General features: G+C 45.8%; 2 protein-coding genes across 2 annotated transcripts; one reads left to right on the top strand and one right to left on the bottom strand.

The window, feature by feature from the left end:
- The first annotated feature begins 65,321 nt into the window (after window positions 1-65,321).
- EFHD2 (EF-hand domain family member D2) lies at window positions 65,322-112,184 on the top strand. Its single transcript, XM_040415565.1, has 4 exons — window positions 65,322-65,498; window positions 69,895-70,042; window positions 97,399-97,533; window positions 111,701-112,184. Exons 1-4 carry the CDS (start codon window positions 65,335-65,337, stop codon window positions 111,833-111,835), a joined length of 582 nt encoding a protein of 193 aa, XP_040271499.1. The 5' UTR covers window positions 65,322-65,334; the 3' UTR covers window positions 111,836-112,184.
- An 18,243-nt stretch (window positions 112,185-130,427) lies between these two features.
- FOXJ3 (forkhead box J3) lies at window positions 130,428-267,079 on the bottom strand. Its single transcript, XM_040428776.1, has 13 exons — window positions 267,004-267,079; window positions 240,093-240,159; window positions 230,750-231,232; window positions 169,766-169,840; window positions 168,542-168,625; window positions 165,497-165,598; window positions 160,894-161,022; window positions 158,848-159,007; window positions 156,095-156,550; window positions 154,856-154,945; window positions 150,863-151,054; window positions 138,663-138,767; window positions 130,428-136,473 (listed from the first exon to the last, which is right to left on the bottom strand). Exons 3-13 carry the CDS (start codon window positions 231,071-231,073, stop codon window positions 136,358-136,360), a joined length of 1,833 nt encoding a protein of 610 aa, XP_040284710.1. The 5' UTR covers window positions 231,074-231,232; window positions 240,093-240,159; window positions 267,004-267,079; the 3' UTR covers window positions 130,428-136,357.
- Between the last annotated feature and the right edge of the window lie 21,279 nt (window positions 267,080-288,358).

Here is a 288,358-nt window from a genome sequence, read left to right as displayed (position 1 = left end):
GGTGGGCTGGACCTTTCCCCTAGCTCCAGAAGATTCCAGTCAGTAGTTGTAGAGAGTGAGTCTCCATATGCTCCTTTCCCATACACCCCAGCTCCATGTCCTAGAGCCTCAGTTGCCTCCATGACCTCTAGGAGATGAAAGCAAGAACTAAAAAAGGAATATTTGTATGGCTACAGCGAGGTAACCTAGCTTAAGGTGATCCAGACCCTGCTTCTGCAGAGGGATAAAAAGTTAAGACCCCTTATGCACCCCAGAAGAGTGAACACTACAGCCACAATTGTCAGAACATAGCTGTTAATCTGCTATAGGGATCTTTGCTTAACAGCTGCTACCCTTACTAGAAACTTTTGAAGCGAAGTGGTGGAGCTGACCCACACACCGAGCTCTAGAGAGGGCTGGGACAACTGAGCATGCAGTACATAACATTGACATTACAAATATTATATAACAAACCAAACTTTGCCGTTACCACCAGGCCTGGGGTACTACATACCCCTTTGCTAAAAGGCAAGCCGTCCCCAGCTTGTGCTTGGACTCCTCCCAGGTAGAAGTCAGCACATGTCCAAAGATGCATATCTCAGCTGGCTTCCTCCCAATGTTGTGGTCAGAAAGGACATGAGCACATACATATACCGTACATTTCAAAGACCGAAGATGAAAACTAACTACCAGAGGAAAAAACGTAAGGTCCTGAGTGGCAGCCCTTGTAGTAGCAAGGTGGCGACCTATTGTATGTGTCTATATGAACCCTGGCGGATCTGCAAACTATGGATGAGGTCCATGTGCATCCCGCATTTTTCGCAGGCTCCATTAAAAATACCTGCAAAACTGATAGGTCCATAAATATTGGGATATCGACACAATTCTAACATTTATGGCTCTATACACCACCACAATGGATTTGAAATTAAACGAACAAGATGTTCTTTAACTGCAGACTGTCAGCTTTAATTTGAGGGTATTAACATCCAAATCAGGTGAACGGTGTAGGAATTACAACAGTTTGCATATGTGCCTCCTATTTGTTAAGGGACCAAAAGTAATGGGACAATTGGCTTCTCAGCTGTTCCATGGCCAGGTGTGTGTTATTCCCTCATTATTCCAATTACAATGAGCAGATAAAAGGTCCAGAATTCATTTCAAGTGTGCTATTTGCATTTGGAATCTGCTGCTGTCAACTCTCAAGATGAGATCCAAAGAGCTGTCCCTATCAGTGAAGCAAGCCATCATTAGGCTGAAAAAAACAAAACAAACCCATCTGATATAGCAAAAACATTAGGCGTGGCCAAAACAACTGTTTGAAACATTCTTAAAAAGAAGGAACGCATCGGTGAGCTCAGCAACACCAAAAGATCCGGAAGGCCATGGAAAACAACGGACCGAAGAATTCTTTCCCTGGTGAAGAAAACGCCCTTAACAACAGTTGACCAGATCAAGAACACTCTCCAGGAGGTAGGTGTATGTGTGTCAAAGTCAACAATCAAGAGAAGACTTCACCAGAGTGAATACAGAGGGTTCTCCACAAGATGTAAACCATTGGTGAGCCTCAAAAACAGGAAGGCCAGATTAGAATTTGCCAAACGACATCTAAAAAAGCCTTCACAGTTCTGGAACAACATCCTATGGACAAATGAGACCAAGATCAACTTGTACCAGAGTGATGGGGAGAGAAGAGTATTGAGAAGGAAAGGAATTGCTCATGATCTTAAGCATACCACCTCATCAGTGAAGCATGGTGGTGGTAATGTCATGGCTTGGGCATGTATGGCTGCCAATGGAACTGGTTCTCTTGTATTTATTGATGATGTGACTGCTGACAAAAGCTGCAGGATGAATTTTGAAGTGTTTCGGGCAATATTATCTGCTCATATTCAGCCAAATGCTTCAAAACTCATTGGACGGCGCTTCACAGTGCAGATGGACAATGACCCAAAGCATACTGCAAAAGCAACCAAAGAGTTTTTTAAGGGAAAGAAGTGGAATGTTATGCAATGGCCAAGTCAATCACCTGACCTGAATCTGATTGAGCATGCATTTCACTTGCTGAAGACAAAACTGAAGGGAAAATGCCCCAAGAACAAGCAGGAACTGAAGGCAGTTGCAGTAGAGGCCTGGCAGAGCATCACCAGGGATGAAACCCAGCGTCTGGTGATGTCTATGCGTTCCAGACTTCAGGCTGTAATTGACTGAAAAGGATTTGCAACCAAGTATTAAAAAGTGAAAGTTTGATTTATGATTCTGTCCCATTACCTTTGGTCCCTTAACAAGTGGGAGGCACATTTGCAAACTGTTGTAATTCCTACACCGTTCACCTGATTTGGATGTAAATACCATCAAATTAAAGCTGACAGTCTGCAGTTAAAGCACATCTTGTTTGTTTCATTTCAAATCTATTGTGGTGGTGTAAAGAGCCAAAAAAAATTGAATTGTCGATGTCCCAATATTAATGGACCTGACTGTTCTATAATTTACAGCTCAACCACATGGCTGCAGACAGTGAACAAAGGACATCTACATGTAATGGTACAATCACATGATCGTATGTATTTTACAGTTTGTAAAATGCGGATCCACAAAATACGGATGATGTCCTTTTGACATTCAGGTTGCATTCATTTTTTTGTGTGGATTCACTGTCTTTAATGGCTCTGTGGTCCACCTCTGCAGGCCACAAAATATATGTGGTCATGTGGATGCCCCCACAGGCTGCTTTCACATGGTCAGTATATGGTCAGTATTTTGCATCAGTATTCGTGCAGCAACCCGGAAAGGCAAAGGGCAGAGTGGATGGGAGTGGTGGTTGTGGCCCTCAGAGAGGTAGTAGTACTCACAGTTCACAGTGGCAGTCTAGCGCTTTCTGAGGCTGTGCAATGACTGGAGGGCTCACCCTGGTATTGGGGCTCCTGCCTGGCGGTAGTTGGTATGCCTTTGATGGAGTATGTTTGGCTCCGTGTAAAGCAGTAGTGCCGGTGCAGAGGCCGACGAATGGTGGAGACAACCAGGCCTGCTGACTGGAATAAATTAAGTCTTTCTTTACGTAATTGAAGATATGAGTAGTAGTAGTACAAATAGCAAGATGCACAGCTCCCATGTAGATCACAGTGCAGTTCTCTCTATAGCAGTGTAGAAGCAACAATGATGGTAGTTGTAGTCCTTCCTTGTGCTCTCTCTACAGAACTGTTTAGAGTTTAAAAAAGACATCAAGTCATTACTGGGAGGAGTGTGGAGTGCGTCTGACATGTGACGCCAGCTTCGCCCCCTCCCTCACCTCCGTGATTTGCAGAGCGCGGGCTGTCCATGTGAAGGCAGGGGAAAGATGCCGGGGAGACGCCGCGTGTGTGAGCTGATGCGGCTCGGTCTCCCCGGCTGGAGTCGGATGCAGCGAGGTCAGCGGTGGCTCGTATTGGTCTCCCGTGTGTTCCAGCCCCGTTTATGGTAGAGGTTTGTTGGCATTGGAGGTGGTGTATCTGAAGACATTGCAATTGGCACTGGCTTGTTGCTGAGGAAGACCGGGTGAGACTAGGGCTGTCGGCCCTCAGCAAGCTTGATATGCTAAGCGGTGGGGGTGTAATCAATAAGAGGAAGAGAGGAGGAATAGACGATAAAAAGGGAGCTGGGATAAAGGTTTTTCTTTTTATGTATTAAGCCAAGGAAGAAGAAAACTTTGTTTGCAACTCTTTATTTGCCTTCTTCATCTTATCCGTGTTTGTTTGCCTCTAATTACTGCATCTTGGTTTTTTAAGAACTCTTTATCCTCTACCCCCTAACTGTTGAGAAACCAACTTGGCTTTGGGACTGTGATCTCTGCACAGACTGCCGTAACATTCTTTCCAACCTACCATCTTGCTAACGGTGTAGTAAACCTGGACTGACAAATTTCTAACCAGTATATCTATTAACAACTGTGGACTTTGTTTTTTCTTAATTCCTCCTGCTGAAAATGCCACCTAAAAAAAGACGATCAACATGGATCTAATACTAACAATGCTAATAGACATTCCGCCGCGGGTCTGGGAGCAGATACAAAACAGAAACAAAATGCTTCACCCACATTCTCTCCACTAAGAAACCCTAACCTTGGGAATGAGAGAGGGGAGGAGACAGAGCATGGTTTGGAAGAAAATATAAATTTGGATGTCCCTGAAGGGAAAGAAGGGGAGGATGTAAACGGAGACTCTGACCCAAAAATGGTGAAAGAAATTTTATGTGCGGTTACGAGGTTAGAGAGTATGATGGGGAAGGTGGTAACACAGATAGGGGGCATTCAAACAGATGTGTCCCTAATTAGAGATGATTTGAAAAAGGTGAGAGAACGTATGCAGGAATTGGAAAGTAGACTGTAACCGGTGGAAGACTTAGTATTTAAGGTGCAGAAAGATGTAGTTTCTTTAAAACAGATGAATGCTGCCATGGAGAGTAAGCTAATAGATATAGAAGACCGAGCAAGAAGAAAAAAATTTGAGGTGGGTAGGGATACCAGAGGGAAAGAAAGGATCGGATTGCGTCGGCTTTGTGGAAAAATGGATATTGGAGAACTGTAAACCTGGGATGGGTTTTAACTCCTTAATTATTGAGAGAGTGCACAGAGTTCCTAATCAAAGGAGAACGCTGGGTGAATACCCTAGAACAATTTTGACTAAGTTTGTTTCCAATAGAGACCGGGAAGCTGTGTGGAGGGAGGTTAGAGCCTCTGAGAAGTTACAAATAGAAGGGACAAAAATAAGGGCTTTTTCACACGAGCGGATCCCGTGCGTGGAATCCGCTGCCTGAAAGAGAGCCAAGCCCTGCTCCGTGCATTAACATGATTGATAATGCTCCGTGCCTCTCTGTAACCTTTTTACTACAAAATCACAGTGACAAGTTTATCTCACTGTAATTTTGTAGTAAAAAGGTCACAGAGAGGCACGGAGCATTATCAATCATGTTAATGGTCCGTGTCTCTGTTGTCGGGAACGGGGCTTGGCTGTGTTTCACGCAGCAGATTAACCGCATGGCATTTGCTCGTGTGAAAGAGCTCGAAGAGTATATCCAGATTTTTCAATGGCCACTAGCGCCCAAAGGAAAAAATATATTGATATAAAAAATCGATTTAGGCAGGGTGGGGTAAAATATAGCTTGGTGTTCCCAGCTAAACTCCGGGTATTTACCAGGGTAAAGCTGTCTTTTTCCAGTCTCCAAAAGAAGCAAGTGAATGGGCAGATTTAAAGGGCCTGTGCGAAATGTAGCTACTGTAATATATGGTTATTCTGAGGTGGGGGGGGGGGGGGAGTACAGCATGCATGTTGATTGGGTTCTCTTTTTATATAGAATGGGGAGCAAATGGGGGGAGTGGATGGGGGTTGGTTTTTTCCGAGGGAGAAAGAGGTCTTTTTTTTTTTGGGGTATTGCTTTTTGAATGATAAGAATTATTTCTGTTCATGTACGTGGGTTAAGAGAAAAGTTGAAGAGATTTGCTATTTTTGACTGGATGGGGAGGGTACTTGCCGGTCATCATCTGCCTTCAAGAAACACATATGGACAAAGATTTGTTAAATTGTTTAGATAAAAGATGGATAGGAGCACGGTACCATTCAATATACACATCATATTCAAGGGGAGTTTCTATTTTAGTACATAATAAAGTTAATTTTGAGTATATTTCATGTAAGGCAGATGGTTGCGGCAGGTATCTCTTCTTACAGTGCAGAGTTAATGGTATATTGATGGTAACAGCAAGTATATACATACCACCTCCATATAAACCTGCTGTATTATATGAGTTGTATAATTATATGGTTGAAAGACAAGATTGTGTATTATTGGCAGCGGGGGATTATAATACAGTGATAGAACCAAGAATTGATAGACTATCAAAGGGCAAAGTTTTACATTATAATACTAACTTCGCCAGATTATTATTGGAATTTGGTTGGAGTGATATTCTGTGTTTATATAATCCTGAAGAAAAGGTGTTTTCCTGCTACTCAAGGACGCATCAGTCTTGGTATAGGATAGATGCGGTACTTAGTAATGGGAAACTGTTGGAAAGGAATGAAATCGATATAAAGTACCGTATTTTTAGCCCCATAAGACGCACTCCCCCCACCTTCCCCCCCCAAAAAGTGGGTCTTATGGGGCGAATGCTGCCATTTTTACAGGGAGGGGGGACTGGAGGCAACTTGCGGCGGGGCCCGATGCAGTCACTGTACTCTTACACTGGGCCCCGCACACACAAGTATTCAGATGTAAACTGTAGGCAATTGATATGTTAACTGTAGGCAATCCATATTTAAACTACAAGGTAGCGCAATCCGAGTACCTTAGTACTCACTATTGAACGCCCGTACTTGCAGGCAGGCTGGCCAGTCACTTACTTCCTCACGGCACATGCTCCACCCACTATATTAATGAAGCAGGCGGAGCATGTGCCGTGAGGAAGTAAGTGACTGGCCAGCCTGCCTACCTGCAAGTACGGGCATTCAACAGTGAGTACTAAGGTACTCGGATTGCGCTACCTTGTAGTTTAAATATGGATTGCCTACAGTTAACATATCGATTGCCTACAGTTTACATCTGAATACTTGTGTGTGTGGGGCCCGGTGTAAGAGTACAGTGATTGCATCGGGCCCCTCAGCAATTTTAACACCGGTTGCCGGCCCATACTTGTATTAGGGTCACTATTTACTGTACACGGGGACACTGTTATGGGGGATATCTGTGGATGACACATATATAGCATAAGATGCTATATACAGTACAGACCAAAAGTTTGGACACACCTTCTCATTCAAAGAGTTTTCTTTATTTTCAGGACTATGAAAATTGTAGATTCACACTGAAGGCATCAAAACTATGAATTAACACATGTGGAATTATATACATAACAAACAAGTGTGAAACAACTGAAAATATTCTAGGTTCTTCAAAGTAGCCACCTTTTGCTTGGATTACTGCTTTGCACACTCTTGGCATTCTCTTGATGAGCTTCAAGAGGTAGTCCCCTGAAATGGTTTTCACTTCACAGGTGTGCCCTGTCAGGTTTAATAATTGGGATTTCTTGCCTTATAAATGGGGTTGGGACCATCAGTTGCGTTGAAGAGAAGTCAGGTGGATACACAGCTGATAGTCCTACTGAATAGACAGTTAGAATTTGTATTATGACAAGAAAAAAGCAGCTAAGTAAAGAAAAACGAGTGGCAATCATTACCAGATGACCTGGCCTCCACAGTCACCGGACCTGAACCCAATCGAGATGGTTTGGGGTGAGCTGGACCGCAGAGTGAAGGCAAAAGGGCCAACAAGTGCTAAGCATCTCTGGGAACTCCTTCAAGACTGTTGGAAGACCATTTCAGGGGACTACCTCTTGAAGCTCATCAAGAGAATGCCAAGAGTGTGCAAAGCAGTAATCCAAGCAAAAGGTGGCTACTTTGAAGAACCTAGAATATGACATATTTTCAGTTGTTTCACACTTGTTTGTTATGTATATAATTCCACATGTGTTAATTCATAGTTTTGATGCCTTCATAGTCATGAAAATAAAGAAAACTCTTTGAATGAGAAGGTGTGTCCAAACTTTTGGTCTGTACTGTACATCTGCATAGCCTAATACATTGTCACTAACAATAATCATAACAATCAAGGTTACTGACCCAGCCTGGAGCGTGCTGCCCGACGATCGTTTCACTATGCACTTCCTCACGGGGCATGAAGACATAGCCAATCACTCCCTCCTATATACCCCCCCCCCCCCCCCCGATCTCAGGCTCAACCAATTGGTGAATATTATACTAGCAGCCTATCAGTCATCGGATAGCTTGTTCCCGCTTCCAGATACATTAGAGATCTCGAGATGGCTTGATGATGCGGCAGACTACGTCATGCATCACGTGATCCATCACATGGGATAAACAGTGTCACCTGATGGATCACATGAGCGGATCCGCCATTACCAACAAGACAATAGAGGGAACTCCTATTCTATATACACTGCTCAAAAAAATAAAGGGAACACTTAAACAACACAATGTAACTCCAAGTCAATCACACTTCTGTGAAATCAAACTGTCCACTTAGGAAGCAACACTGAGTGACAATCAATTTCACATGCTGTTGTGCAAATGGGATAGACAACAGGTGGAAATTATAGGCAATTAGCAAGACACCCCCAATAAAGGAGTGGTTCTGCAGGTGGTTACCACAGACCACTTCTCAGTTCCTATGCTTCCTGGCTGATGTTTTGGTCACTTGAATGCTGGCGGTGCTTTCACTCTAGTGGTAGCATGAGACGGAGTCTACAACCCACACAAGTGGCTCAGGTAGTGCAGCTTATCCAGGATGGCACATCAATGCGAGCTGTGGCAAGAAGGTTTGCTGTGTCTGTCAGCAGAGTGTCCAGAGCATGGAGGCGCTACCAGGAGACGTGGAGGAGGCCGTAGGAGGGCAACAACCCAGCAGCAGGACCGCTACCTCCGCCTTTGTGCAAGGAGGAACAGGAGGAGCACTGCCAGAGCCCTGCAAAATTACCTCCAGCAGGCCACAAATGTGCATGTGTCTGCTCAAACGGTCAGAAACAGACTCCATGAGGGTGATATGAGGGCCTGACATCCACAGGTGGGGGTTGTGCTTACAGCCCAACACCGTGCAGGACGTCTGGCATTTGCCAGAGAACACCAAGATTGGCAAATTCGCCACTGGCGCCCTGTGCTCTTCACAGATGAAAGCAGGTTCACACTGAGCACATGTGACAGACGTGACAGAGTCTGGAGACGCCGTGGAGAACGTTCTGCTGCCTGCAACATCCTCCAGCATGACCGGTTTGGCATTGGGTCAGTAATGGTGTGGGGTGGCATTTCTTTGGAGGGCCGCACAGCCCTCCATGTGCTCGCCAGAGGTAGCCTGACTGCCATTAGGTACCGAGATGAGATCCTCAGACCCCTTGTGAGACCATATGCTGGTGCGGTTGGCCCTGGGTTCCTCCTAATGCAAGACAATGCTAGACCTCATGTGGCTGGAGTGTGTCAGCAGTTCCTTCAAGATGAAGGCATTGATGCTATGGACTGGCCCGCCCATTCCCCAGACCTGAATCCAATTGAGCACATCTGGGACATCATGTCTCGCTCTATCCACCAACGTCACGTTGCACCACAGACTATCCAGGAGTTGGCAGATGCTTTAGTCCAGGTCTGGGAGGAGATCCCTCAGGAGATCGTCCACCACCTCATCAGGAGCATGCACAGGCGTTGTAGGGAGGTCATACAGGCACGTGGAGGCCACACACACTACTGAGCCTCATTTTGACTTGTTTTAAGGACATTACATCAAAGTTGGATCAGCCTGTAGTGTGTTTTTCCACTTTAATTTTGAGTGTGACTCCAAATCCAGACCTCCATGGGTTGAAAAATTTGATTTCCATTTTTTTATTTTTGTGTGATTTTGTTGTCAGCACATTCAACTATGTAAAGAACAAAGTATTTCAAAAGAATATTTAATTACAGTAACTCAGATCTAGGATGTGTTATTTTTGTGTTCCCTTTATTTTTTTGAGCAGTGTATTTCAAAACACTTATTCACCTCTTCTTTCAACTAAAATATAGCAACGTACTCTAGTGTGTACTCCCAGGAAGGTAAGGATATGATAATCAGAATTTTTAGATGCCGTGTTTTTTTTTGTTTTTTTTTATTCTTTATTTATACTTTGCAAAAAAGTAACAAAATTACAGTATGTTGATTCACATACAGCAGAAAAGTAGTCTGAACCAGACCGACAAATAAACATAGACTACAATCTATCATCTATACATCAATATCTTGATGTTTGACATAAATTCCACGATGGTACCTAGACATCACGATGTTTATGGTATATAGCAAACAAAACCATGAGGGCCAGACATAATACGGCCTCAGCATATAAATAATCATAAGACTAACAGCAGCTTTGGGGGAAGACAGGACAAAAACCACAAAGGGAAAGTAAGAAGACAAAGGAATAAGGGTGTAGAGGGAGTGAGCTAAACAAACGAGGGAGCTACAGACGACACTAGCAAGCCAGCAAGGATTGATACTCCGAAGAATCTTGAAAGACGAACCAAGGGGTCCAGGTATAGATGCCGTTTTCATACAGCCAAAAAGGGGGGGATATACCTCTTAACTGTATAACCAAGTAAAAAAGTGGGGGGTTGAGTCAGCACAACCTGCCTGCAGGTGCAGATCACTATGGCGAAATACATATACAAACGGAAAATGGCACCGGACGGGGTTACAAGCAAAGTGTACTTGGCTTGCATGCTGACCTGCATTCCCTGGATTTTATGTGGCTGTCATGGCCCATGAACAGGTAGGAACAAGAGTTAGGGACCACTCAATTGAGACGACCTTGACGCGGTGAGTGGCTTACTATGCTTTGGCCAAAATATAAACCAATGTCTCATCCAGCATGGAGGGCAGAGTGCTGGATGCAGTGTGCGATCACATTTGCATTTTCCGTTTGTGTATGTATTTCGCCATAGTGATCTGCACCTGCAGGCAGGTTGTGCTGACTCAACCCCCCACTTTTTTTCTTTGTAGCATATATTGGAGGCGTGGCGATCTCCTTTGAGTCAAGCACACCTGACCAGTCAATCTGTCCTGGAGGCTGGTTTTAAAGTCAGTATAAAACAGTCTGCTTATATAGAACCTACCATTAGCCATCTGGCTCCAGGAGAAGTATATGGTGGGTTCAGCATGCATGTTGGTACTTGCATCCCTGGATCCGATGAAAGCTGTAATGGCACCGGACGGGGTTACAAGCAAAGTGTACTTGGCTTGCATGCTGACCTGCATTCCCTGGATTTTATGTGGCTGTCATGGCCCATAAACAGGGAGGAACAAGAGTTAGGGACCACTCAATTGAGACGACCTTGACGCGGTGAGTGGCTTACTATGCTTTGGCCAAAATATAAACCAATGTCTCATCCAGCATGGAGGGCAGAGTGCTGGATGCAGTGTGCGATCACATTTGTATAACCAAGTAATAAAGTGACCAGTGCCTGTGACAAAAAAGTTGACGTGGTGCAACACCACGTGGTAGGTGTATTGATAATACACAACATAACTCATAAACAATAGTGATGATCAATAATTGATTAACTATTTTTTGTTTTTCAACACGCATAAACATTTCTACAGTAGATAATTATCATATATTAGAAAGAAAAAAATATATATATACTACATACCCATTTATATTTTTTAATACAGACCATCTGATATCCTGATCACAGAAAAGTGCATACAGTGCGTAAATAGATAAAGAATAGGTCCCATATCATGTGCTGTGAAAAGTGGTTAAAGTGCTCAGTGCTAGAAATGCAGAGGATAATTATATCAGAAAAATCTATAATTTTCAATTCCATGATTAATATATATCATTCACCATAACCAAAAACTACGATAAAAATGACAGTAAAAATGATTATCCACCATTTGATACATAATTAAGGCTGCATAACACTCTCATCCATCCTGCCTAATCCACATTCATATTTATAAATACGTATGACATAAAGAGCAAGTGCATAGTGATGATAATTCATCCGATCTTCCTGTCCCACCGGCTGTAAATTTGCATGGCAAGGTTGGCATCAATAAATTGCTATAAGGTAACTAAAAGGAAGGAGAGATATGGCACATGAGTATATATAAAACCACCATACATTATCACAGCATGGCTAATGTTTAGACAGAAAAAGGAGACAATACACACTAGCTGTTAAAAATTAATACATCTATTAAAAAGCCAGTCCTACCTGGTGGTTCAAGATGATCCTGGCTCATAGAAGCAATAAGGGGAGAACGGAGCAAAGCTATTATTATCATTTAACCCTAACGGGGCCATAGATTTCAACATGTAAATCCAACGTGTCTCTCGTTGGGCTAATAGTCTCTTCCAGTTACCTCCTCTTGGGGAGATCTTCACATGATCAATCCCCCGGAAGCGCAATCCTGATCTGTCGCAATCATGTGCTGCCTTGAAATGCCTAGGTACAGTTGTAAGTAATTCTACATTCCTGATGTCCCTAGCAGATTCAATAGACAGCACATGTTCACAGATGCGCCTCTTGAATTGATGGGAGGTCATTCCTACATATATTTTATTGCAGGGGCAAATGGCCCAGTAGACCACCCCTATCGTGGCACAATCAATAGAATACGTGATTTTGTATTTCTTTTGATGTGTGGCATCCCAAAAGATCTCACTCCTATCCATGTTGGCACAGGCCACACACCTCCCACACTGTTTATTACCCCAACGGGGGCCTCTTGATCCAAAGGGATTGGGAGAGCGTACCACATAATGGCTCTGTACCAGATGGTCTTTTAAGTTCTTTGCTCTCCTGAAGGTAATGCTTGGATGATCTTTCAGTTTATCCCTTAATTGTGGGTCTAGTTTTAAAATTCCCCGGTGTTTAGATAATATGTTGGTAATCTCCCTACTTTTATTGTTAACGTTGTAATGAATCTGACCTCTTCTGCGGTGTTCTTAAGTTTTTTATATTGTAGCAAATCGGTGTGTCTAGACAGTCTTGCCCGTCTATATGCCTTTTCGACAAATCTCTCCGTATAGTTCCTAGCTTGGAATCTATTGCGTAGATCCTCCGCCTGTGTCTCAAAAGGTTGGTCAGGGGAGCATATCCGCCTCGCCCTTAAAGGGGTATTCCCATCTTCATGATCATATTTAATTTAATTATATAACCCCCAGGGGCTGTTAGCTGAGGTCTGATTAACATTGGGGGTCTGATTGGTGGTCCTACCTGAGGTGTAATGACAAGTATTTTTTTTCCGGAGCAGCTTTGAGAAAGAATTACTCAGTCTCCCACACTCCTTCTGCCCGGCCAAGCGAGCCAGCACCCCTGAGGCCAAGCGAGCCAGCACCCCTGAGGCCAAGCGAGCCAGCACCCGTGAGTCTTCAGAACTGTAAGTAAATTATATATAAGGGGAGCTTATAATATGAAAGACAGACATATAGCGCAAATTCCAGTTTTTGTTTGTCTTATGTTGCACTGAATATATATTTTATTTTCTTTTTTGGGGGGAATGAGGGGGGGTCGGGTTGGCAGTGGATCTTGGGTGAGTTCCCACACTTTTTTTCCCAGGACTTGACCCCTGGAAAATGGTGTCCTATCAGCGGCGGAGGAGGGGAGCTGTCCGGGCTTTCAGCGTTCAGCAGCGCAGCCCGGATCTCCTCAGTGAATGGTGAGGAGATCAGGGCTGCGCTGCTGTGTATAACTGTGCCGCCCCCACCCCCCTCCCCTCCTTTTAATTTCAGGATGGCCGAGCGGAACCCCATGCCTGCACTGATGTCTGCCAGTAACCCCTTCCATCCCACGGTCCGTAGGGACCGCTGTATGGAAGGGGGAGCTCCCTCCCCCATCGGGCGCTGCTGCGTCAGCCACGATGGTTACCATGGCAACCGGAGGCCTTCACAGGCATCCGGCTTGCCATGGTATATCTAAGGAAAACAAGACACGTCCCACGGTGCGAATTACCGTCAGCCAGTCACCAGGGTCAAGAAAGAATCTTTTATTGCAGCGATACAACGCGTTTCGGGGAATCACTCCCCTTCATCAGGTACAAAAAAGCTGCACAAGTGGTATATCTAAGCCTGACCAGGCTAAGTGTAATAGAAAATACACTGCAGTACACTATACAGTGTACTGCAGTGTATTATAGAGGCATCAGACCCAATGGCTCTTCAAGAACCAAGTGGGTCTGAGTCAAAAAAGTGTAAAAAAAAATTGAAAATAAAGTTAAAAAAAAATAACATTTTCCCATATACGCAATTTTATAATTCAGTAAAAACAAATAAAATAAAATACCCTAAACATGTTTGGAATCGCCACATCGCCAGCTCTATAAAAATATCACATGACCTAACCTCTCAGGTGAACAACGTAAAATTTTTTATAAAAACATGGCCAAAAAAGACATTTTTTGGTCACCTACTGTCACAAAAAGTGCAACACCAAGTGATCAAAAGGGCGTATGCCCCCCAAAATAATACCAATCAAACCGTCATCTCATCCCGCAAAAAATGAGCCCCTACCTAAGACAATCTGTTAAAAAATAAAAAAGCTATGGCTACTAAATAATGCTAAAAAAAAGCTATGACCTGCTGTATAGAAATATGCAACCCGACGCGCTCTTTTATGAGGTAGTAAATTGCCATAGAAGCGAAGAGGAAGCTTTTTTGGCCTCCCATCAGGTGAAATACAGGCCTATGGCTACATACGCCAACTGCGTCCACTGACTGCACTGGTGCATGGTACAGAGCAGCGCTTCATAAATACAGTATTTTGTCCAGAATACAGATATGCCCCGTTATTTTTCAGTTATTTGCGTAAAAGGTTATGAATAAGGGTAGGTTCACACAGAGATTTTTGGAAGAGGTTTTGAGGCAAATTTTCCTGCAGTTTTTTCATTCAAAACCAGAAGTGTAAAAGGAATCGGAAATGTAAAAGAAGGACTCAACATCGCCTTCCTTCTGGATTCACTGCTGGCTTTGGCTGAAAAATCTGAATGGAAATCTGCCTCAAAACCTGCTTCAAAAAACCTCAGTGTGAACCTACCTTAGGGCTCATGCACAAGAAAGTATTTTTTGTCCGTGTCCGTTCCATATTTTTTTCCCCCGCCCTCATATGGAAATTATATATATATATATATATATATATATATATCTCAGAGCTGTATCTGAACCAGAGTGCTAGTGGGGAAGGGAATAGACATATGTAACAGAGATGTATATGTGGCGGTTTAGAATTAATGCTGGTGGGAGAGAGAATCAGATGTAGCAGGCTGAATAAGCTGCTGTTCAGCCACAGTACTAATGGGGAAGGGAATAGACAGATGTAGCAGAGCTGTATATGTGGTGGGTCAGCATCAATGATGATGGAAGAGAGAAACAGATGTAGCAGAGCTGTATATGAGACTGTTCAGCCACAGTGCTGGTTGAAGAGATAAACAGACAAATGTAGCTGAGCTGTATATGCATCTATGCAGATACATAGTGTAAGGTTTGTACACAACTGGAGTACAGCTGTAATGGAAAAATATCTGCATCAGTGCTGGTGGGTGGGGATGGTTATGTTTTATGGGAGACAAAAGCACAGATTATACGTTTACAAGCTGACAAGCTTTTGAGCTAATGTATAATATGGAATTATATTTTTTGATAAACAAAATGGGTTTGTAAGAGATCAAACAGAGATTTTGTGTGTAAGGGTCCATTCACACGTCCGCATCCGGGTGCGGACCCATTCATTTTCTATGGGGACGGAATGGATGCGGACAGCACACAGTGTGCTGTCCGCATTTGCGGAGCGCGGCCCGGATCTTCCAGTCCGCAGCACCGCAAAAGATAGAACATGTCCTATTCTTGTCCGCAGTACCAGTGTACCAGTGCCCGTTTGGCAACGCCAGCAGACATCTGGAACCGATGGATAGAATTTATGTCGTTTTACCGGAGTCCTATACCACCTGGTCCAGATTTTGTAATTAAGCTCTTGAAATAGTAACTCTCAACTCTTCCTCCCAAGCCCTAACCAATTTTAATCCCTGGGAATGTATCCCATGGTTTTTATCCTCAATCTCTCCATCATTAATCATACTGTAAATCAAGGAAACTGCATGACCCGGAGCTGACTCAGAGACACATAGGTTCTCAAATGGGGTCAGTCGTATATTAGACTGGGACCCAGGTGTCAAGGACCATACAGGGAGTGCAGAATTATTAGGCAAGTTGTATTTTTGAGGATTAATTTTATTATTGAACAACAACCATGTTCTCCATGAACCCAAAAAACTCAATATCAAAGCTGAATATTTTTGGAAGTAGCTTTTAGTTTGTTTTTAGTTTTAGCTATTTTAGGGGGATATCTGTGTGTGCAGGTGACTATTACTGTGCATAATTATTAGGCAACTTAACAAAAAACAAATATATACCCATTTCAATTATTTATTTTTACCAGTGAAACCAATATAACATCTCAACATTCACAAATATACATTTCTGACATTCAAAAACAAAACAAAAACAAATCAGTGACCAATATAGCCACCTTTCTTTGCAAGGACACTCAAAAGCCTGCCATCCATGGATTCTGTCAGTGTTTTGATCTGTTCACCATAAACATTGCGTGCAGCAGCAACCACAGCCTCCCAGACACTGTTCAGAGAGGTGTACTGTTTTCCCTCCTTGTAAATCTCACATTTGATGATGGACCACAGGTTCTCAATGGGGTTCAGATCAGGTGAACAAGGAGGCCATGTCATTAGATTTTCTTCTTTTATACCCTTTCTTGCCAGCCACGCTGTGGAGTACTTGGACGCGTGTGATGGAGCATTGTCCTGCATGAAAATCATGTTTTTCTTGAAGGATGCAGACTTCCTCCTGTACCACTGCTTGAAGAAGGTGTCTTCCAGAAACTGGCAGTAGGACTGGGAGTTGAGCTTGACTCCATCCTCAACCCGAAAAGGCCCCACAAGCTCATCTTTGATGATACCAGCCCAAACCAGTACTCCACCTCCACCTTGCTGGCGTCTGAGTCGGACTGGAGCTCTCTGCCCTTTACCAATCCAGCCACGGGCCCATCCATCTGGCCCATCAAGACTCACTCTCATTTCATCAGTCCATAAAACCTTAGAAAAATCAGTCTTGAGATATTTCTTGGCCCAGTCTTGACGTTTCAGCTTGAGTGTCTTGTTCAGTGGTGGTCGTCTTTCAGCCTTTCTTACCTTGGCCATGTCTCTGAGTATTGCACACCTTGTGCTTTTGGGCACTCCAGTGATGTTGCAGCTCTGAAATATGGCTAAACTGGTGGCAAGTGGCATCTTGGCAGCTGCACGCTTGACTTTTCTCAGTTCATGGGCAGTTATTTTGCGCCTTGGTTTTTCCACACGCTTCTTGCGACCCTGTTGACTATTTTGAATGAAACGCTTGATTGTTCGATGATCACGCTTCAGAAGCTTTGCAATTTTAAGAGTGCTGCATCCCTCTGCAAGATATCTCACTATTTTTGACTTTTCTGAGCCTGTCAAGTCCTTCTTTTGACCCATTTTGCCAAAGGAAAGGAATAATTATGCACACCTGATATAGGGTGTTGCTGTCATTAGACCACACCCCTTCTCATTACAGAGATGCACATCACCTAATATGCTTAATTGGTAGTAGGCTTTCGAGCCTATACAGCTTGGAGTAAGACAACATGCATAAAGAGGATGATGTGGTCAAAATACTCATTTGCCTAATAATTCTGTACAGGGTGTATGAAGTTTCTTAGCTGAAAATAAAGAAACCATCTACCTAGTGTATTTGGAAGGATGTGAGTCAAATCATTCAGGGGAAACAAGCCCTTATCACCTAGAAGATTTTTGACAGTAATCGAGTGCACAGCTGATAATGCGAAGCTCGGCAGATTTTTAAGGGAGTCAGGAAGTGCTGGATGCCCATTTAAAACTGAGAGGTCCCGGTCTGGATACCAATTTTAGCTTGGGGGCAAATCTATCCCATAGTGAAGGTAAAGATGACCGTAAAGGAGATGAGTGTAAATGTGGGATTTGGTTACGCATATCTGTCAAGAGTCCAGGCACTAAATGAGGAGACATCTCTTTCAATTTCCACCCAGAGTATCGAGGCCGAGTTATGAACTAGATCAAGAACGCAGTTCGTGATAAACGCCCTATAGTGAGTGAGGAAATTTGGTAGGCCTGCTCCCCCTGCAGACTTACAGCGTGTCAGTAGATCATAACTAAGTCTTGGTCTCATGCCCCTCCAAACAAATCGTGTGGTGATTTTTCTAAGGCGGGCAAAAAATGAAACAGGAATCTGACATGGGAGTGTTTGAAATAAATACAGGAGTCTAGGAAGAATATCCATTTTTAAGGTATTGATTCTTCCAAACCAAGATAACTGTGGGGAATCCCATTTATGGAGGCTGGATTCGATATTTTTAATGGGGGAAAATTAAGTTTAAAGACATGATCAGTATTGGCAGGTAGGTTAATTCCCAAGTATTTGACGTTTTGTGGTGCCCAACTGAACTGAAAGGAATCCTTCAGACAAGTAGTTAATCTAATGGGAAGAGTGATGTTCAGGAATTTCCGATTATGAGTGTTTACCTTGAAGTTACTGAGACGGCCAAATATCTTAAATTCTTTCAAAACTAAAGGAAGACCGACTTTGGGAGAGGTTAGATATATAAGGAGATAATCAGCGAACAGGGACAATTTGTGTTCAGAATCACCTATAACCATGCCTTGAATTGTATTGATTAGCTTGCAAAGCATTCGTAAAGGATTCCATGACTAGAATATATAAAAACGGCGATAGCGGACATCCCTGGCGTGTGCCATTACGAATAGGGAAGGGATCTGACAGAATACCATTGACACGTACTTTGGCCGGTGGAGTGGAATATAGGGCCATAATTCTCTGGATCATCTTGGTTCCCAACCCTAGATGTAGCAATGTAGCCTTAAGGTATTGCCAATTAACCCTATCAAAGGCCTTCTCTGCGTTCACTGAAAGAAGACACAGAGGGGTCTTCGACAGGTGCGCCCTGGCCACCAAACCAATGGATTTTAGAGTATTGTCGCGGGCTTCTTTACCAGGGACAAAACCCACTTGGTCTCTATGGACACAGCCTGAGATATGGGGGTGAAGCCTAAGGGCTAAAAGTTTTGCAAAGATCTTTAGATCTACAGGGTGGGCCATTTATATGGATACACCTTAATAAAATGGGAATGGTTGGTGATATTAACTTCCTGTTTCTGGCACATTAGTATATGTGAGGGGGGAAACTTTTCAAGATGGGTGGTGACCATGGCGGCCATTTTGAAGGTGGCCATTTTGAATCCAACTTTTGTTTTTTCAATAGGAAGAGGGTCATGTGACATATCAAACTTATTGGGAATTTCACAAGAAAAACAATGGTGTGCTTGGTTTTAACGTAACTTTATTCTTTCATGAGTTATTTACACATTTCTGACCACTTATAAAATGTGTTCAATGTGCTGCCCATTGTGTTGGATTGTCAATGCAACCCTCTTCTCCCACTCTTCACACACTGATAGCAACACTGCAGGAGAAATGCAAGCACAGGCCTCCAGTATCCGTAGTTTCAGGTGCTGCACATCTCGTATCTTCACAGCATAGACAATTGCCTTCAGATGTCATGGCTGTATGTGAGCAACAAGAGTATACACAGTAAAAAGAGCTACTGACCGGACCCAAACTAGGGAGGATAAAGGGTGACCCCTGTCAGACCCTCAAAGCTCTCCCTATGCTGCTAAAGCACATGCCCGGATCCAAATGGCGGAACGAGGCATGCCCACGTACCTAAGACTGATGACCACTGTAACCCCTACAATAGTGGAAGGGGCACGGCCACCGGTGTCCTGCTCAGTATATGGAGGGAACCGTGGCCACCTCAGATCCAGTCAGAAAATAACCAGGTACACAACAATGTCTGCACACTTAGCTGAAGGTGCTGCAGCCGCAGAGAAGACGGATCCAAGGACAGCTGGCAATATCCGGAGTGCTTGCTGCAGCAGAACACAGGTCCAGTGAACTGATAGCTACAAGTGAAGATACTCAAGCAAGAGCTACAACTGAAATGAGAAATATAATCCACGCCCTACCATAGGAGGAGGGGTGATTTAAAGGCAGGGAAATCAACCGCAGGAGGAACAGCTGGGAGGAAGGAAACCGAAAGTAAAGACTTCATCACAGGGGCGGAGAAACAGAGCAGTGAGAACTCCTCCAAACTCTAGTAGTGACATCATCACAGGGGTGGAGAAACAGAGCTGTGAGGATGTCTCAAAGCTCTGGTAGTGACAGTACCCCCCCCCCCCCTCTACGGGTGGACTCCGGACACCCAGGACCCACCTTCTCAGGATGAGCCCTATGAAATGCCCTGATGAGGCGAGTGGCTTTAATGTCCGACACCGGAACCCACATCCTCTCCTCAGGACCATAACCCTTCCAATGAACGAGGTACTGAAGAGAACCGCGGACAACGCGAGAGTCCACAATTCTGGAAACCTCAAACTCCAGATTGCCATCAACCAAAATCGGAGGAGGAGGCAAAGAGAAGGGTACCGTGGGCTGGACATATGGTTTTAAGAGAGATCTGTGAAATACATTATGTATCTTCCAAACCCGTGGAAGATCAAGACGGAAGGCAACAGGATTGATGACTGACAAGATTTTATAAGGCCCAATAAACTTGGGACCCAATTTCCAGGAGGGAACCTTCAGTTTAATATTTCTTGTAGACAGCCACACCAGATCACCCACATTCAGGTCCGGACCAGGCACACGTCTCTTATCAGCCACACGCTTATACTTCTCACTAATCTTTCTAAGATTACTCTGAATCTTTTGCCAAATGGTAGACAAAGACGAGGAAAATCTCTCCTCCTCAGGTAAACCAGAAAGAGCCCCTCCCGAGAATGTCCCAAACTGCGGATGGAACCCATATGCACCAAAGAATGGTGACTTATCAGAAGATTCCAGACGACGGTTGTTCAGAGCAAACTCAGCAAGAGGGAGAAATGAACACCAATCCTCCTGGTTCTCTGCCACAAAACAGCGCAAATATGTCTCCAGATTCTGATTGAGGCGCTCAGTCTGACCATTCGACTGCGGGTGAAAAGCAGAAGAGAAGGACAGCCGAACCCCCAGGCGAGAACAGAAAGCCTTCGAGAACCTGGACACAAACTGCGTGCCTCTATCGGAAACAATATCAGAGGGAATGCCGTGCAATTTAACAATATGGTCGACAAAAGCTTGCGCCAACGTTTTAGCATTGGGTAAACCAGGGAAAGGTACGAAATGAGCCATCTTGCTAAAACGGTCCACCACCACCAGGATCACCGACTTCCCCGAGGAACGAGGAAGATCCGTGATAAAGTCCATGGACAGGTGTGTCCAAGGACGGGAAGGTATGGGTAACGGGAGAAGGGAACCTGAAGGCCGTGGACGAGGGACCTTAGCGCGAGCGCACGTCTCACAAGCAGCCACAAAACCCTCCACCGACTTACGAAGAGCCGGCCACCAAAATCTCCGAGCAATGAGATCTACCGTGGCTCTACTCCCGGGGTGACCAGCAAGAACCGTATCATGATGCTCCTTGAAGAGTTTGTGACGTAGCTCAGGAGGCACGAACAACTTCCCAGAAGGACAACGGGCAGGTGCCTCAGTCTGGGCAGCCTGGACCTCGGCCTCCAAATCGGAATATAGAGAAGAAACAACTACCCCCTCCGCCAAAATGGGACCCGGGTCCTCGGAGTTTCCTCCTCCCGGAAAACAGCGAGAAAGAGCATCAGCCTTCACATTTTTGATCCCAGGTCGGAATGTAACGACAAAATTGAATCTGGAGAAGAATAGAGACCATCTGGCCTGTCTCGGATTCATACGCCTGGCCGACTCCAAGTATGCCAGATTCTTATGGTCGGTAAAAACGGTGGTAGGGTGCCTGGCCCCCTCCAACCAATGGCGCCATTCCTCGAAAGCCAACTTGATGGCCAACAACTCCCTATCTCCCACATCATAGTTTCTCTCTGCCGGGGAGAGTTTTTTAGAGAAAAAGGCACAGGGTCGCCATTTGGCAGGAGAAGGGCCCTGGGACAAAACTGCACCCACACCCACCTCGGAAGCATCCACCTCAACAATAAAAGGTAAGGAAACATCGGGATGCACCAAGACGGGAGCAGACGCAAAACTCTCTTTAATCTTAGAAAAGGCTGCAAGCGCCTCCTCCGACCAAGAGGAAGAATCTGCCCCCTTTTTTGTCATGTCAGTAAGGGGTTTGACAACAGAGGAATAATTCAAAATGAACTTTCTGTAATAGTTCGCAAAACCCAGAAAGCGCATCAATGCCTTCTGATTCTCAGGAAGCTCCCACTCAAGTACAGCACGGACCTTCTCCGGATCCATGTGAAAACCAGAAGCAGAGAGGAGAAAACCCAGAAATTGAATCTCCGATACCATAAAAAGACATTTCTCCAGCTTGGCGTACAATTTATTTTCCCGCAGAATCTGCAGAACCTGAAAAAGATGATCCTGATGGGTCTGAACATCAGGGGAAAAAATCAAAATATCATCAAGATACACCAATACAAATTTCCCCATTAAATGGTAGAAAATACTATTAACAAAATGCTGAAAGACGGCCGGAGCATTCATCAGGCCGAAAGGCATAACGAGATTCTCGAAATGCCCGTTAGGGGTATTAAAGGCCTTTTTCCATTCATCCCCCTCTCTGACCCTGACCAGGTTGTACGCGCCTCTCAAATCCAATTTTGAAAACACCTTGGCCCCAACAATTTGGTTGAAGAGGTCCGGGATCAGAGGAAGGGGATAGGGATCGCAAATCGTGATACGGTTCAGCTCCCTAAAAATCTAGGCAAGGTCTCAGAGAGCCATCTTTTTTTTTAACAAAAAAAAAACCCGCGGCCACAGGTGACTTTGAGGGACGAATATGCCCCTTATCGAGACTCTCGGAGATATAAGTTCGCATTGCGATTCTTTCCGGTTGTGAGAGATTGCAGAGGCGTGCTTTTGGCAGCTTGGCGCCAGGAATGAGGTTAATGGGACAGTCAAACTCCCGGTGAGGAGGTAGCTCCTGAACACCGCTCTCGGAAAACACGTCCGAGAAATCAGAGAGAAATGATGGCACAGTTTTAGTAGACACCTCTGCAAAAGTCGCTGTGAGACAATTCTCTCTACAAAAGTCACTCCACTAATTTATTTGCCTTCCTTGCCAATCAATAGTGGGGTTATGTCTAGTGAGCAAGGGTAACCCCAAAACTAGAGGAGAAGGCAATCCGTTAAGGACAAAACAAGATATATCCTCCACATGAGTGTCACCTACAGCTGGCCGGATATTGTGAACGATGCCCTTCAGAGATCTCTGTGAGAGTGGAGCAGAGTCAATAGCAAAAACATAATCAAGGTATGGTGGCTCACTCTGTAAGCGGTTATGGAAATGGGTGCTACTAAGTCTGGTATGACTCACCCAGTCATGAAAAGGTTATAGTATGTATATATGGAAAGACTGAGCACTCACCAGCTGGGCCAAGTGAAGACCAAGAGCAGATATATATAATATAACAATAATTTATTAGTGGAATATTTATAAATAGCCCTAAACTTATACTGCAATAAAATCTAAAATACAATGACAATATAAAATAATGTAGTACCCAGATAACGAATTAAAATGTGATAATTACATCTACATTAATACAGTGATATACCATAGACAATGCTAAAAAGCTAAAAAGGGCAACTAATATAATATAAAAAAAAAAACAATTGTAAAAGTGGTTATATATTCGATAGATATTCGGTATATGTTCGATAAACCACTGCTCAGTCCAGTGAAGAAATATGCCAGGTATAATGTCCGATAATAAGAGCGGATAAGTGTCCCTGTATTTGAAGAAATAAATTCGCTTATGTGGAAGCAAATGAACGTACAGTCTAGGAATAAGAATGCACCTGTTATTTGCCGTCTGATGTGAGTATAACCGTGGCGTCCCACGAGGCTCACTGAATCAGATTAGGCAGTACCTGGGTCTAGTCGCTTGCTCAAGGTGGTCATGTAGCTCTCAGCATGAGAGATCTCTTAATAGTGTTCACCGATGTTGCAAGCCTGGACCTGGTTGGTAATTATCAAGGCGTCTTACTTCATTCGCATTTGCGAGATGTCGCTGTTCCGGCAAAATTAAGATCCAATTGTCGGGATGTTGGGGTCTCGTAAATGTTCATCAGCTGATGTCCAAGGTGTACAGAAACCAAACGCGTTTCGGGGTCCTTTCCTGGCCCCTTCCTCAGTGGTGATCTGTAAGAGGGGTTTAATCCTCCTTTTATACCCAACATCCCTTAAGGTAAGATGGAACGAAAATATGGTTTTGGATCTGGTCATACAGAAACTCTGGCATGGAGCAATCCAGATAATTGTTCTTTTTATACAGAAAGGTGTTTTCAGATGTTATACTTGCAATCATTCTAAAACAATCATATTATCTGACATGTCTCAACTTTAGCAATCACATTGTCTGGCGTATCTCAATTTTCAGCTCAATTTTTAGCGAATCATGTTGTCTAGCATTTCTCAGACTTATTATGCAATATTTTCATATGCGTTAACAATGCGGTTTTATGGTTTATAAAACGCAGATGCGGTTTTTTCAGTGCATATGCGTTTTGTTGTCCTTTATATATATGGGTACAAATTATATTATTTTTCGTTGGTTTTACATCATAAAATACAATTTTACTAAAAATAAAAATAGAAATATATAGAAACAATTATAATATGCATTTTTATAAAAGATATAAATATGTGTTAAAATGTGTATGTCGTTGCCTATATGCTATGCATATATGGAGGCACAGACTCTATCAGTTTAAAACATACATTTTAAATATAATGTCACGAAAACATTTTATTATATTATAAGAAAGATATAGCTATATATGAAATATAACAATGTTTAAAAAATTGACAATGTTTAAAAAGATTGATACAGACTATCTTAAAACTGTATTGAAACTATATTTAATAATCCTTATTTATAACTTGGTTGTAGAGTCACCGGAGAGGAGAGTAAAGAAATGGTGGCCGCCCACCAGAGGCGGACCAGAGTGGGTATTAATTCCACCTCGGGGCCACCACCCCTACGGGAATGTGTTATAGAAAGCCGAACAGTTCAGATTCGGCATTCAAACCCATGGGTATAATTGAATCAAAATTGAATATAAACCGTGTCTCAACACGGGACATGTGTTTAATGTTGTCCCCTCCTCTCCAATGAGGTCTAACTTTTTCAATGGCAGCAAAGGAAAGACAGCCTGGGTCTTGGTCATGGTGTAATTTAAAATGTCTCGACACTGTATGTTTGTCTGATCCACCCCTAATTTTGTAAAAGTGTTCAGAAATTCTTTCTTTTAAAGTTCTTTTCGTGTGTCCTATATACTGTTTATTGCACGGGCATTGAAGAATATAAATTACATTTTTACTATTACATGTTAAAAAGTCTTGTATTTCATGTTTAAAACCATTAGAGGTGGATGTGACATTCATTGTTTTTTTATTAAAACGTGTCTTTTTACAGTTTGGGCAAGTGTTGCATCTGAAAAAACCTTTTAAATGGAGCCATCCCTGTAGAGATGGGTCCGAAATAGGGATGCTAGATTTTACCGTAGGGGCAATTTTTAAACCCAAATTTGGGGCCTTCGTGTAAATTATAATTGGTTTGCTTGGTAATAATGCTCCAATTGTTTTGTCTTTCTGAATAAAATGCCAGTGTTTATTTAAAAATTTTTCGATTTTTTTATATTGTGTGTTAAAAGGGAGAACTATGTTTGTACGTTCTAATCCTGGCATTTTTTCTTGTTCTATCAGATTGTCTTTAGGGGTTTTATCAAAAAACGACTGTCTATCCAATCTTTTAATTTTGTTTAATGATTCTTCAATACATTTTATTGGTTATTTTTTATCTACAAACTGTGATTTTAGGATTTCTGCTTCTTGTTCAAAATTTTTATTGTGAGTGCAGTTCCTTTTCAGACGTCTAAATTGGCTGCTAGGGATGTTGAGTAGCCACCTAGGTAAATGACAGCTAGAATACAGAATAAAACTGTTTCTAGCTGTAGGTTTTTGGTATGTGGAACATAATAATCTATTCTGTTCGACTTTAATGTTGAGATCCAAAAATTCTAGGTGTGTCTTACTGATGTTGAAGGAGAAGCGGAGGTTCAATTCATTTATATTAATTTGATCCAAAAAGGAATTCAATGTGGTTTCACTTCCCCTCCAGATAAAAATCACATCATCGATATAACGGTACTATAGCACCAGGTCCGACTATGGTACCGCTATATCGATGATGTGATTTTTATCTGGAGGGGAAGTGAAACCACATTGAATTCCTTTTTGGATCAAATTAATATAAATGAATTGAACCTCCGCTTCTCCTCCAACATCAGTAAGACACACCTAGAATTTTTGGATCTCAACATTAAAGTCGAACAGAATAGATTATTATGTTCCACATACCAAAAACCTACAGCTAGAAACAGTTTTATTCTGTATTCTAGCTGTCATTTACCTAGGTGGCTACTCAACATCCCTAGCAGCCAATTTAGACGTCTGAAAAGGAACTGCACTCACAATAAAATTTTTGAACAAGAAGCAGAAATCCTAAAATCACAGTTTGTAGATAAAAAATACCCAATAAAATGTATTGAAGAATCATTAAACAAAATTAAAAGATTGGATAGACAGTCGTTTTTTGATAAAACCCCTAAAGACAATCTGATAGAACAAGAAAAAATGCCAGGATTAGAACGTACAAGCATAGTTCTCCCTTTTAACACACAATATAAAAAAATCGAAAAAATTTTAAATAAACACTGGCATTTTATTCAGAAAGACAAAACAATTGGAGCATTATTACCAAGCAAACCAATTATAATTTACACGAAGGCCCCAAATTTGGGTTTAAAAATTGCCCCTACGGTAAAATCTAGCATCCCTATTTCGGACCCATCTCTACAGGGATGGCTCCATTTAAAAGGTTTTTTCAGATGCAACACTTGCCCAAACTGTAAAAAGACACGTTTTAATAAAAAAAACAATGAATGTCACATCCACCTCTAATGGTTTTAAACATGAAATACAAGACTTTTTAACATGTAATAGTAAAAATGTAATTTATATTCTTCAATGCCCGTGCAATAAACAGTATATAGGACGCACGAAAAGAACTTTAAAAGAAAGAATTTCTGAACACTTTTACAAAATTAGGGGTGGATCAGACAAACATACAGTGTCGAGACATTTTAAATTACACCATGACCAAGACCCAGGCTGTCTTTCCTTTGCTGCCATTGAAAAAGTTAGACCTCATTGGAGAGGAGGGGACAACATTAAACACATGTCCCGTGTTGAGACACGGTTTATATTCAATTTTGATTCAATTATACCCATGGGTTTGAATGCCGAATCGGAACTGTTCGGCTTTCTATAACACATTCCCGTAGGGGTGGTGGCCCCCCTCCCGATGTGGCCCAGAGGTGGAATTAATACCCACTCTGGTCCGCCTCTGGTGGGCGGCCACCATTTCTTTACTCTCCTCTCCGGTGACTCTACAACCAAGTTATAAATAAGGATTATTAAATATAGTTTCAATACAGTTTTAAGATAGTCTGTATCAATCTTTTTAAACATTGTCAATTTTTTAAACATTGTTATATTTCATATATAGCTATATCTTTCTTATAATATAATAAAATGTTTTCGTTACATTATATTTAAAATGTATGTTTTAAACTGATAGAGTCTGTGCCTCCATATATGCATCGCATATAGGCAACGACATACACATTTTAACACATATTTATATCTTTTATAAAAATGCATATTATAATTGTTTCTATATATTTTCATTTTTATTTTTAGTAAAATTGTATTTTATGATGTAAAACCAACGAAAAATAATATAATTTGTACCCATATATATAAAGGACAACAAAACGCATATGCACTGAAAAAACCGCATCTGCGTTTTATAAACCATAAAACCGCATTGTTAACGCATATGAAAATATTGCATAATAAGTCTGAGAAATGCTAGACAACATGATTCGCTAAAAATTGAGCTGAAAATTGAGATACGCCAGACAATGTGATTGCTAAAGTTGAGACATGTCAGATAATATGATTGTTTTAGAATGATTGCAAGTATAACATCTGAAAACACCTTTCTGTATAAAAAGAACAATTATCTGGATTGCTCCATGCCAGAGTTTCTGTATGACCAGATCCAAAACCATATTTTCGTTCCATCTTACCTTAAGGGATGTTGGGTATAAAAGGAAGATTAAACCCCTCTTACAGATCACCACTGAGGAAGGGGCCAGGAAAGGACCCCGAAACGCGTTTGGTTTCTGTACACCTTGGACATCAGCTGATGAACATTTACGAGACCCCAACATCCCGACAATTGGATCTTAATTTTGCCGGAACAGCGACATCTCGCAAATGCGAATGAAGTAAGACGCCTTGATAATTACCAACCAGGTCCAGGCTTGCAACATCGGTGAACACTATTAAGAGATCTCTCATGCTGAGAGCTACATGACCACCTTGAGCAAGCGACTAGACCCAGGTACTGCCTAATCTGATTCAGTGAGCCTCGTGGGACGCCACGGTTATACTCACATCAGACGGCAAATAACAGGTGCATTCTTATTCCTAGACTGTACGTTCATTTGCTTCCACATAAGCGAATTTATTTCTTCAAATACAGGGACACTTATCTGCTCTTATTATCGGACATTATACCTGGCATATTTCTTCACTGGACTGAGCAGTGGTTTGTCGAACATATACCGAATATCTATCGAATATATAACCACTTTTACAATTGTTTTTTTTTTTTAAATATTATATTAGTTGCCCTTTTTAGCTTTTTAGCATTGTCTATGGTATATCACTGTATTAATGTAGATGTAATTATCACATTTTAATTCGTTATCTGGGTACTACATTATTTTATATTGTCATTGTATTTTAGATTTTATTGCAGTATAAGTTTAGGGCTATTTATAAATATTCCACTAATAAATTATTGTTATATTATATATATCTGCTCTTGGTCTTCACTTGGTCCAGCTGGTGAGTGCTCAGTCTTTCCATATATACATACAATAGCAAAAACAGGTATATCCTTTTCTAATGTGCAAACCTGAAAACCATGCATGGCTACAAATTGAGTGTCAATAAGATTGACGGCCGCTCCACTATCGACAAAAATCTCACAAGAAATGACCTTGCTCTCTAGCGCCACCCTGGCAGACAGGAGAAAACGGGAACTGCAGGTCAGAGGAAAAGCATCAATTCCTACATCAACTTTGCCCAAAGTAGCAGATGAAGCAGAATTTGATGATTTACCTTTTGAGGTTTTTCTCTTATTATCGCTCTTAGTACAGTTCAAGAATCTCCTAGACGGACAAACATTTGCCAAATGACCTATGCCCCCACAACAAAAACACACCATACTCTGAGGACTAAATCCTCTTTTATCAGGGGCAAGTCGACCTAGCTGCATGGGCTCCTCCTCAGAGGGGAGCGAGACAGGATGAGGCTGCCAATGACATGGCAGACTCTAAGGACGTTGGTCTCTCATGGAAAGCAAACGCATCTTTCAATCTCTCCGAGAGACCATGACAGAACTGACTCCGGAGTGCAGCATCATTCCAACCTGAATCAGCTGCCCATCTCCGAAATTCAGAACAATAAAGCTCCGCAGACAGTTTGTTCTGGCATAAAACACGTAAGTTAGATTCGGCCAGAGCAACACGATCCGGGTCATCATATATCTGCCCCAGGGCCACATAAAATCTTTCCACGGATCGAAGGGAGGGATCCCCTGATGGCAGCGAAAAAGCCCAAGTCTGAGCATTACCCCTGAGCAGGGAGATGACAATCCTCATCCTCTGCTCCTCCTTACCAGAGGAGTGGGGACACAAGCAAAAATGGAGTTTGCATGCCTCTCTGAAGCTAACAAAATTCTCACTGCCCCCGGAGAACGTTTCCGGAAGTGAGACCTTTGGCTCGCAACAGACTCCATGAGCCGGAGCAGAGCCCAATGCTTGAAGCTGAGTCATAGATTGACGGAGATCCGCTACTTCCAAAGAAAGACCCTGCATGCGGTCAACCAGGCCAGAAAGCGGATCCATGTCAAAAAAGGACGGTTTTGGTGGATTATAATGTCACGGCTGTATGTGAGCAACAAGAGTATACACAGTAAAAAGAGCTACTGACCGGACCCAAACTCGGGAGGATAAAGGGTGACCCCTGTCAGACCCTCAAAGCTCTCCCTATGCTGCTAAAGCACATGCCCGGATCCAAATGGCGGAACGAGGCATGCCCACGTAGACTGATGACCACTGTAACCCCTACAATAGTGGAAGGGGCACGGCCACCGGTGCCCTGCTCAGTATATGGAGGGAACCGTGGCCACCTCAGATCCAGTCAGAAAATAACCAGGTACACAACAATGTCTGCACACTTAGCTGAAGGTGCTGCAGCCGCAGAGAAGACGGATCCAAGGACAGCTGGCAATATCCGGAGTGCTTGCTGCAGCAGAACACAGGTCCAGTGAACTGATAGCTACAAGTGAAGATACTCAAGCAAGAGCTACAACTGAAATGAGAAATATAATCCACGCCCTACCATAAGAGGAGGGGTGATTTAAAGGCAGGGAAATCAACCGCAGGAGGAACAGCTGGGAGGAAGGAAACCGAAAGTAAAGACTTCATCACAGGGGCGGAGAAACAGAGCAGTGAGAACTCCTCCAAACTCTAGTAGTGACATCATCACAGGGGTGGAGAAACAGAGCTGTGAGAACGTCTCAAAGCTCTGGTAGTGACATCAGATGACCCCAAAGATAAAAGTCTAAGGGGGTCAGATCGGGAGACCTTGGGGGCCATTCAACTGGCCCACGACGACCAATCCACTTTCCAGGAAACTGTTCATCTAGGAATGCTCGGACATGACACCCATAATGTGGTGGTGCACCATCTTGCTGGAAAAACTCAGGGAACGTGCCAGCTTCAGTGCATAAAGAGGGAAACACATCATCATGTAGCAATTTTGCATATCCAGTGACCCCCTTAGACTTTATCTTTGGGGTCATCTGAAGGCAATTGTCTATGCTGTGAAGATACGAGATGTGCAGCACCTGAAACTACGGATACTGGAAGCCTGTGCTAGCATTTCTCCTGCGGTGTTGCTATCAGTGTGTGAAGAGTGGGAGAAGAGGGTTGCATTGACAATCCAACACAATGGGCAGCACATTGAACACATTTTATAAGTGGTCAGAAACTTGTAAATAACTCATGAAAGAATAAAGTTACGTTAAAACCAAGCACGCCATTGTTTTTCTTGTGAAATTCCCAATAAGTTTGATGTGTCACATGACCCTCTTCCTATTGAAAAAACAAAAGTTAGATTCAAAATGGCCGACTTCAAAATGGCCACCATGGTCACCACCCATCTTGAAAAGTTTCCCCCCTCACATATATTAATGTGCCAGAAACAGGAAGTTAATATCACCAACCATTCCCATTTTATTAAGGTGTATCCATATAAATGGCCCACCCTGAACATTCAGTAAGGAGATTGGCCTATAGTTAGCACATAAAGAGGCGTCCTTTCCGGGTTTTAGGAATTACTGTGATGTGAGCTTGTAAGGCTTGGTATGGGAAAGGACACTCCTCCCCAATTGCATTGAATGCCTTCAAGACAACTGGGGCAAGCCCTTCTCCAAAAAATTTATAAAAATGAGGGGTTAGGCCGTCTGGACAAGGACTTTTCCCATTTTTAAGATCTCCAATTATGGCCAAGAGCACAGGTGATGCGAAATCGGACTCCATGTCGTTGGAGATATTAGTTGATAATTGTTTGGGCCCGTGTTGCGACACATAATCCTGTATATCGGTAACCAAATCGGAATAATTAGGGGGCGGAGTCTGGTTTAAGTTATATAAACCCGAGTAATAGGATTGAAACTCTTGAGCAATCTCAGAGGGGGATTGAACTAAACCTCTAGACAAAGTGTTCAACGCCGCAACATGAGTTAGCGTGTTTTGTGGGTGAAGGGCCCTATCTAACCACTTTCCACATTTATCCCCATATTCATAAAAGCCATGTCTAATTTTGTCCCTAATGCAGAAGGATTTCTGGTCTAATATCTGGAGAATTTGTTGATGCACAGTTGCAAGAAAAAGTATGTGAACCCTTTGGAATGATATGGATTTCTGCACAAATTGGTCATAAAATGTGATCTGATCTTCATCTAAGTCACAACAATAGACGATCACAGTCTGCTTAAACTAACAACACACAAAGAATTAAATGTTACCATGTTTTTATTGAACACACCATGTAGACAGTCACAGTGCAGGTGGAAAAAGTATGTGAACCCTTGGATTTAATAACTGGTTGAACCTCCTTTGGCAGCAATAACTTCAACCAAACGTTTCCTGTAGTTGCAGATCAGACGTGCACAACGGTCAGGAGTAATTCTTGACCATTCCTCTTTACAGAACTGTTTCAGTTCAGCAATATTCTTGGGATGTCTGGTGTGAATCACTTTCTTGAGGTCATGCCACAGCATCTCAATCGGGTTGAGGTCAGGACTCTGACTGGGCCACTCCAGAAGGCGTATTTTCTTCTGTTTAAGCCATTCTGTTGTTGATTTACTTCTATGCTTTGGGTCGTTGTCCTGTTGCAACACCCATCTTCTCTTGAGCTTCAGCTGGTGGACAGATGGCCTTAAGTTCTCCTGCAAAATGTCTTGATAAACTTGGCAATTCATTTTCCCTTCGATGATAGCAATCCGTCCAGGCCCTGACGCAGCAAAGCAGCCCAAAACCATGATACCCCCACCACCATACTTCACAGTTGGGATGAGGTTTTGATGTTGGTGTGATGTGCCTCTTTTTCTCCACACATAGTGTTGTGTGTTTCTTCCAAACAACTCAACTTTGGTTTCATCTGTCCACAGAATATTTTGCCAGTACTGCTGTGGAACATCCAGGTGCTCTTGTGCAAACTGTAAACGTTCAGTAATGTTTTTTTGGACAGCAGTGGCTTCCTCTGTGGTATCCTCCCATGAAATCCATTCTTGTTTAGTGTTTTACGTATCGTAGATTCGCTAACGGGGATGTTAGCATATGCCAGAGACTTTTGTAAGTCTTTAGCTGACTCTCTAGAATTCTTTTTCACCTCATTGAGCAGTCTGCGCTGTGCTCTTGCAGTCATCTTTACAGGACGGCCACTCCTAGGGAGAGTAGCAGCAGTGCTGAACTTTCTCCATTTATAGACAATTTGTCTTACCGTGGATGATGAACAGCAAGGCTTTTGGAGATACTTTTATAAACCTTTCCAGCTTTATGCAAGTCAACAATTCTTAATCGTAGGTCTTCTGAGAGCTCTTTTGTGCAAGGCATCATTCACATCAGGCAATGCTTCTTGTGAAAAGCAAACCCAGAACTGGTGTGTGTTTTCTATAGGGCAGGGCAGCTGTAATCAACACCTCCAATCTCATCTCATTGATTGGACTCCAGTTGGCTGACACCTCACTCCAATTAGCTCTTGGAGATGTCATTAGTATACTTTTTCCACCTGCACTGTGAATGTTTACATGGTGTGTTCCATAAAAACATGGTAACATTTAATTCTTTGTGTGTTATTAGTTTAAGCAGACTGTGATTGTCTATTGTTGTGACTTAGATGAAGATCAGATCAAATTTTTTGACCAATTTGTGCAGAAATCCATATCATTCCAAAGGGTTCACATACTTTTTCTTGCAACTGTATCAGGGAAATCTCCGATTTTAACTGATCAGTGGGGGAGGTCTTATTTAAAGCATCTATCTCATTAAGGTCATTGAAAAGCGCGGTAAGTTTGTGGGTACATTCTTTCTTTAATCTAGCTCCATGAGATATGAAGATACCCCGTAGCACACACTTGAGGGCCTCCCATTGTATGGGTGGGGCAGTCTGATCCGACGCATGTATATCAACAAACTCGGAAATAGCGGTTCGTATCGCAGAAGCACACACCTGGTCTTTTAATAAGTTATCGTTTAACTGCCATGTATAGGGGCGAGCACCTCTAGGGTTTAGGGACAGAAGACCATACACAGGGGCATGGTCTGACCACACCAATGTGTCAATAGAACAACATGGGTATAGATCTAGTAATGCTTGTGAAATAAAAAGATAGTCTAATCTCCCATAACTGTTGTGAGCTAGTGAGTGAAAACTATAATCCTTGACACCTGGGTGCAGAAGACTCCAAAGATCCACTAACCTAAGTGAGGAGAGGGCAGATTTAAACAGTCGCAATGCTGATGGAGAGACTGAGGACTTACCCACAGATGAATCAAAGGCAGGATCCATTACTAGATTGAAATCCCCTCCCATAATGATTGTTGAGCCTTCTGCAAATCTGGAGAGGCGTCTCAGGAGTTTGGCACCAAACGAAGTCTGGCCCGGGTTGGGAAAATAAACGTTAGCTATCGTATAGATGGATTGATCAACCGAGAGCCTGAGAAAAACAAATCTGCCCTTGGGATCTATGTCTGCAGACAGAACTTGAGGGTGGAAAGATTTTTGAAAAGCTATAGAGACACCTCCAGCCTTCTTGGAGGGATGTGGGTTATGAAACCATGTAGTATTAGTACCTACTTTCACATTTGGGTATGGCTGAAGACTTAAAATGTGTTTCCTGAAACATAACAAGCATTACCCTTTTCTTGTGGAAGCAGTACAGAATCTGGCTACGCTTCTCGGGTTTAAGCCCTCTGGCATTAAAAGTACAGAATGTAAATGGCCCTGACATCCTACTAATGGGTGAGGCTAACCAGGCTAGTGTAGGGGTTTACAAGAGGGGGAATAACACCAAGGGTAGGGTGAAGACGAGACAAAAGAGGGAAAAAGGAAAAAAAGGGGGGGTTGAAAAGAAAGAAAAAGCGAGAGAGAAGCAGAAAAAAAGAAGATAGCGGCTTAGTCGCTAACTATAAGGTGACTTCAGTCAGAGACAGTACTAAGTACTGTAATCCCTAATTGGGGGGATGAGAAACTGTGGTTAAGTGGCTCCCCAACTATCTCCAAATCAGAAAAAAGTGAAAATAGTATAATGTGCAAGAAACATGCAACTGAGAACAGGCAGGACCGTAGGTATAATGCATTAAGTAAAAATGTGGGGGGTTGAGCCCGCACAACCTGCCTGTAGGTGCAGATCACTATGGCGAAATACATATACAAATGGAAAATGCAAATGTGATCGCACACTACATCCAGCACTCTGCCCTCCATGCTGGATGAGACATTGGTGTACATTTTGGCCAAAGCGTATTAAGCCACTCACCGCGTCAAGGTCGTCTCATTTGAGTGGTCCCTAACTCTTGTTCCTACCTGTTTATGGGCCATGACAGCCACATAAAGTCCAGGGAATGCAGGTCAGCATGCAAGCCATGTACACTCTGCTTTTAACCCCGTCCGGTGCCATTACAGCTTTCATCGGATCCAGGGATGCAAGTACCAACATGCATGCTGAGCCCACCTTTGAGTCAAGCACACCTGACCAGTCAATCTGTCCTGGAGGCTGGTTTTAAAGTCAGTATAAAACTGAGTCTGCTTATAAAGAACCTACCATTAGCCATTTGGCTCCAGGAGAAGTGTATGGTGGGCTCAGCATGCATGTTGGTACTTGCATCCCTGGATCCGATGAAAGCTGTAATGGCACCGGACGGGGTTAAAAGCAGAGTGTACTTGGCTTGCATGCTGACCTGCATTCCCTGGACTTTATGTGGCTGTCATGGCCCATAAACAGGTAGGAACAAGAGTTAGGGACCACTCAAATGAGACGACCTTGACGCGGTGAGTGGCTTAATACGCTTTGGCCAAAATGTACACCAATGTCTCATCCAGCATGGAGGGCAGAGTGCTGGATGTAGTGTGCGATCACATTTGCATTTTCCGTTTGTATATGTATTTCGCCATAGTGATCTGCACCTACAGGCAGGTTGTGCGGGCTCAACCCCCCACATTTTTTCTTTGTAGCATATATTGGAGGCGTGGCGATCTCCTTTGAGTCAAGCACACCTGACCAGTCAATCTGTCCTGGAGGCTGGTTTTAAAGTCAGTATAAAACTGAGTCTGCTTATAAAGAACCTACCATTAGCCATCTGGCTCCAGGAGAAGTATATGGTGGGTTCAGCATGCATGTTGGTACTTGCATCCCTGGATCCGATGAAAGCTGTAATGGCACTGGACGGGGTTAAAAGCAGAGTGTACTTGGCTTGCATGCTGACCTGCATTCCCTGGACTTTATGTGGCTGTCATGGCCCATAAACAGGTAGGAACAAGAGTTAGGGACCACTCAAATGAGACGACCTTGACGCGGTGAGTGGCTTAATACGCTTTGGCCAAAATGTACACCAATGTCTCATCCAGCATGGAGGGCAGAGTGCTGGATGTAGTGTGCGATCACATTTGCATTTTCCGTTTGTATAATGCATAAAGTACAATATTCCTATGTTAAAGAGCCTCTGAAGCAAGGAGAGAGACAAATGTTAAACATAATAACGGTGATACATATGGGAATATCAGTCTTTGACGGGACGTGGTCTCCTGGGTGATCTTGGGTGCTTGTTCTAGCCATCCCTCACGACACGGTAAAGGGCGAAGTGTAGATGGATGTGGCCAATCTGGTAGGGCCACTGATGGGAGGCCAAAGATGTCGAGGAGGTTCGGCAGGTCAGCCAGCGTTTTGAACGTAGCGGATTTCCTATTTTTCCTGGCAAACAATTGGAAGGGATATCCCCATCTGTATATTATATAATTGTCCCTCAGTAGAGTGAGAAGGGGTTTTAACGCTTTCCGTAACAGTAAAGTCCGTCTTGCAAGATCTGGTAGTATCTGAACATCAGGGACATCAGATACTTGAGAGTCCATATTTCTTGCCGCTTTGAGAATAGCTTCTTTCTCTTTGTAGAAATGGATCCTACAGATAACATCTCGTGGACGTGAGGGATCACTCGATTTAGGCCCAAGCGCACGATGAATTCTATCAATTTCAATTAGCGGAGCTGGACCTCTGTTTAGTAATTTACTGAATAAATCTTGTGCCCATTGGTCTAGGTCTTGTGGGAGGATAGACTCGGAAAGCCCTCAAAAGCGCAGGTTGTTCCGACGATTTCTATTTTCGATATCATCAAGGTGATTCATGATGTCTTGAATCTGGTCGGAGTTCGCTTGCATGATCTGGCGATGAGCTTCCAGAGCTGAAACAACTTGTTCTTGGGATTCTTCTATTTCAACCACTCTATGGCCAACATGTTTGAGATTTTGTTGGAGAGCTGCTATATCTTGTTTGTGAGAGGTCTCCATTCTGGTGAAGAGCACATCTACTTCCACTTTGTTGGTAGCGCTTTCAAGTGGGTTTTCCAGTCCCAATCATCATCACCACTATGTCTAGAAGGGATCCCCATAGATGAGTTAGGGGTCGGCGTCCGCTGGTCTCCGTGGTTGGGGGAAGAGCCAGGTGACTTAGACGCAAATCTAGATAAATCAGGCGAGTGCCCCGTTCCATAGGTACTGGTGTAGATGAGGTTCTCCCTTTTCTGACCATCATGAGCCCCGTATATGGAGCGTCTTTTTTAAGAGAATACAGACGAGGGGACAGTGGGGAAGCTTGCAGCAGGTATCTCACTCAGCCATAAATGTGCTCCACTACCTCAGGAGCAGCTGAATATCACGATGTTAAGCTGTTACGTCTCTCTAGTCAGGAGTAGCTTCCACCTCCAACAGAGGATGACGCCAACATGAAAAAATTAGGCCAATGACCTCAAATTGTAATGCAGAATGTGAGGAGGAGATCAGGTTGGGATCCGGTCATAAACCTCCTACCAAGAGGTGAGGAAGTGCCCAAGATCTTCAAGAGCACACTGGGGAGAACGTCTCAGTTACTCACTGTGACCAGATCCGTGTACCCGCCGATGAAGGGTTGTATGTGGAGAAGGGCCGTGTATGGCACCTCTGAAGAAGGTAAGATGGCGCCTCCTGAGGTCCAAACGGCGGGCTAAGCTGGGATTGCCGCACCAGAGAAAGCGACAGGGCCTCCACGCCAGCCAGTGTGTACTTTTCGGATGGCAATCCCGCCGCACAGTTCGAGGCCTTAGTTCGCCTGCCAGGCCGCAGGTACTATAAGTGGCGCTTTAACCTGTACGCCTCAGAACCGGAACTCAGTCAGATGGTAGCGGACGGGTCCGGGATGTATCCTAGGTGCAACTAGGGATTCCGATGGGTCGATGTGGACCGAATTCAGCAGGATTTAGGCTGGAGCACAGGAGTGCAGGAGAAAGACGTCCGCACCGCTCTGCTGCTGGCCCCTCCCCGCATACAACGTCATTTAAGCTGTTGATCCCCGATACAATTGGTCTCCCAGGGGGTTGTTTCGTATTTTTATGTATTTTAGGTACAAAAATACATAGTTGGGGTCACTGGATGTTCTGTCATCAAAAAGGACATCTGTTGTTCAGTTATGACCCCCTCATTCACTCCCTTACCCAGGATGGCTCTTAGCTCATCCCTATACTTTATTGTGGGATTGAATGTCAGCCTCTTATAGCAGTTTCGGTCATTAAGTTATATATTGTCGCCAGGCCTCCTTCTCGTATAATGTACGGGGCCAGATTACAATATTGCCCCCTTTTATCTGCTCCTTTTATGGCAACATCATGCCACGATTTGAGTTCCCTAACAGTGCGTCATCCACAGATCCCCCATAATAGTGTTGTCCACAGACCACCATTAGTTCAAAAGCACACCTTTTGGTTCAAAATATTTTCTTTTCTTATTTTCCTCCTCAAAAACCTAGATGCGTCTTATGGGCAGGTGCGTCTTATAGGGAGAAAAATATGGTCTGTTCCTATGTATATGTCAGATCATTGCGCAATTGTAGTGGAGATTGGGTTCTTGGTAAAACAGATATCTAAGGTTTTTACATAAAATCCCCATTGGTTTAATGTGTTGAATGATAAGAACTGTATTATGGAGGAATTGAATTATTTTTAATTTTTTTTCTCTGTTAAGGGGCTGTCCGGGTTCAGAGCTGAACCTGGACATACCCTTATTTTCACCCAGGCAGCCCCCCTGAGGAGCATCTGATGGTTTTTTTGGCACTTTTTTTTTTTTTACGGAGTTCACCAGACGGGTTGGATCGCATACTATTTTTATAGAGCTGGTTGTTACAGACACAGCGATGCCTAATATGTGCATTTAAAAAAAAAAAAAATTTCACACAATAAAAGCATTTTTGAAAAAGCCATATTATTTTTATTTTTTGGGTGATTGTCTTAGGTAGGATCTAATTTTTGGCGGGATGAGATGACTAATTGGTACTATTATGGGACACATGACTTTTTGATTGCTTGGTATTACACTTTTTGTGATGTAAGGTGATAAAAAATGGATTTTTTTTGGCATATTTTTTTTTTATTTTATGGTATTCACCAGATGGGTTGGATCACATGCTATTTTTATAGAGCAAGTCGTTACGGACATGGCGATATGTGCATATGTTTTTGTGTCTCTATATTCTGAAAGCCATATTTTTTTTATTTTTTGGACGATTGGATTATGTAGGGTTTCATTTTTTTGTGGGATGAGGTCACAGTTTAATTGGTGCTAATTTTGGATACATAGGACTTTTTTGATCACTTTTAATACTATTTTTTGTGAAGTGCGGTGGGAAAAATCATCATTTTTTTTTTTTAAGTAAAAGTAACATGATCCTTTTATAGATCAGGTCCTTACAGACTCTACGATACCAAACATGTTAAGTGTTTTTTTTTTTTAACCAATTATGTGTGGATATAGAAAGTTTTTTTTTTTTTTTACTGTTTTTTACATTTTTTGGACCCAGACCCACTTGGTTCTTGAAGATCCAGTGGGTCTGATTGCTTACAATATACTGCAGTACACTTTATAGTGTACTGCAGTGTATTGAACTCGCACTAAGCCTGATCACGGATGTTATGTCGATCCGTTAACCCTTCTTTATACAGTTTTGTTGTATTGTTTAACCCTTCTGATTTCCTTCCTCATTATGTACACCTGGATGGTGAATTTATCACAATTAACTACCTTACCGAGTCTCCAAAACTCGCCTACTAGTATCTCTCCATACCGAAACGCACTTAAGAAAAGAAGACTCCCATAGATTGAAGAATATCCACTTCCCCCATATTTTCCACTCCCACTACTCCAAGAAACAGAGGGGTGTAATGGTAGCAATAAAAGATTCAGTAGCTTTTCTGCTGAGTAAAGCCATTGTAGATCAGAAAGGCCGTTATATTATCCTGGTGGCCTCCATAAATAATGTGACATACACCCTGGTATTCCTATATGCTCCGAATAAGCATCAGATATCTTTTTTTAGGAGAATAATGAATAAGGTGAATGCAATAAAGCAGGGCCTGGTTCTGTGCGGGGGAGATTTCAATGTCGTGCTAGATCCTCTCTTAAACTTTACAACTCAACTCAGAGATCACTCCCCTGATATGGATTCCCTTTTATTGAGAGAACATTTATACAATGTCTGGAGGATCCACAATGACAGAGAAAGAGATTATTCGTTTTTCTCAAATGCTCATAATTCATATTCCAGAATAGATTTCTTTCTAGCTGACAGATCCCTCTTGCGTAATATAATTCACTCCTCAGTTGAATTGATAACCTGGTCCGATCATGCGCCAATTACTCTATTAACGAAAATAACATCAGACCTCCTTATTCTCCATGGCGAAACAACACTTATCTAATGGATCACCCTAAATATAGGATCTCACTCTAGAGGAATTAGCGGAATTCCTTAAAATGAATGTAGGCTCTGTAACTAATCCCTTTTCCTTATAGAATGCCCACAAAGCATTCATGCGAGGAATATTTATTAAAATTGTCTCCACAGCCAAGAAAGAGAGAGAGGAACGCACTTCCAAATTATTGAGTCAGATCCAGTCATTAGTCACAAAAAAAGGCCAAACCCTCAGCCCATACTGCAAACCAATTGCAAGATCTGAGACTTTAACGAAAAGATTGCCTGCTATACAGACATGAAAAAACGTATAAAAACCCTAAATGCTTCCTATTATTCCCAAGATAACAAGACAGGGAAAGGGACAGATTAAAAGAAAGGGCTTTTAAAGCTAAAATCCCATTCCTTACATCACCAAAATCAGGACGGAAAATTGCAGAACCTTATGGAATAGCAAATTCCTTTAATGGGTTTTATGAATCTTTTATATAGCATCCATCAACAGATCCCTCCCTTCAGATAACAGAGGCTATTGACAAATTCCTTCTTTCCCTAAATCTTCCATGCCTAACCAGCGCTCAGCTGGCAGATCTAAACTCCCCCGTCTCGGAGGAGGAAATCTTAGGTGTTATCTACGCCACTACCCCACAATAGGGCGCCCGGCCCAGATGGATTCTAAAACACGTATTATAAAACGTTCCAGAAAGAACTCTCTTCATACTTGCTCCAAATATTCCAACATACTATGAACACTGGGTCCCTCCCAAAAGAAATGTTGGAAGCAATTATAGTTACCATCCCCAAAACAGATTCCTCCTAGGACGATACCAAAAAATACCGCCCGATCTCGCTCCTTAATACTGACACAAAAATATATGCAAAAATACTGGCGAACCGTCTAGCTCCCCTGGTCCCTAATCTAATCTACGCGAACCAAGTGGGTTTTGTCAAGGGTAGGCAAATTCAAGAAACTTCTAGACGTATTCTGAATATAATGGATTATGCTCAGAAGTACAAAACCCCGACATTATTAGTCGCAATCGATGCCGAGAAGTCGTTTGACCGTATCAACTGGTCGTTCACTTTTGCGGTCCTGTCAAGGCTGGGCTTCTCTGGGGCAATCCTGTCGGCTATCTCTGCACTTTACACCCAGCCTAGTGCTAGGGTCTGGGTCAATTGTGCTTTCTCAGACTCCTTCGACATCACTAATGGTACCCAACAGGGTTGCCCTTTATCGCCTCTGATGTTTATACTTTTAATTGAGCCACTAGCCCAAGCAATTAGACAGAACTTGGAAATCACAGGAGTGGCTATAGGTACTAGGGAACACACCATTAACTTGTATGCTGATGCCCTTATCCTATCTCTGACAAACCCCCAAACATCTCTCCAATCTGATATGGATATAATATCCCATTTTGGAGACTTGTCATTTTATATGCTCAATGCTACTAAGTCACAAGCGTTACCCCTCTATATGTCCCCCCAACGGGTAAACGTTTTAAAGGAGTCCTTCACATTAGACTGTCAAAAAGACTGAATTGATTATTTAGGGATAAAACTAACACATTCTCTTTCTCATCTTTACAAGGCGAACCATCTCCTATTCCTGGCCACTATGGAAAAGGATTTACATAACCTAGCGAAATATGAAATATCATGGACAGGCCGAATAGCGTCTTTCCAGATGTTTACTCTTCCTAAGCTATTATACCTATTCAAGACGTTACCCATTACTCCACCTTTTTCAGTAAGTGCACCAAACAATTAAACGCCTTTGTCTGGAATCGAAACAAACCCAGAATAGCCACAAAAAGTATACAAAGGGTCAAATCACGAGGCGGCCTAGGTCTCCCTAACATCTAGGATTATTTCCTAGCCTCACAAGTAACCCAATTGAGAGACTGGTGGCTAGAACACTACTCCAAAAATTGGTTCCAAATTGAGGCCACTCTTTCCCCATCGCATAACCTCAAATCCTTCCTGTTGGCGTCCCTGCATCCATCATTTATTCGCCCGCCTACCCCAACCCTAGTATCCATGGCACTAACAAACTAGTCTCACTTCCACAAGTTAAGCCAGAGCTCATCTAGTCTTCTGGCCCTCTCTGCCCCTATCACGGTGTTCAATTACCCTATCCCTAACTTATCAGTTTCATCTTGGGAGACCCAGGGATTAGATTCAGTGTCAAAAGTGTATGAGACAGATAGCCTTCACACTTTTGAATACTTACACCACACGTTTCTGATGCCAAACGCCGACTTCTATAAATATCTATGTAGAAGACACTTCCTTAAAATTAACTCCCCTCTATTGATAGATACAAACCCAGAACTTCTTAAGATTTGGAAGCTTCCACCCCCACTCAGCACCCGCCTTATACAACTTATTGAGGGATAAAGAATCATTTACTAAGACAACTCCGTTATGCTCCTGGGAAAAAGAAATAGGCTCAACTTTTACAGATAAGCAATGGCAAACAGCCTTAAAGGGACACTGACAGGGCCAATAAGCATATTGAGGTATATATATGGCAGTACAGGTCTTATAATGGGTATTACAATCATCTAAGTATCCCCCCTGTCCACCTTATACATACAGTAAACTTAAGTTTTATAACCTGCTCCAACGGTCTTCAATCTGCCCAAGGGGCGGCGTTTCACCTCTCTTGCGCCCAGCCAGCCTCCCCCAACTGCCGCTTTGAAGCGCCGCCCAGCTCATGAATATTCAGTTTGCTGGGCGGCTTCTGCGGTCCCCGCTCTGAAGCGCTGCGCTTAACAGTGCCCTGCGCATGTGCCGGATCTTGTGAAGTCGGGGACAGTAAGCGCCGCCCAGCGAAGTGAATATTGATGAGCAGGGCGGCGCTTACTGTACCGGACTTCACAAGATCCGGCGCATGCGCCGGGCACTGTTAAGCGCAGCGCTTCAGAGCGGGGACCACAGAAGCCGCCCAGCAAACTGAATATTCATGAGCTGGGCGGCGCTTCAAAGCGGCAGTTGGGGGAGGCTGGCTGGGCGCAAGAGAGGTGAAACGCCGCCCCTTGGGCAGATTGAAGACCGTTGGAGCAGGTTATAAAACTTAAGTTTACTGTATGTATAAGGTGGACAGGGGGGATATTTAGATGATTGTAATACCCATTATAAGACCTGTACTGCCATATATATACCTCAATATGCTTATTGGCCCTGTCAGTGTCCCTTTAACCTTCATTTCGAAGAATTTCAAATGTGCCCTACATTACGAATCCCTAGCGAAAACCGCATTGAGGTGGTATTACGCACCAGATCGCCTAAGCTATATTTTCCCAGGAGCATCACACCTATGTTGGAGGGGCTGTGGCCAGAGAGGCACATTGTACCACATCCTTTGGTCATGCCCTCTTTTAATGCACATATGGAGAGAGACCTTCTCTCTTGCCTCTGATCTGCTAGGCTACCAGCTGACCCCTTCACCATCATTGGCTTTACTTATAATCCATATTGATGGTATTCCCCGAAATTTCCGTGTAGTTTTGGGAAACCTCTTCTTGTCAACTAAACTGGCGATTACCCAGAAATGGAAATCCCCAGATATTCCCCACCTAACGGAAATACTTCCTAAATTGAATTCCACCTTACAGTTGCAAGAAAAAGTATGTGAACCCTTTGGAATGATATGGATTTCTGCACAAATTGGTCATAAAATGTGATCTGATCTTCATCTAAGTCACAACAATAGACAATCACAGTCTGCATAAACTAATAACACACAAAGAATTAAATGTTACCATGTTTTTATTGAACACACCATGTAAACATTCACAGTGCAGGTGGAAAAAGTATGTGAACCCTTGGATTTACTAACTGGTTGAACCTCCTTTGGCAGCAATAACTTCAACCAAACGTTTCCTGTAGTTGCAGATCAGACGTGCACAATGGTCAGGAGTAATTCTCGACCATTCCTCTTTACAGAACTGTTTCAGTTCAGCAATATTCTTGGGATGTCTGGTGTGAATCGCTTTCTTGAGGTCATGCCACAGTATCTCAATTGGGTTGAGGTCTGGACTCTGACTGGGCCACTCCAGAAGGTGTATTTTCTTATGTTTAATCCATTCTGTTGTTGATTTACTTCTATGCTTTGGGTCGTTGTCGTGTTGCAACACCCATCTTCTGTTGAGCTGGTGGACAGATGGCCTTAAGTTCTCCTGCAAAATGTCTTGATAAACTTGGGAATTCATTTTTCCTTTGATGATAGCAATCCGTCCAGGCCCTGACGCAACAAAGCAGCCCCAAACCATGATGCCCCCACCACCATACTTCACAGTTGGGATGAGGTTTTGATGTTGGTGTGCTGTGCCTCTTTTTCTCCATACATAGTGTTGTGTGTTTCTTCCAAACAACTCAACTTTGGTTTCATCTGTTCACAGAATATTTTGCCAGTACTGCTGTGGAACATCCAGGTGTTCTTGTGCAAACTGTAAACGTGCAGCAATGTTTTTTTTGGACAGCAGTGGCTTCCTCTGTGGTATCCTCCCATGAAATCCATTCTTGTTTAGTGTTTTACGTATCGTAGATTCACTAACAAGGATGTTAGCATTGCCAGAGACATTTGTAAGTCTTTAGCTGACACTCTAGGATTCTTCTTCACCTCATTGAGCAGTCTGCGCTGTGTTCTTGCAGTCATCTTTACAGGACGGCCACTCCTAGGGAGAGTAGCAGCAGTGCTGAACTTTCTCCATTTATAGACAATTTGTCTTACCGTGGACTGATGAACAGCAAGGCTTTTGGAGATACTTTTATAACCCTTTCCAGCTTTATGCAAGTCAATAATTCTTAATCGTAGGTCTTCTGAGAGCTCTTTTGTGCGAAACATCATTCACATCAGGCAATGCTTCTTGTGAAAAGCAAACCCAGAACTGGTGTGTGTTTTTTATAGGGCAGGGCAGCTGTAACCAACACCTCCAATCTCATCTCATTGATTGGACTCCAGTTGGCTGACACCTCACTCCAATTAGCTCTTGGAGATGTCATTAGTCTAGGGGTTCACATACTTTTTCCACCTGCACTGTGAATGTTTACAAGGTGTGTTCAATAAAAACATGGCAACATTTAATTATTTGTGTGTTATTAGTTTAAGCAGACTGTGATTGTCTATTGTTGTGACTTAGATGAAGATCAGATCACATTTTATGACCAATTTGTGCAGAAATCCATATTATTCCAAAGGGTTCACATACTTTTTCTTGCAACTGTATATGAGAAAACTTTTAGCAAGAGCTGGGCATTCCTTCTCCAAGTTCGCAGAGATATGGAGTTCCTGGAGTAAATCTAAATATGTAACACAATCCTTAGACTAAGCTTTATTGTGTACAGGAGAGAATCCTTGTATGAGGAATTGATGGCCCTACCTTTAGAGATGTAAATCCCCTCCCCCCCCCCCCCCACCTGTTCTGTTCTGTATGTAGGTTTGATGTTCATGCCTTTATATCATATGCTACGAACTAATGTCAGTACTGCCAATGTGGTTCTGTAAATGTGCTGACGAGTTTGTAAAACCTATGATGCACTTTCAATCAAAATACAAATAAAAACTATTGATGTTAAAATCTCCAGATCAGACTAGTATTTTATTTAGTAAATATTTTGAAGAATTGTAAAAATAAAAAATAGGTATAAAAGGGAAGATTTTTGTCGATATAACTTCAGGAAGCTTTCTGAAGTTTATAAGATTCAGTTGGAAGAGAGTATACGGTTGGATGAACTAAATTCAAGTTTTGAAGTTCACCAGGTGGATAGTGATAGTAGTTTTAGGTATTTGGGGGTAAACATTGCAAGAAACCTGATGGAATATGTTAGGTTGATTGTCCATCCTCTCTTAGATGAGGTAAAAAAAAAATACATATTTGGAAAGATTACCATAGTCTATGATGGGGCAAATTAATTTAATAAAGATGGTCTTTCTTCCTAGGATTCTTTATTAGTGTTGAGCGAACCCTAACTGTAAAGTTTGGGTCCGTACCGAACTTTACGATTTTGGGTACCCGGACCCGAACTTTTCTGGCAAAGTTCGAGTTCAGTGTTTGGGCATTTTATAAAGCTTGTTGACAGGCTGCAGGGCAGCCAATCAACAGGCTTTTGAGCTGTGGGCACTTAGAAGCCTTCACAGCCATGGCCAATGGCATGGCTATGAATGGCCGGTGCATCATGGGACCCAGACTCTATAAAAGCTGGATCACGTGTAGCACCGCCCATCAGCTCTGAGTAGTGCAGGGACAGGAAGTGCAGGGCAGCTGAAGTGAGGGACAGTGTTAGGAATCTCATCCGGCTATTTGTTCTGTTGGTGACCTATAGTGAATTTTTTGTGGGTGCTATACACCAGCTTTGCACCCCTGACAAAGAAATATAATAATTAATCTGTTAATTCTGTGAGTGACCTATAGCGATTTTTTTTTTGAGGGTGTAATCCACCATCTTTGTACCACTGACACAAGAATATAACCGTTAATCCATCTATTAGATTGGTGGGTGACATATACCCATTCTTGGTGTGAGGTACACCTGCATTGCATACGTGACAGGGAAATTAATATAGTTAATCCAATCCGTCTGTTAGTTCGGTGGGTGACCTCAAAGAATGAGGAGAGCATCAAATAAGGGACATGGACCTGGTCGTTGTGCTGCTGGTGTTGGTGGAGCTCCTGTTGCAGGGAGAGGACGTGGTCGATCTGTGCCAGCTACACGCCCAAATGAAACACCTTCCTCTGGTGCACGTAGGCAACAGAAGGTTCAGTGTTATTTTGTAGGCCCGAATGCTGGTGTACGAATGGTGAGGCCAGAACAAGTAGAGGCGGTAGTAGATTGGGTGGCTGACAGTGCCTCCAGTACCTTCACATTGTCTCCCACCTGGTCCCCTGCTGAAAGCAGAGAGTTGGCACCTGCAGCCCATGGGCATCTGTCTTTCACCTCACCCCCTTGCAAATCATCCAAGCAGTCTGAGCCCCAAATCATGGCAGGGTTTCCGTGGGCCGTCCACATAGCCTTGCCCCAGAAGTGGAAATGATTGAGTGCACTGATGCCCAACCACTTATGTTTCAGGATGCGGACATGGGAGGACCACCGCAGCACATCTCTGATGATGATGAAACACAGGTGCCAACTGCTGCAGCTTTCTGTAGTGTGCAGACCAGCAAGGATGGCAGGGGTGAAGAGTGGATGCACAGCAAAAGAGGGATCAGGGTTCAAAAGCAGAGTGGCCGTCCCCTAGCCAGTACACCTGCTACTGCCCACCGCACCCAGGGACTGAGTACACCAATGCCAGGTCCAAGGAGTTCCCTGGTGTGGCGGTTCTTCAGAAAATGTGCTGACGACAAGACGTAAGTAGCTTGCACGCTGTGCAATCAGAGCTTGAAGCGAGGCATAAATGTTCTAAACCTGAGCACCACCTGCATCACCAGGCGTCTAAATGCAAAGCACGAGCTGTAGTGGAGTAAACGCCTCAAAAAACACAAAAGATCTCTGGCTACTTCTGCTCCCTCTTCTGTGGCAGCAACGCCACCACCTCTGTCACCAAGCATCTCCACACATTCACATGGAAGTGTCCAGCTGTCCATCTCCCAAACACTAGAGAGAAAGAGGAAGTACCCCCCTACCCACCCGCGATCCCTGACCCTGAATGCTAGCATTTCAAAATTTCTGGCCTTTGAAATGCTGTCATTCCGTCTGGTGGAGACAGAGACTTTTAAAAACCTTTATGGCAGTGGCTGTCCCACAGTACGTGGTTCCCAGCCACCACTACTTTTCCAGACGAGCCATCCCTTCCCTGCACAACCAAGTGGCGGACAAAATTAGGTGTGCACTGCGCAACGCCATCTGTGGCAAGGTCCGCATAACCACCGATACGTGGACCAGTAAGCACGGTCAGGGACGTTATACCTCCCTAACTGCACATTGGGTAAATGCAGTGGCAGCTGGGCCTGAGGCGGATAGCAGTTTGGCGCATGTCCTTCCGCCACCGAGGATTGAAGGACGTTTCTCTTTGCCTCCTGTTGCCTCCTCCTCCTACTCCGCTTCCTTCTCTACCACCTCCTCATCCGGTCAGCGTAACACCTTCACCACCAACTTCAGCACAGCCTGGGGAAACGACAACAGGCTGTTTTGAAACTCATCTGTTTGGGGGAATAACCCCACACCAAGCAGGAGCTGTGGACGGGCATGGAACAACAGACCGATGAGTGGTTGGTGCCACTGAGCCTCAAGCCTGGCCTGGTGGTGTGCGATAATGGGAGAAATCTCGTAGCAGCACTGGGCCTAGCTGGTTTGATGTGCATCCATTGCCTGGCGTATGTGCTGAATTTGGTGGTGCAGAGGTTCCTAAAAAATTACCACGATATGTCAGAGCTGCTGCAGAAAGTGTGGGCCATCTGTGCGCGCTTTCGGTGTTCTCACCCTGCTGCTGCTCGCCTGTCTGCGCTGCAGTGTAAGTTCGGCCTTCCTGCTCATCGCCTCATATGCGACGTAGCCGTAAGGTGGAACTCCACCTTGCACATGCTGGAGAGACTGTGCGAGCAGCGTGTTTCAGCTGCAGCATGCACAGGTGAATCGCTCTGTGGAACAGCACCACTTCACCACCAACGAGTGGGCTTCCATGCAGGACGTGTGTGCCATGTTGCGGGTTTCGAGAACTCCACCAACATGGCCAGTGCCGATGACTCCGTCCTCAGCGTTACTATCCCACTTCTATGTCTCCTTGAAAAAACACTTTGGGCGATGATGGAAGAGGATGTGGCAAAAGAGGAAGCGGAATCATTTCCACGGTTATCAGGCCAGTCAGTCACAAGTGGCTCAGAGGGTGGTGTAGCTGGCCAGCTAAGACCTGCCCTAGGTTGCTAACATAGCTTATATGTTTATACAGCTAGACCTGCCAGCAACTTTAATACAGTTCCTATATTTATAAGTTAAAGAAAAATGCAGAGTTATTTACAGTGACTTCATGTTTGGATGTCATATAACTGTTATATATATATATATATATATATATATATATATATATATATATATTTATTGTCTTCAGAGAAGCAGAAAAGATACTATGCCTTTAAAATTCATTATATTATGTAAGGTAAGCTCAATGACACAGCAGAAACAACAAAAAGCATAGAGTTAAACTGTTGTTGCTGGGCAGGAGTCTTGACCAATCACAGCCAGCCTCACACACAGTTTGTGTGGGAAATCCCCCTAGCAGGAGCTACTAGAATCATTACACCAGAGGAGAGAATCTGAACAGACATTCACTCCACTAAGAGCTGTGTTTTATGGAAGCAGAGAGGCCAAAATTTAAAACAGTTAGATAATTTTCCTAATGTTAATATAGTGATTAGAACTGTATACTGAACCAGTTATATGTGTGTTTACTTACAGTTCCACCAATTGCAAACTGCAAAGTTCACAATCCAAATTCAAATTCCATATTGCAATCTAAATTGGTTACAACCATACCACATCATATTCAACCAATCTGCAAATAGTTACTGCTAACTGCGAACAAATTCAGCAAGTGAACTATTAGTTAGACCTCAGATATACCTCTCAGAGAGATCATAAAGTGCTTAAATAACTTAAAGTGAGAGTACAGATACTCAAGAGAGAAATATATCCACTATTTTATGTTGAATGACAAGATTCAACATTTGAACCACCATCTTTTGCATACCGCCATTTTATGATCCTTTATTCAACACGTGTTTTGTACATGGACTATATGCTGCAGAGGCGGCAGTGTTATATGAAGAAAAGTTGAGGTTAATAAAAAAGTTATTTCAAGCATTTGGTGTGCTCTTTAACCCCTTAGGGACACAGCCTTATTTCACCTTAAGGACCAGGCCATTTTTTGCAAATCTGACCAGTGTCACTTTAAGTGCTGATAACTTTAAAACGCTTTTACTTATCCAGGCCATTCTGAGATTGTTTTTTCGTCACATATTGTACTTCATGACACTGGTAAAATGAAGTCAAAAAAATTAATTTTTTTTGCATAAAAAAAAACCTAATTTACCAAAAATTTGGAAAAATTTGCAAATTTCAAAGTTTCAGTTTCTCTACTTCTGTAATACATAGTAATACCCCCCAAAATTGTGATGACTTTACATTCCCCATATGTCTACTTCATGTTTGAATTATTTTGGGAATGAAATTTTATTTTTTGGGGATGTTACAAGACTTAGAAGTTTAGAAGCAAATCTTGAACTTTTTCAGAAATTTACAAAAACCCAATTTTTAGGGACCACTACAGGTCTGAAGTCACTTTGCGAGGCTTACATAACAGAAACCGCCCAAAAATGACCCCATTCTATAAACTACACCCCTCAAGGTATTCAAAACTGATTTTACAAACTTCGTTAACCCTTTAGGTGTTGCACAAGAGTTATTGGCAAATGGGGATGAAATTTGAGAATTTAATTTTGCCTAATTTTCCATTTTAATCCATTTTTTCCACTAACAAACCAAGGGTTAACAGCCAAACAAGATTTTATCTTTATTGCCCTGACTCTGCTGTTTACAGAAACACCCCATATGTGGCCGTAAACTACTGTACGGCCACACAGCGGGGCGTAGAGTGAAAGGTGCGCCGTTTGGTTTTTGGAGGGCTGATTTTGCTGGACTGGTTTTTTGACACCATGTCCCATTTGAAGCCCCTCTGATGCACCCCTAGAGTAGAAACTCCATAAAGTGACCCTATCCAAGAAACTACACCCCTCAAGGTATTCAAAACAGATTTTACAAACTTTGTTAACCCTTTAGGTGTTGCACAAGATTTAATGGAAAATAGAGATACAATTTCAAAATTTCAATTTTTGGCAGATTTTCCATTTTAATATTTTTTTTCCAGTTACAAAGCAAGGGTTAACAGCCAAACAAAACTCATTATTTATGGCCCTGATTCTGTAGTTTAGAGAAACACCCCATATGTGGTTGTAAACTGCTGTACGGGCACACGGCAGGGCGCAGAAGGAAAGGAATGCCATACGGTTTTTGGAAGGCAGATTTTGCTGGACTGTTTTTTTTGACACCATGTCCCATTTGAAGCCCCCCTGATGCACCCCTAGAGTAGAAACTCCAAAAAAGTGACCCCATTTTATAAACTACGGGATAGGGTGGCAGTTTTGTTGGTACTAGTTTAGGGTACATATGATTTTTGGTTGCTCTATATTACACTTTTTGTGCGGCAAGGTAACAAGAAATAGCTTTTTTGGCACCGTTTTTTTTTTGTTATTTACAACATTCATTTGACAGGTTAGATCATGTGGTAATTTTATAGAGCAGGTTGTCACGGACGCGGCGATACCTAATATGTATACAATTTTTTTTATTTATGTAAGTTTTACACAATGATTTCATTTTTAAAACCCAAAAAATTTTTTTGTGTCTCCATAGTCTAAGAGCCATAGTTTTTTCAGTTTTTGGGCGATTATCTTAAGTAGGGTCTCATTTTTTGCAGGATGAGATGACTGTTTGATTGGCACTATTTTGGGGTGCATATGATGTACCGGTACTTAAGGACACAAGACGTACCGGTACGTCATGTGTAGTTCCGATCGGCGGGCGGTAATCGGAACAAGGTGCCTGCTCAAATCATTGAGCAGGCACCTGGGGACAATGCGCGGGGGTGATCGCCACAAACCGCAGTGTCGGTGATCGCCACAAACCGCAGGTCAATTCAGACCTGCGGTTTGTGGCTTTTACATATTGCGGCAGCGGCGGTGCCATCGGGTCCCCGTGCGGCTGTAGGGGGGACCTGATGGCATGGAAGGCAGCACGATGCCTTCCTTAGGCATCGGCGCTGCCTTCCGTTGACGAGCCTGTGAGATCCATCCCCCTGGATCTCACAGGCCGGAAGCTGTATGAGTAATACACACTGTATTACTCATACCGCCAACGCATTCCAATACAGAAGTATTGGAATGCATTGTAAAGGGGATTAGACCCCCAAAAGTTGAAGTCCCAAAGTGGGAAAAAAACTAAAATTTGAAAAAAAAGTTGAAAAAATAAAGTTTTCCCCAAAAAATTAAGTTTCAAGTAAAAATAAACAAAAACGTCATTTTCCCCAAATAAAGTTAAAAAAAATTGGTGATTAGAACTGTATAGTGAACAAGTTATATGTGTGTTTATGTACAGTTCCACCAATTGCAAACTACAAAGTTCCCAATTCAAATTCCATATTGCAATCCAAATTGCTTACAACCATACCAGATCATACTCAACCAATCTGCAAATAGTTACTGCTAACTGCATACTGCAAATTGCGACCAAATTCAGCAAGTGAACTATTAGTTAGACCTCAGATATACCTCTCAGAGAGATCATAAAGTGCTTAAATAACTTAAAGTGAGAGTACAGATACTCAAGAGAGAAATATAGCCATCATTTTATGTTGAATGACAAAATTGAACAGTTGAACCACTTTTTGCACTTTGCCTCTAGAGACCTGCTGTGCGCCAGTACAGCAGGCTACAAGTACATATGGGGTGTTTGCAAAAAGGGGAGAAAATGGGGAACACATACTGGGGTGAATTTTTTCCTTTAACCGCTTGTAAAAAAAATTGGGGTCTGCTAGCAATTATTTTGTATCCCAAATGTGTGCTTTAAAATCCTTTCACAAATGTTTCTGTCTTCTGTGAGACATCTGTTTGCTTAAAAGTACCCTTTCTACCACTTAAAATGTTCGTACGGGCTGCTGTTTCTGAAATGGAGTCACTTGCTGGGGTTTTTCATTTCTGGGGACCTCAGGAATTTATTTGCAACATGGCAGCTAAAATCCATGTCTGTTTATTCAGGCCTGCAAAACACATATTTAGCTGTTTCACTCTAGTGCCCTGCCATGCGCCCATACATTTTTTTTTTTTTAGCACATATGGGGTGTTGGCGTATTCAGGGGAAAATGGGGAACAAAATTGCCCAATTTTTTTTATTTAATTACTGTAAACTGTATATGCCATACGGAAAAAAGGAACGGAACCGGAAACACTACTGAAACAAAAAACAGAAAAACGGATCCGTTAAAAATGGCCTGCAAAACACAGAAAAAGCCATACGACCGTGTGCATGAGCCCTAATTCTGTGAAACCCCCGATTGGTCAAAGTACTCACTACACATCTTGAAATATTCCTTGAGGGGTGTAGTTTCCGGAATGGGGTCACTTTTTGGGGGTTTCCACTCTAAGGCCACCTCAGGGTGTCTTCACATGCGACATAGTTCCCAATTACCATTCCATCTAAGTCCTCTTTCCTAAAGCCATATGGTGCTCCTTCCACTCTGAAGCCTGCTGTGCGCCCATACATCATTTTTTGAGCACATATGGGGTGTTGGCGTATTTGGGGGGAAATGGGGAACAAAATGTGGGGTGCATTTTGTCCTGTTACCCCTTGTGAAAGTGAAAATAGGAACTTTTGTTTCTTTTAAAATTTTAAAAAAGCGTTTCTTAATTCTGTGAAATGCCTGATGGGTCAAAGTGCCCACTACACACCTTGAAATATTCCTTGAGGGGTGTAGTTTCCGGAATTGGGTCACATTTTGAGGGGTTTCCACTCTAGGGCCACCTCAGGGTGTGTTCAATTGCAAGATGGCGCCTGTGAATTATTCCGGTGAAATCTGCCTTCCAGAAGCCATTTGGTGCTCCTTTCCTTCTGAACCCTGTGGTACGCCCATATAGCAGTATACAAGCACATATGGGGTGTTGCTATAATCAGGAGAAAATGGTCAATAAATTAGGGGGTGCATTTTCTCCAGTTCCCCCTTGTGAAAGTGGTGAAAAATTTGGGCCTAAAGTCAATCTTTCTGGAAAAAATAGTAATTTTTCATTTTCACAGCCAATTACATGAATCACCTTTTGAGGTCAAAGTTCTCACTACACATCTTGAAATATTCCTTTAGGGGTGTAGTTTCCAGAATGGGGTCACTTTTTGGGGGTTTCCACTCTAGGGTTACCTCAGGGTGTCTTCATATGCGACATAGCTCCCAAAAACCAATCCTGCAAAATCTGTCCTCCAAAAGCCCTATGGCGCTTTTTCCCTTTTGAACCCTGCCATGCACCCATACATCATTTTTTTTAGCACATATGGGGTGTTGGCATATTCGGAGGGAAATGGGGAACAAAATATGGGGTGAATTTTGTCCTGTTACCCCTTGTGAAAGTGAAAAATGTGGGTGTAAAGCAACTTTTTCTGGAAAAAATTATAATTTTTCATTTTCACAGCCAAGCGTTTCTTAATTCTGTGAAACGCCTGATGGGTCAAAGTGCTCACTACACACCTTGAAATATTCCTTGAGGGGTGTAGTTTCCGGAATTGGGTCACTTTTTGGGGGTTTCCATTGTAAGGCCACCTCAGGGTGTCTTCATATGTGACATAACTCCCAATTGCCATTCCAGCTAAATACGCTCTCCAAAAGCAATATGGTGCTCCTTCCATTCTGTAGCCTGCTGTGCGCCCATACATCATTTTTTGAGCACATATGGGGTGTTTCTGTAAACTCCAGAATCTGGGTAATAGATTTTTAGTTTTGTTTGGCTGTTACCCTTGATGTGTTGCATAAAAAAATAGATAAAAATTTAAAATCTGCTAAACAAAGTGAAATTTTGAAATTTTATTTAATTCTCGTTGGGCACCTAAAGGGTTAAAAAAAAGTTTGTAAAATCAGTTTTTAATAGCTTGATGGGTGTAGTTTCTAAAATAGAGTGATTTATGGGTGGTTTCCAATATGTAAGCCCCAGAAAGTGACTTCATAACTGAACTGGTCCTGAAAAAATTAAGGTTTGGAAATGTTCTTAAAAGTTTTAAGATTTGCTTCTAAATTTCTAAGCCTTCTAACGTCCCAAAAAATAAAATGTAATGTTCAAAATTATTCAAACATGAAGTAGACATATGGGGAATGTAACGTAATAACTATTTTTGGAGGTAATACTATCTATTCTAAAATTAAAGAAATTGAAATTTGGAAATTTGCTAATTTTTCCAAATCTTTGGTAAATTTGGTATTTTTTTTATAAATAAAAATAAAATCTTTTGACTCAATTTTACCACTGTCATGAAATACAATATGTGAACAGAAAACAATCTCAGAATGGCCTGGATAAGTAAAAGCGTTTTAAAGTTATTACCCCATAAAGTGACACATGTCAGATTTGCTAAAAATGGTCTGGTCCTTAAAGGGGTTCTGCACTTTATTTAAACTGATGATCTATCCTCTGTATAGATCAGCTTCTGATCTATCCTCTGGATAGATCATCAGCTTCTAAAGGGCGGGGGTCCGACACCCGGGACCCCCGCCGATCAGCTGTTTGAGAAGGCAGCGGCCTTCTCACTGTTTACCCCAGGCCCAGTGACGTCACGACTAGTATCACTGGCCTGGGCGGGGCTAAGCTACATTCAAGTGAACAGAGCTTAGCCCCGCCCAGGCCATTGATACTAGTCGTGACGTCACTGGGCCACCGGTAAACAATGAGAAGGCCACGGCGCTGCTGGAGCGCCGCTGCTTTTTCAAACAGCTGATCGGCGGGGGTCCCGTGCGTCGGACCCCCACCAATCAGATGCTGATGATCTATCCAGAGGATAGATCATCAGTTAAAACAAACTGCAGAACCCCTTTAAGGTGAAAAATGGCAGGGTCCTTAAAGGTTAAAGGGGTTGTCCGGGCTTTTAATATTGGAGACGGTATGAGGAGACGGTGCGCAGTGTGCATGTGCTGTCTCTGATCTCTCTTCCTGCTAACTGCTGCTTTGTCATAGACAGCAGCAGTGAGCAGGAAGAGAGAGACGGGTGACGGCACGTGCGCACAGCACGCTCCTCCTCCTCCTCATACAGCTAATCGGCGGGGGTGGGGTGCCGGGTGTCAGATTCCCACTGATCTGATATTGATGACCTATTCTGAGGATAGGTCATCAATATTAAAAGCCTAGACAACCCCTTTAAATCATTGATGCAGTAAAGTAGTAGTATTATATTTTTCTAGTAATGTAGAGTAGTATTATATGATTATATTGGTGAGGTAGTGTAGAGTAGTGTTATATAAATATATAAGTGCAGTAGTGTAAATGAGTATTATATGATTATAATTATGCAGTAGGGCAGAGCAGAATTATATGATTATATTGGTGCAAACGTGTAGAGTAGTATTACAAAATGATTACATTGGTGTAATGGTGTAGAGTAGTAGTATATGATTATAATGGTGTAGTGTAGTATTATATGATTACTATATAAGAGTAGTGGTGCAGAGTAGTATTATATGATCATATTGGTGCGGAAGAGTAGAGTAGCATTATATTGATATAGTAGTGTAGAGCAGCATTATATAATGATATTGGTGTAGTATTGTAAAGTAGCATTATATGATTAGTGCAGTAGTGTAGAATTATATGATTACAATGCCTTGCAATAGTATTCACCTCCTTTTTTTCATATTTTGTTACATTACAGCCTTAAGTTCAATGTTTTGTTAATCTGAATGTTATGTGATGGATCAGAACACAATAGTCTAAGTTGGTGAAGTGAAATGAGAAAAATGTATAAATAAAACTATTGTTTAGAAACAGAAAACTGAAAATTGCCATGTGCGTATGTATTCACCTTTGTTAGGAAGCCCATAAAAATCTCTGGTGCAACCAATTACCTTCATAAGTCACATAATTAGTGAAATGATGTCCACCTGTGTGCAATCTAAGTGTCGCATGATCTGTCATTACATATACACACCTTTTTTGAAGCGAGAGGCATCACTAAGCAATCACTGCCATGAAGACCAAGGAACTCTCCAAACAAGTAAGGGACAATGTAGTTGAGAAGTACAACTCAGGGTTAGGTTCTAAAAAAAAATACCATCAAATCTATCATAACCAAATGGAAAGAACATGGCACAACAGCAAACCTGCAAAGATACGGCCGCCCACCAAAACTCACGGACCGGGCAAGGAGGGCATTAATCGGAGCAGCAGCACAGAGACCTAAGGTAACCCTGGAGACGCTGCAGAGACTGGAGTATCTGTACATAGGACGACAGTAAGGCTACTTTCACACTAGCGTTCGGATCCGCTGCTATAATGCAGACGTTTGCATCCGTTCAGAACGGATCCGTCTGCATTATAACTTAGAAAAATTTCTAAGTGTGAAAGTAGCCTGAACGGATCCGTCCAGACTTTACATTGAAAGTCAATGGGGGCGGATCCGTTTGAAGATTGAGCCATATGGTGTCATCTTCAAACGGATCCGTCCCCATTGACTTACATTATAAGTCTGGACGGATCCGCTTGCCTCCGCACGGCCAGGCGGACACCCGAACGCTGCAAGCAGCGTTCAGGTGTCCGCTCGCTGAGCAGAGCGGAGGCTGAACGCTGGCAGGCGGATGCATTCTCAGTGGATCCGCCTCCACTCAGAATGCATTAGGGCTGGACGGCTGCGTTCGGGGCCGCTTGTGAGCCCCTTCAAACGGAGCTCACGAGCGGACACCCGAACGCAGGTGTGAAAGTAGCCTAAGCTGTACGCTTCATAGAGTTGGGCTTTATGGCAGAGTGGCCAGAAGAAAGCCATTATTTTCAGCAAAAAACAAAAAGGCACGTTGTGAGTTTGCGAAAAGGCATGTGGGAGACTCCCAAAATGTACGGAGGAAGGTGCTCTGGTCTGATGAGACTAAACTTAAACTTTTCGGCCATCAAAGAAAATGCTACGTCTGGCGCTAACCCAACACATCACCCAAAGAATACCATCCCCACAGTGAAACATGGTGGTGGCAGCATCGTGCTGTGGGGATGGGACTGGGAAACTGGTCAGAGTTGAGGAAAAGATGGATGGTGCTAAATACAGGGATATTCTTGAGCAAAACCTGTACAACTCTGTGCGTGATTTGAGGCTAGGACGGAGGTTCACCTTCCAGCAGCACAATGACCCCAAACACACGGCTAAAGCAACACTTGAGTGGTTTAAGTGTAAATGTGTTGGAATGGCCTAGTCAAAGCCCAGATCTCAATCCAATAGAAAATCTGTGGTCAGACTTAGGCTACTTTCACACTAGCGTTCGGAGCGGATCCGTCTGATGTTTCATCAGACGGATCCGCTCCGATAATGCAGATGTTCGCATCCGTTCAGAACGGATGCGTCTGCATTAAAACTTAGAAAATTTTCTAAGTGTGAAAGTTGTCTGAGCGGATCCGTTCAAACTTTACATTGTAAGTCAATGGGGGACGGATCCGCTTGAAGATTGAGCCATATAGTGTCATCTTCAAGCGGATCCGTCCCCATTGACTTACATTGTAAGTCTGGACGGATCCGCTCGCCTCCGCACGGCCAGGCGGACACCTGAACGCTGCAAGCAGCGTTCAGGTGTCCGCTCACTGAGCGGAGCGGAGGCTGAACGCTGGCAGACGGATGCATTCTCAGTGGATCCGCCTCCACTGAGAATGCATTGGGGCCAGACGGATGCGTTTGGGGCCGCTCGTGAGCCCCTTCAAACGGTGCGCACGAGCGGACACCCGAACGCTAGTGTGAAAGTAGCCTTAAAGATTGCTGTTCACAAACGCAAACCATCCAACCTGAAGGAGCTGGAGCAGTTTTTCAAAGAGAAATGGGCAAAAATCCCAGTGGTAAGATGTGGCAAGCTCATAGAGACTTATCCAAAGCGACTTGGAGCCGTGATTGCCGCAAAAGGTGGCTCTACAAAGTATTGACTTTAGGGGGGTGAATAGTTATGCACATTGACCTTTTCTGTTATTTTCTCCTATTTGTTGTTTGCTTCACAATAAAAAAACAAACAAACATCTTCAAGGTTGTGGGCATGTTCTGTCAATTAAATGATGCAAATCCTCAAGCAATCCATGTTAACTCCAGGTTGTGAGGCACCAAAATACGAAAAAAGTCAAGGGGGTGAATACTTTTGCAAGGCACTGTATATTGGTGTAGTAGGATACAATATTATTATATGATTATATTCGTACAGTAGTAATGCTTAGTATTCTGTATACTGGTGTAGTAGTGTAGTATTAGGCTAGGTCTACACGATGACATGTGTCGCGTGACAATAAGTCGCGCGACACATAGGGCACAACTACACTGCAACATGTGTCGCGCGACAATTTTTATAATGGTAGTCTGTGGTGTCGCACTGCGACATGCTGCTACTGCGACGTGACAGTTGCAGAAAAATCCATCTTGACTGGGTTTTTTGCGACTGTCGTGTCGCAGTCGCAGCATGTCACAGTGCGACACCATAGACTACCATTATAAAAATTGTCACGCGACGTTGGTGCGATAAAATGTCGCCGTGTAGACCTAGCCTTATATTGTTGTAGTAGTGTAGAGCAGTATTATGATTATATTGGTGTAGTATTGTATTATATGATTATATTGGTGTAGTAGTAATGCTTAGTATTCAGTATACTGGTGTAGTAGTGTAGTATTATATGAGTATACTAGTGTAGTATTATAGGATTATATTGGTGTAGTAGTGTAGCGTAGTATTTTATCAGTATACTGGTGCAGTAGTATAGATAAGTATTATATGATTATATTAGTGCAGTAGTGTAGCGTAGTATTTTATCAGTATACTGGTGTAGTAGTGTAGTATTGTATGATTATACTGGTGTAGTAGGGTAGTATTATATGATTATATTGGTGCAGTAGTGTAGCGTAGTATTTTATCAGTATACTGGTGTAGTAGTGTAGTATTATATGATTATACTGGTGTAGTAGTGCAGTATTATATAATTATATTGGTGCAGTAGTGTAGCGTAGTATTTTATCAGTATACTGGTGTAGTATTATATGATTATACTGGTGTAGTAGTGTAGTATTATATGATTATATTGGTGCAGTAGTGTAGTATTTTATCAGTATACTGGTGTAGTAGTGTAGTATTATATGATTATATTGGTGTAGTAGTGTAGTATTATATGATTATATTGGTGCAGTAGTGTAGCGTACTATTTTATCAGTATACTGGTGTAGTAGTGTAGTATTGTATGATTATACTGGTGTAGTAGTGTAGTATTATAGGATTATATTGGTGTAGTAGTGTAGCGTAGTATTTTATCAGTATACTGGTGCAGTAGTATAGATAAGTATTATATGATTTTATTGGTGAAGCAGTGTAGCGTAGTATTATATGATTATACTGGTGTAGTATTATATGATTATATTGGTGCAGTAGTGTAGTATTTTATCAGTATACTGGTGTAGTAGTGTAGTATTATATGATTATATTGGTGTAGTAGTGTAGTATTATATGATTATATTGGTGCAGTAGTGTAGCGTAGTATTTTATCAGTATACTGGTGTAGTAGTGTAGTATTGTATGATTATACTGGTGTAGTAGTGTAGTATTATATGATTATATTGGTGCAGTAGTGTAGCGTAGTATTTTATCAGTATACTGGTGTAGTATTATATGATTATACTGGTGTAGTAGTGCAGTATTATATAATTATATTGGTGCAGTAGTGTAGCGTAGTATTTTATCAGTATACTGGTGTAGTATTATATGATTATACTGGTGTAGTAGTGTAGTATTATATGATTATATTGGTGCAGTAGTGTAGTATTTTATCAGTATACTGGTGTAGTAGTGTAGTATTATATGATTATATTGATGTAGTAGTGTAGTATTATATGATTATATTGGTGCAGTAGTGTAGCGTAGTATTTTTCAGTATACTGGTGTAGTAGTGTAGTATTGTATGATTATACTGGTGTAGTAGTGTAGTATTATATGATTATATTGGTGCAGTAGTGTAGCGTAGTATTTTATCAGTATACTGGTGTAGTAGTGTAGTATTATATGATTATACTGGTGTAGTAGTGCAGTATTATATAATTATATTGGTGCAGTAGTGTAGCGTAGTATTTTATCAGTATACTGGTGTAGTATTATATGATTATATTGGTGCAGTAGTGTAGTATTATATGATTATATTGGTGTAGTAGTGTAGCATAGTATTTTATCAGTATACTGGTGTAGTAGTATAGATAAGTATTATATGATTATATTGGTGAAGCAGTGTAGCATAGTATTATATGATTATACTGGTGTAGTAGTGTAGCATTATATGATTATATTGGTGCAGTAGTGTAGCGTAGTATTTTATCAGTATACTGGTGTAGTATTATATGATTATACTGGTGTAGTAGTGTAGTATTATATGATTATATTGGTGCAGTAGTGTAGTATTTTATCAGTATACTGGTGTAGTAGTGTAGTATTGTATGATTATACTGGTGTAGTAGTGTAGTATTATATGATTATATTGGTGCAGTAGTGTAGTATTTTATCAGTATACTGGTGTAGTAGTGTAGTATTATATGATTATATTGGTGTAGTAGTGTAGTATTATATGATTATATTGGTGCAGTAGTGTAGCGTAGTATTTTTCAGTATACTGGTGTAGTAGTGTAGTATTGTATGATTATACTGGTGTAGTAGTGTAGTATTATATGATTATATTGGTGCAGTAGTGTAGCGTAGTATTTTATCAGTATACTGGTGTAGTAGTGTAGTATTATATGATTATACTGGTGTAGTAGTGCAGTATTATATAATTATATTGGTGCAGTAGTGTAGCGTAGTATTTTATCAGTATACTGGTGTAGTATTATATGATTATATTGGTGCAGTAGTGTAGTATTATATGATTATATTGGTGTAGTAGTGTAGCGTAGTATTTTATCAGTATACTGGTGTAGTAGTATAGATAAGTATTATATGATTATATTGGTGAAGCAGTGTAGCATAGTATTATATGATTATACTGGTGTAGTAGTGTAGCATTATATGATTATATTGGTGCAGTAGTGTAGTATTTTATCAGTATACTGGTGTAGTAGTGTAGTATTATATGATTATATTGGTGTAGTAGTGTAGTATTATATGATTATATTGGTGCAGTAGTGTAGCGTAGTATTTTATCAGTATACTGGTGTAGTAGTGTAGTATTGGTGAAGCAGTGTAGTGTAGTATTATATGAGTATACTGGTGTAGTATTATAGGATTATATTGGTGTAGTAGTGTAGCGTAGTATTTTATCAGTATACTGGTGCAGTAGTATAGATAAGTATTATATGATTATATTGGTGAAGCAGTGTAGCGTAGTATTATATGATTATACTGGTGTAGTAGTGTAGTATTATATGATTATATTGGTGCAGTAGTGTAGCGTAGTATTTTATCAGTATACTGGTGTAGTAGTGTAGTATTGTATGATTATACTGGTGTAGTAGTGTAGTATTATATGATTATACTGGTGTAGTAGTGCAGTATTATATAATTATATTGGTGCAGTAGTGTAGCGTAGTATTTTATCAGTATACTGGTGTAGTATTATGATTATATTGGTGCAGTAGTGTAGTATTATATGATTATATTGGTGTAGTAGTGTAGCGTAGTATTTTATCAGTATACTGGTGTAGTAGTGTAGTATTATATGATTATACTGGTGTAGTATTGTATGATTATATTGGTGCAGTAGTGTAGCGTAGTATTTTATCAGTATACTAGTGCAGTAGTATAGAGAAGTATTACAGTGGGATGCGAAAGTTTGGGCAACCTTGTTAATCGTCATGATTTTCCTGTATAAATCGTTGGTTGTTACGATAAAAAATGTCAGTTAAATAAATCATATAGGAGACACACACAGTGATATTTGAGAAGTGAAATGAAGTTTATTGGATTTACAGAAAGTGTGCTATAATTGTTTAAACAAAATTAGGCAGGTGCAGAAATTTGGGCACCACAAAAAATAAATGAAATCAATATTTAGTAGATCCTCCTTTTGCAGAAATTATACAGCCTCTAAACGCTTCCTGTAGGTTCCAATGAGAGTCTGGATTCTAGTTTATGTATTTTGGACCATTCCTCTTTACAAAACATCTTTAGTTCATTCAGGTTTGATGGCTTTCGAGCATGAACAGCTCTCTTTAAGTCACACCACAGATTTTCAATTATATTCAGGTCTGCGGACTGAGATGGCCATTCCAGAACATTGTACTTGTTCATCTGCATAAATGCCTTAGTGGATTTTGAGCAGTGTTTAGGGTCGTTGTCTTGTTGAAAGATCCAGCCGCGGCGCAGCTTCAGCTTTGTCACTGATTCCTGGACATTGGTCTCCAGAATCTGCTGATACTGAGTGGAATCCATGTGTCCCTCAACTTTGACAAAATTCCCAGTCCCTGCACTGGCCACACAGCCCCACAGCATGATGGAACCACCACCATATTTTACTGTAGGTAGCAGGTGTTTTTCTTGGAATGCTGTGTTCTTTTTCCTCCATGCATAACGCCCCTTGTTATGGCCAAATAACGAAATTTTTGTTTCATCAGTCCACAGCACCTTATTCCAAAATGAAGCTGGCTTGTCCAAATGTGAATTAGCCCACCTCAAGCGGCACTTTTTGTGCTGTGGGCGGAGAAAAGGCTTCCTCTGCATCACTCTCGCATACAGCATCTCCTTGTGTAAAGTGCGCCGAATGGTTAAACGGTGCACAGTGACTCCATCTGCAGCAAGATGATGTTGTAGGTCTTTGGTGCTGGTCTGTGGGTTGACTCTGACTGTTCTCACCATTCGTCGCTTCTGTCTATCCGAGATTTTTCTTGGTCTGCCACTTCGAGCCTTAACTTGAACTGAGCCTGTGGTCTTCCATTTCCTCAATATGTTCCTAACTGTGGAAACAGACAGCTGAAATCTCTGAGACAGCTTTCTGTATCCTTCCCCTAAACCATGATCGTGAACAATCTTTGTCTTCAGGTCATTTGAGAGTTGTTTTGAGACCCCCATGTTGCTACTCTTCAGAGAAAATTAAAAGAGGAGGGAAACTTACAATTGACCCCCTTAAATACCCTTTCTCATAATTGGATTCACCTGTGTATGTAGGTCAGGGGTCACTGAGCTTACCAAGCCAATTTAAGTTCCAATAATTAGTTCTAAAGGTTTTGGAATCAATAAAATGACAACAGTGCCCAAATTTATGCACCTGCCTAATTTTGTTTAAACAATTATAGCACACTTTCTGTAAATCCAATAAACTTCATTTCACTTCTCAAATATCACTGTGTGTGTCTCCTATATGATATATTTAACTGACATATTTTATCGTAACAACCAACGATTTATACAGGAAAATCATGACGATTAACAAGGTTGCCCAAACTTTCGCATCCCACTGTATATGATTATATTGGTGAAGCAGTGTAGCGTAGTATTATATGATTATATTGGTTTAGTAGTGATGCTTAGTATTCAGTATACTGGTGCAGTAGTATAGAGAAGTATTATATGATTATATTGGTGTAGTAGTGATGCTTAGTATTCAGTATACTGGTGCAGTAGTATAGAGAAGTATTATATGATTATATTGGTGTAGTAGTGATGCTTAGTATTAAGTATACTGGTGTAGTAGTATTATATGATTATATTGGTGCAGTAATGTAGTATTATATGATTATATTGGTGTAGTAGTGTAGTATTATATGATTATATTGGTGTAGTAGTGTAGTATTATATGATTATATTGGTGTAATAGTGATGCTTAGTATTCAGTATACTGGTGCAGTAGTATAGAGAAGTATGATATGATGATATTGGTGAAGCAGTGTAGCGTAGTATTTGATGAGTATACTGCTGGAGTAGTACTATATGTGTATTATAGTGGAGGCTCAGCATCAGGAGCCGCAGTATTCTGCAGCGAGCAGGAGACCACTGTCATGAGGCGCAGGCTCCAGTGACTGCTCGCTCCTCTGCCTTCAGCATCCTCCTCCTCTCCGTCTCTCTGGACCAGTCCCCGCCCCTCCCTCTCTCGCCTCCAATCAGGGGCAGCATTACATGGGGGAGCGGTCACATGACCAGTGCCGGCTGCATCTTCTCATGTGAGGGGGACAGGTGGCAGCTGCTGCAGCCGGGGAAGGGACACGATGGCTGAGGACGAGCTGGCCTCCAGGCTGAACCGGCGCCTGCGGATGGAGGACCCGGCTGAGGCGGAGCGGGAGCCGCCGCACATGAGGGTCTTCAACCCTCACACCGAGTTCAAGGAGTTCAGCAGAAAGCAGATCAAGGACATGGAGGGGATGTTCAGGCGGTGAGTGCCCGGAGTGCTGGGGCAGTGACCCCGGTGCCCATCACCAGTCTCTGATGCAGATGGAGCTTAACTTGTGTCTCCAGTAAGCGCTTGGCGTACGTGCAGTCCTATGCAAAACTACAGGCAGCGCGCGAGGAGTGCTCAGTGACCAACTCAGCTCTGCTACATCTGTGTGTAATGGGCACATACACGCTGGATGGACATTTAGGGTCCAAAGCGACCAATCAGTGCCTTGCTTTCTTCTTTTAAATAGGGCAGGAAATATGAACCGTGGCCCCTGATTGGCTGGTTTATGTGGGGGCCCCATTGGCCCTCTTCACCGCTTCATATTGTTAATGGATGGGTCCTCTAAACACCCCACATGGACACATTTCCCTACTTGTCGCCCTTCATTTTGTGCGTCTACAGCTGTTGTAAGCCAGCCTGTCAGGCATGCTGGGAGTTGTAGTTTTGCAGCAGCTGGAGATCCTTACCTTACTAACCCCACTATTGCATTTGCAGCAATGATTGCCAGCTCTTGTGCCCAGGACGTGATGCTCTCCTCCCACTAGGATAGTAACAGCATTGCCCCCTCACCCCTCCATCCGGTTTGGCTTTACTCCTCTCTCAGCTAATGGGTTAATGGCATTATGGCCGTGCGGGGTGGGGGCTGGGCTGGGAGTAGAAAATGGCTTTTCATTGAGTAATAGTCACAGTGGGGGCACTTGTCATGATGCGGATAATGAGGGCATTAAATCCTTCTTTCCCAGGAAAGGGTTAACCATAATGTGGCTTATTGGGGGAGGGGGGGGGGGTCCGTCCCCGGGAAGTGTCATGTGTCATTATGATGCTGCTCTTCACCTTCCAGCGATGCTCTAGTAAACAGACGGAGTCTCTCCATTAAATGCGAGCCCACGATGCGCTTGTAGTAGGCGCCTGGCAGCCGATCAAATGCATCGCAGCAACAGGTCGTGGAGGAGAGCGGCTGGCCGCCGTGTGTACAGCATCTGACCGCTGCAGGCAGGTGCACCCCCCAGGATGCCGCTTCTTCTCAGGGAGACGTGGGGATGTGTAGTCAGGATATGGGAACAAAGCAGCTGCTGCAGAACCTCATGACAGACACCTCAGCTGCTGCAGAACCTCCTAATACGCACCTCAGTTGCTGCAGAACTTGATACTATACACCTCAGCTGCTGCAGAACCTGATAATGCACACCTCAGCTGCTGAAGAACCTCATCATACACGCTTTAGATACCACAGAACCTGATCATATACACCTACGCTGCTGCAGAACCAGATAATATACGCATCTGTTGCTGCTGGACCTGATAATATATGCTTACGTTGCTGCAGGACCTAATGGTACACACCTCTGCTGCTGCAGAACATCATCATACACACTTCAGATACTGCAGAACCTAATAATATATACTTCTGCTGTAGAACATAAAGTCTCAGCTGCTGCAGACCCTGATAGTATACTCCTCAGCCCGCTGCCACAGAACCTCATCATACACGTTTCTGATATTGCAGAACCTGATGATCTACACCCCCACCGCTGCAGAACCAGATAATACACACACCTCAGCTGCTGCAAAACCTCATCATACACACTTCAGATAGCGCAGAACCTGATAATATACACCTCCGTTGCCGCAGGATCTGATGGCACACGCCTCTCCTACTGCAGGACCTTATAGTACACGCCTCAGCTGCTGCAGAACATCATAATACACATCTCGGTTGCTGCAAAACCTCATTATACACGCTTCAGATACTGCAGAACCTGATAATATACACCTCTGCTGCCGCCGGACCTGGTGTTACACGCCTCCGCTGACGCAGGACCTGATGTTGCACGCCTCCGCTGACGCAGGACCTGATGTTGCACGCCTCCGCTGACGCAGGACCTTGTGTTGCACGCCTCCGCTGACGCAGGACCTGATGTTGCACGCCTCCGCTGACGCAGGACCTGATGTTGCACGCCTCCGCTGACGCAGGACCTGATGTTGCACGCCTCCGCTGACGCAGGACCTGATGTTTCACGCCTCCGCTGCCGCCAGACCTGGTGTTGCACGCCTCCGCTGCCGCCAGACCTGGTGTTGCACGCCTCCGCTGACGCAGGACCTGGTGTTGCACGCCTCCGCTGACGCAGGACCTGATGTTGCACGCCTCCGCTGACGCAGGACCTGATGTTGCACGCCTCCGCTGACGCAGGACCTGATGTTGCACGCCTCCGCTGACGCAGGACCTGATGTTGCACGCCTCCGCTGACGCAGGACCTGATGTTGCACGCCTCCGCTGACGCAGGACCTAATGTTGCACGCCTCCGCTGACGCAGGACCTGATGTTGCACGCCTCCGCTGACGCAGGACCTGATGTTGCACGCCTCCGCTGACGCAGGACCTGTTGTTGCACGCCTCCGCTGACGCAGGACCTGATGTTGCACTCCTCCGCTGACGCAGGACCTGGTGTTGCACGCCTCCGCTGACGCAGGACCTGATGTTGCACGCCTCCGCTGACGCAGGACCTGATGTTGCACGCCTCCGCTGACGCAGGACCTGATGTTGCACGCCTCCGCTGACGCAGGACCTGATGTTGCACGCCTCCGCTGACGCAGGACCTGATGTTGCACGCCTCCGCTGACGCAGGACCTGATGTTGCACGCCTCCGCTGACGCAGGACCTGATGTTGCACGCCTCCGCTGACGCAGGACCTGATGTTGCACGCCTCCGCCACTGCAGAACACCATAATACACATGCCACCTGCTGCAAAACCTCATCATACACGCTTCAGATACCACAGAACCTGGTAATATACACTTTCGCTGCTGCAGGACCTGATAATATATACGCCTCCACAGCTGCAGTCGCTCATAAGGGTGCTTTCACACATAGGTTTTTGGTGGTATTTTTTCTTCCATTTGTGTTTTATTTTTAATTTTTTGCAGCTTTTTTTGTTGGGTAAAACACCAGCTCCAGATGTTAGCTAAGTGAAATACGAAACTCGGAACACAAACATTTTTTTGAGATTATTTGTTTTGTCATTTTTGCTTTTTTTCATTAGCATGCTGGCCTTTTTGGTGTTTTTTTTTTTTTTTTCAGGCATTTTGACATATCCTTCTTCTCCACTATGAAGTAAACACTTGTGGTAAGACACTGTGCGTGGGACAAATGCCCGAAAAAGAAAGTCATAAAAACCCTCACATGTAGCTTAAAAAAAACAACGTATGTGGTTATTCTATTTTACAGAAACATTTTGTGAGTAGGGCACCTCAGAACCTCATAATATACCTATATATTCCAATCAGTGAGTGATGAACAGGTAGCTCCCCCCTACTCCTAATAAAGAGGTTCTGCAGTAGCTATTTATTATAAGAACCAGTGTTGCCGCCATCCCTACTGAAAATATAAAGAATATCAAAAAGGTCCCAAAAGTCTGAGACCCACCCCCCATGTCTGCAGCAGAGAAGTCACTTGTGTCATCTGGAACAATTATCCTGAACATGATGATTATGGGTCTTGAGCAGCACAGTCAAAAATAGAAAAATTGGATGAGCCGAGTGTTGGGGGAGAGCAAATAGCAGAAAAATACGCGATCATTCATCTTTTTTTTTTTTATTTCTTTAAGGCACTGCAATGGATTTCTATTCTGCTAGGAACAGCCTTGTCTCCTAGCAGCAGCACCCGATGGGCATGACTTACTACAGGGGCTTTTCCTACTGCCAGCTATGAATTAGGGAAATCATTATAGCGGCGTGCAGCAGTGCCCATGTACAGACCACCGCATCCCATACTGTTTGCGTTGTAGATGCCTTCTCTACACAGAGGAGATTGTCAGCTTCCCATTGCACAGTGTTCACATGAGACATTTTGGCCGCAGATTTCGCACTGAAAATGGAACATGGATGGACCTCAATATGACATTTGCCTGTCATATTTTGCTGCAGGTTGGTTGTGGATTTATTGCAGATTTCCCCCATTGAGTTTCAAGGAAAATTCGGAATCTGGAACAAAACCCCAAATCTCCTGCATCTGCACCTTTTAAAGGGGTTATTATCCAATGTGTAAAACATGTCCCCCCCCCCCCCCCAATGCCCGAGCCCCTTATATGGGTTATACTTACCCCGCTCACTGGCTTTTCTGATGATGGGAATGAAGGGGACTCTTGAGTGTGGGTTTTGGGGGCTCATCCCATAAATACAACAGACTCATAAACTAGCTTAGCCTTCCCCCCAGTTTTAGGATTAGGAGGCAGGAGAGTGGAGGAAAAGCAGTGTTAGCGCTGGCCTCATGAATAGCATAAGCAGTTTTGTTTTTTTTTGCTCCCTGTCCCCTGCTATTATTGCCAGTTTGGGTAAATTTGTATAGACAGTAAACTAGTGAATCCTGAATGAGAATTTCTCATCTTGCTAGATACGACGCGGGAAAGGATGGCTTCATAGATCTGATGGAGCTGAAGCGGATGATGGAGAAGCTTGGAGCTCCACAGACCCACCTGGGCCTTAAGGACATGATTAAAGAAGTAGATGAAGATTTTGATGGAAAACTGAGCTTCAGGGAGGTGAGTGAGAGCCTGCGGCGGCAGTGTTCCTGCTGAAATCACACTGATAATCGGCAATTTCTAACGATTTTCCTAATAGCAGCACAACTGGGGTATTACTGCCCCTGTGGACAATCAGAACAGGTGGAACTTTTATTAATTAACTCAAAATAAAGTGATCATTAACCAATAGGCCCCTATAAAGACCTCCCCCAACACACACACCGTGCGACTGTTAAGTAAAAAAAACTAAAATTTGAGGGAGGGAAATAAGTGTACTGCTGTTAGGACTAAGGGAAAACAAATTATCGTTAGAAATTAACGATTCCCTTACGTTCCAACAGCAGCACAACTGGGGACTTGGCAAGAAGAGAACCTAGCAGGGAGGGTCTTCCAGCTGGACTAAATTCAGGACAGACCTGCCAAAGGCGGTGTGTTCTGAACTCCTTAAGTGTCAAGCCTATAATGGCTTACAAATGTAGCGTGGGAACTCCATGAGGCAGCAGCACAGATGTGCTCCAACGGTACTAGGCTCCTCTCAGCCGCAGAGGCAGCTACCGCTTGGGTAGAATGAGCGTGCACAAAAGCAGGGAGCGCCAATCCCTAAGCGACAAAAGCTACTTTGATGGCTTCTTTGATCTAACGGCTTAATGTCGGTTTAGAAGCTTTAAGACCTCTGTTTCTTCCAGTAAAAAGAATGAAAAAATTCTCGGATCTTCGAAAGTCTTTAGTTCTTTCTAGGTATATTTTCAGACTTCTGGAAACATCTAGGGTCTGAAGGACCTGCTCTTCTTCCGACACTGGTGATGGATAAAAAACAGGTAAAGAAATAACCTGGTTTAAATTGTGGAAAGAGGTACCTTAGGCACAAAGGTAGGAAGAAACCGCAGAACGACTCTATCCGGAAAAAATAAGTATAAGGCTCCACAGCAGCCAAGGCCTGCAATTCTCTGATTCTCTTTGCTGAAGTAATGGCAAGCAAAAAACAGGTCTTCCAAGACAAGAACTTTCAATCCACGCTCTGAAGATACTCAAAGGGGGGAGAGCATAACCCCCTGAGCACAACTGACAGATCCCAATGAGGTATAGGGCTCAGGATGCAGTCTTTTGGATCTTTAGGGAACCTTTTGATTAAAGGGTCCTGAGAAAAAGGTTTGCCCAAAACTGCAGACAAAGCTGAGGTATGCACCCTTAAGGTTGAAGGTTTGAGACCCTTGTCTAATCCATCCTGTAGGAACTGAAGAACGGAGGAAATAGGGGGATACAATGGGGGCACCTCATTTAGGGCACACCACTGCCAAAAAGTCCTTCAGATCTTAGAATAGTCTTTGTTGGTAGATACTAGATCTAGAATGGGATAAAGTCATCAGGACCCTTGCAGACAACCCTCTAGACTCTAGAAGGGGGCGATCAAACTCCAGGCTGTCAGGTTGAGACTCTTCGAGTCTAGGCAGCACCAGATGTGCTAGGACCTGCCAGATGTGCTAGGTCCTGCCTCAGGGGAAGCTTCCAATATTGTCCCTGGCTCATCTGCATGAGCTGGGTGAACCAAGACCTCTTCGGCCAGAAAGGTATTATGGCGATCACTGAGGTCTTGCCTGAGTTTCATCAATACTGTTGGTATCATGGAAACTGGAGGGAATATATAGGCCAGCCTGAACCTCCACAGAATGGACAGAGCATCCACCGCCCAAGGATTGTCCTCCCTGTATAGGGAGCAGAATCTGCCCACTTTGGCCTTGAACTTTGTCGCCATAAGATCGATCTCTGGCATTTCCCACCGTTGCGTAATCTGATGGAAGACTTCTTGGCTTAGGGACCACTCGCCTGGCACCGGAAGATTTCGACTTAGGCGATCCGCCACCACATTGAGAGTTCCTCTGAAGTGAACTGTGGCCAGGTGGGTAAGGTTCTTTTCTGCCCAAGACAGGATCCATCCCACTTCCTGGAGGGGACGTTGAGATCTCGTTCCTCCCTGTCTTTTTATGTAGAATACTGTCGTCATATTGTCCGAGCAAACTCTCACTGCCTTGCCCTGGACTTGAGGCGCGAAGTGTAGGAGCATCAACCTGACCACTCTTAATTCTCTTAAGTTTCATAACATTTGGAGAGTCCAAGTACCCTGTGCTGGAACTTCTTCCAGATGGGCTCCCCAACCTAGAAGGGATGCATCTTTGGTCAACATGATCCTTGATTTCCTGGGTGAAATCAAGGACCTCCCATCTTTCAGCTGCTTCCACCACCTGAGGGAGCGGCATACCCGAGGAGACAGGGAGCATTTCTTGTCTAACCTAGTTGGGTTGCAGTTCCACAGGCCCAACACTTCTGACTGAAGAGGGTGCAAGTGTGCGAGGGCCCAAGGGACTGCCTCTACAGTTGTTGACATGTGGCCCAACATCTTCATTAAGTTTCTGATGGAAACCACACAGGGAACCATTAGAAACTCTGCGGCTCTGATTACTTTCTGGCGTCTCTCCGGAGTGAGGGAGAGAGTCATCCGGGAGGAGTCTATTATGAACCCCAAGAATCTTCTTGATGTTGCCAGTAGAATTTCGGATTTCTCCCAATTTATCATCCAGCCTAAATGCTGGAGAAAAGTAAGAGCCTGATGAAGATGGTTCTGCAACACATCTAGAGATGCGGCTTTTAGTAGTCAGTCGTCTAGGTAAGGAATAATCTCTAAACCCTCTAGCCTCAAGGCTGCCACTATAGCAACCACAACCTTTGTGAAGGTGTGGGGGGCAGAAGAGATTCTAAAGGGCAGGACAGCAAACTGAAAATGTCTGACAGTGCCCCTGAGAGGGACAGCAATCCGTAGGTATCATCTGTGATCTGGATGAACGGGTACATGAAGATATGCATCTTTTAGGTCTATGGTGACCATGAGGTCCCCTGGTTGCAGAGCTTCTATGACTGAGCGAATGGTCTCCATCCTGAACCGCTTTGGGATTATAAAACGGTTTAGATGACGGAGGTCTATTATCATTCGCCAGCTCCCGTCCGGCTTGGTTACAAGAAACATTGGGGAATACACTCCGGCCCCCCTCTCTGCAGAGGGCACTTCCTCCAACACTTCCTTTTGTAGGTAAAGAAGGATGGATTGTTCTAAGCATGCCTGTTTTGCAGGAGAGAGGAGTGAGGTCCTCACGAACCTTGAAGGAGGAGGAGCTAAAAAACGTATTCTGTACCCTTCTCTTACAACTTGGAGGAGCCACTGGTCCGAAATCCTGAGTTCCCAATTTTTTTTTTGAAATGGCGGAGACGTCCGCCTACAGGAGTAAGAAAGCCGGGGGGGGGGGGAAAGAGGGTCAAAGGCTCGACTTCTTCTCCCTAGGTAGCGTCAGGTCAGAAACGTGCGTGAACTCAACTGTGTCAGCACAAAGGCAACAGAAAACTCTCAAAACAAGAAGAGACAGCTGAAGGGAAAGCGCTTCTTAATTAGCCGAGAGGGGAGGAGAAAAAAAACCTCCACCCCCTCTGACCTCAGAGCGTCTTGCACCGAGTAAAGTAGCAAAGAAAAATCTTTACAGGAGAGAGTAGAGTAATGTATAAAAAAAACTACTGGTTTTCTGTCCGGAAAATAAGATAATAAGTTTAAGTTTATCACAATACTTCTGGTCGGGAGCTGGACCGGAAGTTCGGCAGTTCACTGATCCCCGTGCCGCCACAAGAGGAAGACGCAGGACTGCGGAGGGCAGGGGCGCAGGCAGGTTAGAAAAAAAACCCTCACTGCAGAACGCCGGTAACCTTGGCCTGTCTGATACCAGGAACGGACGGCCTGCGGCAAAGGGGATCGTAGCCAGAGGACCGCACTCCGGCCCTCGCAGCTGAACTGCAGGAATACAAATAGAGAAATTGGTCTCCAAGAGACCACGCACCTGTCCCTTCTGTCCGCAGGACAGAAAATAAAATCGCACAGTGTGTGTGTTGGGGGAGGTCTTTATAGGGGCCTATTGGTTAATGATCACTTTATTTTGAGTTAATTAATAAAAGTTCCACCTGTCCTGATTGTCCACAGGGGCAGTAATACCCCAGTTGTGCTGCTGTTGGGACGTAAGGGAACCCCCTGTGCAGGAGTCCCGGGAGATGTCAAAGACAAGGCTTCAGGGGACATCACTCCCAGCGCCCGAAGTTATGCTAGAAATCCAGATCCGAACCATATGAAATACGCATGAGGCTTCTCCAGTCATTGATTCCTTCATCACGCCTGTCCCTAGTAAGGTGACTGTGGACACTAAGGAGCCGTGATTGTCTGCAGCATGTATGTGTCTATCTACTGATGGACTAGAGCAGTGGCTCCCAACCTGCGGCTCTCCAGCTGGTGCAAAACTACAACTCCCAGCATGCTCTGCCAGCCGTAGGAAACCTTTGTGGTAATTATTGTAACGATGTGTGTTTCCAAGCAATCATGAGATTGAGGAAGCCTACTGCATACTGTGTATAAATCAAACTAATCAGATTTCAGAAGGCTCCCCCTAGTGGACAAAATGTTGTCACTGAAAGGACCTTGGCTTTCTTATCCATGGTAAGCAAAATGGTGGTGGTCATGTGGTTTACTCACATGACTGCATCGTCTTCTGTGCAGGGACTGGACCAGTTCAGGCGCAGAAGAGAATGTAGCCATGGATGACCGCCACCATTTTGGTTACCATGGGCAGGGCAGCCGTGGCGCTGCACAGTTTACATAGGCAGTAGACATGTGGAGCCTTCTTTACAGAAACATTGGAAATATTCTTAAGTGGCCAAACCCCTTTAACGTGGTGTCTGTGCAGTTTAGGAGCTCTGGATTTAGAAGAAAAAACTCGAACTCCCTATACCAGGGATCAGCAACCTTCGGCACTCCAGCTGTGGTGAAACTACGACTCCCAGCATGCACACTTGCTTAGCTATTTTCAGGACTCCCATAAAAGTGAATGGAGCATGCTGGGAGTCGTAGTTTCAACACATCTGGAGTGCCGAAGGTTGCTGACTGCTGCCCTATACCAAAGCAGAATGCGGAGAGCACATTTCGGCCCCATTGAACATGAATGGGTCTGCACCTGTTCCGCAAAATTGGGGCAGAGCTAAGCAAGGCATGTGAGTGGACGCACGGCTGCTGAGCTCCTCTGCATCATCGGCTATTTCATCCTGAAAGCGGGCAAATAAAGCGATCCAACAGCTCTCAACCTACCTCTGGGCCACTAACGACCTCTCCGGTGCACAGCAGGGCCGAAAAATCGCGGCCATGAAGCTGAAAAAAGACACCAAAAGCGGGGAGAGAGAAATCCAAGATGGCGGAGTGGCAACTCCAGGCCGGCAGGGCCGCATGGTGGAGGTGCAGAGGGAGACAGCGGCAAGGCTGGAAAAGTATGCCAGGATGCTGATGGCTCAGCACACAAGAGGCAAGTGCAATTGCCAGAGGAAGAGCAGGCAGACGATGAAGCTGCAGGGGCGCACATTACTAAATCTAACAGATATTGTGCCCTGCAGGCAGAAGAAGATGATATTGAAACAGGGGTGCAGGACTCTGACTCTGATGAACCAACCCTGAGAGATGTTATGCATGTTATATCAAAGTGCAGCAAATCTCTGAATACCCTCACTGTACAAGTGGGAGCCATAAAAGAGGATGTAACTATAGCGCACCTCAGCTTTGGAAGAACGGGTGGGAACAGTGGAAGATGCCATACCACCCATGAAACGAGATTTTAAAGAATACGCGCGGCGTCTAGACGTTATTGCGGCTAAACAGGATGACCTAGAAAATCGGTCACGCCGCAACAATATCAGATTGGTAGGAGTGCCCGAAAAAACCGAAGGGGCTAATCCTACGGACTTTTTCGAGAGCTGGTTAAAAAGAAAAATTTGGGGAGGTGGCGCTGACATCACTATTTGCAGTAGAAAGAGCCCATAGGGTTCCGACTCGCCCATTACCCTCAGGCGCACCCCCAAGACCAGTATTAATGAAAATACTACACTACAAAGACCGGGACATTCTCCTGAGAAAAGCCAGAGAAATGCCAGATCTTACCATTAAAGGGATTCTGTCACCAGTTTTTTACCCCCCCATTTAAAAATATGTTTATGTTCATGGAGCTCTACCGATTCCTAATGTGGTCTTATAAGCGAAATCTGAAGGCTAATTTTGTCTAAAAAACGTTAAAACTAACCTGTCATTCATCTCACAAAGGTGCCCAAGGGGATGCTCTTGTCTTCCAGATGCCGCCCGCACCCGCCGCCGTTCGTGCCCAGCTCCTCCTTTGCTGTCATCAGCGCTGCCTCAGAATCCTTTGCTACGCCTCCGGCTCTCCCTCACTCCCCCCTCCTTCTTCTCTAACATCCCGCGTGCGCACAGGCCTCTGACAGGCTGGCGCCAGTGTTCAGGTCATCGGGAGGTTGAGCGCATGCGCACTTCGCTCTATGAAGCTGAACGGAGAAGTCCGCACGGGCGCATCAGGCACAGGCCTGTGCGCACGCGCGGGATGTTAGAGAAGGAGGGGGGAGTGAGGGAGAGCCGGAGGCGTAGCAAAGGATTCTGAGGCGGCGCTGATGACAGCAAAGGAGGAGCTGGGCACGAACGGCGGCGGGTGCGGGCGGCATCTGGAAGACAAGAGCATCCCCTTGGGCACCTTTGTGAGATGAATGACAGGTTAGTTTTAAAGTTTTTTAGACAAAATTGGTGGGGGGGGCGCACTGCGCCACCAACGTTTTTAATACTGGGACGGGGGTGGGGGGCGCACTGCGCCACCAATGATTAATACTGGGGGGCTTGGGGGGGCGCACTGCGCCACCAATGAAGAGAAATCTCTCATTAATTCATATACAGGAGGCGGGAGCTGGCTGCAGAATCACATAGCCGGCTCCCGACCTCTATGAGTGGTAGCTGTGATCCGCGGCACCTAAGGGGTTGACTACCACAGATCGCAGCTACCGCTCATAGAGGTCGGGAGCCGGCTATGTGATTCTGCAGCCAGCTCCCGCCTCCTGTATATGAATTAATGAGAGACTTATCTTTATTGGTGGAGCGGTGGCCACAGCCCCTCCCCTTCTTTTGTCCTCTCTCCTCTAATTGGCGGCAGCAGCGGCACAGGGGGAGGAGACACTGCTTCCTTCTCCCCTGTGCTGCTGAGTGAACACAGAGAGCGCTGAGAGCAGCGCGTACTGTGTTCCCAATACGTTATCGGCAAAATAGATGCCGATACCGATAACTGTCAAAATCCTTAATATCGGCACTGTTTCCATGCTACCTATTCTACATATGCGAGAGGAGTGAGCGTCCTCATCCACAGGAATATACCATTTGAGTGCCTATCCCAAAAAATAGATGCAGAAGGGAGATTTATATGTTTACATTGTACCATATTCAATACGTTATAATAGGTATATATGTGCCACCTCTGTACTCCCCTAATGTGCTTAGAACTGTCCTGGGTTTTGTAACGTACCTACCAGAGGTTCCAGTTTTATTATTGGGAGATTTCAATACTGTAATACATGGTGATATGGACAGGATGAGTGTGAGTTCACAATCCACTGGGGGAGGAGTCCCTCCATTTGGTAAATTAATCCAAGAGGTGGAGTATCTACCACGCAGGATCTCGGATCATTCTCCAGTATTGGCCACGGCTGACTTTCTGCCTTTCCAACAAAAGGGCAATAAGATATGGAAATTCAACCCATACTGGTTGCATATACCTCCAGATATTGGTGGAATTGGGGAGAAATTCAAAGAATTTTTTATACTTAATAATTCATCAGCCCCCAAATTGATAGTATGGGATACGATGAAAGCTTTCTTAAGAGGGTTATTGATAGCTGACATAAAAAAAAAAAAAAAAAAAAAAAAAAATGTTTACCGTACATAAATTAATAGCAGAGGTAGAAGCAACAGAAGCGGAGTACATTGTCTCTCCGGATGTGACAATGGAAAAGAGATGGCGGGAGGCACAGCAAAAACTGAATGACAATCTATTACTAACTGCACAAAATAAAAGTTTTTTTTCAGAAACAATCCTACTATGAAGAAGGAGAAAAGGCAGGCAGATTGTTAGCAATAATCTCTAAAGCCCAACAAACAACATACATAGCAGCCCTTAGAGATAGGGAGGGGAACACGCATCTCCAGAGCATATACTCAGAATCAGGCACTCATTTTACTCTTCTTTATATGAGGTCAAGATGTGTGCATCAGATGAGGATTTACAGGGGTTCCTACACCCGCTACATTTGAATACCCTCTCAGAAGAACAAAGGAGCATGCTTGATGGGCCTATAACAATAAAAGAAATGGAATTAGCCCTAAGTGATATGTCCAATAATAAAGCCCCAGGCAAAGATGGGATACCGGTAGAAATATATAAATCTTATGCTTCAATACTTCTGCCTCAGTTGTTGGAGGTGTGTGAGGAAGCTAAGGATTCAGGCAGATTACCACCATCCATGAATGAGGCCATAATTATATTGCTACCAAAACCAGGTAAAGACATTTTAGAAGCAGACTCTTATAGACCTATATCTTTGCTTCCAGTAGACGTGAAGATATTGGCAAAAGTACTGACGAATCGTCTAAATACGGTAATAACGTCTCTCATACATACTGACCAAGCTGGCTTTATGCCAAATATGTCCACAGCTGTGAATATTAGGCGCCTGTATTTAAATATCCAAGTGCGCCAGGTCCACACCTCGAATGCGGCGGTCGCATCTCTTGATGCGGCCAAAGCATTTGACAGTGTGGAATGGCGGTACCTGTGGTCTGTACTCCAGAAAATGGGCTTTGGCCCTGAGTTCATAAAGTGGATACAATTATTATACGCTAGTCCCAGAGCGTCAGTTAGAGTAAATGGCAACCTCTCAGACCCATTCCACATTTATAGGGGGACTAGGCAGGGGTGCCCTTTGTCACCACTATTATTTGTGGTGGCAATAGAGCCACTAGCTGAAGCCCTGAGAATCGCGGGCCTAGTAAAAGGCTTCCAATATGAAAATCTTACTGAAAAAGTCGCACTGTACGCGGACGACTTACTGTTATTTTTGGAGGATTGGGATATATCCTATCCGGAGGCTATTAAGGTTATAAATGATTTTGGCCAACTATCTGGTTTAACAATAAATTGGTCGAAATCCGTCATAATGCCCTTGTCTAACAAAGAGAATTTGACTCCGCTAGTGACACCAGACCTCAAAGTCGTTACATCTTTTAAATACTTAGGGGTGAAAATATCTGCTGACACACGAGAATTTGGAGATCTAAACCTGGTACCTTTACTTAAAAGGTTCAGAAGTAAAATGCAAGCGTGGACTAAGCTGCCTCTTACGCTGATCGGTAGAGCCAACCTTATTAAAATGATTCTCATGCCCCAGTTGTTGTATCTTATTCACAATGCTCCAACATGGATCGCACTCCGGTTCTTCTACAAGGTCAATGCGATCTTTAGAGATCTCATATGGAAACAAGGTGTCCCACGCATTAAATTAACTACACTACAGAGACCCAAAACACATGGGGGATTAGCTCTACCAGACCCATGGGTTTATTATGTTGCGGCCCAACTACAACATATCAGGGGTTGGGGAGACAGTGAAAACCTAAACAAGACGGGGAGGATTGTGAAACACCTTATAGGAAAACAATGTCTGCTCTCAGCCTTAGAGGATGGTACTTTCTATAATAGAGGCACGCAATACCAGATATTAGGAGTGATACACAAAGTATGGTGGAAAGCCAGGTCTATGGCTAAAATAAATGGATATACAACATATACACCAATATGGCCAAACTATATGTATAAAGAAATAGGTAAAGTATCAGAAACGAAGATGTGGGAGCGGTACGGTCTTAATAGGATGGCTCATTTATTTTCTAACAATACCTTAAAGGAATTTTCACAACTACAACAGGAATTTAATATACCACATAGATTCTTTTATCTTTATTTACAGCTCAGACATGCAATACAATCACAAGAAAAACAAGAAAGTATTGTTCAGGCACCAAAACATAGTATTATAGACCTCACCACAACACAGGGGAGCACAAATGGAGTGATAGCTCTCCACTATAAAACTCTGATGGAAATGCAAATAAAAATAGGCCATTAGGATTGTATGGGAAATGGAAGTCTGATATGGAGATCTGACTGAGGACTTATGGGAGGAAGTAATGCAGAACTTTCAAACAATAGCAGTGAGCGAAGCACAGCGGGTATCACAATTGTACTTGATGCACCGGGTATACAGAACGCCGGTTCTGTTAAAAAAGATGGGATACAGAATTGATGACTGTTGCCCAAGATGTAATCGGCACAATGCAGACCTAATTCATCTAATGTGGAATTGTCCAAAACTTAGGAGATACTGGATAGAAATTGTGAAATTGATAAATACTGTGTTTCAAACAAATATAGAAGTTACACCACTAACATGTGTTTTAGGATGTGTTAAAGTACAGCCAGGAATGGGGGAAAAAAACCCTGGCCATTATGCGTATTTTATACCAAGCTAGGAAAAGTATTGCACAACACTGGATTGACCCACAGCCGCCAACACTGCAAGAGCTAGTAAATAGGGTACATACCTTGATAAGGTTAGAAAGATATGTCTATCAGAAGAGAGGATCGGTCAAAAATTTGAGATAATATGGTTCTCGTGGTTAAGTTATTACAACATTATTTAAAAGTATAGTGGTTAAAGTGGGCCAATAATATTGTGATCTAGATCAATCAATGCTTGCTGGGAAGTATGGATGTTAGCTACATGACTGATGAGTGAAGTGTGATTCTGAGGTCTGTTAATGACGAAGTGAAGACTCGTGGTCACATGAGACATGCAGAAGAGGGCATGTACCTGATGTATAGTACTTAGAGTTGAGCGAACACCTGGATGTTCGGGTTCGAGAAGTTCGGCCGAACTTCCCGGAAATGTTCGGGTTCGGGATCCGAACCCGATCCGAACTTCATCCCGAACCCCATTGAAGTCAATGGGGACCCGAACTTTTGGGCAATAAAAAGGCTGTAGAACAGCCCAGGAAAGAGCTAGAGGGCTGCAAAAGGCAGCAACATGTAGGTAAATCCCCTGCAAACAAATGTGGATAGGGAAATGAATTAAAATTAAAATAAAAAAAATAAAAATGAACCAATATCAATTGGACAGAGGTCCCATAGCAGAGAATCTGGCTTCACGTCAGCAGAGAATCAGTCTCTTCATGCCATAGCAAAGAATCTGGCTTCATGTCAGCAGAGAATCAGTCTCTTCATGCCATAGCAGAGAATCTGGCTTCATGTCAGCGCAGAATCAGTCTTCATGTCATAGCAGAGAATCAGGCTTCACGTCACCCACCACTGGAACAGGCCACTGTCACACATTTAGGCCCCGGCACCCAGGCAGAGGAGAGAGGTCCCGTAACAGAGAATCTGGCCTTATGTCAGCGCAGAATCTGTCTTCATGTCATAGCAGAGAATCAGGCTTCACGTCACCCACCACTGGAACAGGCCACTGTCACACATTTAGGCCCCGGCACCCAGACAGAGGAGAGCGGTCCCGTAACAGAGAATCTGGCCTTATGTCAGCGCAGAATCTGTATTCATGTCATAGCAGAGAATCAGGCTTCACGTCACCCACCACTGGAACAGGCCACTGTCACACATTTAGGCCCAGGCACCCAGGCAGAGGAGAGAGGTCCCGTAACAGAGAATCTGGCCTTATGTCAGCGCAGAATCTGTATTCATGTCATAGCAGAGAATCAGGCTTCACGTCACCCACCACTGGAACAGGCCACTGTCACACATTTAGGCCCAGGCACCCAGGCAGAGGAGAGAGGTCCCGTAACAGAGAATCTGGCCTTATGTCAGCGCAGAATCTGTATTCATGTCATAGCAGAGAATCAGGCTTCACGTCACCCACCACTGGAACAGGCCACTGTCACATATTTAGGCCCAGGCAGAGGAGAGAGGTCGCGTAACAGAGAATCTGGCTTCATGTCAGCACAGAATAAGTCTTCATGTCATAGGAGGGAATCAGGCTTCACGTCACCCACCACTGGAACAGGCCACTGTCACACATTTAGGCCCCGGCACCCAGACAGAGGAGAGGTTCATTCAACTTTGGGTTGCCCCGCAATATAATGGTAAAATGAAATTAAAAATAGTATTGAATGAGGAAGTGCCCTGGAGTAGAATAATATATTGTTAAGGGGAGGTAGTTAATATCTAATCTGCACAAGGGATGGACAGGTCCTGTGGGATCCATGCCTGGTTCATTTTTATGAACGTCAGCTTGTCCACATTGGCTGTAGACAGGCGGCTGCGTTTGTCTGTAATGACGCCCCCTGCCGTGCTGAATACACGTTCAGACAAAACGCTGGCCGCCGGGCAGGCCAGCACCTCCAAGGCATAAAAGGCTAGCTCTGGCCACGTGGACAATTTGGAGACCCAGAAGTTGAATGGGGCCGAACCATCAGTCAGTACGTGGAGGGGTGTGCACAGGTACTGTTCCACCATGTTAGTGAAATGTTGCCTCCTGCTAACACGTTCCGTATCAGGTGGTGGTGCACTTAGCTGTGGCGTGGTGCCAAAACTTTTCCACATCTCTGCCATGCTAACCCTGCCCTCAGAGGAGCTGGCCGTGACACAGCTGCGTTGGCGACCTCTTGCTCCTCCTCTGCCTTCGCCTTGGGCTTCCACTGGTTCCCCTGTGACATTTGGGAATGCTCTCAGTAGCGCGTCTACCAACGTGCGCTTGTACTCGCGCATCTTCCTATCACGCTCCAGTGTAGGAAGTAAGGTAGGCACATTGTCTTTGTACCGGGGATCCAGCAGGGTGGCAACCCAGTATTCCGCACACGTTAAAATGTGGGCAACTCTGCTGTCGTTGCGCAGGCACTGCAGCATGTAGTCGCTCATGTGTGCCAGGCTGCCCAGAGGTAAGGACAAGCTGTCCTCTGTGGGAGGCGTATCGTCATCGTCCTGTGTTTCCCCCCAGCCACGCACCAGTGATGGGCCCGAGCTGCTTTGGGTGCCACCCCGCTGTGAACATGCTTCATCCTCATCCTCCTCCACCTCCTCCTCATCCTCGTCCTCCAGTAGTGGGCCCTGTCTGGCCACATTTGTACCTGGCCTCTGGTGTTGCAAAAAACCTCCCTCTGAGTCACTTTGAAGAGACTGGCCTGAAAGTGCTAAAAATGACCCCTCTTCCTCCTGGGCCACCTCCTCTTCCATCATCGCCCTAAGTGTTTTCTCAAGGAGACATAGAAGTGGTATTGTAACGCTGATAACGGCGTCATCGCCACTGGCCATGTTGGTGGAGTACTCGAAAAAGCGCAACAGGGCACACAGGTCTCGCATGGAGGCCCAGTCATTGGTGGTGAAGTGTGTCTGATCCGCAGTGCGACTGACCCGTGCGTGCTGCAGCTGAAACTCCACTATGGCCTGCTGCTGCTCGCACAGTCTGTCCAGCATATGCAAGGTGGAGTTCCACCTGGTGGGTACGTCGCATATGAGGCGGTGAGCGGGAAGGCCGAAGTTACGCTGTAGCGCAGACAGGCGAGCAGCGGCAGGGTGTGAACGCCGGAAGCGTGAACAGACGGCCCGCACTTTATGCAGCAGCTCTGACATGTCGGGGTAGTTCCGAATGTACTTCTGCACCACCAAATTCAGCACATGCGCCAGGCAAGGGATGTGCGTCAAACCGGCTAGTCCCAGAGCTGCAACGAGATTTCGCCCATTATCGCATACCACCAGGCCGGGTTTGAGGCTCACCGGCAGCAACCACTCGTCGGTCTGTTGTTCTATACCCCGCCACAACTCCTGTGCGGTGTGGGGCCTGTCCCCCAAACATATGAGTTTCAGAATGGCCTGCTGACGTTTACCCCGTGCTGTGCTGAAGTTGGTGGTGAAGGTGTGTGGCTGACTGGATGAGCAGATGGAAGAAGAGGAGGAGGAGGAAGCTGAGTAGGAGGAGGAGGAGACAGGAGGCAAAGAATGTTGCCCTGCGATCCTTGGCAGCAAAAGGACGTGCGCCAAACAGCTCTCCGCCTGGGGCCCAGCCGCCACTACATTTACCCAGTGTGCAGTTAGGGAGATATAGCGTCCCTGGCCGTGCTTACTGGTCCACGTATCTGTGGTTAGGTGGACCTTGCCACAGATGGCGTTGCGCAGTGCACACTTGATTTTATCGGATACTTGTTTGTGCAGGGAAGGCACGGTTCTCTTGGAGAAGTAGTGGCGGCTGGGAACAACATACTGTGGGACAGCAAGTGACATGAGCTGTTTGAAGCTGTGTGTGTCCACCAGCCTAAATGACAGCATTTCATAGGCCAGTAGTTTAGAAATGCTGGCATTCAGGGCCAGGGATCGAGGGTGGCTAGGTGGGAATTTACGCTTTCTCTCAAATGTTTGTGAGATGGAGAGCTGAACGCTGCCGTGTGACATGGTTGAGATGCTTGGTGACGCAGGTGGTAGTGTTGGTGGTACATCCCATGTTTGCTGGGCGGCAGGTGCCAACGTTCCTCCAGAGGCGGAGGAAGAGGCCGAGGCGGCGGCAGCAGCAGAAGAGGCCGAGGCAGCAGCAGCAGAAGAGGTAGCAGGGGGAGCCTGAGTGACTTCCTTGTTTTTAAGGTGTTTACTCCACTGCAGTTCATGCTTTCCATGCAGATGCCTGGTCATGCAGGTTGTGCTAAGGTTCAGAACGTTAATGCCTCGCTTCAGGCTCTGATGGCACAGCGTGCAAACCACTCGGGTCTTGTCGTCAGCACATTGTTTGAAGAAGTGCCATGCCAGGGAACTCCTTGAAGCTGCCTTTGGGGTGCTCGGTCCCAGATGGCGGCGGTCAGTAGCAGGCGGAGTCTCTTGGCGGCGGGTGTTCTGATTTTGCCCACTGCTCCCTCTTTTGCTACGCTGTTGGCTCGGTCTCACCACTGCCTCTTCCTCCGAACTGTGAAAGTCAGTGGCACGACCTTCATTCCATGTGGGGTCTAGGACCTCATCGTCCCCTGCATCGTCTTCCACCCAGTCTTGATCCCTGACCTCCTGTTCAGTCTGCACACTGCAGAAAGACGCAGCAGTTGGCACCTGTGTTTCGTCATCATCAGAGACGTGCTGAGGTGGTATTCCCATGTCCTCATCAGCAGGAAAAATAAGTGGTTGTGCATTAGTGCATTCTATCTCTTCCACCCCTGGGGAAGGGCTAGGTGGATGCCCTTGGGAAACCCTGGCAGCAGAGTCTTCAAACAGCATAAGAGACTGCTGCATAACTTGAGGCTCAGACAGTTTCCCTGATATGCATGGGGGTGATGTGACAGACCGATGGGCTTGGTTTTCATGCGCCATCTGTGCGCTTTCTGCAGAAGACTGGGTGGGAGATAATGTGAACGTGCTGGATCCACTGTCGGCCACCCAGTTGACTAATGCCTGCACCTGCTCAGGCCTTACCATCCTTAGAACGGCATTGGGCCCCACCAAATATCGCTGTAAATTCTGCTGGCTACTGGGACCTGAGGTAGTTGGTTCACTAGGACGTGTGGCTGTGGCAGAACGGCCACGTCCTCTCCCAGCACCAGAGGGTCCACTAACACCACCACGACCATGTCCACGTCCGCGTCCCTTATTAGATGTTTTCCCTCATTGTTCCCGTTCACCACAATTTTGAGAATGGCAAATTTGGGAATGGTTTTTCAACCCAGAAAAAAAAGTGTGCTTTTACGGTCACTACAAATAACTTGACCAGCTGAAACAGTACAGATTTGGTTGAATAGAAATGTCAGGTCTATTTTTTAGGCGCTGGGTGACAGGCTCAACTTGCCCCTGATGTAATATATGGCCAAAAAATAACCACACTGTTGATGGTTAAATGCACTTGGGTGACACAGGCTCAGCCTGCACCAGATGTAGTATATGGCCAAAAAATAACCAGACTGTTGATGGTTAAATGCACTTCGGTGACACAGGCTCAGCCTGCAGCTGATGTAGGATATAGCACAAAATAACCACACTATCGATGGTTAAATACACTTGGTGATAGCTTGTGCTGGCGCACCACAAGTCACAAAATGGCCGCCGATCACCCCAGAAAAAAAGTGATCTAAAAACGCTCTGGGCAGCCTCAAAAAAGTGAGCAAGTCAATAATAGCACTTCAATGATCCACAGCTGCAGATCGATCACAGAATGAAGTCTTTTGGAGGAGTTAATCTGCCTAATCTCGCCCTAACGTTGCAGCTGCAACCTCTCCCAATACTGATCATAGCAGAGTGACGTGCGGCGCTACGTGACTCCAGCTTAAATAGAGGCTGGGTCACATGCTGCACTGGCCAATCACAGCCATGCCAATAGTAGGCATGGCTGTGATGGCCTCTTGGGGCAAGTAGTATGACGCTTGTTGATTGGCGCCAAGAAAGCGCCGAACACCGAACCCGAGTCCCTTAAGCAGCCCGACCATCCGCTTAGAAGTGGCAGGGGCATACTCCATGCCCAATGGCATCTCGGTGGACTCCATCGTTCTGGGCTTTTTGGTGAACAGTTCTCGGAAGCGGCGGCATTCCGGGAGGGCACATGCCTCCCGCTCATGATGTGCCCTCCCGGAATGCCTTCCCCGGGCGTGTGCCAGGGTGACCAGGTACATCCCGGCATTGAGCCGCTGGTGCTCGAGGTACGGGCCTCCCCAGTCCGCCTGAAGCTTGTCCTGAGGTACAGGAACCAGTATCCACACTTGCTGACCCACCTGGTGGGTCCTCTCACAAGCCATCTGGTCGTACTCCCGCTTCTGGTCGGTCGGGGCCTGCCCTATACTGTCGTGCACCAACCGTGACAGGCCTGCACCTTTTCCTGGAAGCGCATGACACACTCGATGACCGACACCCCAGGGGTGGCTAAGTCTCCCGTCCAGGCCTCTGACTTAGCGGCCCCTGGGTATCTGGCCATCGAAATTTCGTGAGCAACCCACAAAAACTCTGCCCTGAATGGATAGGGTACCTCGAATTGTTGCTCCCTGGGCCACGCCTCCAGTGAGCCCTGCTGGACCATTTCCCGACACAACTGTCCTTGGTCCCAGACCGCCCTCTGGAGGTCTGAGTCCAAGGGAGGCCGTGCCACCTGCTCCGTGAGAGATTTTAAGCTGGCACTAGCCCCTAACGCCAACTGAAACCCCCAGTGGGACGTGGTCAGAATAGACAAGACTGCCACGTCCCCTTTTACCTGCCAGTCCCTAGGCCACTCCTCTGGTGAGCCCTGTTGGACCGTGACCCGGTACAGCCGTCCTTAGTCCCAGACCATCTGCTCGAGGTCAGAGTCCGAGGGGGGCTGTGCCGCCTGCTCCTTGAGAGGGTTCAGGCTGGCGTCAGCCACTAACGCCACCTAAAACCCCTGACCGGACGCGTCCAGTGCTGTTGCCCTCTATCCCGTACGCCTATTTCCCAGGACATCCATCTACCAAGCGGCACCAGTTTGATGAAGGCCAGAGTGTGGCCGAAACGTCACATGTATTATACAGCCGCACTATCCAATAAATAGCTATTTGCATCATAAACGCTGGAGTACTTAGACACAAGCCGCCTCAGGTCCATCCCCAGCAAAGCACTGGCAGGGATATTTGAAGATCCCCCCCCCCCCACCTCCCTTACTCCTCGACTGGCGCCCCTGTCCAAATAGACCTTGGCGACGGGCAGCGATGGTTCTACTCCTCCAATCCCGGAGACAGTAAAGGAGCTCCTGGGCAATAAATCATGGGGTGCCACCAGTTCAGGCCGTACCAGAGTCATCTCAGCGCCGGTGTCTCTAAGTCCCATGGCCACGGCCTGGCCCACGGGGACCGATTGAAAATAGTCAGTGGCCGGTTTCCAGATCGATGACTGGAACGGGTCCCTCGGGCGCTGGGGACACATAGCCTTGAAGTGTCTTGGCTGCTTACATAGGTGGCAAAGTTAGGGTTCCCCCACCGACGTGGAAAGTGAAGCAGGGGCCGGTGCCCACTTGGGTCTAGGGGGTTGACAGGTTTCCGGGCCTCTGAAGTCCTGTTAGTGTACTTATCGACCAATGCTGCTGCTGCAGAGGCCCCCTTAGGCTTCCGGTCACGGAGGTACTGCTGGAGGTCCTACAGACAATTCCACAAGAACTGCTCCGTGGCGATGAGCTCCTTCAGCTGCTGGACGGTGGTGAGCTCCAATCCTGTGGTCCATTGGTCGATGTGATCGGCCGAGCTCTGGGTAGGACCCTGCTGCAAACTTCTGAGCTTTTTCCTGTACGACTCAGGGGTTAAGTTGTACTGCCGGACCAGCCTGCTTGATGTCCTCATAGCTCAGGATGGTCTCGCTGGGCAGGTACCCGAAGATTTCAAGGGCTTTTCCCTTGAGCCGTGGTGTTAGGAATCGATCCCACTGGTCCTCCGGCAGCTGGTACTGATGGCAAGCTGTCTCGAATGCCAACAAGAAAGTGTCTAAGTCCCCATGTTTGTCAAGCAGGGGGGAGTCCTCCGCCCGCAGTTTGGGAATACGGATCACTGGAGACTCACATCGGGCTGGAAAAGGGGTGCTGGAGTTGGAGCTGGTGCTCATGCTCGGCCTATGCTTGCCGTGCCACCTGCTCCGTGAGAGATTTTAAGCTGGCACTAGCCCCTAACGCCAACTGAAACCCCCAGTGGGACGTGGTCAGAATAGACAAGACTGCCACGTCCCCTTTTACCTGCCAGTCCCTAGGCCACTCCTCTGGTGAGCCCTGTTGGACCGTGACCCGGTACAGCCGTCCTTAGTCCCAGACCATCTGCTCGAGGTCAGAGTCCGAGGGGGGCTGTGCCGCCTGCTCCTTGAGAGGGTTCAGGCTGGCGTCAGCCACTAACGCCACCTAAAACCCCTGACCGGACGCGTCCAGTGCTGTTGCCCTCTATCCCGTACGCCTATTTCCCAGGACATCCATCTACCAAGCGGCACCAGTTTGATGAAGGCCAGAGTGTGGCCGAAACGTCACATGTATTATACAGCCGCACTATCCAATAAATAGCTATTTGCATCATAAACGCTGGAGTACTTAGACACAAGCCGCCTCAGGTCCATCCCCAGCAAAGCACTGGCAGGGATATTTGAAGATCCCTCCCCCCACCTCCCTTACTCCTCGACTGGCGCCCCTGTCCAAATAGACCTTGGCGACGGGCAGCGATGGTTCTACTCCTCCAATCCCGGAGACAGTAAAGGAGCTCCTGGGCAATAAATCATGGGGTGCCACCAGTTCAGGCCGTACCAGAGTCATCTCAGCGCCGGTGTCTCTAAGTCCCATGGCCACGGCCTGGCCCACGGGGACCGATTGAAAATAGTCAGTGGCCGGTTTCCAGATCGATGACTGGAACGGGTCCCTCGGGCGCTGGGGACACATAGCCTTGAAGTGTCTTGGCTGCTTACATAGGTGGCAAAGTTAGGGTTCCCCCACCGACGTGGAAAGTGAAGCAGGGGCCGGTGCCCACTTGGGTCTAGGGGGTTGACAGGTTTCCGGGCCTCTGAAGTCCTGTTAGTGTACTTATCGACCAATGCTGCTGCTGCAGAGGCCCCCTTAGGCTTCCGGTCACGGAGGTACTGCTGGAGGTCCTACAGACAATTCCACAAGAACTGCTCCGTGGCGATGAGCTCCTTCAGCTGCTGGACGGTGGTGAGCTCCAATCCTGTGGTCCATTGGTCGATGTGATCGGCCGAGCTCTGGGTAGGACCCTGCTGCAAACTTCTGAGCTTTTTCCTGTACGACTCAGGGGTTAAGTTGTACTGCCGGACCAGCCTGCTTGATGTCCTCATAGCTCAGGATGGTCTCGCTGGGCAGGTACCCGAAGATTTCAAGGGCTTTTCCCTTGAGCCGTGGTGTTAGGAATCGATCCCACTGGTCCTCCGGCAGCTGGTACTGATGGCAAGCTGTCTCGAATGCCAACAAGAAAGTGTCTAAGTCCCCATGTTTGTCAAGCAGGGGGGAGTCCTCCGCCCGCAGTTTGGGAATACGGATCACTGGAGACTCACATCGGGCTGGAAAAGGGGTGCTGGAGTTGGAGCTGGTGCTCATGCTCGGCCTATGCTTGCCGTGCCACCTGCTCCGTGAGAGATTTTAAGCTGGCACTAGCCCCTAACGCCAACTGAAACCCCCAGTGGGACGTGGTCAGAATAGACAAGACTGCCACGTCCCCTTTTACCTGCCAGTCCCTAGGCCACTCCTCTGGTGAGCCCTGTTGGACCGTGACCCGGTACAGCCGTCCTTAGTCCCAGACCATCTGCTCGAGGTCAGAGTCCGAGGGGGGCTGTGCCGCCTGCTCCTTGAGAGGGTTCAGGCTGGCGTCAGCCACTAACGCCACCTAAAACCCCTGACCGGACGCGTCCAGTGCTGTTGCCCTCTATCCCGTACGCCTATTTCCCAGGACATCCATCTACCAAGCGGCACCAGTTTGATGAAGGCCAGAGTGTGGCCGAAACGTCACATGTATTATACAGCCGCACTATCCAATAAATAGCTATTTGCATCATAAACGCTGGAGTACTTAGACACAAGCCGCCTCAGGTCCATCCCCAGCAAAGCACTGGCAGGGATATTTGAAGATCCCCCCCCCCCACCTCCCTTACTCCTCGACTGGCGCCCCTGTCCAAATAGACCTTGGCGACGGGCAGCGATGGTTCTACTCCTCCAATCCCGGAGACAGTAAAGGAGCTCCTGGGCAATAAATCATGGGGTGCCACCAGTTCAGGCCGTACCAGAGTCATCTCAGCGCCGGTGTCTCTAAGTCCCATGGCCACGGCCTGGCCCACGGGGACCGATTGAAAATAGTCAGTGGCCGGTTTCCAGATCGATGACTGGAACGGGTCCCTCGGGCGCTGGGGACACATAGCCTTGAAGTGTCTTGGCTGCTTACATAGGTGGCAAAGTTAGGGTTCCCCCACCGACGTGGAAAGTGAAGCAGGGGCCGGTGCCCACTTGGGTCTAGGGGGTTGACAGGTTTCCGGGCCTCTGAAGTCCTGTTAGTGTACTTATCGACCAATGCTGCTGCTGCAGAGGCCCCCTTAGGCTTCCGGTCACGGAGGTACTGCTGGAGGTCCTACAGACAATTCCACAAGAACTGCTCCGTGGCGATGAGCTCCTTCAGCTGCTGGACGGTGGTGAGCTCCAATCCTGTGGTCCATTGGTCGATGTGATCGGCCGAGCTCTGGGTAGGACCCTGCTGCAAACTTCTGAGCTTTTTCCTGTACGACTCAGGGGTTAAGTTGTACTGCCGGACCAGCCTGCTTGATGTCCTCATAGCTCAGGATGGTCTCGCTGGGCAGGTACCCGAAGATTTCAAGGGCTTTTCCCTTGAGCCGTGGTGTTAGGAATCGATCCCACTGGTCCTCCGGCAGCTGGTACTGATGGCAAGCTGTCTCGAATGCCAACAAGAAAGTGTCTAAGTCCCCATGTTTGTCAAGCAGGGGGGAGTCCTCCGCCCGCAGTTTGGGAATACGGATCACTGGAGACTCACATCGGGCTGGAAAAGGGGTGCTGGAGTTGGAGCTGGTGCTCATGCTCGGCCTATGCTTGCCGTGCCACCTGCTCCGTGAGAGATTTTAAGCTGGCACTAGCCCCTAACGCCAACTGAAACCCCCAGTGGGACGTGGTCAGAATAGACAAGACTGCCACGTCCCCTTTTACCTGCCAGTCCCTAGGCCACTCCTCTGGTGAGCCCTGTTGGACCGTGACCCGGTACAGCCGTCCTTAGTCCCAGACCATCTGCTCGAGGTCCGAGTCCGAGGGGGGCTGTGCCGCCTGCTCCTTGAGAGGGTTCAGGCTGGCGTCAGCCACTAACGCCACCTAAAACCCCTGACCGGACGCGTCCAGTGCTGTTGCCCTCTATCCCGTACGCCTATTTCCCAGGACATCCATCTACCAAGCGGCACCAGTTTGATGAAGGCCAGAGTGTGGCCGAAACGTCACATGTATTATACAGCCGCACTATCCAATAAATAGCTATTTGCATCATAAACGCTGGAGTACTTAGACACAAGCCGCCTCAGGTCCATCCCCAGCAAAGCACTGGCAGGGATATTTGAAGATCCCCCCCCCCCCACCTCCCTTACTCCTCGACTGGCGCCCCTGTCCAAATAGACCTTGGCGACGGGCAGCGATGGTTCTACTCCTCCAATCCCGGAGACAGTAAAGGAGCTCCTGGGCAATAAATCATGGGGTGCCACCAGTTCAGGCCGTACCAGAGTCATCTCAGCGCCGGTGTCTCTAAGTCCCATGGCCACGGCCTGGCCCACGGGGACCGATTGAAAATAGTCAGTGGCCGGTTTCCAGATCGATGACTGGAACGGGTCCCTCGGGCGCTGGGGACACATAGCCTTGAAGTGTCTTGGCTGCTTACATAGGTGGCAAAGTTAGGGTTCCCCCACCGACGTGGAAAGTGAAGCAGGGGCCGGTGCCCACTTGGGTCTAGGGGGTTGACAGGTTTCCGGGCCTCTGAAGTCCTGTTAGTGTACTTATCGACCAATGCTGCTGCTGCAGAGGCCCCCTTAGGCTTCCGGTCACGGAGGTACTGCTGGAGGTCCTACAGACAATTCCACAAGAACTGCTCCGTGGCGATGAGCTCCTTCAGCTGCTGGACGGTGGTGAGCTCCAATCCTGTGGTCCATTGGTCGATGTGATCGGCCGAGCTCTGGGTAGGACCCTGCTGCAAACTTCTGAGCTTTTTCCTGTACGACTCAGGGGTTAAGTTGTACTGCCGGACCAGCCTGCTTGATGTCCTCATAGCTCAGGATGGTCTCGCTGGGCAGGTACCCGAAGATTTCAAGGGCTTTTCCCTTGAGCCGTGGTGTTAGGAATCGATCCCACTGGTCCTCCGGCAGCTGGTACTGATGGCAAGCTGTCTCGAATGCCAACAAGAAAGTGTCTAAGTCCCCATGTTTGTCAAGCAGGGGGGAGTCCTCCGCCCGCAGTTTGGGAATACGGATCACTGGAGACTCACATCGGGCTGGAAAAGGGGTGCTGGAGTTGGAGCTGGTGCTCATGCTCGGCCTATGCTTGCCGTGCCACCTGCTCCGTGAGAGATTTTAAGCTGGCACTAGCCCCTAACGCCAACTGAAACCCCCAGTGGGACGTGGTCAGAATAGACAAGACTGCCACGTCCCCTTTTACCTGCCAGTCCCTAGGCCACTCCTCTGGTGAGCCCTGTTGGACCGTGACCCGGTACAGCCGTCCTTAGTCCCAGACCATCTGCTCGAGGTCCGAGTCCGAGGGGGGCTGTGCCGCCTGCTCCTTGAGAGGGTTCAGGCTGGCGTCAGCCACTAACGCCACCTAAAACCCCTGACCGGACGCGTCCAGTGCTGTTGCCCTCTATCCCGTACGCCTATTTCCCAGGACATCCATCTACCAAGCGGCACCAGTTTGATGAAGGCCAGAGTGTGGCCGAAACGTCACATGTATTATACAGCCGCACTATCCAATAAATAGCTATTTGCATCATAAACGCTGGAGTACTTAGACACAAGCCGCCTCAGGTCCATCCCCAGCAAAGCACTGGCAGGGATATTTGAAGATCCCCCCCCCCCACCTCCCTTACTCCTCGACTGGCGCCCCTGTCCAAATAGACCTTGGCGACGGGCAGCGATGGTTCTACTCCTCCAATCCCGGAGACAGTAAAGGAGCTCCTGGGCAATAAATCATGGGGTGCCACCAGTTCAGGCCGTACCAGAGTCATCTCAGCGCCGGTGTCTCTAAGTCCCATGGCCACGGCCTGGCCCACGGGGACCGATTGAAAATAGTCAGTGGCCGGTTTCCAGATCGATGACTGGAACGGGTCCCTCGGGCGCTGGGGACACATAGCCTTGAAGTGTCTTGGCTGCTTACATAGGTGGCAAAGTTAGGGTTCCCCCACCGACGTGGAAAGTGAAGCAGGGGCCGGTGCCCACTTGGGTCTAGGGGGTTGACAGGTTTCCGGGCCTCTGAAGTCCTGTTAGTGTACTTATCGACCAATGCTGCTGCTGCAGAGGCCCCCTTAGGCTTCCGGTCACGGAGGTACTGCTGGAGGTCCTACAGACAATTCCACAAGAACTGCTCCGTGGCGATGAGCTCCTTCAGCTGCTGGACGGTGGTGAGCTCCAATCCTGTGGTCCATTGGTCGATGTGATCGGCCGAGCTCTGGGTAGGACCCTGCTGCAAACTTCTGAGCTTTTTCCTGTACGACTCAGGGGTTAAGTTGTACTGCCGGACCAGCCTGCTTGATGTCCTCATAGCTCAGGATGGTCTCGCTGGGCAGGTACCCGAAGATTTCAAGGGCTTTTCCCTTGAGCCGTGGTGTTAGGAATCGATCCCACTGGTCCTCCGGCAGCTGGTACTGATGGCAAGCTGTCTCGAATGCCAACAAGAAAGTGTCTAAGTCCCCATGTTTGTCAAGCAGGGGGGAGTCCTCCGCCCGCAGTTTGGGAATACGGATCACTGGAGACTCACATCGGGCTGGAAAAGGGGTGCTGGAGTTGGAGCTGGTGCTCATGCTCGGCCTATGCTTGCTCGCGACGCTCTGCAGCTTGTTCCCGGCATTCTGCAGCTGCCATGAGGATCTCGTAGAAAGCCCAGTCTCCGGCCTGGAGACGGTCTAGGGCAGCCTGTAGGAGAGCAGCCGAGCCTGCCTGGCTGGGGGGGTGGGCAGGTGGAGTGAGGCGCACCGTGGACCTCACCTCCGGCAACTGTCCCCTTGGGGAGCTTTGGCTGTGCTCCCCCTCGCCTTGAATAAAGTTACCTTCCACCTCCTCTCGGGCCCCTATCTGGACTGTGTTCTCCCCACCACCATTCATAGCATCGGCCATCTCCTTAACTTTGCGCCTTGTGATACTGGCAGTCATTGCAACTGATGATCACTGACACAGACTGCAACCTGATGCACACACACACCTTATTGTATTTGCACTCAGACTGTCTAGTGTTGAGCTGATCTTAAGCCTCCAGCAGCAAAAATCTACTGCTGGTAGTCTTTAGTGTCTGGGAGTATGGGTCCCACACACACACTAGTATCTCGATCTCACTTTGCTGCCACCAATATGTGAGGGATACCACCCCTCATGCCCGCTTGACGTCAACTACATAGAGCTCACGAGATACGGTATGGTCACTGGTTACCAAGGCGTGACGTTACACCCTCCTGGAGGAGTGGGTAAGGTCAGTCTTGGTACAGTTTTCACAGATTCCTCCTTCTACACGGGCACAGAGAGGCAACAAGCTGAGAGTGTTTTCACTGCCCCAGTGAAACAGCGCATTCTCAGCCCAGAAAGACTGCCACCAGTTCCTTGTTTGTTATAAGCCTGGTCCGCTAACGGCATTATATAGGGTAAGAAACCAACCCGTGGTAGCGTATTACTAGGCCGAAACACGGACGTGGGGATTCGTGATCGAGATACCAGACAGCACAAGATTAAATTACATATTTAATCGCCTTAAGGGCTCACTAGACTAGACAATATACTATACACACAAGGATATATACAGTAGTCTGAGGTCACAAATACAGGTGGTATGGTACAAACAGGATTAAACAGAGCAAAAGTCAGTTTACCAGATGGATGAGTCCTTTGCTGTAGTCACATGGAGGGCAGTGATGTCAGCAGGTTGCAGGTCCCTCTAAACACATGGCACAATGTGACCCTCCTTCAGGGAAAAGACACGCCCGCTTGCTGGCACAAGCCTTTTAACCTGTGTCCGGCCCCTCCCCCCGGCCTCTAGGAGAGGACCACACCCCCCCCCCCTCCTCCTCCTTCTCCTCTGCTGGGCTGGCAGCACATAAGCAACAAAACCGATTAGGGCTCATGGTTCCAGACCAGAATGTCTCAGGGAGGTGGTTCTGGGACCAATGGATCCGCCTGGATTCTGGCTCCCAGTAGAGTGCAAGCCTGGTACCGTTATTCGGTTTCTGTGGGGAGATGTGTATCTCCCCTCCCTGGCATCCCACCGCCAAGCTATTCATCGTGGCCACAGGGACACAAATATGTATCTGGTTTATGTCTGTGATGGACGGGCGATTCATAATTCCTTATGATCCGCCGGTTCCATGCTGTCTGATAAATTTGATTGAACTGGGGAATGGCCTAGACCAGTGATGGCGAACCTTTTACAGACCGAGTGCCCAAACTGCAATCCAAAACCACCTTATTTATCGCAAAGTGCCAACATGGCAATTTAACCTGACTACTAATACAGTATATCTTCCAAGTACTTTTTCCTTTAGCTATAATAGCCTGCCTACATTCAATGCGCTGCCTGCGCTGTTCATAGTGCGCCCTGTGCTGATGAATGGCAGGAAAAGGCTTATTGGTACACCATAGACTTTTTCCAGGGCGCGGGTGCCCACAGAAAGGGCTCTGAGTGCCGCCTCTGGCACCCGTGCCATAGGTTCGCCACCACTGGCCTAAACCCCTGCAGAGAGTTTTTTCCTGTTCCATTAGCTGGGTTCCTAGCTGGCTGAATAGAGGTGAGAAATTGTAAACAAAAGGTGGCCTGCAAGAAGTTCTCTGCCAGTTGGCTGGGCTTTGAAGCAGGGCCTCTCTGTGGAGCTCACTACCTCTGCTACCTTTCAGCAAATGGTTGGTGTGGGAACATGGCTGACAGTAAATAATAATCCATATTCCTCACATGTATTCAAAAGTTTAGTTTAAGGTCCTTTTACACAGACTGATAATCGGGCCAGTTATCAGGGGGAAGCATTTGTTGAAACACTAATTTCTGATAACTGGCCCATATAAGGTCCCTTTCAGACATGCTATGTAACCCTTAGAGGTTTGGAATGTATTGTATAGCACTGACATAATGCTGTCAGTGTTATACAATACATTCCAGAACTTAACTGTTACACAGCATAATAAATCAAGATAATGCTATGCGACAGGGCAGTGCTGGAAGGTCAGGATAGGTGCTGCGAGTCCAGAGCGTGACACTCACTCGTCTGAAGGGGGCCTAAAGGTGATAAACGAGTAATCGTGTCTTTTGGTTGGCGCCATAAATCATTGTTTCTGTGCAACATCTCCATGTGTTAACGGGGCTATGCTGTCCAGGAACAATGAATGTGTATGGGCACAAGTGATCACAGTAGCAGTGACTCATCCCCATACAGCGGAGGCGATTGCTATATGTAAATGCAGCTCTTCCTCTGACGATCAAATAATTGCCTATAACATTGGTCCATGTGAAAGGACCTCTAGGATCGGCTGCATGACTTTGTATGCTGCTATTTAGTCTATGATCAAGTACACCCAGATCCTTCTGTACAAGTGACTCTTCCAGCTTCACTCCCCCTGTACATATGATGCTTGCAGATTCCTATCTTTATCCACACTGAAAGCTCTAATGATGTTATTGTCCTTCTCTACTTAGAATATTTTTCTTGTAGTTTTGGCTCTTGCTTTTAAAAAAAATAAAATGTATTTCTTCTCTCCTTGCAGTTCCTTTTAATTTTCCGCAAAGCAGCAGCAGGGGAACTGGAAGAGGACAGCGGGTTGCATGCTCTTGCGCGACTCTCCGAAATCGATGTTTCAATTGAGGGTGTGAAAGGAGCCAAGAGCTTCTTTGAGGCAAAGGTAAACTGGTTTGTAAGATGTTAACGCCGGAGAAGAACTAGAACAGAACTTCTAAAAAAAACACATCAATAAAAAGTGTGAAACAAGTAGAGTACAAGTCCACTTAGGCCGAGGATATCCCCCCCCCCACTCCCCCAATCAGGGGTGAAGCAGGTTCCAGTGATGGGGAGAAGCACAGTCCCAAACTAAAAGATTCACCCCAATTAAATTCTTTATGGATAAAACTAGTAGCTCTGATACAAACTGTTAGGCTCCATTCACACGTCCGCAATTGTGGTCCGCATCAGTTCCCCAATTTTGCGGAACGGGTGCGGACCCATTCATTCTCTACGGGGACAGAATGGATGCGGACAGCACACAGTGTGCTGTCCGCATCCGCATTTCCGGAGCGCACTGCAGATCCTCCGGTCTGCGGCTCCGGAAAAAAAAAATAGAACATGTCCTATTCTTGTCCGCAATTGCGGACAAGAATAGGCATTTCTATAGGGGTGCCGGCCGGGTGTATTGCGGATCCGCAATACACTACGGACGTGTGAATGGAGCCTAAGAGGCACTCAATGCTGTTTTTATCTGGGTTAATCTATACATTAGGAGAAACGCTGGTATGGGGTTGTGCTGCTCCGCAATACCTGAACCCACTTCTTTTGGCGCCTGACTGTGAATATCCACACTTGTGCCATTGACTTGCTTATGAGAAGTTACATTTCATGGCTGTTTCACACAGGCTGATGACTGGAAGCAAGTAGTTTTTGATTATAGTCCCATGTAAATACGCCACCGGTCACTGCCTCCTACAAACATAAGTTTTATTGAAAAATATTATATAAAATAAATGCAAAGTGAGCTATCCGCGCTGCATCCTGACACATACAATGAAATCGGAAATCTCAGCAAAAAATATAAAAACCAAAACACCATAAAAGTGTCCAGGATATTAGAGAGTAGACGGGATGAATTACCATAGAAAGTCTGAGCTTTAGACTACATTCACACGTCCGTGGTGTATTGCGGGTCCGCAACACACCAGCCCGTCACCCCCATAGAAATGCCTATTCTTGTCCGCAAGCTGTGGACAAGAATAGCACATGCTCTATCTTTTTGCGGAGCTGCGGACCCAAAATCGGGGCCGCGCTCCGCAATTGCGGCTGCAGACAGCACACTGTGTGCTGTCCGCATCCATTCCGTCCCCATAGAGAATGAATGGGTCTTCACCCATTCCGCAAAATTGCGGAAAGGATGCGGACCCATTTTACGGACGTGTGAATGGAGCCTTAGGCCTCATGCACACGACCGTTGTGTGCATCCGTGGCCGTTGTGCCGTTTTCCGTTTTTTTTCGCTGACCCATTGACTTTCAATGGGTCCGTGGAAAAATCGGAAAATGCACCGTTTTGCAGCCGCATCCGTGTTTCCTGTCTGTCAAAAAAATATGACCTGTCCTATTTTTTGGACGGACAACGGTTCACGGACCCATTCAAGTCAATGGGTCCGTGAAAGAACACGGATGCACACAAGATTGGCATCCGCGTCCGTGATCCGTGGCCGTAGGTTACTTTCATACAGACGGATCCGAAGATCCGTCTGCATAAAAGCTTTTTCAGAGATGAGTTTTCACTTCGTGAAAACTCATATTCGACAGTATATTCTAACACAGAGGCGTTCCCATAGTGATGGGGACTCTTCTAGTTAGAATATACTACGAACTGTGTACATGACTGCCCCCTGCTGCCTGGCAGCACCCGATCTCTTACAGGGGGCTGTGATCCGCACAATTAACCCCTCAGGTGCTGCACCTGAGGGGTTAATTGTGCATATCATAGCCCCTTATAAGAGATCAAGGGCTGCCAGGCAGCAGGGGGCAGACCCCCCTCCCTCCCCAGTTTTAATTTCATTGGTGGCCAGTGCGCCCCCCCCGGCCCCCCCCCTCCCTCTATTGTAATATCATTGGTGGCCAGTGTGCGGCCTCCCCCGCCCCCCCCTCCCCTCCCTTTATTGTAATATCATTGGTGCCCAGTGTGCGTGCCCCCCCCCCCCCTCCCTCCCTCTATTGTATTATAATTGGTGGCCAGTGTGCGCTCCCCCCCCCCGATCATTGGTGGCAGCGGAGAGTTCCGATCGGAGTCCCAGTTTAATCGATGGGGCTCCGATCGGTAACCATGGCAACCAGGACGCTACTGCAGGCCTGGTTGCCATGGTTACTTAGCAATATTACAATATTAGAAGCATCATACTTACCTGCTGCGCTGTCTGTGACCGGCCGGGAATTCCTCCTACTGGTAAGTGACAGATCATTAAGCAATGCGCCGCACAGACCTGTCACTTACCAGTAGGAGGAGCTCCCGGCCGGTCACAGACAGCGCAGCAGGTAAGTATGATGCTTCTAATATTGTAATATTGCTAAGTAACCATGGCAACCAGGCCTGCAGTAGCGTCCTGGTTGCCATGGTTACCGATCGGAGCCCCAGCGATTAAACTGGGACTCCGATCGGAACTTTCCGCTGCCACCAATGATCGGGGGGCCGCACACTGGCCACCAATGATATTACAATAGAGGGAGGGGGGGGGGGGGCGCACACAGTCATGTACACAGTTCGTAGTATATTCTAACTAGAAGCGTCCCCATCACTATGGGAACGCCTCTGTGTTAGAATATACTGTCGGATATGAGTTTCACGATCTAACTCATATCCGACAGTATATTCTAACATAGAGGCGTTCCCATGGTGATGGGGACGCTTCAAGTTAAAATATACCATCGGATTGGAGAAAACTCAGATCCTGTGGTATATTAACTCCTGACTTTACATTGAAAGTCAATGGGGGACGGATCAGTTTGAAATTGCACCATATTGTGTCAACGTCAAACGGATCAGTCCCCATTGACTTGCATTGTAATTCAGGATGGATCCGTTTGCCTCCGCACGGCCAGGCGGACACCAAAACGACTTTTTTTTCATGTCCGTGGATACTCCAAAAATCAAGGAAGACCCACGGACGAAAAAACGGTCACGGATCACGGACCAATGGAACCCCGTTTTGCGGACCGTGAAAAAATACGGTCGTGTGCAATATGGAAAAGAACAAGAGCCTCTATGACCAGTTAAAAAATAGGAAATAGATTTTTTTTTTTAAAGGGATTGAGTTGTGTAGTAGTTCCTCATAAGGTCGCATTCACGCGACCATATTTTCGGTCCGGGTCCATGCACATTTTTTGCAGATAGCACGTGAACCTATTTCTATGGGGCTGCAAAAAAATGTCATCCTTGTTCTGTCCGCATCCATGTGGCCGTGCCGCAAATGATAGAACACGTCCTATTGTCCATTTTGACAATGGGGCCCGCGAAAAGTGCGGGATGTACACAGACTGTATCTACATTGTGAGGGTTGTAAAGCAGATACAGTTGTGTGAATGTAAGATGGTGCACAATCCATAACTTCCACCTAGACAGATAAGCATTATAGGTCCCTGGACAAGACGCTACTGAGCCCTTCCATGGTATGTATTAGAACATTAATACAGAGCGCCTATTTCTAACAATAAAATATTCAGCTGCTTTAGAACATGAAATACTCCAATTTCACATCTTTTATGCTGCACCAAAAATTGCCATTTGTAGGCAGGATATTATTACCTACAAGAACTACAGTTGCAAGAAAAAGTATGTGAACCCTTTGTAATGATATGGATTTCTGCACAAATTGGTCATAAAATGTGATCTGATCTTCATCTAAGTCACAAGAATAGACAATCACAGTCTGCTTAAACTAATAACACACAAAGAATTAAATGTTACCATGTTTTTATTGAACACACCATGTAAACATTCACAGTGCAGGTGGAAAAAGTATGTGAACCCCTAGACTAATGACATCTCTAAGAGCTAATTGGAGTGAGGTGCCAGCCAACTGGAGTCCAATCAATGAGATGAGATTGAAGGTGTTGGTCACAGCTGCCCTGCCCTATAAAAAAACACACACCAGTTCTGGGTTTGCTTTTCACAAGAAGCATTGCCTGATGTGAATGATGCCTCGCACAAAAGAGCTCTCAGAAGACCTCGCCAAAAGCCTTGCTGTTCATCAGTCCACGGTAAGACAAATTGTCTATAAATGGAGAAAGTTCCGCACTGCTGCTACTCTCCCTAGGAGTGGCCGTCCTGTAAAGATGACTGCAAGAGTACAGCGCACACTGCTTAATGAGGGGAAGAAGAATCCTAGAGTGTCAGCTAAAGACTTACAAAAGTCTCTGGCATATGCCAACATCCCTGTTAGCGAATCTACGATACATAAAACAGTAAATAAGAATGGATTTCATGGGAGCATACCACAGAGGAAGCCACTGCTGTCCAACAAAAACATTGCTGCACGTTTACAATTTGCACAAGAGCACCTGGATGTTCCACAGCAGTACTGGCAAAATATTCTGTGGACAGATGAAACCAAAGTTGAGTTGTTTGGAAGAAACACACAACACTATGTGTGGAGAAAAAGAGGCACAGCACACCAACATCAAAACCTCATCCCAACTGTGAAGTATGGTGGTGGGGGCATCATGGTTTGGGCCTGACCTCAACCAGATTGAGATACTGTGGCATGACCTCAAGAAAGCGATTCACACCAGACTGTAACAGTCCTACAGGCTCACCTGAGTCAGAGGACCGCTGTCTGGAGGTAGGAGTGGAGCCCAGTGGCAAGGACCGCAGGCAGATAGTAGGTGCAGGAAGTCTGGCAGAGGCGTAGTCGGTAGGCAGGCGGTGGGTCAGGGCAGGCGGCAGTAAGCGTGGTCAGACAATCCGGATGGCAACGGTGGTAGCAGTTCAGTAGGTAGGGACAAAGCAGAAGAGTAGTCGGTAGGCAATTCCTGGTCAGCAATGGACTTCCAGTAGTAGCAAGAGCAGCAGATGAGGAGAAGCTTGATCAAGGCTCAGGAGCTCAATAATCAGCAAGCTAGAGTGCAAGGGGCTGGACTTATATAGGGAAGTACCAGGTGTGGGGAATCAAGGGTGATGAGCAAGGCTTGGCAAGACTGAGGTTACATAATAGGTTTCAGGGAGGAATGTCCAGAGAGGACGGTAGCCTAGTAAGCAGGGCTACAGCCTGGGATGTGGCTGGTCATGGGTTCGAATCCCGACAGTACTCCCCCCCCCCCCCCCCTTCCAAGGTGACCTCCGGGCACCGCAGGGGCCGGCTTACCGGGGTGCCATTGGTGGAACTCTTTTACCAGTCTGGGGGCGTGGACATTTTCTTCTGGCTTCCAGGAGTTATCCTCGGGAGGGTAACCCTCCCACCCAATTAGGTATTGTAGTCTTCCCCGGTGGATCCTGGAGTCGAGGATCTTTGCGACAACGTATTCTTCTTCACCCTGTACCCTCACGGGTGGTGGAGGGGGCGAGTGGCGGCCTGTGAAGGTGTTCTCCACGTATGGCTTGAGGAGTGAGCAATGGAAGACAGGGTGCACCCTAATGGAGTCCGGAAGGTCAAGCCGGAACGTGACCTCGTTGATTTGTGCGGTGATCCGAAACAGACCCATGTATCTTTGGGCCAACTTTTTGGAGGGGACCTTCAATCTGAGGTTACTGGTGGACAGCCACACCTTGTCTCCCACATGGAAGCCCAGGGTGGGTTTGCGACGTCTGTCTGCTCCCTGTTTAAAACGCCTCTGGGCGAGCTGGAGGTTGTCTATAATGTACTTTTGTGCCTCCTGTAGGGTTGTTAGGCGTTCGGCCACTGCTGGGAGGGTGGAGGCGACGGGCAGGTGGGGAATGAACACCGGGTGCGAGCCTGTGTTAGCAAAGAAGGGGCTGTGCTTGGTTGAGCTGTGCTCAGCATTGTTGTAGGCCAACTCGGCCGTGGGGAGATGGTCAAGCCAGTCATCCTGCAGGTGGGAGCTGAAACAGCGTAGGTACTGCTCTAGGGTCTGATTAGTTCCCTCAGTCTGCCCGTTTGACTGAGGGTGGAAAGCGGAGGACAGGTTCACTTTAACCCCGAGCGCCAGGCAGAAGTTCTTCCAGAACTTTGAGGCGAATTGTACGCCTCGGTCGGAGACCACGTCGTCCGGGATCCCATGCAGCCTGAAGACCTCTCTGAGAATTAGATCGGCCGTCTGTTTGGCGGTGGGTATGCCTTTGTAGGGGTTGAAATTAGGGATCGACCGATATTGATTTTTTAGGGCCGATACCGATAATTTGTCAACTTTCAGGCCGATAGCCGATAATTTATACCGATATTCTGGGTATTTTTATTTTTGAGGAAAATTTTTTTTTTCCTACACAATTCTGCTGAAAATTAATGTTTATTGTTAACGTGTATTATTATTTTATTTTTTTTAAAAATCTTTTTCATTTATACTTAATATTTTTGTGTTTGTTTTTTTTTACTAACTTTTAGCCCCCTTAGGGACTAGAACCCTTGTCCTATTCACCCTGATAGAGCTATATCAGGGTGAATAGGAGATCACACTGTCCCTGCTGCTCTGTGCTCTGTGCACACAGCAGCATGGAGCTGAACATGGCAGCCAGGGCTTCAATAGCGTCCTGGCTGCCATGGTAACAGATCGGATCCCCAGGCTTACACTGCTGGGGCTCCGATCGGAGGAGGAGGGGATCCTGTGGCCACTGCCACCAATGATTAATACTGGGGGGGGGGGGGGGCGCACTGCGCCACCAATGTTTTTACTATTGGGATGGGGGTGGGGGGCGCACTGCGCCACCAATGATTAATACTAGGGGGCTTGGGGGGGCGCACTGCGCCACCAATGAACATAAGTCTCTCATTCATATACAGGAGGCGGGAGCTGGCTGCAGAATCACATAGCCGGCTCCCGACCCCTATGAACGGTAGCTGCGATCCGCGGCACCTAAGGGGGTTAACTACAGCGGACCGCAGCTGCCGTTCATAGAGGTCGGGAGCCGGCTATGTGATTCTGCAGCCAGCTCCCGCCTCCTGTATATGAATTAATGAAAGACTCATCTTCATTGGTGGCGCAGCGGCCACAGCCCCTCCCCTCCTCTTTTCTCCTCTCCTGCTATTGGCGGCAGTGGCAGCAGCATCACAGGGGGAGGAGACACTACTTCCTTCTCCCCTGTGCTGCGGAGGGAACACAGAACGCGCTGAGAGCAGCGCATTCTGTGTTCCCAATACGTTATCGGTATATCGGCAAAATAGATGCCGATACCGATAACGTTCAAAATCCTCAATATCGGCCGATAATCGGTCGATCCCTAGTTGAAATGGGCCATCTTGGTGAGACGGTCGACCACGGCCAGGATGGTGTTCATCCCTTTTGAAGGAGGAAGGTCTACCACAAAGTCCATGGGGATTGAGCCCCAGGGGCGGGAGGGAATAGGGAGGGGTTGTAACAGACCCACGGGAGAGGAACGAGGAGTCTTATTGCAGGCACAGACCGCGCACGAGGAGATGTACCTCTTGATGTCCTCCTTGTATGTTGGCCACCAGAAGGAGCGGGAGAGAAGCTCCTGGGTCTTTCTTGTGCCAAAATGGCCGGCCAGCTTAGAGTCATGGTTGAGTTTGAGCACTTCGAGCCGTGCGTTTTCTGGTACATATAGTTGTAGGTCCTGATGAAACCAATGAACGTTCTTAAACGTAAGGCTGATATTCCCTGTGGGGTGGGCGAGGAAGGGGTCATTTTCGTATCCTTTTTTGATTGTGCCCAGGAGTTCTTTAGAGTAGGTGGCCCCTACGACCCTTCTCTCGGGTAAGATGTTATTTTGGCCCTTGTTACTCTGTGAAAGCTCGGAAAACATTCTGGAGAGGGCGTCAGCCTTGCCGTTTTTTGATCCGGGGCGATAGGTGATGAGAAAGTTGAAGCGGAAAAAGAATAGGCTCCATCTGGCCTGTCTGGCTGAGAGTCTCTTAGCGCTGCGGATGAACTCGAGGTTCTTGTGGTCAGTTAGTACGATTATGGGGTTGGTGGCTCCCTCCAGCAGATGTCTCCACTCGGAGAAGGCATCCTTGATCGCCAGTAGTTCTTTGTTCCCGATGTCATAGTTCTTCTCGGAGGGGGACATCTGGCGGGAGAAATATGCGCACGGGTGTAATAGCATCCTCTCCCCTGTCCGTTGTGACAAAACTGCCCCCACCGTGGAGTCTGATGCATCCACTTCGACTGTAAATGGGAGCTCGGGGTTCGGGTGGATTAGGATTGGGGCAGAAGTGAAGAGGAGTTTCAACTTGGTGAATGCCTCCTGGGCCTCGGGTGTCCAGGAGAAGGGGACGTTGGGTGATTGGTGCTATGACCTTGGAGAAGTTCCGGATAAACGTTGGCGAAGCCAATGAATCTTTGTATCTCCTTCTCGTTTTTCGGAACGGGCCAGTTCATCACAGCTTGGACCTTCCCCGGGTCCATACTTAGGCCCTCTGGGGAGATGATGTATCCGAGGAACTGAGTGGTGGTTCGCTCAAACTCGCATTTCTCTAGCTTGATATAGAGAGAGTTCTGTCGGAGTCTCTGCAGTACCCTGCGGACGTGTTCGCGGTGCTGCTTGAGGTCTTCAGAGAAGATCAAGATGTCGTCTAGGTAAACGACTACAAAACAGATCCAGCATGTCCCTGAGGACGTCCCTAATGAAGTGCTGGAAGGTGGCGGGAGCATTGCAGAGTCCGAAAGGCATGACCAGGTACTCGAAATGACCATAACGTGTCCGGAAGGCGGTCTTCCATTTGTCCCCAGGGCGGATTCGGACGAAGTTGTAGGCCCCTCGAAGGTCAAGTTTAGTGAAGATCTTCGCTGCCCGGAGTCTCTCAAGGAGTTCTGAAATCAGTGGGAGCGGGTACCGGTTTTTTACGGTTATGTCGTTAAGCTTTCTGTAGTCTATGCAGGGAGGAGTCTTTTTTCTCTACGAAGAAAAAGGGGGCTCCCGCGGGGGAGGTGGAGGGCCGGATGAACCCCTTCCTCAGGTCCTCGTCCAGGTACTCTTTCAGAGCCTTGAGTTCAGGCTCTGAGAGGGAGGAGTAGATACTGCCAAAGGGTATTTCGGCCCCGGGCAACAGTTCTATAGGGCAGTCGTAGGGTCGGTGTGGTGGCAGCTTGTCTACGTTTTTCTTGTCGCAGACATCCTGGAACTCGCGGTATTGAGGGGGTCTCGTGAGTGGCCGGCCCCGAGGAGAGTGGGGATCCGTCGACGGTTTCCAGGTCAACGGGGGCTGCCTTGATTGTCAGTGGAATGTTCTTTTCGCGGGCAAAGGTTAGGTCCATGAAGTTGCCTCCCGCCCCGGAGTCTAACATCGCTGAACAGGGGAGTTGTCGCCCCTCAATGTCGATGAGGATGGGGACGATGAAGTGGGATCCATGAGCCGCCGTGTTGTTATTTTCAGGGGCTGCTGGCGGGGTTGGAGTCTGTGGTTGCTCCTTTAGCTCCGTGATGGCAATAGTCTTTCGGATCTTATGAGGACATTTGATGGCAAAATGACCCGCCTCCCCACAGTAGAGGCAGAGGTTTTCGGCCAGCCTTCTCTCCTTCTCAGCTGTGGATAGAGACCTACGTAGAGCGTCGACCTGCATAGGTTCAGTTACTGACTGGGGGTCGCGCTGGGCGGTGGAAGAGAAGGAGTAAGTGGTCTGTGGTCCGAGGACCAGAGTCTCTCTTTCCTCCTCTCGGAGAGTCTTTGATCTATCCGGATGCATAACTGAATGAAGTCATCCAGATCGTCCGGGGCCTCAACTCTGGCGAGTTCGTCCTTTATTATTCGGACAGGCCTCGCCGGAATTGGCTTCTCTGTGCCGCTGGGTTCCAGGTGGTGTCCGTGACCCAACTGCAAAACTCGGCGGTGTATTCGGCGACGGAGCGTCTCCCTTGCCGCAGACCATGTAGTCGCGCCTCGGCTGTCGCACAGCGGTTGGGGTCATCGAAGACTTGGCTCATGGCGGTGATGAAGTTGTTTAGGTTGTCCAGGAGCTGACTGTTAGTCTCCACGTATGGTGATGCCCATGCTAATGCTTCATCCGTCAGGAGATTGACCACAAATAGCACCTTCTTTTTCTCGGTGGTGAAGGGGGCCTGGTACATCTGAAAATAGATGCGGCATTTGTTTAGAAACCCCCGATACTGGCGTCTGTCGCCGCTGAATCTTGATGGGAGTGGCATGCGGGTGTCTGCGGGCGCGCCGTCGACATCCAGGAGTTGCCTCTGTAGTTCAATAATCTCCCTCTGTTGGCTTTGGACTACGCCTTGGAGCTGGGCAAATGTCTCCTGATATGTAGTACCAAATTCTTGAATTTCGGAGACCTGCTTACGCAGAGTGGCTATTGCGGACTCCATAGTGTGGCTGATTATTCTGTAACATTCCTACAGGCTCACCTGAGTCAGAGGAGCGCTGGCCAACAGAGGGAGGTAGGAGTGGAGCCCAGTGGCAAGGACCGCAGGCAGATAGTAGGTGTAGGAAGTCTGGCAGAGGCGTAGTCGGTAGGCAGGCGGTGGGTCAGGGCAGGCGGCAGTAAGCGTGGTCAGACAATCCGGATGGCAACGATGGTAGCAGTTCAGTAGGTAGGGACAAAGCAGAAGAGTAGTCGATAGGCAATTCCTGGTCAGCAGTGGACTTCCAGTAGTAGCAAGAGCAGCAGATGAGGAGAAGCTTGATCAAGGCTCAGGAGCTCAATAATCAGCAAGCTAGAGTGCAAGGGGCTGGACTTATATAGGGAAGTACCAGGTGTGGGGAATCAAGGGTGATGAGCAAGGCTTGGCAAGACTGAGGTTACATAATAGGTTTCAGGGAGGAATGTCCAGAGAGGACGGTAGCCTAGTAAGCAGGGCTACCGCCTGGGATGTGGCTGGTCACGGGTTCGAATCCCAGACATCCCAAGAATATTGCTGAACTGAAACAGTTCTGTAAAGAGGAATGGTCAAGAATTACTCCTGACCGTTGTGCACGTCTGATCTGCAACTACAGGAAACGTTTGGTTGAAGTTATTGCTGCCAAAGGAGGTTCAACCAGTTATTAAATCCATGGGTTCACATACTTTTTCCACCTGCACTGTGAATGTTTACATGGTGTGTTCAATAAAAACATGGTAACATTTAATTCTTTGTGTGTTATTAGTTTAAGCAGACTGTGATTGTCTATTGTTGTGACTTAAAGATCAGATCACATTTTATGACCGATTTGTGCAGAAATCCATATAATTCCAAAGGGTTCACATACTTTTTCTTGCAACTGTATATGGGGACACATGATCTTAATACTATTCATCCCCATACACAAGATGATTGGTGCATGTAAATGGCACTGACCAAATGCCGTATTATCCATTGGCACTTGTTAAAGGGACTACCCCCTTATTAATGTAAAAAAATGAAAATCTGAAATCATATAGTACATGACAATTTCTTTCTAACAAAGCTAGAACCAGCCTCAGGGTGTGTGTCCTTTTTGCTGCAGTTCGCGCCCTATCACACCTCAGGGGGCATGTCCTTTCTGCTGCACTTCTCCCCGTTGTCACAGCTCAGGGGAGTGTCCTTTCTGTTCTCTACCTGTAAGGGTCCATTCACACATCCGTATGTGTTTTGCGGATCCACAAAACACGGACACCGGCAATGTGCGTTCCGCATTTTGCTGACCGCACATGGCCGGCACTATAATAGAAAATGCCTAATCTTGTCGGCAATTGCGGACAAGAATAGGACATGTTCTATTTTTTTCGGGAACGGAATTGCGGACCCAGAAGTGCGGATCCAGAAATGCGGATCCGGACAGCACATAGTGTGGCCCCATAGAAATTAATGGGTCCGCAATTCCGTTCCGCAAAATGCTTTTAACAGTAGGTACAGTTGGTGGCAGTTGAACAATGGAACTGAGAATGTGTGATGTTACTGAGATGGATGGAGAAATAATTAAAAGAACTAACAGCAGGTGGCGCTATACAGATACATTGTATTGAATAACAAAACATTTTAAGTACATGTAATTCAGATCCATTGCTGGTTTAAAAAATGTATAATATTCTTCGGGGGGCAACCCCTTAGTTCTTCTCCGATACCCTATTGATAAGGCCGAATGCACACGGCCGTGTTCCGCGGCGGAGAGCGGTCCGTGGTATGCCGGGCTGGATTCCTGTTCAGAGCAGGAATTGGTTGCTATGACGCTGTGCGCTTCATGCCGACGCTGCACTACAGTAATACACTCGTAGTAGTGCAGCGGCGGCATGAAGCGCACGGCGTCATAGCAACCAATGAAGCCGTGCGTTCCTGCTCTGAACAGGAATCCAGCCCGGCATACCACGGACCGCTCTCGGCCGCGGAACACGGCCGTGTGGATTTGGCCTAATGTGAAGGATATTAGCAGGTGCTCAGTTCTAAGTATATGGATTTGTCCAATAATTATATCAGCTCTTATGAGGTGCAGAAAAACTCTTAAAGGGATTGACCCATTCCAAAAATTATGGCATATCGATATGAATAAATGTCAGATAGGTGTGGGTCATACCTCCTATTTCCAGAATGGGCCCCTGAAATGAAGGGAGAGCAGCCATCCTCCATTCACCATTATGGGAGTTCCTGAAATAACAGAGCACTGGCTCGGCTATTTCTGGCAATCCCATAGCTGTGAATAGAGAGATGGCCGTGCCTGGATGATCTGCTCTCCATTCACTGTTTTGGGACTTGCGAAAATACCAAAGGGCGCGTGCTTAGTTATTTATAGTCTTAAAGCAGTGAACGGAGAGGACACTGTGCATGCAAGGCATGCGCTCCTTCACTTCTGGGGCGTATTCTGGAGATAGGAGCAGGTCCCATAGGTGGTACCCACACCTATCTGACATTTATGGCATATCCTTATAATAAACCATAAATGTTGGGGTGGGACAACCCCTTTAAAGGGAACCTGTCACCGGGATTTTGTGTATAGAGCTGAGGACATGGGTTGCTAGATGGCAGCTTGCACATCCACAATACCCAGTCCCCAGAGCTCTGTGTGCTTTTATTGTGTAAAAAAAAATATTTGATACATATGTAAATTAACCTGAGATGAGTCCAGCGTGAAGAAGCCCAGCACCGCCCCGCATCCTCAGAATCTCCTCCTTGATCCCTGACGTCAGAAAGCTAGAGTGCCGTAATCTCGTGATGCACGCGCAGTTCCGTCCCTGAGGCCGATGCCAGCACAGGGAAGGAACACTATGAGGACACTGCGCATGCGCTAGCTCGTACATCGCGAGATTACGGCGCTCTAGCTTTCTGATGTCGGGGAACAAGCAGGAGATTCTGAGGACACAGAGCTATGGGGACTGGGTATTGCGGATGTGCTAGCGGCCATCTAGCAACCCATGTCCTCAACTCTATACACAAAATCCTGGTGACAGGTTCCCTTTAAGTGTCAGTACTGACCAATCGGATTCCAGATTAAATACTTTATTTGGAATAGAATATCAAATTTATAAAAATACTAAGGCAACTTAAAGTACAAATCTTACATGCTTACACACACCTTAGCACTTGAGTTCGTTCATTTAGCCTGTATAGTTATATCTGTTTCTGGAAAAGCTGGGTGGCAGCTCATGTGAGCGCTAGTACAGGTCCCACACTGCGCACCACTCAACTTTCCTAGAGTCCTGAACAGCAGATCAACCTAATTAAAGGGGTTGTCTGTATCTCCAAAAGAAAAAGCCTCTGATGCTCATAGGGGGGCTGCCTGGGTGAAAATGGGGATATGTCCAGCTTCAGAGCCCCTTTAAGCAGCGATATAAACAGCATCAGCAGTCAGATTTCTCATGGATAATCTGCACCTGTCGGGGTTGGCACAATTCTGAACTTCTTAGCAGGATCCAACAGACACCATTATAAGGCAGTGGGATCCTGCGCTATCATTGATAAACCGCTCCTGTTTGGGGACGGAAAATCTTTACATTTTGCGATAGACTCCATTTGAAAGTAATGGGGTTAGTCAGAAGCCATAGTGTGACAGATCGGCCACTACGTCATGGCTTCATTTATAACTGATGTAAACAGTCTTTATGCTTCATTTTTTCAGACCTGGACGAAATTCTGTGTAAATTGTAAACGTGGGCGCAGGTTCAGTCTACAGGGAACATTCCTCTACTATATTTGGTGGTTTCCTCTTATAAATATATACATTAGAAAAGGCTTATACCATGTAAATCTGCAGCTGCTCATCTATGGAACATATACCCTGTCTACAACTGTGGATTTTGTTTTATGCACCAAGGTACAGGCCATCAATCATGGCAGCCGATTCGAGCAGGAAATCAAAGCCGAACAAGAGGAGAAGAAGAGACAGGCAGAAGAGAAGGTGCAGAGGAAGGCTGCCTTCAAAGAGCTACAGTCCGCCTTCAAGCCATAAAACAGAGCAGAGTATTTTCATAGCATGCAGAGAGAGAAATTATCTATATACAGTACCTATATAATGCAGGGTGTACAAACTTGTTCTTCCGTTGTTGCTGGATTACAACTCCTAGCATGTTCTACCAGCCAAGGGCTGCAAATAGTGGTTCATCAATACCTGAAGAGCTAAGATGAGACATTCCTGCTGCTAAATATATGGAAAAAGAATATATCTAATTTATTGCTTACGGTTGGATGGACCAATAAAGTGAATCATTTCACTAGTGATTTCCATTTTTATGTTGCAGACGCAGTATTTTTTTACATCATTACTGTTTTTTTGTGAAATGTGTAAATAAAAAAATAAAAACTCATGGCTGCTACTTGATGCTACTTTTATTTTCCAGTCGTACAGTTTAATTTTGGCACAGTCCAGGGGGTGGCACAGAATTTTCTGGTCCAAAGGCCACATTGTCAAACCACCACTCTCAAGGGCTGCAATCAAACTCTTAGGCCTCTTACACATGGCCGTTGCCCTGCCGTGGCCGTATTACGGCCCGCATACACGGGGCACTGGCCGTGTGCATTCTGCATCACGGATGCGAACCCATTCACTTTTTTTTTCTATCGCCCAAAAAATAAAAAAAACCTATAGCTCTCAGAACAGGGAGACAATAAAACACAAAGTTTTTTATTTAAAAACTGCTATTATTGTGCTAAAGTGAAATACATAAAAAAAAATATACATATTAGGTATCGCCACGTCCGCAACAACCAGCTCTATAAAAACATCACATGACCCATCACTTGAATGGGTCCGCAAATCCGGAGATGCGGTGCGGAACGGAAGCACTGAACGGAACCCCATGGAAGCACTACGGAGTGCTTCCGTGGGGGTCCGTCCTGAAAAAAAAAAATAGAACTTGTATGTTTTTGCAGAACGGACAGATCGCGAACCCCATTCAAGTGAATGGGTCCGCGATCCGCATCCGGCTGCCCCGCGGTCCGTGCCCGCAATTTGCAGTCTGCAGCATGGGCCCGGCCAGCTCATGGTCGTGTGCAAGAGGCCTTAAAGTGTAATTGTCATTTTTTTCATTTGCTAGTTTATTAGAGCTAGGCATGTATACTGAGTTAGTCTGTCAATGATTGTCAAAAGATCTGTAATTACCTTATAATAACAGCTTTCATTAATGTCCTCTGTCCCTTTCCACTGCTCCCTTAAAAGACCGTTGCTATGGCTTGTCTGTCTTCCCTTTAGTATAAACAGAAGACAGAGGGGCAGTGAATGCCTGTATTATGCTTCACAGTGAGGAGGCGTGTCTCTCAGTAATCCAATCTGATTGGCTGGCAGGGAGCTGCTGGCTACAGCAAGTGTGTATGTGAAGTGAGGGGAAGCAGTTTTGGCCTCAGAGAACTGGCAGAAGATCCTCATATTGTAGGGTTTAGAACAGCCATAACTAAGGGAAAAGCTCAAGGAAAACAGTAGTATGTAAAGAAACGAAACCTTGCTTTATGCATAATGCTGCAGCAGCAGTAACATATGCCAAAATAGATTTTATTTATGAAAACATTTACATGTTAAGGGGGTCATTTATTAAGACCAGCGTTTTAGACACAGATCTTAATAACTCTTATAGCTGGCTGTGGATCCGCTTAAGTTATGAAGAGGAGCCGGCTTCTAAATAACTTCGGTGTGTCCAGCGCCAGTCTAAATGTAAGCCATCTTCCTTTCTGGCTTACATTTAGACCATTTTCTACACTTAAAACAGGCGTAGAAAATGATGAATCGAGCGGCCATCTAGCAAACCATGTCCTCAGCTCTATACACAAAATCCCGGTGACAGGTTCCCTTTAATGCTGTTAATTGGCCTGTGGCACATTTGCAGCATTTTACAGTACCAGCAACGTGGATGAGATTTTAAAGAAATCTCATGAACACGCAATGAAAAAAAAAAAATTTAAATAGTGTAAATTGGCCACCGGTGCGGATTATCTGCAGCATGTCAGCTTTAGGGCTCATGCACACAAACGTATTTTCTTTTTGTGTCCGTTCCGTTTTTTTTTGCGGATAGGATGCAGACCCATTCAATTCAATGGGTCTGCAAAAAATGTAGACCGCACATCGTGTGCTATCCGCATCCGTATGTCTGTTCCGTAGCTTCCCCCCCCCCCAAAAAAAAAGAACATGTCCTATTCTTGTCCGTTTTGCGACAGGCATTGTTACAATGGATCTGCAAAAAAAAAAAAACATGCCATACGGACGTCAATTTTTTTTTTTTTTTGCGAACTGCAAAACACATACAGTCATGTGAATGTATCCTTATGCAATGCAGAGGGTGAACTCAGTGGAATTTACTCTGTGGACAATTCACCTCATGTGGCCAAGCTGCAGGTTGTGCACCCCATGGTATGTATAGATACTCAAAAAATTCAGACAGTGTGACCATTTGTGGCAATAATCAATCCTGAGAATGAGGAGGCAACAACTATAAAGCGGACTGCAGTCGGACACATTCTCATGGACAGAGCAGTGCTGCAGTTCCCTGCACAGTGGGTGCCCAGGGTAAGGCTACTTTCACACTAGTGGCAGGATGGATCCGACAGGCTGTTCACCCTGTCAGATCCGTCATGCCGCTATTTCGCCGTGCCGGACTGCCGCTCCGTCCCCATTGACTATAATGGGGACGGGGGCGGAGCTCCGGCGCAAGGCCGCTGGACTAAAAGTACTGCATGTCCGGCGACCCCATGGTGAAATAGCAGCAGGATGGATCCGACAGGGTGAACAGCCTGTCGGATCCGTCCTGCCGCTAGTGTGAAAGTACCCTAAAACACTTAAAGGGGAGACCGCGCTAAACCTGTACTGCACTCCATTCTCTAAAATTGATGGGAGTCCCAGAGGTCGACCCCCAAATAGTAATGGCAAATCTGTGAAGGTGGGAATACCCATTTAAATGGGTATTTCCATCTGGACACTTGTGGCATATCAATAGGAAGTGCGGTATATTTCCGATAGGTGCGGACCTGCCGTAAATGGAGAGCATGCCACACATAAGCCCCATCCTCTCCTTTCAGTGCAATAGCAATTCTAAAAATGAAATGAGCAAGTGCGCTCAGCTGTTTTTGGAAGTCCCATAGCATTGAATAGAGAAGACGCCTGCATGCTTAGCCGCCTCTCTATTCATTGATTTAGGACTTTTAAAATTATCCAAGTGAGCACACTTGGATATTTTTGGAAGTTCCATAGCAGTGAACAGAGAGCGCCATGCATGTGCAGTGTGCTCTCCATTCATGGCTGGTCCCAGAATTGAGATCTGCATCTACTGAACATTTATGGAACATCCGATCAATAGGCCTATAACTGTTCAAATGGGACAACCCCTTTAAGGAGACATCCATTATCATGACTGTTACAAACAGTTTTTTTTAAGCTACTAACATTTTCACAAACCCCTGACATTTTATGCAAATTGATCCTCTATCTGTAGTGTTAAGAAGAGGCACAAGGGGGTTGTCTTGCTTCAGCAAATGGCATTTATCATGTAGAGAAAATGATTATTACTTACCGGTAATTTGATTTTCCAGAGCCCATGACAGCACCACGAGAGAGAGGATCCGCCCCCACAGACAGGAAACCTACAGAATAAAAGGGCGGACACTCTCCTCCCAATTCAGTGTGATATCCAAGCACCGGAGGAAGGCCGCCAACATATTGTTAGATAAACGTTTAAATATATATTTTTTTATTTTATTTTATATATTTTTTTTATTATTATGCTACACCGTGTGAATACAGAACCAACACACAGAAAAAAAACAAAACCCAACAGGGAGGGAATATAAGTGTGCTGTCATGGGCTCTGGAAATAAATAATTCCTCTTACCGGTAATTGGTTTTTCCAATAGCCTCCACAACGGCACTTATTGGAGGAGTGTCCCCGCCTCGGACAGGAAACAACGACGTAGAAGCAGAAGATTTAAGAACCTCCTCCCCTTTACCTAGTCAGTCAATAAGAGAGGACACGGAAGTGATGCCAAGATAAATTTTGTATTAATAACCAAGGACAATTACATCATTAGAAGGAAAACAATAAGTCTTTACAAACTTAGACCCATGTAATAATATTTTAGGGAGGGAATCCCAGTGCCGTTGTGGAGGCTATTGGAAAAACCAATTACCGGTAAGAGTAATTATTTATTTTCCCTAACGCCTCCACAACGGCACTTATTGGAGGATTAACAGAGTAATAGGATCTAGGGAGGGACAGCAGCAGAAAGTACCCTGCGCCCAAATGATAAGTCCTGGTTCTCAAGGATATCCAGCCTATAGTGATTGAAAAAAGTCATAGGATTGGCCCAGGTTGCGGCTCTACATATCTGTTCTAATGATACAGATGTTGCCTCCGCCCATGAGGATGATACCGCTCTGGTGGAGTGAGCCCTTATTCCAACCGGGGGTTGGAGGTCTTTCTGCAGGTAAGCTAACTGGATCATATTTTTTATCCATCTGGATATCGTAGGTTTGCTTGCCCCGTGACCTTTGTTGGGCCCTTGGTACTGTAAGAACAGCTGGTCTGAGTGCCTGAACGATGAAGTTCTGTTGAGGTAGCAGATTACCACCCTTCTTACATCCAAGTTGTGGTAATTCTTCTCCTTTTCCGAGGTTGGTGAAGGACAGAACGAGGGCAGTGATATTTCTTGTTCGCAGTGAAATCTAGACACTACCTTAGGTAGGAAGGCTGGGCAATGTTTCAGAATTATGCGATCATCGAAGATTGTCAGATAAGGAGGTTTATATGAAAAGGCTTGGATCTCCCCGACTCTTCTAGCCGTTGTAATGGCCGTAAGGAATACTGTCTTCAACGTCAGAAGTTTCAGGGATATATCTTCTATAGGTTCGAACGAGGGAGACATTAGTACAGACAGTACTAAATTAAGATCCCATGGAGCAATGGTAGGACGGGCTACAGGAGTCTCTCGTTGCGCCCTTGAGAAAACGCTTTATTAAAGAGGATTCTGACAACTTGTAAGGGTTGCTGGCCTGAGGCCTTTGTCAAGTCCGGCTTGACGGAACTGCTGAATTTGAGGAATGTTGGGCAAACTCGCGTCACCCGCGAATTTCTGAAAGGCTTTCCAGGTCCGCATATAAATTCTGGATGTTATGGGTTTCCGGCTGAGCATAAGAGTAGAAATAACTGAATCCGAGAGTCCCTTTTTTCTTAAAGTGTTGCGTTCAGTCTCCAGGCCCTCAGGTTCAAGTTTTTGACGCTTGGGTGATCTACTGGGCCTTGATGAAGGAGATTCGGAATGGATGGGAGGACCCAGGATTCCCCTGCTGAAAGGTGAAGTAGTAAGGGGAACCAGGATCTTCTCGGCCAGTGAGGGGCTATAAAGATTACCTTGGCCTTCTCTTCCTGTACCTTTATCAGAGACTTCGGTATTAGGCTGAAGGGAGGAAAGGCATAGAGAAGGCAGTTTGGCCATGGTCGGGATAGGGCATCTATCCATAATGGCTGGTCCTTTTGGGAGAGGGAACAGAACTGTTTGGTCTGTTTGTTGGACTTTGTCGCAAACAGATCTATTTCTGGAGTCCCCCACTTGAGACACAATTGGTGAAATATTTGTGGATTTAGGGACCACTCTCCCTCTTTCAGAGTTTGACGGCTGAGGAAGTCGGCTAAAGTATTGACTTCTCCTCTGACATGTAAGGCTGTAAGGGAAATCAGGTTGCTCTCTGCCCAGGAGAAGATTTTTTCGCTTACGGCTGCTAGGGAGCGACTCCTGGTTCCTCCCTGTTTGTTTAAATAGGCGACCGCGGTAGTATTGTCTGAGAAGACTTTTATATTTTTTGGTGATGTAGGCGTAAAGAGAGCGACTATGACTTTGTATACCGCTGAGAGTTCTTTTAAGTTGGAGGAGGCTTGTAGTAGATCCGCTCCCCAAGTGCCTTGGACCACTTTCCCGCCTGAGTGACCCCCCCAGCCGATGCTGCTGGCGTCTGTGGTTATGATCATTTGATCTCCTTGTCTCCAGGAAACACCCGTCTGAAGGTGTTTTCTGATTCTCCACCACAGAAGAAATGTTTTTACCGATTTCGGAATCAATACTCGCTTTTCTAGGGCCGAGGAGGTGCCATCCCAGGAAGATAGGAGGAACGCCTGAAGTGGTCTTGTGTGGTGTTGGGCCCACCTTACTGACTGGATCGTGGACGTAAGGATACCTAGAATGGTCATGAGGTTCCTTATTGTTGTGGATTTTTGGCTGCAGAAAAGCGAGACTTTTTCCTGGAGCTCGATCTGTTTGATCTGTGGAAGAAAAGACATTAAATCGATGGGAATCTAATGTTACCCCTAAAAAGGTTTTGCTTTGTGCTGGATTTAAGTCTGACTTTTTGAAATTTATTATCCACCCTAGGGTGGTAAAAAATTTCTGAACATCTGCTAGGTGCGACAGAAGGGTCTCTTCACAGGGAGCAACTACCAGAAAGTCGTCCAGGTACGGTATAATTTGGATGCCTCTTAGGTGAAGGGCTTTGACGACATCAGACATAACTTTTGAAAACACCCTTGGGGCTGAGGAAAGCCCAAAGGGAAGGGCTATGAACTGAAAATGACAGAGCCGGTTATTTATATAAATAGCGATTCTCAAAAACTTTTGATGGGCCACAGCAATCGGGACGTGGTAATAGGCGTCCTGAAGGTCCATGGTCGCCATGAAGCAGTCTTGGGGCAGGACATTTATGGTGGATCTCACTGACTCCATCTTGAAGCGTTTGTAAATGATAAACTTGTTTAAACCTTTTAAATTAATTATTAGTCGATAGGTCTTGTTGGGTTTTTGGATTAAGAAGACAGGGGAGTAAAACCCTTTTCCCTGTTCTTCCGCAGGAACCTGACAGATTACTCCTTTCTGAATGAGTGATGTAATTTCTGACTCTAGGCAGGATTGTTTTTCTTGATGAGGTAGGATTTTGTTGATCATGAAATGATCTGTGGGTATTGACAGAAACTCTAACTTTAGGCCATGACTTAGGGTGTCCACTACCCAGGGAGATGCTCCTATATTTTCCCAGACGGCAGCAAAGTAGATTAGTCTGCCCCCCACTTGATGTATAGCTTCATTGTTTTGAGGATGAAGCATTCTCGGGGTTAAAGAGAAACCCTCTACCCCTACCTCTGGAGGGCTGCCACCTCTTTGAACCCTCTTTTTTCTTAGGATCTCCTTTGGGCTTTCTTTGATTCCGAAAGGAACGCCTCTGATGGAAATAGCGGTTCTCTATAGGGAAGCCCTTCTTCCTGTCCGCCGCCTGATCCAGAATATCATCCAAGGTGGACCCAAATAGTCTATCGCCTTCACACGGGATGGAGCAAAGGCGATTCTTTGAGCTCGCGTCCCCTGACCAGGTGCGGAGCCAGACAGCTCTTCTTGTGGCATTCGATAAGGCCGCTGACCGGGCAGAAAGCTTTACTAAGTCTGCAGATGCATCGGCAAGAAAATTAGACGCCTTCTTTAGGGCTGGTAGGGAAGCTAGGATTTCTTCCCGCGGGGTACCCGCCGCCAGATGATCCTCTAGCTGGTTCAGCCATACTGAGAGTGTTCTTGCTGTACAGGTGGAAGCTATACTTGGTCGCAGCATAGCTGTGTTAGTCTCCCATGATTTCTTTAGGAGGCTCTTACATTTTTTGTCCATGGGGTCTCTGAGGAGGCCAGTATCCTCAAAGGGTAGCGAGGTTCTTTTAGAGATCCGGGCTACTGGTGCATCTACCTTTGGTTTTTTTTCCCACAGGTTAGAATCAGCATCATCAAAGGGGTATTTGCGTTTAAAGGCACCCGATATAGCCACCCTTTTTTCTGGATCTTTCCATTCCCTAGCAATGAGGGACTTGACATTATTGTGAATGGGGAAGGTTCTTTTCTTCCTTTCCCCTAACCCCTGGTACATCCGGTCTTGTACAGAGTGAGCCTCCTTCACCTCCTCGATGTTCATAGTTGCTCGGATGATTTTTAAGAATCCATCTGTCTCTTCCGGGCAGAAAGAGGGGTTTACCTGAGTCGTCTTCAGAGGAGGAGACTACCTCAGAAAAGACTTCCCCTTCATCCCATTCAAACCCGGCGTCAGAGGCTAGGGATCTTTGAGAGGTGGATGGTCTTGGGGATGACGGCATTCTAAGGTCTACCGCCGCATTCACTTCTTCCTTAATTATTGACCTCATGGACTCGAGCAGGGAAGGGGATTCCTCAGACAATTTTTTCTGTGCACTTGGGGCACAGAGGTTTTTTTGACTTGGAGGAGAGTGCTTTGCGACAAATGCCACATTTCTTCCGTGCCAAATCTCCACCAGGCGGCTTCAGGGTCGCGGTCTCTCTGGCCTAAGATCAATTACACAAAGAATGGGGCATACTTAGAGACCAGTGGCTTTTAGAAATTATTTAGGAGGGCAGACCCTTCACCGGTGGTGGAAGCAACAAGCACCAAGTGTGTACATACTCTCTTCTAGGTAAGAACAGAAACACACGCTATTAAGCATATCTCTCCTCTGGGAGGAGGCTTACCGGGCTGAGGGCAGAGGCTGAAGGATCCACGGGTTTTCTGGCGGTGTCCATATCTCCAGGGCTTTGCATCGTCCTCGTAGCACGAGGACGCTGTGTTTGAGGAAATCTTTTTAAAATCCGCGCTGCTGGAGCTCCGCCTTCTCGCGAGATTCTCTTGCCCAAGGAGAATCTCACCCGCTGACGTCACACGCCGGACGTCGGATCCCGCGATAGTTCTGGCAACTACCGCACACGCGCCCGGGGACGCCTGCAACCAGGACTTACTCCAAGGAACAGGAAGGGAGGCAATGCGTCCCCGCGGGCCCGTTCCCTGCTCCAGCCCTCCCACATGAAGTGGGGAGAACCCCAGGATCGAGGTGAGGCTGGGCGGAAGAAAAGTTACTCCTGCTACAGGAGCGGCTTCCACGTCTTCCGTCGGACAGGAAACAACGACTGACTAGGTAAAGGGGAGGAGGTTCTTAAATCTTCTGCTTCTACGTCGTTGTTTCCTGTCCGAGGCGGGGACACTCCTCCAATAAGTGCCGTTGTGGAGGCGTTAGGGAAAAATCAAATTACCGGTAAGTAATCATAATTTTTTCCTTCACCCATGACAGCACCACGAGAGAATTCCCAAAGGAAAAATCAGGGTGGGAGAGTAGAAAAGAGAACCTTTTCCCCAAAGGAGGAACCTGAAGGAGAAGAATTCAGATCCAGACAGTAGTGTTTAAAAAAGGTAGAGGGAGACGACAAGGTGGTGGCTCTGCAAATATCCTCTATAGAGGATCTTTCGGCCGAGGAGGTGGCCACCGCCCTGGTAGAGTGTGCCTTCAGCCCCACAGGAGGGGAAACACCAGAGGAAAGATAAGACAAAGGCCTCTTTCACACAGGCGTCATGTTTTTTGCCCGGATAAGATGCGGGTGCGTTGCGGGAAAATGCGCGATTTTTCCGCGCGAGTGCAAAACATTGTAATGCGTTTTGCACGTGCGTGAGAAAATTCGGCACAGAAGTTTGGGTTTGGGTTCGGTGTTCTGTAGATTATAAGGGAAAATAATAGCATTCCGAATACAGAATGCATAGTACAATAGGGCTGGAGGGGTTAAATTTTTTTTTTTAACTCACCTTAATCCATTTGTTCGCACAGCCCGGCTTCTCTTCTGTCTTCTTTCTTCAGGACCTGGGTAAAGGACCTGTGGTGACGTCACTGCGCTCATCACATGATCTTTTACCATGGTGATGGATCATGTGACGGGCCATGTGATGAGGGCAGTGACGTCACCACAGTTCCTTTACCCAGGTCTTGAAGAAAGAAGACAGAAGAGAAGCCGGGCTGCGCGAACAAGTAGATTAAGGTAAGTAAAATATATATATATTATTTTTTAACCCCTCCAGCCCTATTGTACTATGCATTCTGTATGCAGAATGCTATTATTTTCCCTTATAACAATGTTATAAGGGAAAATAATAAATATCGGGTCCCCATCCCGATCGTCTCCTAGCAACCGTGCGTGAAAATCGCACCGCATCCGCACTTGCTTGCGGATGCTTGCAATTTTCACACAGCCCCATTCACTTCTATGGGGCCTGCGTTGCGTGAAAAACGCACAAAATAGAGCATGCTGCGATTTTCACGCAACACACAAGTGATGCGTGAAAATCACCGCTCATGTGCACAGCCCCATAGAAATGAATGGGTCCGAATTCAGTGCGGGTGCAATGCATTCAACCCGTGCGGAAAACTCGCCCGTGTGAAAGGGGCCAAAGAGATAGCAGAGACAATCCATCTAGCAATGGAGCTTTTTGAGGCCACGCCACCCTTATTCACTCTTTGAAAGAGAACAAAGAGCGAAGAAGTTCTGCGCCAATAATTAAACGTCCTCCTGACATCCAGGCAATGAAGGGATTTCTCTTCTTCTGACCTGGGATTCTTAAAAAGAGTCGGAATAATAATCTCCTGGGATCTATGAAATTTGGTAACTACTTTTGGTAGGAAAGTCGGATCAGGACGTATAACCACTTTGTCCTCTAAGATTGTGGTACAAGGAGGATTGATAGAGATGGCCTGGATCTCATTCACTCTGCGGGCAGAAGTTAAAGCTATTAGCAAACATAACTTCAAGGTGAGGTTTTTGACAGAACCGGATTCAATTGGTTCAAAGGGGGACGAGTTAGGGCTTTTAAGACTAGGTCCAAATGCCAAGGGGGAGGTCTAGCTGCCGCTATTGGGGTAGAACGCTCTACTGCCCTAAAGAATCTTGAAACCCATGGGCATCCCGCAATGTTCTGATTAAACAGAGCTGGAAGGGCTGAGACATGAACTTTTAAAAGATATTACTTGCAAGCCCCAGGTTCAGACCCTTTTGAAGAAATTCCAATATTAAATGGATGGGCGCTGAAGATGGAATTTCATTTATCTAGATATGCCCAAAATCTAAAAATTTCTGCCACACCCTAGCATATATGCCAACAGTTACTTTCTTTCTACATTTAAGAAGGGTAGAGATCAAAGCATTAGAGAATCCTTCCTTTCTAACAGGAACCTCTCAAGTTCCAGTTAGGTGGAGATTTCTTAGGTCTGGATGAACTACTGGACCCTGGCTCAGCAGGCCCCGGATCTCTGGAAGGACCCATGGCTCCGATATTGACATGTTCCGCAGCCACGTGAACCAAGATCTCCTTGGCCAAAAGGGAGCAATGAGAATGACCCTTGCTCAGTCTTCCCTGATTTTTCGTAACACGCGAGGAATCAAGAGAAGAGGAGGAAATGCATAGGCCAGGGGAAAGTTCCATTTCTGTACCAGAGCATCGATCCCGCTGGATCTAGGGAAAAAAAACTTTAGAACTCTCTTGTTCTGGTGAGTAGCAAATAAATCTCTCTGAGGGCTCAGAGGGCTGTTATCTCTCTGATGGAAGGATCTAAAGCCCACTCCCCCTGAGAGAGACGGCGACGACTGAGAAAGTCTGCTTGTTTGTTGTCCACACCTCTTATATGTACCGCCGATATTGATACACATTCTCTTTCCGCCAGTAAGAGAATCTTCCTGGCTTCCTGCATTAGAGTCCTGCACCTCGTACATCCCTGCTTGTTCCGGTATGATACACCTGTTCTGTTGTCTGTCATAACCCTTACATTTTTGTCCCTTATCCTTGGGAGAGTAGAATCCATTGCCAGGCAAACAGCTGTTAATTCTTTCAGGTTGGAAGACCCTTTTCTTTGAATACTGCTCTACTGACCCTGAAGTGAAATTTCCTGAATGTGCGCACCCCACCCCCAGGCACTCGCATCTGTAGTTAGGCATACTAGGTCTTCTAGCTTCCATGGTACTTCTTGAACTAGATTCTCCCTCTCCAGCCACCAAGCCAAGTTCTGGAGAGTACCATCTGAGATTTTCATTTTTTTTTCTCTAGAGAATCGTTCTTCTCCCAGCAAGACAAAATCTCCCACTGCAGGGCCCTTGAGTGGAGCTGCGCCCAGGTGGAAGCCACGATGTGAGTGATCCCAGGATAGACATTCCTTTCCTTAATGTGACCACTGGATTCCTGATCAGATGGCGGATTTTTTTTTTCTGGATGAGAGTTACCATCTCTTCTGGTAAAATCAACCCCAGAAAGGACTGGTGGGACATGGCCTTGACTTTTCTTGGTTTACAATCCAACCTAGCTTATCTAGGATCTCTAACACTATCTGTACTGCCATCTTGCAATCATATTCTGTTTCTCCTACAATTAAGAAAGCCCCCCATATGAAAAGGACATTTTTCTCCCTTATGTGAGCTGACATTTCTGCGATGATTTTTGTAAAAACCCTTGGGGCCATAGAAAGGCCAAACAGTAGAGCTTGGAACTAAAAATGCCTCAACCAACCTCCTACTTTGACAGCGACTCTTAGGAACCTTTGATGTTCTGGAAAAATCGGGATGTGAAAATATGCATCTAGCACTGCCATGAAGCAGTGAGGGAAGAGTAGGTTTATGACAGATTTTATAGTCTCCATCTTGAATTTCTTTATCTGAAGAAAAAGGTTTAATTTTTTTAAAGGGAACCTGTCACCTGGATTTTGGGTATAGAGCCGAGGACATGGGCTGCTAGATGGCCGCTAGCACATCCGTAATACCCAGTCCCCATAGCTCTGTGTGCTTTTATTGTGTAAAAAAAACGATTTGATACATATGTAAAATTAACCTGAGAGGAGTCAGAGATTGAAAATATGACTCTTCTCTGGTCACACAAGTAAGATATGACTCATGTTAATTTGCATAAAAGGCAGGAAGTACAAAAATGTATAATACTTATTGAATTAGTCTGCAAATGAAATTAAAAGTGTAATTTATATGTTTAGGGTAACACAATGAACATTTAGAAACGCTCAGTGAGGGTAGCATAGTAGAGGTGACAGGTTCCCTTTAAGTTTATTATTGTCCTGAATGAGCCATCTTGTTTCTTTACCAGGAACAGGGGGGAGTAATATCCTTCGCCTATCTTTTTCTGCCACCGGGATTAAAACAGATTTTTCTATTAATTTTTGAACTTCGTTTTCCATAGCAGAAACACCTAATGTTGAGGGCTGATCTTTTGTAGGCAAGAATCTTACTAGAGGGGTATGACGGAATTCTAACTTTAATCCGTTGAGAATGGTGTCCAGAATCCACGGACTTGAGGAAATTTGGGACCAGGCATGAAAGAAATTTCTTAATCTGCCCCCCACCTGTCATCTGGCGTCATTGTTGATCTGGTTTCTTTTTGTCCCTAAAGGACTGATTGAAGAAAAAACTTCTACCCTTCCTTTGGTTACGAAATCTATCTTTTTATCTGACCCCTGACCACCTTTGAAGGGACGAAAGGAACAAGAAGGGAAGGAACTCTGAAATCCTGGAAATCTCCTCTTTTTATCGTCCTCTTTGTCTAATAAATCATCCAGGGCAGGCCCAAAAAAGGTATTCCCCTTAACAAGGGACACCGCATAGCTTGTTCTTTAATGGAAGGTCACCAACCCAATTCTTCATCCAAAGAGCCCTGCGTGCTGAATTAGACAAAGCGTCCGACTTTGCTGCCAGAATCGGCAGAGGCGTCTGCCAGGAAGTCGGCAGCCGCCTTTATTGTTGGCAAGGATGCTAGAATCTCCTCTCTAGGGCATCTATTCTTTAGTTGGTCCTCCAACTCTGATAACCATACTATAAGAGACCAGGCCGTACAAGTAGAAGCTATGCTTGGTCTAAAGGAGGAAGTTGAGGCCTCCCAAGCTCCTTTAAGAAAAGTGTCGACTTTCTTATCTAATGGATCCTTTAACATTCCCATATCATGAAAAGAGCAACGCTGTTTTCCTGGAGACTTTGGAGATTGCTACGTCTATCTTAGGAGCTTTATCCCAGACCGCACAGTCCTCCTCCTTAAATGGATATTTTCGTTTGAGATTCTTTGAGATAAAAACCCCTTTATTAGGCTTTCTCCACTCTGCCTTAATTAAGGCAGTACCATTTTTATGAACTGGGAAAGTACTGTGGTGTCGAGATTCCAGTCCCCCAAACATAATGTCCTGTATAGACCTGGGCTCTTTTATCTCCTCCATGCCCATAGTAGAACGCACAGCTTTCAGGAGTTTCTCTGTATCCTCCATGGGAAAGCAGGGCCTGCCGCTAATTTCCCCTTCTTCAGCGGACGACAGGGAAGAGTCGCTAGAATGGCCAAATAAGGAAGAATTAATCTCTCCATCTGAATCAGATGATAATTGCTCCTGTGTCGACTCTCTGCGTTTCATTCTAGGGTCTTTCTCCTCCACCTTCTTGGACGATAGGGTAGAATTGACCTCAGATCTAACCAATTGCTGCAGACATTTATAAAAAGATGGTGACTCTTCTGCCACTTTTATCAATGCACGGCTGACACATTTTCTTCTCCCAGTCAGAAGACAGACCCGCTTTACATAGTGCACACTCTTTATGCCTCTTTTTAGACACCACCTTCCTAGGTTGTCTGCAAAACATCAGTACAAGTGTATCAGCACACAAAATCTAAGCTAAAAGCCCAGAACACTCACCCCTTTAGAGGTACCGATGCAGGAGGGGCCGCAGACTCCTCCGTGAGTTTGTCCTCCTCTATGGTGTAGCAGCTGGCAGCCCCCGAACACTCTCCTGCAATAGCCTGTGCCGGACGCCAGTAAAAAAAAAAAAAAAAAAAAAACTCACAGCGCACCTCTTAATAGGCGCATCCTGATGACGTCACGGCCGACGCAACGCGCCGATCACGTGACCGGAAAGGACTTCCTTGGCACTTTGCCGGAAGCTCCTCCTCCTGGCATCGGCGTTTGTGCCTCAACGATCCTCAGGCACCGCAAGCCCCAGCACACATCACCCCCTCCGGGGATTCGCGGTGCCTCTGCCCATCCCCGTAGCATCCTGCAGATGCCTCTCCTAGCTTCAGGACTGCAGGTATTAAGAGGATAGCATCCATGGGAGCACCGCCAGAGGGAAGGACCTGTAAGGAAAGAAAAACGGCAGGCTTCCCCGGAGACCGGAAACCACACTGAATTGGGAGGAGAGTGTCCGCCCTTTTATTCTGTAGGTTTCCTGTCTGTGGGGGGCGGATCCTCTCTTGTGGTGCAGTCATGGGTGAAGGGAAAAATGAATACAAGGCACTTACTAATGTATTGTTATTGTCCATTTTGCTGGCCCTGAATCATTTTTTCATCTCATTATACACTTCTAGTTTCCATGGTTACGACCACCCTGCGATCCTGCAGTAGCAGCCATGCTTTCACACCATAGGACAAACTCCAGCCTATGCGCGCTCCCAGCCACCAGAGAGGCCAGAGCTTTTTCCTATAGTGTGCAAGCACGGCCACCACTATTGGATTGCAGGGTGGACATAGCCATTGAAACGAGCAGGGTATAATGTGATGGAAAATTAATCCAGCCAGCAAAGGAGGCAATATGGATAATAACAATACATTAGTAAGTGCCTTGTATTAAAGGGGTTATCCCATGACTAATGTAAAAAAATGAACGTTAGACATCATATAGGACATGACAGTCTCTTTCTAACAAACCTAGAACCAGCCCTGTCCCTCACATGGATCCAGAGATCTCCTCATTTATTGCTCTGCTAGATTCATATCAAGCTAATAGTTCAAGGAGAGTGTCCTTTCTGCTGCAGCTTTCTCACCATCACAACTCAGGAGGCAGTTGAAGGATGAAAGTGGGCAGGACAAAGAAATAAGAAAAAAACCGCAGGAGGTGATATGAGAGGGAGGGGTGACTGGAGTTACACAAACATCTGGCTGCGCTCCGCTGTTTCTTTAAGAGCTCATGCAAATTGCGGTCCCCAATGCATGGGCACCATCTGTGTGGCTGCCGCAGACGGATACAGGCCCATTCAACTTGAATGAGTCCGTGATCTGTCCGCACCGCAAAAAAGTAGAACATGTTTTTTTTTTTTGGGGTGCGGAGATATAAAACCACCAAAGCACTCCATAGAGCTTCCGTGCCTCCGTTCCACACCGTATCATCCGGACTGCAGACCCATTCAAGTGAATGGGTCCGCATCCAAGATGCGGTGCACAAATGGCCGGTGCCTGTATATTGCGTACCCGCTATTTGCGGGCCGCAATACGGGCCTTGCCGGCACACATTCGTGTACATGAGCCCTAACTCTCATAGCCAATTTTCCGGTGACTCGGGGGCGACACTGTTTGCGTACTTCCAATCCACTGCCATGGGAGTTACGGGAACAGGGGAGCGCAGCGCGTTCAGCAGTATCCATAACATGGCCAACACTGGCTGGTGCTTAAAAACGGATATTAAAAATAGATGGCAGGAAAACGGATGCACAGTGTTTGTTTTATAGTGGCCATTTGTGTGAATGTAACCGAATACAACGACTAGCTAAAAGGTTTAGGACGACCAGACTCTGAAACAATCCACACAGCCAATCAATACTTTTACCGTACAGCAAAACCACTTACCTAATGCTTTTTTTTTTCTCCTCCTGACGTCCTCTACTCGTACAATCATCTTCTGTTCTCCGTTTGTGATCTTAATGCATTCAAACCAATTGAAAGTTTTTGTAGAGGAAACCCGACACACAGGAGTAGTAGGGCGTCAGAGATTTAGAGTAATCAAACGAGGTTTGGAAAAAGATCTCCCCGTAGACACAAACCTGATGGACACACACGGCTTGTAGAGACATCTGACAACTACAGTATACTGTGAGCCATGCATCTATCCGTCACATTACCTGGATAGAAAGTAAACCATGACTGTGCCGGTTGATGGACTGCAATCAGTGATCTTAAAAATGCATGATGCAGAAAGTATACGGACCAAATTTTGTAGGACACATTTTCCATCCTATATCATGCCTATTGGCCTTAGTCTCTAACTAGACTTTTTTTTTTATTTATGCAAAGAATATATTTGCTAGAACTGGAATAGCCCTTTAAGAGCACTGTCGAGCAAGATCTAACTTTATATAAATATTGTAGAACAAAGAACTGACAGTGCTCAAGTCTTATGAGATGAAAGGGGTTATCCAGGAATTTGATACTGACGGCCTAGCCTCAATAACATTTGTACTGCAGCTCAGTGCCACTCACTTGAATGGGACTGAGCTGAACAAAGGCCACGTGACAGATGAACGTGACCTCACTGGCCGAGGAAGAGGCTGCGGTGCTTACCTGAGCACAGCAGCCGCTTCCAATAGCCAACCTTTTAGTGATCTAGGTTCGGTTCTCAAGAATCAGAGAATTAGTGTATGGCGCCAATAATATTGCTGTGGGAAATTGGCCTTATTTTTGTGTTCTCCATACCTTTTGGCCATTATTGGGTGTGATATTGCAACTAGTGATGAGTAAATGGATTTTGGATGCGTCATACAAAGTCGATTCGCGTAAAACTTCGTTGTAATACTGTATGGAGCAGGAGCTCCGTACAGTATTAGAATGTATTTGCTCTGATGAGCTGAAGTTATTACTTCGGGAGACTTTGTGTAATAACTTTGTGAATTCATTATTACTGTAAAAACCTTGATACCGAACTCTGGTTCAGTTCCAAGGTACCACTTGGAACTAAAATCAAGGTTTTTTACAGTAATAATGAATTCACAAAGTTATTACACAAAGTCTCCCGAAGTAATAACTTCGGCTCATCGGAGCAAATACATTGTAATACTGTACAGAGCTCCCACTCCGAACAGTATTACAACGAAGCTTTATGCGAATCGACTTCAATTCGCTCATCTTTAATTGCAACTCATCCCATTCACTTCAATAGAGCTGATCTTTAACATCAAACATGGCCAGGTGTGAAGCAGTTTTACAGAAAGGTCCTATGTTTTACTGAACCTGTACCAGCCCTTTAGAGAGATGGCCACCTTTTAGATACTGATGATCTATCCTCACCAGCGCCCCCCAGTGAACAGCTGTTTGCCGCAAATCGCCGAACATGTAACCGTGAATGGAGCAGGAAGCAGAAGACGTCATCTACTGTGTAATGGCAAAGTCGGAGTACTGCAGCTCATCTCCCATACAAGCGAATGGGAGTATAGGTCATCAAGAATCAATATCTAAAATGTGGATCAGAATCTGATCGGTGGGGGGGCTGACAATGGGGACCCCCATCGATCAGCTGTTTGAGAAGGCACGGGAGCTTGCAGTAGCGCCGCAGCCTTCTCTCAGCTCACCAAGCACAGCGCCGTACATTGTATAGTGGTTGTGCTTGGTATTGCAGCTCAGCCACATTCACTTCTATGGGGTTCTGAGCTACGCCTACGCCATGTGACTGGTGTACATGAAATCACATGGCCTAGGCTAAGCTGTGGGAAAGCCGCAGCGCTACTCCAAGCCCCGCTGCCTTCTCAAACATCAGATCGGCGGGTGTCCTGGATGTCTGACCCCCACCGATCAGATACTGATGACCTATCCTGAGTATAGGTCATCAGTAGAAATGTCTCAGAAAACCCCTTTAAGAATTAGAATGTTTTCCATACAGCGTGCAGAACATACTGGTGCCATGTAATACATGGAATAAATTCATACAATATAATACAACCACCATATCACAGGGTATAAAGAAATTTGTTAGCATGTTTTTTTTTTATTAGTTTTTTTTTTTTAAGTGCCTTCCATGCATATCACATCCGTCAGCAACAATCCCATGACACTTTTCATAATGATACAGCACCGCAGTTTTACAAGAGTTTGCGCTGCATCTTTTTCAGCAAATGTATTAAACCGTGCAATAACAAAAAAGGTATAAACATTAAAACACTGACTGTAGAACAGCAGTACGGGGGGGAAGGTAGTGTTGCACAAAAACAAAAAACAAAAACAAAATAAACAAAAAAAAAAAAAAGCCAAATCCATTGTCATCACATATATACAATATAGATATGTACACATAGATCATCCTCTTAAATGAACAATATCAAAATAGTCTATTCCTATTGAATCCCCTTCCTAGAACTGAGTTGCGCTCCTTGGACAGGACAATCAGAAGAGAATTATTTACATGAACAAAACGTACAATGACACAGACTCACTAGGGCCACAAATGCTGGGATCGTACGGTTTGGCTGGAACAGCTCTCACTTCTTATACAATGACAGAGGAAGGGGGTGACAGGTGTAGCAGAGACAGAGATGGCGCCTTAGAACGTGGAAAAACTAAAAGGCCTCATTTGCTGTTGGAGCATAACAGGGACTTAAAGGGGTGGTCCAGGTTTACAAAATGGCAGCATTCTTTCAAAAACAGCACCACACCTGTCCATGGATATTACCGCTCAGCAATATCACACACAACCTGTGGACAGGTGTGGTGCTGTTTTAAAAAAAAAAAAAAAAAGCAGCCATATTTCTCCGATCCTGGACAACACCTTTAACGGGGTATATACTGTCTACAGGTATATATAGTGTGAGGGGGTGGGGGATAAACCTTACTTTCCTACACTGCAGTAAAGCAGCTAGAGAGGAGTGTAGCCCTGGTAGTAGTGACGTGCTGTTCATATGACAAAAAGCAACCACAGTGGAAGCTCAGCTTTAAGAGATGTAGCATTAGTCCCATCATTTCCATTTCTAGGTTAGAGCACTCAAACATTTTTCAATGGGAATAATTTTTATTAAATGCTCCTGTGTATAGATATTGCCATTGCATATTTATTATGGTGCCCCCTTGTGTTGCTTTGATTCCCTTTTCAAAACCTGTGCCCAATGCATCCTGTGCTGGTGAGATGAAGGCACTTCTACACAAAAGAAAGGATCACTCCTCTGCTTGGGTACAGGAGGATCTGAGCAGAGGGACTGAGCATGTGTGACCACTGACACTGGACATATTAGGTGAACGTTGGGCAAGAGAATCAGATGAACACCAGGAAGCGCCATGACTACTATGTAACAGCAATGTCTAGACATAGGAGAATTAATTAAAAAAAAAAAAAAAAAAAGCCAATTGAGAAATATTGTCTTATGTGATATAACCCGCTATTAAGCCTAACTTGTCACTATGACATCAGTGTGATGTCTTTCTAGAGTTACACTAGTGTAATCACATACACTAAACAGGGGCTGAAATATCAGTATTGGTTCCGAGGAGTCACATGGTGTATCACTTGATGTCACTCAGCAGCTCCAAAAAAATGATCATGTGACACGCTCCATTCCTCCTGGGTCTGCAGGCTGTCACATGATTGTTTTCAGAGTGGATGAGGAGGGGTCACGTGATACGCCACCCGCACAGCACACTCTCACGTATATGTATTTTTTATTTAACATTTGCGCTCCTGTAAAATAAAATTTATTAATAGAAATAAAGAAACTGAAAGGGCCTGTCCAGGATTAGAAAAAATAAAGTGTCACTTTTTTTTGCAGAACAGACGCCACACCAGTCCACAGGTTCTCTTTGGTATTGCAGGTCAGCCCTATTCAAGCGAGGGAGGTGCAGTACCAGACACAGCCTAAGGACTAGAGTGGAACTGTTACTGGATGTAATCATTTTGATATTATACATACCTGGAAAACTAAATACTATGGTGGAGTACTAGTCTTGCCTCTCTAGGACTGTTCTGTTGGGGGATGTCTCGAGGCTTATCTAAAATGCATAAAACCACACAAATGCATAAACCTCTCGGTGTGGTATTGGGGAGGTGGGAATCACAACACCGATCAATGGCCACAAATCACAAAGCCCACTCACTGACGGAAGAACCCCCCGGACTGATCCAGGATTATATAATGCCTCCCCCTACAGTAGATTTACTGTATACTGTACCCAATCTTACCCTACAAGAGTATATGGCGTGGGTATCTAGTTTACATTTCTTGTTTTGCTAACCCTGTAAAGCCTTTTAAAGGTAGCCAGTGTTTAAGAAATGCCACCTTCCCTTTAAGGCATCCTTAATCTGATGCCTGCAGTAGACAGAAGTGCCCATCAGACGGCCCTGCTAAGGTGGAAAATCACCTTCTAGGAGTCCTCTCATCTGGCGAACAGAGCAGAGAGGTACAAGGACATCTACAACCATGAATCCTAAAAACCATATATAAAAATATTCCTGGAAAGAGAGTGGTGCTGGCCCATCAAGGAAGCGTACCCATCTTTTGGGTATGTGATATCACTAGATTGGTGGGGGTCTGAGCATGGTCCCCTTGGGTGGCATTACAGGTAATAGATGGAGATCATGGCAGTCAAACGTCCACCGATCAGGCAGTGTTGGCGCTAGGCCATCCCCTTTAATAGAGGGGAAAACCCATTTAATTGACACTTTAGGGTCATTTAGTGATTACCCTGGCACCGACTACCTCAGCTATGGTTGTTTATTGTGCAGATGCCCTAGTCCAGGCATGCTCAACCTGTGGCCCTCCAGCTGTTGCAAAACTACAACTCCCAGCATGCCCGAACCGCCTACAGCAGGGCATTGTGGGAGTTGTAATTTTACAACAGCTGGAGGGCCACAAGTTGAGCATGCCAGCTCTAGTCTAATGGAGGTAACGAGCTCCCTTTAAAATAAAATGATTTACATAAAGCAATAAATCACACTAATCTAGAAAAACATAACCGCTTTCTTCCGGAAACAGCGCCACACCTGTCCATGGGTTGTGGCTGGTAGTAAAGTTCCACTTTAAGTGATTGGGGCTGATATGCAATACCATGCAAAACCAGTGGACAGGTGTGGTGCTGTTTCTGGAAGAAAGCAGCCATGCTTTTCTAATTCTGGAGAACCCCTTTAAGGCTCTTGCAAACTACAAGTTTTCAGTCCATGGTCTGGGGCTGCATACCTTGAACAGTTTTTATTTTTTAATCCTGCTGTGCAAACTGCATGATATCATCATTATTTCCTACTGTTACATAAAATTACGTATTTACACATATATCTCTGTCCTAAAATAACATGGGCAGGTGATGGCACCTATAGCGCCATAGGCACGCATCTGCTGATCCAGACTGCCTGGCATCGGTGCCCTTTGCAACCAATCAGAGCTCGGCTTTCATTTCGTACACTGCTCTGTGCTGTGATTGGTTGCTGGGGGTTTACAAGGCCGGCATATGGATAAATTGTCCCGTGCCCCGGCTGTCCTATATTTATAAGAGAATAATTTATACGATGGTCTAAAAGTCTTGATTCGACGACTAGGGAATATGCTCTAAAAATGTAAACATAATGATATTGCAATGGCGATATTGCACACGTATGAACAAAGAAACGACAACACAGAAGCACTGAGTGATCGGAGACGGAGGAGCCTATAGTACAGGCAGTATGGAGCCGTGACTACGTGTCACTCATCCAGCATACCCTACAAGAAATGGTAGCAGCTTTCTTTACTAACAGTGGATGCTGGGATTTGTAGTACTACTGCATCTTGTCCCAGAGCAGCGTCACCCCTGTACATGGGTAGTGCCTGGTATTGCAGCTCAGCGTCATTGATGTAAATGAACACGGACAGGCGTGGCGCTATATTTGGAATCCTGGACCGTGCCTTTAAAAGAGAGTATTTTCCCCATGGCAATCAATCAGATCACCACATTTTTATCGGACAGCTGGAATCTCATTGGTTGCTACAGTCTCTGCCACGACTTTGAACCGCTTTTTATGAATACGTCCCAGCGTACTTACATTTTATGCACGTTAATTTCTTGGTGACAGCTACCCATCAAGGTGAAGGTGGCCACAGATGTCGAATTTCACTCCAACGCACTAATAAATGTACTGAATGGCAGATAATCAGAAGTGGTTGCCAGCTGCTGAAGTACTACAACTTCCAGCATGTCCTGACAGCCACAGTTTGGAACCACTAGTAGGCACTAAAATCCAAGGTTCCTTTGCACAAAATCCCATTTACCATGAAGACAGGAGCAAAGATTGTGTTCTTAGAAGAAGACGGCACACATGCTGGGACATGTAGTTCTACAGCAACTACCCCTGACCGTAAGCAGTAAAAGGTGAGAACACTTCAGTAAGTGACACAGTGCAGCGATTTTCACACCACGTGGACATACAAATGTGAAAACAAGTCCCCCAATCCACTCCAAGTCATTGATTCGGTAATCTAATTTAGGCCTCTTTCACACAAGCGATACGGATTGTCAGGATCTATTCAGGAAAAAACGGATTGTTTCGCAAACAAGTTTACTTTATGTCTGCAATTGCATTCAGTTCAGTTCTTCATGCGTTTTTTTGCACGAGTGAAAAAAAAAATAAAAAAATATGAAGAATTACAAACTACATCTTCTAGCAAACATCAGTGAAAATACATTGCATCCGGATGCCTATAGTTTTTCACTGAAGCCCCATTCACTTCTATGGAGCCAGGGCTGCATAAAAAACGCTGAATATAGAACATGCTGCAATTTTTACTGAACGCCAAAAAACTGATCATGTGCACAGACCCATTGAAATGAATGGGTCCGGATGCTATGCGTTTACTTCACGGATCGCCCCCGGATGGAAAACTAGTTTGTGTGAAAGAGGACTAAAAGTGGATGGTAACGGTCCAGTCTGGGGTTAAGAGGAGAAGGAGAAACCAAACCGATGATAATGGACAGAACGCAACAGAAATCTATGAAGCTTTGAATGGAACCACAAAAGAACAGTCTAGCAGGGGTTCATCCCACTGCAAGGAGATATTCTGTCAGCTGCTCCTTAAAGGGGTTCTCTGGGATTTTGATATTGATGGCCCGTCCTCAGGATAGGTCATCAATATCTGATCAGTGGGGGTGCGACTCCTGGCACCCCCACCGATCAGCTGTACGAAGAGGACACAGCGCTTGGCGAGTGAGGGGCAATCTTCTTTGAAAACTTGTATTGTAACAAAAGGAATGGAGAGCCCCTATGCAGTGTGTCACATACAGATGTATTTAACGTCCCCTCACATATAAGACATCTCAATAATGACATTCTGCCAATCACTGTCACAGTGTCATCGGATGGCGGTTGCTTTGTTATATGGCAGTGTAACAATAAAAATTCCTTCGAGAATCACATAACTAAACAGAAGAGCAACACAATGGCGCTACACCTAGCTCATATAAATAGACACAAAATGGACTGAGAGCGTCCCAAAAAAATGCCACCTGTCCGGGTAGGGATAATGAAATGCACGTAGATAAGTGACAGTGCTCAGGGAGATTCGGCCAGATTTCAGAAAGCAGAATAAGCTGTCGAGAATCACGGAAAAATCGGAGCGGCTCCAGCTTGTCAGGGAGACCAACATGATCCACAGGGGTGCTCTGCGACCTGCCGGAAAACTACAACTGCAAGCATGCCCCAGCAGGAGATACTGGAGGTTGTATTCTGAGAACAGCCCGTGAGCGGCAGGCAGCAGAGCACTGAATTACAGGTCAACTCATAAGCATCAATATCATTTCTCCTGCTACGCAGAGGGTTGATTGTCATCAGTGGCAGCCGTTCTTTGTGCTTTGCTCCGCACTTGGATATCTTTACCTTCCTCTTTTCTTTCACATCACATTCATGGTCACTTATACCAACAACACGTGGGGTAACAAGACAGTAGAGCTATGTGTCTGTAATGGCGCTATACAATAGAGTCCCAGTCAAAATCATCTTGGATGTCATCTGCAGGAAGGGGGCGACGTATGTGAAAATTTGAGGACGGCATCATGTGAGGCTGGTTCATTACTCCGTGGTGCCCTGTTAATAAAAAATATACATAGATATAATTATGCTTTTATAGTCAATGGCATTACTGCTTCGAAATGATTGTGTGTGCGTATAGCTACTGGAGAGGATCCCCTATATTTACAAAAATCTAAAGGCACCGTTAGAAATTTGGTTGGTGGATATTGTCAGCAGGATATTCCTTGTGGTATCAGAACCCTTACCTAACCCATACCACTATGGATGTTGGTACTAACCTCTTCACCACTGCAGACCACTGTCTAAACTGCACCTTAATTTATCTGGACACTGTATAAGGGCTCATTCACACAAGTGTGTGCAGTCTGGAAATCATGCTCCGTGTGTGAGCGAGATCCTCCGTTCTGGACACTGCTAGTCTTGCAGGAGTGCACTGCATTATACAGATTTAGGCTACATGCACACGACCGTTGTGTGTTTTGTGGTCCGCAAATCGCTGATCTACAAAACACAGATGGCGTCCGCATGCATTCCGCAATTTGCGGAACGGCACGGACAGCCATTGATATTACTGCCTATTCTTGTCCGCAAAGCGTGGACAAGAATAGGACAGGTTATGATTTTTTTGCGGGGCCACGGAACGGAGCAACGGATGCAGACAGCACACGGAGTGCTGTCCGCATCTTTTGCGGCCCCATTGAAGTGAATGGGTCCGCATCCAAGCCGCAAAAACTGTGGCTCGGATGCGGACCAAAACAAGGGTTGTGTGCATGAGGCCTTATAATGCTGTGTGCCTCTGCTGGACCTTACAGATACAGAAGCATACTGACAGCTTTATGTCCTAAAGTAGTTTTTTATCCTGAACACTGTATACAGTTGTAGCAAACACCAGACAAACATTCATCATTCTGTATCTCTTCAAGGTGAATTTGCATAGTCACTGCTTTTTAATGGCTGGCTAGCTAAGTGGGATGGGATCTGATCTATTCTAATCTTATCCAATCCCTCTATCCGGAGGCAGCCCGCGTCCCTCTATCCATCTATCTGGACACTGCCTGCATCTATTTATACGCACACTGCATACATCCATTAAGTAAGACACTGAATACATCTACTTATCCAGACGCTGCACACATCTATCTGTGCACTAAGTAACTTTTTTGGGCACTTAATGGCAAAATATATCTGTTCATTCTGTTCCAGTTTGGACAGGTTAGGTTTTTTTTTGACAGGTGAATTCTGTGCCAAAAACGCTGAGCAGCTGAGCTGAAACTGACTTCCATTGTTTTAAATTAGAGGCTGCGGTTTATGGTCATGACCGAGCATGATCATAAAATGTAGCCACTTGAACAGAAGTGTGCTTTCCCACTAAAAACAATGGGACATGGATGGATTCTGCATAGCCATCTTGTAATTTTGCTGCGGCATCTGTGCCAAATTCAGTGAACAAAATACTCTGCATGGGTGGGCCCTTAGAGGGACTAGTGCTCAGATCTCTAACTGCATTCCCAGCACTACAAGGGTCTTAGAGAGGGCATTTGCTGCAAAGGCAGAAAATACAAAATGAGTGTAATTTATTATCACATCTTACCTGATAGTACAAGTGAAATAGAAGAATGAGTAAATTCTATTAAAAGAGCATTAAAACTATAAAGCTCAGATATTTCAGCAGCTCCACTGAGCTAAATGGAGCAGCAGACACATACATGACTGCTGCTCCATTCAAATTGGGGAGCACAGACCCCCGTTCTGCTGATCAGCAGAGAGGAGAAGGGGGGGGGGGGGGGGGCAGAGGTCGGATCAGACACTTATCTTAGCTATTTCTCCAAGTCATTCTCTGCACTGCCGGTCGGTCATACTGCAGCTGAAAGTTTGCAAACTGCCTCAGTAACACGCACGATGATGTACAGGTCACAGCTACAGTTTTAAACAGAATAAATAGACGGCAGTGCACAGAAAGGCGCTGGAGAAAGGTAAATATTCAATTTTTTTTAAATACTATTTGTACAACCCTTTTAATACCACTGTGCACTGCCAGATACCCATTCACAATAATGTGATCCGGCCACTTCCTGGCATATATGCCGGCTTTAGGCCAGACAGAAAATGTGGCCGACTAACCGATTTTTGTGCGGGCCAAAAGCCAGAACATATGCCAGATACAGTGAGTGCGTCAGAGTGCTGGAGTTCACCTGGCCTACCTACCTTCTAAAAGGTAAACTTTCAGTAGATCCATAACATACCTGACAAGCCGGATGCTGTAGTGCTCATAGGGGGCAAATGAGTATAACCTGGGGGTCCCATCATTGAAGTAGGAATATTTTGCCTGGAGTCCAGATAAATATTTCCTGAGAAAAAAATAAAAATAAAATAATGTATTGAGCGGCTAATTCAGTATTATGTCTTGTGCTGTGGAGAATACAAAATGAACATCAGCATATACAATCCAAATCCATACACAGCTCTGTGTTACCAATGCACTTCTCCAAGTATCCCAAAAAGACACACTATTGGGAGAAACACTATTGGGAGTCCGAATAACCTCAAAAAGACAATCGATGACCTCCTTCCAAAAACCCTGTATTCCCAGACTGTGTACTATCACAGCACAGTGAAATAGGGAGGATTCTAAAACTCTGTTGAATGTTCATTTGTTAAACTTGGGATGAGAGTTTTCCCTCTATACAAAATTGGAGTAGGGGAATGTGTAAGCTTTCCCAAAATATGGGAATATAGGGCTGATATTCATCCATGGGGCAGTGTATTATAATTACTTGAACCTGTTCAAAAGGACAATCAGCAAATAAGTCTCCTAACAGAGATGCCATATTGGTTCCATTGATGTGCTTCAGTTTTGTCCCCATTCACGGTCAATTGGGACAAACCAGAATGGAGTGCACCAGAATACATTCCGTTCCGGTTTGTTGCGTTCCCATGCCGGATCCAGCACCAAAACCATGTAAGTTAATGGTGCCACATCAGTTTTTTTTTTTCTGGACACGCATGATTTCTCAGTTCAGAGAAAAGAGGATTTAACCAGTGGGGCATATCAGCCATATCAGAGAATTTATAGAGCATTTTGGCTCGCCTCCAAGGAGCATGACCGAGTGAGTGACGTTGCACTGCCGGCCTGACCACTGCTTTGAGTAAGCTAGTGAGTACTACTACAGACGATTAGGATAGTTTAACAAAGAGGGAGCCACTGCTTGAGCATTAAAATAAACTTTACACATAAAGACTACTGGGCTGGTGTAATGGGGTCACTATACACAGGGACATGAGGGGACACATTGATAATTACTGTGACACATAGGGCCATGAGGGGGACCGGCAAAAGATGCTATGTGTGTGTCATCCATAGATCCCCCATAACAGTGCGTCCTCCACAGATTTCCCCCCCCCCCCCATAACAGTGCATCCTCCACAGATCCCCCCCATAACAGCGCCATCCACACATCCCCCCCATAACAGCGCCATCCACAGATCCCCCCATAACAGCGCGTCATCCACAGATCCCCCCATAACAGCGCGTCATCCACAGATCCCCCCATAACAGCGCGTCATCCACAGATCCCCCCATAACAGCGCGTCATCCACAGATCCCCCCATAACAGCGCGTCATCCACAGATCCCCCCATAACAGCGCGTCATCCACAGATCCCCCCATAACAGCGCGTCATCCACAGATCCCCCCATAACAGCGCGTCATCCACAGATCCCCCTATAACAGCGAGTCATCCACAGATCCCCATAACAGCGCGTCATCCACAGATCCCCCATAACAGCGCGTCATCCACAGATCCCCCATAACAGCGCGTCATCCACAGATCCCCCATAACAGCGCGTCATCCACAGATCCCCCATAACAGCGCGTCATCCACAGATCCCCCATAACAGCGCGTCATCCACAGATCCCCCATAACAGCGCGTCATCCACAGATCCCCCATAACAGCGCGTCATCCACAGATCCCCCATAACAGCGAGTCATCCACAGATCCCCCATAACAGCGCGTCATCCACAGATCCCCCATAACAGCGCGTCATCCACAGATCCCCCATAACAGCGCGTCATCCATAGATCCCCCATAACAGCGCGTCATCCACAGATCCCCCATAACAGTGTGTCATTCACAGATCCCCCATAACAGCGAGTCATCCACAGATCCCCCATTACAGCGCGTCATCCACAGACCACCATTCGTTCAAAACCCACCAAAAGCACACCTTTTGGTTCAAAATATTTTTTTTCTTATTTTCCTCCTCAAAAACCTAGGTGCGTCTTACAAAGCAAAAAATACGGTAGATGGATTTGTGTAGACTGACTCTGCAGCGACCTTTATGTCCTCTTTGAGAATATCGACTGATGCTATATTTATGTCTATGTATTTGTTTGTATTCAATAATGATGAGTTTTGATTAATTTATGTGGAGGTATTTTTGTTTTGGAGGTTATTCACTGAGTGAGATAGGCCAACCCCTTTAAAGGGACACTGACAGGCCAAATCAGCATATATAGTTAGATATATCACATTACAGGTCTTATAGAGTCTTTTAAAAGCATATAACTATCCCCCCTGTCCACCTTATAAAGAGCGAAATATAAAGTTTTATAACCTGCTTCTCCGGTCAGCAATCTGCCCAAGGGGCGGCGTTTCATGTGAAAATGCGCCCAGCCAGCCTTCCCAACTGCCGTTCTTAAGCCCCGCCCAGCTCATCATTATTCACTTCGCTGGGCGGCGGCTAGAACTCTCCCCAGTCCCGATCCTGCGCCTGCGCAATTCAATCCCCCGGGCATCGTTCATGCCCAATCTTCTGCGCCTGCGCCCCGCCGGACGCACTATAATTAACCCCTTATATGATATGAGTGAGCAGCTCTCTGAAGCGCTGCTCTGAACAGTACATGGCTGAGGCTGCAGCTGCCTCGAAGACGCAGGCTGGTGTGTGTACGCAGGCGCGATCTAACGGCACGGCGGGGCGCAGAAGATTGGGCATGAACGATGCCGGGAGGATTGAATTGCGCAGGATCGGGACTGGGGAGAGTTCTAGCCGCCGCCCAGCGAAGTGAATAATGATGAGCTGGGCGGGGCTTAAGAACGGCAGTTGGGAAGGCTGGCTGGGTGCATTATCACATGAAACGCCGCCCCTTGGGCAGATTGCTGACCGGAGAAGCAGGTTATAAAACTTTATATTTCGCTCTTTATAAGGTGGACAGGGGGGATAGTTATATGCTTTTAAAAGACTCTATAAGACCTGTAATGTGATATATCTAACTATATATGCTGATTTGGCCTGTCAGTGTCCCTTTAAGCAGTTCTGGTGGTCATTAAATAATATATATATATATATATATATATATATATATATATATATATATATATATATATATATATATATATATATATATATATACCCTCAGGATCATTTAAGAAATTTCAAATGACTGTCTTACTGTGTCCCACCTCAGCAGCGATGGCGCGCTGTGAGAGACCCTGCTTATGCAGCTCAACAACCCGACCTCGTTCAAAATGGGAGAGTTTTTGCCTTTGTCATTACAACGTGTGACTACCTGACAGAAAATGACAATGAATCCACATCTTTGCACAGATTTGGCCTTTTAATAGGCAATGTGGTCCTAAAATTTTGATCAGCTGAAAAACAGCCTGTTTCAGTTTCATCGTTATTTTCAATTAAGTGAATGCTCAAAAAATGTTTTGTCTCACTCTCATTTCTTCTTGTTGCATGTTGAAGCTCTACTTGGAACCTTGTTAAGATCCAACAATGTAAAATAGGATTTTTTGCCATTTTTCAAGTGGTCTTAAACTTTTGATCAGGACTGTATCATCACTCGGGTCTTGAAATGTATACCTCTTCCATAGCAGCTAGTTCTGCCTCCAGTATAGCGTGGGTAGTCTCCCAAGTCCTTTCCTATGTGACGCTATAGCGTGTATAAGCATGCCCCGCAGTACCGCCTTAAATGCCTCTCACACTACAACAGGGTCTGAAGATCCCTCGTTAGAAACCCAATAGTCGGTCACACACTGCTGTGATGCACTAACCACATCTTCCACCTCTCCCAAACGCCTCTCCACCTCTGCGGTTCTGTCTCGTATCTTATCAATATCGTGGTGGAGGCAGGTTAGATCTGTTTGAAGTGATCTATTTTAGCTTTAAGTGCGGACTGGCAGCTTGGCATAGCAGACATTATTTTACTCAGGTCCACGTGGTCAGGAGAACTACCTTTCCCATTTCCTCCGTTTGGCTCATGACATCCACAAGTGCGTTAGGGGTAGGGGAAGTAGTGGAAGTGCCACTTTTGTGGCCAATGAATATCAGGTCTTGAATAGTGATTAATAGGGCTTCGCACCCCAGGTTACTTCACACTAATTTGCAGGGGTTCCCCAGGGATATCTCTCACCTCCCTTCCAATGAAAGCTCCAAGCATCCACAGGGCTCAGCAAGGCAGCATCACCTTTCTCCTCTCCCTTCTCCTTCAATAGGGGGTTCAAGATGGCGGGGCTGCGTGCCCAGCGCAGCTCCAAATACTGAAAGTCTGAGAGGCAGCAAACACTGGGGAGCCTCCTCACAACTCTCCTCTGTATCGCTGCAGCTCGGGGATCCACGGGGTTAAGCGGCAGGTCACAGGCAGAGCGCCATGCACTCACAGTGCAGGATGTAGGCAGGAGGCTGCACTGACCCAGCGGGACCAAGACGGGGGGAGAGCGAAGCCTAGACAGGTCTGTTCGGGGGCTGCCACAACTTGGGATCAGGCTCAGCGCCGCTGACAGACTGGAAACGCCGGATGGCCAGGATAACAGGAGGATTTCGTAGCAGCTGAAGCGCCAAGCTTCCCCATGCCATAACGGTCAGGCCACGCTCCGGATTGAAAAGAACTTGCGCTCAGTGTGATGACATCACTGCTCATTCACTTAATTGCCCGTTACTACTCTGATCTATATGAATCCAAGACATCCTGTACGAACAGTGACTTCCACTTACACTGTTATCCCCGTCAGACAGGAGTTACTTGGCCTCCCCAATTACCGCAGGGGAGATCAAGAGCAATTTTGAGCATGGCAGTCAGGAAGTCCCCTGGTCTGGACAGCTTCCCCCTGGAGTGGTATAAGTTAGAGGTGGATACGCAAAATGCGCGACTCCTCAAACTGTTTGAATATGCTTTTGAGCAAAATAGGCTGCCCCCATCCTTCATTGAGGCCACTATTGTGGTAATCCATAAGCCTGGAAGCCCCCAGACCAGTGCAGTTCATATAGACCAATTTCCCTTCTGAACATCGATGCTAACATTTTAGCAAAGGTTTTGGCTAAAGGGTAAGACTACAGATCTAAACCTCAGAAGGCTATTCACAAATCTGTAGGTTAGATATGAGAACGCAGGATCCCGGGCGATCGCCTCTCTTGATAACGAGAAAGCCTTCGACTCTGTTGAGTGGCAGTTCATGTGGGAGACACTGAGTTGCTTAAAGTTCCCCCTGTCTTTCATACGGTGGGTGCAGTTGTTGTATAAGGCCCCAAAGGCAAGAGTAAATGGCTATCTATCACGTCCCTTTAGGTTGCATAGGGGTACCAGGCAGGGATGCCCGTTGTCACCTATGCTGTTTGCCCTCATCATGGAACCTCTTACCCAGTTGATTAATACCAGTATGCTGATAGAGGGGTGGACAATAGCAGGGATACAGGAGAAGCCATTGTTGTATGCAGACGATATGTTAGTATATTTGGCAGATCCTGGTCCCTCCATAGAGGCGCTGCTGGACACGGTAGACAGTTTCGGAACCTACTCAGGGCTTTGAGTTAATTGGGCGAAGTCTAGCCTGTGCCTTGTTGATGAGGTGGACAGGGCGGAGGTGTGTCTACTTTCACGACTGGAGGTGATTGATTGCCTTATCTACTTGGGGATTCGGGTACACAGAGACTCCAGTCAGTTTTATCAACTGAATGTGGTTCCTACGATGAAATATATTCTGCGTACAATTGTGGCCTGAGAAAACCTGCCTCTATCACTGGTGGGCTGCATAAATATTGTTAAAGATGGTATTATTACCTAAACTGCTATATGTCTACAGAGCGACTTTAACGGAAATTCCCAAAACTCACTTCGAGTCCTGCGACTGTTGTGGCGGCGTGGACAACATTTGTAGAGGTGCATGTAGTGGGTGCGGGTGGCGAAACCTGGTCCCCATATATCCCACTGTGGCGGAACAAGCAGATTAAAGAACTCCTCCATTTGCACGACTATGAGTTCTGGCCCCAGAAAGGGGTGAGATACCTTACCCAACCTCATCAAGATAGATTTTTTTTGTACTTTTGAAAGTCTCCAACGAGACTACAACCTACTCCGTACGAGCTTCTATCGCGACCCCCAGTTGAGACACGCCTGTGAGATGCAGTTTAACACTCTACCCCTACAGTTGAAATGTGGCCCCCTTGAGTCTATCGCTAGGCGGGCACGGCCATGTAAGCCAGTTTCTTCTTTCTATAGGGAGATATTGGGCATGCAGGATTCACCACTCCGGCAATCATTTGAGCGTTAGTGTGGGGATATTCCTGACCTAGAAGAGTCTCATCTGAGGGAGCTAAGCTCTGTATGGAGATCTACGGTAACTAGTAAATAAAGTTGCCCAACCAGCGAGAGATAATGGATACCACTCGCCAGCTACCACATTAATGGATATGTGCAGGAAGAAGAGGTAGCGTATTATAAGACTTAACGTTTAATGAATACTCGGATAAAAAGTACGGACAGAACACAAAATGGCAAAAAGTGTGCACACCACAGACGTGTCACAAACAACACAATTACCAAACATAAACAGTCACCATGGGAAACCACAGGAGTATGGTTACAACCATGTGAATGATGTAACACAATAACCCAACACAGGTATTGTGGCGAAACCAACCTCGCCACTGGGTTTTGGAGAGGCCTGTTTAAAAGCCTCTTGCCTCAGGATTATGGCCCATACTAACTTTTAAACCCCTGAACCTATTCAAGTGAATTTTGGATAGGTTTGTCCCCAAGTTATACTGTTTAAATTGATGTAAGTTATATGTATGGACAATGTAAACTCACAAAGTTGTAACAATTTATAATAAGTGTAACTTGTCAGCTTGGGAGGAATATGCTGGGTGCGTTTCTATTGTGCCATTGTCCCATTGTGTGTTTAAATGGTGATGTCTGTCCTGTTGTCTGCACATGTGTATTGGCGATTTCCCTTTGTCCTGAGAGATAATTGGATTGCTCCTCGGTTGTCTCCGGGACAGAGAGGAGGAAACCATGATGCATTGTGGGGATATGTTGTATCTGTCCTGGGTCGCAGTCTCCCTTCTGGTCCTCTGGGGGCGTGAACGATTGGTTGCTGTACTTACATTGTATGTGTTGTAAATTACTGATTGGTTGTATTTCAAAAGCCTGTGGGCAGTACTATGTTTGTGGTTGTACTTGAAGTACAGTCAGACCACTGCTTGACCCTCAACACGGAGCCTTGTCTCGTTATTGGGGGGATCCGCTGTATGCTGTTAGAGACTGATTGCCAGGAGGGTAAGCTGATTCCTGTTCGTCTGCTATCAGCTATTCGTGAGGTTCCAGTTTGGAGTGCTATTTTGTATCCAGTTCGGGGGTTTGGTGTTCTGCAGTAGCTGTGCCTGTGTCTCAGAAAGGGGCATATCGCCTAAACGGATTTTAACCCCTTGTCTGCTGAAATGGTCCGTTACAGGTATAAATTCCACAGAGAAGAATAAACGGGAACAGTCTTAACGGTCATCTCGGTGTAGTAGCGCAGTCCCAGAAGCCAGTGTTACTTGTGGGGCAGGGTCCAGGTGAGACTCACTGTCCCTAGAAATCCCTACCAGGCCTATAGAGCCCTATGGCCCGGCTAGGGGCCTCACGTCCAGTAGCTAACCCTACAATATTAGAAGCCCTAGACAACCCTATCTGGGGGTACACAAAGAATTGAATCCCTGCGGTGCGATGGATTCCTATGCGTTTCGTCACCAAATTAGAGCCCCGGACTCATCAGGGGATCAAGGGCTAGAAATGGATGGGAGGGAGTGTGTCCTCATTGATTGGTGTCACCTACACACAATCCCCATTATAATCAGCAAAATATTGAAGCAGTAACCAAGGACCAAAAGGGGACCTAGTAAGGGCTGTTAAATGGCGTGTGGCTACTAAGGAACAGACCCTAATCCCTGGTTATGGGGGTCCGTTGGTCCTGGTGACTGCAAAAAGGGGCAACGTATGGCGCTTCCCTATGCACGTGTGGCGGCAGTCGGCTTGTATCGCCGTCCACATTTTAAATGTGCGTACTGGCACACGCGCGCCCCGCCCCCCGGGGCGTGAGTTATAGTGACGTCATTAGCCCGTCACTGACAGCCGGAGAGGGCGTGTGTGGGGGCGCGGCTACCAGTGACGCGCTAGTAGTGCCGTGTTGAAGGCAGCTAGTCAGCGCGTCACTAGGTGAAGGGGCGGTTACTCCAACAGGAGTGTGCACATCCCATGGGGCATGGAGGAGACTTAGAATAGCCGGCTATACTCACAGGAGGCGACAAACCTTACAGATAGAGAGAGACCAGAGAGATGGTATTGACAAAGTGCGATATATTTATCGATGCGCTGATGGTGCTAAGTTGGAGGCAGCCAGTCAGCGCATCGCATTCCATAGAGCATAGAAAAAACTTGGGGTCGCCGGCTATACTTCATAGGCGACGGCGAACCCAGATAGCAGGACTAAAAAGATAATGATTCCAAACTGTGCTGTATGTATAACACTGATACATAGGTATGGCAATTAAATGAAACAGCCAAAGCTCAACTGTTCATTAAGTCAGTTTGGGCAGGGGGTATTAAACTTATATATCCACCAGGTCTCCCTCTGGAGGATGCGTTTGTCCCAGTCCCCTCCCCTAGGGGGTCTGGTGATTACTTCAATGTCGTCAGACCATGGTGGCATTCGTTCACATGTCTTGCCACAGATGTGTCCCTTTTGTTCCAGACATCGTTCAAGTGTTCCCCGATACGGCGCAAAACTCTTTTTGTTTTGCCAACGTATTGGGCACCGCAGTCACAGGTGATCAGATACACCACTCCTGGCGTAAAAGCCGTTTATGTGATGATTGTACCCGTTGTCACGATTAGCGAATGATTTGCCAGTTTGTACATAGTTGCAAAAACTGCAACTGCCACATCTAAAGCAGCCCCTCACAGGACCACACAGCCAGGTTTTTTGGCTGGATGTTCCGGCGAAGTGGCTATGCACCAGACGGTCTCTCAAATTCCTGCCCCTCCTGTAAGTAATGGAGGAGTAGGACTTAAGGGCATCACCCAAATCAGGGTCCATTAGGAGAGTCTCCCAATGCTTAGAGATAATACTGCAGACTTGACCATCCGCCGTGTCAAATGTGCCAATCACTCATGGTGTTCGTGGTCTTCCTCTCTGGGTGATTGGTAGCATGGAGCAAGTCTGTACGTTCCTGAGCTAGCGCTTTCTGAAAGGCAATACGCAGAACCTTGTCTGGGTAGCCCCGTTCACGGAACCTTATGCGTAGGTCACCTGCCTGGTTGATAAATTCTGCATCATTCGAGCAATTGCGTCTAAGGCGTAAATATTGCCCTGTGGGGATGCCCCGTTTCAGGGGACCTGGGTGGTTACTCTCCCATTTCAACAGGGAATTGGTAGATGTTGGTTTGCGATAGATACAAGTCTCAATTTGCCCTGATGAGCCCTTATGGATTAAGATGTCTAAGAATGGCAGGTGATCTTTCTCAATAACTGATGTAAATTTCAGGTTTATCAAGTTCTTGTTAAGATCAGCCACGAACTCCTGGAATGACCGTTCTGGCCCGCTCCAGATGACAAAAATGTCATCAATGAAGCGTGACCACAATACTACATTGGTGAAACCCATCATCGGGGGATCACCAAATACCATGGTTTCTTCCCACCAGCCCAGGAGCAGATTTGCGTACGACGGCGCACAAGAACGGCCCATCGCGGTGCCCCTGAGCTGGTGGAAGTACGTGCCATTGAAAAGGAAACAGTTACGTGTTAATACGAACCGAAGGAGTTCAATAATGAGATCATTGTGGCTCAGGACCTGTTGACCCCTTGCCCTCAAAAAGTGACTGATGGCCGAAATACCTGCTTCATGGGGTATTGAGGAGTAAAGGGCCTCTACATCAATTGATGCGAGGAACCAGATATCCTCAATTGAGATGCCCTCAAGTTTGGTCAGAAGGTCACCAGTGTCTCTGATATATGAAGGGAGACTTTCAACAAATGGTCTCAGCAGTTGATCTATGTAGATCCCAGTTTTGTGAGAGACTGCCTACCCCAGACACAATGGGGCGCCCCTTTAGGGGTGACACCCCCTTGTGTATCTTGGGTAGGCAGTAAAATGTTGCCATCACTGGGTGTAGGGGATACAGATAGTCAAATTAGTTCTGACCGATAAGATGATTAAGTTTCACTTTCAACAGGATCTCACGAAGTTCTGCTCTGTATTGTGTAGTGGGGTCCATAGGGATGGATTCGTAGTTATTCCTATCTTTCAGACTAGTGAGACACAGAGTGGTATACAGAGGTGTCCATCACTACCACATTGCCCCCTTTATCGGACGGCTTGATAGTGACCAGTGCTCGAGACCAGCTCATTCAGATTAAGTGGGTACACAGGGTGTATCTGACCCCAGTACGGCTGTTCCACATGCGTAGACTACCGGATCTTTCATGTTTGAGATGCAGGGAGTCGAGGGGATCGTTGTACCACATGATATGGGATTGTTCAGCTGTGCAGCGGTACTGGGGCCAGATCTGCCCTTTTATTAAAACGAGGCTGGGGCTCCCAGGGATCTGCTCTCCTATGGTATGCTTGCTGGGCCTCGTGGTGGACTTAGTCCCCACTAGGTATGACAGACGACTGCTCCGTCTGCTAATGTTTTATGGGAGGAAGACTATTATCCTAAACTGGAAACCACCTAAAGGTCCCTACTTTTGAACAGTGGGTACAACTGATAAATGCTGACCTTAACTTGTATAAGTTAACATATGCTGCTAGAGGAACTCCGGACCGCTTCGAGAAGATCTGGGGTGTTTGGCTCCATGCACAAAACACATGACTGATTACCGCGATACCAGGGGCTATTACCTTTAATGGATGTCTAATGTTCTTTCTTTTGTTTTCTTACTATCCCAGTTGGGATGTTGTTGTTTTGTAAACAACCAAAATGCGAAAAATAAATACTATTAAAAAAAAGAAGTTATTTTCAATCAAGAGAGGAGCGAGTGCCGCTGCGCATGCATATGGGTGAGGTGAGTATTTTTGTTTGGCTAAAGGAAAACATTACAGCTGGCCACTACGGCAGGGGCATTACAAATTTTTGGGGCCACTATGGGAGACATTATTACAAATAGGGGCCACTAAGAGGGATATTATGTGTACTGAGGGCACTGCAGGGGGTGGGATCTTTATATTAAAAAATAATAATAATAAATAAAATGAAAGTCAACAGTTTTTCATTTAAACGGCCATGAAAAACAGATGCATGCCATTAAAGACAGCCAGAAAATGGATGCACAAATGGTTGAAAAATGGCCATGAAAAACTGACAGTGTCCGTTTTTTAACTGACTTTTTTTCCCAAGGTTGTGTGCATGTAGCCTCAATAGGAAATCATTCAGAAACAGCATTAAATTGTCCGCACAGAACGCTACTCTCTCTAGTCTCAGTTTTTCATATTGTAATACCTTCATATATGGGGTTGCTCCTAAGTTTTATAGCTAAAGGCTCAATGAACAGGGCAAAGAGAAAAGAGGAAATCCCTGGCAAGTGCCACTAAATAAGCTAAAATTAGGTGACAGCGAACAGTTAACTGATATGGTTGCCTTAGGGGGGTTATATACTATAGATATCCAGGCAATAGATACTTTTTCTAATCCAGATTTGTGGCCATTCAAAGGAATCAAAGGCCTTCGAAGCATCCAGACATGCCCAGGACAAATCTATCAGGAACCCTGAAAGAACAGAGGCTTAGTAATGTAACCCTAAGGCCTCATGCACACGACCGTTGTTGTGGTCCACATCAGAGCCACAGTTTTTGCGGCTCGGGTGAGGATCCATTCACTTCAATGGGGCCGCAAAAGATGCGGACAGCCCTCCGTGTGCTGTCCACATCAGTTGCTCCGTTCCAAGGCCCTGCAAAAAAAAATATATAGCATGTCCTATTCTTGTCCGTTTTGCGGACAAGAATAGGCATGTCTACAATGGGCCGCCTGTTCCGTAAATTGTGGAAGACACACGGACGACTTCAGTTTTTTGCGGATCCGCGATTTGCGGACCGCAAAAAAACGGCACGGGCGTGTGCATGTAGCCTAAGGATGTATTTTATCACTTGTTTTATTTCTGAGCTCCTCCTCTCTGAATTGCTTACCTGTCCCAAGGTGCTGTGTGGGTTTTGTATTATGCATGTTACCATGACATACAGGTGACGGGACATTGCTCTGTGGATGGATGAACCCGGTGTGATTGAAGAATTCACTGAGCGAGGAACACAGGTCTGCAAGCTGACCCTGATCCAGCGACCAGTTCTTAAGATCCGCTTGTCTCATACTTTCCATTAAACCTGAGTAAGAGGGAGAACATTTGTGTTATAAAACCACAGAAAATTTGAAAATAAATAAATAAATTCACTCCTCAAGAACGTGACAAAAATCCAGCATAAGAGCAGCTTCTGATCTACTTCTGTTTTGAGCTCATACTCTATGAGGGACATTTATGAAGACTTGGGTTCCCAGCCTTCAGATCCCTCTGTGAGATGCGCCTAATTTATTAAGAAGCAGATGCCTCTTAATGAAGGCATCGCATATGTGCCCTGCGGCAGAAACTGACATCTATGCCAGCTAGGAGCTCTTTTCGAAATAAATAGCTGTCCCACTGGACAAGCCCTTGAAAATGAATGTCCACCTTTTACCATCATGTCATTTTTAAAGGAATTCTGCAAGAATGGGGGGCACCTGTAAAGTGAAGATTACTTACCCGCTCCTTCTCCTCCTGGCTTGTGATACTCTGCTGGGCTCCTTCACTGTAAACACCCGATTTGACATTGCCGCAGGCAATCAATGGCCGCAGGGCGGTGACCAGATCCACCTAGATGTTTACAGCGAGGGAGCCCAGCAGAGTATAGCAGGCCGGGAGAAGATGGAGTGGGGAGCAGGCACCGGGTAGCAGGTGAGTAAGACTTTACAGGTGCAGCTAAGTGGGGAGGTTTGATAACCCCCGACCCATTCTTGCACAACCCGTTTAAGTCCTAAATTCTCCACTGATTCATTTCCTAAAATCTGTTTATAGTGTTAAGACCTCAGTTTTCCCAGACACAAGGCTCCAAATCGCTTTCAAAGACATGAATTAAAGGGGTTGTCCAAGTTATATTTATTGATGACCTATCCTCAGGATAGGTCATCAATATCAGATCGGCGGGGGTCCCCGCACCCCCGCTGATCAGCTGTTTGAAGAGAAGGCGCGCGCCCTGCCAGCGCTGCCTCCTCTTCATTGTTTACCTGCTCGCCGTTGCATCTGCAGCAGTGAGCAGGTGTAATTACACCCAAGCCGTCCCATTTCACTGGGACGGCTCGTTCGTATACACTTGTATAGGAGCGATGCGTACCATTGAAATGAATGGGACGTCTTGGGTGCAATTACACCTGCTCACTGCTGCAGATGCAACGGCGAGCAGGTAAACAATGAAGAGTAGGCTGCGCAGGCACGGCGATCGGGGGATAGGTCATCAATAAATATAACTTGGACAACCCCTTTAAATAGATTACATGCTATATACCAGTACCAGCCACTAGATGGGGCTTTCTGAGTTCTATCTCAGGCTCTGTTCGCATCGCGGTATAAAAGGAAAAAAGTATGCAGTGCTGGAACAATGATGCCAGACAGACTGCTGTCATTTATAACGCGGGCCACCGCTTCGACAGAAAGACAGTGCAGTGCAGATGTGAACAGAAACCTATGATTGAGTTTAATGGTAGAGTGCAGCAAACTCCCCCTAGTGAAGATTCTAGAACAGGATTTCTCAACTCCGATCCTCGAGACCCACCTACCGGTCAGGATTTGAGAATATCCCACAGAATGAATACCTGTGGTAAGTCCTGATGCATGGACACTAATTATATCACCTGCTCAATACTAAGGAAAACATAACTGGTAGGTGGGTCCCGAGGACCAGAGTTGAGAAACCTGTTCTAGAAAGACAGCACTGCACTGTGCAAAGGGCTAGGGCCCCAGAGATGTTGGCCCCCTAATAAAACACACATTTCATGTAACCAAGCATGAGCACATCCTGCTCAGAGGAGCGTAGAGCCCCTTTAACGGTTACAGAACTTCTTTTGCATACGTGGTTTATATTTAAGCGATTCAGGATCCTTTCCCACTCACACTGGGAGACCAGCGGTGCTGGAAAATGGTCTTGCTCACTTCTACATGATTTGCAGCACAGAACTTTGGAGAACTGTCTTAGATCACATTTACATACCTTTTCATATGGGAAGGATGAGCAAATGTCTGTGGAAACCTTAGCAGGATAAACGTGGAAGTTGTAAATTCGAGATCCCACCATAGGTTTACCTAGTACATAAATCAGCAGTGGACTCCAGGAGAGCGAACATCTTATATACAGATGTCGGAAGAGCTTTTGTAGCTGTGAGTTTTTTTTTTTATGGACGCTTCACAAGACCTGAACTTTTAGTCTGCCAAATCTCAAAGAAGGAGCAGCAGACACCGCGGTTAATTCCTGGGACTCTGCTCCTGGTCCAGAGACGCAGCGCCATAAAACACTGGTTTGGATTACAAATAGACAACAGATGCATATGGAAGAGCGCCGAGGAAGCTTCCATCTTGTGAGCTGAACCAACACCTTTCAGGAATACACATTAAGGGCTCATTCAGACGGCCGTATGCTGTCCGCAAAAATACTGAATGCTATCCTTTTTTTGCGGATCCGCAAAAAAACGGATCTGCAAAAAAACGGATAGCATTCAGTATTTTTGCAGACCCATAGACTTCAATGGGGCCATGTCCTGATTTTCACAGACAAGTATAGGACATGTTTCATTTTTTTTGCGGATCCGCAAAAAAACGGATAGCATTCAGTATTTTTGCGGACAGCATACGGCCGTCTGAATGAGCCCTAAGGGGGACTTTTTGAAGTCTTGGTTTGTGTTGCCGTAATTTGCACCAACTTTATCCAACATCTTTACACATGGCACTTTTGTCTACAGTTCATTCACCTAGTTAACGCAGCTAAGGATACCCACTATTCCAGTGCGTCAAATCGTAAAAAGTAACCATTATATTTGCCGCAACAATGGTGTACACCAAAATTTGCTCCTTTTTTCTCCACCGGAATTCTGCCAGAAAATGAAACATTTCTCTTTATGTGAGCGCTCAGGAAAGCAAGGACTAGAAACTCAGATTTTCAGTGTAGCTCTAAGTAGGGTGGTCCAGGATGAGAAGAAAAAGGGTCTTTCTTCTGCAGAAACAGTGCCACTCTTCACAAAGGGCTGTGTCTGATACTGCAGTTCCGGCCTATCTTCTTGATTGAGGATGACCCTACTCACTAAATGATAATTACTGCTGAGATCAGAGGACATTCCCTCACAGGACGGTCGTCTTGACCAAAGCAAATTATGGGAACCAAGCGGTCATCTACAACTTCATTCCGTTATTGCCCAGATAAGGCTACTTTCACACTAGCGTTGTTTTAATCCGGCGTTCAATTCCGACACCGGAACTGCCCGCCGGATCCGGAAAAACGTGTGAAAACGGATTACATTTGAATCCTGATCAGGATTTTGATCACAATGAAAAAATGCATTGGAAAAAACGGATCCGCCATTTATGGACTTTTTTTTGACTGAACACACAGTGCCAGATCCGGCGTTAATGCAAGTCAATGGGAAAAAGGCCTGATCCGGCGTTCAGTCAAAGTGTTCAGGCTTTTTGGCCGGAGGTAAAAATACTGCACGTTTTTCTGAAAAGCCTGATCAGTCAAAAAGACTGAACTGAAGACATCCTGATGCATCCTGAAGGACTGACTCTCCATTCAGAATGCATGGGGATAAAACTGATCAGTTCTTTTCCGGATTTGAGCCCCTAGGACGGAACTCAGCGCCGGAAAATAAAAACGCTAGTGTGAAAGTACCCTAAGACTGGGGCTCCTCGGAGAGACAGGGTCACCCATGTGTCACAGTGAAATTCCGGTATTACCATAGCTCACGCTCAGTCTCTCTCTTCCATCATGGAAAGAACTGAGGTAACTTGTAAGTGTCCACTTCTATGTTGCTCTGGATCTCCAACCTAAATTATAACAATGTGCTACATGGGGTGTCCTGAACACCCCTTTCTATACATATACATGTACCTTGAAACTGGGAGAGATCCACCTCTGACCAGTTGGCACTGCTGGCAATGCGGCAGCTTTCTTTGAGCATGTCTAGAGTTGAGTACCAGTCTGAGGAAGAAAAGTAAAGAATAACTCAGTTTACTTAGTCATGTGCAGATACATCGCCACTACTACTTTCTGACTACACAGCGCTGCCACCCAGGAGTCTGTGGATGCTCAGTAAGTGCCCTCCCTGGAGCTGAACTGCAGCCATTTCACCAGTAAATTAAATACAGAAGCTCTTGGCGATCATCAGCTTTCATAAATCTGTTTTACGACAACTTCCACCATGTCCCAAGCCAGTGGCTCGTATCGATGGTAGGCTAATCATTGCCCATGTTCATACAATAAACAGGGTGACGTTCGTTTCGGCCAAGAACAGCAGCGCGGCTAAGTAAAACCATTTAATTCTCTTGAACCAAATTCCTGATTCTGTTTCACATCAGACAGAATGTGCTCCTTAATCTTGTAATCTCAATTAAATAAGGACTACGAACAGAAAATGAAAAGCCAGGACAATATCACAAATGATTCTTACCCATGCAGAATTAAACAGCTTCTTTACAAGACATACATACACCATGGAAGTAATACCTTAGCAAGTTTATAGATAGAACCATGCAACCTACTGATTCCAAAAGACTGCTCTACTTAGTATATAGACCGTCACACTGGGTCCCAGGATCTCTCCTTCCCTGCAGCCTAGATGTCATGTTTTGGCTTCAGCAATGATGTGCCCGAACACTGTACGTGACTGCTGTCGCCAATCACTGGCCCCAGCGGTACACGGCATGACACCACCAAATGCCTGCAGTGGAGGCATACGGGCAGATCATCGCTGCTGTTAGACCCACAAAGCCCAGTGAGGAGGACAGAGCAGTGTCGCATCTCACAGATACCATTAAAAAAATTCCCTTTAATAAACCTTAAGTACAAACAGAAGTCCTGTCCGAAGACTTGTGACCATTAACACCTTGCACACTCCTGTATACAGTGTGTAATGGACATTCATAGGGAGCCCAAAACATGGGCTGAAAACCCCAAGTTTGGGCCCTCTTTAAAGGGAAGAGCAACATCAGCAACGTCTGAACCTGCAAATTCAGAGATGAGAAAGAGGGGGAGGTCAGCTATTTCCTTGGCTCTTCCTATTCTCAGTGGAATCTTTTCAATAACATACCTACTATTAAGTATCAAGAATATGCAATAAATGGTTCTTACCTGAATTACAAGGTAGCTGCTGCTGGGTTAGAGAGGTCTGATGTGCAAGAGGTTGGTGCTGATGATTCGGGTGGTGCTGTATATGCTGGTGTTGGGCAGAGTGCTGAGCGGTGTGCTGCGCATGGTGCGGTGAATGCTGGGCAGGGTGAGCAGCGCGTTGCTGGGGGTGCTGCGGTTGGTGACAGTGAGATGTGTGCTGGTTGGGGTGCTGATGATGTACTACAGTGTGATGTATGTGTGGTGACTGCTGGGACTGCTGTGTGTGGATGGGAGCGTGGGACATGTGCACTTGTCCCATAGAGTCACCCACAGTTGTGCCAAGATTACTTGCATGGCTATTTGTCAGGTTATTTTGGCTACCGTGCTGCTGAGAACTCATTGTGCTACTAGGGGAGTGCTGATAAGAGCAGGGTGAATGTGTCTGCTGGGAGGATTCTGACTGGAGATTCATCAGTCCTGGAGAAATAGGGAAAAAATAAAGTAGGATTATGTCCGAACATTATCATAAGGCAGCAAGCCTTTACTTGTCGCTGAACAACGCTTGCTATATTAGGATGTAAGGTAGATTAAAAGGGGTCCGTCATCACTCCTGACATGTCTGCGCTAGGAAATAACTGCATCTTTTCTTTAAAATCTGCTTTGTGTCGTTACAATTTTATTCCTCCTGGAAACGTATGACAACTGGGTGTTCACATTGCCCTTGGAGGCTCTGGCCATCAGCAGTTATGTCACATTTGATGACAAAACCTAACAGATGTAGCACTGCGTTGTGGCTTCTGTTATGAATGGAACAGAGCCGAAAAATATCAGACCACCAGTCATTAAAGGATTTTCCAAATATATGAGCAGCAAAAGGCAGGCGTTGAGTAGAAATACTTCTCAAATTTCATTTGAGTTGATAAGGGAGTACTGTAAAAAAGGTGCATATCTGTAATATAACCATGTGCCATTGTCAGCCTCCAGCTCTACATGATCTTCTGTGCATACAGCGCATATCCACAACTAAGACTGTCGATATATGTATGGCCTTTACCCAGAGACATATTGTTTGAGGAAAGGAGGGGGGGGGATTTATCAAAAGTGTCTAAACACTGACTTTATTGTCCATAGCAACCAGTACACACATCAGTTGAAAGGAGTATTCCCAATGTTGACATTTATGAAATATCTGGAGAATGTGTTACATTTCTGAGAGATTTGTGTCTCTCCTCTGAAGGATAGAGGATCCCCGACCTGCTTGGCTACATCCAGGTGAACAATGAATGGAATGAACCCTCGCTGCACTCTATATTCACTTTTATGAAAGTTATGGAAACATCCCACCACTAACTGTGCTGTTTCCATAACTCCCAAAGAAGTGAGTGGAGAAAGCCCCAAACAAAAGGCGGACATCTCTGAATTTCTTTTCTGCCCAGGGATAGCTGCGGAGGCCTCACTGGATTCCCATTCTTCACATAGGTGTGGGTCACACAGGTGCCCATCTATCAGACATTTATAGCATATCCTGTGGATAAAACTAAGGCTAGGGTTACAAGCCAATTTGTGGTTGAGCGAAGAACACAACGTCCTGCTGCTAAAATTGCAACTAATGAGAGAGTATCTGGTTGTACGGATATCCAGCAGGCTTGGATTTCTGCCATGTCGCATTAACTTTCAGATCATGACATGACCACATTCACTATCATTAGTAGCGATGTTGTAGCAGGAAAAGTCACAAGTCATACGAACCAAAAAAGCCACCTAAGGCTATTGCTCTGCTTCTATAAGGCCCCTTTCACACGGGCGAGTTTTCCGCGCGGGTGCAATGCGTGGACCCATTCTTTTATATGGGGCTGTGCACATGAGCAGTGATTTTCACGCATCACTTGTGCGTTGCGTGAAAATCGTAGCATGCTCTATATTGTGCGTTTTCCATGCAACGCAGGCCCCATAGAAGTGAATGGGGCTGCGTGAAAATCGCAAGCATCCGCAAGCAAGTGCGGATGCGGTGCGATTTTGACGCATAGTTGCTAAGATGAAAGTCTATTCACTGTATTATTTTCCCTTATAACCGAAAATAATAGCATTCTTTAATACAGAATGCTTAGTAGAAGGTCAATTAAGGGTTAAAAAATAAAAATAATTAACTCACCTCCTCCTCTTGATCGCGTAGTTGCCGATCTCTTCTTACTTCTTTAATCATGAGCTGCCGGCTAAAGGACCTGTGGTGACGTCACATCCCATGGTCCAATCACATGGTCCATCACCGTGGTGATTGGACCATGTAATGAGCTCAGTGACGTCACCACAGGTCCTTTGACAGGTCCTAAAGAAAGAACAGGAGACCGGCAGCTACGCGATCAATTGGAGGAGGTGAGTTAATTTATTTTTATTTTTTTAACCCTCAATTGACCTTGTACTAAGCATTCTTAGTGCCTACCATATTAAAGAATGCTATTATTTTCCCTTATAACCATGTTATAAGGGAAAATAATTACATCTACACAACACCGAACCCAAACCTGAACTTCAGTGAAGAAGTTTGGGGCTGGGTACCACATACAGTTTTTTATCACGCGCGTGCAAAACGCATTGCACCAGCACGATAAAAACTGAACGGAACGCAATCAAAACTGACTGCAATTGCGTACCTACTCACGCGGGTTTGCCGCAATGCACCCGGGACGCATCCAGACCTAATCCGGACACGCTCGTCTGCAAGGGGCCTAAGGAATCAGAAGGTGCCCAAGACTCAATCCTCCTAACCTACCTACCTTGACTTATTGACTGAGCAAATACATTCTTGTATAGGCTTCGAAATGAATCACTGAGATCTTCAAAGTTATATTCAGAGAACAGTTTTTCTCGCTCCGGGGTGTTGTACTGTGACTGCTGCGTTAATGTTGGAGCGGGTTGCTCGGGATGGCTCGGTACCTAGGATTGAATGAGAGAACACATTTTAATGGGTCAAATAGGAACTGTGTGCTTTCTGATTTTTCAGGAAGTTCAATATAGTTATCTAGAAATTGTAGAGGGACAAGTGATGGAGCAGCAGGATGGGGTCTGTTTTTTATTACAGGATGCCTTCTTACATAGCTGCATAGTTGGCAAGGTTGAACATAAAAAGACACAGACCCATCAAGTCTATATACCAGGGGAGGAACCAGAAGTAATCCTGAGCCCTATTAACACCTCCATTACCAAACATTAAAGTGCAAAGCTACCCAAGGCTGACTTTAGCTTTAGGAGGAATTAAGTCTACTTTCACATCTGTGTTTAACTTTTCTGGTAATGAGATCCGGCAGAGGATTTCAATACCGGAGAAAAACGCTTCCATTTTGTCACCATTTATTGTCAATGCGGGCAAAACTGAACAGAACAGAACGGAGAGCACCAGAATGCACTCCCTTCCGTTTGGTTGCGTTCCCATACAGAACAGAAAACTGTTGCAAGCAGCGGTTTTCTGTCCGGCATGGGATACGGAGCAAAACAGATCCAGCATGAAACACAGTGCAAGTCAATGTTGCCGGATACGTTTTCTCAGACACAATAAAAAAACGGATCCGGCACACGATGACTTCCAATGGTTTTAATGCCGGATCGGTCATTGCTATTTTAAAGATAATACAACCGGATCAGTTTATAATGGGTGCAGCTGGTTGTATTTTCTAGACGGAAGTGTTTTTGCTGATCCCTGCCGGATGAGGCAAAAACATAAGTGTGAAAGTAGCCTGACATGTAGATCCTACACTCATTGATTGACTCGGAGTGAAGCCTATTTTTGCATAATTTTCAGGGATGACGGACAACACTGTCACATCTCAACCCTAGGGATGAGCGAACTTCATGTTTTGAAGTTTGGTTTTAGCCTGAATTCCATTCAGGATTCCGTTACCACGGAACATAACTGAATTCTATGCTGGCATTCACCGCGGAAGCCTTTAAGAGGCAATGCGTTTTGCATTCCGTCATAATAGAAGTCTATGGGCATCATAACAGAAACCATCCGGATGCGTTGTGCTGCCCTTAGACTTCTAATATGACAATGCAAAACTGAGTGCTTCTTAAAGGCTTCCGTGGTGAAAGCCATCATAGAATTCAGTTATGTTCCGTGGTAAGGGAATCCAGAATGGAATTCAGGCTAAACCCAAACTTCATCCCTACTCAACCCCACTTTCTAGATACTGTCTGTTAACAAATGGCAGCCCATGCATCAAAGACCAATAGAGACCTGTAGAAATGTCCATACCCAGCTGCCACATCTCAGTTGGCAGTAAGGCTCCTTTTACACATATATATGATCTGGCAGATTATCGAGGACGATACGGATGCTCGTGATATCTGGCAGATCATTTACATGGTGTAACATACTCCGCCATATGATGACAAGAGATTGATATAGTGATCATTTGTCCCCCTAGGAAATCATTACTCCTGAGCACCAGATTGACAGAATGAACTGCTGCACAGGAACAATGATTTTCGGTGCGGGCAGAATGACACGATCACCTGATTAACGCGTTTCTGCTCTACTGTGTCTACTGCTTATTTTTAATGTACCCAGATGATTCTTGGGGTTAGTTTGATACCCAAACTTTTCAGTGTTTGTAATACAACTGAAAAATCTAATAAAACAATTATTAAGGTCTACTAAGAACCTCAAATTTCTACGTATGGTAAAAAAAAAAGTAATTGTAATTATAAAGATGTTACCTGTCCACATCTATCATGGCATTGCATCTTTAGATGCAGTCACAGCATCGTCCCCTACCCGCTATATTACACTTAGTTAGGAGGGGCTGACTATTAGATGTACTCACTGGGGTATAGCTGTGCACACTGCCAACACTGTTCAAGTTTAAGGATGACACACTCTGGTCAGAAAGGCTGTTGTTAAGGCTACTTCGAGGACTGTCATTGCCATCCTGACTTGTGTTGTATAAAGTTACCTAAAATGAAAAAAAATACATTATATTTATATATATATATATATATAATACCATTAGACAATATCAGCCCAGTAGTCTACAGCTCGTCAGTCCTCATCTATCAAGAGGTCAAGAAATCTATTCTATGGCCTTAGGGAAGGCTGGGTGACAAAGCACACAGCCATCGTAACTATCCTAAGTGTTGTCACAGGGACAGGACATGAATTAAAACCACCCACAGACAGGGTTGGTGACTCGTTCAGATGAACAATCCCACAGATAAATGAACGATCCCACTATGGCCAATCATTCTCATGTGTATGGCCGGCTCTAGCGCATAATTAGGCAAATTGTCATTAAAGAGGTTGTCTCACTTCAGTAAGTGGCATTTATCATGTAGAGGAAGTTATTACAAGCCACTTACTAATGTATTGTCATTATCCATATTGGTTCCTTTGCTGGCTGCATTCATTTTTCCATCACATTATACACTGCTCATATCCATGGTTACAGACCACCCTGCAGTCCATCAGTGGAGGTCGTGCTTGCACAATATAGGAAAAAGCACTAGCCTATGTGAAACTGAGCCAAACGGATCCGTCCTGGCACACAATGTAAGTCAACGGGGACGGGTCCGTTTTAACTAACACAATCTGGCACAATAGAAAACGGATCCGTCTTGGCTATGTTAAAGATAATACAAACAGATCAGTTCTGAACGAATGCAGACGGTTGCATTATCTGAACAGATCCGCACAAAACGCGAGTGTGAAAGTAGCCTAACTTTCTCTACATGATAAATGCCATTTGCTGAAGTGAGACAACCCCTTTAACGTTTCCAGAATCCTTAAAGTGATGAGACATGGCTTCATCCAGTTTTCCAGAACTGTGCCCCTTACGTAAAAGGGAAAAGTTTGCTTTCAACACAAAGCAGCAGGAAAGGGATTTAAGAGATCATCAGGTTGCAGAAAAAAAAAGTTCCTTTAAATCCTATGCCTGTTAATGGAACTACTACACCCAACATGAAGCTTAGGCAGTGTACTGGCTCTCCTTAAAGGGGTTCTCCAGGAATTAAGAAAATTTAAATAATTAAATATTACTTTATTATAAATACATTCCCAAATACCTTTCATTAGTTATAATGTTTGGGTTTTTTTTGTCTAGGGAGCAATCATAAGGAGAAATAAAATGGCCGCCATCCTATTAGTGCACACAAAACCTGTCCTAATCACACAGCAGGACAAGTTACTTCAGAACACTGAGCGAAAGAGCTGCCTCATCCTTCTCTCCTACATGTCAGTGATTATGATCCTGAATACTATGAATCTTTGTACTTCATGTCCCCTCATGAACTCCATTCCCACAGAGAGAGTAGTAGGGGTGTGGTAATGATCTGTAGCACTTGTATGAAGTCTTCATTACCACAGTCGGTCCTGTCCATCCTCTCTGTACTTCAGGTCTCCTCATGAATTCCATTCCCACAAAGATTCAACTGAAGTTCTTATCAGCCGTATTTAGAATCATAATCCCTGACAAGTAAGAGAGGAGGATGAGTCTCTTTAGCTCAGTGTTGTGAAGTAACTTGTCCTCCTGTGTGATTAGGACAGGTTTTGTGTGTACTAATAGGACGGCGGCCATTTTATTTCCCCTAATGATTGCTCCCCAGACAAAACAAGCCATTATAACTAATACGTTATTTGGGAATGTTTTTCTAATAAAGCAATATTTAAGTATTTTAATATTTTTTTTTTACTCCTGGAGAACCCCTTTAAATAAACCAGCTGTGTATGGAGACCTACTGGCAATGCTCCATGGGAAAATAATATAGACAGAGGTATTTCCCAGGGAAAGAGAACCATCTCGCTAGCGCCACCTTGTGAAAGTGGATCCCTATGAGTCAAAGTCCAATTTTTAAAAAAGCCTTGGGACGTGACAAGGGAAAATAGCCAAGCCAGTCTGAGGATGGATTTTTGGCTTTCCCATCTTTCCTGGTCATCCCTCAAGGCTTCTTAAAAGTTGAACTTTCATGCTTAGGGTGCTACTTCCAAAAGGTGGCGCTAGCGAGATAGTTCTCTTTCCCTGGGAGACACATCTTCACACCAAACATACAGAAGAGCTGGACAGCAGCTGCTCTAATGGGTCAAGCTTAGGTGGTTGCTCCCTCAGTTTTCATCAATGGCCACAGGGGAGCAGCCTTATCTACTTCAATAGGCAACAATCCTGCACTGATAGGAGTAATCCTGCTGTATTCAGCAGAGTGATTCAAGAGTCGCCCACAGAGTCTTAGAGTATTTTTATATTTTTTTAAATGCTTTATCACCCATAATTTTAAGCAACTCTCAGCATTTCTGTCCGGTTCAGTTTTTCAATACAAGGCCCAGATGATGTGACCTGTAAGCTGTCACCAGGGCAGACACTGGACGGCTCAGGAACATCGCTGCTCTTCCACAAAAAGCTTATAATGCCCCATACATATTATATATACAAATATTACAAAATGATGGCTTGGAACAGCATAAAACCTCCTTTATAACCTCACCCAATCGGATCATATGTAAAGCGCTCATGTTTAGGAGATTCAACATACCTAGGGTGCTGTATAAGGTCACCTTAGTCTCATAATAGACAGCGATATAACTAGTGTCTCCCCAGCTATTACAAAACAAGAACTACGATTTTTCTCTTGACACATCCACAGAGTTAAATGGCTAAATTCTGGATGCCTGGAGCCACCACTAGGGGGAGCTTATTGAAGGCTGATTTCACAAACACTATTGAAATATATAATAATTTTTTCTTAACTGAGTTTCTAGGAACATGACCCCCAGACCCTTGAGTTTCTACCGCAGACCCGTACGCCGATTAGCCCGATTTAATGGACTTTCCACGCTGAGACCGCATTGAGATTTATTTATTTTATTACATAATGTGGATTTCATACGGTTGCCATATGAATTACAGCTCAGATTTCAATTGAAAACAACAGGTGGTAGAATACACACGGTTTTCAAATGGATTCCAACACAGAACTAAGGTTGAGCGGTATACTGGTGTCAGTGATATACAGCGGTATTAAGAAACAGCGATATGGCGATATCGCTGTTTCCTAATAACCGCTGTATTTTGTGACGTCATAGAAACGGTCACATGTGCGCTGACCGCTTCTAAATCTGTGTCCGCCCGCCCCTGCATCCTGCATAACAGTACTCACAACCACATTACTGCCCGCAGCGGCCGCCCAGGGTCCTCCTAGCGCCCCATATTCATGTCTCCGCCCACCGATTCCTCAATCGGATAACAGCAGAGGCGAGCACAACAGCCAGGCGGGAAAAGTCTCTCCAACTCCCACACACAGAGTTTGGCGTGCGAGGAGTGAGAGAGACGAGACCTTAAACATAGAATAGAACTGGCTCGGGTGTCATACATAAAGGTCCTCTGTCAGTCTTCTGCGGCCCTGTGGACTGGTCTTTCCTTCCCGTCTGCCTGAAAGCTGTGGTCTGCACACTGATCTATAATAGCACGCATTAGGGAATAAGGAGTCCTCATGAGTACCCCATACATGAGCAACATGACATTATTATACTGAGGGGGAGGGTCAAAACTTGTTCATACAGTAAAACGTCGCCTTGCGGCTGCCCCCATACAGTAAAACGTCGCCTTGCGGCTGCCCCCATACAGTAAAACGTCGCCTTGCGGCTGCCCCCATACAGTAAAACGTCGCCTTGCGGCTGCCCCCATACAGTAAAACGTCGCCTTGCGGCTGCCCCCATACAGTAAAACGTCTCCTTCTGGCTGACCCCATATAGTATGTCGTCTCCTTCTGGCTGCCCCCATACAGTAGAACGTCTCCTTGCGGCTGCCCCCATACAGTAGAACGTCTCCTTGTGGCTGCCCCCATACAGTATAATGTCTCCTTGTGGCTGCCCCCATACAGTATAATGTCTCCTTGTGGCTGCCCCCATACAGTATAATGTCTCCTTGTGGCTGCCCTCATACAGTATAATGTCTCCTTCTGGCTGCCCCCACACAGTATAATGTCACCTTGTGTTTTTTTTTTCTTTTAAATGGGTATTTATTGCGATATATATCGCTATCGCAATAAATTTCTTAATATCGTTATCGTCTGAATATTTTGATGTCGCCCAACCCTACACAGAACTCGTGCCAAAATCAGTGTGGAACATCAGCTGTGTGAACACACCCCAGGAAAGGCTGCAGGAGGCCAGAAGTTTACCGATTATCTCGATCAGCTCTGTATCAGAAAGGGCTGCGCTCCAACCTCATAAAGAAATATTCTAAAAAATATTCAGATCAGTCCAGCTGTGAGATGTAATCAACCGGAGAGTCACGAATCAATTAACGCCTGCCGTTAATACACAAGAGGCAGTAGGATTAGTTTCACTCATGTCCTTATTTCTGTAGATTAGTCTGCTCAGTGCAGTTCAGCGAGCAGCGCTCCAACTCACTGATATCTAGAGGTAAAGATGACACTTACCTTGTTAGTCACAGTGTTGATAGCCAGGCTTGGAGAGGCACTTCCAGAGATTATACAATCCATTCCCAAGGAGTCGGAATCTATACTGTATGGTGTAGAGGCCTGAAAAGAGGAAAGAAAACCAAAATATGGCTGCTATTCTTTATTTTACACCAGTAAAATACCTTTAAAGGGAGTCTGCCACCGCCAGCGAACAGATTTTAATTCTTTGAGTTGCAGTGTAGCTCTCCTATTGTGATTTTCAAATATACCTTTATGTCCTGCAACTTCTTCTTTTGACCCCTAAAAACAGGATTTTATTTATAAAAAAAAGGGGGGATTTTATAATTATGCTAATGAGGAATTAAAGTGTCCAAGGAGCTGTACTTATACCTAAAAGGACCCCAGCCGCGCCCATCAGAGTGAAGCCCCGCGTTCCTCCCCTCTTCTCTCCACCTCCACCACGTCAAATCTTGCGAAGGCGCAGATCTACTTTTTGCACGCGCCTGCACCGTCTGTGGCATTGGCTTCTTCAGCTGAACTGCTCATGTGCCAGTAGTATGTGAAGTTCAGTTGATCCAGAACTGGCCATCTTACCGTCACATGCAGTTCAGGTGAAGAAGCCGATGCCCACAGAAATGCACAGACATGAAGTAGATTAGAGGTGGCACTGTGATGAAATCGAGGAGGTGGAGAGCAGAAGAGGAGGGGCGGAACAGGGCTCCTTTATGTACAAGTAAAGCCCCTTGGGCTCTTTTATTCCTAATTAGCATAATTATAAAAGCCTCTTTTTGGGGATCCAAAAAAATAATAAAATAAAAATGGGAAAAAGGACATAATATGTTTAAAAATCACAATAGAAGAGTTAAACTACAATGAGGCAAAGAGTGAAAAACTGTCGCAGATGGTGACCTGTCACTTCGAACATCGTGTCTGATCAGCCACCATAATGTTAAGCCCCTTGCAGACGAGCGTGTCCGGATGCGTTGCGTCTATGATCAGAGAAAATAGTGCGAGTAGGTACACAATTGCAGTCAGTTTTGACTGCGATTCCGTTCCGATGTTCAGTTTTTATCGCGCAAGTTCGGGTTTGGGATCGGTGTTCTGTATATTTTATTATTTTCCATTTCATCTGCACAGCCCCATTGAAGTGAATGGGTCCGGATTCAGTGCGGGTGCAATGCATTCACCTCACGCATTGCACCCGCGCGGAATTCTCGCCCGTGTGAAAGGGGCCTTATAGAGCAGGAGGCGCTGAGCAGACTGATTACAGTCTTCTGGGGAAAGATCCAGTATACCTTGTAAATTAATCCTGTAATTCCCGCATACACCAAGCTCGGGATCCCAGAGAGCAATCAGTGCCTGACAGCTCTCTCTACCTGCATTCTTATACAGAGAAGGCTGTCAATCTCCGAGCAGGACCGCCTATATTTTTAATGAGCAGGGATTTCAAAGAGTTACAAGTCAGCTGAGCGTTTGTTCAAGAGCCAACGGCGGACTTCTGTGTGCCGCATATGTGATCGGCCAGATTGGAAAATGTTGTCCTTATTGGCTGAAAATTGCATGATAGAAAAAGAAAGGAGTGAGCACTCACACCATCTGGACCATAGGATATATTTAATAAATGGTATGCAATAAATCAATCACATCAACATTCAAATACAATAAAATTACATAAAATAGTGGTTGGTACCAACATAAAATAACACTGACGAATGGTAGTTGTGCAATCCTTGCGTACTTAGTATTTGAACTAGCACTTGATGCCGCGTAGAGTTGTATAATAGAAGAACCACTCTGAATAGTGGTAATACCGCAGACCGCAGTCGGCAGTTCTAATATCCCGGTGAGAAGTACATAGGACTCCAAGTTACTATTCAAGTGTCCTCGTGCATATAGATATGTCTTGCAGTATGACAGTCTCTCCACAGTCTCTGAGGAAGGGGTGTAGACGCCCCGAAACGCGTCTGGTGACTGGAAGAGAAGCGCCCACCTAACCCACTGGATCCTGATGAAAGGCATTGCATGGCCATGCGATAAGGAATTTCAATAATACCGCTCTAGGATACAGGAGATAACTACAGGTCCCACCAACGATTTATTATTCCTATCAGCCGAATTTTGTGATCCCGCGATACTGTGACGTCAGCAACCCGAGATTTGTGACGTGAGACGCGGAAGCAGCCGGCATCACTCGCTTCTCGTGGTAGGACGGCTCAGCGTGGAACAATTTGGAACAATTTGGGATAAGGTAGGAACCTGAACTGTATACTTAGTGGCGTGCTATCTATAGCCCTGTGCGGTTATATCGGATTAATTGTGGAGAGACTGTCATACTGCAAGACATATCTATATGCACGAGGACACTTGAATAGTAACTTGGAGTCCTATGTACTTCTCACCGGGATATTAGAACTGCCGTCTGCGGTCTGCGGTATTACCACTATTCAGAGTGGTTCTTCTATTATACAACTCTACGCGGCATGAAGTGCTAATTCAAATACTAAGTACGCAAGGATTGCACAACTACCATTCGTCAGTGTTATTTTATGTTGGTACCAAGCACTATTTTATGAAATTTTATTGTATTTGAATGTTGATGTGATTGATTTATTGCATACCATTTATTAAATATATCCTATGGTCCAGATGGTGTGAGTGCTCACTCCTTTCTTTTTCTATCATTCACAAATCTTTTTTGGGTCCGGGCACCCAAGCTGTGAGTTAGTAGCACCTGCCCATAACCACCTGAGTGTGAGCCAACCACCAATCTATTATATTTTTTCTGAAAATTGCATGTGTATGGTGTGATCAGCCAAATTCAGCCGATCGCTTGCCACTGTGCTGATGGACCAGGGAGTACGTTTAAAAAAAAAAAAAGCAGACTCCCTGGTCAGCCAATTTAGTCTGACATGTTGCTGGAGGAATCGTCCATACAATATTACACTGATACTGACCGCCACTGCTATGACTTATTTCCCCAGCATTCACTAATGCTCTGTGGAGAAGCAGTGCATACAGTGTACCCACACCTCGCCTAATATACCCATACAGAACTATACATACCCGCTCTCCAGATCGCGGCCTCTTTTTTGGCCGTGCTGGCAGCGCATCCTCCTTTGGATTTGTGTCTATTGCCCAATAGGAACCCTAAAAATAACAAAGAACACATGATATGTTAACTTCATTCACCGGTGGCAGTGCTAACAGTACATTTCTAATAGCGAAATTTGCCACAACTACAGTCCAGTGCAGCGAGGACTCCTACTGCTCGTTGTGTTTATTCAGGCAATGGGAGGATAAGCAGGGAAAAAGGTAATGCTGCATTTAATGTATATGCAGAGATCAGCACATTCCTTCCCTACACTTGCCTGCTTGTTAGTGGAGTTGAGGAGCTGTATTTTCATGCAGCGATCACCTCCACTGTACGAGGAGAGGCGATGGCTACGATCTGCTGCCCAGAAACTATAGACTGGCAGATTATTAGGAATTAGCATTCGTAGGAAAGTTCATCCTCTGACAATTGGGCCGTGCCTTAATGGCCAAATGACACAGCAGGTTTTACAGCGGTATTTTGGTGCGGACAGCCGCAACGAAATTCCGCCGAAAACCCACCTGTGGCTGTGTCCTTTCTGCATCCAATACATCTCAATGGGAAGCAGCACTGAGGACTGCGAAGGGGCGGCTTATAGCCACAGTCACACTCAGAAGGGACAAGTCCTTTCTCGGCAAAGCAGAGTCTATAAGCCGCCACGCCGCGATGCTCAGGGCTGCCTCCCATTGGGATGGATGGGATGCAGCCAGTTTGCAGGTTTTCAGCAGAATTTCATGGCTGCCCACAGCAATGTTCCGCTGTAAAATCCACCGTGTGAACGGGCCCTAGTACTCCAGGCAAAAGCTGAAAACGAAGTGGAAGCTCCCACCGCAGTTCCAAAGCTTTTACAGTGTGCCCCTATACAGGTTCCTGGAGGGAGATCATGACAACTTCAAACAGAGACCAAGCAACAGGAGTAGTCATGGATCATGGGCCATGAATCCAGGCAATAGCTGTATTTCCAGAAACAAAATATAGAGGTCATGTACATCAGTTTTTTGCTTTGACTGTTCCTTAAAAAATAAACTGTAATACGTGGCCCTTTAAAATGTTCCTGTGGCTCCTTGCCACACTGATGTCTATAATGATATTGCATGCAACTGACAGTCAAAACCCATTTTCTGCCTCTAGAAAGCTATAGAAGAGGCTGTAACATCCCTGGCCCTCAGTACACACGGCAGGTCTGTGAACGTTACCTTTCCAGGGTCATCCTTGGACCGAGGCACTTTCAGAAAGCACTTATTCAATGACAGGTTGTGTCGTATAGAATTCTGCAGACAAAAAAGAAAAGAAATGTGAAGAGTCAGCAGTCTGCTGGGAATTACGAGAGGATCCGTTGTGTTCTGCAGTGGGAAAGAGCATTTTCTCACAATTAATTTCTACATAAAGGCCAAGTCCAGACATTTTTTTTATTTATTATTTCACATGAATATAAACTAAAAAAAATTAAGAAACTTTGTAATAAGTCTTAATTAAAAATGTCCTATTGCTTTGCTTCTACAGCTCCTTTGTGGATTATGAATCCCCATGGTGACAGACAACAACCATACTCCTTGTAGTCATATCCTGCAGACATCGCCCTCCATCTGTTCTGTACTTCTGGCTCTACCAAAAGTAGTTAATAAACTGAAGGGAAAGTATGAGGCCGAAAAACTGCAGGACTGCACTACAGAGAATTAATTTACTCGCCTATTTCCAGCAGTCCTAAAGACCGTGAATGCTCGGCCAATGTTAAAATTGGGTACTCGGGACCACCGCTCTTGTGATCACCAGGGATCCCACTGGTCGGAATCCAAACAATTTTGCAGTTATCCCTTCTTAGGCTACTTTTACACCAGCGTTTTTGCTGGATCAGTCATGGATCAGCAAAAATGCTTCCGTTGGGATAATACGGTTGTATTATCTTTAAAATAGCCAAGACGGATCAATCATGAACTCCATTGAAAGTCAATGGGGGATGGATCAGTTTTCTATTGTGTCCAAGAAAATGGATCCGTCCCCATTGACTTAACATTGTGTGTCAGGATCCGTCTTGCTACGCACCACATCACAGACAGAAAAACGCTGCTTGCGTGACTGATCTCAATAGCGAAAAGTGAAAGCGCAAGTGTGAAAGTAGCCCAAGTCCACCTCTCCTGGAAAAAAAATCTATTTTATGTCTCTATCTGGGGAGCTTGGTGACAACATAGACGGCTGTTATTACAGCTCCGACACACACATGTAGCAATAAATGGTCTTTTTCATAACGTGTTAAAAGGATTTTGTCTTGTACTGTGCCAAGTGGAGGAACGTAATATACTGTACGTATTTCCATTCAGCCCTGACCCATAATGACCAAAAATGGTTAAGTTTTTTAGGAATGGGGGCTAACTTCTTTTGAGCAACTTAAGGGGATTTTCCAACTTTTTTTTATACTGGATAAGTCCTCAGCATCTGATCGGTGGAGGTTCGAGACCCGGGAACCCCACCAATCAACTGTTTGAGAAGACCACGCGCTCCTATAAGCAGCTTACCCTAGGCCACTGAAGTCACATTCATCGGTCACGTGGCCTAGGCGCTGCTCAGCCCTATTCAGGTGAAGTGAAGTCAGAAAACCCCTTTGGTAGACACTTGCAGAACCATTGAATATGACATCATGGCGCCCTAATGTCCATGGCACTTACCCCGGTGACATATGAATTTTAAAGAAGCAACAAATATAGAACATGCACAAAAAATAAAAATCCCTGCCCTTCCTTCATCTCCTCATTCCGTTCGATCATAATTTCACATATATCCCATATTAAGCCTTAGGCCTCATGCACACAACCGTTTTTTGGGTACGCATCAGAGCCGCAGTTTTTGCGGCTCGGGTGTTGACCGATGCAAAAAAATACAGCATGTCCTATTCTTGTCTGTTTTGCGGACAAGAATAGGCATGTCTACAATGGGCCATCCGTTCCGTTCCGCAAATTGCGTAAGGCACACGGGCGGCTTCCGTTTTTCGCGGATACACAGTTTGCGGACCGCAAAAGACGTCACGGTCATGTGCATGTAACCTTATGCTGCTTCTTCCTTTTCACTGTGTCTGGCTGGAAGATAACTGGCTATAGAAGGAACCTCCTACTTTGCCCATTCTAACCTAGTAAAAAAAAAAAAAAAAAAACACACATCACTAGATTAATTCCCTCCAGCTGAAGATGGTAGCCAGGTCTTATGATAAGCTTTAAAACAACACCAGCTCTAGCCACAATACAGGACAAGAAACTGTAGGGTGAAGCGGAAGCTGCATATACCTGCAGCTCTCACTCTTACCCGTTTGCTAAATGTGTTTTTTCTGGCTTTATCACAGATAGCACCACAATCCTCTGGTTCTCAGCTTTAAAACAAGACCTGGCTCATATACCTAAGCAGATACAGAGATGAAGATAAACAACATTTAAGCAGCTTCAATCTCCCCTTCAGCGGGCTGTGATCTCAGGCAGCGAGAAGAAAGAGGGGTGGTCAGTCGGGACGTGCAGACAGGCTGCAAGGAGAGGAGAAGAGGTATAGGTCCTCCTGTGAAAAAGTTTATGACCCCATGGGGAGGGCTAAGCAACTTCTGCATACGTTTTCAATCCCATCAGAGAGCATACTTGCTATATGACTGTTACCGACAGAGATAAAAACATGATCACTTGCTCATCTAACCACCCTCTGCGGCTAATTAGGATTTTATTAATTCCCCAACCCAGATGTTCACCAGACACTTGTACCACACACACAAAACTAAATAAAGGTTACATATTACACGGTCCCTATCCTGCATTACACCCATCTGAGAATGAACATGCAGGATTTAAAATACATTTGCATCCAAAAGTTGGTTGCTGCATTTCTTTAACACATGCAGCAGTGAATGTATAGTGTCTGAACTCCTCACATCTTACAGCTCTTTGCAGAGTATACCTTCTATAAGGACTCTGCTACAGTACATATCTCAGTTGCAAATTTGAATTTATATGCAATTTTTGCTTCTAATCACTGTTGCAAAGCTGCATGGAGATGGATGTGTGCATTAATAATTAAGGTGTATTTTTAGGGATTTGGGAGAAATACTGCAGAACTCGATGTCTTCAATGCGATTCCTAATTTATTCACCAAGAATGCGACGTTTCGACTACAATACGTTTTTCAAGCAGAAAAATATTCATTTTTAGGGTGCATTCATACGAAAGTGTGACAGCCGTGGACCCATTGACTTCCGTGTGCGTGCCTCTGCACCGCAAAAGATAGGACATGTACTATCTATGGCCGCATCTTGCGGATCGTAGACCCACTAAAGTCAATGGGTCCACAGCACTATGTGGGGTGCGTATGGCAGAGTGTGTAAATGCGCCCTAATACACAGTATTCTGTGCAGTCTCATGAAATGTGGATTTTGGTAACAATATACAGTTAGATCCAGAAAAATATGGACAGTGACACAAGTTTTGGTATTTCCGCTGTTTACCAAAAAATATTCAAGATACAGTTATATAATCAATATGGGCTTAAGGTGCAGACTCAGCTTTTAATCTGAGGGTATTCGCATCCAAATTGGAGGAAAGGTTTAGGAATTACAGCTCTATAATATGTAGCTGCCTCTTTTTCAACGGACCAAAGGTAACTGGGCAATAGGGGTGGGAGATATAAACGATATAAGATATTATCTACATAAATTCGGACAACGATATAGATTTTAGCTATATCGCCATATGGCGATAGATGACCACGGAGCGGTAGTAAATTGAAGAAGCTTCTGACTCACTGCTCCGTAGCCTCCCGACTCTGCACCGCACTACACTGGCCAGGGCCTTGCGTGCGCGCTGGCTAACGCTGTGTGTGATGCCAGGTCCCTCCCAGTGCATGCTGGGAAGAAGATGCGGTCTGTTTCCTGCGGACTCCATCAGCCAGCCGCGCACCCTGCGGGAAAGGTAAGTATATTAGCAGGGGGTCCGAATCTACAGGGAAAGGGGGGGGGGGGGGGGATGGCTATGGCATGGGGCTGATGGCGCTGGCTGGGGGACATGGATGATGGGAAATGGAAGTTTTACATTTTGCACTTTATTTTAAACAATTTTGTGTTCTACTAACACTTCATCTTTACATTGTTTGGAAAAAGATCTGTTACATAATACACATCTTAAAAATTTCTTGAAAAGTTTTGTAATTTGTACACATACAGAAGAAAATATTATATCGCGATATATCGTTATATCGCACATGCTTCAAATTATATTGAGATATAGATTTTAGGCCATATCGCCCAGCCCCACTGGACAATTAACTCAAAAGCTATTTAATGGGCTACATAGGCTATTCCCTAGTTAATCCACCACCGATTAAGCAGGTAAAAGGTCTGGAGCTTATTCCAGGTGTGGCATTTGCATTTGGAAGCTGTTGCTGTGAACCTACAACAAGAGGTCAAAGGATCTCTCAATGGTAGGGAAACAAACCATTATTACACTGAAGGAAGAAAAAAAAAAAAAAAGGATAGCAAAAAAGGATTGGCTCATTCTGGGTAAAAAAAAAAAAAAACAAAAAAAAAAAAAAAAAAGCACTGTTGAGCTCGGGAGCTCAAAAAGGCCTGGACGTCCATGGAAGACAACAGTGATGGATGATCGCAGAATCCTTTCCAAGGTAAAGAAAAACCCTTCACAACATCCACCCAAGTGAAGAACACTTTCCAGGAAGTAGATCCATCAGTATGTAAAATCTACCAAAAAGAGAAGACTTCATTAGAGCAAATACAGAGGGTTCACCACAAGGTGCAAACCATTAATCAGCATGAAAAATAGAAAGGACAGATTAGACCTTGCCAAAAACACCCACAGAAGCCAGCCCAGTTCAGGAACAGCATTCTTTGTACAGATGAAGCTAAGATCAACCTGTACCAGAATGATGGGAAGAAGAAAGTATGAAGAAGGCATGGTACAGCTCATGATCCAAAGCACACCACATCATCTGTTAAACATAATGGAGGCACTGTCATGGCATGGGCATGCATGGCTTCCAAAAGCACTGGGTCACTAGCGTTTATTGATGATGTAAGTGAAGACAGAAGCAGCCGGATGAGTTCTCCAGTGCACAAGGATATACTTTTCAGATTCAACCAAATGCAGCAAGGTTGATTGGATAGGGCTTCATAGTACATGGACAAAGTCCCATACCGCGAAAGCAATCCAGGCAAAGAAGTGGAATATTTTGCAATGGCAGAGTCAATCCCCAGCTCAAGCATGCATTTCACTTGCTTAAGGCTACTTTCACACCTGCGTTCAGGTGTCCGCTCGTGAGCTCCGTTTGAAGGGGCTCACGAGCGGTCCTGAACGCAGCCGTCCGGCCCCAATGCATTCTCAGTGGAGGCGGATCCACTGAGAATGCATCCGCCTGCCAGCGTTCAGCCTCCGCTCCGCTCAGTGAGCGGACACCTGAACGCTGCTTGCAGCGTTCGGGTGTCCGCCTGGCCGTGCGGAGGCGAGCGGATCCGTCCAGACTTATAATGGAAGTCAATGGGGACGGATCCGCTTGAAGATGACACCATATGGCTCAATCTTCAAGCGGATCCGTTCCCCATTGACTTTCAATGTAAAGTCTGGACGGATCCGCTCAGGCTACTTTCAGACTTAGAAAATTTTCTAAGTTATAATGCAGACGGATCCGTTCTGAACGGATGCAAACGTCTGCATTATCGGAGCGGATCTGTCTGATGAAACATCAGACGGATCCGCTCCGAACGCTAGTGTGAAAGTAGCCTTAGACAAAACTTAAGGCAAAAAGACTCACAAACAAGTAAGGCTACTTTCACACTAGCGGCAGGACGGATCCGACAGGCTGTTCACCCTGTCTGATCCGTCCTGCCGTTATTTCGCCATGCCGGCGGACCGTCCTCATTGACTATAATGGGGACGGGGGCGGAGCTCTGGCACAGCACGGCAAGAGGCCGCCGGACTAAAAGTACTGCATGTCTGACTTTTAGTCCGGCGGCCTCTCACCGCGCCGGAGCTCCACCCCCGTCCCCATTATAGTCAATGGGGATGGAGCGGCGGAGCGGCGGTCCGGCGAAATAGCGGAAGGACGGATCCGACAGGGTGAACAGCCGGTCTGATCCGTCCTGCCGCTAGTGTGAAAGTACCCTAACAACTGAAGACAGCGGCAGTATAGGCCTGGCAAAGCATCACAAAAGGGGAAACCCAGCATTTGGTGATATCCACGGGTTCCAGACTTCAGGCAGTCGTTGCCTAATGTTAGTTTGTCCAATTACTTTTAAGCCCCTGAAATGAGGAGACTTTCTAGAAAAACGGTTGCAATTACTATACATTTTACAGGATATTTTTGTTCAACCCCTTGAATTAAACCTGAAAGTCTACACTTTAGGGTCCATTCACACATCCGTAGTGTATTGAGGATCCGCAAATTGCACCCGGCCGGCACCCCAATAGAAATGCCTATTCTTGTCCGCAATTGCGGACAAGAATAGAACATGTTCTATTTTTTTTCCGGAGCTGCGGACCGAAAGATCAGGGGCGCGCTCCGGAAAAGCGGATAGCACATAGTGTGCTCTCCGCATCTATTCCGTCCCCATAGAGAATGAATGGGTCCACACCCGTTCTGCAATTTGCGGAACGGATGCGGACCCATTATTACGGACGTGTGAATGGAGCCTTAAACGCATCTCAGTTGTTTCATTTCAAACCCAATGTGGTGGCCTGCAGAGCCCAAATCATGAAGATTGTGTCACTGTCCAAACATTTCTGGACCTAACTGTATATTTTTAATACATTTGTGGATGACAAATATTGTACGGCCTCCCTTTCAGTGTTTTTAAGAGCACAGACTTGTAATGTATGATGCACACCTTACTATACTACATTTCTATTGTCTTGTGTGCAATCTTCTGTTTGGATGTGAGCTTTAGTTGTAATGTTCGTACAGATGCATTCTTTTTTAATAAATCCTGTTTGTCTCAAAGTCACAAAAAGGTCAGTGTCGGTCTGGGGTGCCTAGGGCCCACCTGTAAAATTTATTTGGGGGCCCACCGTACGAATACATTCAAAAATTACCACACAGCAGCCACATGCTACCAAAAGATTGAATATGGGGGTCCCTGTAGCCACTTTGAGAAGGTAGGTCCGTAGGAGAAAAGAGGACACTGGTAGCTTTCCTCTGTACCTAGAGGTCATCTCAACTCTGATCGCGTCTATAATAATAAATTGGAGAGTTTCTATAATAATCTATCAAGTTCTTTCATATGAACATAGGCTGGTGGAGGTGCTGTACATTGAATATATGTATGTAGTGCAGTATGTCTACTGTGCTATGTGCCAGTTGAGCAGGGGGTGAGAGACTAGAAGCCCACCGGGGGGTTCATCTGTACCCGTGGGCCTGTCCGAGCCTGAAAGTGAACCTGGCTGAAGGCAACTGCAATCATCAGGCTGTCTGCTTAGGGGAAATATATAGGTTTTTGAGGGTACACTTACTTTTTAAAGGAGTTTAAACCCCACATTTTTTTTTTTTTATTAAAATTTGAAGAAGAAAATTATGTTCAGGAGGTATGAAGCATATACAGTGAGGAACAGAAGTATTTGAACACCCTGCGATTTTGCAAGTTCTCCCACTTAGAAATCATGGAGGGATCTGAAATTCACATTGTAGGTGCATTCCCACTCAGACAGAATAAAAAAATAAAAATTCAGGAAATCACATTGTATGATTTTTAAAGAATTTGTCTTGCACTGCTGAACATAAGTATTTGGACACCTGAGAAAATCGGTGTTAATATTTGGTACAGAAGCTTTTGTTTGCAATTAGAGGTCAAACGTTTCCTGTAGTTCTTGACCAGGTTTGCACACACTGAACACGGATTTTGGCCCACTCCTCCACACAGATCTCCTCTAGATCTGTCAGGTTTCGGGGCAGTCGTTGAGCAACGCGGAGTTTCAGCTCCCTCCAAAAATGTTCTATTGGAATTAGGTCGGGAGACTGGCTAGGCCACTCCAGAACCTTGATATGCTTCTTACGGAGCCACTCCTTGGTTATCCTGGCTGTGTGCTTCGGGTCGTTGTCATGTTGGAAGACCCAGCCACGACCCATCTTCAATGCTCTGACTGAGGGAAGGAGGTTGTTGCTCAAAATCTCACAATAAATGGCCCCATTCATCCTCTCCTTAATACAGTGCAGTCGTACTGTCCCCTTCGTAGAAAAGCACCCCCAAAGCATGATATTACCCCCCCCCCCATGCTTCACAGTAGGGATGGTGTTCTTGGGATGCAACTCATCCTTCTTTTTCCTCCAAACACGACGAGTGAAGTTTAGACCACAAAGTTCTACTTTGGTCTCATCAGACCACATGGCTTTCTCCCATGCCTCCTCTAGATCATCCAGATGGTCATTGGCAAACTTCAGACGGACCTGGACATGTGATGACTTTAGCAGGGGAACCTTCCATGCAATGCATGATTTGAAACCATGACGGCGTAGTGTTCTACCGACAGTGACCTTTGAACCTGTGGTCCCAGCTCTCATGTCATTGACCAGCTCCTCGCTTGTAGTTCTGGGCTGATTCCCCAACTTTCTTATCAGCGATACCCCACGAGGTGAGATCTTGCATGGAGCCCCAGTCTGAGGGAGACTGACTGTCGTCTTTAGCCTATTCTATTTTCTAACAACTGCAACAACAGTTGATCTATTTTCACCAAGCTGCTTGGCAATTGCCCCGTAGCCCTTTCCAGCCTTGTGGAGGTCCACATTTTTGTCTCTGGTGTCTTTTGACAGCTCTTTGGTCTTGCCCATGGTAGTAGTTGGCGTCTGACTGACTGTGGGGTGGACAGGTGTCTTTAAAGAGCTCAGACAGGTGCTACTAAGTTAGATTAATGAGTGGAGTAGAGGTGGACTTTTTAAAGGCACAGTAACAGGTCTTTGAGAGCCAAAATTCTTGCTGTTTCTCAGGTGTTCAAATACTTATGTTCAGCAGTGCAAGACAAATCAGTTCTTTAAAAATCATGCAATGCGATTTCCTGATTTTTAAATTTTTTTTTATTCTGTCTCTTAGAGTGGGAATGCACCTACAATGTGAATTTCAAACTTACAATGATTTCTAAGTGAGAGAACTTGCAAAATAGCAGGGTGTTCAAATACTTCTGTTCCTCACTGTATCTTTCTGCTTCAGTCTAATTTTTAATCATTAATACAGTCCTGATCAAAAGTTTAAGACCACTTGAAAAATGGCAAAAAAATCATATTTTACATTGTTGGATCTTAACCACCTCAGCCCCCAGTGCTTAAACACCCTGAAAGACCAGGCCACTTTTTACACTTCTGACCTACACTACTTTCACCATTTATTGCTCGGTCATGCAACTTACCACCCAAATGAATTTTACCTCCTTTTCTTCTCACTAATAGAGCTTTCATTTGGTGGTATTTCATTGCTGCTGACATTTTTACTTTTTTTGTTATTAATCGAAATTTAACGATTTTTTTTGCAAAAAAATGACATTTTTCACTTTCAGTTGTAAAATTTTGCAAAAAAAATGACATCCATATATAAATTTTGCTCTAAATTTATTGTTCTACATGTCTTTGATAAAAAAAAAATGTTTGGGTAAAAAAAAAATGGTTTGGGTAAAAGTTATAGCGTTTACAAACTATGGTACAAAAATGTGAATTTCCGCTTTTTGAAGCAGCTCTGACTTTCTGAGCACCTGTCATGTTTCCTGAGGTTCTACAATGCCCAGACAGTACAAACACCCCACAAATGACCCCATTTCGGAAAGTACACACCCTAAGGTATTCGCTGATGGGCATAGTGAGTTCATAGAACTTTTTATTTTTTGTCACAAGTTAGCGGAAAATGATGATTTTTTATTTTTATTTTTTTTTTCATACAAAGTCTCATATTCCACTAACTTGTGACAAAAAATAAAAACTTCCATGAACTCACTATGCCCATCACGAAATACCTTGGGGTCTCTTCTTTCCAAAATGGGGTCACTTGTGGGGTAGTTATACTGCCCTGGCATTCTAGGGGCCCAAATGTGTGGTAAGGAGTTTGAAATCAAATTCTGTAAAAACTGACCAGTGAAATCCGAAAGGTGCTCTTTGGAATGTGGGCCCCTTTGCCCACCTAGGCTGCAAAAAAGTGTCACACATCTGGTATCTCCGTATTCAGTAGAAGTTGGGGAATGTGTTTTGGGGTGTCATTTTACATATACCCATGCTGGGTGAGATAAATATCTTGGTCAAATGCCAACTTTGTATAAAAAAATGGGAAAAGTTGTCTTTTGCCAAGATATTTCTCTCACCCAGCATGGGTATATGTAAAATGACACCCCAAAACACATTCCCCAACTTCTCCTGAATACGGAGATACCAGATGTGTGACACTTTTTTGCAGCCTAGGTGGGCAAAGGGGCCCATATTCCAAAGAGCACCTTTCGGATTTCACTCGTCATTTTTTACAGAATTTGATTTCAAACTCCTTACCACACATTTGGGCCCCTAGAATGCCAGGGCAGTATAACTACCCCACAAGTGACCCCATTTTGGAAAGAAGAGACCCCAAGGTATTCGCTGATGGGCATAGTGAGTTCATGGAAGTTTTTATTTTTTGTCACAAGTTAGTGGAATATGAGACTTTGTATGAAAAAAAAAAAAAAAAAAAAAAAATCATCATTTTCCACTAACTTGTGACAAAAAATAAAAAATTCTAGGAACTCGCCATGCCCCTCACGGAATACCTTGGGGTGTCTTCTTTCCAAAATGGGGTCACTTGTGGGGTAGTTATACTGCCCTGGCATTTTCCAGGGGCCCTAATGTGTGGTAAGTAGGTAAATGACCAGTGAAATCCGAAAGGTGCTCTTTGGAATATGGGCCCCTTTGCCCACCTAGGCTGCAAAAAAGTGTCACACATCTGGTATCTCCGTACTCGGGAGAAGTTGGGGAATGTGTTTTGGGGTGTCTTTTTACATATACCCATGCTGGGTGAGAGAAATATCTTGGCAAAAGACAACTTTTCCCATTTTTTTATACAAAGTTGGCATTTGACCAAGATATTTCTCTCACCCAGCATGGGTATATGTAAAATGACACCCCAAAACACATTCCCCACCTTCTCCTGAGTACGGAGATACCAGATGTGTGACACTTTTTTGCAGCCTAGGTGGGCAAAGGGGCCCATATTCCAAAGAGCACCTTTCGGATTTCACTCGTCATTTTTTACAGAATTTGATTTCAAACTCCTTACCACACATTTGGGCCCCTAAAATACCAGGGCATTATACCTACCCCACAAGTGACCCCATTTTGGAAAGAATAGACCCCAAGGTATTCGCTGATGGGCATAGTGAGTTCATGGAAGTTTTTATTTTTTGTCACAAGTTAGTGGAATATGAGACTTTGTATGAAAAAAAAAAAAAAAAAAAAAAATCATCATTTTCCACTAACTTGTGACAAAAAATAAAAAATTCTAGGAACTCGCCATGCCCCTCACGGAATACCTTGGGGTGTCTTCTTTCCAAAATGGGGTCACTTGTGGGGTAGTTATACTGCCCTGGCATTTTCCAGGGGCCCTAATGTGTGGTAAGTAGGTAAATGACCAGTGAAATCAGAAAGGTGCTCTTTGGAATATGGGCCCCTTTGCCCACCTAGGCTGCAAAAAAGTGTCACACATCTGGTATCTCCGTACTCGGGAGAAGTTGGGGAATGTGTTTTGGGGTGTCTTTTTACATATACCCATGCTGGGTGAGAGAAATATCTTGGCAAAAGACAACTTTTCCCATTTTTTTATACAAAGTTGGCATTTGACCAAGATATTTATCTCACCCAGCATGGGTATATGTAAAATGACACCCCAAAACACATTCCCCAACTTCTCCTGAGTACGGCGATACCAGATGTGTGACACTTTTTTGCAGCCTAGATGCGCAAAGGGGCCCAAATTCCTTTTAGGAGGGCATTTTTAGACATTTGGATACCAGACTTCTTCTCACGCTTTGGGGCTCCTAGAATGCCAGGGCAGTATAAATACCCCACATGTGACCCCATTTTGGAAAGAAGACACCCCAAGGTATTCAATGAGGGGCATGGCGAGTTCATAGAAATTTTTTTTTTTTGGCACAAGTTAGCGGAAATTGATATTTTTTATTTTTTTCTCACAAAGTCTCCCGTTCCGCTAACTTGGGACAAAAATTTCAATCTTTCATGGACTCAATATGCCCCTCACTGAATACCTGGGGGTGTCTTCTTTCCGAAATGGGGTCACATGTGGGGTATTTATACTGCCCTGGCATTCTAGGGGCCCTAAAGCGTGAGAAGAAGTCTGGAATATAAATGTCTAAAAAATTTTACGCATTTGGATTCCGTGAGGGGTATGGTGAGTTCATGTCAAATTTTATTTTTTGTCACAAGTTAGTGGAATATGAGACTTTGTAAGAAAAAAAAATAATAATTCCGCTAACTTGGGCCAAAAAAATGTCTGAATGGAGCCTTACAGGGGGGTGATCAATGACAGGGGGGTGATCAATGACAGGGGGGGTGATCAATGACAGGGGGGGTGATCAATGACAGGGGGGGTGATCAATGACAGGGGGGGTGATCAATGACAGGGGGGGTGATCAATGACAGGGGTGGTGATCAATGACAGGGGGGTGATCAGGGAGTCTATATGGGGTGATCACCACAGTCATTGATCATGCCCCTGTAAGGCTTCATTCAGACGTCCGGATGCGTTTTGCGGATCCGATCCATCTATCAGTGGATCCGTAAAAATCATGCGGACATCTGAATGGAGCTTTACAGGGGGGTGATCAATGACAGGGGGGTAATCAATGACAGGGGGGTGATCAGGGAGTCTATATGGGGTGATCACCACAGTCATTGATCATGCCCCTGTAAGGCTTCATTCAGACGTCCGGATGCGTTTTGCGGATCCGATCCATCTATCAGTGGATCCGTAAAAATCATGCGGACGTCTGAATGGAGCTTTACAGGGGGGTAATCAATGACAGGGGGGTGATCAATGACAGGGGGGTGATCAGGGAGTCTATATGGGGTGATAACCACAGTCATTGATCATGCCCCTGTAAGGCTTCATTCAGACGTCCGGATGCGTTTTGCGGATCCGATCCATCTATCAGTGGATCCGTAAAAATCATGCGGACATCTGAATGGAGCTTTACAGGGGGGTGATCAATGACAGGGGGGTAATCAATGACAGGGGGGTGATCAGGGAGTCTATATGGGGTGATCAGGGGTGATCAGGGGCTAATAAGGGGTTAATAAGTGACGGGGGGGGGGTGTAGTGTAGTGTAGTGGTGCTTGGTGGGACTTTACTGAGCTACCTGTGTCCTCTGGTGGTCGATCCAAACAAATGGGACCACCAGAGGACCAGGTAGCAGGTATATTAGACGCTGTTATCAAAACAGCGTCTAATATACCTGTTAGGGGTTAAAAAAAACACATCTCCAGCCTGCCAGCGAACGATCGCCGCTGGCAGGCTGGAGATCAACTCTCTTACCTTCCGTTCCTGTGAGCGCGCGCGCCTGTGTGCGCGCGTTCACAGGAAATCTCGCGTCTCGCGAGAGGACGCGTATATGCGTCCAGGAGGAATGAATCAACCACCTCCAGGACGCGTCTGTGCGTACAGCGGTCCGGAGGTGGTTAACATACATTGTGTGTCAGGACGGATCCATTTGGCTCAGTTTCGTCAGACTGACATCAAAACGCTGGGGGGAGCTCAGACATAAACAGGTATTGGGGGCATATGTAGGAATGGTGAGGGGTGTTAGGAGCACATAAAAAGAATTTTCATTTTGGGACCGGACACTCTTTAAATAAAGCTAGCCATACATGAGATGCCGGCCAAACGTTCATTCCAACGACAGCCATCTCCTCGTTCCTCCCATACATATAAGTAAACGAGGAGAACAAAAAGATTGGGCAGTTGAAAATCTTTATCACCCTCTAAATCAGTCATCAGGAGATACCTAGAGGCCTCATACACAATAGATGGTTGCCAAAATCAATGGGTTCAGTGGACATAAGCCTAATGTGTATGGCCAGCTTTACCATCACATATACTGACTTTAAAGGGGTATTCCTGGATTGGCCTCCATTTTAAATGGTTCTCTGGGCTTTTAGTATTGATGACCTATCCTCGGGATAGGTTATCAATATCAGATTGACAGGGGTCCCAGGATCAGCTGTATGAGGAGACGGCGCACGCAGTGCCATCTCCTTTCTCACTTCCTGTCCACTGCTGCAGTCTGTCACGACCATAGGCATAGCAGCAGCCGCAGCACACATGCCCTGCCCATTTCCCAGCTGGAAGTATGCAAGCCAGAGACTGGAATACTGACAAATGGAGCCTGAGCCTTGGGGAACAGGTAAATATCATTCTTTACTTAGGTACCAGAAGTCAGTGGGCCCTAATTAAAAAAGGGATCCAGTCCTGGAATAAAACTTTAAAGGGGTTCTCCATTAATAAAGATTTTTTTGTATCTAATGCCGTCAGCCTGCCTCTGTAAAAGGTGCAATTACAAATTATCAAACCAGTATATTTTTGAATCCAGTGATTGCAGAATTATGGCTAATTATGTACAATAAGTTATTAATCCCTTTAAAAGGGGGTTATCCAGTCATTAAAAGTGTACTCAGAAAATAGCATGAAACAGTATATACTAAGTCATAAATATACTGATCCTCTTTTGCAATTTTTTTAAGCCAGAATTCTGAAGTGCAGGGCTTGATAAACAGACTCAAAAACAACAACATGCATTTCTGACAGTAGCGTCCCTTTAAAGAGGACCTTTCATTGGTCTAAACATTGCAAGATAACTATCAGACTGTGTAGAGCGACACCCCGGGATCTCCCTGCACTTACTATTATTCCGGGGCGCCGCTCAGTTCTCAGGTCTTTTACGCTGATTTGGTTATACTGGGAGGAGTCTGCCCTGTTTCTCCCTGGGTGTTCCTTCTCCCAGGCTGTAGCGCTGTCCAATCGCAGTGCAGAGCTTGCAGCCTGGGAGGCTTTTTTTCTCCCAGGCTGTGAGCTTTGCGCTGCGATTGGACAGCGCTACAGCCTGGGAGAAGGAACACCCAGGGAGAAACAGGGCAGACTCCTCCCAGTATAACCAAATACCAGGGGACATAGCGGGAGAACGGAGCGGCGCCCCGGAATAATAGTAAGTGCAGTGAGATCCCGATGCGCTGCTCTACACAGCCTTACAATGTTTGGACCAATGAAAGGTCCTGTTTGGAGTGAGAAGGCTACAATCTCAATTTCTGCACAAACTTGGCACAATTTTTGCCAAAATCAGACAAACTAAATAACAAATGTGAGCCACTGAATTAAAATGTTGTATTCATATCCCATAAAAAGGCTAAATGAAGCCAGAGCAATAAGTGTTGGCTTACGGGCAGCAGCAGACTTTGGCTTGTAACTTCATGCGCTGACCAAAGTAAGTTTTTATATACTCAACTTATGTCCCTAAAAAGGCTTTCCAACCCCAATACATTTCTACAAATAGCTGACACTGGTATGAAACAAAAATGGAGCAACACAACCCATTCCCCGCCACTCCAGAGCCCACAATTCCCTGATTCCCCATTAGTCTGTGCTTACTCAGCACTAGCGATAGTGAACTCTGCAGCCAATCAGTGCGCTGACGATACAGCCAGTGATCGGCTGCAGCAGTAAAATGTTGGTGCGCAACGTAATTGCTGGAGCTCAGTGGAGAGAAACTGGCAGGGGACCAGGGGAACGTTGGCAAGGGATTGATAAGGAGAGAATTATCCTTTATTGTCACTGCCTTGTAAAAGATTTCATGGGCTGGAAAAACCCTACTCAATATGTTTAACATTTATATCTGCCATTTACTTTACCACCTTGAGCCCATGGTCATAAAGTATTCAAAATGTCAAGATATAAGGGGAATTTTAATTTTCACATGCTAGTAGGGTTGCACCAGGTATCGAATTATGGAAACCAAATAGATACTTTTGTACCGGTATCGATTCGATACTGGGATTTGACGTTTACCGATACTAGGCTGTGACAGGGCGCTGCGATTCGCGGCAGTTAACACCTCAAGTGCGGCACCTGAGGGGTTAACTGCAGCAGATCGCAGCGCCTTGTCATAGAGGCCTGTTATTCCGCCACTGGCACCCGCCATCTGTATTTGTATTAAACATTAGTTATCTTCATTGGTGGCGCAGTGCGACCCCCCCCCCCCCCCCCTCCCCAGTATTAAAAACATTGGCAGTGCGACCCCCCAGTATTAAAAACATTGGCGGCAGTGGCCACAGGGTCCCCTCACCCCCTTCATTGGTGGTACAGTGGCAGTCCAATCGGTTACCAGGGGAGCCAGGACACTACTGAAGCCTTTCATGGTAATCTCCCTGTTGCTGTGTGTACTATGCACAGGGCAGCAGGGAGAGTCTGAAGTCCTATTCACCCTAATAGAGCTCTATCAGGGTGCATAGGACTAGGGATTAAAAGATCCCAGGTTCTAGCCCCTAAAAGGGGAAATAGTTAAATAAAAAAGTACAAAAATTTTAACAAACACCAAAATATTACATTTAAATTGCCCCCTTTCTCAATTTTACATATATAAAAAAAATTTTTTTTAAAAAATATATATATATATATATATATATATATATATATATATATATATATATATATATATATATATATATATATATATATATATATATAATTAGGGGTGCACCGAAATGAAAATTCCGGTCCGAAACCGAAAATTCAGGATGCCCTTGACCGAAACTGCCTTTTTGCCCAAATACTTTTAAAATACTTTTTTTTTAATGATTTTATTAATAATTATTTTTCATGAATGAAATTCATCTGTGGGTGGCGCTGTTATGGAGGGGGGGGGGGGGGATATGTGCACTGTTATGGGCATCCCTTTCCCCATAACAGTGCACAGATCCCTTTCCCCATAACAGTGCACAGATCCCTTTCCCCATAACAGTGCACAGATCCCTTTCCCCATAACAGTGCACAGATCCCTTTCCCCATAACAGTGCACAGATCCCTTTCCCCATAACAGTGCACAGATCCCTTTCCCCATAACAGTGCACAGATCCCTTTCCCCATAACAGTGCACAGATCCCTTTCCCCATAACAGTGCACAGATCCCTTTCCCCATAACAGTGCACAGATCCCTTTCCCCATAACAGTGCACAGATCCCTTTCCCCATAACAGTGCACAGATCCCTTTCCCCATAACAGTGCACAGATCCCTTTCCCCATAACAGTGCACAGATCCCTTTCCCCATAACAGTGCACAGATCCCCTTTCCCCATAACAGTGCACAGATCCCCTTTCCCCATAACAGTGCCATAGACCGATCCCCCTACCCATAACAGCCCCGGCCCTGCTGCTCACAGCAGACTAATCACTCACTGCATCTTTATTTTACCTTACAATCGTGACGCTCCAGTAACAACTCTGCAGGCAGAGCGGAGGGCGGCGTAACGTCACTTACTCACGTGACGCACCTGCTCCGCCCACTTTATGAATGAAGGAGGCGGAGCAGGCGTGTCACGTGAGTAAGTGACGTTACGCCGCCCTCCGCTCTGCCTGCAGAGTTGTTACTGGAGCGTCACGATTGTAAGGTAAAATAAAGATGCAGTGACAAAGTAAACCGCCCGCCCGGCGCGGGTGACAAATCCCACACCCCATATTTTCTGCCGATATGTACCAATATCGGCCGAAATGGATTAGGCCCATTTTCGTCCGCCGGAATTTCGGTGCACTAATATATATATATATATATATACACACACACACATACACTGCTCAAAAAAATAAAAGGGAACACTTAAACAACAATCTAACTCCAAGTCAATCACACTTCTGTGAAATCAAACTGTCCACTTAAGAAGCAACACTGAGTGACAATCAATTTCGCATGCTGTTGTGCAAATGGGATAAGCAGGTGGAAATTATAGGCAATTAGCAAGACACCCCCAATAAAGGAGTGGTTCTGCAGGTGGTGATCACAGACCACTTCTCAGTTCCTATGCTTCCTGGCTGATGTTTTGGTCACTTTTGAATGCTGGCGTTTCTTTCACTCTAGTGGTAGCATGAGACGGAGTCTACAACCCACACAAGTGGCTCAGGTAGTGCAGCTTATCCAGGATGGCACATCAATGCGAGCTGTGGCAAGAAGGTTTGCGACTTTGCGGTGTCTGTCAGCGTAGTGTCCAGAGCATGGAGGCGCTACCAGGAGACAGGCCAGTACATCAGGAGACGTGGAGGAGGCCGCAGGAGGGCAACAACCCAGCAGCAGGACCGCTACCTCCGCCTTTGTGCAAGGAGGAACCGGAGGAGCACTGCCAGAGCCTTGCAAAATGACCTCCAGCAGGCCACAAATGTGCATGTGTCTGCTCAAACAGTCAGAAACAGACTCCATGAGGGTGATATGAGGGCCCGACGTCCACAGGTGGGGGTTGTGCTTACAGCCCAACACCGTGCAGGACGTTTGGCATTTGCCAGAGAACACCAAGATTGGCAAATTCGCCACTGGCGCCCTGTGCTCTTCACAGAAGAAAGCAGGTTCACACTGAGCACATGTGACAGACGTGACAGAGTCTGGAGACTCCGTGGAGAACGTTCTGCTGCCTGCAACATCCTCCAGCATGACCGGTTTGGCATTGGGTCAGTAATGGAGTGGGATGGCATTTCTTTGGAAGGCCGCACAGCCCTCCATGTGCTCGCCAGAGGTAGCCTGACTGCCATTAAGTACCGAGATGAGATCCTCAGACCTCTTGTGAGACCATATGCTGGTGCGGTTGGCCCTGGGTTCCTCCTAATGCAAGACAATGCTAGACCTCAAGTGGCTGGAGTGTGTCAGCAGATCCTGCAAGACGAAGGCATTGATGCTATGGACTGGCCCGCCCATTCCCCAGACCTGAATCCAATTGAGCACATCTGGGACATCATGTCTCGCTCTATCCACCAACGTCACGTTGCACCACAGACTGTCCAGGAGTTGACAGATGCTTTAGTCCAGGTCTGGGAGGAGATCCCTCAGGAGACCGTCCGCCACCTCATCAGGAGCATGCACAGGGGAGGTCATACAGGCACGTGGAGGCCACACACACTACTGAGCCTCATTTTGACTTGTTTTAAGGACATTACATCAAAGTTGGATCAGCCTGTAGTGTGTTTTTCCACTTTCATTTTGAGTGTGACTCCAAATCCAGACCTCCATGGGTTGAAAAATTTGATTTCCATTTTATTTATTTTTTTGTGTGATTTTGTTGTCAGCAGATTTAACTATGTAAAGAACAAAGTATTTCAGAAGAATATTTAATTAAATTCAGATCTAGGATGTAAGTCCAAACTATTAAAATATAAAAATGATAATTACCCTTACCGGTAATTGGATTTTCCCTTAGCCTCCACAACGGCACTTCCTGGAGGGTACCCGCCTCTTCAGGGACAGGAAAACAACAAAGATCAACGCATAAAAGCCCCCTCCCCTTTACCAGTTAATAGACTAGAACTTCAAGTAGATGCATCATTTAATAAGGATAAGACATAATACAAAAGAAAAAGGGTCAACTGCCCATAATCTCAATATAAATGTAACTAAAATAAAAAATTGGGTGGGAATTCCCGGTGCTGTTGTGGAGGCTAAGGGAAAATGCAATTACCGGTAAGAGTAATTATCTTTTCCCCCATGCCTCCACAACAGCACTTCCTGGATGAATAACAAAAGAATCCACTCGGGGGGGGGGGGGGGGGGGGGGGGGGGGGGGGGGGGGGGGGGGGGGGGGGGGAACAAAGCAGATATAACTTTTCTGCCAAAGGATAGGTCTCTATTGGATAGCACATCAAGTTTGTAATGCCTGTAAAAAGTAGAAGTTGCTGCTCTGCAAATATCTTCAAGCGAGGCAGCCATAGCTCGCGTAGAACGGGCTTTTAGTCCCGACAGGGGAGTTCTCTTTCTCAAAGTAACTTAATCCGTATTCTGGAAGCCTTGCTGGCTGCTCTAACCCGGTTAGTGCCCAGGTACTGGACTAATCATTGATTAGTCATTCTGAAGTAATTTGTAATATCCAGATATTGAAGAACGCATCTTCTCACATCAAGGTTACTGAATCTCCTCTTCTTCAGAAGAAGCCTGATGACAGAATGAAGAAAGAGAAGAGAAATTTCTGGACTGCAATGAAATTTAGATACCATCTTGGGAAGAAATTCAGGAGAATGTCTTAAAACAATTCTACCTTCCAGTATTGTAAGATATGGGAGCTGAATTGAAAAAGCCTGAATCTCTGACTTTTCTAGCTGTCGTAATTGCAAGAAAAAAATAAAAAAGTTTTAAAAAAAAAAATCAGCAGTCTCAGATATATCTCGAATGGGCTCAAAAAGGAGAAACCGAAAGGACGGAAAGAACTAGATTTAAATCTCAAGATGGGACGGAGGATCTTTATCTTGGGTGATCTACTAGCGCCCTTAAAAAAAACCTAATTAGATCTGATTCAGCCAGCTTTTCACCCATAAAAGCAGTTAATGCCGATACCTGTACCTTTAAGGTGCTTATTCTAAGACCTCGGTCTAGTCCTGATTGGAGAAAATCTAGAACTAGTCCTAGGTCTGTGTGTCTGAACGGATCCGAGGAATTTAGAAAAAGCTTTCCAGAATCTTAAGCATATTTTTGAAGTAACAGATTTTCTGCTATGCAGTAAAGTATCTATTTCCTTTTTGGGTAGCCACTTCCTTCTCAAGATGTTCCGTTCAATCTCCAGGCTGTCAGATGGAGTTGCAGACCATTGAGATGAGGAACCGGACCCTGGAGTAGGAGATTTGGAAGAAGGGGAAGGCTCCAGTAATTCTCCCCTGCTAGACACTTGAGTATCGGAAACGAAGTCCTTTTGGGCCAAAATGGGGCTATTAATATCAATTGGGATCTTTCTTCTATCACTTTTGTCAGGACTTTTGGTATTAGAGAGAAGGGAGAGAAGGCGTACAGGAGACCCTTCGGCCATTTGTGTGCTAAAGCATCCACTTGCAGAGGTCTGTCTTTGTAAGAAAGGGAATACTGTCTGGTTTAAGCTCCATTCTCCCTGTCTCAGTTTTTCTCTGCTCAAGAAGTCCGCTAGATAATTTTCTTTTCCCTTTATATGGGCATGTCAGATTTTAGGTTTGCTTTTGCCCAGACAAATATTCTTTCTGCCACCTTTGAGAGGAGACGACTTTGTCCCCCCCCCCCCCCCCATTTGTTCACGTAAGCAACCGTGGTCGAGTTGTCAGAAAATATTTTTACACGATTCTGGACCAGGGATCGAGCGAAATATTTTAATACCTGCCAGACTGCCTGAAGATGGCCGGATAAGGCTCTTCTGCCATAGACCCTGACATGTCCTGCCATACAGGTGAGCGCCCCAGCCTTGGCTGCTTGCATCCGTCGTGACTACTACTTGCTCCGTCTGCCGCCATTCTACAACTCTTGAGTGAGCCTGGGCCCATTTCCCTGATAATATTGTGGAAGTCATTACCCCCATAATCATGATCTCTCTTATAGATGCCTTGTGTAATTTTTGAAACTTTGCTACTCTTCGGACCAGGTCTTTCCTTTTTTTCCCCCCGGAAGAAAGGAGGATATTAGATGAGAATCTTAGAGAAGCCCTAGAAATACTTTCCGATAATGTGGAACTAGGTCTGACTTCTTCACATTGATGATTCAACCTACTTGTGATAAGGTTTTGACTACAGTCTGTAACTGCAAAAGAAGGGACTCTGTCGTTGGGGCTGTTATTAACAAGTCGTCCAGGTACGGAATCAAGACTTTCTGACCGATGGAAAAAGCTTGAAATCTCTGCCATAATTTTTGCAAATACCCTTGGGGCAGAGAGAATAGACCGAAGGGAAGAACCCGGAACTGGAAATGATTGATTCTCCCCTGAATCCAGACTGCCATTCTCAGAAATTTCTGGCAATGTTGATGTTTGGGGACGTGGTAGTAAGCAACGGATAGATCTATTGTTGCCATTACCCAGTCTTTGTATATTAGGTTGATTGTGGACCTGTCCATTTTGAACTTCTTGTATGTTATATATTTGTTTAGATTTTTCAGATTTATTATCAATCTGAATGACTGGTCTGGTTTCTTCACCAAAAAGACTGAATAGAAGCCCTTTATTCCTTCCTCTGGAGGAACTTGGACTATTGCTTCTTTCTGAAGTAGAAGCGCAATCTGTGATTCTAGAGCTTCTTGTTTCTCTTGAATTCTCCAGGTATCCGTCACGGGAAAACCAAATTACTTACCAGTAATTCCCTTTTCATGAATCCTTCATGACGGCACGGATTTCCCACCCTAATTACGTATATGAAAAAATAAAATATATAATAATTAGATTTTTTTTTTTTTTTTTTTTTCATATACGTAATTAGGGTGGGAAATCCGTGCCGTCATGAAGGATTCATGAAAAGGGAATTACCGGTAAGTAATTTGGTTTTTCCCTTTCATCCTCCATGACGGCATACCATGATATATACCAGATTAATACTCTTATTAGGGGGGGAGGGGAGGGGGACTATGGCATGGAGCACCTTCCTGCCGAAAGAGAGCTCCTGACTAGCTGTAGTATCCACTCTATAGTGCTTAATAAATGTATGAGGATTTGACCATGTCGCTGCTTTGCATATCTGTTCTAATGAGGCACTTGCCCTCTCTGCCCAGGATGCAGCCACAGATCTTGTGGAATGTGCTGTAAAGGACTTTGGTGGAGGCATATTTGATACTTTATATGACTCTGAAATTGCCATTTTTACCCATCTGGATAATGAGTTTTTTGTGGCTTTTTGCCCTTTGTGTGTTCCACTGAACTGGACAAATAGATGGTCCGTTTTCCTGAACGTTTTTTGTAACCTCTAGATAGAGTAACATGGCCCTACATCAGACCTGGGCAAACTACGGCCCGCGGGCCGTATACGGCCCGGCGGACCTTTTAATCCGGCCCCCGGGCGGAGCCAGAGGCGTGCCAAGCAACGATACCCCTCCTCCGCGAATGAAGAGGACTTCCGACTCGGCGTGCTGCGTGTGGCATGGCGCGGTGGCAGGGAGGCAGCGTCAGCGGCAGTACTGTCTAGGTAAGACACAGCAGGGGGGGGGGGTGCCTCGTGCGAGCCGTACCCGGGACCCGGCCGGCCGCAATTATTCCCTTCTCTGTAACAGCGCAGCGCCCGCGGCTCTCATAGTATCGGCTGTGACTGTCTGACACTGACAGTCACAGAGCCGACAAGCATGAAGCTGCGGCCGCCTCCCCCTGTGCTGTGTGTAGTCAGTGTGACTAACACATGGCTGATCATCTCTGAGCATTACGTTTCTAAAGGCAAGGGGGGGGGGGGGAGGGGTGTTCTGTATATGAGGGGGGGGCCGGGGGGGGGGTCTGTACACAGGGGGACAATGGCTGGATTCACAGGGGGACAATGGCTGGATTCACAGGGGGACAATGGCTGGATTCACAGGGGGACAATGGCTGGATTCACAGGGGGACAATGGCTGGATTCACAGGGGGACAATGGCTGGATTCACAGGGGGACAATGGCTGGATTCACAGGGGGACAATGGCTGGATTCACAGGGGGACAATGGCTGGATTCACAGGGGGACAATGGCTGGATTCACAGGGGGACAATGGCTGGATTCACAGGGGGACAATGGCTGGATTCACAGGGGGACAATGGCTTTCACTAATATGAGTCACAAATAGTGAAAAATGTTCATTGTTTTGGGAAATTTTGTTTAATAAATTTAATTTTTTTTCTTGTAAGGCAACCTCACTTTTTCATTGTTTAACTATAACAAGTACTCGTACCAGTTGTCCAACAATGATATTTACTGCTTTTTATAAAGAAATACAATTGATTTTATGCAGTATTGAGTTTAGCCTTTTGGCCCAGCCCTCCAAAATATTTTCAGTTTCTCATGTGGCCCCATCGAAAAAATAATTGCCCACCCCTGCCCTACATAATTGCCCACCCCTGCCCTACATACATCTAATTTTTGGGTTTGAGCAGAATGATGGGACAATAATCTCCTCCTGTCTGTGAAAGTTTGATACCACTTTAGGAAGAAAAGAATTGTCCAGTCCGAATACAATTCTGTCCGGAAATATAGTGCAGAAAGGTTCCGCTATTTTTAGTGCTTGGATTTCACTCACTCTTCGCTTAAGGCCGATATATGAACTCTTAGAGTGTTTGGGCGTAAGTCTTTCAAAGCCGGACTGCAGGAAACCTAGCACTGCTTGGACTGAGAACTTCTGTGAAGAAGTTTTTTCCTGGATGCACCAACGGCAAAATTTATTCCACACCTTACGGTATATTTTAGTAGTTACATCTTTTCTGCTGGCTGACAGTGTTAATTTTGGCTTGTGATAGGCCCTTAGCCCTCAAAATCACCCTTTCAGGTTACAAGCCGTTAGGTGTAACCTTTCTATCTGGGGATGGTAGATCGGGACCTGGGATAGTAGATTCTGTTGCCAAGGAAGGACCCATGGGCTCGGGACTGAGTTTTCAGTAACGGAAACCATGTTTTTTTTGGCCATAGGGGGGCTATTAGTATCACATGAGCCCTGTCTAGCCGAATCTTTTTTAGGACCCTGGGAATTAACTGAAAAGAAAGGGGGGGGGGGGGGAGGCATATGCTAGTTGAAAATCCCATTTTTGGGACAGTGCATCTACCCCTATGTTTCTGTCGAACGGATTCAGAGAAAAAAAAAAAAAAAAAAACTTTAGTTTTGTGTTTGAGGCTGAAGCAAAAAGATCTACTTGTGGGGTTCCCCACAATTTTGTGATTTGGAGAAAGACTTGTCTTTCTAGGCTCCATTCTGTTGTTTTTAAAGGAAGTTCTGCTTAAAAAGTCTGCTTCTATGTTTAGGGATCCTTTTAGATGGATTGATGATAGGGATCTTAAAATGAATCTCCGCCCAGGAGAATATTTTTTCTGTTAGCTTGCCCAATGCTAAGCTTCTTGTCCCGCCTTGATGGTTCAGGTAAGCGACGACTGTTGTATTGTCCGTTCTTACCTGAACGTCTTTGTTTTGTACAAAGTGGGCAAACGCTTCCCAGACTGCCGTGAGTTCTTTTTGATTTGACAGATTTTTGAGTGCCAGACCACTCTCCTTGGGAATAGAGGTGAGAACAATGCGCTCCCCAAAGACTTGCGTCTGTGGTGATAATGACTAAGTGTTCGGGGTTCCAAGGAACTCCCTTTAACAAATGGTTTGATTGTTTCCACCACTGTAGTGACTGAAACACTGGTCCAGGGATTTGAATTATTTCCTCTAGAGACTCTGGGTTCCTGTTCCAACTCTCTAAAATCCATTGTTGCAGGATCCGGGTGTGGAACGGAGCCCATCTTACGGCTGGGATGCATGATGTCAGAGAGCCTAGTAGTTTCATTGCTTCTCTGACCGTACAATGCAGGTTGGTTTTGGAAATTTGTTACCTTTCCGTTTATCCCCATTACCTTCTGGTCTGTAAGAACTGTCTCTTGGTGGATCGTATCTAGACGAACCCCCAGGAAGGTTAGGTTCTGGGATGGGCAAAGATTTGACTTTTCCCAATTTATTAGCCACCCTGTATGGTAGAGTTTGGCAAGTTGAAAACAGATTGTTTTTGAGATCTATTTCTGAATTGCCTACGATCAACAGGTCGTCTAAGTATGGGAATATCAGGATATTTTGTCTTCTTAAGTGGGCCACCACCTCCAACATTACCTTGGTAAATACCCTTGGTGCGGAGGTAATTCCAAATGGGAGCACTTGAAACGACAATTTTTTTCCTAGGAAAACCACTATGCGGAGGAACTTTTGCGATTCCTCGCAAATTGGGATATGGAAATAAGCGTCCTTTAGGTCGATTGATGCTAAAAAAAAAAAAATCTCCTTTTAACAGGTTTATTATGGACCTTATTGTTTCCATTTTGAACCGGACTTGTTTTATGAATTTGTTTAATTTTTTTAAATTTATTATTAGTAGCGATTTTCCGTCTGGTTTTCTTACCAGAAAAACGGTTGAATAATAACCTTTCCTCTGTTGAGAGAGAGGAACCGGGACAATGGCCTTTTGGGCCAACAAATCCCGAATCCCCCCCTTCCAAAATTTTTTGAAACACAGCCGATCTTTGGATGGGGGTTATTCTGAATACGTTTGGGGGAGGAGGAAGGCGAAAGGTAATATTGTAACCTTTTGAAATGATGTTTAACACCCAGGGATTTGTTGTGCTATTTTCCCATTCTTTTGAGAATAACTTCAGTCTTCCTCCTACCTCTCTGGAGTCATTGTTTAGTGGAATCTGTATTTCTTGGGGTAAATAAGAACCCTCTGTTACCACTTTTTTGATTTTTCCCTTTTGACCAGGGAGTGTCCCTATAGGTTCTCTTGGCCTGGAAAGAACTCCTTTTTTATTCCTACGAAAGGGAAACTTCCTTTTATTTGTATCTTTGGGAAATTATTTTTTTTGAATGCGCGGCCTTCTCTAAGATGGATTCAAGATCTTGGCCGAACAGTAGGTTCCCATGAAAGGGCAAACTACAAAGCCTCGTTTTTGAACCGGTATCACCGGACCAGGATTTTAACCAGAGAGCTCTTCTAGCTGCAACTGCTAGGCCCGAGGTCTTAGCGGCCATTCTGACTGACTCTGCCGTGGAGTCTGACAGAAAATCAACTGCTTTCACTAGTAGGGGAAAGGAGTCTTTTAAAGTATCATAAGAGGCTCCTTCTTTCAGGAGAACCTCTAACTGTAACAGTCACTGTTTTAAAGACCTTGATACAGATGTGGCCACCAGATTAGGCTTGAATACTGCTGTGCTGGCCTCCCAGATTTTTTTTAAGGACCTGATCAGTTTTTTTGTCCATGGGATCCCTTAAGGTCCCCATATCTTCAAATGGGAGAGCATTAGCCCCTTTCACTAGTTTGGATAAAGATACATCCACTTTGGGGCAAGTTGTTAATAGGGCCTCGTCTTCTTTACAGAATAGGAGGCGACGTTTCATTGTTTTTGGGACAAAGTTTTTTTATCTGGGGATTTCCATTCTCTCAATTAGTTCCATCATGTTTTTATGGACTGGAAATACCGCTGCACTTTCTCGTCTGAGCGCCCCATAGTAGCCCTAATGGATTTTACAAACTCCTTCGTGTCGTCAGAGGAAAAAAGGAAGTTTTTATACTCCGAATCAGAGAGGGAGAGAGGGAGAGAGGGAGAGAGGGAGAGAGGGAGAGAGGGAGAGAGGGAGAGAGGGAGAGAGGGAGAGAGGGAGAGAGGGAGAGAGGGAGAGAGGGAGAGAGGGAGAGAGGGAGAGAGGGAGAGAGGGAGAGAGGGAGAGAGGGAGAGAGGGAGAGAGAGAATACTGGGGTTAGCAAGGTATTACAACCAGCACTCACCCAACCCCCAGGGCCTTACTTACAATAGAGATCCCTGGGAGGTTTCCATCTGGCCAGGTTGTTCAGACATGTGGCAGCAACCTTCTCTACAAAACCCCCCTTAAATACTCTCACCTGCAGACCTCAGATCAGTGGGCGACTTCCGCCATGATCAGCGTGCCGATTTGCTGCTCCGCCCCCACCGTGTGCGTTTCACAGGGCGGAAGTTCCGGCTGGAACACACGTGAACCGCATAGGACTTCCAGCGGCGTTCTTTGCAAGAGCCAAAACTATCGGATCGCAATGCGGAGCTGTTGGACAGACCGGAGGGACTGCCTGAGTGTCCGGTCGCACATGGACCTCCACGCCCGACATGCCATGCGGGAGGTAAGAAGCAGGGGTCCTGACAGTCTTTACAGCCCCACAATACCCAACTAGGGCACGGGTGCTGTCTGCTTCCCTCATGTGCTAAGGCATTTCTTTTCTTCTTACCGCCTCTGACTGCCTGAACAGAAACGGGCTCATAGCATGTGCCATGAGGATGATCAATCTCCTACCTGGAGGGACAGGAAGACACTGAGGAAGAGCTGGAGGAGGGTCTAATTTATACTTCCTGTCCCTACCTGGTTGGAGGCGGGTCATCTCTCATGGTATGCCGTCATGGAGGATGAAAGGGAAAATACTTGATAGCTCCAGCCTGTATCCTGATGCTATTACAGAGAGTACCCATGGTGATGCATGAATCTGCACCCAGGCTTGGTCGAATTTTTTTAATCTCCCCCCGACTGGACCTCTGGCGTCATTGTGTGGTACTTGGACGGGAGGACTTATCCGAGAAGAGGAATCCTCTATTTTTGTTTTTCGTTGATTGTCATGAGGATCAAATGCAGGACGTCTTTGGGCACGAAAATTACGTCTTTGATGAAAAAAAAATCTGGACTCTGTAAGGAAGCCCTTCTTCCTATCTGAGGCTCTCTCTAGGATATCATTTAGTGTCTTCCCGAATAAACGATCCCCCCCCCCCCACGGGATGGCACAATGTCTATTTTTTGATGCGCGTCTCCACTCCACGATCTTAACCAAATCGCCCTACAGGAGGCATTTGATAAAGCTGCGGATTTCGCTGATAATCTCACGACATCTGCGGAAGCGTCAGCCAGAAAGTTGGAAGCTTGTTTCAAGATCGGGATGGAGGCCAGAGTGTCCTCTCGGAGTGCCCGAGTGAATATGATCTTCCAATTGAGTCAGCCATAATGACATAAGTTCTTGCTGTATAAGTAGCTGATATTCCTTGACGTAATGAAGCCATAGAAGATTTCCAGGACTTCTTGAGTAGGGATTTGCAAGATTCCCAAGTCTTTGAAGGGTAATGCGGGTCTTTTAGAAATTTTAGCCACTGGCACATCTACTCTTAGAGCTTTATCCCAAGAGCTGGAATCTTCCTCAGCAAAGGGATACTTCTTGAACATTTTAGATGCTGCCTGTCTTTTTTCTGGATCCTTCCATTCGTTCAAGATTAACTTTGTAATGTTAGAATGAACCAGGAAGACTTGTTTCTTTTTCTCCCCTAGTCCTAAGAACATCTGATCCTAGACGGTCAAAGGTTCTTTTGACTCATCCAAATTTATTGTTGCCCTGATGTTTTTAAGTAAGCTTTCAGTTTCCTCAATAGAACATAAGGGGCGGCCTGAGGAGTCCTCACACACACTAGACACCGAATCAGAAGGAGTCTTGTTCAGCCGGCTCAGAAATCAGTTCCTCGGTCACAGAAGGAACCATTCTAGAGGTGGATGGTTTTGGAGAGACTAACGGTAGTCTTGCGTCGATAGCTGCTCCAATCTCTTCTTTAATTAAGGATCTCAGGCTATCTACATATCTCCTCCGATACCACTCTATTTATACACTTTTGACAAAGCGATTTCTTAGTGGTTGAAGATAATGTCTTTTTGCATATCTGACACTTGACTTTCCCTCCCCTAAAATAAATTATGAGGGTGGAGAGTCAGAATTGGGTATTAAGGAAAAACTTCAAATAGGAGAGCTGTCACCCAGAAGATAAGATGTAACACCCTGTGCACATATAGGGTGACTAGACAATATAAATTTCCTCAGGGAGGAGGCTTACTGGGCTTGAGCCCTCCGGAAAAAATTCCGGGATAACTTACCAAAGGCCCTGCGCACCATCGGTCTCCACCTGCTACTTGAGGGACAGGAAAACTGGTGAAGGTAAAGGGGAGGAGGCTTTTATGCGTGGATCTTCGTTGTTTTCCTGTCCCTGAAGAGGAGGGTACCCTTCAGGAAGTGCCGTTGTGGAGACATGGGGAAAATATCTCCTATGCGGTGAACGCCGTAACAGGAAAAAAAAAAAAACTCCCGATTTGCCTTTTTTTTTTGTCACCTTAACGCCCCCCCCCCCCCCCCCCTTCCCCCAAACGATAGGATCGGACTGTTCGATTTTGGGCCGGACATTCAATAAAATGTGGAATGCACGTGGCTTTTTTGGTGCGTTATCAAGTATCACAATACTTTTTTCTAGTATCGAAATTTAATCAAAATTTTGGTATTGTGACAACCCTACACACTAGACCTAGTCCAAACTGTGCTGGACTAGGATGTGAAGAATTTATTGAGACAAAGGCCACCTAGAAAATTTGTTGCATCTTTGCCTGTCTGTGTGTCCCCGGAATTAAAGACTACAGCAGCGATGAGCTTGTGTGCACTATAATTGACATCAGTTTCAAAAGCGGCAAGTTAAATAAATAAAAAATTTCTTGGTGCAAAACAGGTGTTCACCAGAAATGTATGACTTCATGCCAGAAAACTGGCATACAGAGCTTCTTAAATCTCTCCCATAGTGCATTTAGGGTGTGTTGGTGTAGGCCCCAAAAAATTGAAAACATCTTTCTGGAAGCTATACATGTCATCACAGCAGGAGAAATCAGGGCAGAATCTAAGGCTGATTTGTGACACCTCTCACATGACCAAGGATGGCCATATAAATTAATGGAGTTGCAGAACAATCCACAAGCTCCCGGGACCCTAGAATGGGGCTGCAGTCAAGGAAGCCTGCCAGTTGCGCTGTTACTCCATTTCTATGGCTGTGTAGCCTCAGCCTGAGGCTACATTCACACGACCGTATGCGTTTTGCCATCCGCAAAAAAAAAAATACAGATGACATCCGTTTGGCATCCATTTTTTGTAACAATGCCTAACCTTGTCCGCAAAATGGACAGGAATAGGACATGTGCTATCTTTTTTTGCAGGGCTACGGAACGGACATGCGGTTGCGGATAGTACACTGTGTGCTGTCCACATTTTTTGCGGACCCACTGAAATGAATGGGTCCGCATCCTATCCGGAAAAAAAAAAAAAAAAAACACGGAATGGACAAACAATACGTTCATGTTTACGAGGCCTAATACTAAGGTAACTACACTGCTCAAAAAAATAAAGGGAACACAAAAATAACATCCTAGATCTGAATTAATTTAATATTCTTCTGAAATACTTTGTTCTTTACATAGTTGAATGTGCTGACAACAAAATCACACAAAAATTTAAAAATGGAAATCAAATTTTTCAACCCATGGAGGTCTGGATTTGGAGTCACACTAAAAATGAAAGTGGAAAAACACACTACAGGCTGATCCAACTTTGATGTAATGTCCTTAAAACAAGTCAAAATGAGGCTCAGTAGTGTGTGTGGCCTCCACGTGCCTGTATGACCTCCCTACAACACTTGTGCATGCTCCTGATGAGGTGGCGGACGGTCTCCTGAGGGATCTCCTCCCAGACCTGGACTAAAGCATCTGCCAACTCCTGGACAGTCTGTGGTGCAACGTGATGTTGGTGGATAGAGCGAGACATGATGTCCCAGATGTGCTCAATTGGATTCAGGTCTGGGGAACGGGCGGGCCAGTCCATAGCATCAATGCCTTCGTCTTGCAGGAACTGCTGACACACTCCAGCCACATGAGGTCTAGCATTGTCTTGCATTAGGAGGAACCCAGGGCCAACCGCACCAGCATATGGTCTCACAAGGGGTCTGAGGATCTCATCTCGGTACCTAATGGCAGTCAGGCTACCTCTGGCGAGCACATGGAGGGCTGTGCGGCCCTCCAAAGAAATGCCACCCCACACCTTTACTGACCCAATGCCAAACCGGTCATGCTGGAGGATGTTGCAGGCAGCAGAACGTTCTCCACAGCGTCTCAAGACTGTCACATGTGCTCAGTGTGAACCTGCTTTCATCTGTGAAGAGCACAGGGCGCCAGTGGCGAATTTGCCAATCTTAGTGTTCTCTGGCAAATGCCAAACGTCCTGCATGGTGTTGGGCTGTAAGCCCAACCCCCACCTGTGGACGTCGGGCCCTCATATCACCCTCATGGAGTCTGTTTCTGACTGTTTGAGCAGACACATGCACATTTGTGGCCTGCTGGAGGTCATTTTGCAAGGCTGTGGCAGTGCTTCTCCTGTTCCTCCTTGCAAAGGCGGAGGTAGCGGTCCTGCTGCTGGGTTGTTGCCCTCCTAATGTACTGGCCTGTCTCCTGGTAGCGCCTCCATGCTCTGGACACTACGCTGACAGACACAGCAAACCTTCTTGCCACAGCTCGCATTGATGTGCCATCCTGGATAAGCTGCACTACCTGAGCCACTTGTGTGGGTTGTAGACTCCGTCTCATGCTACCACTAGAGTGAAAGCACCGCCAGCATTCAAAAGTGACCAAAACATCAGCCAGGAAGCATAGGAGCTGAGAATTGGTCTGTGGTCACCACCTGCAGAATCACTCCTTTATTGGGGGTGTCTTGCCAATTGCCTATAATTTCCACCTGTTGTCTATCCCATTTTCACAACAGCATGTGAAATTGATTGTCACTCAGTGTTGCTTCTAAGTGGACAGTTTGATTTCACAGAAGTGTGATTGACTTGGAGTTACATTGTGTTGTTTAAGTGTTCCCTTTATTTTTTTGAGCAGTGTAGTTGTGACTGAAGACGCACCGGTCTAGGAGAACTGGTGTATACAGTGCTGTACTAACCCCTAGCCTGGGCACACTTAGTAGGTTTCTCCTTTGTGCTCTCAGACTGTAACGATTGGATAATTGTGTCCAGATCCTAGGCAAAGGGACCAAAATACTAGAGTTCTTCGAATGTGGGGCAATTTGAACAGAAGAGTATAGCTAAATGCAAGCGTCACTGAGCAGTGCATCATGGGAGCTCGTATGACAATCCCACAGAGCCAAACTGTCTGGTCATATGACTCCTCAGAAGGAAAGCAATCATTACACAAGGTATGGGAAGAATCCTGAAGACAATTTGGGATGAGTGTGAAGGAAAAACACTGGGGGGAAATCAATCATTGGCTTTATGCCAGTTTTCTCGCATAAAAGTTGCACATTTTTGTGCAAGCCACAACTTGCAACTTTTTGCACTTCTCTCATCACCTTTTAAAAGGGAACCGGTCACCAAAAAAAAAAAAAAAAAATTAAAAAAAATAAAAAAATAAAAATCGCCTATTGAGCTGTTAAGAGTACCTTATAGTGCTACATAGTTGTGTCCTATAGCACTTTTTCGTCCTTTTCCTGCATTTATCTTCGCTGAGAAATCGATGTTTTAATCAGCCGCTGCCCCGTGTTTCAAGTCAGGCTTGAAGTCAAGGGGGCAGCGGCCTAGGCGCCTCCGATCCTGCTTTTCCGGCCTCTCGCCGCCTTGATTGACACGCCACATCTCAGTGCCGGGACCGCGCTCTCAGCCCGCATGCGCAGTAAAGGGCTGCTGTAGCGCGATCCCGGCTCCGGCTCGTACACTCAGCCGCCTTCAGTCTCACTACTGCGCATGCGCCCGCCAGCCTTACATACTCGTGCTCTCTACGCGCAGGAAGAGAAGATGCCGGGAGCGGGCACGAGTATGTAAGGCTGGCGGGCGCATGCGCAGTAGTGAGACTGAAGCCGGCTGAGTGTACGAGCCGGAGCCGGGATCGCGCTACAGCAGCCCTTTACTGCGCATGCGGGCTGAGAGCGCGGTCCCGGCACTGAGATGCGGCGTGTCAATCAAGGCGGCGAGAGGCCGGAAAAGCAGGATTGGAGACGCCTAGGCCGCTGCCCCCTTGACTTCAAGCCTGACTTGAAACACGGGGCAGCGGCTGATTAAAACATCGATTTCTCAGCGAAGATAAATGCAGGAAAAAGGACGAAAAAGTGCTATAGGACAACTATGTAGCACTATAAGGTACTCTTAACAGCTCAATAGGCGATTTTTTGGTGACAGGTTCCCTTTAAACAAAGAGAAGTGGATGGGTTTTATCGGAAGGGGACATAGCCTCCCACAAGCCAACAGATGTATTATGTATGAGATTGGAGTAAATTGTAGTGGAAATATGCGACAGCTGGTGTAGATTTCAATGTCTGTCTTTAGAACTTCCCGAAACATGGCGGCAATATGACAGAACCCATTTAAACAGCACCTGTTACCTGCTAATCACCCTATGGAGCCATCCATGGGTAGAAAGCCTAAGGCAGTGGTGGCGAACCTATGGCATGTGTGCCAGAGGCAGCACTCAGAGCCCTCTCTGTGGGCACCCGCACCCTGGAAAAGGTCTATGGTGTACCAATATGCCTTAGACTTTTCCTGCCAGTCATCAGCGCAGGGCGCACTGTGAACAGCGCAGGCAGTGCATTGAATGTAGGCAGGATATTATAGCTTAATGATAAAAATACATGGAAGATATACTGTATTAGTATTCAGGTTAAATTGTCATGTTGGCACTTTGCGATAAATAAGTGGGTTTTGGGTTAATCGTCACTGGCCTAAGGTCTACCTCCCAAAATGTCAGTGGAAAGGAGAAAGGACTGTACTCATCCAGGGTGGCTCACAAACACTCAGATCACTTGCCGACTACTTGTGAGAGCCATCTGTCTGTCAAGGTATATCGCCAATGGCCACACGATAGCCACTAGCTGGATATCCACCACCTGCTGACCATTCCCAAAAATCCAGCTACAATACCCCAAAAGCTCATCCAACAAACACACACAGCCACGGACCTGAAGTCTGTCTCCTGACATGCCGCTCAGGTGCCGATGAGATCTGGAGGCCCGTTTGACAGGAACTCAGGGGCCCGATAAGAGACTAGCAGCTTCAAATGCTGCCCAAGCAGGAGAACTGGAAGTAGCCGTGCAGAACAAACTCAAGACCACCCAGGACTTGTACAGCCAAGTGGGGGAGATACTGTAGCCCTAGGAATCACAGAGATCACAACTACACTTCCCACTGACATCTGGCAGCAGGAGGCGGCAAGATGCACCAAATTTATTAACCATTGTACACCACTAATTTTGGCACGACTCCAATACACTCTGGGGTTTAAGCTTTAATAAATCTCCCCCCCCCATGTACCTCATACTATGAGTGAGACTTCATGTACACTCCATAAAGAGTTGACCAAGGCACCTGTAGTACCTTAACCACCTCAGCCCCCAGTGCTTAAACACCCTGAAAGACCAGGCCACTTTTTACACTTCTGACCTACACTACTTTCACCATTTATTGCTCGGTCATGCAACTTACCACCCAAATGAATTTTACCTCCTTTTCTTCTCACTAATAGAGCTTTCATTTGGTGGTATTTCATTGCTGCTGACATTTTTACTTTTTTTGTTATTAATCGAAATTTAACGATTTTTTTGCAAAAAAATGACATTTTTCACTTTCAGTTGTAAAATTTTGCAAAAAAAATGACATCCATATATAAATTTTGCTCTAAATTTATTGTTCTACATGTCTTTGATAAAAAAAAAATGTTTGGGTAAAAAAAAAATGGTTTGGGTAAAAGTTATAGCGTTTACAAACTATGGTACAAAAATGTGAATTTCCGCTTTTTGAAGCAGCTCTGACTTTCTGAGCACCTGTCATGTTTCCTGAGGTTCTACAATGCCCAGACAGTACAAACACCCCACAAATGACCCCATTTCGGAAAGTACACACCCTAAGGTATTCGCTGATGGGCATAGTGAGTTCATAGAACTTTTTATTTTTTGTCACAAGTTAGCGGAAAATGATGATTTTTTATTTTTATTTTTTTTTTCTTACAAAGTCTCATATTCCACTAACTTGTGACAAAAAATAAAAACTTCCATGAACTCACTATGCCCATCACGAAATACCTTGGGGTCTCTTCTTTCCAAAATGGGGTCACTTGTGGGGTAGTTATACTGCCCTGGCATTCTAGGGGCCCAAATGTGTGGTAAGGAGTTTGAAATCAAATTCTGTAAAAACTGACCAGTGAAATCCGAAAGGTGCTCTTTGGAATGTGGGCCCCTTTGCGCATCTAGGCTGCAAAAAAGTGTCACACATCTGGTATCTCCGTATTCAGTAGAAGTTGGGGAATGTGTTTTGGGGTGTCATTTTACATATACCCATGCTGGGTGAGATAAATATCTTGGTCAAATGCCAACTTTGTATAAAAAAATGGGAAAAGTTGTCTTTTGCCAAGATATTTCTCTCACCCAGCATGGGTATATGTAAAAAGACACCCCAAAACACATTCCCCAACTTCTCCTGAATACGGAGATACCAGATGTGTGACACTTTTTTGCAGCCTAGGTGGGCAAAGGGGCCCATATTCCAAAGAGCACCTTTCGGATTTCACTCGTCATTTTTTACAGAATTTGATTTCAAACTCCTTACCACACATTTGGGCCCCTAGAATGCCAGGGCAGTATAACTACCCCACAAGTGACCCCATTTTGGAAAGAAGAGACCCCAAGGTATTCGCTGATGGGCATAGTGAGTTCATGGAAGTTTTTATTTTTTGTCACAAGTTAGTGGAATATGAGACTTTGTATGAAAAAAAAAAAAAAAAAATCATCATTTTCCACTAACTTGTGACAAAAAATAAAAAATTCTAGGAACTCGCCATGCCCCTCACGGAATACCTTGGGGTGTCTTCTTTCCAAAATGGGGTCACTTGTGGGGTAGTTATACTGCCCTGGCATTTTCCAGGGGCCCTAATGTGTGGTAAGTAGGTAAATGACCAGTGAAATCCGAAAGGTGCTCTTTGGAATATGGGCCCCTTTGCCCACCTAGGCTGCAAAAAAGTGTCACACATCTGGTATCTCCGTACTCGGGAGAAGTTGGGGAATGTGTTTTGGGGTGTCTTTTTACATATACCCATGCTGGGTGAGAGAAATATCTTGGCAAAAGACAACTTTTCCCATTTTTTTATACAAAGTTGGCATTTGACCAAGATATTTATCTCACCCAGCATGGGTATATGTAAAATGACACCCCAAAACACATTCCCCACCTTCTCCTGAGTACGGAGATACCAGATGTGTGACACTTTTTTGCAGCCTAGGTGGGCAAAGGGGCCCATATTCCAAAGAGCACCTTTCGGATTTCACTCGTCATTTTTTACAGAATTTGATTTCAAACTCCTTACCACACATTTGGGCCCCTGAAATACCAGGGCATTATACCTACCCCACAAGTGACCCCATTTTGGAAAGAATAGACCCCAAGGTATTCGCTGATGGGCATAGTGAGTTCATGGAAGTTTTTATTTTTTGTCACAAGTTAGTGGAATATGAGACTTTGTATGAAAAAAAAAAAAAAAAAAAAATCATCATTTTCCACTAACTTGTGACAAAAAATAAAAAATTCTAGGAACTCGCCATGCCCCTCACGGAATACCTTGGGGTGTCTTCTTTCCAAAATGGGGTCACTTGTGGGGTAGTTATACTGCCCTGGCATTTTCCAGGGGCCCTAATGTGTGGTAAGTAGGTAAATGACCAGTGAAATCAGAAAGGTGCTCTTTGGAATATGGGCCCCTTTGCCCACCTAGGCTGCAAAAAAGTGTCACACATCTGGTATCTCCGTACTCGGGAGAAGTTGGGGAATGTGTTTTGGGGTGTCTTTTTACATATACCCATGCTGGGTGAGAGAAATATCTTGGCAAAAGACAACTTTTCCCATTTTTTTATACAAAGTTGGCATTTGACCAAGATATTTATCTCACCCAGCATGGGTATATGTAAAATGACACCCCAAAACACATTCCCCAACTTCTCCTGAGTACGGCGATACCAGATGTGTGACACTTTTTTGCAGCCTAGATGCGCAAAGGGGCCCAAATTCCTTTTAGGAGGGCATTTTTAGACATTTGGATACCAGACTTCTTCTCACGCTTTGGGGCCCCTAGAATGCCAGGGCAGTATAAATACCCCACATGTGACCCCATTTTGGAAAGAAGACACCCCAAGGTATTCAATGAGGGGCATGGCGAGTTCATAGAAATTTTTTTTTTTTGGCACAAGTTAGCGGAAATTGATATTTTTTATTTTTTTCTCACAAAGTCTCCCGTTCCGCTAACTTGGGACAAAAATTTCAATCTTTCATGGACTCAATATGCCCCTCACTGAATACCTGGGGGTGTCTTCTTTCCGAAATGGGGTCACATGTGGGGTATTTATACTGCCCTGGCATTCTAGGGGCCCTAAAGCGTGAGAAGAAGTCTGGAATATAAATGTCTAAAAAATTTTACGCATTTGGATTCCGTGAGGGGTATGGTGAGTTCATGTGAGATTTAATTTTTTGTCACAAGTTAGTGGAATATGAGACTTTGTAAGAAAAAAAAATAATAATTCCGCTAACTTGGGCCAAAAAAATGTCTGAATGGAGCCTTACAGGGGGGTGATCAATGACAGGGGGGTTGATCAATGACAGGGGGGTGATCAATGACAGGGGGGGTGATCAATGACAGGGGGGGTGATCAATGACAGGGGGGGTGATCAATGACAGGGGTGGTGATCAATGACAGGGGGGTGATCAGGGAGTCTATATGGGGTGATAACCACAGTCATTGATCACGCCCGTGTAAGGCTTCATTCAGACGTCCGGATGCGTTTTGCGGATCCGATCCATCTATCAGTGGATCCGTAAAAATCATGCGGACGTCTGAATGGAGCTTTACAGGGGGGTGATCAATGACAGGGGGGTGATCAATGACAGGGGGGTGATCAGGGAGTCTATATGGGGTGATCACCACAGTCATTGATCATGCCCCTGTAAGGCTTCATTCAGACGTCCGGATGCGTTTTGCGGATCCGATCCATCTATCAGTGGATCCGTAAAAATCATGCGGACGTCTGAATGGAGCTTTACAGGGGGGTGATCAATGACAGGGGGGTAATCAATGACAGGGGGGTGATCAGGGAGTCTATATGGGGTGATCACCACAGTCATTGATCATGCCCCTGTAAGGCTTCATTCAGACGTCCGGATGCGTTTTGCGGATCCGATCCATCTATCAGTGGATCCGTAAAAATCATGCGGACGTCTGAATGGAGCTTTACAGGGGGGTAATCAATGACAGGGGGGTGATCAATGACAGGGGGGTGATCAGGGAGTCTATATGGGGTGATAACCACAGTCATTGATCATGCCCCTGTAAGGCTTCATTCAGACGTCCGGATGCGTTTTGCGGATCCGATCCATCTATCAGTGGATCCGTAAAAATCATGCGGACATCTGAATGGAGCTTTACAGGGGGGTGATCAGGGAGTCTATATGGGGTGATCACCACAGTCATTGATCATGCCCCTGTAAGGCTTCATTCAGACGTCCGGATGCGTTTTGCGGATCCGATCCATCTATCAGTGGATCCGTAAAAATCATGCGGACATCTGAATGGAGCTTTACAGGGGGGTGATCAGGGAGTCTATATGGGGTGATCACCACAGTCATTGATCATGCCCCTGTAAGGCTTCATTCAGACGTCCGGATGCGTTTTGCGGATCCGATCCATCTATCAGTGGATCCGTAAAAATCATGCGGACGTCTGAATGGAGCTTTACAGGGGGGTAATCAATGACAGGGGGGTGATCAATGACAGGGGGGTGATCAGGGAGTCTATATGGGGTGATAACCACAGTCATTGATCATGCCCCTGTAAGGCTTCATTCAGACGTCCGGATGCGTTTTGCGGATCCGATCCATCTATCAGTGGATCCGTAAAAATCATGCGGACATCTGAATGGAGCTTTACAGGGGGTTGATCAATGACAGGGGGGTAATCAATGACAGGGGGGTGATCAGGGAGTCTATATGGGGTGATCAGGGGTGATCAGGGGCTAATAAGGGGTTAATAAGTGACGGGGGGGGGTGTAGTGTAGTGTAGTGGTGCTTGGTGGGACTTTACTGAGCTACCTGTGTCCTCTGGTGGTCGATCCAAACAAATGGGACCACCAGAGGACCAGGTAGCAGGTATATTAGACGCTGTTATCAAAACAGCGTCTAATATACCTGTTAGGGGTTAAAAAAAACACATCTCCAGCCTGCCAGCGAACGATCGCCGCTGGCAGGCTGGAGATCAACTCTCTTACCTTCCGTTCCTGTGAGCGCGCGCGCCTGTGTGCGCGCGTTCACAGGAAATCTCGCGTCTCGCGAGAGGACGCGTATATGCGTCCAGGAGGAATGAATCAACCACCTCCAGGACGCGTCTGTGCGTACAGCGGTCCGGAGGTGGTTAACCACCTCAGCCCCTATGGCTTAAACACCCTGAAAGACCAGGCCACTTTTTACACTTCTGACCTACACTACTTTCACCGTTTATTGCTCGGTCATGCAACTTACCACCCAAATGAATTTTACCTCCTTTTCTTCTCACTAATAGAGCTTTCATTTGGTGGTATTTCATTGCTGCTGACATTTTTACTTTTTTTGTTATTAATCGAAATTTAACTATTTTTTTGCAAAAAAATGACATTTTTCACTTTCAGTTGTAAAATTTTGCAAAAAAAAACGAGATCCATATATAAATTTTGCTCTAAATTTATTGTTCTACATGTCTTTGATAAAAAAAAAAATGGTTTGGGTAAAAGTTATAGCGTTTACAAACTATGGTACAAAAATGTGAATTTCCGCTTTTTGAAGCAGCTCTGACTTTCTGAGCACCTGTCATGTTTCCTGAGGTTCTACAATGGCCAGACAGTACAAACACCCCACAAATGACCCCATTTCGGAAAGTAGACACCCTAAGGTATTCGATGATGGGCATAGTGAGTTCATTGAACTCTTTATTTTTTGTCACAAGTTAGCGGAAAATGATGATTTTTTTTTTTTTTTTTTTTTTTTTTACAAAGTCTCATATTCCACTAACTTGTGACAAAAAATAAAAAGTTCTATGAACTCACTATGCCCATCAGCGAATACCTTGGGGTCTCTTCTTTCCAAAATGGGGTCACTTGTGGGGTAGTTATACTGCCCTGGCATTCTAGGGGCCCAAATGTGTGGTAAGGAGTTTGAAATTAAATTCTGTAAAAAATGACCAGTGAAATCCGAAAGGTGCTCTTTGGAATATGGGCCCCTTTGCCCACCTAGGCTGCAAAAAAGTGTCACACATGTGGTATCTCCGCATTCAGGAGAAGTTGGGGAATGTGTTTTGGGGTGTCTTTTTACATATACCCATGCTGGGTGAGATAAATATCTTGGTCAAATGCCAACTTTGTATAAAAAAAAAATGGGAAAAGTTGTCTTTTGCCAAGATATTTCTCTCACCCAGCATGAAATGACACCCCAAAACACATTCCCCAACTTCTCCTGAATACGGAGATACCAGATGTGTGACACTTTTTTGCAGCCTAGGTGGGCAAAGGGGCCCATATTCCAAAGAGCACCTTTCGGATTTCACTGGTCATTTTTTACAGAATTTGATTTCAAACTCCTTACCACACATTTGGGCCCCTAGAATGCCAGGGCAGTATAACTACCCCACAAGTGACCCCATTTTGGAAAGAAGAGACCCCAAGGTATTCGCTGATGGGCATAGTGAGTTCATGGAAGTTTTTATTTTTTGTCACAAGTTAGTGGAATATGAGACTTTGTATGAAAAAAATAAAAAAAATCATCATTTTCCACTAACTTGTGACAAAAAATAAAAAATTCGAGGAACTTGCCATGCACGTTCAAAATAATATTTTTTTGTCACTGCGGTGGGGCGGGCGTGGGTGAACGCACGTGTGGGCGACCGATCAGGCCTGATCGGGCAAACACTGCGTTTTGGGTGGAGGGCGAGCTAAGGTGACACTAATACAATTATAGATCTGACCGTGATCAGTTTTGATCACTTACAGATACTATAAAAGTACAAATGCTGATTAGCGATACGCTAATCAGCGAATAAAAGTGACTGCGGTGCGGTGGGCTGGGCGCTAACTGACGCCAACTACCTAACCAAGGGGCCTAAACTATCCCTAAAACCTAACAGCCAATACTAGTGAAAAAAAAAAAGGGACAGTTTACACTGACACTTTTTGTCTTTCACTAGTGATTGACAGGGGCAATCAAAGGGTTAATTGGGGTGCAGGGGGGTGATCTGGGGCTAAGGTGTAGTGTTGGTGCTACTCACTGTGAAGTCTGCTCCTCTGCTGGATCCAACCGACGAAAAGGACCAGCAGAGAAGCCATATAACAGATCATATTTACTAATATGATCTGTTATATGGCTTGTGATTCGATTTTTTAAAAATCAGCAACCTGCCAGCGACGATCATTGGCTGGCAGGTTGCTGATGCAATTGTTCTCGAACTTTTGCCGGCCCGCGATGCGCATGCGCGGGCCGGCTGTGACCGAAATCTCGCGTCTCGCGAGAGGACGCGCCGGCGCGTCCACTCGGAATGAATCAACCACCTCCAGGACGCGTCTGTGCGTACAGCGGTCCGGAGGTGGTTAACAAGGTTCCAAGTAGAGCTTCAACATGCAACAAGAAGAAATGAGAGCGAGACAAAACATTTTTTGAGCATTCAATTAATTGAAAATAACGATTAAACTGAAACAGGCTGTTTTTCAGCTGATCCAAATTTTAGGACCACATGCCTTTAAAAGGCCAAATCTGTGCAAAGATGTGGATTCATTGTCATTTTCTGTCAGGTAGTCACACGTTGTGATGGCAAAGGCAAAAAAACTCTCCCTTTTTGAACGTGGCCGGGTTGTTGAACTGCATAAGCAGGGTCTCTCACAGCGCGCCATCGCTGCTGAGGTGGGACGCAGTAAGACAGTCATTTGGAATTTCTTAAATGATCCTGAGGGTTATGGAACAAAAAGGTCAAGTGGAAGCCCCAAAAAAATTTTATCAGCACTGAGCCGGAGGATCCAATTGGCTGTCCATCAAGACACTGGATGATCCTCGACCCAAATTAAGGCCCTTACTGGTGCTGACTGCAGCCCCATAACCATCAGACGGCATCTGAGACTGAAGGGCTTCAAAAACAAAAAACGTCTTCAAAGACCTCGTCTCCTTGAACACCACAGAACTGCTCGTTTGGACTTTGCAAGAGAGCACCAAAAACATGGGACATTCAAAAGGTGGAAGAAAGTTGATGGTTTCCAACGTTACTGGCATGACAAGCAGATCCCACCTGAGATGTTTTCTACGCGCCACAGTGGAGGGGGCGCCATAATGGTCTGGGGTGCTTTTTCCTTCAGTGGAACAATGGAGCTTCAGGAAGTGCAGGGGCGTCAAACGGCCGCTGGCTATGTCCATATGTTGCAGAGAGCATTCCTCATGACTGAGGGCCCTCGTCTGTGTGGTAACGACTAGGTTTTTTAACAGGCCAACGCTACACTACACAATGCCCGCAGGACAAGGGACTTCTTCCAGGAGAATAACATCACTCTTTTGGCCCATCCTGCGTGTTTCCCTGATCTAAATCCAATTGAGAACCTTTGGGGATTGATGGCAAGGGAAGTTTACAAAAATAGACAACAGTTCCAGACAATAGATGGCCTTCGTGCGACCGTCTTCACGACTGAGAAATGTTCCCACTCACCTCATGGAAACGCTTGCATCAAGCATGCCGAAACAAATTTTTGAAGTGATAAACAATAGCGGCGGAGCTACTCATTACCGAGTTCATGTTTGGAAGTTGGATTTCTGTTTTGGGGGAAGGGGGGGGGGGGGGGGGGGGGGTGCTTAGTTTTTTTTTTGGAGGTGTGGTCCTAAACTTTTGATCAGCTGAAAAACAGCCTGTTTCAGTTTATTCGTTGTTTTCGTTAAATTGAATGCTCAAAAAATGTTTTGTCTCACTCCCATTTCTTCTTGTTGCATGTTGAAGCTCTACTTGGAACCTTGTTAAGATCCAGCCATGCTAAATATGATTTTTTGCCATTTTTCAAGTGGTCTTAAACTTTTGATCGGGACTGTATCAACTTTTATGCAATTAATATGAAAAATTACACTGAATCAAAAGGTGCCTGTGTGCATAAAGTGCCGAGGGGCATTTTGACAATGTGTCTGCCTTCAAAAACTATGTAGGAATTGGGGTAAATATTATTTTATTTTGTTTTGTGGTGTAGGTTTTATTTGTACATTCCAAAATTGCAAAAAAACTGTCCTAGCTACCACCCGACCACCAAAGGGTTAAACCCTTTGTTCTTTTCAGAATTTCTACGTGACGTTCATAATCATGCAGAAAACCCTGCAGTCAAACCGAGTAGGAAAGATTATCTCCTACATACTGTAGCATTTATATCTAGGTTTAATGCTTTATATGATCTGGATGCAGATCAAAACTGTAATATCCAAATACACACAGAGGAGCGAAGCTGTAGACGGTACAAATATACAGACGACATCTGAGAGTCACAAAGATCTTCTCCAGCCTAAAAATGTACAACCAAGCTGGAAAGTGGAATCCACAGCGACGACAGCTGCCTGTGTAATATGTCCCAGTGAATGACCAGGAGCCTCCCTGAGATCAATGTCCACACTTTCATCTATGCAGTACAGTCTCATGGTCACTTGGGGGCAGTATCAGAAGTACTGGTATTCGGACTGCAGCTGCTGGCTGGAATGGGGGGTTTCTTGCCCCGCTCCATACAGAGAGCTGTCTATATACAAGACTATATGGATGTGAGTGTCCCAAGTCCCAATCCGCAGCGACGTCCCCCTCTATCTGAGCTCAGGGAGCAGATCATGACATAATGAACAGGGTTTCTTAGTTTTGTAGAAACTTTTTACAGCAAGACAATGTATGAAATCTTACTTATGGAAATGCTTAAAAGAGTTTTCCGAGATTTTCTTACTGATGACCCATCCTCAGGGTAGGTCACCAGTATGTGAACGCTGGGGTCTGACCCCCACCAATCAGCTGTTTGGTAAGGCACCGGCGCTCCTGTGAGCGTTGCGACCTTCTCTGTGCTTACCAAGCGCTGTACATTGTTTAAAGGCTGTGCATGGTATCGTGCTCAGCCCCTTTAACTTCTATGAAGCTGAGCTGCTCTTCGGCCATGTGACCGATGAATGTGCCATCACTGGCCTAGGAAAGGTAGAGAGAAGGCCGCGGCGCTCACAGGAGCACCGAATCCTTCTCAAACAGCTGATTGGCGGGGGTCCCGGGTGTCGGACCCCCACTCATCTGATACTGATGACCTATCCAGAAGACAGGTCATCAGTATTAAAATCTCAGAAAACACCTTTAATGTTTTTGCAGAACCTCCTGCTCAGACAGGCTGTTTAACCCCTTAAAAGGGGTTGTCAGTTTTTTTTTTTCATTCTACAAAAAAAAAAATAATAACTAACTTCCTATCCTGAGCCCCCTCTAGCGCTGCCACTTTCTTCCTCAGGCCGCAGCCATTGACATATTGTTTTGGGTGCAGGGTTGACTTCCCAGATATCTGCAGCCGCTGAAGATATTTAATGGGTAGAAGGGATACACACCACTATGGAAGCCGCAACAACGTGGCACTGGCTGCATCCGAGGAAAGAAGGTAAGTTTTTTGTTTTTACATTTTGCAGACAAGAATAGGCATTTTTAACAAAAGGCGGAACATGCTGATCCGCAAAATGCATAACGCACTCAGCTAGTATCCGTGTTCTACAGATCTGCAATTTGCAGACTGCAAAATGTATGTATACAGTCGAGTGAATGCCACCAAATTTTTTATTTTTTTTAAGTACTTATCCCCTTCCTGACACATGAAGTAATAATACGTCACTTACGGCAATTTGATGTACTATTAAATCATTGTGATCGGGCCGACAGCTGGGCCCCTGCTGTATCCGCCGTCATCGCTGTAAAAGCCGATGCCAGCAGATTAACCCCTTATATACTGCGGTCTGCGCAGACAATGGAATAGAAGGTGTTTGCGGCCAGTGAGTAATCCCATCGGGTACCCACACTGCGGTGACGAGGACGCAATGGGTGAGAAGGCTGCCCAATTCCTTGCAAGGCATTGGGACCTGCCTTCTACAGAAGCGGAGGAGATCCAGCCCCAGGCACGCTCTCCTAGGCAACCTTATAGTGTATTACTCAGATGTATTGTAAAGGGGATCAGACCCCCAAAATTTGAAGTCCCAGAGTAGGACAGAAATAAAGTTAAAAAACAAAACAAAAAACACACATATTAGGTATTGCCGCGTCCATAACGACCGTCAGATAAACACAAAAAAAAAGGATGCCTTTTTTCTCACCTTACATCACAAAAAGTGCAAACACCAAGCGATCAAAAAGGCGTATTCCCCCAAAAAAGGTACCAGTCACCTCATCCCTCAAAAAATGAGCCCCTACATCGGTGTTCATCTGAGGGGTTAGGTCATGTGATATTTTTATAGAGCCGGTCGATAAGGACGCGGCGATACCCAATATGTATACTCTTTATTTATGTAAGTTTTACACAAGAATATAATTTTTGAAACAAAAATAAATAAATCATGTTTTAGTGTCTCCATATTCTGAGAGCCATTTTTTTTTTTTTGGGGCGATTATCTTAGGTAGGGTCTCATTTTTTGCGGGATGAGATGACGGTTTGATTGGCACTATTTTGAGGTGCATATGACTTTTTGATCGCTTGCTATTACACTTTTTGTGATGTAAGGTGACAAAAAATGGTTTATTTAGCAGTTTTTTTTTAGTTTTTTTACTGTGGTCATCTGAGGGGTTAGGTCATGTGATATTTTTATAGAGCCGGTCGATACGAACACGGCGATACCAAATATGTATACTTTTTTTTTTATTTATGTAAGTTTTACACAATAACAGCTTTTTTCAAAAAAATAAAAAAAATAAAAATTATGTTTTAGGGTCTCCATATTCTGAGCCATAGTTTCTTTATTTTTTGGGCGATTGTCTCAGGTAGGGGCTAATTTTTGCGGGATGAGGTGACTGTTAGATTGGTACTATTTTGGTGGGCAAACGCCTTTTTGATCGCTTGCTGTTGTACTTTTTGTCATGTAAGGTGACAAAAAAATGGTTTATTTAGCACAGTTTTTTATTTTTACGGTGTTCATTTGAGGGGTTAGGTCATGTGATATGTTTATAGAGCCGGTCGATACGGACGCGGCGATACCCAATATGTATACTCCCCCCCCCCCCCTATCTTTTACCAATTTTTTTTTACTTTATTTGGGGAAAATGATGTTTTTGTTTGATTTTACTTGAAACTTAAATTTTTTGAGGGGAAAACTTTATTTTTTCACTTTATTTTTTGTCCCACTTTGGGAGTTGAACTTATATATTATATATATTCCTTTACAATGCATTCCAATACTTCTGTATTGGAATGCATTGGCTGTATGAGTAATACTGTGTGTATTAGTCATACAGCTTCCGGGGCCTGCGAGATCCAGGGGACTGGATCTCACAGGCTCTTCACCGGAAGGCAGCGCAGATGCCTCAGGAAGGCATCGCGCTGCCTTCCATGCCATCGGGTCCCCCCCACAGCCCCATGGGGACCCGATGGCACCACCGCCGCACCAGGTAAAAGCCGCAAACCCGCGCGCATTTAGCCGAGGTGCCTGCTCAATGATTTGAGTAGGCACCTTGTTCCGATCACCGCCCGCCGGTTATCGGAAGAACACATGCCGTACCGGTACGTCATGTGTCCGTAAGAGGTTAAACAGCTTTTTTAACTTTTATTTTTAACAATTGTCCAACAAGGAGGCTCAAACATGCGATTGTTCGATTGCGTCAAAAGGACCTGTCACCGCTCCTGACATGTCTTTTTTTTGTATAGCTAATTGTATTCCCCATGTAATAACAATTCTGGAGCATCTATTCTGGTGACTCAACATTGTGCCATTCCTACATTATTCCTTCTAGACGTTATGAATGAATTTCCAACAGTTTACACTAATGGTCCGTCTGGGTGTAACCAGGCGAGGGGGGGGGGGGATGTCCCTGCACACTGACATTGGCAGCACCAATGTGGGGTGCTGGTCGGCGCTGACTGATTCACGCGCACGACAAAACACAAGGTGCATATTAAAATATATAACACTATATAACGATTACATTTATTATTTAAAAATGAAAAAATGAAAAAAGTATTGCAACACCAATTCGATACCATGAAAAAAAGAAACGTGTGAGTATTTTTTAATTTTTACTTTTTGCAAAGTATCAATTGCCCATTATGTGAGGAGGTACTTGATGGGGTCACTTACTATTAATGTGAAGCAAATAGAGGTCTAAATTGATAAAGCCTTGTGCCTCATATTAATAGTAACACCAGCAAGTACTTCCTGACATAATAGACATTGAGCAGCAAGGGGTTAATGTGTAGGCTGGTGTTGGATACTACAGTATGATAAGGTTACTGGCTATTAATGTGAGGCACATGAAGTCTAAATTGATGAAACCATGTGCCACATATTAATAGCAACCTCGTCAAGTACCCCGCTTAACATAATGGACAACATGGGGTTAATGGCATCAGGTACCTGCTGTTAATATGAGGCACATTGTTTTATCAATTTGGACCTGCATGTGCCTCACATTAATAGTAAGAAACCTCATTATGTGTACCTCATATTAATGGTTAACCCAATGTTGCCCTTTATTTGATGATGTGCTTGGGGGCCACATAGTTTTCATCTGAGGTACATGGGGGTACTAATGTAATAGCACCATGTACATCAGATTAATAATAGGTGACCCCATCTGTGGGACAGTGTGTGGGTACCTGTGCTTTCCAGATCACTAATGGCTGGGGAGGAGGAGGAGGAGGCTGCCGCTGTTCGCCAAGCACAAGCTGAGACGGCGCAGTGGTAAACCCTCCCCCGTCCCTCCTCCTACTTTAATATTAAACACATTCATTGGTGGCAGTGGTGCAGCGCCTCAGAGCCCGCTCATTGTATTGGGCTCTGCAGCGGCCGCGTCATGGGAGGGAGGGATTCCCTCCCTCTGTCTCCACTAATGTTGGCAAGATGAACGCGTCAGGCGCGCATGCGCCTGGCGTCTGCGTTCCGCTCTCCTCTGCGGCCCGGCAAACTATTTCCCAGGGCCCGGTCCTGGGCCGCAGCCTGGCGGTTGGGGACCGCTGCTGTATGGTATCCTGCAGCACATTTGCCCACAGATGTTGTAGTTGGGCTTGTAGATCCTGCACACTGGTAGGTTACTGAAGCTGGTGTCCAAGCTGGTCCCATAAATGATAGACGGGAGATAAATCTGGTGACCCGACAGCCAAGAAGGTGTTGTAATCTGGAGGACACATTCCTGGGAAATCCGTGATGTGCGTGGCGAGCATTATCCTTCTGAAAAATGCTGGTTGGAAGTCCTGCCATGAGAGGGACACATGTGGCCGCAGGATGTTAGTGTCCCCTGTATCACTACTAGGGGTGACTGACTTTCACATGCAATGGCTTCCCCGATCATCACACCGGCACATGGGGCAGTGTGTTGTTCCACACCAAAGGCAGGAATGAAGCGCAGACCACCAGGCCTCCATACTCGAACCCGACCGTCATCAGATCCCAAGCAGAACCTGGATTCGTTGCTAATGACCATACAGTTCCAAGCCCATAACAGTCCAGTCTTCTTGTTGAGAACATCAGTGCAAACAATGGTGACAGTTGCTGGCTGTCAATGTCAGGATAATGGGCGCCGTGACACCAAATTTCCTCCTGCTAAGTGCCCGGAAATGATGATGGCAGAGATAGGGTTGTGTAATGAAGGTGCCACCTGCGTCTGGATGGTGAGCAACAAAACTATGGGAGCTGCTCGTGCGAGGATCAAACAATCCTCTTTACTGGAGGTCTTTACGGGCCTTCTGTAGCCTGTTTGCACTCACCTAACTACTGCTCCCAACACCCTGTAGGTGTCTAGGTCAGTATGGCCTAGATGGCTACCAATTTGTCAAAAAGACCATCCTGCTTCTCTCGGTCCAATGGTGTGTCCCCTCTAAAGTCTGTCAACTGGGCAAAATGTCTGAGTGCATTGTAGAGGCATGTCTAGCAGTCAAGAATCTCTCACCAAGAGGTACACTACCCAAAAGTAGCCTCTGAAAGCATTTTTTTAGGGCAGTGGAGCAAGCATTTTACACCCTTGTGCTAAGACCCAGTGTCTTATGATACCACCCCTGTAACCATTTACATATCTGCCCGAGCCATAGCCGCATGCCAAGTTCTGCAGCAATGCGACATTTCTGTCTGGGTGCGTTAATTTGTCAATGAGTGCATTTTAACCCCTTCAGTGACGGCACATTTTTTCTGCAGGCTAGGAGCGGATGTCCTGACTTGAGAGGATTCTTGGCAAGCATATGGCTGCTGCGGAGTCACGGCACAGAGATTCAGCGCAGATCTGCCTCCTCTGCTCCTAGCCCCTGTGAAAAGGAGATATCTGCCATAATATCCTGGCAACAGAGGAAAAATGAAGAGCTGCGGCTGCCAAGGCACGCGCAAGCGATAATTGCATTCATCAGTGCCAGGGTCTAACTATACTGAGATTTATGACTGGCACAGGCAACAATTGAAACCAGAGGAGACTGATGAGGATGAATGGACATATGTCAACTCCGCAGACCAGAGCTGAAGGTCAGATGTTCCATCGCTGCCATGTTTACGGGATCACGTCCACCAAGTGACACCGCGTGGACCACATTTAATTGCACCTCAGCTGCCATGTTACACACCGCATCTATAAAACACTGCTACTTCCCAGACCAGTGCTCCCATTATAAAAACCCACTTGCAGGAGCACAGCTGTCACGACCCTATGGTTATTAAAAGAAGTGTCTCCAGTGCATGCAGACAGGTGCTCCCCGCCACGGCCATGTGTTTTATATCGTATCCCCGGCCTCCGTCCGCATTGATCGCGAGGGCAATGGAGGCTTTGAAACTGAATGCTACCATATAAAACCACAAAGATGAGAGTACCACAACCTAACATGTCTCCATAATAACGATCAGGATGATGGTGGGGAGGACGGCACCTGGAAAGGTAGCAGATCAAGTATCAATCTGTGAGAAATAAGAAGAAACTGAATCACATACCAGACTACGTATAGCTTAGAAAAACTTTAATACCGCCACATGTGTAAAAACTACCCCGCAAGGTAAGCACAAAAGGAATAGACATGGAGGCTGGAGCTACATGTTAGAGAGTTTCTGCCCATATACTAAATAACCAGGAGATATACTACCGTCTATACCCACCCAATAGTGGTACCGCACACCCCTATAGGATTCCTCATCCCTGCTTCTATCACCAAGTATAACTCCATAGAGGTCCTGATCGGACCAAAGTGCAGCTCGGTCTTGATATATCTGGATTTACATCAGAGACAATGAGGGCGAAAAGATTATTTTTGCCAATAAAACGATGACAGCAAAAAATATGCCATAACCAGACCCAAGCATCACCCTCATTGTGCCCTGATCACCCACTGGAAGAGAACGACTGAATGCACAATTGTTTGGTTACCACAGAGATGCCCCGATAATGCCATCAGGTGCCAGTGTGCCCTGCGGGGACGGGTACAGCGCCTCTAGTAAACTACTTTACATGCACTTTGTGTTTGCAAACTATAGAAAAGCTGAAGACTTGCTGTAAAAGCCCGATGGAATAATGTTACTGCAGATCTCGCAGCAGATCCACAAACAAGTCCACCAAACCTGCACGTGGCTTTATGGTTCTACAAATGACTTCCAATGCAGTATATTCAGTATCCTGTGCGCACCCGTCTCATTTACAATAGCACAGCTTCTACTGGATCCTTTCTTAGGGCTCTTGCACATGAACGGTTCTTTTTCCGTTTACATTCCGTTTTTTGTGTTCCGTATACGGAACCATTCATTTCAATGGATCCGCAAAAAAAAACGGAAGGTACTCTGTATTTCCATTCAAAGACAGAACATGTCTTATTATTGTCCGCATAACGGACAAGGATAGTACTGTTCTATCAGGGGGCCAGTCGTTCCGTTCAGCAAAAAACTGAATGCACAGAAGTCTTCCGTATTTTTTGCGGACCGCAAAATACTGAAAAAGCCATACGGTCGTGTGCAAGAGGCCTTACACCGGGTGACACACAGACGAAACATGTATCCTTTACTGACATCTTCATGGATGAAACATGTTGGCATTTTCAAACAGAAATGTGAAGGAGTCGTAATACAGCAAAAGAAACCGACACCAGACCTGAGAGCAACATCAAAGCGTCAAAACCCTGGAATTCTTTATGTTTGTTGTGAAGAAATGTTAAAAGCCTCGAGAAATCCAGACCGAGACAAGAGCCTCGAAAAATGCAGAAAAGCTTCTTAAAAGGAAACGTAAATGAACAATTCTCAGGCAGACATGAAAGATAACGGTACTAAATCCGAGCAGAATCACTAACAAAAATGCATTTGGGTCCTAGAAGTGGCTCTGTAGCCAAGTGATTTATACGTTTTCTATTTAAAAGGGGTTGTCCCGTGAATTGACTATGGCAGATCACACGAAATAAAATAAAAAAAATGTAAATAATCTAAATTAAAAACATCCCGGTGTGTGTAGATATTGCTGTTATGACGACTTCTAGTGTTTTTTCCCTCTTGGAGATCCCACCTATGCCAGTGGTCATACATGCTCAGTAGTTCAGTCCCATCTTCACATGTCGGTGGACATTCTGAGAGGGAATCAAAAGAACACTAGAGGGCGCCATAACAAGTATGTAGCAGCAAGATCTACACAAAGAAGCATATTGTTTTTCAGTCTACAAACTGAAACATGTTTTGTCTGAGAAATGTAATATTTTAAATACACATAAAGGGCTTGTTCAGGGTTTAAAATAAAAATGGCTGCTTACTTTCAAAAACAGCACCAACTCAAAAGGGTCTGATTCGCAATACTGCACACAACCTGTGGAGGGGTGCGGTGCTGTTCTGGAAGTAGGCAGCCATATTTTGTAATCCCTTTAAATTTTGTTTTCAAAATTAGTTTTAAAATACTAGGAATTTCCATTCAATTTATGTGAAGAAACCCTTATAATAGATAAGGGAAGGGCGGGGGGGTTACCCTTTACTGTGTGGTCATGCAGCTCCCCGATGCTGCGTCATAGAGGCCTCAGGGACGGGGGTTATATTTCAGCTCTCTACCGCTCTCACATTCCTGGCCGTGGCCCTCACAGATGCAGGATTGGGAGCTGCACATCTGGAAACTTTCACTCTCAGGAGGAAATCTTCCCCCGTCGGGACGTCTGCTGGGAGCACTGCATGAAAACTATATAGTCATCTAATGGCTAGAACCAGCTGCTGTATTTCTATAGCATGGCCCATGAAGTTTACGGTGGGGGAGGGGTCCTTTTATACAAGTTTTTTTGAGCTCATGGACGAGGCAATTCACAGACCCCGTACGTCAGCACCTGGTGTTCCTTCTGACCTATGCAGCATGCCACCAGAAATGGCCACGGCCTCAGTTTACTTTATGACATGCATTTTTTTCCTGGAAGATCCTAACGTTCTCCCTTCATGAACTGATTTAGGGGAAAAAAAAAGAAAAAAATTAAAAGGTGATTTTAAACACACAGGACAAAACCAGACAGCCCTGTACCTGTCCGCAGGTCGTCTGATGTATTGCTGGTTACACCAATTTACATCAATGGAGTTATCCAACCCCTATAATGCCCCGCAAAATGCCCAGACCCCTCATACTGGTCACACTTGCCCCGCTCTCCATGTCGCTTCTAATGCCCTCACGGCAACCGCTGCATCTCCCTGTCGCACGGAACAAAAAATAAATAAAAAGGGGCCGCGACAGGAACAAGTCGCGATACTAGGGACACTCGTTCACGTCGAGGCCTGCTATTGGCTGCACATAACCCACCCACCCACTTCCCGGCAGCAGATGTTTTGATCCGCGAGTCGTGAAGATGCAGCGGGTGCCGTGCGGGCATCAGAAGTAATACGGGTGCCGGGGTAGTATGACCAGTATTAAAGGCCTGGGCATTTGTGGGCAGGTGTGGCACTGAACAACGCTGGCACAGGTTTACAAACGGAAAATACGTATGTATTACTGTATCATAGCCGCACCAAAATTTGCATGTGTTACTTGCAGTTTTTGTAGCAGATCTCACGCTTGCAATGAAAGGGGTGAAATCTCCATAAGACACATACAAAGAATTGACATGCTGCGGACTTCACTTTCCACGCAGCAGGTCAATTTACACTTGCAAAGTGTACATTTGATTTGCCCAATCTGATACAGTTTGCTGGTACTTTACTATGTTAAAAAAAAAAATAAAATACCGCCAACAAGAGCATAACCCTATCACTCATGTGTGGACACATGAAAGTCTCTCTACCAAATCACATAGACCACACATGTAATGTAATATTTTGATACCCGTATGGGCCAACTAAGGTGGGTGCAACCTTTTACTCAGTAGTCGGAGTTGTTTTTTTTCTACAGTAATCCCTGGTTCTTGCCGTCTTGGTCACTTTATCATTATTGGATGCACCTTACTGGTCTCTATCACAGCACTCATCCACAAGATTTTATATGTGTTTATTGTTACATTGTGTTTCAATAAAGAGATGCTTTGTTATATGACATGTGTGGTCCATGTGATTTGGTACTTTACTATGTTGCGGTTTTTCCACAGGAGAACGCGCACCAAAGAACCGCTCATAGTCCGCAAGTCTGCAGGAAGCCTAAGACCACCATGTCCGGCTGCACAGGTTTCCTGCACACCATGTAGCCTATGGCGGCTGGACCGTGCGGGCTTACCCGGATTATTCTCATCTGTGAGGGCTCCTGGACTAGGTCTTTCCCCATCCAGCTGCAGATCTGCATTTAATCTGTAATATTATATCCCGTCTGTAATGAAATGCGCTTAGATCTCTGTGCCGAGCAAAGTCTACAAGTTATTATTACTGGGTATGAGGGAAAAATACATTGACAAATCAGTATACGGCTACACGTCATATACTACTACTCCCATCATCAAAACAGAATGATGTCTCACATGACTCCTTCTAGGACAACCTCGGTACAGCAGAGACGTTAAATGGGATGTCCAGCTTTTAGACCGTGATGATCAACAGCGATGCAACATGGATGATGCAGAGACAGAGAAGACTGCCGAATGCTAAAGATTTCATTAGCGTAATGAAATCCAGCTACCTGCTCCGGCATAAACGCTGCAGCGGTATCTGTCCAGCCGAAAGGCGGAAAGCATCTGGATCCCATTGTTTTGAACAGGGATCCAGTGGTTCCCGGCATCATCCGGCTATGCTGCATACGGTGAGGCTGTTCCTCTGCCGGATTTCATAACGCTACTGTGAGATGAACGGAGACAGGTTATCTTATGGAATATCTCAAGGACAAATAAAAATAAATAAATGTATCCAGCACACGCAAACAATATAAAATCAATGTGCTGGCTTCAGTGTAAGTGCGAACAGCCGCAATGACAAAGAAACGTGAGGACGGGGACTTCATGCAGTCTGTGAACCCATTGGGGGTGACCCCCTCCGATGGGACAAAATTATCTCTTGGGTCTAGGCCTCCAAATCAGATCCAGCTACGTTGTGCTGGAAAGAAAAACCTGCAGTAAAAATCCAAAGAGTTTAAAATCCACACCGCGCGTCATTTTACTCACAGACGTTCTCTGCAGCGCGGGTGAGATAACAGAAGCTTATACGCCAATATTAGAGGAGGAGTACAGTGAAGCTTGCCATCTACCATGTGCCAAATATAATAGAGTGTCTTCTATGTGCCACCCCAGACAACAAGGCCGGGTGCACTGCTACCGCTGCACCCCCTATGGCCATCATGTCAGCAGAAAGCCCCTTTAATGCACATAAAATAAAGGCTGGCAGTACTGACATGAACACTTGTGCTCTGTCAACGTGAATATATGACATTGAGATACCCAGGTCAGGTGCAATGATCCCCCTGGCTGCACTCCAGCGTACTACCCAGGATTCTCTTTAAAGGACAAGGGAGGGTTAATCTGCGCCCCTGTAACTGCATGACCCAAGTCCAGGTACACGCAGGGCACTCCATTTTCCTGGTTTGTGGTGTGTGCAGTTTGGGGATTGCTCTATTTGTAGAAGCGGGAGTCGGGAGCTATTTATATGCTGGGTGCACGCCGGGTCTCGTCAGTAAAGGTATGCACCTTCCCCAGTCACAGGCCATAGTATTAGGTGCTTTGTGTCATTCTGATAGATGGGAGCACAAAAACCATAATCATCTTTCTGCATAACAGCAGAATTTTAGGTGTTTTAAACATTACTTTAAAAAAATAAAAAGCCACCATGAGAACACAAGCAGTCCTTCTGAAAAGTGTGTGTGTAGGATGATGTGGAGGGATGGTAGTGTCCAGTAGTTAATGTATTCATATATTTCCAGGAGGAATAACAGAGGAAAAAAATCAAAAGAAAAGATTCCCCAGAATTTTTACTTCAAGGGAAATGCAAGTATTTAACCACTTCAGCCCCCAGTGCTTAAACACCCTGAAAGACCAGGCCACTTTTTACACTTCTGACCTACACTACTTTCACCGTTTATTGCTCGGTCATGCAACTTACCACCCAAATGAATTTTACCTCCTTTTCTTCTCACTAATAGAGCTTTCATTTGGTGGTATTTCATTGCTGCTGACATTTTTACTTTTTCTGTTATTAATCGAAATTTAACGATTTTTTTGCAAAAAAATGACATTTTTCACTTTCAGTTGTAAAATTTTGCAAAAAAAAACGACATCCATATATAAATTTTGCTCTAAATTTATTGTTCTACATGTCTTTGATTAAAAAAAAAAATGTTTGGGTAAAAAAAAAAATGGTTTGGGTAAAAGTTATAGCGTTTACAAACTATGGTACAAAAATGTGAATTTCCGCTTTTTGAAGCAGCTCTGACTTTCTGAGCACCTGTCATGTTTCCTGAGGTTCTACAATGCCCAGAAAGTACAAACACCCCACAAATGACCCCATTTCGGAAAGTACACACCCTAAGGTATTCGCTGATGGGCATAGTGAGTTCATAGAACTTTTTATTTTTTGTCACAAGTTAGCGGAAAATGATGATTTTTTTTTTTTTTTTTCTTACAAAGTCTCATATTCCACTAACTTGTGACAAAAAATAAAAACTTCTATGAACTCACTATGCCCATCACGAAATACCTTGGGGTCTCTTCTTTCCAAAATGGGGTCACTTGTGGGGTGGTTATACTGCCCTGGCATTCTAGGGGCCCAAATGTGTGGTAAGGAGTTTGAAATCAAATTCTGTAAAAAATGACCTGTGAAATCCGAAAGGTGCTCTTTGGAATATGGGCCCCTTTGCCCACCTAGGCTGCAAAAAAGTGTCACACATGTGGTATCCCCGTACTCAGGAGAAGTTGGGGAATGTGTTTTGGGGTGTCATTTTACATATACCCTTGCTGGGTGAGAGAAATATCTTGACAAAAGACAACTTTTCCCATTTTTTTATACAAAGTTGGCATTTGACCAAGATATTTCTCTCACCCAGCATGGGTATATGTAAAATGACACCCCAAAACACATTTCCCAACTTCTCCTGAGTACGGCGATACCAGATGTGTGACACTTTTTTGCAGCCTAGATGCGCAAAGGTGCCCAAATTCCTTTTAGGAGGGCATTTTTAGACATTTGGATACTAGACTTCTTCTCACGCTTTGGGGCCCCTAGAATGCCAGGGCAGTATAAATACCCCACATGTGACCCCATTTTGGAAAGAAGACACCCCAAGGTATTCAATGAGGGGCATGGCGAGTTCATAGAAATTTTTTTTTTTTGGCACAAGTTAGCGGAAATTGATATTTTTAATTTTTTTCTCACAAAGTCTCCCGTTCCGCTAACTTGGGACAAAAATTTCAATCTTTCATGGACTCAATATGCCCCTCACGGAATACCTGGGGGTGTCTTCTTTCCGAAATGGGGTCACATGTGGGGTATTTATACTGCCCTGGCATTCTAGGGGCCCTAAAGCGTGAGAAGTCGTCTGGAATATAAATGTCTAAAAAATTTTACGCATTTGGATTCCGTGAGGGGTATGGTGAGTTCATGTGAGATTTTATTTTTTGACACAAGTTAGTGGAATATGAGACTTTGTAAGAAAAAAAATAAAATAATTCCGCTAACTTGGGCCAAAAAAATGTCTGGAGCCTTACAGAGGGGTGATCAATGACAGGGGGGGTGATCAATGACAGGGGGGGTGATCAATGACAGGGGGGTGATCAGAGAGTCTATATGGGGTGATCACCACAGTCATTGATCACGCCCGTGTAAGGCTTCATTCAGACGTCCGGATGCGTTTTGCGGATCCGATCCATCTATCAGTGCATCCGTAAAAATCATGCGGACGTCTGAATGGAGCTTTACAGGGGGGTAATCAATGACAGGGGGGTGATCAGGGAGTCTATATGGGGTGATCACCACAGTCATTGATCATGCCCCTGTAAGGCTTCATTCAGACGTCCGGATGCAGTTTGCGGATCCGATCCATCTATCAGTGGATCCGTAAAAATCATGCGGACGTCTGAATGGAGCTTTACAGGGGGGTAATCAATGACAGGGGGGGTAATCAATGACAGGGGGGTGATCAGGGAGTCTATATGGGGTGATCACCACAGTCATTGATCACGCACCTGTAAGGCTTCATTCAGACGTCCGGATGCGTTTTGCGGATCCGATCCATCTATCAGTGGATCCGTAAAAATCATGCGGACGTCTGAATGGAGCTTTACAGGGGGGTGATCAGGGAGTCTATATGGGGTGATCACCACAGTCATTGATCACGCCCCTGTAAGGCTTCATTCAGACGTCCGGATGCGTTTTGCGGATCCGATCCATTTATCAGTGGATCCGTAAAAATCATGCGGACGTCTGAATGGAGCTTTACAGGGGGGTGATCAATGACAGGGGGGTGATCAATGACAGGGGGGTGATCAGGGAGTCTATATGGGGTGATCACCACAGTCATTGATCACGCCCCTGTAAGGCTTCATTCAGACGTCCGGATGCGTTTTGCGGATCCGATCCATCTATCAGTGCATCCGTAAAAATCATGCAGACATCTGAATGGAGCTTTACAGGGGGGTAATCAATGACAGGGGTGTAATCAATGACAGGGGGTGATCAGGGAGTCTATATGGGGTGATAACCACAGTCATTGATCATGCCCCTGTAAGGCTTCATTCAGACGTCCGGATGCGTTTTGCGGATCCGATCCATCTATCAGTGCATCCGTAAAAATCATGCGGACATCTGAATGGAGCTTTACAGGGGGGTGATCAGGGAGTCTATATGGGGTGATCACCACAGTCATTGATCACGCCCCTGTAAGGCTTCATTCAGACGTCCGGATGCGTTTTGCGGATCCGATCCATCTATCAGTGGATCCGTAAAAATCATGCGGACGTCTGAATGGAGCTTTACAGGGGGGTGATCAATGACAGGGGGGTGATCAATGACAGGGGGGAAATCAATGACAGGGGGGAAATCAATGACAGGGGGGTGATCAGGGAGTCTATATGGGGTGATCAGGGGCTAATAAGGGGTTAATAAGTGACGGGGGGGGGGGGTGTAGTGTAGTGGTGCTTGGTGCTACTTTACTGAGCTACCTGTGTCCTCTGGTGGTCGATCCAAACAAAGGGGACCACCAGAGGACCAGGTAGCAGGTATATTAGACGCTGTTATCAAAACAGCGTCTAATATACCTGTTAGGGGTTAAAAAAAACACATCTCCAGCCTGCCAGCGAACGATCGCCGCTGGCAGGCTGGAGATCAACTCTCTTACCTTCCGTTCCTGTGAGCGCGCGCGCCTGTGTGCGCGCGTTCACAGGAAATCTCGCGTCTCGCGAGATGACGCGTATATGCGTCCAGGCGGAATGAATCAACCACCTCCAGGACGCGTCTGTGCGTACAGTGGTCCGGAGGTGGTTAATAAAACAGACATGTCAGGAGAACGGACAACCCTTTTTTTTTTTTTTTAAACGGGCTTTCCAATCTGGGATATTGATAGCATATCGCTAGGATGTGTCCTCAACGTCAGAAAAGGGTGGGATGGGCCTCACAACAGATCCGCTCTGCAAAATACGGATGCGGTCTGCGTGCAAGCCACAACTTTTACAGGACTCATTGTAAAAAAACAGACAAGAACAGGACAGGATCTATAATGTGCGGTCCAGCTGCACGGATGCGAATAGAGCACAGATGACATCTGCCTGCTGTCTTTTTTTTTCCAGAACCACAGAAATGAATGGGTCTGTGTGTGATCCGCAAAAAAACGCAGATCGGACACGGACCAAAAATACAGTCGTGTTTATCAGGCTCTGTCAGAATGATCAACCCCATTAAACTGGGCACACTGCCTGCTAGGGCTGCTCATGCTGATTAAAATGATAGCTTTCTTTTGTCTGTACGCTGCCCAGATGCAGAGATAGTGTTTTTATGCAAATGATCAAGTTGGAGCACGAGGGGCGGGGCCGAATCCTTGGAGAACTGCTCTGTAACACCCCCAGTGCTCTGGACACTCCCCCTCCCCTTGATTGACAAGGATAGACATCAGCATGCTGAGGGCAGAGCTGTGTCCTAGCATCTACATATCATATACACTACTTACTGTAGCCTTACCGCATTGAGATCTGCTTAGAAAACTAATCTACATATTACTGCTTTATTCACAGGCACACTATATGATTACAGACACCAGTAATAAGTGTTCTTTTTAAGCATATTAAAAAACAAAACAAAAAAAAAAAAAAAACATTCTTCCCTGTGAGGAAATGCTATAGCTTAGTGCACGGGGTTGCCCCCTGCTGATCAAATATTGATGATCCTGACGATAGGCCTTCATTAGTAAGAGTGGACAACCTCTAATAATGATTTGGCCATAACCTGTGACCATAGATTGCACGGAACACTTAACAGTAACGTCAAACTTTGTGTTAATTTATTAATACATGTTCACCCTTAAGTCAATTTCCCTGGCCCTGTCTGCCCCAGGAGCAGGGAACAATTAATCTGTAAAAATAAAAAGGAGCATTTACAGGGTTGGATTCAGATGAGCAAAGCCTATCTGAACATGGACTTAGTTTATATAACTGCTGATGATGACAGACTCCCTTTAAGCCCTCGGCTGCTTTGCACCCCATCAGCACCCCACAATGTTGTTGCAGAAGTGCTGATAGGTGCGCACCACAACTACTGCTGATGGGGCAAAACAGCTCCTCGGCCTACGCAATCTCAGCACTGTACCCCTATGGAACTGCGCAGGAAGGGGTAGGCTTGTATTTTATATACAGAGCTCCACATAGTCAGCCAGTGTTAAAAGACATTATCCAGATACCTGAAGTCACCACTAGAGGGCTCCTCTTACAACATAATGTTTGTATGTTGAGATCAGTAACAGTGTAGCAAGCCCCCTCTAGTGGTGACTGCAGGCAGCCTGAATGTATTGTCTTGAATCATTGAGGAGGGGGATAACCTGAATGACTCGGCAACTACACCTCTTCTGAAGGTAGCAAAACTACAATATGGAGACTATAGGCTGAAAATCAGTCGTACGTGCAGAGCACTTACCTTCCAGCCACTTCCAGCCTCCTTATAGTAGGGGAAATTATCACAGATCCACTGGTAAATCTCACTAAGAGTCATTTTCTTTTTTGGTGAGCTGTTGATAGCAAAGGTAATGAGACTGGCGTAACTATAGGGGGGCTTGCCGTCTTTGTGCTGCTGTACTTCCTCCTGGTCCAGTGTTGTGTTGGGGTCGATGAGGGCGCTCTTCTTGGAGATCCCAGATCCGTGGGTGTTCTGGTTGGAGTCAGCATTTTGAATGGCAGCTCTTACTGTCAGCTGGGGAAGCCAGTCCATAGAGGTGAGGCTGCTCTCAAGTTCTGAAGTCATTTTTGGGTTTCAGTTTATATGTATATCGTTCTATATATTATTTCCTTCTTTTTTTTTTATATATACTGTGCTTCCAGGTGGAAAAGAAACAGGAAAACGTTCAGGTGTCCAGGTAGTGTAACTTAAGACTTCCAAATGAAGGGATGACCGATGCTTAATCTGAAAGGAAAACACAGAACAAATAAGATTACAACATCAAAAACAACATTATTCATTCAAGACTCCCAAAGTCAAGGTGGAGCATAATATTAGTGAGCGGATCCATTTTAAAGTCGCCCTCTTCTCTGTGTAAGGTCTCATGCACTCGGCCGTTCTGTGCATTGAGGACCGCAATTTGCAGTCCCCAATGCACGGGCAACCACTGTGCGGCTGCCACAGACGGATCCAGACCCATTCAACTTGAATGGGTCCATGATCTGTTCACACTGCAAAAAAATAAAAAAAGTTATATTTTTTACGGTGTGGAGGCACACTCCGTGGTCCTTCCGTGCCTCCGTTCCACACCGGACCTTATGGATTGCGGACCCATTCAAGTGAATCGGTTGACATCCGTGATACGGTGTGCACACGGCCGGTGTCCGTATATTGCGGATCCGCTATTTGCAGGCTGCAATATGGGCCCGGCTGAGGAATGGCCATGTGCATGAGGCCTAATAGAAAGGACCTTCTACGTCTAAGTGATCACCACTGAAACCCGAGCAGCGCCACCACAGGAAAAAAGAAGAATTGCACAGCCACGGACACTCTACAGCCAATCTCTCATCTGGACAGAAGATTTCCTTTAAACCTGACATTTTACAAGGACCAATGTTTTAGGCAATTATTAGGAACACTCCAAATATTCACAAATCTGTTCACAGATTGCACTGCATTTTCATGAGGACAAGTTCCCTTTAAAGATTGAAGTGAGCAAGAGCAGAGTGAGACAGGACTCAAAAGGAGAGACACCAAAGAGACTGCTGCAGCAAAATAGGAAGTTTATATCTCTGCACAAGTGATTTATTCACAGTTATACAGGTCAGTGCTTCTCTGTAATGTCCTCCATGATCCTGGGGCTGATACTGAGTGACAAAGAGAAGGTTAGGAAACAGATTCTCCTCTACTTTCTGCATGCAACGCATGGAACCATGTCTGAGAGAACTGCAAACTAGATATTCACTACATACAGGGCAAAACTAGTAAAAATGGCAGATACAAGTCACATAATGGCCAGAAAGTGTATTCCTCACATACACACAGTGTACTACTGATTAATGCACAGTTTGTTGAAAGGTTAGGTACGTTCAAATGTGATTACCAAATACACAATAAAATACCAGTGGTCCGGCATTCGCCATACTGTCAAATTATCTAGGCACATTTATCAAAACTGTCTAAAACTAAAAGTGGCCTTGGTTGGCTCTAGCAACTGATCAGACCTCAGCTTTAGCTACAGGCAACAAAGACAGTTTTGATAAATATGCCCTCTTTAAAAAAATAAAAAAATAAATGCATAACATATAAATTGCAATTACCAGTTCACATGTCATCATTAAGCATTTTATGATAATGTGGGGGAAAAGAAAAAAAATACTTTTTCCCCAGAGGAGCTATAACTGGGGCGAATCACGAAGAAGAAGGAAAAAAAATAATAATAACTTGGCTAACAGATTAGATAATAATGTGTAAGGGTCTTGGGGACACCTTGAACCAAAGATTTTAGGGAATATTTGTATTTTAGGAAGGCGACACTGTAAGGGTCCTATTTGACCGCACAATTTTTAGGACAAATATCGGTAACAAACTGGCCTGTATAATCAAGCAGCCACTGTAGTTTGTTTCATTTTCAAGCACCCATTGACCCTATGTGATCATCTACTAGTGCAGTGGAAAAACCCTCACTGATCAGACACCGACGGTGTGGCGTTTTTTATTTTTGCCTCCGTTTTCAGCAGCACATGAGGCAAAAAGTACTGCAAGCAAGTCTACCACCGGATGCTTTATTGCCGAATTATCAGCCCCATCCACCATTACATCACATGACCACCACCTTGACCAGAGTAATCCTACAGCGTCTGCTGGGTGGACCGGAAATCACTCTTATATGCATGCCTAATTGATAGCGCTACTTTAAAGGGGCAGGATGAACTAGTGACAGATACCCTGAGCAAAATGATGGGTCACTTTATTGAAGTAACCCAGTCGTTTTTCCTAAATCTGTACCGAGTAGCTCCAGCAGGATCGAGCACTGGTGTCCGCTCAATAAAGGGCACACACTATAGAATTCTAATAATGTACTTGTGTTCTTGGCTCTAGCCTGCCCCCTGCTGCTGACTGCTGTACTGTAGGAAGAGAGCTTTCAATCAGTAGGGGGGGTGAATCGAAGACCCTCATGAACCAGAGGACTTCTTAGTGCATGCACTTTGTACCGTGTGGACTCCAGCACTCCGTTCACACTGGAACTCCTCTATATAGATTTTAACAAAACGAGTGGGGCAACGCAAGAAAGTGTCTGACCCTTGTTTCCCCTGAAATCTGCCATGGAGGAGGGGGGGGGGGGGAAAGAGTCAGGACACAATCACACACACATTAGATAGTTGACAGATCCCTCCAATGTTCAGCCTCTAACACGTGTGATTGGCCACATGGTTGAAGACTTAATATTTCCCAAAGGGCTCTTTCACACAAGCGGATCCCGTGCGTGGAATCCATTAAATGAAAGAGAGCCAAGCCCCGTTCCGGAAAGCAGAGACACGGAGCATTAACATGATTGATTATGCTTCGTGCCTCTCTGTGACCTTTTTACTACAAACTCACGGTGACAACTTTATCTCACTGTGATTTCGTAGTAAAAAGGTCACAGAGAGGCACAGATCATTAGTAATCATGTTAATGCTCCGTGTCTCTGTTGTCCAGAACAGGGCTTGGCTCTCTTTCACACAGCAGATTACACGCAGGGTATCCGCTTGTGTGAAAGAGCCCTAAATGTTCTGAAACTGCATGATGTGGTGCTTTTAACTGGCTTGTTGGAAGGCCCCCTGCTGGCCATCCATGGACCATGTGAACAGTGCAGATCCTCAGTTGCCATATCGATGGCAAACAAAATGAACGCCATGGACGGGGCAGCCACTTTCTAGGCAGTCCTTGGGTGCATCCCCACTGGACAGGAACTGGGCCGGTTCAGCTTCTTCCAGGGACAGCCAAACATGAGGTCAGAGACAGGGTGGCTGTGGCTCTGCAGTGTGTGTCCAAGGACAGGCAGCTTGGGGCCTCCTAACTAGGACTGCACAGTGCATCCAAATATTAATACCATTTTGATGCATCTACCGATCAAAAGGAGTTTTCCAAGACTTCTAAATTGATGACCTATCCTCAGGAAAGGTCATCGGTATCTGATCGGTGGGGGTCCGACACCCGGGACTTCTGCCAGTCAGCTGTTTGAGATGGTACTGATGCTCGCTGTAGCACGGCAGCCTTCTTCAGCTTTTCCTAGACAAAGTGACGTCACATTCTCTGGTCACACGGCTTAGGCACAGCTCAGCCCCATTAAAGTGAATGTCGCTGAGTGCGATACCAACCACAACTGCTATACAATGTACAACACTGCTTGGTCAGCACGGAGAAGGCGGTAGCGCACACAGGAGCTCCGGTTCCTTCTCAAACGTCAGACCCAGTGTCAGACCCCCACCGATCAGATACTGATGACCTATCCTGAGGATAAGTCAGCAGTAAGAAAGTCTTGGAAAACCCTTTTAATGCTGACATTGTCAGTATTTTAACACTAAGACACGCAGCTTAGAAGCAGCTCTACAGAGAGCCAAAATGCTGTCATTATTTGAGATAAATGATGGGATCGCTGATTACTGATGTGAGGCTCATGGTGTTATAAATTTAGCACCTCCATGTGCCTCACATGAATAGTAAGTACATCACATAATACTACCACTTAAGAGGGGGCACATGGAGCAGCAGTGGGGCAGCCAAGAACTGCTCCAGGTTATGTTCATCGTATCCTGGTAGAGCTCCAACCTGACTTCTAACCAGCCGCTGAGGTGAGAAATGCAGATGATAGTGCCAAATGTTAAGAAGTGGCCAACCCCTTTAAAGGGCATCTGTCAGGAGATTTGTACCTATGAAACTGGGTTGTCCAGATTTAGAAAACATGGCTGCTTTCTTCCAAAAACATTGCCACCTCTGTCCACAGTTCACAACTTCACATTCATTCAGATCTGTCATGGTGGCTTGGTGTTTAGCATTCGAGCCTTGCAGCGCTGGGGTCCTAGGTTCGAATCCGACCAAGGACAACATCTGCATGGAGTTTCTATGTCCTCCCCGTGTTTGTGTGGGTTTCCTCCGGGTTCTCCGGTTTCCTTCCACACTCCAAAGACATACTGATAGGGACCTTAGATTGTGGGCCTCATTGGGGACAGTGTGATGCTAATGTCTGCAAAACGCAACAGAATATGTCAGCGCTATATACCGTATTTTTCGCTCCCTAAGATGCACTTTTTTTCCCTCCAAACCGGGGTATAAATGCCCCGGTGTCTTATGGGGCGAATACTAATGAGCGCTTTCATTATGGAAGCGCTCATTAGTACCGGAGGACCAGGTAGCGGTGAAGGCTCTGTACTCACCGCTTCCTAGTCCTCGGCTGTGGGCTGGCAGAGGCTGCGCACAGCGTTAGGGCGCTCTGTGACCTCACGCTGTGCGCGCCAGTTCACAGCACAGCCGACAGCAGGAGGGAGAGGATCGCGCTGGAGGAGAGGAGCGGCGGCGTCCAGGAGCAGGAGAGGTAAGTGGTTTATTTATTTTGTGATCTATGGCTGGGGGCTGCCGATTACATATATACGGCTGGGGGCTGCCGATTACATACATACGGCTGGGGGCTGCCGATTACATACATACGGCTGGGGGCTGCCGATTACATACATACGGCTGGGGGCTGATTAGAGGCATGGAGGACTGATATGAGGCATGGTCGTCTGATCTGAGGTCTTCTTAACATTGGGGGTCTGACTGGTGGTCTGACCTGAGGTGTAATGAAAAATATTTTTTTCTTATTGTCCTCTTCTAAAACCTACGTGCGTCTTATGGGCTGGTGCGTCTTCTAGGGCGAAAAATACGGTAAGTGTAAATAATAATAATAAATAATAATAATAATAAAAATTATAATCTGAGCTGCAATACCAGACACAACCCATTAGCAGGTGTGGAGCTGTTATTGGGAGGTCAACCCCTATAAATGGGAAATACAGGGTTGCTGGTTTAAAGGGGTTTTCTGGGATTTTCATAATGTAGGCCTATACTCAGGATAGGTCAATAATTTGGTATGGGTGGGTGTTTGAATCCTAGGACATAGAAACATAGAATGTGTCGGCAGGAAAGAACCATTTGGCCCATCTAGTCTGCCCAATATATTGAATACTATGGATAGCCCCTGGCCCTATCTTATATGAAGGATGGCCTTATGCCTATCCCATGCATGCTTAAACTCCTTCACTGTATTTGCAGCTACCACTTCTGCAGGAAGGCTATTCCATGCATCCACTACTCTCTCAGTAAAGTAATACTTCCTGATATTACTTTTAAACCTTTGCCCCTCTAATTTAAATACCGTATTTTTCGCCCTATAAGACGCACCGGCCCATAAGACGCACCTAGGTTTTTGAGGAGGAAAATAAGAAAAAAAATATTTTGAACCAAAAGGTGCGCTTTTGGTGGATTTTGAACTAATGGTGGTCTGTGGAGGGCACTGTTATAGGGGCATCTGAGGAGGGTACTGTTATGGGGGCATCTGTGGATGATACATATATAGCATCTTATCTAATGTGTCATCCACAGATCCCCCATATCAATGTCCCTGTGTAGTGAATGGGGGCCGGCATCTGGTTCTGTAATGGCAGCGGGGCCCGGTGCAGTCACTGTATTCTACTACACCGGGCCCCGCTCACTGCAGTATAATCATATCTAACTTGTGGGTATTGTTAAAGTATTCAAATCATCTGAAATCCAGCGCTGTACTACTTACTACTAACTTCTTGGCAGTCAGGAGGCCGGGCGGGCAGTCGCAGCGCAGCTCACTACGTCATGCACCTGCGCCGCCTGCTTCATTCATAAAGTGGGCGGAGCAGGCGCGGCGTGACGTAGTGAGCTACGCTGCGAGCGCCCGCCTCCTGACTGCCAAGAAGTTAGTAGTAAGGCCTCTTTCACACTTGCGTTGTCCGGATCCGGCGTGTACTCCACTTGCCGGAATTACACGCCGGATCCGGAAAAACGCAAGTGTACTGAAAGCATTTGAAGACGGAACCGTCTTCCAAATGCGTTCAGTGTTACTATGGCAGCCAGGACGCTATAAAAGTCCTGGTTGCCATAGTAGGAGCGGGGAGCGGGGGAGCAGTATACTTACAGTCCGTGCGGCTCCCGGGGCGCTCCAGAGTGACGTCAGAGCGCCCCATGCGATCACATGATCCATGCGCTTGGGGCGCCCTGACGTCACTCTGAAGCGCCCCAGGAGCCGCACAGACGGTAAGTATACTGCTCCCCCGCTCCCCACTACACTTTACCATGGCTGCCAGGACTTTAGCGTCCCGGCAGCCATGGTAACCACTCTGAAAAAGCTAAATGTCGGCTCCGGCAATGCGCCGAAACGACGTTTAGCTTAAGGCCGGATCCGGATCAATGCCTTTCAATGGGCATTAATTCCGGATCCGGCCTTGCGGCAAGTGTTCCGGATTTTTGGCCGGAGCAAAAAGCGCAGCATGCTGCGGTATTTTCTCCGGCCAAAAAACGTTCCGTTCCGGAACTGAAGACATCCTGATGCATCCTGATGCATCCTGAACTGATTTCTCTCCATTCAGAATGCATTAGGATAATCCTGATCAGGATTCTTCCGGCATAGAGCCCCGACGACGGAACTCTATGCCGGAAGACAAGAACACAAGTGTGAAAGAGCCCTAAGCAGTACAGCGCTGGATTTAAGATGATTTGAATACTTTAACAATACCCACAAGTTAGATATGATTATATTACAGTGAGCGTGGCCCGGTGTAGTAGAATACAGTGACTGCATCGGGCCCCGCTGCCATTACAGAACCAGATGTCGGCCCCCAGCCCTTCCTCCCTCTTAGCCGATACACCCGACGGTCGCAGCATTCGCCCCATAAGACGCACTGCTATCCCCCCCCCCCCCCCCCACACACACACTTTTGGGGGGGGGGGTTAGTCTTATAGGACGAAAAATACGGGTACATCCTCTTGTAGCAGTTTTTCTTCTTTTAAATATTCTCTCCTCTTTTACCTTGTTGATTCCCTTTATGTATTTAAAAGTTTCTATCATATCATCCCCTCTGTCTCGTCTTTCTTCCAAGCTGTACATGTTAAGGTCCTTTAATCTTTCCTTACTAAAGTCTAGACCCCAGCCGATCAGCTGTTTGATGAGGCCGCAGTGCTCCAGTGAGCACCGAGGCCTCCTCACAGCTTACCAAGTGCAACGTCCTCCTATTTGAGCTGTGTGAAGCGCTCGCTGTGCGGCCTCTTCATTCAGCTGATCAGCAGGTGTTCCGGACCTATATTCTATATTCCAAAAAAACAAAACACGTCTCACGACCCTGATAACAAGTAACCGCGCTCATTCCTGTGTCTATATTTAGAGGATGTAAATGTGAATTCTAATGATCTCCAGCTCATGTTTTTAAGCCAATTCCCAGCTACCGGGGGATTTAACAAGGGCGGGGATCCAAAAGGAGAAGCAAATTGATATTTATTAGCTCACAGTAATTAAATTCTACAAAAAGAAAAATATTCCAAACCTGCCCATGGGGATCCGGGGACGAGCGAGGAGTAATCTCCTGCACTTGCCTACAGGTATATTCAAATGGTTTCCTACAGAACGAGCCTCCCAGATTAACATAATACCCATCTACATAATTAACAAGAATTCCTCATTAAAATTGCATTTTGTTATGTAAAAACGCCAAAGAAGCTGCTCGCTCTTCAAATATTCTTATTAATGCTCTGATGGAAGAAGATAATGGTGTCACCACAAGACTGGATGAGACGCTATGAAAAAACGCAAGTAAAGCTGGTCCTATGACCTCCTGCACCTTCCTCCAGCAAACTACATCCTAGCACAGGGGTCAGCAACCTCCGGCGCTCCAGATGTCCTGAAACTACAACTCCCAGCATGCTCCATTCACTTCTATGGGAGTTGCGAGAACATTCAAGCATGTTTGCATGCTGAGAGTTGTAGTTTCACAGCAGCTGGAGTGCCGAAGGTTGCGGATCCCTGTCCTAGCATTTGGAGTAGAGCAGCCAGCTACGAACAGTGCCTCTCACTCTTTTTTCCAGTCTGCTCCTTCTCTGGAGGAAGAGCCATGGATTTTTTTTTACTCTTTGTAATGCAGAGGGTGAAATCTGCGGTGAATCTGCGGCTTAAATCGGCCACAAGTTCAGTGCGCAACGCATGTGGATTTTGTGGCGGAATCAACGAAGATTTGAGGTGAGAGTTGTGGCATAATATTCTGGCTGATCTTGCCCCAACCCGTATACCTTACTGGCTGTGGTTTGCGGAAGCTCCGAGTCCTATGGATGCAGTACGGTGAAATCTCAGACTGCACTGCAGCATAGGCCATTCTGAACAGAGACTCGGATCACAACTGTACAGGCTGTCATTTTTTTTATTTTATTTTTTTACATGGACCCAAGTGAATGACCTCATTGATTACAATGGAGTCTGTGTGCTGTCCGAGTCTAGTCAGGCATTAATCACTGTGGGAGCTTTAAAAACAACTGAGCGAGTACAAACAGCTTTTTTCAGAAGTCCCATAGCGGTGAATGGAAAGTGCACCGCGCAAGCACTGCGGCCACTCTACTCACCGCTATAGGACTGCTGGAAATAACAGACCTGTTATTTTTGGAAGTCCCACAGCATTGAATGGGAAGCACACAGCGCATGCGCGGCCCCATCTGGAGAGTCAAAGGTCGCAGAAGAGATGCCATGTGGTTTGTCAAAAAAATATGCATAAGAAATTAGAGCGCTCACCTCGTGTGTGGTGTCACAAACGTGTAGCTCCGTTCATGTAAACCCATCTGGACAGGAAGTAAGCCAGCTGAAAGTACAACAGAAAAGACGTCAGTGCGATGAAGGTTACCTCACAACCTCGAAAAGGGACACTTCAAGCACAGCTTTACCTCATACATGGAATTTTACCTCAGACAACATGATGAACCCCCTCCCCCGGTACAACCATCATAGAAATAGAGGAGATGGAAACTTCATTCAGGTTGGTTTTTGCTGACCAGTCCTTCCCACCTCATCATATTAAAAGCACCCCCATCATTCCAGGATTGTCTGACGAACCAAACTCTAGTAAGTTGGAGTGGAAGGTTCCATCTTCAGTAATTAGGTCGGGCCAGATTTTTTACCTATATATTATGTAGGTTTTCTACCTCTATACACAAAGTTTAATGACTGTATAATAAAACGTCCTGCCAATTTCTACCATCCTGACCTTTGCTACTCTGGAGTACAATGTCGCAAATTTTGGCGCAAATTGTTTCTGCAGGAAAAATTTGTGTTGCCGTCTGTGCACAGAAACATTCTTATTCCGCAGCCGGGAGCTAGAACTTGATTTGGACTGACACAGGAGAACCCATCATTACTAGAGCGCTCCGATACACTAAAAACTAACCTAACACCCGTGTCAGCAGGGCGATTATTTGGTTTCTGGCTGCAAAACGAGGCACATTCTATTCACTGACAGCAGGCAGAGAATTTAAAAAAGTGTGATGAAGTTTCAGAACTGTTCATTATACAATAAAGGGGCTGCCCCGCTTTATACGGAGGGCATGTGCTTCTTCTTCTGACACATCCCATCCGTTTCATCCACCCCCAGTGAAGCTGATGGAAGTCTGAGGAGCTCTTTCTAAGGTTAGCTCATGAACTTTGTTCGCAAGCGGTTGTCTTATAAAGCTGCTCTAATCTTGAAGAGGCGCATAGAAATAAGAAAATCCCTGGACCTGCTTAGTCATGAAGGAGAAAAAAAGGACAAGAAGAATCCAACCTGACAGACGTATTATTCTGTGGAGAGACTATCGCATTTCAACATGCCCGATCCTTTTCTCTGCTATAGATAAGGACAAACCCACTCGTCTGAGATAAGCGTGTGTATATACCGGGTAGTCAGCAGGAGCAGCTGCTGGCCCACACATATCATAAGTGTGTGGAGACCTTAATATATCTAATATATAAAGCTGAGTGTGTGTGAAAATGTATGTCCGCAAAAGGAATCCGCATCGTCGCATTTACAATCACTAAATTTGGCACACAGGTACATCAGGTGTCCGGGAAGGTTTTAGACCAGGTCTCAGGTCTCTAGGACTTACCGTTCCTGAGATATTCCCAAAAAATGCATTAGCCAATAGAAGCTTGGTCACATGATCTTTATCAGCCAATAGAAGCTCGCAGGCCGTTAGTCTCCACATACACAGTTTTACTCCAGGTTTCCAAAACAACCCAGCCATTTTTCTTCACTGCTGTAGGTCAGCTTTAAAGGAAATCTGTCAGCAATAGATGTTTCTATCCTCTGAAAATCCAGTTTATTTGTTATGCAAATGAGCCAGTAAGGTGCCCAGAGGGGCATCACTCTTGCAGGAAGGCGCCCAGACACACCTCCTGCCACAATGTTACCCCCCTTAAAAGAGGAACTTAAAACCCCACCCCCAAATCCCACTAAGCCACGCCCCCTCACTCAGGCCATGCCCCCTCCCACGCTGACGGGGATTGAAAAAAATGAAGGTAAAAATCCAACTTCTGTCCACTGCAGGGGTGGGAGGGAGGGTGACTTTCTCCTTGCAGCTCACACTCAGACAGCACAGTGCTGCTGTCTGAGAGTGAGCTGTTCAAAAGGATATCCTTGTGTCCATCCAGGACCTGCGCCAGACGGAGGACAGGGAGTCTGAAAGCCGGACTGTCCGGCCTAAAACTGGACCTCTGGCCACACTAGGGGCAGGCTGCTGTGGAGGTCACAGTTAAGGGGATGGTCCGCTATGCAGGTCAATGTTAAAGGGGCAGATTACTGTAAAGGCCACTGTTAAAAGGGGCAGGCCCCTGTGGAAGTCACTGTCAAGGGGGTGGTGTGCTGTGAAACTCACTGTTAAAGGGGAATGCTGTAAAGGTCAAAGTTAAAGGGGGTGGGCTGCTGTGGAGGTCCAATTTTAAGGGACGGGGCACGTCAGTGTTAAGGGGTGGGGGGCTTTGTAGGTCACTGTTTTGGGGGGCGGGGTGCTGTAGATGTCACTGTTATAGTGGATAGTGTTGATATCTTTTAACGACACACACAAACATTAAATGAAATAGATTAAATATACCCCAGCGAAGCAGAGTCCTTTAGCTAATTTTAAATAAAAAGGGGTCACAGAGGGCAAAAATTCCCTGCCGTTGCTTCGGTCCCTGCGTCCACCTTCCGTGTTTTTGGTCTCAAAACGCCGGAAAGCTTTGATAATGACTGAGATGGGTCATCGCTGCAGCGGGCAGGCTTTGGGCGTGTCAAGCTGGAGAAGAGGGAGTGGAAGGAGCAGGGCCCAAAGCAACAGCGGGGGCTTTGGTAAAGTGAGTACTCACTGTTATTTTTGACCTCTCTGACCCCATATTTATTTGAAATGAAAAAAACCGCATCAGCGGCAAGAAGATCGGCACAAATGCAGGCCGCACCAAAAACAGCTGCACGCAATGGTTTCTGTCCGGCCGAAACCCGGGATTTATGCTGGTAAGTGGCCAGATCCGATTATAGTCAATAGAGATCCTGTGGTGATGTGTAAAATCTGGCAGCGACAGATCCGGTGAACTTCACTGGAGATGTGAACATGGCCTTAGGCTATGCCCAGGAGTGATGGAACAGCTGCGGATGTCGTGGATTTTCATGCAGCAGATCCACAGCATTGTACAGGACTAGCGCATCTGAAATCTGCAGTACATCAATTAATGCTGCGGATCTCCCCTTTTGCAGGGTGAAGTCTGCATGTATTTATATGCATTATTGACGCTGCAAACTTTTCCAATGTATTTTCAGGCATGAGCGGACTTACCCTAAAGGGGTTGTCTCATCATCTCCCCACATCTCGCCCTCAGCTCCCCCAGTAAAAAGCTGGATTTGCCGGCGGAAACCATAGCCAACCAGGCAGTGCCCCTTGTACAGAGCAGTTCTCCGTGCAGTGTCATGGCCTCCATTATACTCTAATGTAACCTAAGCCAATAGGTTTTTTTCCTCACATTGGTGCCTTGAGTCCATTTTTGCAGGATCCATGATGGATTCATTTTGACCCGTTTCGATAATGGATGCCATTGGACAGAGGCGGTTCACATCGTATGCACCCAGCCCATTATTACTAGAAGAAATACAATTTAGAAGATCCATGTACAATGCTGGCTCACGGAGAAAATCGGTATTAAACCTCTGATTGCAAAATGGATGTGCGAAACGTCTCATACAGGGGGTTTTCCAGATTAATCTGTAACGCTACGTACACCCACTGCTGACACCCAAGGGTGATGAATCACTCCGGGGCTTTTCTTCTTATACCTGGGTGTTTTTAGTGTTTTCATCCTTGGAAACAAAACCGACCCACAACACACAGCGCTTAAAGCACACATATGTGCCGCAATCTGGAAAAGGGGTGCGGCTTTTGCCATAAAGCGGCTTTCGAAATAATTTGAGGGTGCTCCTGGGCTTAGATGGTCCTGTGACTTGGGATTTAAAGGTGAACGTGTCATCAGAAAATGATATCCTGTTTATCTGACGTTGATGATGCTAATTTGAAATTAGCAACTCAGGCAAGATGGCTGCCCCCATAGTCAAATACTCAAAATGGTCTCGGCGCCCATACACCTGCGTCGACAGGCCCCTTGGTCTCGGCGCCCATACACCTGCGTCGACAGGCCCCTTGGTCTCGGCGCCCATACACCTGCGTCGACAGGCCCCTTGGTCTCGGCGCCCCATACACCTGCGTCGACAGGCCCCTTGGTCTCGGCGCCCATAACACCTGCGTCGACAGGGCCCCTTTGTCTCGGCGCCCATACACCTGCGTCGACAGGCCCCCTTGGTCTCGGCGCCCATACACCTGCGTCGACATGCCCCTTGGTCTCGGCGCCCATACACATGCGTCGACAGGCCCCTTGGTTCTCGGCCGCCCATACACCTGCGTCGACAGGCCCCTTGGTCCTCGGGCGCCCATACACCTGCGTCGACAGGCCCCTTGTCTCGGCGCCCATACACCTGCGTCGACAGGCCCCTTGGTCTCGGCGCCCATACACCTGCGTCGACAGGCCCCTTGGTCTCGGCGCCCATACACCTGCGTCGACAGGCCCCTTGGTCTCGGCGCCCATACACCTGCGTCGACAGGCCCCTTGGTCTCGGCGCCCATACACCTGCGTCGACAGGCCCCTTGGTCACAACTTTATTGCACTGGACAGTGGTTGCGACTTCTATGTATCACTGCAGCAATGCTCTGATCACATTGCACATGACGGAGATGATGAAACTCAATGAAAGTCTGCTGACTGTCTGTGAGGTAGCCCTTTAAAGGTACTTTCACACTAGCGTTGTCAGAATCCGGCAGGCAAATCCTGCAACGGAACTGCCTGCCGGATCCGGCAAAATGTATACAAACGGATAGCGATGCTGCAACCGGATCCGGCGATGCTGCAATTTCCAAAACACTTGGTACTGGATCCGGCATTAATACATCTCTATGGAAATTGCGGTATTGTTCCGGGATTTTGGCAGAAAAAATTACTGCAGCAAGCTGCAGTATTTTGTCCGGTCAAATACCGTACAAGGGATGGAAAGGAAGACATCCTGATGCATACTGAACGGATTGCTTTCCATTCAGAATGCATTAGGACAAAACTGATGCGTTTTTTACCCGGTATTGAGACCCTTTACCAGATTTAAATACTGGAAAAGACTAACGATAGTGTGAAAGTACCCTAAGGATCACCAGATCTAGTCTTATGAGTCCTCAGTGCAGAAAGACATCCATCAAGGAGGTCAGTGCAGTTTTAGGTTCGCATTATTTCCAGCATGGTCGTACCAGAGACCCTTAACGGGAAGCTGTCACCACGAAAATGCTAAGTAATCTGCAGACAGCATATTAGAGAGCAGGAAGAGCTGAGCAGAATGATCTATAACCTTATGGGAGAAGATTCAGTAAAACTTGTATTTCATTCATTTAAATTCCTGCTCATTCTGGGCTTTGCAGTCCCATCAGTGACAGCCATCTCTGCACACGGTCATAGAGTGCAGGCTGTCAGTCACTGTCAATGGCTGTCACCCGGCTCAGCTCCTCTGGAACATGCCCTCTCCAGCTCAGACACCATGTTCCATTAAAATACGCCGACACCAGGATTCCTGAATATCTTGACTTTCACCGTGACTCATCACCTTGATGTCCATGCCGAGTCACCGCATGTATTCACAGCAGCACGGAGGAGGCAATGAGCTGACAGAGAGACTTATTAGCATCCTGGAGAATCCTAGACAGGTGAGCGGCCGGACGGACCAAAGAAACCCGTTTTACAGGCTGCTGTCCACATAGTGTATCACCAGATAAAAAAGCTGCTCATCACACGTGATCTACCGTATACAGTGTCAGACGGGTCAATTCACGTGGTGACACCCGGTTCAGGACCTGAGCTTAACACAAGGAAAATACATTGTCATCGTGACTGATGTCATTGAAGGGCATGAGCAGGCTTGTGGTCAAAGAAACTTTGCAAATTGTCTTGACTAAACATACTTTGCTTTGTGAATGCAGCTTTCCTGTAGAATAATGTGCCTCTATGTCTACAGACTACAAACAACTCCAGTGTGTAGTCGGATCCTGAAACCACGTGTTACTCTTGTTAGACGTCTGCCCCGTCGCTCCTCTGCTTGGTCCAGGCCCTGGTGTATACTGCTCTTCATCCACAGCCTTAGGGCCCCATTCACACGACCGCATCAGTTTTGGGGGTCCGCAAAATGCGAATACCCTGGCTCTGTGCGTTCTGCATATTCAGCGCGTCCGCCCTGCAGTTACAAATGTCTATTCTTGTTTGTAAATATTCATTTTCAAGAACTTGAATGAAAAGAGGGTCACGGAGATGTTGAGGTGTGGCTCTTCAAAGGAGTGTCCCAGGACGACAATTCTGATGGCCCGTTCTAGGGACAGGCTTTCATATTGGATCAGTGGGGGTCCGACTCCAGACACAGCGCCATATTTTTGACAGTGGTTATGCCTGGTACTGCAACTCAGTCCCATTCAGGTGAATGGGACTGAGCTGTAATACCAGGGACAACCAACCACTATCAAAATTATGGCACTGAGCATGGAAAACGAAGACGATACGGATAGACAAACTGTTTAATCCTCCTAGAAAGCCCCTTTTACCAGCCTTGTATTATGCTGATCTGACAGTCCAACAATACCAATGCATTGCTTGGCATACAAAACAGATTATAGGAGGAACTGACGGGCTGCCTGCTTGGCACTAACATGGGTTCACGTTTGGACAAAAGATGTGTGACACATGGGGCTCCCCCTGTTATTACACATGGCGCTGCCAAATAAATAAGGGCATTCGGTCTGTTTGGAGGAGGGGAGGGCTGCCGAAATGCCCGACACTCAGATTCACCCAAAAAAACAAAACAAAAGCTGCAACCCGGAGGGAGGGGTGGCCGAATGCACAATATGACCAGATGCTGACCCCAAACAAACCATTTCCTTACAACTTTTCGGCTGGATTCATACATAGCATTTTACAGCATTAAGTAAAAAAAAAAATGCTGCAAACAGACTTTGCCTTAAAGGGGGTGTCCTGATTTTTAACACTTTGGCTCACTCTCGACTATGCATGTGACCGCTGCAGGCAATCAATGGACATATGAATTAAAGATGAGCAAATTGATTTGTTTGAATTGTATTGGTTCATAAATCAGTTTGCTTGAGCAGAGAAGGGGGGGGGTCGGCTCTACTGCTCAAGGCTTCCTCCTCCGCCTTGATTGACTGGGCCAGACATATCGCCTGGCCCTGTCAATCTCGCACCTGCACAGTTGAACCGTGTAGCCGCGCAAGCGCTGAGCCTATACTGCTGCTACCTGAGCCAGCCCCTCGCTGCTCAAGCAAGCCGATTAATTAAAAAATTCAATGGCATAGTGACATCATCAGGACCACAGGCCGCTGGGAGCAATGGAGCAGTGGTCCTGCAGTGGTGGAGGATTTTCCTGGCGAGTAATAGTTAGCACATTCTGCTGATTCTTAAATCTCCCGGCCTGATGGACATGACTGTGTCCATATTTCGGCCCACAAACCATGGATTCACAAAATACAGATACATTCTGTGTGCATCCTGCATTTTTCCCACGCCCATGGACTAGTAAAAAAAGAATAGGTCGGCGCGCGATCTGCATAAAACATGTGGATCGAATGCAGACCAAAAGCTACGGTCGTGTGCATAATGAGGCCTAAAGCTCCACGTCCCACGATGCAAAAAGAAGCAGTGAAGGAAGCTACACCAGCACTGCCTCCTCCTCATACTTGGTCGGGGTCCCAGAGATCAAACTCCCACCAGTCATAAGACGTCCTGGTGATATACCTTCACTTTATAGGATGGATGGGAAAACCCCTTTTAGAGGCGGTTTTCCTTTAAGATGCTATTCAAAGCATCTGTGCTAATGGAGGATGAGCATGGTATTTCAAAAATGCATTAATCCTTGTTTTATGGGTTTCCTCTCTCTGTTCTTTAGATTTATACTATGCACTATAAAGGTAGGAGAGGCCTCCAGCACTGCTCATCCTGAGCCTCCTGCTTGAAGAAGACAATGCAAGGATGACTAAAGCGCAGGAGCTGTATGCTCCCGTTCAACTCTATACAGGACGGGGAAAGCCAGTGGCGGACGACGGGGAAAGCCAGTGGCGGACGACAGAGATTTGGGGCTGTTCATTTGCTGAACTGGAGGTCGGACCCCCACCTTACTTTTATAATCTACCAGTACTTAAGAGGTTACCATCAGAATATGGCTAGGTTGATCACCAGTAGCCCAAGGCCTGACAGGTATATATAGCAGGTTTATCAAGTATCCAGCCAAGGACAATGCAGCATATTCTACATTTCAGCTAAGGTTCACCCCAGGTCAGCGACGTGTGTGAGGAAAGAGGATACGGTGGGAGGATTTTTGCTTTTTATTTGCTCCCTTTATTACAAATATCATTGCTCTCAGCACATGACAGAGCAAACCTTTAAAGCACTTCTATTCCCTGCAGTTTCTACCTGAACAGTTTTCTAAAGCCAAGCTGAGACATGGCTGAAAGGAGCAGGAGATGAACGGACGCCAAAAAACATAAAATCTCACAAAGGTGCTGAACCATGAAAAACAATGCTGCACAATCTAATAAACTGCGTACAGATCTGTGCATCCACTAGGAAGGTGCACAGGAGGGTCGCATAAAAAGCTATTCCCTTAATTATCACTCGTTATCAAAGGCAATGCAACGTCTCTGATGTTAAGGTTGCAGGAGGACGGAGAACCATGTCCTAGCATGTCCTTCTACCAGACCACTGCCGTGCACTGTGATAATCTGCACAGATCTCTCCACTGTTTGGCCAAGGAGGACCAGGTAGCCTCGTTCTCTCTTACCAAGGTGGCATATAGCAAGCACCCTCTTGCACCAACCGACAACTTCACTCCATTACTCACTCCAGGGTTTTATTGAGAGTTCAAGGTGAAGATGCCCTCTTTTCACAATGCCCATTTAGAGTCCCTAAAAATAAACTGATCACAGGATGTGCCACAGCTGAGACAACCATACATTGGAGCTGTGTGTTCCCGCATAGTGGATGACCAAGAGCGCTGCTGTGGAGGGTAAAAAGGGAAGGCACAGTGTGCTAAACCAGCGCTATAATCCTCTAAATCTCAGGATCATCGAAATCCAGTCAGTTGGACCCCCTCCGGTCCTAGTGATATGCCAGGAGGGAGAATGAGGATTATTGGTCACCATGTGGATCTGTTGGGTTTCCCCATAAGCGACTTCAGGAGTGGAACCATGACACCCAAGTTCAGCTTTATGGGGGATTCTATTATAAAAAAAAAAAGGGACTGTCTAAGGGTACTTCACATGGCGGATTTTGACACTGTCAAAACCGCCACGTACTCGGCTGTGGTTGTTCACTTCAAATGTCGTAGACCTGCTTGCCGCTTAACTCCACCGAATGGAGATAAACCATTAGCGGACTTCCACCCTCCCTGGACACCGCGGCGAGGGACATGACCCTTCTTGCCTCAGTCCAAAATTTAAGCCGCTGGCCCCCAAACTGCAGCATCGTCTCCCATTGAAAGCCGTGGTAGGCAGAAACCACACGGCCGTCACCAGAATAATGACACCTAAATTCTGCCGTGTGAACAAGCCCTATACCTGACAAATAGTGCAAAATAGTGATCCTTTACAGTGTAATCATGAGCTAGAGCTATGAATATACGCAGTCATAAGAGGCATCTGTCACCGTCACTAATGTACACAGACAGCAGCAGGGACATCAGTCACCTGAAGGACGCAGCAGCCAGAAACACAACCAGGCGACAGATATATATTTCATATCCACGCGCTGTGCATGTATGATAGATCGGGAGACAGAGAATGATATTTTATACAGACATTGTGCATATATATTGCACACTGCAAGTCTGCAGTAATGTACAGCACGAAACATGCAGATTTTAAAACCCCATCCACACATAAAAAAAAACACGAACATCTGAAGCAAATCCAGTGCCAGCATTATTCAACCACATCTTAACTTACCTTAAAGGGGATATCTACCTTTCTGAGCTTTTTTCAGACCCTCCCCAGCATGAGCATACCGTACTTATCTGATCCCCAACGCTGGGATCCTGTTCCATCGATCCCCCTTGGGTGCCACAGGGCCCGGGTCTACCCACCTCAACATCCTGTTTGACGTGGGTTACATGACCGCCGCATCGGTGACTTGTCACCCATGTGTCGTATGACCCCGTGACGTGTCAGAGTTGCAGAGCTACAGGCGACCTAACCAACATGCATTGCAGATTCTTGTCTATTTGCAATCCTTGGTGCTATGATGTGTAACTTCACGTCATGGCACCGGCAAAGTAGGCAAATAAGCTCAATCACTTTCATGAGGAAAAACTCAACATTAGGATGGACGACCAACGTCTGCTGCAGTATCACATGGACCTTCCCAGGTTCCTCACCTTGACAGTGACATTGAGTCTCCAGGTGTACGTGTGCAAAAACTGCACCAAAGATAAGATAAGAGTAGGTTGCGCTTGACAGGGTGAATACAAGAAGATCAGTTCTTCAAGAAGAACCTCCATAAACATCAAGAAGAAACCGCCCAAAAACTTAGGAGCCTGTTTCTAGATTCTAGATCCCGGGGTTCTAACTTAGCTTTTTCCATATGCCCATTCATTTCAATTTAGAGTGACTGCACTTGAGGGATGGAGACCAAGGTGCTTTCATTCTTGGCACTGGTGTGGGTCTACAGAAATATCTAGTAAAAAAATAAAATAAAAAACACAACAATCCTTATGGGTGCCATAGTAGTAAGCACTGCCCCACACCCCAAAGATTTGGCTCCTGGTATCTTTGCAGGACCACATCTAGAGGAACATCAGTCTTATCTCTCCGGATTCACCTTTGGACAACCTAATTTTGCACTGTCGACATATTTGGCTTTACGATGCAGGCAGCAGACCTTTCCTATGTGAAGATGAGACTCTGTCTGTGGGAATCTCCTTATCAAGGATTTCTATGCAGATTCCAGGATTCCTCTCTCTGCATGACATCTTAGGGATTAGATACCAAGTACTGAGATCACTGCAGCGGCCGCCTGCTAGAATAAACCTATCCCCTGCATGATCCTCCTACAGGTAACCCCTAGACCCTTCCATTGCACTCTGCTTCAGAAAGTTTCACCAGTTTACAATGGACTTTTATGGAGGTCAACCATACAGCTCATACAAGTCCCTCTGATGGAGACGGGGCAGCCATGATGCACGGTGGTGTCGAGGTTGACTGGGTCGCCTTTCCACTGGTACAAAACATTAGGCATCCTATGAATGAAAGTGATCACATTTTTCCATCACTGCCTTTAATAGAAAGTAGTATAAGCAGAATAGCAGTACACTCTTAAAGGGGTTGTCCAATTTCTCAAACAGCCCCCCCCCCCCCCCCTGTGCCAGGCCCCTCACAGGTAATATACTTGCCCCGCTCCCCGCTGCTGCTTCTCCCTGCACACGGGGGGGGGAAGCAGCCAATTGCAGGCGGGGACAGGGACGAGGCTCCCTAGTGTCACCCACGAGGGAGATAAGTATATTACCTGTGAGGGGCCCAGCACATGGGGAGGACACCAACCCCTGTGACAATAAAAGGGGTTGTTCCCAATGCTCCCCTTTTATGAAATAAATCAAGAGCTGCTGCCCCCTCTTTTGCAGACATGGGCATCATGTCATCCAGTGGTCCCCCAAGTACAATATTAATTGCATAGATGGAGACCATTTTAAGTTAGAGGTTTTCCGAGATTTTGATACTGAGGACCTCTCTCTACCCATTGAATGTCTTCAGCGGTGTACGGTACAAGACCAATGGCTGGCTGCAGATATCTGGGAAGTCGACCCTGCACCCAAAACAATGTGTCAATGGCTGCGGCCTGAGGAAGAAAGTGGCAGCGCTAGAGGGGGCTCAGGATAGGAATTTTTTATTTTTTTTTCTTAATTAGTAAAATAAAACAAACCCTGACAACTCCTTTGAAGGGTTAAACAGCCTGTCTGAGCAGGAGGTTCTGCAAAAACATAAAAGGGGTTTTCTGAGCTTTTAATACTGATAACCTATCCTCGGGATTTGTCATCAGTGTCTGATCGGTGGGGGTCCGACACACCAACCCCCACCAATCATCTGTTTGAGAAGGCACCAGCACTGCTGTGAGCTCACCAAGCACAGCGCCATATACTGTATAGCAGGCATGCTCAACCTGCGGCCCTCCAGCTGTTTCAAAACTACAACTCCCAGCATACCCGAACAGCCTGCAGCAGGGCATTGTGGGAGTTGTAGTTTTACAACAGCTGGATGGCCGCAGGTTGAGCATGCCTGCTGTATAGCATAGCAGCTGACCAAGCACAGCCTATCCTGAGGCTAGGTCATCAGTAGCAACCGATCAGAAAACCTCTTTATAAAAAATTGTAACCTATAACTATAACACAATGGTAACTGGTAATCGGTTCTGAAACCTCCAAAAATAGTAGGTCCAAATAAAATAAAAAGCAAAGACAAATCAACACCAAACTAATACAGTCCAGTCTTTACACATGAACAGGCAGACATTTCTATATGGTGAGGACGGGAGCTTATTCAGGGTTAGGAGTGGAGTCCATAATAATAACATGTAGTACCGCGCTGTACTGTAGAGAGGCGCTACTAGACAGCATCAGTGCATGCATGGCATTAACATAGGTGTTTTACCAGTGCCGATTGGCTGGATTGCCTGGCCAGTCAAGTTGCAATGACCAAGAAAAGACCACTGTCTGGAATATTGCATCCTGAAGCCACTGTGACATCAAGGACCACCCGTACTCCATCTCTCCTGCCGCAGCTGCTGTACGGTCATTGTCTGGCCAGACATTTAAACTTCAGTTTAAAAAGAAGTTGATCCATTTCTTTAACAAAGCTAGAAAACAGATGATGGACTTTATTTGGAACTTTAAACATCCAAGAGTAGCATATGCAACCCTGACCTCTCACAAAAAAATTGGGGGACTGGGAGTACCTAACCTAAAACACTACCGAACAGCATGCCTGAGCGCACTATGGAGTCTTAATACTAGGCCTTCCCCTCTGCAGACAGTTAAATTATCCCTCAAGGCGTGGAAATTGTACATAGGCAGTACTGGCAACGTAGGGACTATCCCATCTCAGGTCATATCCATGGATTGTCTGGCTGATCACATTCCGGGACTTAACCTTCGGAGTTGGATCTCCCAGGGTGTCAAAACGGCGCAAGATTTGATGGACAAGGAGGATCTTCTATCCTTCTCCCATATACATGATGAACATCACATTCCCCACAGGGATTTCTACAAATTCTTACAAATCAGATCTTTTCTGAAGGGGAGGGAGGGCAAGTCCCTACAGTTCCCATTGATAGCTAGGAGATTCTTACATGATAGGTTCCCGAAAAGGGGAGGTATCTCTCTTTTTTATGATCTTCTAAATCGGGGGGATGAGTGGACAAAACCACCCCCTATGAAGGCATGGGAAAAAGACCTCGATCGAACGTTTTCTAATGAGCAATGGCAGGCAGCCTTCAGAATAGCCACTTCTTCTTTTAGATGTGTGACACACCAAGAGGCCATTTTTAAAACTAGCCTAAGATGGTATTTTACCCCGAATAGACTAAATCTGATGTTTCCCTCTGCCACTCCAGATTGCTGGAGATTATGTGGACATAGGGGGTCCCTCCTCCATATCTTATGGTCTTGCCCCAAGGTATCCCTCTTATGGACTAGTGTGCAGCACCTACTGGCCACCCTTATGCCTACACTCCCCCCTCTATCGCCCGAATTGGCACTTTTATTTATCGGAATAGACACCATAGATAGTGGCTGCAGGACTGTATTGGCTCAAATACTTATGGCAACCAAATTAACGATCACCAAGCATTGGAAGGACCCTAATACCCCTCCCCTAAAGGAGGTGATTTCTCTAGTAAATTCCACCTGTATGCACGAAAAAAAATGTCTCATACTGGCACTCTGTCCCTAAAAAAATTCCAGCCCGCATGGTCAGTTTGGATTTCCAGCCAGTGGTATGTGTGTTAACAAATTCCCGAAGATTGTCCCAGAGTACCCATAGATCATAGGCCCTCTCTGGGGTCAGTGTCGGTTTCGAGCTGCGAATCCGGCTAGTATGACACCTGATAGCCTTGTGTTCAGACCGTTAATTCTGTTCTATGTTCAGTGTCACCTATATTTTTATGTTCTTTTACTTTATTTTATTCTCTTTGGAATCTCACTCCTTCAATGTCCCCCGGCTGGGGTGATACGCTCTTCTGCGGTGTAATAGACACCTGTACTGTTACTTGAACGATAGCTGATAATAATTTGGCTACTGTATAACTATTGTATTGACGATATTACGCCCTGTATGTGATATTGTAACTTTACTTTTTGGAGATAATCAATAAAAACTTTGTGATTAAAAAGAAGTTGACTTGCCCCTTAAGGTTACGTTCACACAACCAAATCCGTTTTTCACTCTGCAAACCGCCGATCCGCAAAATATGGATTCTGGCCATGTGCATCCTGCACTTTCCACGGGCCACATTATAAAAATGCCTATTCTTGGTGGCAAAACGAACAAGAATTGAACATGTTCTGCAATTTGCGCAGCGGATGTCCGTGTGCTGTCCACATTATTTTTTTTTTTTACAGCCCCATAGAAATGAACGGGTCCACATGCAATCCTCTAAAAAAGGAGGAGTATCAGACGTTGACACAATATAGGGTGGTGTGAATGCAGCCCAACACAAACATGGGGCCAGTTTCTTCTCACCACCAGTGAGGGCTCAAGCTGCTGGATGCCGAAAACATGCATGAATAGCCAATCGGGGAGCCACTAAACCGGGGCCTCATCATCATTTATTCAATGTGTTTTTGATGAATTACATACAAGGCTATCTATCAAAGAGAATTCAGATTTTACAGCGTGTCCATTCTCCAAAAATAAAGACTCTTAGAAAGGACGGCCTGGAAATAAAGGCCTGTGCAGCCCCGAGAGGCGCTCTACTGTAGTGCGGATAGAACTTCCGGTGACCACTTGTTTACGCGCTACTTTCGCATTCTGAAATGGTGGTCACCCAGACAGGAAGTCAAGTGGTTGCCAGGCTACGTGACATAAACTATGCAATAATGTCTAGAGATGCCACACTAAATGAACTATGTGGCTGAAGATACCTGCGGGGGGGCAGTCTTACTTTACCAGATTAATTAAGGACTTGAAGCCTAAATTGCCCGGCAGGGGATTTTAACACCCTAGTGACAGCTGGATACGAAATATGCCCCGACTCACACGTGTGTGCAACTAACAAACTGACAACACAGTGCAACAGTCTTCATAATGAACAAACATGGCCTCCAAGGTCAAACCGGCCCGGAGCGTCAGCACAATGCTATAAACAGCTTCCACCTTCTGAGACGAGTCCAAACCAGCTGATTCACCTTCTCACAGAGGACAGCGGACAGACACAGGGCATCCCGTTACCTGGCAGGAACGCCTAGCCTCTTTGTAATATATCTTACCCTCTCTGCAATGTGGAAACAAAACAGTCCCTACAGGAAACCATCAACAAGTTGCTGTTGACAGATCTGCAAGTCTTAATTCTACTTTGACTGCCATATTAGGGGTCAGAAGGATTTCCCCTTTCATTATGGGGTAACGTGCGACTATCTCACAGGGTTTGTGCCTTTCTCTGGATCAACACAGTGGGATTATAGGATGGACCTGGGTCTTTCTTCAACCTCATAAACCACATAACTATATAATGACACTGGATGCAATAACTCCATTTCTGAGCTGTGCCACCTTAAAATAGGCATCTAAAAGATGCCCTTAAAGGGGTTAAACCACGATGAAATAAAAAAATAAAATGTACACTGGATTTCATAATACATGAAAATCTCTTTCTAATAAAGCTAGAACCAGCCTTGTACCTCACATTGACCCAGAGATCTCCACATTCATTGCTCTGCTGAATTTTTATCAGGCTGGAAGCTCAGGGGTGTGGCCTTTTCTCAGGGGGCGTGTCCTGCCTCCTCCATCACTCTCTTTGTAAAGCTGGGGCTACACGACGACACGTGTCGAGCGACACATAGGGTACAACTACACTGCTACATGTGTCACACTAATGTTGAGCGACAATTTTTTATAATGCCAGTCTATGGGGGGTCGCACAAAAAACCATCTTGGGTGGATTTTTTACAACTGTCGTGTTGCAGACGCAGCATGTCGCATGTCACAGTGCGACACCATAGACTAGCATTATAAAAATGGTTGCGCGACACATGTTGTCGTGTAGCCCAAGCCTAATTGTAGCTACTAACAGAACATATGGCTGGGGGCAGTTAAAGATTTAAACAGCACATGTGCATCCACCTCAGTGAGGTGGACCTAGAAATAAGGAAGAGAGCAAACAGCAGGTGGCGCTATACAAACAAATTTTATTAAATAGCTCACTGGCTATACTAAATTATTAATTCCATGCAAATACAAAAATATTCAGATCCGGGGGCTGGTTAGAAAAATGTATAAACTTTTTCGTAAAACAACCCAATTAATAAAAGAAGCAAGTTGGCTCGCTTTCTAAATGAGGGATCACATTTTTTGGGGAGGTGGCGTATGCTTAGTATTCATATAGTCGAGAGGTAAGACACATGGCCACTTCTGCAGCATCATTCTTTAATCTGACTAGGAGATTCCTTGCAACCTGCAAAATTAGCCCACAGGGAGTAGGGGACGCCTTCCCCGGTAACTGGTGGCACTCTGGCTTCTCTACAGACCCTCACTTTAGGCTCACCATACACAATACAAGTGAATTCTCAAAGCTCATGGTCTCTGCAAGAATTTTGTATTAATCACCTAGAAACCAAAAGCCGTATCAGGAGGGATTTTTTTCAGTCTGTTAAAACAGAAGTGACACTTACTGTAGGTGACTCCGCGTTTCACACCTCTGACAACGCATCATCCGGACAGAATAAACCTGTGACAATCAATCTAGTAAAAACACAATTTCCATGGCTTAGTCAGCTCGATTCTTATAGCAAATGCTGCACGACCACAAGGACATCTCCTCTGTACAAGCGGACTGATAGCATCAGATCGGAGAGCACCGCCAAACCGCAGCGCACTGTATCGTCATATAATCAACGGGTGACGCAAAAAAAGGGACTTGTACTTTCACCAATTTAACCTCTAAATGTTACCATAAAACTACTAAGAGCATCTCATACAAAAAAGGAAAAAAAATAAAAATTACAGAGATCCAGTCATAGCTCCAAGGCAGAAATCAGCATCCTCTGGCACTCCAGCTGTGGTGAAACTACAACTCCCAGCATGCTCCTTTCAGCAACCCCCGTCACTCCAGCTGTGGTTAAACTACAACTCCCAGCATGCTGCTTTCACTTCTTTGGGAGTTCTGAAAACAGGCAAGCAAGTGTGCATGCTGGGAGTCGTAGTTTCACCACAGCTGCAGTGCCGAAAGTTGCTGACCCCTGCTTTAAGGCTACACAGGTTTCCATTTACCTGATGGTATGCCTATAGCCTGCGTTGGCCACTTTACCTTTAGTTTCCTATGGAATAGCGCTATACGTTACAATAGGCCATACAAAGGCGCGGTTTAAAAAAAATAAATATTAAATTAAAAAAAAAAAATACACATTTTCTTAACCTATGGGTGACGTTCCTGGAGGGATACACCAAATGGAAAAGGATTTAGGAAAACTAGAGGAATGGTCAAAAATCTGGCAACTAAAATGTAATGTTGATAAGTGCAAGATAATGCACCTGGGACGTAAAAACCCAAGAGCAGAATATAAAATCAGTGATATAGTCCTAACCTCAGTATCTGAGGAAAGGGATTTAGGTGTCATTATTTCAGAAGACTTAAAAGGTAGGCAGACAATGTCATAGATCAGCAGGAAATGCTAGCAGAATGCTTGGGTGTATAGGGAGAGGCATTACTAGTAGAAAGAGGGAGGTGCTCATGCCACTCTACAGAGCACTAGTGAGACCTCATTTGGAGTATTGTGCGCAGTACTGGAGACCATATCTCCAGAAGGATATTGATACTTTGGAGAGAGTTCAGAGAAGAGCTACTAAACTGGTACATGGATTGCAGGATAAAACTTACCAGGAAAGATTAAAGGACCTTAACATGTATAGCTTGGAAGAAAGACAAGACAGAGGGGATATGATAGAAACTTTTAAATACATAAAGGGAATCAACAAGGTAAAAGAGGAAAGAATATTTAAAAGAAGAAAAACTGCTACAAGAGGACATAGTTTTAAATTAGAGGGGCAAAGGTTTAAAAGTAATATCAGGAAGTATTACTTTACTGAGAGAGTAGTGGATGCATGGAATAGCCTTCCTGCAGAAGTGGTAGCTGCAAATACAGTGAAGGGGTTTAAGCATGCATGAGATAGGCATAAGGCCATCCTTCATATAAGATAGGGCCAGGGGCTATCCATAGTACTCAGTATATTGGGCAGACTAGATGGGCCAAATGGTTCTTATCTGCCGACACATTCTATGTTTCTATGTATGCCAGTGTTTGAGTATATTATGTGTCAGGAGGCACCCGTCAGGAAATGCTCCCAACTTATACCTCAGACGTACACTGCCTCAGGATAGGACATCAATTTCTGATCGGTGGGGGGCAACTCTGGTACCCCCGCCGATCAGATGTCTGAAGAAGTACTGGCGCTGTGGCCTCTACCTAGGCCAGTGAAGCCACATCATGTACGTGCAGTGAACGGGCATAAGCTGCAATACCAACCACAACCACTATACAATGCATGGCGCTGTGCTTGGCAGGGAGGCCACAGCAATCCTGAAATCACCACTGCCTCCTCAACCAGCTGATCGCCAGGGCTGAAGAGAGTCAGACCCCCGCCATATACAGATGATCTATCCTAGGATAGGCCATCCACATCAAAATCCCTGTAACCCTAGTTTACACATCCCGAAAATCTGAATGAGGAGGTTACACCTATCATAAATGTCTGACAGGTGCTCCCCCCCACCCAAATTCTACCAGAAGGGGGCAGTGGCTACATGCATTAACATCTATCTATATTTCCATCTACTGGAGCTAATGACAGAGCCAGGAAGACACGTTCCTACTCATAGGTAGTGTTAAGTGCGAATATTCGAATCGCAAATATCGCCACTTTGAGAATTTGCGAATATTTAGAATATAGTGCTATATATTCGTATTCGCGAATAGAGTTGAATATCCCAATCACGAATTTATCGCAAATATATTACATTGCCGATTTTTGCAATCAAGTAAACAATGACTGGAGATCACTAATTCTTGAATTTGCGAATTTATGGCGAATATTCTGCCAAAAATTCGCAAAATATCGCGAATTAGAATATTGCCTATGCCGCTCATCACTACTCATAGGGGAGGACTGTAGACGCAGTAGACCTCCACCTGTCAGTAATGTATAAATGTTAGGGGAATTGCTACTGAAGCGATTGTATAAATTGAAGTGGCTGCAGCATCTGTACAGTGGACACCATCCACCCTTTACAGGCCGCTCTAACAGCGCTGCAGAGGCATTCCATCCAGACACTCAGGAGTTAACCTGCATGGTAGCGAGGGCTCCACGAGGCAGGAATCCCATCAAACTTATGGCAATCACCTCCCTAAAAGTGCTCTCCTACAGATCAAAGACCATTTCCCTAGCAGCTGGCGCAGAGCAGAGATAGTGCCAACATCGCCTCCGGCTGCCTCCTGGATGCCAGCTTCTGCTGCTTTTATCATGGCACTGATCTACATGATAGCTGGCCCTTTGTAGCAAATAGGCACGCAGACGGCAGAAGAAGCGCAGGAGTCCTAAGAGCACACTGCGGATTGTACAGGACGTGTCGGAAACGACAGACCCAACCTTATAATGGGGGAAGGGTATATCCAATAAGCCCCATAATCTACCAGGTGAGCAATACGACATGGACACACAGAGGAGACTACGGGAGCGGGCAGTCTGCAGACGGTCATGATGGCGTCTCCTCCGACTAATAACACTACTCCCTTTATAGTCATTATGTGCGGGCACATATAAGTGACCAAATTAGGCCTCATGTACACGAACGTTGTTTGTTTCCGTTTCTTTTTATTTTATTGCGGTTAGGATGCGGACCCATTCATTTCAATGGGTCCGCAAAAAAATGTGCGCTGTCCACATCAGTATGTCCGTTCCGTAGCCCCGAAAAAAAAAAAAATAGAACATGTCCTATTCTTGTCCGTTTTAGGCATTGTTACAATGGATCCGCAAACAAAAAAAAAAACAAAAAAAAACGGATGGCATCCGTTATTTTTTTGCGGATCCACAATATGTGGACCACAAATCACATACGGTTGTGTGGATGTAGCCTTAAGTCTAAAGGGTCACAATATGCTACAAAACGTGCAATAACAGGCCGCAGACAGACTGGTAATACCATCAGCTGTAATATGTGGGGGAACAGGGCAGTAAGTGTTCAGAATCCCTGCAGCGCCCCCACAGGAGAGATGAAGCATTACGTGGCTTCCACAGCCACGATCCCTAGAATGAAGGAGTCCTTGACACTTTTGGGAGACCAACGTCATGACACAATCTCAGCAGAGCATTATACTGCTGGTTCGTATGAGGGATTTCCATATACCCTTGTAGGGAATTCGGAGGTAATGGAGGGGGGTAACCTGTTCAGGATCCTTACGACTAAGCAAGAGCCAAAAGTGGCTACAAAGAGCGTCTCGCTCTGGAGAAGCTTTCTTTTCCTCCGTCACACACACTGAGCCACCCATGTAATGCTTCATTTCTCCTGTGATGGCGCTGCAGGGAAACTGAACACTTCCTGACAGCTTTGACCATAGATCTCAGGTCTCTCCCAACCTGCGGCCCTCCAGCCGTTGCAAAACTACAACTCCCAGCACTCCTAGAGAGCCTACTGCTATCAGCCTGCAGCAGGGCATGGTGGGAGTTGTAGTTTTACAACAGCTGGAGGGCCACAGGTTGAGCACCCCAGCTCTAGGCGAACTTTACACCAGAATCATGCACCAACATGTATTTTAAGCTATGCCCCTTTCCTGCTAAACCCCCCCCCCCCCCCCCTCTCTCCTCCCTTGTACGTTTCCTAATTTACTATGGACTTACAGCTAACATCTGCCTGGGGTAACGTTTTGCTGCAGAAAATAGCTACAAAAAAAAATTTGAAAACAGGCAAGTTTTGCAATGTATAAAAAAAAAAAAAAAAAAAAAAAGAGCCGTGTATCAAACCAGCCTAAAGATACGTTTACACGTAGCAGATACGCTGTGGATTTCCATGCGCCAAATCCACTACACAATGTAAGGAAGATACCAAAGTGCACTTCCCAAGCCGATGCTTACCCACCCGCCATTTGCCAACAGCTTCGTTCTAAGGGTTGTGACCCCCAATCAGTTCAATAGCTGCATAGCGATTTTTAGTCGGGGTGATGGGTGCAGTCATGGTCAACGTGGAGCCCTCAGCCTAAGGGCGCATGCATACAAACGTATTTTGTTGTCCGTGCCCTTTACGTTTTTTTCTTTGCGCCCTGTATGGGAACCATTAATTTAAAAAAAAAGGGAAATGACGGCATTCTATATCAGAAAGTCCATTCAGCAACAAAATAGAACAATGTCCTGTGCGCAGCACTGCAGCCACGTCCGTCTGGCTACTGGAGGGGTGTACGACCACACAGCGAGAAACAGGTCCCAGCGTCCTGTCCGTTTTCTAGACCTTTCAGAAACTCATGGCTTCTTCTGACAAGTCCCAGGAGCCCATAAACCTTAAAAAAATTTCTTCAAGCGCCTGACATTTTGGGGGTTATCATCGACTGTGGGGGTTTTTCTACAGGACCCTACCCTACCCCTCGCATTGCATAAACTGGAGCTGCACGTTTATGGGCACTCCTTTATATGGATTTGTGGTGGGAGTTTTCTCTGCATTCTTCCTATATAATTTATGGACTGGTTTCCAGCAGTGGTAAAATCACCTTACTGGGCAAGATCAAACAACGCGACCGAACATCATACAGACTGGAGGGGACTTCTACAATGTATTTAATGCCGAAAAGTCTCACGCCACACAAAAAACACACGTGCTGAAACTGTGATCGCGCTTTTCATATGAGGCTCTGCAACGTGGTCTTCTGGAGAAGCAGCTCTAGGAATCGAGCGGTAGACCTTACTAGTCCTAACATTCAGTGTGAGCTTAGCCTGCACCAGTATAATGGGAGATCTGTACCCCACTCCTGGTTTCAGCTTTCAAATACTGACCTAAGGGTCCCCCATACACATTAAGGCTGCATCACACAGCCCGATGTGGCACGCTTCCCTCGCTGCTATTACATACTGAATCTCCTCGGCAGTATGGGAGGAGCGATCACTATGCCATCCCTCGCCCCCATGCTGTATAGCGGTTCTGCCAGCAGCAGATCATTATGTCCAAGGATGACAGAGGGCAGTAATTACACAGCAAGATGATCGCCAACGAGCATTCAAGTGAACGCTCGTTAGCGATTATCTGCCGAAAAAATCAGGCAGTGCAATACAGGTTTTAGCCTTTTGTTCTCAAAACCTGCCGACAACGTAGTGCTCAAGAGGTGCCTGGCAGAGTCTTTTTTATCTCTCCCCATTCTTCTGCCAAGTAAGAGTGTATTATGTGGGGACGTCGGGAGGGCTAGCTGTCAGCCAACAGGTGTACCGCCACTTTGAGGCCAGACACAGACGAGCGAGTTCAATGTTTGGCAGTGGGTTCCGCTCTGTCCTCTGGCAGGATCGCACAGCGATGTCCAATCTCCGCTGCCCTGGCGTGCTCTTCACCCTGGGTCCCATCCAGAAGCGGCCACAGCCAGTCAGGACCTGGGTGGAAGAGCCCGCAGCCACACCAGTGCAGCGGAGATGGGGGCATCAGGGGGCGAGGGACCGTAAGTGCTATGCAAAAGATTTTCCCTCCATAAGTTAACACCATATAGTAATTAGAAAAAATGCCCAGAGAACCCCTTTAAAAGGGTTGTCCCATCTTGGACATTGGGGTCAAATGTCTAGGAGGTTGGACCAGCGACTATCCTTAGATGTGCTTTAATTCGCAGGAAGGACACACGGATGCAGACATTTTGTGGCCCCGTAGAAATAAATGGGTCTGCATGAAATCCGCAAAAAATGCTGATCAAATACGGAAGTTGTGTGCAGAAGGCCTTAGGTATTTTCCATTCTTGTCCGATCCACATATTTTGCGGATTGCACACAGGACTATTTCTATGGGTCTGCAAAAAATAAAAAATATGACAGCACACGTGTCTGATCCACTGGTTACAGAACATACCCTGCTTTTGCGGATCGTAATATGGACACGGTGGAGGCCTTACATAGAACGGCCTGATCTTTCCGCCGATCTATGGGAGGACCGAGCAAGACTGACATCACAAGCTGGCCGTAATACTACGCCAAATAGTAGCCTCTGTATACACGGAGAGGACTGTGCACGCTTCATGCAAGGGGGACTAAGCCGTCTCCAGACCCTACAGACGAATGCTGTTGGGGGGGGGGGGGGGGGGGCAGTCGTGTGGATACACATTATTCAGACGATCCCCATGAAACTGGCAGGTTTGGCCAATTTATCTCATGTGTACGGTCAATGGCTGAAAGATCTTTTGTCCGAAAAAAAAACCATACGATGTATGCCGGGCACTGCATTATAAAAGCGATGTACCCGAGGGCGACAATCAAGAACAAACAATTAAGGCTACTTTCACACTTGCAGCAGAGTGATCCGGCAATCTGCATGCAAACTGAAAGCATCTGGATGCGGGTCAGTCTTACAAATGCATTGCAAGAACGGATCCGTCTCTCCGGATGTCATCCGGAGAAACCGATCCGTTATATATTTGTATTTTTTTCAGGACGGATCCGGCATTGCAGTATTTTTAATGCCGGATCCGGAATTTTGGATGCTGCAGTATTTGCTCCGTCCAAAACGCCGTTTAGTGACTGAACTGAAGACATCCTGAACAGATTTCTCTCCATTCAGAATGCATGGGGATGAACCTGATCAGTTCTTTTCCGGTATAGAGCTCCTAGGACGGAACGCAGTGCCGGAAAAGAAAAACACAAATGTGAAAGTACCCTAAATGGTTAATAAGGGATATTAGAAAAATTATAAAACTATGCCGTTCATTATAAAGTGGCAAAAAAAAATTAAAATAATAACACACACCATTCACATATATGGTCACCATTACAGATATGCAAATTTCTTAAAATTCTATTTGTGTCCAATTCAGGTGAATTTTTTTTTAGAAAGTGCTCCGATAGCCCGGAAAAGTCTCTCTCCCGAATGACATAAAATTCAGGTTTGGTAGAATCATAACTTTTTTAAAAAATTACAGTTGAATTTCGAAAATTTTAAATCATTTCACCTATTTACCATTCATATAATAAAAATAATAAAAAATAAATTATTTTTTTCCTATTGAAATAATATATAAATAAATGTTAATGAATAAGTCCCATCTGTCCAAAATGGAAGAAGTGAAAACTACACCTCATGCCGCAAAAACAAGCTACACTGAGAGAAGAATGAAGTTACGGCTCGCGGAATGCAGAGATATAAAAGAACCATTCTTTTGGCATGAGATGTGCTATTATTGTGCAAAGTAGTAAAAAAACACATAAAACTATACATATTTGGTGCAATAGTCGGACTGACCTACAGAATAATATGAGTAACGTGCTAGTTATATCACATTGTGAACAGAGCAAAAGACAAACTGAGTAATTGTTTTTTTTTTCTAATACCACCCCCAAAAAAAGTTCTTAAAAGTTCATCAATAAGTTATATAAACTCCAAAATGCTGGCACTAAAATAAAAAAAAAAGACCTCATATGCCTACACGCACAGAATTGTGAGTGTAGCTCCGGAGTAAAGCACAGCCTGTAATTTAGGATCAGTACAATATAAGTAACGTGTTACAGTGACTCCACCAGCTGCATAGTGAGTGCAGCTCTGGAGTATAATATAAACTGTAATTTAGGACCAGTACATGAGTGCAGCTCTGGAGTAAAAGGCTACTTTTACACATGTGGCACAGGAATCCAGCACAGAACAGCCTGCCAATGTTCTCTGGATCTGGCATGGTGCGACTTGCCCGCCAGGTCCCATTGACTATAATGGGAACTGGCAGCCACCTGGTTCATATTATAGTCAATGGGGACAAGCAGGCACGCAGCACTCTCTGGCTGTGCCGGATCGCCTTGCTGCAGGTGTGAAACCAGCCTTTCACAGCCAGTAATTCAGTACAAGATAAGTAATGCATATACACTGTGACTCCGCTAGCGGAACATTGAGTGCAGCTCTGAAGTAGAATACAAATTGCAATTCAGGATCAGTACAAGATAAGTAATGTATATACACAGTGACACCATTGGTTGAAGCGAGTACAGCTCTGGAGTACAATACAGGTTGAAAACCCACCAGCAGAATGGAGAGTACAGCTCTGAAGTAGTGTTGAGTGAAGCGAGCTTCGAGCGTTACAGCCAAAGTCGTTTTGTTCAAAACCTCGGACGGATTCTCCATACAGTATTCATCCAAATTTTTGAACGAAGCGACTTTGGATGTAAGATTCGAAGCTCACTTCGCTCAACACTAGTGTGGGGCATGGCACAGCCTGTAATTCAGGGTCAGTACAATGTAAGTAACATATATACATAGTGACTCCAACAGCTGAATAGTGAGTGCAGCTCTGGAGAGTACAATACAGGCTGATTCCGGGGGCAGCAATATAAGTAACATATATACATAGTGACTCCACCAGCAGAATAGTGAGCACAGCTCTGGAGTATGGCACAGCCTGTAATTCAGGGTCCTTACAATATAAGTAAGATATATACATAGTGACTCCCCCCAAGCAGAATAGTGAGCACAGCTCTGGAGTATGGCGCAGCCTGTAATTCAGGGTCAGTACAATATAAAAGGTATGTAAACAGCAACTCTAGATAAAATGTAAAAAATAGAGAACCTACAATTATTGAATTCAGCTTTTTCTGCAGAAGGTAACCCAACCTTCAGACAGACCTCATCAGCGTAATGAGTGGTCCTGATGCAGGGACAGTTTCGGACACTGGTCGGTGACAACTTCTGCCCATTGACTTCCATTTTGCATAGTAGAATCGAAAGCAAATAAAAACTGGTCACCTTGATGCGGTGGGGTGTCAGACACATGTAGGGCGCCTTCACACACGGCAGATTGTGTCACAGAAATTTCTGCAACAGAGAATCAGTTCCATTCAACTGAATGGGGCCATTTTTGGCGGGAAGCACTTGGATTTCCACCTCATTCAGATGACTGGAAACAATCTGCCGTGTGTGAATGCTCCCTTAGCCGCAGAGCAGGGGACACTCCAGTCTCAGCCGGACCACACTGGAACCAGAATGCCGTCTTTGAACCAGTCCTAACGTAGCCTCAGCCGGACAACCTACCGATTACCTATCCGGTAGGACAATGAGGGTGACCCCATCTTTCCTGACAACCCATGACAAAAAGTTACGGCTGACCACAGTGTCATGCCACCAAAAAAGTGACAGCATCTCCTGGGGCACTGGCGGTCAGTCATAAGCTGCCAAACGGTACCACACACAGGGCATAAAGTCGCAGCTGGCGGTCTGCCTCCATCGAAGTCAATGGAAATAGCACACAACCACTTAAGTCAGGGAATGAGAGGGTTAATCAGTGACCGGTGCAGGAGGGCAGTTCTGAGCTGTCTGCCCCCGGGGAGGTAACTTGTGTCCCCAGCTGTGAACTGAAGGCACTGGGCCGTGTCCAAGGGCCTGCCTGTCATACACAGTGCGACACAGGGCACACGGGGCGACCAGGCCTCCTACAGCAGCTGGCAGAGCTCTCCACACACAGGCCCCCGCTGTAGGAGCGAGTCCTCGGCCCCGGCGAGGCGCTATTTCCCCTCAGACCAGTGATCACTGCCGCCCCCTGAGCTGCTGTCTGCCAGGCTTCTTGCTGACACCCGGCCCCGGAATCAAGGGCCCCAGGGCCCCAGCAGCTCAGCCTCCGGCACCCGGCCCCGGTTCTATAGTCACAGAAGCGGCTTCTGACCTGATCGGCTGCTCCGTGCGGTCCCGACGTGTCGGCCAGGAGAGGAACAAATGCAGGGGAGCGGAGAAACTACAACACCCGGCATGCCTTGCGCGAAGGTGGCGGACTGGAGCGTTCAAAAATAAGACATCTTTATTGAGAGGCACAGAACAACATAAGTAGCAGTGTAGCAGGGAGATGACAGAGAAGTGCTACACCCCTATGGGAACTTTTACAATGAAGTAGTATGACAAAAAACAGAAAAGGAAAATAAAACAATAAAAATTGAAGACACCAGTATTAATAATAATAAAAAAAAACTATAAAAAGTCTATATTTGTCAAAATCCACTGTATATTCCAAAACTGAAATCGGCGCAGTTTTTTAATTCAGTGCCATAGACCTGCTCTCAGTTTAACCTCATTAAAGCTCCATTCACACGTCCGCAACGTGTTTTGCGGAGCCGCGGGTCCGCAAAACACGGAAAGCGGCAATGTGCGTTCCGCATTTTGCGGACCGCACATTGCCGGTACTAATAGAATATGCCTGTTCTTGTCTGCAATTGCGGACAAGAATAGGACATGTATTCTATTTTTTTGCGGAATGGAAGATGCGGACCCGGAAGTGCGCCCCATAGAAATGAATGAGTCCGCAATTCTGTTCCGCAAATTGCGGACGTGTGAATGGAGGCTTAATGGAGATAAACCACAAGCAGGTTTCCCATCAGGGGTTGGCTAGGGTCTGAAAAGAATGAATATGGCCCAGTTCTCTAAGTCGCCCCGCCCCCTCCCACATTTTGCTGTACTTGCTATACAGCAGCACATACCTGTCACATCCAGTGCCTCCAGGTGACGTCTCCTCCGATGTAAATCTTCTCTGTCATCATCTCTCCATTTGGTCCATACAACTTCTTTCAGCCGCGCCTCGTCTCTGCAGAGTGTGACACACGGACATCTAGCCTTTCTCACTTTTCTATTATCATCTCCAACCTGGAGTCCCCACAGTGTTATCCTGTTGCTCAACTGCGCTCCCCCAATACCCCAAATACTATCCTGAAGAAATAATAGAGCCCCCATAGTAATAGTGCTTCTCATAGTCCAGACAATAGTTATTCCCTTCTAGAAAGCCCTCATTAGTAAATACTTGCCCCCTTACAGTGCCCCAACAGTGATAATGCTCCCAAGAGTGCCCCCATTGGTAGAAGAGCCCTCCAGTATTATTAATGCCCCAGTAGAAATAAGGTCCCCCTATTGTTCCCCAGTGGTAATAAAGCTCTCCTACAGACCCTCACTAGTAATAAGGCCCCCCATAGTGCTCTTAGTAACAATAAGACAGATATTTAAAGGGCTTCTGTCAGCCCACTAAACCGTTGTTTTTTTTTGTTGCTTAATAATAACCCCTACACGCGATTTATCCATACATAAGTAAAATAAGAATTTTGGTTCAGTAGAATTTGCTAAAACCCTATTTTTATAATATGTAAATTACCTTGCTACCAGCAAGTAGGGCGGCTACTTGCTGGTAGCAGCCGCATCCCTCCGATGGTAATGACGCCCCCTCTGCTTGTTTGATTGACAGGGCCAGCGGACGGGATCTTTCTCCGCTGGCCCTGCCTGTTTTCATTCAATATCTGGTGCCTGCGCGTGGCCGTACATATCTTCAATCGGCGCAGGCGCACTGAGAGGCGGCCACTCACTCAGCCGCATTCATCCTCAATGCGCCTGCGCCGATGACGTCACATCTACACCCGGCGCAGGCGCATTGAGGATGAAGCGTCAATCAACAAGCAGTGGGGGGCGTCATACCATCGGAGGATGCGGCTGCTACCAGCAAGTAGCCGCCCTACTTGCTGGTAGCAAGGTAATTTACATATTATAAAAATAGGGTTTTTAGCAAATTCTACTGAACGAAAATTATTATTTACTTATGTAGGATAAATCGCAGTGTAGGGTTATTATTAAGCAAAAAAAAAAAAAAACGGGTTTAGTGGGCTGACAGAAGCCCTTTAAGTCCCTCCTATAGAGCCCCCATTAGTAATAAGAATGCCTATAATGGTCCCCTGGATTTATATACCCTACAGTGCCCCCCAGTATTTATGCTGCCCCCTACGGTTATAGTGCTCATTTTATAGTGCCCCCAGTATTTATAATGCCCCCTGCAGTGCCCCCTGTAGTTAAATACCTCCCGCCATTATACAGTCCCATGTAAATAACATCACAATATCTCTCCTGCCCCCTCCAAAATACAGGTCCCATGTAAATAACACTATTCCCCCCCTCCGCCATACAGTCCCATGTAAATAACATCACACCATCTCTCCAGACCCCTCCAATATACATTCCCATGTAAATAACATCCCTCTCTATCTACAGCCCCCTCCAAAATACAGTCCCATGTAAACAAAACATCTCCTCCCCAGCCGCCTTCAACCTACAGTCCCATGTAAATAATATCACGCACTCCCCAGCCGCCTCCAACATGAAATCCCATGTAAACATCACCACCTTAACATTCATGCATGTAAATAACATCACTCCCTCCTACAGCCGCCATCAACATACAGTCCCATGTAAATAACATCACTCCCTCCCACAGCCGCCTCCAACATACAGTCCCATGTAAATAACATCACCCTGCCCCAGCCCCCTCTAACATTCAGTCCCATGTAAATAACATCACTCCCTCCCACAGCCGCCATCAACATACAGTCCCATGTAAATAACATCACTCCCTCCCACAGCCGCCATCAACAATACAGTCCCCCTATAAATAACATCACCCTGCCCCAGACCCCTCCAACATACAGTCCCATGTAAATAACATCCCTCCCTTCAAGCCTAACATACAGTCCCAGTTAAATAACCACAACTCCCAGCATTCCTCTGCCTCTCCCTTCACTTACCTCTCCTCATGCGGCAAGGCATCACCACAGCTTCTTACCCCAGACTTTCTTCACTGCTGTCCTCTCCTGCACTGGTCACCATTGATGGTTGACATCATCGCAGGTCCTTCTCAACCACTGCCTGTTTTACTGGTCACATGAACCTATGGTGTCCATCACAGGTCCTTCCAGCTTTTCCAGTGCATTAAAGTTGTATCTAGCTGGCAGGCAGTTCATTCGGGGCCTGGGATAAAACCTCAGGAGCCAGGCCCCGAATGTTTTAACCTATCAACGCCCCTGTTTCCCATCATGTATGTGCAGAATCTGTGTCAGTAATGTACATGTGCATTCCGGCATGGTCTGGAAAACCACACGTATTAGGCAGCCACATGAACAACAGTGTGAATTCCCATTGAAATCAACCAGAACCCCATGATTGTGTTGCAGGAAGGGAGAGCTAAATAGGGGGGCCCCCTCTGGATGTTGTGGTTGCTATTGATGGTGCAGTTTTTGATTTATATTTAATATTTCATGCTATGTATTATGCTTTATATGTATTCCCAAAAGCTGTATGTAGGTGGTGCTGTTTAGGTAATTATGCTTTGACTCAGCAGAGGGAATTAGCTTTCCACTCAAGGGAGGAGCTTTCTAGTCAGGATTGGCTCAGCCATTTTAAAGTTTAGCTTTATCTTTGAAAGGAGCAGATGCTAGTTCAGTTCAGCTCCAGGAGAAACATCATTCCTATTGAGAGAATAATCCCTGATAGCTGGAGAAGACATTCATACACTGTCCAGAATCACAAGACTCTACTAGCAACAGGGGTGCACCTAGCCTTTCTAATGCCTGAGGCGAAAACTGAAACAGTGCCCCCCTTCCCAATGCAAATGTCTTAACCTAACCCCTTCCCTTCAGCCCATGGCCCTTTGGCTGCTTCCCTCTTGCCCGTACCTGGTGCTGCCTGAGGCAATCGCCTCACCTGGCCTCATTTGTGGTGCACCCCTGGCTAATCACTGTTTATGGCCGATATATAGACTTTGCTGCTGGTAGAAGGATTAACAGTTGAAGGCCATACTTATATAACAGTTTGGCCGACAGTTTGATGATCTGCATCCTTCAGTTGGAAACTGCAGAGCTGATTGTGAGATGTTTTGCATGTGGATGGATTCTAGTGCTTTGCGCCTACCACACTCTCTTGATATGTGTGTAGATGGTGTGTAGTCCAGAGGGGCCTACCACATTTTTGAGAGTTTTGCACACTGTGATCATCTTGGAAAGATTTCAAAGTGTTTAGAAGGAGTTCAGGAACTGCAACTCCTATTATCATTGTTTCCGTTTGCCTATATACTAGGGTGACCATATTTTGGTATTCAAAAAAGAGGACAGAGCACTCCCCTTCCTCTCCCCTGATTCATTTAGAGTGGCTACCTTCTAATGAAGTGACTTAGAGGTGACATCTCCACTGATTTGAGTTGTACACTTTCCTTTCGTCTCCATGTGGTCCAGATCATCAAGTGCAGATGACTTTGGCCAGGGGTGTACTACCCCCTCTGCTGTATAAGACACCAGTCCTAATAAATGGCACACTTGACTGTACATGGTGCCTATCACCAGGGCCGATGCAATGATTTTTGCCAACACAAGCGAAGCTACATTTTGGCGGCCCCGCCCCCGCAGCTCACCTGGCCCTGGTCCTGTCTGCATCAGCTGGCTTCTGCTCTGTGTGGTCCTGGTATCTTCGCTTTGCTTCAGACAATCGCTGGTTTGAGAACTGTATTTTTCTCCCTATAAGATGCCCCGGAACATAAGACGCACCTAGGTTTTAGAGGAGGATAATAAGAAAAAAATATTTTCCATTACACATCAGGTCAGACCAGCAATCAGACCCCCAATGTTAATCAAGCCTCAGATCAGACCCCCAATGCCTCAGATCAGCCCCCATGTCAGCCATGAGCCCCCATCCATCAGCCCCCCATGTCAGCCATCAGCGCCCATCCATCAGCCCCCCCATGTCAGCCATTATGCCCCCCATGTCACATTTCTCCCCCTCGTGGCCTCCATGGCACATTTATCCCCCTCCATGTCACATTTCACCCCCTCAATGTCACATTTCTCACCCCTCCATGTCACATTTCACCCCCTCAATGTCACATTTCTCCCCCTCCATGTCAAATCACCTATGTCACATCAGCCCTCACATTTCTCCCCCTCCATCTATGTTGCAACATTTTCTCCCCCCTCCATCCATGTTGCACATTTCTCCCCCTCCATCCATGTTGCCACATTTCTCCCCCTCCATCCATGTTGCCACATTTCTCCCCCCTCCATCCATGTTGCCACATTTCTTCCCCCCCTCCATCCATGTTGCCACATTTCTCCCCCCTCCATCCATGTTGCAACATTTCTCCCCCTCCATCCATGTTGCAACATTTCTCCCCCTCCATCCATGTTGCCACATTTCTTCATCCCCTCCATCCATGTTGCCACATTTCTCCCCCCTCCATCCATGTTGCCACATCTTCTCCCCCCTCCATCCATGTTGCCACATTTCTCCCCCTCCATCCAATGTTGCCACATTTCTCCCCCTCCATCCATGTTGACACATTTCTCCCCCCTCCATCCATATTGTCACATTTCTCCCCCCTCCATCCATGTTGTCACATTTCTCCCCCCTCCATCATGTTGTCACATTTCTCCCCCCTCCATCCATGTTGTCATATTTCTCCCCCCTCCATCCATGTTGTCACATTTCTCCCCCTCCATGTCAAATCCCCTATGTCACATCAGCCTCACATTTCTCCCCCTCCATCTATGTTGCAACATTTCTCCCCCTCCATCCAGGTTGTCGCATTTCTCCCCCTCCATCCATGTTGACGCATTTCTCCCCCCTCCATCCAAGTGTCACAGCCAGACAGCTGAGAAGCGCTCACAGGAGCTTCTCAGATCCTCCTCCTTGAATTTCTTTGTTTTGGTTTAGTTTCTCATCTCGTTAGTCTATCTCAGCTGTCATGCAGTCAGACTGATCGCTACCCTTTAAGTTCCTCTCCATAATGCAGTAGTGTGCGGCTGATACAACTTCCTGGAGTGTGTGTGCATGCAGTTCCCAGTTCCCAGTCCTCAGTCGATAAGTGCTGTTTATGTATTTATGTTTTTGTCTTTTCTGGATCCAGGTGACCCTGACTCCCTCCGTGTCAGTGTAGGGAGCCGGTGGTCGTGTCCCTTCACTATTGTAGGGTCTTCAGGTAATAGATAGCCGAGGAACGTGGATATGCGGCCATCCACCTTTGGGGTGTTCGCATAGGCTGAGCAGTGAGGGAGAGCGGCAGCTCTATTGCAGTGGTCTCCCTTTGTTCCTTAGTTGTGGATCCAGAGAGACATTGTTTATATGCTATTGTCTTGTTTCCTGTACACCATCCGTGACATTATCAGCCGCCAAAACCGTCTCAAGCATGGATCCGGTTTCACTTTTGGCTGAACGCCTCCAGGGTCTTTCATTGGAGGTAGCTGATCTCCGTAGGATTTTTTCTCAGTTTCAAGTGACCGGTTCAGCTTGCGTTCATGGAGTTTGTGCTGAGCCCAAGATCTCGCTTCCGGATACGTTCTCTGGGGGTAGTGAGAATTTTGTGCGTTTTAAAGAGGCTTGCAAACTCCATTTTCGCCTTCTTCCCCATTCTTCTGGTGATGAAGAACGGAGGGTGGGGATCATTGTATCGCTGCTCAGGGGTAACGCTCAGTCTTGGGCCTTTTCGCTACCGGAGGGGGCACGGCCCCTCCGCTCAGTGGATGAATTCTTTTTAGCCCTGGGTCAGATATATGATGATCCGGATCGTATTGCTCTGGCTGAGTCTAGACTACGTCTGTTATGCCAGGGTAAACAATCCGCAGAGATATACTGCTCCGAATTTCGGAGATGGGCAGCTGATACTGGTTGGAATGATGCTGCACTCCGAAGTCAATTTTGCTATGGTCTTCAGAGGGATTGAAAAGATGCATTTTCCTTTCATGAGAGGCCTATCTCCTTGGACTCTGCTATGTCTCAGGCCGTTCGTATTGACAGGCGTCTTAGAGACGAGAGATCTCTCCTTCCTGTCCTACTCAGTCTCGGAACAGTGCAGCGGTCTCATCTGTGCGCAGGAGTCTCAGTCGCTGTCAGCCCCTTCTGAGCAGGAGCCCATGCAGCTGGGGTTTGATTGCCCTCTGACAATAAAAGATTCAGCCCGCATGGGAGGGTTTGTTTTGGTTGTGGAGGTATAAATCATTTGGCAAATGTTTGCCCTCAAGGAGATTCAGGCAGTTTTCTAGGAGTAATAAAGAGACAAAAAGGAAAAAATCTTTTAAAAATGTTCCGTCTGTTACTATTGGCAGGGTTGAGGCGGAAATTGAAGGGTTTTCCGTTTGTCTGTAGTTCTCCCGTTTTGTCCTTGCCTGCTAGGGTGGCGCTAGAGAGCAAGAGCATTTTTTGTGAGATTTTTGTGGATAGTGGAGCAGCTGTCAATCTCATTGATAATCAATTTGCAATAACTCATGGTTTCCAGGTATGCACTTTGGGAAGGGATATTCCTGTTTTTTGCTATTGATTCAGCTTCCACTTTCTCAGAAATCATTAAAGGGCATAGTTCACAATATCCGGTTAATTTGTGAGTGATGCTCATGTTGAGGATGTGTCATGTTTCGTCCTTAGCGGTTTGCCTACTCCTCTAGTGTTGGGGCTACCCTGGCTCACTAACATAACCCCACCATTGATTGGCAAGCGAGGCAAATAAATGGTTGGAGTAACTTTTGCAGAGAGAATTGCCTCATAACATTCTGTTTCTGAGGTTTTCTACTAAGACTGTACGACCTTTCCTCTCTGAATTTTTGGATGTCTTCTCTGAGACTGGAGTTCAGGGTTTGCCTCCGCACAGGAGTGATGATTTGCCCTATTAATCTCATCCCATGCGCCAAGCTGCCTAAATCTCGTTTATACAATCTCTCCCAACCTGAGAGGGTCGCTATGCGGGCTTATATCTCTGAGAGTTTGAGAAAAGGGACACATACGACCCTCGAAGTCACCTGTTGCCGCTGTTTTTTTCTTTGTTAAGAAAAAAGATGGTTCTTTAAAGACCTTGTCTGGATTTCAGGGAGCTGAACAGTTATCACTATTCGTGATCCTTATCCGCTTCCTCCTCTGATCCCGGACCTGTTTAACCAGGTTGTTGGGGCTAAAGTCTTTTTCCAAATTAGACGCTAAGAGGGGCATACAACCTGTCAGGGTCAGAGAAGGAGACGAATGGAAGACGGCTTTTAATACCCCTGAGGGCCATTTTGAGAATTTGGTTATTGCTTTTTGGTTTGATGAATGCCCCAGCCGTTTTTCAGCATTTCGTCAACAGCATTTTTTATCATTTAATGGGAAAATTTGTATTAGTGTATTTGGATGACATTTTGATTTTTTCTCCTGATTTCAAGACTCATAAGGAACACTTACGTCAGGTCTTGCTCATTCTGCGGGAGAATAAATTATATGCGAATGTGTGTTTGCGGTTCCAGAAATCCAATTTCTGGGATTTCTTGTCTCCGCTTCTGGTTTTCGCATGGACCCCGAGAAGGTCCGCGCTGTGCTTGAGTGGGAGCTTCCTGAGAACCAGAAGGCGCTGATGCGTTTTTTGGGCTTTGCCAATTATTACAGGAAATTTATTTTGAATTATTCCTCTGTTGTTAAACCACTCACTGATATGACCAGAAAGGGGGTAGATTTTTCTTCCTGGTTGGTAGAGGCGCGTAAGGCCTTTTCTAATATCAAGGAGAGTTTTGCTTCCGCTCCCATCCTAGTACAACCTGATATTTCGTTACCCTTCATAGTTGGTTGATGCTTCTGAGGTAGGGGGTGGGTGCGGTCTTGTCTCAGGGTTCCTCTCCTGCCAAATGGCAACCGTGTGCCTTTTTCTCAAAGAAACTCTCCTCCGCAGAGAGAAATTATGATGTGGGAGATAGGGAATTGTTGGCCATCAAGTTGGCTTTTGAGGAATGGCGCCATTGGCTAGAGGGAGCCAGACACCCTATTACCGTGTTTACTGACCATAAAAATCTGGCCTATTTGGAGTCAGCCAAGCGTCTGAACCCGAGACAGGCCAGATGGTCTTTGTTCTTTTCAAGGTTTAATTTTGTTGTTACGTTCCGCCCTGGGGTTAAGAATGTGAAGGCAGATGCCCTGTCACGTTGTTTTCCAGGAGGTGGGAATTTTGAAGACCCGGGTCCCATTTTGGCTGAAGGTGTGGTGGTCTCTGCTCTTTTTCCTGAATTGGAGGCAGAGGTGCAGGCAGCCCAGTCAGAAGCTCCTGATCTTTGTCCTCCTGGGAGGTTGTTTGTGCCCCTTGCTTTGAGACACAAGATTTTTAAGGAACACCACGACACGGTCCTTGCTGGGCACCCGGGGGCAAGAGCCACACTGGATCTCATCGCTCGGGGATTCTGGTGGCCTGCGCTTCGTAAGTCGGTTGAGGGTTTTGTGGCAGCTTGCGAGACTTGCGCTCGTGCCAAGGTCCCTCATTCACGGCCATCAGGTCCTCTCCTTCCTTTGCCCATTCCTTCCCGTCCTTGGACACATCTGTCCATGGACTTCCTAACGGACTTGCCTCGTTCCTCGGGGAAGTCTGTGATTCTGGTGGTGGTGGACCGTTTTAGCAAAATGGTGCATTTTATCCCTTTCCCTGGTTTGCCCAATGCTAAGACGCTGGCGCAGGCATTTATTGACCACATTGTCAAATTGCAATGGGATCCTTCAGACATAGTCTCTGATAGGGGCACGCAGTTTGTTTCCAGATTCTGGAAGGCTTTCTGTTCTCGCTTGGGGGTTCGGTTGTCATTCTCTTCTGCTTTCCATTTGCAGTCGAATGGCCAGACAGAGCGCGTCAATCAGAATCTGGAGACATATCTGCGCTGTTTTGTGGCGGAGAATCAGGAGGATTGGTGTTCTTTTTTGTCCCTTGCTGAGTTTGCTTTAAATAACCGTCGTCAGGAGTCCTCTGATAAGTCACCATTTTTTGGTGCATATGGGTTCCATCCGCAGTTTGGGACTTTCTCGGGAGAGGGCTCTTCTGGTTTGCCTGATGAGGACAGATTCTCCTCATCTTTGTCATCTCTTTGGCAAAAGATTCAGGATAATCTAAAGAGCATGAGTGAGAGATATAAGCGTGTGGCGGATAAGAGACGTGTGCCTGGTCCGGACCTGAATGTTGGTGATCTGGTGTGGTTGTCTACCAAGAATTTCAAATTGAAGGTTCCCTCCTGGAAGTTGGGTCCTAGGTTTATTGGGCCTTACAAGATCCTGTCTGTCATCAATCCTGTTGCCTACCGTCTTGATCTTCCTCAGACTTGGAAGATCCATAATGTTTTTCATAAGTCCTTATTGAAACCTTATGTTCAACCTATTGTACCCTCGCCTTTGCCTCCTCCTCCGATTATGGTTGATGGAAATCTTGAATTTCAGGTCTCTAGGATTGTGGATTCTCGTCTTGTCCGCGGTTCCCTCCAGTACCTCGTTCATTGGGAGGGTTATGGTCCTGAGGAGAGGATGTGGGTCCCAGTGACGGACATTAAGGCCTCTCGTCTCATCAGGGCTTTCCATAGGTCCCATCCTGAGAAGGTGGGCCCTGAGTGTCCGGAGTCCACTCCTAGAGGGAGGGGTACTGTCACAGCCAGACAGCTGAGAAGCGCTCACAGGAGCTTCTCAGATCCTCCTCCTTGAATTTCTTTGTTTTGGTTTAGTTTCTCATCTCGTTAGTCTATCTCAGCTGTCATGCAGTCAGACTGATCGCTACCCTTTAAGTTCCTCCCCATAATGCAGTAGTGTGCGGCTGATACAACGTCCTGGAGTGTGTGTGCATGCTGTTCCCAGTTCCCAGTCCTCAGTCGTCTGCAGATAAGTGCTGTTTATGTATTTATGTTTTTGTCTTTTCTGGATCCAGGTGACCCCGACTCCCTCCGTGTCAGTGTAGGGAGCCGGTGGTCGTGTCCCTTCACTATTGTAGGGTCTTCAGGTAATAGATAGCCGAGGAACGTGGATATGCGGCCATCCACCTTTGGGGTGTTCGCATAGGCTGAGCAGTGAGGGAGAGCGGCAGCTCTATTGCAGGGGTCTCCCTTTGTTCCTTAGTTGTGGATCCAGAGAGACATTGTTTATATGCTATTGTCTTGTTTCCTGTACACCATCCGTGACACCATGTTGATGCATTTCTCCCCTCTCCATCCATATTGTCGCATTTCTTCCTCCTCCATCCATATTGTCGCATTTCTCCCCCCCCCCATCCATATTGTCGCATTTCTCCCCCCTCCATCCATATTGTCGCATTTCTCCCCCCTCCATCCATGTTGTCGCATTTCTCCCCCCCTCCATCCATGTTGTCACATTTCTCCCCCTCCATGTCAAATCCCCTATGTCACATCAGCCTCACATTTCTCCCCCTCCATCTATGTTGCAACATTTCTCCCCCTCAATCCATGTTGTCGCATTTCTCCCCCCCTCCATCCATGTTGACGCATTTCTCCCCCCTCCATCCATGTTGTCGCATTTCTCCCCCTCCATCCATATTGTCGCATTTCTCCCCCTCCATCCATGTTGTCGCATTTCTCCCCCTCCATCCATGTTGCAACATTTCTCCCCTCTCCATCCATATTGTCGCATTTCTCCCCCTCCATCCATGTTGACGCATTTCTCCCCCCTCCATCCATATTGTCGCATTTCTCCCCCCTCCATCCATATTGTCGCATTTCTCCCCCCTCCATCCATGTTGACGCATTTCTCCCCCCTCCATCCATATTGTCGCATTTCTCCCCCCTCCATCCATATTGTCGCATTTCTCCCCCCCTCCATCCATGTTGCCGCATTTCTCCTCATCCATCCATGTTGCCACATTTCTCCCCCCTCCATCCATGTTGCCACATTTCTCCCCCCTCCATCCATGTTGCCACATTTCTCCCCCTCCATCCATGTTGCCACATTTCTCCCCCTCCATCCATGTTGCCACATTTCTCCCCCTCCATCCATGTTGTCGTATTTCTCCCCCCTCCATCCATGTTGCCGCATTTCTCCCCCTCCATCCATGTTGTCGTATTTCTCCCCCTCCATCCATGTTGTCGCATTTCTCCCCCTCCATCCATGTTGCAACATTTCTCCCCTCTCCATCCATGTTGTCGCATTTCTCCCCCTCCATCCATATTGTCGCATTTCTCCCCCTCCATCCATGTTGACGCATTTCTCCCCCCCTCCATCCATATTGTCGCATTTCTCCCCCCTCCATCCATATTGTCGCATTTCTCCCCCCTCCATCCATGTTGCCGCATTTCTCCTCATCCATCCATGTTGCCACATTTCTCCCCCCTCCATCCATGTTGCCACATTTCTCCCCCCTCCATCCATGTTGCCACATTTCTCCCCCTCCATCCATGTTGCCACATTTCTCCCCCTCCATCCATGTTGTCGTATTTCTCCCCCCCTCCATCCATGTTGCCGCATTTCTCCCCCTCCATCCATGTTGTCGTATTTCTCCCCCCTCCATCCATGTTGCCGCATTTCTCCCCCCTCCATCCATGTTGCCGCATTTCTCCTCATCCATCCATGTTGCCACATTTCTCCCCCCTCCATCCATGTTGCCACATTTCTCCCCCCCTCCATCCATGTTGTCACATTTCTCCCCCCTCCATCCATGTTGTCACATTTCTCCCCCCTCCATCCATGTTGTCACATTTCTCCCCCCTCCATCCATGTTGCCACATTTCTCACCCCTCCGTATATGTTGTCGCATTTCTCCCCCTCCATCCATATTGTTGCATTTGTCCCCCCTCCATCCATGTTGCCACATTTCTCACCCCTCCGTATATGTTGTCGCATTTCTCCCCCTCCATCCATATTGTCGCATTTCTCCCCCTTCCATCCATGTTGCCACATTTCTCCCCCCTCCATCCATGTTGCCACATTTCTCCCCCTCCATGTCAAATCACCTATGTCACATCAGCCCTCACATTTCTCCCCCTCCATCTATGTTGCAACATTTTTCCCCCCTCCATCCATGTTGCCACATTTCTCCCCCCTCCATCCATGTTGTCACATTTCTCCCCCCTCCATCCATGTTGTCACATTTCTCCCCCCTCCATCCATGTTGTCACATTTCTCCCCCCTCCATCCATGTTGTCACATTTCTCCCCCCTCCATCCATGTTGTCACATTTCTCCCCCTTCCATCCATGTTGTCACATTTCTCCCCCCTCCATCCATGTTGTCACATTTCTCCCCCCTCCATCCATGTTGCCACATTTCTCACCCCTCCATCCATGTTGCCACATTTCTCACCCCTCCGTATATGTTGTCGCATTTCTCCCCCTCCATCCATATTGTCGCATTTCTCCCCCCTCCATCCATGTTGCCACATTTCTCACCCCTCCGTATATGTTGTCGCATTTCTCCCCCTCCATCCATATTGTCGCATTTCTCCCCCTTCCATCCATGTTGCCACATTTCTCCCCCCTCCATCCATGTTGCCACATTTCTCCCCCTCCATGTCAAATCACCTATGTCACATCAGCCCTCACATTTCTCCCCCTCCATCTATGTTGCAACATTTCTCCCCCTCCATCTATGTTGCAACATTTCTCCCCCCTCCATCCATGTTGCAACATTTCTCCCCCCTCCATCCATGTTGCAACATTTCTCCCCCCCTCCATCCATGTTGCAACATTTCTCCCCCCCTCCATCCATGTTGCCACATTTCTCCCCCTCCATCCATGTTGCCACATTTCTCCCCCTCCATCCATGTTGCCACATTTCTCCCCCCTCCATCCATGTTGTCACATTTCTCCCCCTCCATGTCAAATCACCTATGTCACATCAGCCCTCACATTTCTCCCCCTCCATCCATATTGTCACATTTCTCCCCCTCCATCCATGTTGCAACATTTCTCCCCCCTCCATCCATGTTGCAACATTTCTCCCCCCTTCATCCATGTTGTCACATTTCTCTTCCCCTCCATCCATGTTGTCACATTTCTCCCCCCTACATCATGTCCATTTCACCCCCCCCCTCTTGCCACATACAGTACAGACCAAAAGTTTGGACGCACCTTCTCATTCAAAGAGTTTTCTTTATTTTCATGACTATGAAGGCATCAAAACTATGAATTAACACATGTGGAATTATATACATAACAAACAAGTGTGAAACAACTGAAAATATGTCTTATTCTAGGTTCTTCAAAGTAGCCACCTTTTGCTTTGATTACTGCTTTGCACACTCTTGGCATTCTCTTGATGAGCTTCAAGAGGTAGTCCCCTGAAATGGTCTCCCAACAGTCTTGAAGGTGTTCCCAGAGATGCTTAGCACTTGTTGGCCCTTTTGTCTTCACTCTGCGGTCCAGCTCACCCCAAACCATCTCGATTGGGTTCAGGTCCGGTGACTGTGGAGGCCAGGTCATCTGGCACAGCACCCCATCACTCTCCTTCATGGTCAAATAGCCCTTACTTTCAAAGTTTTCCCAATTTTACAGCTGACTGACTGACCTTCATTTCTTAAAGTAATGATGGCCACTCGTTTTTCTTTACTTAGCTGCTTTTTTCTTGCCATAATACAAATTCTAACAGTCTAGTCAGTAGGACTATCAGCTGTGTATCCACCTGACTTCTCCTCAACGCCACTGATGGTCCCAACCCCATTTATAAGGCAAGAAATCCCACTTATTAAACCTGACAGGGCACACCTGTGAAGTGAAAACCATTTCAGGGGACTACCTCTTAAAGCTCATCAAGAGAATGCCAAGAGTGTGCAAAGCAGTAATCAAAACAAAAGGCGGCTACTTTGAAGAATCTAGAATAAGACATATTTTCAGTTGTTTCACACTTGTTTGTTATGTATATAATTCCACATGTGTTAATTCATAGTTTTGATGCCTTCAGTGTGAATCTACAATTTTCATAGTCATGAAAATAAAGAAAACTCTTTGAATGAGAAGGTGTGTCCAAACTTTTGGTCTGTACTGTACATTTCTCCCTGCGGGCCGCACAGACAGACTACTCAGATACATTTGTCCAAATGTCTTGTTGTCCCCCCTCCATTCATGTCACATTGTAATGTCACCCGCCTCACCCTGACCCCACCCCATTAATTTTCTTCTGTTTCTGGGCAGCCTGCACTCAATGAGATAACCTTGACCTACCTGTCTGTCTGTGCCACCTACGGCAGTCCGGACGGTCTAGTCTGGGCCTGGCTGTGCGAGTGTCACTGTCTGATGTCTCACAGACTCACTCACACACAGTTACTCACCACCAACAGTTCTGCCTCCAGTCTCCAGACCTCCACTCTCCAGTCTACACTAGTTGCTGCTGCCTGCCGCCCGCCGCCGCAGTGCCACTCGGCAGTCACACACCCCTTACCCCGTGACTGTCTGTGTTGCCGATGCCATGCTGCTGCTGAGCCTGCGTGCCGCTCCGTGAGGAGGTGAGGGCCGGGGCCACATGGCACACCTTCAGGCTGGGGCGGGCGTCTGGGCAAGGCCGCAAGTCATGTATTAAAAAAAAAAAAAGATTTCTGCCCTGGTGCCGCCCCCACTTCTCTGCGCCCTCAAGCAGCCGCTTGGTCTGCCTTATTATAGAGCCAGCCCTGCCTATCACAGATTTTGCATTAGAGCCCACAAGATTCAGGTTACATCTCTGACCTGACTGATTGCTTCTGCAGTCAGGGCCGTGCAAGGATTTTTGCCGCTCTAGGCAAGATTAAAATTGCCCCCCCCCCCTCTTATCAGATGATCTGCCCATATCATGACATCACATATGTTCCACCCCTTTCTCAGCTTTTAAATTAAAAGAACTGCTATGTTTCCCTTACGGTTGATCCAGCTTCTTGTAGCTGTCTCTTTTTGCGGAACGGAATCCGGAATTGCGGACCCGGATCCGAAATTCCGATCCTGAAAAAAATAGAACATGTCCTATTCTTATCCGCAATAGCGGACAAGAATAGGCATATTCTCTTAGTGCCGGCAATGTGCGGTCCGCAAAATGCGGAACGCACATTGCCGCTGTCCGTGTTTTGTGGATCTGCAAAACACACACGGATGTGTGAATGGACCCTAAATGTGAGGTAAATTAGTTTCCAATGTAGTATTAATAACAATTACATAATAAACATATTGCATTGTCTACTTACCACCAGGACAATAAGATGATCTGCTCTCTGGCTCTGGGGACTCCCTCGTCACTCTCTTCTCCCCCTCCCTCATCACTCTCTTCCCCCCCCTCCCTTCCTCCCTTGTCACTCTCTTCCCCCCCTCCCCTTCCTCCCTTGTCACTCTCTTCCCCCCCTCCCTTGTCACTCTCTCCCCCCCTCCCTCCCTTGTCACTCTCTCCCCCCTCCCTCCCTTGTCACTCTCCCCCCTCCCTCCCTTGTCACTCTCCCCCCTCCCTCCCTTGTCACTCTCCCCCCTCCCTCCTTTGTCACTCTGTCCCCCCTCCCTCCTTTGTCACTCTCTCCCCCCCTCCCTCCCTTGTCACTCTCCCCCCTCTCCCCTTTGTCACTCTGTCCCCCCCTCCCTCCTTTGTCACTCTCTCTCCCCCTTCCCTCCCTTGTCACTCCCCCCTCTTGTCACTCCCCCCCCTTGTCACTCTCATTCTACCCCCCCCCTTGTCACTCTCATTCTACCCCCCCTTGTCACTCTCATTCTACCCCCCCCCTTGTCACTCCCCCCCCCCCTCCATTGTCACTCCCCCCCCCCTCCCTTGTCACTCATTCTACCCCCCCTCCCTTGTCACTCTCATTCTAGCCCCCCCTTGTCACTCTCATTCTAGCCCACCCTTGTCACTCTCATTCTACCCCCCCCTTGTCACTCTCATTCTACTCCCCCTTGTCACTCTCATTCTACCCCCCCCTTGTCACTCTCATCCTACCCCCCCATTGTCACTCTCATCCTACTCCACCCCCTTGTCACTCTCATCCTACCCCCCCATTGTCACTCTCATCCTACCCCACCCCCTTGTCACTCTCATTTTACCCCCCCTTGTCACTCTCATTTTACCCCCCCTTGTCACTCTCATTTTACCCCCCCCCTTGTCACTCTCATTTTACCCCCCCCTTGTCACTCTCATTTTACCCCCCCTCTTGTCACTCTCATTTTACACCCTCCCCCCTTGTCACTCTCATTTTACCCCCTCCCCCCTTGTCACTCTCATTTTACCCCCCCTTGTCACTCTCATTTTACCCCCCCTTGTCACTCTCATTTTACCCCCCCTTGTCACTCTCATTTTACCCCCCCTTGTCACTCTCATTTTACCCCCCCCTTGTCACTCTCATTTTACACCCTCCCCCCTTGTCACTCTCATTTTACCCCCCCTTGTCACTCTCATTTTACCCCCCCTTGTCACTCTCATTTTACCCCCCCCTTGTCACTCTCATTTTACACCCTCCCCCCTTGTCACTCTCATTTTACACCCTCCCCCCTTGTCACTCTCATTTTACACCCCCCCCCCCCTTGTCACTCTCATTTTACCCCCTCCCTTGTCACCTCTAGTGTAGGCTGTAGCGTGCACACTAAGTGAGCACTTCCTGTCAGTCCGGCCGGGTACAGGAAACAAAAGCTCCTGTACCGCGGACCGAACAGAGCTCGGCCACGGCACGGACACAGCACAGAGCAGAGCAGACACAGCAGGTGCAGGCAGGCAGGGCCGGCCTTAGGTGTTCAGGCGCCCTGTGCGAGCTAACCTTGTGAGGAGGGGACATCAGCACATCTCTGCCCCCCACCCCCCCAGTCACCATGGCATTGGTTACCAATGCCATGGTGACTGGGTGTCATGGTCTTACCTTCTTGCTGTTCTCCTTCGTTTGACATGTGCTGGCGGCCATCTTGGTTTCTGGGTTTCTTGTAGCCTTCCACCCTGCGGCTCCTCCTTCCCACTGGGAGGAGCTGGATGCCTAGCTCATATATATAGGAGGTCTGTGGCTTCAGTTCCTTGCTTGGTCCTCCTGTGTTCACATGCTTCTAAGACTGCTGCTGCTTCTGGTTCCTGATCCTGGCTTCGTCTGACTACCCTGCTGGTTCCTGATCCTGGCTTCGTCTGACTACCCTGCTGGTTCCTGATCCTGGCTTCGTCTGACTACCCTTCTGGTTCCTGATCTCTGGCCTCTCAAAGACTCTGCTTCGGTTTCACCATTCGTTTGGACTTTTGCTTTACAGCTTTATTTTCAATAAAGCCTTCTTATTTTCACTTATCTCTTGTTGTACGTCTGGTTCATGGTTCCGTGACATTAGGACCAAGCCATGAGTTCTGACGGTACAGGGCCATCCTCGCTACCCATGCTGGTTGCCAGACTTGATCAGCAGGATCACCTGTTGGGTCGGTTCGCTGTGGCGTTGCAAACCCTGCTTGAACGCACGGCTCATTTCGCTCCCGTTGCCGATGGGTCGGTTGTCGCTCCTACTGCCGCTCCGGTTGTTGCGCCAGAGTCTACCCCGACACCTGTTGTTGCGCCTGCGGTGTTTCGGGGTATGACCGGTTCTGCCCCTCTTCCACAGCGCTTTGGGGGAGAGCCAACTCAGTGCCGAGGTTTCCTTAACCAGGTGGGCATTTATTTCGAGTTGCTGCCACATGCCTTTCCTACTGAGAGATCAAAGGTGGGCTTCTTGATCTCGCTGCTCTCGGACAAGGCCTTGGCCTGGGCCAGCTCTTTATGGGAGAACAACAATCCGGTGGTTGCCGAGTTTTCCGGTTTTGTTGCTTCTCTTCGGAAGGTATTCGATGTGCCGGCTCGTGCTGCCTCTGCCGCGAAGCTCCTTATGTCCATCAGACAGGGTTCACGATCCGTAGCTGAATACGCCATTGAGTTTCGTACCCTGGCAGCAGAGGTGGGCTGGAATAATGAGGCTCTGGTCGCTGCTTTCTCTCATGGTCTCTCGGAAGCCTTGAAGGACGAGTGTTGCAACGGTTACGAGAGAACAAGCTGTTCGGTAAGCTTGAGAAATGCGAATTTCACCGATCCCAGGTAACCTTCTTAGGTTACATCATTTCCGCTGAGGGGTTCTCCATGGATCCTGAGAAGGTTTCGGCTGTCTTACAGTGGCCCCAGCCCAGTGGTCTTCGTTCCCTGCAGCGCTTTTTGGGCTTCGCCAATTATTATCGGAAGTTCATCAGGGACTTTTCCATGCTGGCCAAGCCTCTCACGGATCTGACCAGGAAGGGCAGTAATTCCCAGGTCTGGCAGCTCGAGGCCATCCGAGCTTTTGAGGCCCTAAAGTCCGCTTTTGTGTCGGCTCCGATTCTGTCGCATCCCAACCCTGGGTTGCCCTTTGTCCTCGAGGTGGACGCGTCTGAGACGGGAGTAGGCGCCCTTCTGTCTCAGCGTAGAACACCAGAGTGGGTTTTACTCCCGGAAACTGTCTTCCGCGGAGTGCAACTATCAGATTGGTGACAGGGAGTTATTGGCCATCGTGCAGGCCCTTAAAGAATGGAGGCACTTGCTCGAGGGTTCGGTGGTTCCGGTTCTCATCCTGACGGACCATAAGAATCTGACCTACCTTTCTGAGGCCAAGAGATTGACACCACGTCAGGCCAGATGGGCTCTGTTCTTGTCACGTTTTAATTAAGTGGTCTCCTACCTACCCGGTTCCAAGAACATCAGGGCGGATGCCCTATCACGGCAGTACTCCGAGCTGTCCAGGGAGGAGTCGATTCCGACTTCGGTCATACCTCCGAATCAGATCCTGGCCGCCATTCGCACCAGCCTGACCTCTCCCCTGGGTGAGCAGATTTTGGCGGCTCAATCTGGTGCTCCCTCTGGGAGACCCAACGGCAGATGTTTTGTGCCTGAGGAGTTGCGCACTCGGTTGTTGCGAACCTACCATAACTCCAAGACCGCGGGGCATCCTGGAAAGAATCAGCTGTCCTGGGCTGTTTCACGTCTGTTCTGGTGGCCTTCCCTACGTTCCGACATCGCCGCATATGTAGCGGCATGCTCCGTTTGTGCCCAGAGTAAGTCCCCTCGGCACCTTCCGTTGGGCCTTCTGCAACCTATAGCCACCGGGGAGCGCCCATGGTCACACCTGGGGATGGATTTCATTGTGGACCTCCCTGCATCCCGAGGCCATACGGTCATTCTCATGATTGTGGATCGGTTTTCCAAAATGTGCCACTGTGTTCCTCTCAAGCAGTTACCCTCTGCACAAGAGTTGGCCACGATTTTTGCCAGGGAGGTCTTCCGGTTGCACGGTTTGCCCAAGGAGATTGTGTCGGATCGGGGGAGTCAGTTTGTGTCCAGGTTCTGGCGCGCCTTTTGCTCCCAGTTGGGGATTCATCTCTCCTTCTCCTCGGCCTACCACCCTCAGTCCAATGGGGCCGCAGAACGATCCAATCAGGCCTTGGAGCAATTCCTTCGTTGCTATGTCTCCGATCACCAAGACAATTGGGTTGACCTTCTGCCTTGGGCTGAGTTTGCCAGGAACACGGCGGTGAACTCTTCCTCTGGGACGTCTCCCTTCATGGCCAATTATGGGTTCCAACCTGCCATGTTACCGGAGGTATTCTCTCCCCAGGATATTCCGGCTGTGGAGGATCACCTTTCCGTCCTACGTGCTTCTTGGGTACAGATCCAGAAGTCCCTTGAGGCCTCTGCGCAGCGCCAGAGACTCCAGGCTAATCGCAGACGAGCGCCTGCTCCTTCCTACCAGGTCGGAGACCGTGTATGGTTGTCTACCCGCAACCTCAACCTTCGAGTGCCCACTCCCAAGCTGGCGCCTCGCTTTGTTGGTCCCTTCCGAGTGCTTCGCAGGGTAAACCCGGTAGCCTATGCCCTTGCGCTTCCTCCTGGCATGCGGATCTCTAACGTGTTTCATGTCTCCCTGTTGAAGCCACTGGTGTGTAATCGTTTCACTTCCTCGGCCTCGTCCGGTCAATCATGAGGAGTATGAGGTGAGCAATATCCTGGACTCACGCCTGGTCCGCGGTCGGGTGCAGTTTTTGGTCCATTGGCGTGGTTATGGTCCAGAGGAGCGTTCCTGGGTTTCCTCCGCAGATGTCCATGCTCCTGCCTTGCTCCGAGCCTTCCACGCACGCTTCCCTCAGAAACCGTTTTTTGCTCCGCGGAGGAGGGGCCCTTGAGGGGGAGGTACTGTCATGGTCTTACCTTCTTGCTGTTCTCCTTCGTTTGACATGTGCTGGCGGCCATCTTGGTTTCTGGGTTTCTTGTAGCCTTCCACCCTGCGGCTCCTCCTTCCCACTGGGAGGAGCTGGATGCCTAGCTCATATATATAGGAGGTCTGTGGCTTCAGTTCCTTGCTTGGTCCTCCTGTGTTCACATGCTTCTAAGACTGCTGCTGCTTCTGGTTCCTGATCCTGGCTTCGTCTGACTACCCTGCTGGTTCCTGATCCTGGCTTCGTCTGACTACCCTTCTGGTTCCTGATCTCTGGCCTCTCAAAGACTCTGCTTCGGTTTCACCATTCGTTTGGACTTTTGCTTTACAGCTTTATTTTCAATAAAGCCTTCTTATTTTC

The sequence above is a fragment of the Bufo bufo genome, chromosome 1, assembly GCF_905171765.1.
Source record: "Bufo bufo chromosome 1, aBufBuf1.1, whole genome shotgun sequence".
NCBI classification, from domain to species: domain Eukaryota; kingdom Metazoa; phylum Chordata; class Amphibia; order Anura; family Bufonidae; genus Bufo; species Bufo bufo.
The sequence above is the reverse complement of the archived record's forward strand: the minus strand, read 5'-3'. Positions and strand labels throughout refer to the sequence as shown.

Bases quoted from the DNA above. Each gene is read 5' to 3' on its own strand.
- FOXJ3 (XM_040428776.1), bottom strand. From the start codon at position 231,073: ATGACTTCAGAACTTGAGAGCAGCCTCACCTCTATGGACTGGCTTCCC. The intron at 159,008-160,893 runs GTGAGTACATCT...ATTCAATCCTAG, and splicing joins GTGTGCACAGCTATACCCCA to GTACCGAGCCATCCCGAGCA. The intron at 156,551-158,847 runs GTAGGTAGGTTA...CTATTTCTCCAG, and splicing joins TGCTCAGTCAATAAGTCAAG to GACTGATGAATCTCCAGTCA.
- EFHD2 (XM_040415565.1), top strand. From the start codon at position 65,335: ATGGCTGAGGACGAGCTGGCCTCCAGGCTGAACCGGCGCCTGCGGATG. The intron at 65,499-69,894 runs GTGAGTGCCCGG...TCATCTTGCTAG, and splicing joins ATGGAGGGGATGTTCAGGCG to ATACGACGCGGGAAAGGATG. The intron at 97,534-111,700 runs GTAAACTGGTTT...TTATGCACCAAG, and splicing joins AGAGCTTCTTTGAGGCAAAG to GTACAGGCCATCAATCATGG.